The following is a 285,453-nucleotide window of genomic DNA, read 5'->3' as shown; positions in this document are numbered from 1 at the left end:
AAAAACAGAGGCAACCAAAGGAGTGCTGGTCACATTTTTGAAAATTTACTTGCTCATTTTAAAACTTGTATGCTAAATGCTTTTCTAAGCCACAGTATCTCATGTGGCACTCTTTGTTTTAGAAATACAAACCGAGCAAGGCATTTCTCAAACTCACATTAACTGTGATTTTGATATCAGTGTGGGTTTTTTAATTTAAATTTTTTTAAAAAATTGTAGTACAGTAGACATAAGATTTACCATCTCTCTTGACCGTCCTTAAGTGTACAGTTCAGTGGCGTTAAGTCCACTCACATTATTGTGCAGCTGTCACCACCACCCACCCGTCTCTGGAACTCTGTTCACCTTGTCGAACTGCAACTCTACCCATTAAACAATAACTCCCACTCCCCCTTTCTCCAGCCCCTGGCAACCACATTTACTTTCTGCCTCTGTGAATTTGATATTAAATTTATTTTATACTATAAATTATAACAGTATATATAAAATATGTAAATTTTATGTAATATGCAGAACATTCTACATAAATCACAGCACTATTTTTTTTTGAACCAGCTCCTACAGTAATGGAAATAAAAGCAAAAATAAACAAATGGGACCTAATTAAACTTGAAAGCTTTTACACAGCTAAGGATACCATCAACAAAATGAAAAGACAACCTACAGAATGGGAGAAAAGATTTGCAAAATATGCAAACAGCTCATACAGCTTAATATAAAAAAAAAAGCAACCCAATCAAAAAATGGGCAGAAGACCTAAACAGACATTTCTCCAAAGAAGACACCCAGATGGCCAACAGGCACATGAAAAGATGCTCAATATTGCTAATTATTAGAGAAATGCAAATCAAGAATACAATGAAGTAGCACCTCACACCAGTCACAATGGCCATCATTAAAAAGCCCACAAATGATAAATGCTAGAGAGGGTGTGGAGAAAAGGGAACCCTCCTACACTGTTGGTGGGAATGTAAATTGGTGCAGTCACCAAGGAGGACAGTATGGAATTTCCTTAAAAAACTAAAAATAGACAGCATATGATCCAACAATCCGACTCCTGGGCACATATCTGGACAAAGCTATAATTTGAAAAGACACATGCACCCCAGTGTTCATAGCAGCACTATGTACAATAGCCAAGACATGGAAGCAGCCTAAATGTCCATCAACAGATGACTGGATAAAGAAGTTGTGGTATATTTATACAATGGAATACTACTCAGCCATAAAAAGAATAAAATAGTGCTATTTGCAGTAACATGGATGGACCCAGAGATAGTCATTCTAAGTGAAGTAAATCAGAAAGAGAAAGAAAAATACTATATGATATCACTTATATGTGGAATCTAAAAAAAAGACATGCGCCTATTTACAAAACAGAAACAGACTCACAGACATTGAGAACAAACTTACGGTTACCAGTTGGGGAGAAACTAGGGGGAGGGATAAATTGGGAGTTTGGGATCTGCAGATACTACTATGTGTAAAATAGATAAATAACAAGTTTAAACTGTACAGCACAGGGAATTATATTCAGTACCTTATAGTAACCTATAATGAAAAAGAATATAAAAAGGAATATGTGTGTATTTATCCGTGAAACATTATGCTGTACACCAGAAATTGACACAATATTGTAAACTGACTATACTTTAATTAAAAAAGGAAAAAAATAGTAAATACTATTTATTTAATTATATTATATATGTAAAACAGGTAATTTTATATTTTTTATATGTTATATATTATATAATGTTTATACATCATAGAAAATACAGTATATTCTGTCCTATATAGTAATATAACATACTATGTTATTATAATATATATTACTAATATATGATACTATAGTAATAATGTATAATAAAGCAGATTTTCTGTGGTGATTGTAATGTGAATCACAGCCCTTGACAGTGGTCCCTGTGAAATAAGCTAGTGGTTCCCTGTGTAATAAGCCAGCTGAATTAAGTCTGGAGCTGAATTTTGGAAAATGTGTGCAGAAAAGCTTCCATATCTATCTTATGATGTATATACAGGGAGATGGTGGGGGTAGGGTGCTGCAGTATTTTAAAAAGGAATTTGATAGTGGAAATACTAAGAAATTAATGAAAATGTCCCCTAGGTGGTGCTGCATCATTGTGAAAATGCAAGTGGGAAACTTGGTATTTTAGAGGTGACTTCTTTCTGCTTTGAATTTCGAATAGGAGCAGGACAGCTCCCTGAGATGTCTGGGAAAAAATGACCAGGAAGAAAGAGTCTCTTTAGAAGGCCTGAGTATACAACCCTCTTGCCGGTTAGGCCCCCTCGGGTGTTTGGTTTGCTGTAGTTGGAAACAGGAAGCTGAGTCAGGCCAACTTTTACTCATTTGCTGTCGGAGCCGTGGCTGATTTTGACAGATCGAGACTGTTTATAACTGTGCTGTGGGGATAGTTTAGCCTGGGATGTTAGTGCTTGTCCCTCCAGGGATTTGAGGGATGTGAGAACCCCTGGAATATTCAGATGTAATTTGCTAATGAATTTTAACAAGAGTAGCCCTTTCCTGTTTTGTGTGTATTGCTGCTCATTTCTCAGCTACACTCGTCCTTTCCAACCTCATTTTCTGGGCAACCTATTTTTCTTTCGGCATCAGAAGCGATAGCATCTGGGAAGTGAATCTGATGAATTCTGTCTGGCAACCAACATCTTTCAGACTGCCAGATCCTGGGGGAGGAAACTGAGATGCTCAGGAGCTGGTTCAGGGCCAGATATACCTGTCCTTGAGGTCCCAGTGATGAGGGAAGGAGACTGGCCAAATGTGATGCAGAACTTCTGAAACTCCACTTCCTGAGTTCATTTGCATCTTGGCAAAATGTGACTTTGGTTTCCAAGGAATAGAGTTCACATGTATTAAAATGTCTCAGTTGCTGAAGTTGCTTTGTGTCCCTCTGCCATCAATCCCCATCTCCCAACACATTTTCAAACGTGGTGTCTTTGGAAGGTATCCATAGCAACTAGACTAATTCAGAAATGACTGAATCTAGGCAATAAAGGGAGCGGTAACCCCATGGTACTTTTTACTGGTATTTTTTCACTGTTGATTCTAATTGTATAGGTTGAGTACTGTTATCTATGCACAAGGCACTGTACGACTTTAAGACATTTGATTCCCACAGCCACCGTACGCAGGAGTCATCATTATCCTTTTAAACAGTTGAGAGAGCTGTAGCACAGAGATTTTGATGGCTGGTCCATGGTTGTACAGCTAGTTAGATCTGCTGGACCCTGAAGTCAAAGGGCCTCCGACGTGCTGCATAGGCACCGCCTTCTAAGGAAAGCTAGAGAGAAGTCTTTTGATGCCCATTTTGCAGGTAGAAAAAGTGAGTCACAGAAACAGGGAGATTATTCAAGGCAACAGCAGAGCTGCAGAACCTCAGTCCCCATCCTACTAATACCTTCCTGTTGTAGACAGCTTTGGAGTTCCCAAGATTGTCTCATCTGATGCTCCCAGCAGGTCTTTCTGATTATTGTATTTACAGATGAGGGAATTGAGGCATTACAAGGTTAAATGACATTTCCCAAGGTCACAATGATTATATTGAAGAAAATAAACCAAATCCATCTCTAATTTCATGCTGCCTTCCTAGATTTGGTGCTTTAAAAATATTTCATCCATCCACCTATCCATCCACCCACCTATCCATCCATTCAGAAGAATTTATGAATGTATTAGGTACCATATATTATGTGCGGTTGACAAGGTTTTCGGGATGAAGTTTAATTCATCAGAGATGAATTTTACTCTACTATATATAATGGGACCCTCTCTGACTTGAGTATTGTGGAAATACTGTTCGTGTGTATAACACTGTTTATGAGTATTTTATATGTGGGAACTAGATATTCTAATTAATCTAAAAAATGCATGCTATATATGCTATAGATAAGATATCATAGATTTCTCTCTATAAATTACCTAAAATGATCACAGGGAAGGATATTATGCTTAAATTTTTTAGTTAAGTCAAAGGCCGATAAAGTCTCAAGAGCAACCGGACGAGTAATCCTAGCTGGAGCCACCTGGCAGGCGGGGAGCCCAGGGTGTGGAGAGGAAGGGTGGGGAATGGCCCCTATCCTGGAGGCAAGTCTCCTGGCTTGAACCCATTGTTCACTCAGTGAGGTATAACCATGACTCGGAGTGACGCTCAGAAACCTGGACTCGGAATTCTTTTGAGAGCCTGATGCGAGTCCTTGAACATGGTAGGGGTGGCATGGAGATAGCATCCTGACTCTTGCCTGGAACAGCCCAAAGGCAGGAGGCTGCCCAGAGTGGCTGTTGATGGCAGAGCAAAAGTAGGGGGCAATGGGAGGGGCTCTAGTCTTCCAAGTTTCGCTGGGAGGGGGACAGCATGGATACATAATCGTTTCCGTGGATTAAACAGACACACCACCCCCTTCGCCTTTACTGGAAACAGAGTGACACAGCACATGGCAATGACTGTGTGGAAGAACTGGAACTCTCATGCACCGATGGTGGGAATGTGAAATGAGCATGAACATTTGGGTAATTTCCAGATACGGACAAGCCTTTGTAAGGGTGTACCCTTTTGTTTCTCTTGGGTGAGTACCTAAGAATGGAATGGCTGGGTAGTATCTAAAGCATATGTTTAGCTTTATTAAGTACATGAACTGTTTACCAAAATGGTTGTACCATTTCACAGAACACAAGGTCACCAGTTAATATTAAGACCTTCACAGAAGACCTTGCCCCTGTACCCCTTGTCTCTCCTCTCCATCCTGACCCTGCAGGAGCCAGAGGCAGCGCAGTGAGTGGGGCAGGAGGAGTGAAAGAAAGAACAAGGTGAACAAAGAGCAAAAGAGGACACACTGCTCCTTACTGAGTAACGGGTGGGGGGAGAATCTTAAGCTGGGTGAGAGATTCATACTTCGAGAATCAATCAGTAGATGGACTTTTTAATATATGAAAATGAGGCAATTCTAACATCTAAGGGTGGCCAAAAATGTTCCAGGATGTGCTTAAGGTCTCCTTGCTGGGGAAGGAAGGAGGGCTGGCAGACCCACGTGATGGGCAGAGGATGGGAGACAATTGAGCTGCTTCCAGTGTATCTACTGATCCAGCCTATTCAACAAGTTGATTTCACTTCATAAAAGCCTGCCAAGTGAATGATACACCATCAAAGAAACCCCCGGACTTCTTCCCCTTACTCCTTTGCCCCCCAGCAGTTAGACTCCTAGAATTCATATCCTCTGGGTTTTTCCCTCTTAACTTCTGGTTAAAGAAGCACTCCTTGCCCTCTCTGTTTGGTTTCACATTTGTTCACTTTAGGATTATTATCAAGGAGAGAGAATGCTTTTTCCAAAAATTGCTGGCAAGAGCCACAAGCTCCCTCTCGGTGACTTTGTTGGGCCTTCCAGATGAGGTTGGAATCTGAAGGGAGTAAACACAACAATCAGAAAAAAATTATCTCCTGCAATAAAATACCCTCTACAAGGCTTATAATTGCACAGAACGTTAGGTGGTGCAGGGCCCAAACAAGAGGTATTCGTCTGTAATTGTTTATGCTCACCCGGGAAAGGGTTTTTTGGTTTGTTTATTGTTTTGTTCATGATTAACCAGCATTGTCATGATGGAGTTATAATGATAACAACATGATGAATGAAAATGTTTCAGGTGCAAATCTGCAGGCAAGACACTAACCCTAGAATCTGAAAGTTTCAGAAGCGGGGAGTCTATTCTGTGTGTGTGTGTGTGTGTGTGTGTTTCTTGGGGGAAGAGGGAGGAAGAAGGAGATAAGTTGACCCTGAATATGTGAATATAGGTGGGGCCCACGTGCTCCTCTTCTGTCTTCCAAAGGCTGCTTTGCATTCAAGGTCAGGGCTCCTGCCTGGGTCTCCCACAAGCCTTTTCCTTCCTTCTGTCTCTCACACAGAACACAAATTAATCTTTACCAGAGCTTGTGAAAATCCGCATGGAACTGTTTCTGAGAGGCCATCATTCTCTCTCATTCTCTCTCAAAAGTTCCAGAAAGTTCTAGCTTCCCCAGGGCTGATCTTGAGTCACCAACACCCCCGTTTCTCACCTTCTTGACTCTGGAACAGTTTGGTTCCCTGCTTATGACTTTTCCGAGATTTCTGGGCCTGGTCCAGCAAGCAGAAGAGGTATCCCCTCCTCCCGAGGAAGCAAATTCTTTTGAATCTCCTCAGTCACAGTCCATCCTTATCTTCTGTATGTGGCTGTGGTTTTCACCGACAGTTAAAAGTGCCTCACAGTTAACCTTGGTGAATGAGGTGGATGAAACTAAGTGAAACTCTTTTTGGTCAAAATGTAGGCGTAAAGAGATAATTTTCTCCTAAGATGTAAACACTAGCTCTGGGGTCAGTTCCAGAAGAAAAATGCAACAAATATTTTAAGCGATGTCAGCATCATGGGAGTGAGTATGTGGTAAGTCTCCCAGGGAAACTATTTTAAGCCCAGACCCACATATGCATCACAGATCATAACAGCCACAGTCCTTTCAGAGTGTTCCTCAAAGGGTAATTACATTAAAGACCCCAAATTTGAGGTATATATTATTATGCCCATTTCGCAGATGAAGAAACCTAAACTTAGACTTAGCCACATGATTTGAGCAAGTTAATCTTTCAGGTGTGATTCCAGGGTCATAAATGATGTATTACATAACTGCATATGAATCAAACAAAGGCAAGTCATTTTCAAACAAATGCCGTCAGTTTTCTCTCATTTTAATACTAGGATATGAAGGATATCATAGGGGTTATTTCTGAATATCATCATGGATAGGTAAGACCCTCCTGCCACCATTTTTTCCTTTTTTAAAATATTTTGAACTGTAGGGAGGTGAAGGTGGGGGCGAGAGGAAAGGCCACTGAAATGAGGATGAAGAGACCTGGGGTCCAGCTTCCGGCTCTGTCACTGAACTTCTCTGGGGCGTGATTTCCTTGTCTGTATAACAGGGAAGTCAGATGGACCGTCTCTAAGACACGCAGTTCTCCCTTCTTTACAGAGGATCAGCATAAGCCTAGATTTCCAATTCCAGCTTTTGGTCAAAGGTCCTCCCCACTGCCTCCAACCACGATTTAAGCTCACAGGAGAGCAGGCTGTCATCTGGGACTAGGAATACGCAGTGCTTTGTAAATCAAATTCAACATTCAATTGCACTGCAAACAAGGAGTTCTACACAGTTGAAATGCTGGTGCTCGGGATTTAACAATCTCCGTGTGCCTGACCTCTGGGAAGAAGTGGTTTGGGGAACCGTAGCCGTGGAAGAGTCTAAGGGCATCGGCATCTGGGGCGAGTTACTCTGAGTGAAGGAAATCGACCACGTTTTTTTATTATTGCCAAGCTTGGGAAGGTAGAAATACTATGTCATCTGTGTGCTCACCTTCTGAGAGCATGCTGATGGTTTTCCAAACTTTTCCTCACTCCTCAGGACGGTGTGGAGTGGAGCGGGTCCTGGCTTCCTTCCGGCTCCCCTCCCAGGCTTCTTGTGCCCTTGAGGCTATGGGGTTTGAGGTCTGCCCTGTTGAAAGCAGGCTCTCTTGCACATGTCAGTGACTTTGACCATGGGTACTTATTTTGGTCGACTCTGCAGCTCCCAGGGGGCTTGCCTAAAACCCAGATCTCTCAGGGTCATTTCTCTCCCTTATTCAAAAAAGGTCAGGACTCCCCATTGTTAATGCATGTCCTGAATGCTGTTGGGTGTGCACCTGCTTTTTGAGATTCCTTAATCTTTATCCGGCATCTTGGGCACCCCACGTCCTAGCCACTGGGATGCTTTCCACATCCCAGTCTCATTCCCTGGTCCTCTCCACCTGCTTTCCCCTCTGCAGTGTCCCCGCCGCCCCTTCTCCACCTGGAAAGCCCCTGACCAATGCAGTTTGAACAGCACACGCCCTGGGATGTCTCTGCTCACTCTTTGCCTCCCTATTTGTGATTAGTCTTTGCCATTTCTGTGTTCCCATGGCCCCTAGATTCAGTTGGAGCAAGAAATGAGGGTTATATAATCACCCCCAATAAATGAGAGAGCGCTTCATGAGTGAAAATCTGAGTATTCCTTCTGATTTCCAGAGTACAGCATAGTTGATTCTCAGTAAATGTTACCGAGTGAACAAATAAAGGAATGAACAGAAAGTCCTTGGAAACCAGGCGGGGCCTCAGTTTTCTGAAGCTTCTCTACCACGTTTCTCTGATTATCTTCTACGTGATAATTTATGCCCATCAGGCTTGCACGACACACTAACATCCCTTTTGAAGGCTACTGTTCAAGGATAGGAAAACAACTAATGCTCCTCTGACCCTGGGGAGTGGCTATGAAGCAGCTCAGAAAGGAACAAACCTTAGACGCACTTTCTTCACAAAATGCCGCTGCTCCCCGAGCTCACTGAGCACATGGATGGACACTTGTCTCAGGGATGTGCTTTGAATGCAGTCATTTCCTGCAGATAGTCTTGCACACCAGTAGGTGTTCCAAATGAGCAACTGGTCAGCAGTCATTTAGGTTTTCCTTTATTTATAAGATAGGATTCAATTCTGATCTTTTTGTTCTAATCTTCATTTCAATTTATTTCCTAAATCTCAAGACACCCAAACCATAAATTAGCACCTAACTTCTTGGTATCAGATTCTGAAAATAAAGAATATTCATGTTTTGGAGAATCTTAGTGTTGGTTATCTGAAATAAAAATTCAGAAGAATTGGAATCTAACAAAATGATACAAATGAACTTATTTACAAAACAGAAACAGACTCACAGACATAGAAAACAAACTTATGGTTACCAGCGGAGAAAGAGTATGAGGAGGAATAAATTGGAAGTTCCAGACTTGCAGATACTAACTACTGTATATAAATTAGATAAACAAAATTTTCTACTGTATAGCACAGGGAACTATAGTCAATACCTTATAATAGCCTATGATGAAAAAGAATAAGAAAAGGAATATATATGTATAACTGAATCACTATGCTGTACACCAGAAATTAACACAGCATTGTAAACCGACTATACTCAAAAAAAAAAAAAAAGAATTGACAGTAATATTTTAATAAGACATGGTAGTTTTCGAATACCTTCTCTTATATGATGCTTGCAACTGTCTTGTGAAACAGATGGGGCAAAAATTAAAATTCCTGTTTTGTAGACCAGGAAGCTGAAGCTCAGAGAGCATGAGTGACTTGTCCAAGGTCACACAGCTGGGAGATGGCAGTGCTTACACCTGAATCCATTATGATTTTGTGGGTAACCCACATCTCATTACAAGTATTTACAAATGAGAAGGCACACACTTCATAGCGCAATATTTTTGGCGACCTTTGCAAGTCTCCAACCTCCCAAGGCAAATGATCTATGTTGGGTCCCTCCTTTCCCTGGGTCATTTTCATGGTCTAATGAGAGAAGCAACCATGAGATAAAATGGAGTCAAGAAAGGAAAACAATGAACGCTGACCATTCGTTTAATTAAAGGTTTGACACACAATGCAATTGAAATTATTTGGAGGGAAAAACAGATTGTGAGTTTTTGTTTCGTTTTGTTTTGGTTTCTAAACTGGGACTATCCCCTTCTTCCATTCTCAGAAGGATCCAGGCAACGCTTAAGCGATCAGGATTCCATTTATCTGACTAACTCTTCAAGAAAAGGTGAGGGTGGTAAACGTGTTAAGAACTCATTTAAAAACAATGGACAATTTCAAATTCAGTAAATCGGGTGTTCCCTGTTTAGCCTGCTCTTGTTAGAATAATGGGATTTGAGGGTTTAAAACATAGCTTGTTGCGAAATGATACATGAGTTCCCCAAAATCTTGTTTAACATATTGCTGGAATAATGCATATGAGATGGTTAAAAATGGAAGTTAGAAAAAAAAATCCCCAACACCCTTAGAGGAATTTGCAATTCATAAAGTTACTGCCAATTTTGCATTATAGTTGCCATGGTAACCCTGCTAGGCTTCTGCTCAAATGTTTCTCAGAAGGGGAAGAAATAGTACATAATAAGCTCTTCAAGTGTAATTTTTTTTATTGTAGTTGAATTAGTGTGTAATTCTTATGTGAGTATTTTAGTAATCCATGAATGTGCATTCTAGTTCTGGTTCTGATTTCTTATCTCCCTGTGTTTGAGCAATGTGTGAAAAGTTGCTGGCCACTAGCAACACTTGGTAATTTATTATAAAAATAATAACACAAAGCATTATCCATGGTAATTAATTACAAAAGTGAAAACAAGAAAGAATTTCAGACCCGATTATAGTAAATTTCCCAGCCCAAAGCATCGGCTTGCTTACTGATGCTAAGTGCTTTCAGCTGAGCTTTTAGGCTGTGTTCACAAGTCACCCCTTGCTTCCTCTACCCTTTCCCTCAGAAGAGTTCTATACAGTGAATAAATGAGGACCAATTAGACCAAAATACTGCTTTCATTTGGCCATTTGGATAGGGAGCTATTTTTAAACGGTAATTGACTTTTTGTGTGTGTGCTTTGTTCAGCCTCCATGGAACCAGTCTAACAGCTGAGCGGGAGCTGCGCATATCTGGACACGGAATTAAGGTCATTGAGAGTTTGGTTTCACATGGGTCAGTTTCGAATAGAGAAGAAACATGGCTCGGGGGTCAAGTAGACCTGGATCGCACTCTGGCCCCGCATTTTACTAGCTGAGGCTGCTGGCAAGTCGCTTAAAATTGGGAGCCTCAGTTTTTTCGTTTGTATGAATGGGATGACCATGCGTCTCTAGAGTGTTTGTAAGAATTAGAGATAATTGGACGTGATATAGTCTGCCCAAAGTTGGACACAGTGTATTAGCTGTCTAGCATTGCTGTAACAAACTACCACAAACTTAGTGGCTTAAAACAGTATGTATTTGAGATCTTACAGTGCTGGAGAACAGAAGTCCAAACTGGGTCATCCTAGGATAAAATTAATGTGTCAGCAGGTCTGCGCTCCTTCCTGGGGTCTCTAGAAGAGACTCTGGGTGAAGGGATTTGTTTTCTTTGTTTTGCCTTTTTCAGCTTCTAAAGGCTGCCTGCATTCCTTGGCTCCTGGCCCCTTCTTCCATTGTCAAAGCCAGCAATGGCTGAGTGATGCTGAATTTTCTACCTCCTTCTTCTGCTTTTAAGGATCTTTGTGATTATATTGTGTCCACTCAGATAATTCAGGGTAATAGCCTTATTTTAAAGTCAGTTGATTAGCAACCTTAATTCCATCTACAACTTCAATTCTTCCTTGCCAAGTCACACAATGTATTTACGGTTTCTGAGGATTTGAACATCTTTGGAGGTGAGGTTGAGGGTCATTATTCTGCCTACCATACACAGTAAGCACAAATAAATGCTAATTTTAATGCTAGTTTTCTATCAATATTGTTTGTAGTATTAGTAACAGTAGTACTTACCCCATCTAAAAGAGGATTCAAGCAGGCGTTGATAGAACAGCAAGACCTGTCAAAATTCAGAACTGCCTGAATCAAATGTTGGGCTGCCTGGAGTTCTTTGTTGCCTCTCTGTTTTCTGATAATCACACTCAGAAGGATTTGGGTGGGTCCTTACAGTAGGAACCCATACCTGGAGAGATGCCACTAAAACTGAGTTTCATTTCCCAAGTGTCTTGCTTTTATGTGTTTTTCACTTATGAGAAGATTTTTTTTCATTAACATGATTTTTAAAAAGCTGTCTTCTCAAAATGTACTAAATTCTAAAGCCCAAGAATTCCCTCTCTGGAGGAAAGACTTCAAGGATCCAGATGAATATGCCTGGAGATGACCATAGCAGTTCTTGGTAATGGTTTTCAGTAAGACAGTATCTCTACATTCTGAAGTCATGCCAGTGCCCATCAGCCGTCTAAGAAATCAGGTGGTGATAGCTTGTCTGCTCTGTCTCCACTGCAAACAGAATGAAAGAGAATAATCTTACACACGGGGTGTTAATCGGTAAGAAGAAAACCATTCTGACCAATATTCCAGCCTGGAGCTCTGTGACCCAGGAAATCATGGAGCTCCATCTCTGGAGGTCTTGACTGCGTGGGATGGTTTAGGTGTGGCTCTGGGTAATGACAGGGAGATGGCTGAGCAGCTGCCTAATTCCTTTCCTCCCTTATGAGTCCATGACTTTCCTCTCTGTCCCCGTCTCTGTCTCTCTGCCTCCTAGGTGGAGTTGGTGTTATTGCTCCCATAGTTCTCTCCAGAACAATCAAGTGACTGAAAACATCTGTTTTCATTGTCTAAAATGGATTTGTCCCCCATGAGCTAGAGGTGCTCTGGCTTCAAGCAGCATATTGTAGTTTGGGACAGCAATGTCTTAATGTCACCAGCACTGTCTCCAATTATTCTATCCGAAGGCCTTATTTCTCCTTCTCCTTTCCTTTCACATCTATATGTGCTTATTCTCATTGCTTTTTTTCTTCCTTCACTCTTTTTTGTTCTCTGTTCTTATAATTTGGACAGATTTCTACGGCTGTCATTTTTCTGGACTAGTTATTTCTTCCTTTTTTGGTTTACTCAACATATTTTTTCAAAATAATTTAATAGCAATTCTTTTATAAGAGCAAACAACCACCCCTCCAGATAAATTATTTTTTTCCCCTATTTGATTTGCATAAGGAGAGTGTGCTTGAATTCCTTGTGTATTAGCAAAGTCAGTATGATCTAAAGAGCCCCGGTGATTGTCTCTTTTCTCAACAAATCTGTTCATGAGTAAATACAAGGACAGTTCTTATTTACATTTTCCCCACAGTTTTCCTCTTTAATTCTGCTACGTATTTGTGCTACTAATGTATGTAATCCCTACTATGGGTGTGTGTGGGTTGGGGAATCTGAAAGAAGAAATTTATTATTTTGTTGATTTACATTTTAACCAATTGACCCTCTTTGGAAGTGCAAACTATTCTTCCTATTGCATAAAAGGAGATAAATGTTGCTAGTTTACTGGTGACAAGATAAATGAGAAAGAGGAAGGGTATTCAAACTGTAACGTTGTCTTCTCTTTTACCTGAGAGCAGGGACAGAAACTTGGGCTCTTCAATGTGCATATTCAATAAATGCAATAGCAGTTCAATAAGTAAATTGATATTTAAGTATCTAAAAATAATGCTTTAATTTCTATCCAGAGGAGTCATTTCAGTGACTTTGCTTTGGAAAGCAGCTATGCCATCTTCCTTTTCCAGCTCTTTGGGCAATTCATTGCATTCCAGTCTTTTTGAAATACAGGTAGAATTTACTCAAGTTCCATTTCATAGTCTTATTACATTAGAGCATCTCCACACTCCCAGTTAAGGTGGCAGCACTAGAGGAATGAATTTGTGTTAGTTATTATGGTTGACCTTGTAAGACTACGAGGATTTTAGTGTGAAATTGCTCACTAAAAGGTGTCAAAATGACCTAACTTCTAGTCTTAGCTCTGTCATTTACTAGCTATGTGGGCAAGTTTCTTAACCAGGGTGACCGAGCAACCATCCAAACCAAGGCACTTTTAAGATTGTAAGGGGGTATTGTCAATAAGCATGCCAGGACGAGTGTAAATCAGGACAGTCTCGGCCCAACCAGGACGCATGGTCATCCTACTGTTGGCAGTATAAGTTTTTTCCAATGTAAAATGTGTAGGAAAAAGATAAAAATTTGAAAAATACCCACCTTATAGGATGTTGTAAGGATTCAATGAGACAATGAGTAAAGAGTGCTTAGCACAGAACCTGGCCTATACTAAAAGTCAATAAATGTTAGTTGTTGAGCTGACGATACATATACAACTTTTCATGTTCCTCAAGACAATGTGGAATGTTAACTACTACCAGTAATTATTATCTATCACTTGTTTATCATATGGAACTCACCAAAGACCTTGGGTTTATTTCTTGGAACAAGGGTGCTGTTTTCCTGTTTCTTTCAAGTATAATACAGCAATCTCAGCGTCCGAACCCCTTGACTTGGGTGAATTAATTTTTTGTTAAATCCTTTGCACTAGAATGCTACTTAACTCTTCTTGGATTAGATAAAGGATGTAGCAAAAGCCACAGCAGTTCTGAGTTTCAGTTTAAATTTTCTATTGCAATCTAATCACCAGCAGAAAAATTTCCCCTCCATTAAATGTTCCTGTGTAAAGATCTGCCTAAAAACTCCAGAAAATTTTGCACAGCCTTGTCAGTGATTATCTATGGTTCAGCAGTATTATTACTGCTCTTGCAATAAAAGAGCTTATATTTGAGATCAAATATATTTCTCTGGTACCTTAGCTTTGTTTAGTAAGAAAACAAGAGTTGGAGATATTAGAATGCCTTTAATACAACTGTGATAAAAACTCAGCTTAGTTGCACAAAAAGATTTGTGATAACTGAAGAAGGGTGGATGCCTTGGAAAGCATTTCATATTCATCAGAGAAGGATGCTGAGGACCCATCCCCAGAGATGCTTGATGGACCCAATAAGAGTGTGCTTGTTTCTATTTTTGTAAGATACTATATTGGATCTTGTGGAAATCTCTGGACAAATGTTTTCTTGCTGGCATCATCGAGTTAATAGTTGAATTATTGATGACTAGTCTCTGTTAAGAGCTCCATAAACTAGCTTCATTAATTCATCCATTCATCTATGCATTCATTGATCTGTGCATCTGTTCAACAAATATTTATTAAGCCTACTATTATGTGCTAGGGGCAAAAGATTTAAGTAAGCAATATTCAGTCTTTACTCCTGTGGTAGATTTGCAAAAGTGGCTCTAATTCTCCATCCTCTGTCTTTGCTACATAACTTTATAGTTCCTTTTCATGTTGACTCTGATCTCAGCCATGAAACTTGCTTTGGCCAATGAGTTGTTGATAAACATGACATAAGCAAAGGCTTGAAAGCTCTTGTGCAATCAGGCTTGTCCACATTCTTACCTGCTTTATCACTGTAAGAATGTCTGTGCTAGCCTGTAGGATAATTAGAGACACTTGGGACAGAAATGAATTAGCCTAGTCATTCCAACCAAGGAAAACATCCTATATTGGCTGAAAGCAAGCTGCCTCCCTTGCACCAATACATTTCCCTATACCTGTGATATTGTCCAACTGAGACCAGAAGAACCACCCAGTCAAGCCCAGCCCAGATCAGCAGAGCTTCCGAGTCAACCATCTCAGAGTCATGAGCAAGAATTGCTTATTGTTCTATGCTATTGAAGAGTTGTGATCAACTGAGAGTCAGCATCACTTTGGAAAGGTTAATGATTTAGCTTCAAAGACTCTTGTTCTCATAGCTTTTCTCCTTGACAAACACACTTTCATTTCCCTTAAGACATGTTACATATCTGCCCACTTGATATTCTCACACATCCTATAATAATTTCTTTGGAGGAATGTAATAGCTGTTTGGAGGTGTTTGCTTCCATTGGGTCCATGCTTCTGAAAGACTTGGATTGAAACTTCAAAAATCTTATGAGTGTCTGAAATGGAGGAGATTGATTCACTTATTTGCCATTTATCAGATGCTTGGGTCAGACCTGGTGCTGGGCATTCAGGCATGGAAGGGAGAAATGTAAATAAGCCTATATGTGCAGACCTCCTTTTCTACTGGAAGACACGCTAAATGAGCAAATAAGACCAAAAAAAAAAAAAAAAAAGCCCAAAACAGCACAACCTGAAAAGTACTAATGTAGAGGGATGGGCACAGTTTTGTTTATTTTCAAGTCTAGGGAGGCACATCTTTTGATGGAGACATTTGAATTAAAGAAATACTGAAATACTATTAGATTATTCATCCACTCAGTAAACACAGGTTGAATAACTGGTATAGACAAAACAGTAGACCAGATGCTTGGAGGCTATATAAAGTAAGTCCTTAGAGGGTTTATAATCTAGAACGGGACACCAATAGGCAAAATTAACATAAATCAGAAGGAATGAAGTGCTCCAACTGAGGTTCAAATTATAACTTAAATGGAAAGCAAGGAATAATTCATTCTTATTAGGAAAATCATGGAGTGCCTTTAAGGACATCATGGAATTTAAGATGGACTTTGAAAAACTCTGACTGATATCTACCCAATAAAAACAGTTCTATAAGATAAAGAATATCAGAATGTGGCAGAGCACTCAGATCATTGGCTGTAAGATTTGGGAGATAGAAAGCCAAGGGATACTACAGAAGACAACCTAGACTTGATTAGAGTCTAGAGGCCCGGGTCCTCTCCATGGCAGTTCAAGTCTTTGGTTGTGTGACTGTCACCAATTAACTTAGCCAGTTTTAATTTTCTCATCTCTAAACTGAGTAAAGTGATTCTGGATGATCTGTATGGATGTGTCTGGCTTGAAGACCCCAAGAAATCTTATTAAATTACTCATCATATGTTTAAACACAATAAAGTGACCAATATTTTCCACTAAGAATTGGCCAGCTTGGGCTCAGTTTTTAGGTGTCAGGTTTAAACCGATACAATTGGAATAGTTCATACATTTCAGTTATTCATATACGAATATACTTTGATCTTAATGTAGAAAACAACAAGCGGGGAATTCTATACTTGGAGTGACAGAATCAGTCAATGTGATGGCGGGGTGGGCGGGGCTTGTGGCGAGGTTATATACAAGAGTAGAGATCATCAGACCAACCTGGGTTCAAATGCTGGCACTGTCCCCAGCAATGTATTTCTGCACAAGTCATTTAGCTTTTCTCTGCCTCAGTGTTCTCATCTACAAAATGGGAATAATAATGCTGCTTCATAAGGTGAAGAGCAAAGAATGGAACACAATCCATGTTACTCAAGGATGGTCCTTTGTGGATAATATATGCATGAATATGTGAGATCTCTGTGTGAGAGGGTCCCTCCCTGTACACAAGAGATGTGTTCTTGAAAGATAATACATGATTTAAATTTTTTTATATCTCTTTCATATTTGAAGTGTGCTGTTTCAAAAGTCCCTGTTGTGACTCTTTTTGCTAAACAATTATTTCTTAGATTACATGAAATTTGAATATATAAAGCAGGTAATTGTTTTCTTCAGGAACAGGTTATAAAACTAGGTTGAATGTGGAATAAACTGCTAGTTGCATAACCATTGCCACTTTCCCCCTCTTTCTTAACAAGATGTTATTTGAGATGTCAGTGTGCTTAACTGAGAGAGGTCATTTCACAGTGCTCCTTGCATACAGGGATGGCCAATGTGATACAAGCTGAAGGCAATAGGTAAGACATTAGGAAGGGTCCCACTTTATCCCTCACTTTCCCCTTTTTCTTGTTTGGAATGAAAGTTGGTGTAGAGACCCAGAGACATTTGGGTTTAAGAAAGGAAGTCATTATGCTAAAGACGGTGGAGCAGTTAGAAAGGAGGAACTACAGCTCCGTATGACTTTGTGGGGTTGCAGTACTTTCCTGTCCAGCTTTAGACTTCCCTTTCTGTCAGAGCACAGTAACCTTCTATTTTGTTTAAGTCTCTGTTATTTCTGATCTCTGATATGAGCAGTTTCTTGTAGATTCTAATTGAAGCATTTAGCAATATTGATGATGTTGCCCAACTCAGTGGGTAAAGGTGGTGGTGTTAGAATCGGAAATCACAGTAATAATCATGCTTGAACCCCTCCCCCACACCCACACCCACACCCACAAGCTAATCATTTGTGCAAGATCTTACGGGACTAACCAGTTGATGTTGACAATGCTGACAAAGTTTGTCAGTGAAACGAATCAAACATTCACTTAGATGCTGGGGAAGCATACAGAAAGGGTACCTAGTCTTGTCTTATAGGACCAGGGATGCCTTCTTTAGTGAGGTGATGCGGGTGCTGGAAATGCATGGAAAGCAGCAGTTAGCTACTGAGGTTGAGGTGGAAGGGAAGGGGAGGCCGGGGGAAGGCATTCTGGGAAAAAAGGAACAGTGTTTGCAAAGACACAGAGGTAGAGTTGAGCTTGGTCTGTCCGAGGGAACTGCAATTAGTTAGTATATGAAACACAGTGTCGGACGTAAAGAATAGGGAGTGGAGGGAGGCAGGAAATGAGGCAGGAAACCAGGCAGGGGAGCAGATCAGGTGGACATTTAAAGCCATATTTAGACATTTTGCTCTATCCTGAAAGGAATGAGCTTCCATTTTTGAAAGACTATGGTGACAGCAAGGAGGAGGAGGATGGGGCGGGCGTGAGTTGGTTATTTCAGTGAACTTAGTACTACACTAAGGGGGTGGTATTAGAAATATGAAGAGTAGACAGATTCAGGATATTACATGAGGTAGAACCAAGAGAACCTGATGAATGACTGGCTTAGTGCCAAGGAAGATGCCCAGGTTTCTGGCTTGGGATCTGTGTTAGTGCAGATGTGAAACTCTCATGGATGGCATATTTGCTACTTCTTGTAAGAATCCTAAATGTCTGTCTCCTACTTAAAAATGAGCTTGGTTGCAATTGGCTTAGTGAAAATTAAATTTTATTGATAAGGAGAGTAAGCCATCTGGCGGTTCTCTGACTGGTGGGCATCTATATCCCTGGGTGTAATAAAGATGTAACCTCTTGCCACAGGAAGCTATTACCTGATATTATTTATTTCCTGATAAAAAGGAGCAAATCATGCCTGGACATCTGTGGAAAATGAGTTTCTAATAAAACTAAGGTAGTTAATGTCTGAATGGGAGTGTCTCCTGTGATGATAAATGCCTACTCTGCTGAAATAGTTTCCATAAAACTCAGTAGGTAAGAGGGTAGAGATATTGTGTAATTGTCAATGAGGCAATAAAGGGATGTTTGTTTAGTGAGTTTATAATCAACAATGAATCCTAAGTCTTATGAAAAATGAAAATGTTTTGGTGTACCAATTCAGCAATAGAAGCTGCTCTTTCAGAGAAAAATTATATTTTAATATGTATTTAGTGTAACATTCAATGGATAATGGGAAAAAATGTAGAGGATGCCATTGGGAAAAATAACAAACTGTGACCATGTGTGGGAGTGCAGTGCTAATAGCTCTCAGAACAAATAACAGCATATTGCTGACCATTCAGTGTACACAAAGGATGTTTTTTTCTCATTGTTCTGTGTAATTTTTGGCTATGAAATCCTCCACTGCCAGACTACTGTCTGTATTGGTGGGCTGCTGGAATGTGGCAGTGAAGAGTGAAGTACAACTTTACTTGTCTACCTGGTTCTTTCTCTGCCTTAAACACCTTGACGAAAAATAACTGATTCTCTGGTATTGGGTGTAACAGAAACTCACAAGACCAGTATGCTCCATATAGGTATGTTATGTTCAGTTGTTGTCTTTGTCTTAGGTGCTTTCTCTAGACTCAGGTTGAGTGTTGGTAATCTTTACAGGTCTTGGTGGTCACTGGGCTCCAATGGGATACGTAGCTGTCTTCTACTAGCTGTGAGTAGAAACCAGCAGGGGTTCCTCTCTTTGGAGACAGTTATCTAGAACCAGTCTGTATTAGTCAGAGACAGACTAAGCTGTTATAACAAAGAGACCTCAATATACAATGGTTCATGTGGACTAGAAATTTACTTCTCTTTCACAGAGCTATCCAGAGGTGGGGAGGAAGAGAAGTCTGGGGTAGGTAGATGATTCAGCTTCTCCAGCCATGTAGGGTCTCAGTTTTCTTGTAACTTGTGGCTTTGCCTTCCCTTGGACTAATGTTTTCAGCTGTGTGGTCAAAGCCAGGCCATAGGCATCACACCCTCTTTCCAGCCCAAGGGAAGATGGAAGGAGAAAATTGAGGTCAATCAGCTTCCTTTTAAAAGATATAACCCAGGAGTTTCTCATCCCATTGGCCAGAATATCGTCATATGACCACACTTACCTTCTAGTCTCTAATTGGCTGGCCAAGTGCTCAGCTAACACTCAGATTTTTCTAGTACTAAAAGGAAGATGGGGAAAAGAGTGATGTTGGAGGGCATACGGTACTCTGCCACACTGTCTTTTGGATCTGCTTTAGTGACTGCTCTCTTTCTCCGGAATGAGTTTCAATTTATTGGGTGTCTGGGGAGAGGTCCTTGTAGCTATTGATGATGCCCAGATGGTGACTGTTCACTGCTGAGAGAGAAGCCATTGGAAATTCCATATTTCAAATGTCATGTTCAAACTGAAACAATTTGAATATTTCATACATTTCAGTTATTCATACATGAATACACTTCAGTCTTAATGCAGCCAGCTCAACATGGTGGTAATTACATTGTCTATCATATTTACCATGCTCTCTTAAACTCTATCTAAGGGAAGCCTGCATATATGTTGTGGATTTTCGTGTGTTGTTCCTGTATTGCTTGTCCCTGGAACATGGCAATTAAAATTGGCTATCAAGAAACAAATGACACTATTTGAAATTGAATGGGGTGCTTTGTTTATTTACTACTTAAAGAAACCATATTAAGAGTGCATTTGTATTTCAAAAGAGAAAGTTTTGTTTCTATTTTTTCAAATCCACCTGAGAGAATGTGGGTTTCTGTTTTCTTCCACAATGTTAAGATGGAATTTTTCTGTAGGGCTACCATGATGATCCTTGATGGCTTGGGTGCTGGTGAATTGAGAAAGCCTAGTCTTTGGAAGTTTGGGAAACACCAGGATTTCCTATCTGAGAGTTCAAAAAGAACCATCTGGGGTCATTCAAACTTTCACCACAGCACAAATAATATTATCCACCTTATGGTATTGTTACCTATCTTCCTCTCCAATAGCCTAGAATTCCTTGGGGGAAGAACTTTATCTTCTCCAACTCTGTGTCTTTGAGCCTTGTGCATACCTGGCACACCGTAGGGGCTGTTTGAAAGGTAGAGTGAATTAATGAGGGAGAAAGCAAGTGGGGCAATAGCCCTCAGCAGGAGTTGGAAAAGCTCTCTCAGCCCATCAGAGTGAAAGGAGGAGAAGATGGATCTGGATACAAAAAGTCTAGGGAGGACTGTCTGAAGGCTCTGTCTTCTCTGTGGGGTATGAGGAGCTGTCTATCTTCAGCTGATAGTGGCAGGGGGCAGGGAGGTCAAGAGTTTTAGGAAAGTAGGAAACTTCAAAGTGGTTACTTGGAAAACATGAGAGACAGTTGATGGGAAAATGTAAGGGGGTTGCTTATCGTTGCCTAGAATCTCTTTCACTTCAGGTCCCATCTTCTATTTTTTGCTGTCTTTCCCCTAATGTCTCCTTCCCTTCACTGTATACAGATGCTCACATGCCTGCATCTTAAACATTCAAAACCCTCCCACAAATCCCTCTCCAACAATTGCCTTTCCCCCGCCCCCTTCAAGGACAAACTCCTAGGAGAGATGCTGCCTTCACTTCTCTACTCCCCCCACCTCCCTTTTACTCTGCCCCCACTGACTCCTTCTTATTTCCTTCATTGGAATCATTCTCAAGGGATCCTAGTAATATCCTTGTTGCTAAAAGCAATGTAACTTGAGGTCCTTATCTCACTGGACTTCAGAGCAGCATTTGACTGCTCTTCCTCCTTAAAATATTCCCTTTTATTGGCTTCTAAAACATTTCTGTGTCTCCTATTTTTCTAGCCCCTCCTTTTCAGTGTTCTCTGAGGGTTCTTCTCCTTCTGCCTGTCCTTCAGTGTTGGTGACCTGCTCCTCCAGGTTTTGTCTTCGGCTTTCTATACTTCTCATTACCTTGCTGCTAATCTTACTCAATCCCGTGTCTTCAGTGATATCTTTACTCTGATGACTGCCTAACACACATCTTCAGCTCACGTATCTTTCCGTAGATCCAGACTCATATATCCCCAGATACTTCCTGGACTCAACATTAGCATGTCTTGTAGAAACCTAAACTCACCATGTCTACAACTCAACTCATCACCATCCCCTTGACACCTGCTCCTTCCCTCATGTTCCCTAGTTTAGTCAATGGCATCTCTACCCATTTGGCAGATATCAACATATCATTGCTACTTGCTAGCTCTCCATTACCACTCTCTTACCTCCTAGAAGTCCCTCTCAAAATATTGCTATACACTGCTACTACCCTAGGTTAACCACCAAGATCTCTTGCCTAATTACTTCAGCATAATCTAAACTACTCTCTTTCTTTGCAGTCCATCACCTTACCAACCCAAGCTTCCAAATTGCAGCCAGAGTGTCCTTCCTGAATCAAAAAAAAAATTTTTTTTTATCATTTTCTCCCCTACTTAAGTTTTTAAAAAGATGTATCCTTTTCCTTCTCCATGAAGTTCACACTTCCACCAGGCTTGTAATCATACGTGACTCCTGAGTTTCCCTCCTGATATATCTTTAACCTTCTCCCTCTGGATCTCTCGGCCATGTCCAGACTGATTTCTTTTTAATTTCTTTAATTTACGATGTTCTCTCTCTTCTCAAAGTGATACTTTTTCTGTTTGGAACTCTCTTTCTCCTTTCTTTCTTTGCCATTCATTCACTCAATAAAAATTTGTTACTGTTTTATAGTAATAGTATTTAGTGAGGCACTTTACCTAGCACTAAGGATACAGCATTGAATCAAATAGAGAAATCCCTGTTCACTGACATCGGGGCTGGTGCTATTCTAATCAGGTTTCTGTGTCATCTCTCACAACAGGCATCCAATTAGAGCTCATTTGTGGATTCTTCAGGGACCCTCAAGGAAATCTTTTCACTGCGCCCTTCTCTAGGGAAGATACTGGGTGGTTCACCAAATCAAAAGAAAAGCTAAGTGATGAAGCTTCAGAGGAACAATACCCAAGAAAGCTCTAGAATCTTAGGGCCAGGAACCCTGGGGATGGCTCCTCATGGTGCTAACATTGTTGTGACTGATTTCCAACTAGCTTTCTAAAATAGGAATGTGACAATTTTAGAGCGTGACTTTTATGTGTCCTTCTGATTAAGATTCAAATTCCTGGGAGAGGGAATCTGATTGATCTAGCTGTGGTCAAGTATGTACACCCACAGGTTGAATACTGTGTCTGGCAACCAGAGGTCCTGTGACCACTGTTATAGCATTCTAGACAGAAGATGAGGGTAATTTGGATTATGACAGCAGTGGAAGTGGAGAAAAATAGATTTGGGAAATGTCGATAGGCAGAGACTGATGTTTTGTGGAGTGAAGTGGTTGTTAAGGTGGAGGGAAAAAGAATCATAGATGATGCATTGATCTTAGGTTTAAGCAACTAATGAAAGTTTTGCTGTGATTGGAAGACCCGGGGAGGAAGGAGATTTGGTTTGGTAGAGTCTGGGGTTAGAAAGGAGATCAAGCGTCTATTTTGGTCATGATAAATTTGAGATGCTTAATCAGCCATTGGATATGAGACTGAAGCTCAGAGGAGCAGTCAGATCTAAAGACAAGAATATGAGACGCTTCCTCATATAGATGCTATTTAAAGTCATGAATCTAGATGTAGTAACTTATGGGTAGATGGCAGGTAGAGATGAGCGAAGGCCCTGGGACCAAGCCCTGGGGTGCAACTGTACTTAGAGTTTGTAACAGAGGAGGAAGAGCCAGCAAAGGGGGCTGAGAAGGGAGGCCAGCAAGGTAAATGGAAAAACAGAATTTTCCACCATTGTCACAGAAGCCAGATCTTACTATCAGTCACACATCTTCTCCTGTATGGATGTCTGTTCAATCTTGAAATGCATAATCTGCTTTAGTCACCCCCCAGTTGGATTCACTCATGCCCTCCCTGTGTATCCTAGTATACTTGATTTAACCCATCACTGTTACAAATTTTATGGACAGATCACCCAAACCAGATGGACTGTGCGGCATCACTAACAGCCTTGACCACGTGCTGTCTCTCTACTTCATGGTGCTTATTTTTTATTTTCTTTTACAAGCTATAACCTGTCTAGTTAACACAGCTCTTCTGTGTTCATGGGAGAATTCCCTGCATCGTATGCTCATTGTGGCCATGTGCTTCCCGCTGTTGACTGCTCACGTCTGTACCCTGGTCAGGACTTTGTACAGAGGGGTCTAGATGGATGCTAATCCTACAATGCCAGCCCCTCTATTTTTAAGACGAAAAAACTGAGGCCTAGAGGGGTCACCTGTCCACAAGGATGTGAAGATGACATTTTAGCAACTCTACTAGGCTGATCAATAAACTGGTTCATTGTTTTATATATCTTAAATAGCAATCCATAAATGTCAGAGACCCTCTGAAAGGCACTAGTGTCCAGGGGTTGAGCCAAAGAAGGTGGTTGTGTACAGAAAATGACAGCACGGGGTCTGCCTCCTTCACAGGTTTATCATTAGACCCCATGAATGATACTGTGAAGGTTCATTAGGAACAATAATAGCATGCCAGATGATTGGACAAAGAAGATATGGTATATATATATACATATATACATATACACACACAATGGACTGCTACTTAGCCATAAAAAGAAAGAAATAATGCCATTTGCAGCAACATGGATGGACCTAGAGATTATCATACTGAGTGAAGTAAGTCAGGCAGAGAAAGACAAATATCATATGATATCACTTTTATGTGAAATCTAAAATATGACAAAAATGAACTTATTTATGAAAAAAAAACAACTCATAGACATAGAAAACAAACTTACTGTAACCAAAGGGGAAAGTGGGGAGAGAGGGGTAAGTTAGGCATTTGGGATTAGCAGGTACAAACTACTATATACAGAATAGATAACCAACAAGCTCCTACTGTACAGCACAGGAAACTGTATTCAGTTTCTTGTAATAACCTATAATGACAAATAATATGAAAAAGAATATATATAACTGAATCGCTGTACTGTACACCAGAAGGTAATACAACCTTGTAAATCAACTATACTGCAGTTAAAAACAACAACAACAAAAGAAACATGGCGTACAAATGTGAGGCTATGTATTTTTCTCCAGATAAGCCAGGTAGGTATTGGCCAATTTTCTCAAAAATCACTTTGTGCTTAAGGAAGGAGTTTATTCTATGCCTTAATATCCCTCTGGGTTCAGACTTCTCAGCTCTTGTAAGCTGACTAGGGTAGCACTCACATAAAGTCAAGCCCTTTTGTGGCCTTAAGCAAGAACTCTTGAAGTTCACCTACACTTTGGTATGGACCGAAGGGCCCATACTTGCCTCGCCGTTATAGACAGATGTCTGTAAAGGACCAGAGGGCGCCTGCGGGTACGAAGAGAGGCTGGATGTCAAGCTTGTCCAGGGCAAGCTCTGAAATGAAGCCGGGCTATCACAAATCTTCCAGAAGGCATGAAAATATTAGGCAACTCCAGTCAAAGACTGATAGAACACATTATTAAATAAATAGAGGCAAATAACACATACTCTTGAAATGAAGACAAATGTATTTTAGCTCGATTTTCTTTTCTCATTTTTCCTTAGGGGGTTAAGTGGCCCAGGAGTCCCACCAGTGGAATTGCTATTAATCATGATCATTTACCTTCCAGAGAGGAAAAAATAATGTTCAACGTGTGCAAGCTGTATTTCTAAAATTCTGATACATTTGGAAACCGCAGCTTTATTCTTCCAAGTAATTACCAACTACAGAAGGAGAGAAAAAGCTTATAATCAGGGACATAATGTCAGACTTTTTGGCACCTTCATTTAGGACATTTATTCAGCCTGGAAAAAAAAAACATTATTAGGTTTCCCTTCCAGATTTGTTCCCGAGAAAGCTTTTCACTTTCACTCTCATGACATGGAATCTTAATATAAAACACAGGGGCTACTGAGTAGAGAAAGAAGAGAATCAGATGGGAATGCAGGGATCTACAATTATAATAAATATCATTTTGTGGACGAGGTAAGGATGATTTCTAAACATACCCCTCAGCCCTGCCCCCCACATCTGCTCCACCTGACCAGCCACTTGTGTACAGATGCTGTGAGTGCTCTGGGTCTGAAGGACCCGTGCCAGGCGGGGCGACCTGGTAACGCCTCAGGACAAACATTGAAACTTGAACCTTTAGTCAGAAGAATGGAGTTCACACCAACCTTGGCCAAATGTGTCCTCCTGTTCCTTCTCACCCTTTCACCTTGGTATACATATTGCACATTTAACTGTCCAGTGCTCAGAAAAATGCTCAGCAGTAAGTTCTCATTCCCAAATAACGATCTGATAAATGCAGCTCATGATAGTCTATATTCTGAATACTTCAAGTCCTGTACATCTACTAGTGCCTCTACTTCTAGCATGAACACGATCCTTTTTCTTTCTCCTTCTCCATGGAATCGATTCTCTACTTGATCCTCACAATAACAAAACACGGGTGTTGGGTTGCCTACAGTAATTTGTGAATTACAAAATAAAACAAGAACTAGATGAGGAAATTGAAGTGAAAGGGAAACTGGATTGCAAAAATGAGAGACAGCCAGCGATGAAGTGAACGTTTGGAAACACAGATGAGAAAGTTCTCTTGAGAGCCAGAGGTTGGCTACAAACCCGCGTTTGGCTTCTTGAATAAAGGAGGAAACAGCACGAGTTGTAATAGTCACAGTGTCCAGCAGTCAAAATCTACTAGCCGCTCCGGAGATCTTAGGTTAACTCTCCACGTTTTATTTCACTGGTACCCAACTTCTGACCATTTTTGCCTCTCCATTCTGTAATAGTCTGGAATGGGGAGATGGGGCAAGATAAACATCATAGGCTGATTTGAGTCTGGGTTCTTGATGTAGCAGCAGTTCCTAAATTAAGCTGCAAAACAGAATCCTCCAGAGAGCTTTTAAAAATATACATTCTTGGGGCCCATTCATGAAGATTGTGGTTTTGTAGGTATGGGGTGGAAAATGAGGTATATATGTATGTGTGTGTGTGTGTGTGTGTATATATATATATATATATATTTTTTTTTCCTCTAGGTGTTCCTGCTTTAGTAAGTCCTAAGACATATATTTAGAAGCTGCTGATTTCACCTGTGCTGAGAGGGGAATGTGGCATGTCAGGTTCTCCGCGAAGCAGACTTGGGGCAGAGATGTGCATACAGAAGACTTACTGGGGGATGTTCTTGGGATTGTCATCTGTGGCAGGTGAAGGGGGGACGATAAGGCAGAGAGAAAAGTTGGGCTGTGAAATAGTCGCAAAAAAGGCCTCTGATGATTGCAAGGAGAGCTTTGGATCTAGAACAGCTCTGTGTATTTGTCCAAATTAGGGCATAGGAGATGGGCCTTTCTATTCCCCACTGATCAGTCAAGGAATGTGGTTATCCCTGGGGTCAGGGTCGGGTGTGATGTTGAGTGCTGTGGCTCTCTCAGAAGAGGACCATCTCTAGGGAAAGACTTAGTTATGAGCTGTCAGTTGCCGAGGCTCTCAGCAGCTGGGGGAATTAGTGCTTCAGTCCCGGAAAGGAGGACCTAGGGGGCATCACACAGCACCTACTGCAGTCTGCCTCTCAAGACATTCAGATCTACCTGCTTCGTGTATGAGCTGGGAGCAGCTCATTTGAGATTCTAGTGACACTCTTTCTCCAGGAGACACTTACAAGTAGAAGTTTAGTGGAATAAGCTATAGCCCCCACTTCTGTCTTTCATCTCTAGGGGGCCTTATTCTTCTAAGCATTCCAGCTTCTAAGGGTCAGCCCCGCTTGGCTGCCACTCTGTCCTTGCTGCTCATTGCAGTAACTTCACCCCCTCTGCTTCAGGTGCTAACCACTCGCTCCCCCATCTTTCTTTTTTGGGATCCAGTGATCCCCACTGCTACCAGGGAACTCAGTTCTGTGATGACATCTCCTACTGTCAGGTGGGATCTATAGAAGTTGGCCATTGCCACCGAGCTTCTCAACTGTGCTGCTGCTCTTTGCACCAGTGAATTCCTCCTTGTCTTGCTAAGTGGTGTGCTTTCTGGACCTGTATGTGGATCAGAATCTGGTGAACGTTCCGATTTTCTCTGCTATAACCATTATCGCCTACTTTTCTGATGCTTTTGATCCTTCCTTCAACCCAATGGCCATTTCTACATTACTTGGTGTGGGCTATTGCTTTCTCCAAGCTGCTGAGACCCATCCTAGTAACACATATCAGTGTCCAACTGGGTCCTTGCCAAGTGTTAAATTCCATACTACGCTCATGGCTGTAAATTCTCCCTTATCTGCTTTTACGCTCTACCCATCCACTTAATCCTTAGAATTCAGTCTCATACAGACTCTTCTGGTCCCTGTTAGTACATGTTGTCCAGACACCATAGCTACTTTGGCCTATGACCCCTTTCCTCTTTTAGCTTGTCTCAGGCCAAATTTTGTTGTGACTTAATTCTAGTTATTTGCATGGACAGAAGGGGAGGTTAGGGAAGATGCTGGGTAGAGTCTGTGTTGTCTTGCAAGGACAGAGTCCCTCTGCTTTGTCTTCCATCAAGAAGGGGACATTTTCTTTAATGAAAAACAATCTCTGCAGCAGGATTCAATTATGAGCTGTCGGCCACCAACACCCCTAGCTGCTGGGAAGTGAATGCCTCAGTCCTGAGATCGTGGAAGTCTCCAGATGATTCAGCACAGTGTCCGTTGGAGAAAGAAAAGCAAGTTGGGCCTTTGAACTTTAAGTCACTTTCACAAAATACACAAATACAGACATTACATATAAAATATGTGAAGCCTGATTTGTTTGCTGCTGTGTGGACTCGTACAGTATCACAAACTCATTTGCGACTGAGACTTAGAAAACTAATGCAAATTTGGCTAGATCAAGGAGAAATCGTTGGATAACACTCCAATTACATAAATCCAAAAATTCCTCCTAATGGTGGTCACCTCTTTAAGATTCTTCTTTTCTCTTAGTGTAAGAGAGCCCGAGATCATTACTTTCAGTTCCCCCAGGTCACTATCCTGTGAGCACTATTGTCTATGTTCTCGGAGAATACAAGAATCAGCACATGTGTTTGTTACCTGTCCTCCAGGCAGGTGGACTGTAAGGCTATTCCCAGGCTTGATCAATTGCAAATCTTTCCACAGATTTAATGAGAGCTGATAGGGGGTGGGTGATGCAGGAGGGAAAGAAGAAGGAAAAACAGCACCACATTAAATATACGTATAAATTATAGGAGGCGTCTCAATTTCAGGAATGTTAAGATATGCACAATTATGATGTCTCTCAGTGAGGGGACAATACAGTATGAGGCAATGGTGAGTGATATATTAAAATGACACAACTATGGAAAAAGCTAGGGAAGCAGAGAACACTCTAGAAATAACAGGAAAAGCCTCAAGGGAGAGATAAAATTTGAATAGGTCTTTGAAGAAAAAAAATATAACACACTTAAGAATGCTTGTGATTCTATGGTTATTGACCTTTAAAGCATGTGTATTTAATCAGCCTGGTCTAATCTAGTAGATCAAATCACATTTTACTGTTCCGTTCTTTATTTCAGCTGGATTTTATGGTATATTAAATTTGCGGGGATCTAATTATTGATCCACTTACATTATATTGTTACTTGGCTACGTAAGTGATATTTGCATATCTATCATGTTATGGTGTCAAGAGACCTTACAGGAAAGGAAGCCTATTAAAACATCAGTAGAGCAAATGGTGTTTACATTTGCTTTGCTACTTGTTAACATTTGCCGGTGGAGTGTTGTAATCTCCTAGTAACAACGGGGACAAAATAATGAATTTGTAGCTAGTATGACATAGTTACCTCACATTTGCAGCAAAGCAGTGGCTATAAAGGAATCCCCAGTAACCGTCACATTTCACATCTGTGAGTGGGAGAACCAGATAAGGAAGAAATAAAATTATATGATGAAATCACAATATTTTGGCAAATCCTAAAACATTTTTGAATTTAAGTGCCTCTTCCTTCTACTTACAGAATTAATATGTGTTCATTATGAAAACATGTAGAAAACACAGACAAGTGAAAATTAGGATGAATTATCCACCCATAATCTTTGATAAGGGAGGAACAGCAATGTGGCGATTGAAAATAGAAATAAATCCGTATGAAGTGATGTTTAAATGTTATTATGGAAAATAAAGTCTCGGATTCACACACACACATACATGCTGCATCCTATAGCTCAAATCTTCTGGAAGAGAAGACTTCCTCCCTCCCTCTTTCTTCCCTTCTCCCTTTCTATTTGTTTTTGTTTTGTTTTGTTTTGTTTTGTTTTTTGACAAACTATCCCCTTGTAATCACATGAGAACCCATTTTTACCAGGGTTACAGAACAAGGAACAAGGAACGCTGCTATACCAACATGTGTGAGGCAGTTTTGACCATAACAGAAAACTCAAGATGATTTCAAAGCTGGTGCCGCGGCATTATCCTGAGAACTATTGTTCTTCCCCAGAAGAAATGTCAGACATTGGCCCTGAGACTTCAGAGCTGTTTCAGAGCCCTGCTCTTTGTTGTCACTGTTATGATGATATACAAGGTATAATAAGTTGTGTTGATTTAGGAAGCCACATCACATATAAAAACATCCATTTGTAACTATTTGACCAGTCTATCTTTAAGGGGATTTGATTGCATCTCCTAAATCTCTCTAAAACTAGATCTCCTCTGTGTTAGTTGTGAGTCTGCTCTGTAAATCTTATTGAAAAGAGTTGAGATACAAATGATCAGAGAGTACAAGTGGAACTCTGGGCAGCAGACTGATGCAGTGAATACTGACAGTATGGCGTAGAACCAGAGCCAGGGCTTGAAAGTGAGCTACATTACAGAGGCAGATGGTCAACCAAATATACGTCATTCACCATAACTTGGTCTAAACTAATTACCTAATGCAAGAAGCAGATGTCCGAGTGGCCCCATAAATAATATATGGGTGACTTTGCAGTGTAGCCAAAATACGGCCTCTATTAAAATGCCACTGATGTCCAAAAATAGGAAAAGAAGTATGTTAAATAATATTTTATAAGCATTTTTCCCCTCAGGAATTCAAAGCATTTATCAGCAGTAACATGATACATGCATATTAGTAACCATAAAATAAGACCATTTGTGAGGTTGCTTCCTCTGCTTTGGACATTGGGGTGTCTTTATTTAAATTATTGCTTCTGTGGACTAAATTGTATCCCTGTGATCTGCAAACATAAATGCACCTCTGAAGGTTTCCAGGGCCCAGGCAGGATCTGTTTTGACCAACACTGCAACGTTTGCTGCATCCTTAAAAGGAAGCCAGTGGGAAAACTAAGACCTGGTCTCAGAGAGATGAACTCAGGCTGCTTAACTTCCAATTGAGTTTGGTCTCTGATGGATGAATATAGTGTCTGTGAATATCTATGCATGTAGTGTCTGTGCATTCATTCTGACTTATTAGGGAGCCCTGATCTGATCACAGAGACTACATTTAACAAATCAGATCTTCTAAGTGCTTTCTGCTTTCCTTTATTTTCCCTTATTTTTGAGAAATATACCTAACATACAGAAAAGTATAGAGAGCAATGTAACAAACACTGTTTCCAACCACCAGGACGTAGTACATGCTGACATTTTGCCAATGTTTGCTTCAGATCTTTTATAGGAAAGTGGTGGGAAGAACAAAACACTCTAAACAGTGTTGGGAAGGACTTTTCCAAGCCCATTCCTTGCCCTCCTCGAGGGAAACCCCTATCTTGAGTTCATGTGTGTTCTTCCTTTTCATAACTTTGTGTTGGGCTGGGTGCAGGTGTATGCATCAACCATCTACAGAATAGATACACATATCTCTCCAGAACGTACAGAGTGAATGGCATCATTACTGTGCACATTCCACAACTTGCTTTTTGTTCAACATTATGTTTTCTAGCTCCTTTCCATACTGATGTGGTGGGTCTATATCTTCATCTGAACTCTGGTTTAGAGTTCTATTATACGGGATATTCCATAGCTTATTTATCCATTTCTCTGTCCTTGAATATTTTGGTTGTTCCTAATTTTTCTCTAATATCAATGATACTCATCTTTGCACCTGGAAGTAGAACTGCCCATTCATGTAATTCACCTTTTTTTGTGTTTCTGAAATTTTATTTCTCTTACTCATTTGAGGAAGTTAAATTTCTTTATACAATCTGTTGTTGTTATAAAGTGCAAATATCTTCTTAAAGACTACTATTTATTTTTGAGCATTGTTTGTGTTCTCTTTTGTTCCTAGTCAAATGTATCAGTCCTTTCCTTTATAATTAATGCTTTTTGTTTTGTTAAAGAAATCCTTTCTTATTAGATTTAGTAAAGATAGTAACTTCTGATTTCTACTGAAAACGTTAGAGTTTTGTTTGTCGCATTTAAATCTTCAATTCATTTGGGAATTGGGCGTAGTGTGAGATCGGGATGTAATTTAATATTTTTATATGAAAACCAACTTGTCCATCACCAGTTTTGGAATATTCCATTTTTTCTTCCTGATCTGTTATGTCAGCTTTTTCATATGTCAAGTTCTTGTCATAGGTAGGCATCACTAGCACTCACCAACATCTGGTTACCCTGTCCTTCCTGGATGCCCCACAGACTCAGCCTCCCAGCTCCTCTCCAGCTCTGCAGGGCCATGTAACTAGCAATGACCATGACCCGTGAGCAGAAGCCATATGTGTCAATTCTGGGATGAGACTGAAAAATCCTTGATCAATCTTTCAGCTTCCCTGAAGAATGTTGAGATGGCAGAATCACAAGCTAGAGCTGCCTGGATTGTTAAATCACCTCATTGTCATCTGTACTCACAGTGGCCTCTGTATGAGCAAGAAGCTGTAAGTGCTCACCCTCTGAGATTTCAGGGCTTGTTATTAGTTGATCCTGCTCAATACACTGTGGTTCTGATTCTGGTTTTTTTCTATTTTCTTCCACTGGTCCAGCTGTCTATCTAAGCACCAACACCACACTTTATTAGTTTGGCTTTATGGGACGTCTTGGTTTCTAACAGGGCAAGTCTCCATCACCCTTCTCTTTCTTATCTTTGACTTTTTACCTTTCCAAATGAATTTTGGAATTATTACCAAGGGTAATGAAATTGCTGCTGAGACTATGATTAGAATTGTATTAAATTTGTGCTAAGTTGGGAAGAAATGACATCCTTATTATACTGAGTCTTCTATCCAAAGGCATGATAAATCTTCTCCATTTACTAGATTTAACTATATTAAAATGACATTTTTGTAGAACAGAAATGTTCGAAAAACAAAAGTAGACCTGAGCAAATGAATCAAGATGTTACGTCTTCCTAAGTTAATTTATGAATTGAATGCAATCCTAATAAAAACGCCAGTGCCAACAGCCCCTTTCTGCAGCTGGACAAGTCGATTCTAAACTTAATAAGGGAAAATAAACATACAAATATTTAGAAAAATACTGAAAAGGAAGAAGTATGAGAGAAGACTAACTCTCTCAGATATCAAAGCACACCTCTATGATTAAAGTAGGATGGCACTTGTGCATGACTGGATGGAACAAAGGAACAGAATAGAAAGTTCATAAGTAAACCACCTACATGGAGAGTTACTGGGGCAAAGATTGGCTTTTTTTAAAAAATAAATGGTGTTGAGGTATGACAACAGGATAACCACTTGGAAAAATTAGACTCATTGCTCACACTACATACAAGAATAAACTTCAAATTAATTGTAGATATAAATATAAAAATTTTTAAAAAAACCTACAAAAGCATAATAAAAAACCAGATAAACTGAGAATCTCCTGTTTAACAATTGGCCAGTATTCTTTAAAATGTCAATGTTGTGAAAGACAAAGAAAAGTTTGAGAAATGTTTACAAATTAAAGGAGAACAAAGCAACATCATAACTAAATGTAGTACGTGATCCTCGATTGGATCCTGTCTTGGAGGACAAAGATACTGTATTGCAACAACAGGAAAAGTTGGCTCTAGATGGAAGAGTAGGTAAAAATATTGTAAGCTTCTTAATGTCCTGATGTGGATAACTGTCCTATCCTGTGGTTATGTAAGAGAATAGCCTTCCTAAGAAATACAAACTAAAACATTAAGGGTTCTCTCTCTCTGTCTCTCTGTCTCTCTGTCTCTCTCTACCTATCTAAATAAAGATTTTTTAGCGTCATTATGACCATTTATGTTGTTTCCAGTTGTCTGCTATTGTGAATAACACTGTATGGACGTTCTTGCATGTGTCTTTTGGTACACACATGAGAGCTTTTCTTTCTGGTATTTGCTTGAAATTAAACTGCTAGACCATGGGGTATATGAAGTTTTTACTTTTTTGGAAAATGTGGGTGAACCAATGTGCACTTCCATCAGTGTGTGTAAGAGTTTCTGCTGTTCCACATCTTGCCAACATGTGGGACCATGTGACTTTACAATTTCTGTCAGTCTAACCAATATAAATCACGTTGTGTGTGTGTGTGTGTGTGTGTGTGTGTGTATGTGTGTGTGTGTGTGTGGTTTCAATCTACAGTCCCTTGACTTCTAATAAGGGAACATTTTTGTATGTTTTTGACTCTTTGTGTTTCCTCTTCAGGGCGGTGCTTGTTCATGCCTTTGTCCATAGCTCAGGTGGCCTTTCTCACTTTTAGCAGTTCAAAATATTCTGCTTGCTAAGCCTCTGTGTGCTACATGAATTGGATATATCTTCTATCAATGAGTGGATTATTTTCACCTGTTGAATAATGTCTTTTAAATGTACAGAAGTTTTAAACTTTGATGTAGTCAAAAATATCAGTATTTTCATTTATGGCTTGTTTATTTGGTCACAATGAATTAAGATCTTTCTTAAAATAAGTTTATCAAGAAAATTTTTGTCTGAAATTTTAGCCTGAATTAAATAGACTTCCTGGCTATACTATGAGGGACTGCATTCTATGTTTTCAGTACGCATAGCCAATTGTCCAAGCACCAGTTATTAAGAAATCCATCCTTCCTTTTTATATATGCAAAATCCCTTCTATGATATATTAATGCTCTCTATATATGTGGTACAGTTTCTGGACTATTTTGGGGTTTTGTTTATTTGCTTTGCACACACCAATAACATGGTAGTGTGCTGTTTTCATAACCAGAACTTAGCATCTGCTAGCACAGTCACCCAACATTTTTCTTCTTCTTTTTATGCAGATTGGTTTTGTTTTGTTTTTTTTTCTACCATTGGCAACCTTGGTCTTCAATACAAGTTTTAGAATCAGCTTTTCAACATACATAAAAATATGACTGAGATTTTTATTGGAATTACATTGACTCTCTATGTAAATGGAGAAAATGGACATCTTTACAATAGTTTTTCCACCCAGAACTGTAGCACATCTCTCTAATTATCCATTTTTTTAATATGTCCAAATAATGCATGAAAAGTCCTTTTATCCAGTGATCGTATGTTTGCAGTGGGGAGGCCTTGTTCCACATCAGTCTCCCTGTCTTATCTGTTGGTAATGTGCTCAAACCATAAATCAGATCAATATCTTTAACAGCTTCCTCAAAAAGTTAATACCCCAGTGATTAAAGTTGATAGTTATAGCTATATATAGAAAATATTAAATAAACAAAATCTATGAGAGGTTTCAGTTTACTTGAATTTTTTTATGGGTTGAGACAATTATGATCCTAGCCTGAGGCATTCCTTTCTTATTAACCTCCTCTCTAATCTTGTTTCTAGAACAACTCTGAAACTTCTTCTCCATTGGCATCTTCTAGTATCAGCTCCTGTTCTAAAATAGCCATGTAAACCCTACTTTTCCCCCTGGTTTTAAAATTAATGCTTTCACTTCCTATACCGCCAAACGCTCAAGAGCAAGGTTTCCCCTCCAAATTTTTATTAAAAGATATCAGTCAGAAAATTTGCAAGAGTAGTAAAGTAGCAACTACATACCCACCACCTAGTTTTTTAATTATTAATATTTCCCCATATTTAATCTGTTTCTCTCTCTATCACTTATCCATCTGTCCCGTCTATCTTCCTCTGCTACAACTGCCATGACAAAGTACTGCAAGCTGGTTGGCTTAAACAAAAGAAGTTTATTTTCTCACAGTTCTGTAGCCTGGAAGCACCAGATCAAGGCGCCACATCAGGTTTGGTTTCTCCTGAGGCCTGTTTCCTTGGCTGGCGGACTCTTGCCAGCTCTGCATGTCCTCACATGGTCTTTTCTCTGTGCGTGGGTACTCCTCCTGTCTCTTTCTCTTCTCGTGAGGACACCAATCTTATGTGAATAAAGCCCCACTATTGTGACATTATTTAACCTTAATGACTTCTTTAAAAGCCACCTCCAAATACAGTCACATTGATGATATCAGGTTTCAATGTACTAATTTAAGGAGAGGGGGATGTGACTCAATCCATAAATGTATGTATGTATATATGTGTGTATGTGTGTGTGTGCGTACATGTGTGTATCTTCTGTTTATCTTGTTGAAATTTTTCAGTGTAAATCCCAGTCTTCATGACCCTTTATCCTTAAATACTCTAACACACATCTCCTGAAAATAAGAGCATTCTCCTGCATAACAAATGTCATTCTATCAAAAGAAAGCCATATCCTAAGAAAAGAAACAATATCCTAAAACTGTCTAATATCAACTCCATATTCAAATGTTCCCTGTGGTGAGTTTTCTACTTCTGTTCTCCTTTCTGTACCTATTAGTCAGTGTTCTTCTTTAAAGAAGGGCTTTTATTATCAACTAGGGGTGAACTTTCATTTCTTCGATACAGTCAAGTTAAATTAAAGCACAGTTTCTTACCCTGGGATTCCTAGTGATCCAAGGATACACGTTAGGAGTTTTGTGAATCTCTTGAAATTGTGTATGTGTACGTTTTTCTTGGGGGGAGGTTCCTGGTGTACTCAGGTTCTCAAAGGTATCTGTCATACCTCAAAGATTAAGAACGATTTTTCTAAATTTTCTTGGTTATCCAGTGTCACATATGGGGTTCTTTGTGTTGACTTAGACATAAGAATTCTACCACCTTAGAAATATTGATATGTTCTGTTTAGGATATGTTACTATTTAAAGGCCAAATAGGAGCTATGATATCTGTAAGAGTGAAAGGAAATAAATGCAACTATTAATTAAAATCCAGTTTATGGCGCTATTGTGAAGGATAATGATTTCCCAGCTTAAATAATATTCAATACCTTGATCATGAGTACCATTAAGAAAAATTAGTGACTGAGCTGGATTCTTTGTTAGTCTGTAAAATTAAAACATACCCTAAAAATTAAAGCATCATCTCTTGCAGACAGGCACTAATGACGCTGGGCCTGACAGGTTAGTTCAGTTCAAGCATTTCATAGATGATTAAAGTTAATGAGTGTAAGCAGGACTCTACTTAATGAATGTGCTAATTGTTTTTCTTGCTGCACATATTAGTGCTGCTTTTAACTACAATATACAGAAGATTAGCAGCCAATTCATTACACTTTGTTTAATGAGGTATATTTATACAATATAATGGCATTGTTAAATTCACATAGTACCCTTCTTAATATTCAAAGCACTTTACAAGAGCATACTATTTTAAGCTCAAAGCCATCTTTTGTCAGGAGGGAAGGCAGGGATAACATGCATATTTTGGCACAGTGGGTACGAGCCCAGACTCTAAATTCATGCCGCCTGGGTCTGAGTCCTGGCTCTGCCATTTACCAGCTGTTCAATTGCAGGAAAGTGATTGACCTCTCTGAGTCTCAGTGGTCTCATTCAAAAAGTGGAGTGAGTGGTAGTATCTACCTCACGGGGTGTCACGGGATTTGGTGAGTAACCCTTATAAGCGTTTTGAAACAGAGCTGAATAAACTGCAAGCCTGGTAAGTGTGTTATTAAAACTATCAAGATATCACTTATATATGGAATCTAAAAAAGTAGATACAAATGAACTTATTTACAAAACAGAAAGAGACTCACAGACATAGAAAATAAACTTAAGGTTACTAAAGGGGGAGGAGGACAGGGATAAATTGAGAATTTGGAATTAGCAGATACACAAATGCTATATATAAAATAGGTAAACCACAGGGACCTACTGTATAGCACAGGGAACTATATTCAATATCTTGTAATAACCTGTAATGGAAGAGAATCTAAAAAGAATATATATATATATCTGAATCACTTTGCTGTGTACTGGAAACACTGTAAATCAACTTTGGTTCAATAAAACAGCAGTTCGAAATAAACAATTAAACATTCAAAAAAATTATGAATTCTATCTCTACCTTCATGATCCATTCTCCACAGAGCATCTAGAATAATCTTTTAAAACTGAGAACCCTTTCACAGTTTTAAAATACTGGCTGCTTAAAATACTCTGGGGATGGCCCACTGCAAAGGGAATGAAATCCAAACTGCCCTCTGTGGCCAGTACAGTCTGGCTCGTGCCTCGTCCTGCAATCTCATCCTTCTCTCCCCATCCTAGCCCTGTGCTCTAGACACGCTGATCATTGCTCTCCCTGCAGATCCTCAGACACCTCCTGATTCATGTCTCAACTCGGCAGATTCAGGAACACAGGACGCCTCCTTTAACCATCCTACCTCAGTTACACTTGACCACAGCCACTACCCTGTTTAGTGAATAAGTGAACGGATTTGGGGGAAACTCGGAGTTCTATCATCATGGGTCATCACGGGTCCCTGTTTTATCCTATTTTCTTTATGGCACTCATCATATGAACAATGCATGGATATACATAGGATATTTACTTATCTGGTAAATTTGTCATGGCAAGTTAAGTCCTTTAGAACTCAGACTCTCCCTGACTTATACTAGAATTCTTTCCAGATGCTCTCTCAGACAGGGTTCTCAAGTTCAATGTGTGCTGTGTCCAACCTCAGACTTCCTGATTCACTTGGTCAGGAATGATCTCTTTGGGGAAGTGACATTCAAATTGGCATATAAAGGAGTCCAGTCCCCTGGACACTGAAGGAAGAGTTCCAGGTAGAAGGGACACCAGGTACAAATAGTTTGAGCTGAGGAAAGAGCTTTAGTGTTTGAATGACAGAAGGGAGACTGGTCTGGCTGAAGTTTGGTGAGCGAGAGAAAAAGAATCCTAGGTTGATGTTGAAGAGGAGGCGGGGGTTGGCTCAGGCATGACTGGCCATGGGGAGGAGGTGGATTTCTTCTGCGTGCAGTGGGAGAGCTGTGGGAAGCTTTAAACAGGGGAGAAACCAACACTCAGAGAGCCTTGTAAGGAGGTAAAATGCAATAAAAGGAGTCATTCTACCCCTCCCGTTAAAGCAATCACTGGCCCAAACTGCAGCGTTTTTTGGATTCTAAAGTTGCCATGGAATTACTTTCAGATGGATTGTTGCCATTGTAAAAAATAGATATATGCCTGCCTCAATCCCAGATCTGGAGGGAAATCTCAAGCTCATGGTCCCTGCTTGGGGAACAGCCGAGGAAATTCCTCATGTGGAAGAATCACATTCCGCCTCACCTGTCCTATTGCCCCGGCCCCAATGACTGGACCAGGAGAGACAAAGACCAGGAGAGACCAGGCATACCCCAAAATACAGGCTGGCCAGCACTTTGGGAAGTGGTCCACCTAGCCCAGCAAGGTCAGGGATAGCGAGCCAACCACTCCAAATGGACTGTCTTTTGTAGCAGAAGCAGCAGCAGATGGTGGTGGGACTCGGAGCTCACACAGAGAGCAGCGCTGGGAGGGCAGCTAGAAATGAGCAGAACTTACTGGTAAGCATAAATGGCCCAGGAGAATGCCCAGAGCAGAGAGGGAAGCCAAGGCAAAAAAGATGCTGATCTTCATTAATGGAGTCAATCAATTTGTGCCGCTGGGAAATGGAAAAGATAGAAGCAGAAAGGACCTGGTTCCTATGGGAGGACCATGTCCTCCAGGGCAACCCATTTCAGGAAGGCCTGGATGCAGGGCTCTTCCTGGGTTGTCTGCCTGGTCTCCTTCCTACATTTGTCCCACTCGCTCCCATCACGCGGGCGATGCCTTCCCCACCCACCCCCGTTACCCAAGCCCTTTGCCAGAGTGCAGCCTGACAACCACACTGCACTTAGAAATGTCATGTTTGCTGAATTCCTTCACAGCCTTCAGATGTACAACTCTATCACAAGTTAGGCCAGAAGAAATACACCCTCATTTTAAGGGGAAACTTTAGTTTTAGATTTAGATTTGCCTTCAGAGGAAGACGTAAACACCTATCGTAACAAATTATGAGATAATAGCCAAAATGACTGTTAATTACTACAGAATAACAGAATCCCCTTCTAAAATATAATTTCTAAATTAGTGAGCTGCACACTTATGATCTACATATTTATATGTACGTGCAAATTCTAAAAATTAAATGTAAAACCTAGTAGCATTTTCTCACGCATGCAAAAGAGATGCATCGCTCGTCTGTTTAGATCATTTATTAGTAATCCTTAACATCTAGGGCATAATCCCAAATCTTTAGAAGGCCCATCTCCATGGGCTGGTTTTTCTTCTTCTTTGCCTCCTAAAATGCAAAAGTTCTGACCAAATGAATGGAACTGCCTGCAATATCACAAATAGGTGTTCTCGCTCATGCCTCGTACTGTTTTCACATGCGACTGCTCTGGGAAGCCTCCTTCCAACTGCCATCCCCTCTAGTTTGAGCGAGTCCCCTCCCCTATGCCTCCGTCATGCTCTGAGCGCACTTCCTCTTTCATGTTGTGACGTGTTCCACTGGGCTCTTCTCGTTACTTGTCTCTTCTGAGCTTGGCTCTGAGCTTCCAGAAGGCAGGGACTCTGTCTTTCTCCAGTACCAATCACAACACCAGGCATACATGATGCGTGGCCCACAATAAACGTTTAGTGACTGAATCTACAAAGTCTTGCGCTGTTGTCTCAAACAGAGGTATGAGTTGGGGTTGCCCCAGAAAGACAGATTCCCTACTCTCAATATCTCTGCTACAGAAAATAAAAAAGATTCTTCTTCACTGGTGACTCCTAGATCGTGCTGCCCATGGATGGCATGCTCCATGAAGTTTCAGAATTTCCAACACCCCACCTCCCCTCCAGGTCCCACCTCAAAAGGGCAGGTGTGATGTGCAAACCCTTCCTCTATGTGTGGCAAGGATGAGGGGCTCCAACACCCCTCCTTCACAGGGAGCAGTGTCTTTCTGGCCTCACTGGAGTATGGCTTTGATTATTTTTAATCATTCACCTGGAATCCAGCCCCTTTCTATGGCTGATGCCTCCCAGTCTGTGGGAACCAGAACTTATATGTCAGCTCCTCAGAGGTGTTTCTCTCTCTCAGGGGAGCATGTCCATTCCTTTGTGGTGCCCAGCACAGTTTGTACTTCCGTGTTTATCTCTTTACTGCCTCTCTGGGAGCTGAATGTGAGATGGTCCCTTTCTCTTCACTGGGCACAACGCAATACAGCACTTTGTTGGCACCTGGTGAGCATTTGGCAGGATGTGTTTGGGATGAATTACCCTCTGAGTGAGGGTCACACTCCGACTTGGTGTGCCCAGCTCTGGAAACAAATCACGTACTTTAATTCTCAAACACCAAACTAGGACATAGGAATCGCTATTACTATTTTACTGCTAAGAAAATAGCCCAGAGAGAGGTTGACTTGATCAAAATAACAGCCAAGGATAGAGAAAAAGGCTTGGACCCAGCTTTTCTGACAGGAAGTCAATTTTTTACCTCTACAATTCTCTTTAGAAAAAATTTCAGGAGAGCTGAAATACTGAAGGCTATTCCAAAGCTCACCCCAGTAGAAACTCCGTTGTCCCTGTGGTCAGTGCACACGGGGGAAGAGAAAGAAAATCAACAAGGTGGCAATGACTTGATGGTTGTAATAATCCTAAGGGCCTATTGAACTTGCTACTTATGTTTCCCTTCAAGTCGCTATAGTAACCTAATTTATCATACTACATTGAGACTTAAATCTATAATTCACACCAAAAAATAAATAAATTAACTCTCAGTGGTCTCACTTGTATGCTATGGCATCTTCAAGAAGCTTTTTATGAGCTGAGTTGGTTAAGTGTTGACATTGAAGTCTTATTGGTCCAACAAAAATGAAGCAAATGTTAATGTGGAATTCAATTCTGTCAAGCTTTGATTATTGGGTGAGAAAAAATCAAAATGAGGCTCTGGGTTTATTATTCTAGTATTTAGAATGCCCTTTCAAAATAAACACTAGAAAATATTTTATTTTCATAACATAATGCTTTACACACATTAGTGTAAAACACCATGACTCAGAAATTGTAGCTACAATAGCTACACATTGTGGCAAAAATTGCTAAAAGAGCACATGGAGACAGTACAAGCTTCTGTGAATTGTGATAAACAAATGGAATTGATTCATGTCTTTGTGAATTAAAAGCTTGGGAAATGTCTATGGACCTTCCCTTTTCATGTCACATTGTCTGCTCATCTATAGAAAAAACCTCTTGTCCATTCTCATAATAAATTCAGGTGTTTTAATATAACACTCCTCAAATGATTTTGACCACAGTCCACAGTGAAAGAAAGAGTTATTACTTCTGCCTATGGTAGGAACTGGGGAGACCGCTCAAAGGGAGAGGCATTTGGGTGGATCTTGAAGGGAGAGGAGGACCTTGCTGGATGGATGAGGAGATTAATGCTCCGCTGGTAAAGTGACAGCATGAACAAAGACTCCGAGGTAAGATGCACCTGTAGTGGGTACCGAGAGTTTGCAGAATTCCTGTGAGCTGGGAGGACAAAGAGAGAAGGGAGGAGGGCAAGGATGGGGAAATGAGACTGGGGAGGTAAGTTGAAGCCAGGTCAAGAGCTTCATAACATATTCAGTCATTTAGACTTTATCCTGAAAGCAATTAGAAAGTGTTTTACCATATGAAATAACGCTTAAGAAATTAAAGACAAAGGTCCACATATAAAGATACAAACTTATGCAACCCTCACAAAGCAATTAACAACTAAGCATACCTCTCTTTTTGCCTAGCATTCAGCAGAGGAAATTAAGAACAGAGACAGATTTTCTTGCATTATTAATGTGAAGCAACGACGGTTTTAGTTCATGACATACAGCTGGCAACCATAGGTAAGCCACTATGTTGTAACCCAGGGCACACCGGGATGTGGTTTAGGAACCCAGAGTGGGCAGCTGGGACAGCTGGATTCCTTTTGTGACTCTGTACTTCACCATCTCTGGTCTGACATGGTCTTGGTTTTCTCAACTATAAATGAGGAAGTGAGATTAGATCAATGATTGATACCAGCAATTGGCAATATTTTTTTCTGTGAAGGGCTAAATCATAAACATTTAGGACCGGAGGGCTACGTGGTCTTTATCACAACAGCGTAACTCAGCCACAGGAGCTCAAAACAGCCATTGACAATATATGAACGAGTGAGTGTGGCTGTGTCCCAATAAAACTTTATTTGCGGACACTGAATTTTGAATTTTGTATAATTTTCATGTCATGAAGTGTTAGCTTTATTATGTTTTTTTCCAAACATTAAAAAATTATGAAACCCATTCTTAGTTTGCAGGCCATAAAAAAAACCAGGCTGTGGGCTGAATTTTGGCCCATGGGCCATTGTTAGCCAATTCCTCTTTCTATATGCTTTATTATTATTTTTTCCATTGAACTACAGTCAATTACAATGTGTCAGTTTCTGGTGTGCAGCACAATGTCCCAATCATGCATATACATACATCTATATGCTTTATTTACTTATAGGGAAAGTATAATAGTTTTTGAAGTTCAACAGTAGTATATGTTCCTTTTTTTTTTTTGCATTTAGTAACTTACTTTAAAATATAGCCAATCTCTATTGACAAAATTTATGCTGGTTATAAGGGTGTTTGTGTTACTATTATATAGAGATTTACTGAAAAAAGCTCCATATGACCAAAATAAAATAACTTCTCTGATACTCCCACCATGAACACAGAATAGTGTAAACAGAAACTATCTTATCAATCCATATATTGTCATTCCAAGGGATAAGATATTTTTAAAATACTGCATTAATATTTTAAAGAAATTGTTATTAAAAATGAAAAAACATTGAACAGATATTGATACACTTATGTCCACAGCAGCATTATTCACAATAGCCAAAAGGTGGAAATAACCCAAATGCCCACCAGTGAAAGAATGGACAAACAAAATGTGATATACACATGCAAGGGAATATTATTCAGTCTTAAAAAAGGATGAAAATTATGAAACATGCTACAACATGGATGAACCTTGAAAACATTATACTAAGTGAAATAAGCCAGACACAAAATGACTGATACTGGATGATTCCACTTTTACGTGGTACCTAGAATAGTCACTTTCATAGAGACAGAAAGTAGAATGGTGGTTGCCAGGGGCTGGGAAGAGAGAGGAATGAGAAGTTAATGTTTAATTGGAATGGAGTTTCAGTTTGGGGAGATAAAAATGTCCTGGAGATGGATGGTGGTGATGGTTGCATAACACTGTGAGTGCACTTAATGCCACTGAACTGTGCACTTAAACATAGTTAAATGGTAAATTTTATGTTATTATATTTTACCACAACAATAAAAAATGAGTCAGGGAACAATGAAATGGCCAGTCTGGGATCACACAACACCAAAGGAAAAATCGAGACTAGGCTGCAGGACTAGAACTTAGTACAATTGTAAGGAACTCTGAACCCAAAATGACCATGTCGCCTTTAATGCCTGTGTTTTGAGCTCTCTATTTAATACCCATGTCTGATTTTGAGTGCTCAATTTCAGAGCACGTTGTATCAGAAAATTTTCTCTACTGACATTTTACAGAGGAAGAAACAGGTTTAGAGAGGTTCATTGTCAAGGAACCAACAGGCAGGACTGAGAAGCAGATCCAGCACTGTGCCTCCAAACCCTCTGTGCTAAACCCCCCTTGGGACGCCGCCTCCCTGACATCCTGCATCTGCTCATTTTAGAGTGTTGCAATCCACTGCCACTGAATACGGGATTTTCGGTGTAATTCATGCAGCCGTGGCCACCTCTGAAGGAGACAGGACTTGAGTAACTGCATCTCCTGAGAGTCTGGGTCTGCGGCACAGGACCTGGGTGCTGGTGGTTTATGGAAAGGCCAGAAGCTGACACCATGTGCTGGCTGATGGTGCTGTGGGCCAGGCTGATTTGTGGCCTCGCTCTCGGTGGAATGACTAATATAGCCTTTTAGCCCACAGATTTCCACCTCAGACGTTTACACGCCACCACTAAATAATAAATATGTGCATGTCTTATCTCCCCCACTTGACTGTAAGATAAGGGCAGGAGTTGAGCCTTTTTAATATTTATATCCTCCACAGAGCACCCTGTGCTGTGCTTTGCACCACGGAGGCGTTCAGCAAATATTTGTTGAATGAATGGAGAAATAAATATTCGGTAATCTGCCTCCAGATTTTCCTTTTGTTTCAAATGGTCTCCTCCATCTGACACATGTAAGTGCCTTCCATGTCCCTTTCAGGGATATTTCAGATGCCCTCAACTATTTTTTTTTTTTTGTCTTCTGGCCCGCTTTTTCTAATCACTGCGGAAACAGACTGGGGGCCAAAAATAGAAGCTCCTTGACAACTTTGCAGAGGACTTCCGTCCCTGATTCCTAAGGTGGCGATACTGACTCAGAGCAGAATGGGAGTTTCATGACTGCCACAGTCTTAATTTTTTGCCACAGTCTGATGTTTAAATGAGACAAAAGTGTTCCCTACTTGATGCTTAATACAAACTGCAATCACCCTTGGAAGGTGGGGTTTGAGACAAATACAGGAAATGTCATCAAATAGAGGAATGTCACAGTATGTCCTAACGATGCTTAAAGGTGCTCTAAAAGGAGACAGATTTTCTCTCTTTGTCTTCACCTCCCTTCCTCCCTCCCTCCACTCCTGCCTCCTTTCTTGTTCTCTATCTTTTTCTCTCTGCTTCTTTCCCTTTCTGGTTTATGGCAGGGTCAGTGACTCATTGGTGTTTTCAAGCCAGCACATATTCTGAAGACACGAGACAGGAATGTGTATAAACACGTACTCTGCCACAACGCTGATTCCTTTGGATCAGGCTGGGGTGAGCCACAGCAGCAGACATTGCCTCGATCTAGAATGATCTCTAATCCGGGCACACTGACACGTACGTTCCCAGCAGCACACTGTGGGGAATTAGAAGACCTGGCCCCTTCTTCAGGGACACAATAAGACAGTAAGAAGATGAAGCTGATACAGAGCTAAGGAAACACAGAAATGCTAAGTGGTTAATAATAAAAATCTAAATAGACACTCTTAACAGTTGTACTTTCCATTTGTGAAGTGTTTGCTATGTGCCAGGGACAATGCAAAGGACTTCTCATACGCGTCTCTTGAATTCCGACTACAACCCACAAGAGCACGGGTGTGGGGAGAAGGTGTGCGGAGGCCGCAGGGCACAGTGGATGGTGCCAGGCTCGGGAATCACATCACGGGGTCCTGGTTCCAGCTGTGGCCTGACCTCTCCCCACTGCAGAGAGAGAACACTTTTTCTCAGATATTCAGTTGTATCCAGCCTCCACTACTGGCCGTGGGACCTTTTGAACATTGAAGTTTCTCTCTTGCCTCCATTTTCTCATCTCTGAAATAAGAATAATCATGAAACTTACTTTACAGAGTTGATATTAAATGAGAAAAATGTAAGTATCATGCTTGAAACAGTGCCTGATGAGGAGTCAATGGTCCACGAAAATTAGGTTTTATGACCCCGAGGTTTTATAACCTCAGAGAGGTTAAGTAACTTGCCAGCATTCACTCAATAAATTTATATCTGAACGAGAATTCAAACTCAAACCTGACTGATCCCAAGACCCTCGGATTTTAACCACTTCACCGTAATAGGAGTTCAGAGAGCAGTGAATCATTATGGATTAGTGTGAAAAGAGGGAAGATTTGCAGAGAATGTGAGAGCGTTTGAAGGATGGAGTAGAAATTATTGAAAAAGAAATGGAGACTCTAGGCTTTGATGGAGGAAGATCTCTTAAGTTAACAAAATGTCTCTCTTTACCAAATACCACCTCTGGGTTTACTTTCTTTCCTGCCAGCCAGACTTATTCTCCCTCCAGTGAAGAAGACATAGCAGCTGAAACACTCGCCACTCAGGATGCTCTGAAGGTCAAAAACATTCCCTGCCCCTCCACAAATCTTCTATAGTACCCTGGGTCTTGATTTCTTCTGCTCTATTTTATTAAAAAAATTTTGTGTGATTTTATATATACATATATACACACACATATTTCATTGAAGTATAGCTGATTTATAAGATTGTGTTTGTTTCAGAAGTACAGCATAGTGATTCATTTGCAGGGTTTTTTTTTTTTTTTGTACATTTCTTTTGCTCTACTTTAGATTTGACTCACTAACATGCATGTGACTTTAAGAAAGAAAACTGAACATTTTAGGACTTAATTATGTAAACATTGTATCTAAGTTAGAAATGCTATTTATAAATGTGGAATGAAGGGTGTATCACCTTTGCTCTCACTGGGAGAACTGGGATTCTTTCAGAGTTAAAGAAATAAAGTGACTATATGTACATCAATTTCTATATCTATATTGAAATGTACCGGAAGTTGGAGAAGCAATCTTTAGCACTCTGAGCTACAGGAGACCGGCGAGCAGGAGTTTAATCTTTGTAGTTCACTGAGTGTCTAATTATATTTCACATTTCTAACCTCAGGCTCAGCCACAATAATGGTTTCCCCCTCCTTTTCCTTCTGCATCCTCGGTTCTGGAGTCTTTAACAGACTGTTTGGAGAGAGGGTGACTGGAAGGACACCGGGGACGAGGGACCTGGGGAAGGGGAGGCAAGGGGAGCAGGCACGAGGAAGGCCGAGGGGCTCAGGGAGAGGCAGCGCCTGTGTGGGAGAGGCTGTGGGTGGGCACTTGGTGCATCTGGAGCAGGGCAGGAAAGGACTACTCTTGTGAACTCAGGGACATCTTAAATAGACTAGGGGACCACTCACCAAAGCACGCTATCCCTGGTTCTGCGTGGAGAACCTTATTTGCATCTGAAGCAGAGACCTGACTAACCTTTTTGGGATTCCCAGTCTGGGTTCCACACATTTTGGCCGTTCCGTCCCCCGGTTACTAGCCATCTGCTGGATTCCCCCAGTAAGGACGACTGGGTCATGAAGACAGTCCTAAACGGACCCATTTAACTAGTTGACAGTAAAGCCATTTAGGCCCTCCTGCTGTGGTAAGGGGCACAGGTCTAAGTAAAATGAATGCATCATTTTATTCACTAGTTAATTCATTCAGCACAATCTTAGATCTCTGGAGCATTTTCCTACCTTACAAAACAGTCCTGAAGTACATTTGAAAATCTTGTAGTGGTTACATTTTGCTCCTAAACTTCATCATGACTTTGTTCAGTTTCATCCTCTTTGCTTGAACCACTGCAATAAACACCTTACATGCTCCATGTCTCCCACTCTGCTTTGTAACTGATGCCAGAATTGTCTTCTCAGTCACTCTACAATTGTCATTTTCTTGCTTTTCATTGTCCCCTGCTTTTTTGAGGGATATGCTTTGATCTCTTTTTTTTTCCCCAAATGAAATGGAGTATGGAATACAGCTTTCAACACTGAAGCAGCCCTGCTCTGGGGAAGTGGGCTTGGGTGCGGGCAGAGTCCCTGGCACTCAGCATCTCACCGCACCCTCTGCCCCCTTGACCTTGAGTGGTCCCAGTCCTCTCAGCAGCATGCACAGGGCCCTTCGGAACCTGTCTGGAGCACGAGCAAGCTAAAGCGCAGGGCCGGCTTCTCCTGCCTCCCCCTCAGCTCTCCTTCCAGAGCTTCCGCTCCAGAGCACGCTGCGCTCTCCACATCTGCCCAGGCTGCCTCTTCTCTCTGGAACACTCTTCCCCTCTCGCTATCCAGTGACCACCTCCGATCCTTTAAGAAGGATCTCAGATGTCACCTCCTCATAGAACCACCTGCAACAAACCTGGAGAGAGGCAGTCACCCTCCATGCCCTGGCTCTCCCTGCCCATCTCTCATTTACCATTCCCTACACTGTTTCACAAATTTGAATCTTCATCTGTGTCATCCATCACCTGGCTATCAGAGAGGCCATGTCTTCTTGTGTGTGTTCCCTCATGTCTGTTCCTCTCCCCCAGTCCAGTCTGTGCACAGCAGGCTGTAAATGACCATCATTGGTTAGATATGGGGAAAACAGTGTCCTGAGCCCAAGTCAGAATCAAGGAGTATCTTACAGCATCAGTAGCTGAGCAAATTTGGTGAAATTAAGTGAACATCTTCTTCATCCTTTATGGAGGAAACTAACATTGTGGTTTGTCCTTTAAACTACATCGAGGCAGAATGGACTTTTTAGGCCACATTTTCAGTCAAGATGTCCAGAGTCCAGTGAAACAGAAGAAAATGGTTCCCAAGCATTTCTGGGAAATTATCCTACGTCTCTTTCAAGACCTAACTCACACATTCACTTCTCCCTGGGGCCTTCGTTGGCTTCTCATCCCCATGTTTGTCTCTTTTTATGTAAGACTCCTAATGATGACGGTCTCTACTGCAGAATCCATTCGTTAATTCCCTACGCTGGACTCAATCAGTATTTTGAGTTGAACTATGTTGATCCGTGGAAGCAAAAGCTGGGTCTTGTGGTGCTTCTCTCTCTGCTAAGCAGCAAAGGACTAGAATCTCCAAGGGCTCTTTTTTTTTTCTTCCAGCCTTAGCCAAAAAAAAAAAAAAATTCAAGGGAAAGAAGTCTTGCTGAAACATATGCCATTTGTTATTTTGAGCACGTGGGTCTTCTTTAGAAGTCTTAGAGAAAGTAAAGATTATTATCCAAAAAAGGGAAAATCACTTAGCATCTCCCGCATTTCAAGGATGTAGCAGAATTTAACGAAGGACAAAAGATGTCTTTGCGAGGAGAGTCCAATAATGGGCATTCTTAGGTGTGCAGAAGAAATCAGCGGGTAGGGCGAGCCAGGCGGTCTGGAGCAGCAATGCTCACTTTTTCTCTGGTAGGCAGGGTTCTGGGAGCTGGAAGGGAAGGACAGCTGGAAAATGGGAATCTCGATAAGGATGGTGTGATAGGGACGGGGTGATGGGGTCAGTGTGCACTAGCAATGTGGTGTGGCCCAAGGCAAGAAAGTACTGTTAAAAAACTTCCCTGGGGGGATGGCTGAGGAGCTACAAGTACAGTACTCTTTTGTATTCAATATTCAGTTGTTTATTATTTCAGGAGACGCTAGTCCCTCTTCATTCTTCCCGAACATTCAGAAAAGTCTGTCATGCACAATGGCTTTTTGTTGGGGGTATATTTTGGAAGAAATGAAGACAAGGAGGCTGCACATAGCACAGGAAGAGGAGAGTAATCACAGGAGAAGGCAAGTAAGCTGGGATCAAGACTTCAGAAGCAGGAAGTCTGGGCAAGGGATAACTAGGCTGTCAGTAGCCCTCTGGGGGATATCATGGAATCTTACAGAGCGTGCTGAACATCTCCCTGTTCTTGGGTTGGAGACTCCGACCATTTTATTTGGGTATTAAACAAAAGGACTGCAAGAGGAATCTATAGCAGAAAAATGTGTGCATTTTCTTCCCAGCCAGAGATGCTTCTCCCTACGAGCAGAGCTATTTTAGGACCTCTGCCAGACCTGGGCATCTTGATTTTAGAGGGCTCATGTCACATTTGTCACATTAAACATAACACAATATTTTGTTTCGTAGATGTAAAGCCATCTTTGTAAAAATTGCTTTTGATATTATTATGTATTCTTGATATAATTATTAGCTTCCAGCTTAGGGTTTAATTTTGGACCCAACACATTTTTTAAGAATCAGATCGCAAACATTTTCATGCACATTTGTAAGGCTTGTGAGCCTTCAGTCCTGGGTTTAATACAGCTAATGGGTAAAATGTTCATACATGAATGTAAGCTCTTTCTTGTGGAGGTAAAGCCAATTCCCAAAGAAGCATTATCAGCTCCTGACAAACACAGACGTTTAACTCACACCCACAGATGACTTAGACCCTGATTTTTCAAATTGGATTTTAGTAGGTTAATTAAAACAGCATAGAAATAATTTTCAGTGTAGGTCTTTATCTATAAGCCTTTTGGTTATCAATTAGGGTCTTGTTTCTAATTAAAAGACAAAACAAAACAATACACACAGTAATTAGTAAATTAAAACCTTCAAAGTAAACCTCAAGGCCTGATAAGAGCTCTAATTTTTTTTTAAGTGTTTTCATGTCAAGAGACTATTCAAAGTGCAGGCTTTATAGATATTTTCCTTCTAAATAGAATTCTCTTAGCTAATCAGATGCTGAGCGGCGTTGCCTTTAATTTTATCTGGCCAAGCTTTCCTCCATCTGTTTTCCCACAATGCTCTCATCCTCTCCTCCAGATGTTTGGCACAGCATCTCAACTTGATGTCTATTTCTTCCTGTTCTCCTTCACCTCACATGAACCATCCAAGTCATAATTCTTTAGAAACAGACACAAGGAGCTTTATTTCCAATTACCATCTTTTACTTAAGGAGTTTCATCTCTCAGGTCAGTAGAAGTGAAAAAAAGAATTCTTTCTCATTGTAGAATTTCTTGGCTGTGTATATTTTTTAAAAAGAAAAAAAAAAAGGATAAGAAAAGAAAGAAAAGAAACCAGAAGTACAAGATTGTTAAGCAATACCCTCATGTTCACATAAGCCAGGGACTCAAGAATAGGAATGGATCATCAAGAATTTTACTTTTGATTCTTTTTTAACCTTTGATTCACTGAAAACTGTTCTATCAGTCACTCTACAGCTTCGACTTTGATCAATGCCTCTATTCAGTAGGGGGTCAAATACCTGAAGGGAAATAAAAGAATTCTCTGGAACACGTGGCGGGAAAAGGAGCGTTTGTGTGTGCCCGCTGAAAAGACAAATGACTCGCGTTCCGGCCTCTCTCCTGTGGCCGGCCGTGTCCTCTGCCGCTCAGCTGATCATAGACAATCTTGGGCTTCAGCTAATCGGCTGCTTTTCAAAGCAAACTAAATGGAAATAAAGGTTTAAATACCTGGAAACGAAATCGTGATTTAAGAAAAAATAAATCTAAGGGCATGAAAACATTTTCCTGACAAAGTGTACAGCAGGTTAGGAAAATTCTCTTCTGAGACCACCTGCTGATAGTCTGTTTCCTAAGTTTTGCCTTATGGCCAAAACTGACATAGAGCTAAAGCTTTTTGAAGAGGAAGGAAAAAAAATACCTGAAACCTCATTAAGGAAGTAGGTAGTTTTCATGGTGCAAAAAAAATCGACAAAACAGAAAAGCTCTCTTTCCTGTCATTTGAAAAATAGTTTCTCCTTCTTAGGGCCTCATGTTCACCCTTCGTTTTTCCACCCTCAATGCCAGCCTCTGGGTGAAGTCATTGTCAGCTCACGCTGCGCTTGGGCCATGGCCTCCAGCACATATCCCCCTGTTTCCAGGCTCCCTTAGACCCCATCCATTGACCCTGCTAGAACTCCTTCCAAAGAGAACTCTGTGTTTGTTTAGGGGAAATACCTCGCAAGGTACTGGGGATGCAGAAAAAGCACCAAGGATCCACCTAAGGGTATGGTTGCAACTTTTAGGAGAAAGATGAATAAGAGCAGCTTCTTGCCTGTGTTGGAAGGAAAGGGGGTGGGAAAGCAATGAGTAGGGAGTGGGAAATGGAAGGAATGGGCCCAGGGATGGCAGAAGGAAGATACCTCTCTCCTTGACATAATCTTTCCCCTTGACCCCCAATCATCTTTAGAAAGAAGTTACCAAGCTCATAAAATATTTGGAGGTGGTAGATTTTTGTGGAAATCTAGGTGGAGCTGTGTATTCCATCTACATAGATGAGCACAGGATGGGGGCATGGAGATGTTGGGGAATGAGACGAAATAAACAGAAGAAAGTACAACAAATATGGGGGAGGGATTTTCACAGTCACAGGCTGTGGCACTAGGCTCCAGTCAAAGCTCTCAGGGCTTGGGTAAGCTGGCTGAGTCTTAGGTTAGACTATGAACCGTTCACATTACCTGTGGAGTTGACGTTGCACTTGTCAGCCTGACGTGCCAGCCCCCGGTGATCTTGCCTTGATTGACTACATTCCAGCCTCCTTTCCCAGACCTACTTTCAGTGTAGCCAAACTGTGCTGGTCATGTTTCCATGAACGAGAATATTAAATTCCAGTAGAACCACCAAGTTATTGCCTGAGTGATGGCGGGGAAATTGTTTATCATTTCAGAATTTCAGTCCATTTATCTGGAAATTATCTGGGAATAATCTCATAGGGCTGTTTAAAGAATTACACGTGGGAACGTGTTAAAAAAAAATCTGTAACCTGCTTCTCACGCTGTAGACACTCAATGAGTCTCATCTCCCACCCCTTTTATTCACTTTGTCTCTTACGAATTTTTGCTTCTACTGGTCCTTTTACCTGACTTGCTCTCCCCAGCCAAGTTCAAGGTCTACTTACTTTGAATTGCTACCATATTTTATCATAGATCTACCATTATAGTTATTAACGTCTCTCTCATCTCCTCTTGCAGATTGTAGACATCCCAAGAACATGCATCTTTAGACCCTTTGTAGCATCTAAAAAGTTTGCAATTTGTGTACACTCCATAAATATTTATTGAATAAATTCTGCATTATTATTTACCAGAACTCTCTAATGAGTTTCAATCATAAACATTTAAATTTAAATTTATTCCATTAAAGTCACAAAAATAAGGTGGAATCTCTCTGCTAAATATTTCTCACTCAGCTTCCAAGGATTTGAAACAGCAAGGCACATTCCCTTGAAGATGTCTATCACCGCCTAGGTCATCACCACTACAATGTTTTGACAAAAATCAAGTCAGTAATATGAAATCGAATAGAACTTATTTCAAGCTTCACACTAATGAAGGGAGGAAAACAAAAATCATTCGGGAAAGAGCTGCCAAACATTGGACAGCCTGCTAATGTGAAAAAAAATGAGTTATTTCTTTCCACCATCCCTCAATTATTGGGATGGCAGGCGTGCCTGTGCTACGTTGTTGCTTATGTTTTCAGTTGAAGAATAAATTTTGCCTGTAGTCAGTTCATCATCTGAGTCTTTTGGAAAACTTAATTGAGAGGTCATTATTTGCTTTGCTTCCTTCTTCCTCCGATCTCCGCGGCATATCAGCAATCATAGTGACGCATTGCTCTGCGGGTAATTCATATGGTATATTCAGAACCACAGATCATTGCTGTTTTAGACCTGCCAGATGTTCCTAGTCCCTTGCTGCAATTAAGTTCCAACATAAGCCCAATTTGAATGAGATTGAGAAATCACAGTTCTAATTAAGAATATTCATGAGTTTGCACCTTGGAAAGCCAGAAATCACATGATGTTTCAGAGTGGACAATATTCTTTACCTTCGAGAAGAGAGGAAAAAAAGTGCAATTTTAAGTAAGTCACGAGATATGCACTATGGGAAGTTCTGAAGTGACACATGAAGTATGGGACTGAAGGAACTATTTGAACTTTCAGCCAAACCTGCCTTAATAAGGATTTAAAGGGCGGCATCAGGGCTCCTAACACTGCCATACATTATCCTCTAAAAAGCTTAACAAAGAAGTGCCTGGGTCCGTCACAGGGCTAGTCTAGCTCAAGAAAAAGAAACAGTGCTGTTATTGGCACTCTCATCTCCACACAGAAGGAGTTGCCTCTAGACAGTTGCTATGGTAACTGCAAGCGTGTTCTTAGACATTCTAAATGGGAATCAAAGCATCTTCAGCTAGACTAGAAGGTGCCACGTGTAGCGTGTTCAAAGTAGGGTCAGCCAACCGAATTAGACAATGCTGAGGCTTTCTGCTACACCTGCAATAAGTCATCAGCGGTTCCTAACAGCATCTTCAAAAGAAACATAGGAAATGGTCTTCCTTATGATACTCGCCTGGAGTGGTAGGGTTCACACTTTGTGAACCATTTTCTGTTGAGTCCATTGTGATCCCTGAAATTAGAACCCTTGGAAAGATGTGGAACACACTATAGTGAGAGAGGGGATTAGGATTCAGTTTCTGTCAGTAAGCAGCTGTGAGACTTGGGCAAATCACTGAAGCTTTCTTGGTAACAATTTCCTTATCTAACAAAGAAAAGGTTTCAAGAGGCAATTTTAGGGGATAGAAGGGGCCTTAGAATCAATGTGTTTCCTCCTACAGTGGACACCTATTGTTTTGGACTTCCAAACTGCATTTCCCCATTATTCTGTAGCCTACTCTTGGCTTTCCTTTCGAAATTAATCCTCCCTCACTCTCAGGCTGTGTATTAACTCCACCTCTGACTCCAGAGGAGGGCATATTACCTAGGTCTGGCCAATTGAAACATTGCATTTCCTATTTACATAGTGAGCAGTTTAGGTATGCAACTCAAGTCAATCAAATTTAGTGAAAGTCAATTCTAGAACTTTTTCTGGAATTATGGCCAAGGGCAAAGTTTTATCTGTTGGGCTTTAAGTTTTAGGAAGTAAAAACTGGAGGTGTGAGGAGAAATCTTGTTATTACAGAGGGAGAACATGCCTGAGGATGAAGCCCACACAATAAAAATCAGAGCTAGTAGAAGGAGAGCTACAGTGTCCTGGTGATAAAAATTAAAGCTCCTAGATCTAGCTATGCCTGAAGGTGGTATACCTTGTTCAGTTATCGAAATAAATAAAGCCTCCACCTTGCAAATTGAGCCAGTTTGAATTGAATTTCTTTTACTTTCATCCAAAAGAGTTCTGATTAATACCAATCCTTCATTTTATAGGCTTTGGAAACTGAGACCAAGGGTGGTGACTTGTCCAGACCTACATAAAGCCAAAAGCAGGACTAGAATCAGTTTCTGAGCTTCCCAGTTCAAACACTTTCAAAATACATCTAAACCTTGAATTAAAAAAAAAAAAGATACTGACATCTTTGAAATTTCCATTTAGCTGAGTCTTCCCTCTGTTCCAATAACATCACTCTTGTAATTCTTGAGAGATTTATTTTCTTGCAGCATTTTGCTGTCTCTGAATCCACTTATTTTGTAACTAGTATACCTACCTACCAAGTTAATGAGAAACGAACATAGCAACAATTCACCACCCAAATTAATATTTTGGTACAGTATAGCTCAAATAAACAATAGGTTGTCCAAGTTTCTTATTTTTCAACAGATTTATTTTTCCAGTCTATTTATCAATAGATTTTTCAATACATTGTAGCTTCAAGATCTCAATTTCTTACCAGAGGCAGAAGAGATGGATATCTTAAAAAAGAAGAATGTAGAATTAGAGCTTAATATTTAGCTAAGAATTGAGCTCCATCAACTGTATTTTTCAATCTGTAGCTAGTGAATTAAGAGCCACATAATTAAATGTTTTGCTAAATCTGTCAATTCAGCTCAAGATCCTCATTCTCCATAAAGTGTATATTCCCATAACCCATCATCCATCTCTCTGTTACGGCACTTAGATTGCATGCTTACCTATGTGTCTCCCCCATTGGACTTTGAGCCTCTGTATGTTAGGGACCTTGTTTTAATCATCTCGGAGTCTCATGAACACTCAATCACTATGCACTCTCTGCGTGCAGTGAGGTGGAGGTTAGGACACATGGCTGTTTCCAATTTATTACTTAGAGAGTTGAACCAATGTGCTTCCTTTGACTATCTCCAAGGTCTGGTCTCAAGTTCATCTGTCTGTTATTAGTATGTGTGAGAAGAGTTTCTAATATATTCAAAGTAATTTCAGGTTTTGAAAGTTTCCACATGGACCATTTTTAATCAAGCAGAATCTCATGGGATTTTAGACCCTGAAGTGTCAGATCTAATTGTTATATTTTCATTTTCATGTCTTCAATAATCATCTGGAAGTGATATTGTGGACTGGCACTCAGGGGCGGTGTGAACTGTGAGAATCTGTGTTCTCAAATCTTCTCAAATCTTACTTGCCATGCTTCCCATTTGTCTCACATCATCTGGGGTATAGAAAGTGTGAACCTTTTTAGTTTTACATACCTTTAAGTGCTGAAACCAACCGGAGAAAGACTGGAATAAAGAATATTATGGAGTTTTAGGTTGTCATGGATACACGTCACTTTGTCAAGTTCTACCCCATTCAGAAGAGAGAGGTTGGGACTGTTTTTTAATCTAGAGAAGGGGTGATATTAAATTGATCTGTGCATAACTATTTCTCTTTTAAACTATGGAAAAAATCAGAGTACTATTTATTTAGAAAGTAAGAGAACACACCCAAACAGCTTTTCCTGGAGATTTCACTTTTCTTTTTCCATTTAAAAATGAAACGTTATTTGAAAATTTGCCTATTACTATAAAAGGAGAGAGAGGCTGGTTCTGCATAGAATATCTCACTCACTCCTCATAACACCCCTAATAAAGTAAGTATTATTATCCACATTTTATCAACGAAAGGCCATCTTTAGGGACGTTAAGTGAATTGTCCGTGGTCATGCAGACAATGAGCAGCTGAAGTGGAGAGGAAGTCAGGTGTGCTTGCCTCACCGGTGGTTTCCGTCCTGACCACCCTGCTGCACTGCTTCTCAAAACATGTCTCGATGACTTGCTAGGACCTTTATGTATTATGTGCGGGGAGCTAGGCTCTATGCTTTACGTTTATCTCTGTTAATGCGCGTGACTACCTGATGACTGGGATATTATTATCTGTGCTTTAGAGGTCAGGAAACTGACCTAGGTAACCTGCCCAAGGTCATAGAGCTCACACGGCAAAGTCATGCTCTTGGACACCATGCGTTCCTTCAGATCATGTTTATTAAACACAGTTTCTGTGCTGGGCTTGGGTGAGCAGGAAATGCATAATTTCTGTTCTTGGCTACTTTAATATTAGTAAATATTTTTTGAAGGAAGATATTGACTTATGCAAGATCTAAAGAAAAGACATTATCAAAGCATTAGTGTTTCTGAAATGTAACTTTAGACTCCCCGAAGGACCTTCTAGCACCTCTCTGGAACACTTTGAGAATTACTGAACTGAGTTTAATCCATTTGCTCTGGAGTTTAGGAAGAGCCTCTGCTTTTACCCTGGGGCTGAAAGAAATAATTGGCTTCCTTTCCAGTCTCCTTCAGACACACTCTCACCGGTTTTCTCCTGCAGGGAAGAAACTTGACCTTTGGATGCCTAGGCACCTCCCTGCACCCCTCACCCTCATTCTGTTTGTCTCCTTCTTTCCGCAGCCGGGCAGCTCCAGGGAGAAGCTTATCTCAGCTGCTTCCATTTCCACACTGACTGGTTCTTCCTTAAGTCCCTCAACCCACCTTATCCTCACCCCAAACACTGTAAGTTCAAAGTCACCAATGACCCCTAGTTTCTAGCCTAGTTATCCTTTCTTAGTTACCTCCACCAACTACTTATTACAGGATCAAGTCCAGATCCAGATTTCCCTTGTTCTCTACAATCTGACTTGGACCGAAGTTCTGCTTTCGTCTCTCCTGACTCTGATGTAAACAGTTTCACTTCAGCAAAACTGGTCGACTCCATGATTTTTGAAGGCATTTTACACATTTTTGTGTACGTAGACATAGCAATTTTCTTATTAGGCAGATGATACATATGGCTCTAAGATAAGTAAGGCTTAGAATACCAGTAAAATAAAGGTCCAAAGGATAGAGAAAAGTGAAGCTTCAGTTAAACTACCTAGAATCCTTCTATTAGAAAATCCAGGGAGAGGGAGAGGAAATAGCTCAGTGGTAGAGCGCATGCTTAGCATGCACAAGGTTCTGGGTTCAATCCCCAGTATTTCCGTATAAATAAATAGATAAATAAGTAAGTAAATAAACATCTAATTACTCCCCCCCCAAAATTTTAAAATGAAGTAAAAAAATCTTAAAAAAAATTTTTTTAAAAAGGAAGTCTAGAAAGAACCTGTCAATTTCAGCACACATGGATGATCTGTACTTTAGAGTTCAAGGTGTGTATGTTTTTATTATGTAAAGAATGAGTTAGAGGGTATACTTCCCAGGATTTTAGTGCTTGAATCCCTTGAATGTCACTAATTAGAACTAAGACTTTGGGCAAGATTTCTAATACATTGAGACTCAATTACTGCATATAAAATGGAGGTGATGATAGCACCTCCTTGATAGTACTGTTTGGAGAATTAAAAGAAATAATGCACATAAAATGCTTAGCATAGAGGTGGTCAGTAAGTGCTCATTATTAAAGTTGCTGCCACTGTAACTACTCATATGCGCTCCTCACTGTCATACTGAGTGTATTAGTTTCCTAGCAGCTGCTGTAACAAATGACCACAACCTTGGTGGCTTAAAACAACAAAAATGTATTCTCTCAGAGTTCTGGAGACCAGAAGTCTGAAGTCAAGGTGTCAGCAGGGCTGTACTCCCCCTGGAGGGTCTATGGGAGAATCTGTTCCATGCCTCTTCTAACGTCTTAAGTCTGCTGGAATTTCTTGTTGTTCAATGGTTGTGGCCACATCACTTAAATCTCTGACTCTGCTTTCACATTGCCTTATCTTCTGTTTCTGGGTGAGTCAGATCTCTGTATTTCTCTTGTAAGGACACTTGTGATAGCATTTAGTGTCCATCCAGAGAATTCAATAATCTACTCATTTCTAAATGTTAACCTTAATCACATTTGCAAAGACCCTTTTTTCTAAATAAAGTGATATTCACAGGTTCCAAGAAGTGGGATTTGGACATGTGTTTGGGAACCATTATCAGCCTGTCACACCAAATTAGAGGCTTCTTGAAAGGAGTGACCTCTTTCCTTCATCTCTGTGCTTCCCACAAGCCCGAGAACTATGACTAGGGCATGATAAGTTCATGGCTGTTCATAAGTTATTAGTAAGTAAATAAATAAGTAAATTACCAAAAAGTTTCATGCTTGGACCAATGATGAGAGAGTGCTGCCTCAGGTCTGATTTAAATAATCAAAACAGAGGGGGCATCCACCTAACATCCATTGAATGAAAAGCCTAATGTTAAAGATTTTACAAATCATCAGTAGTTTGATAAGACTATTAAATTATTAGAAACATTTAAACTTTCAATTAAAAATTATAATGTGTACTAAGCTAGGATCCATGCAGTCCAGTCCTGTCCTGAGTGGTTTCACACTCAAAGAAGCAGAGCCCACAAAGGGATGCCAATATTTACCCACACTTCTCTCACATATTTAAAGGTCCAAGCACAAGAACACAACAACTCATTAAATCCCCTGTGTTAGTCTCTTGCCAACTTTGAAAGTTTCTGAAACAATCACACCTTTCATTTTATTGACCCCAAAGAACACTCCCATTCTTGATGTCTCACTATGTTGCCCCTTTCCATAATTAATGTACCACCATCCTCTGCTTCCTTTCCCTTCTCTCCCTCTCACCCAGGAGGCTGGGGGTGAGGGGGTGGGGAGTGCAGATGGCCAGCCTCTTAGAACATAAGTGGAGGCAATATCTTGGAGGACTTGGAATTGATAGCCACTGTTTGGCTGAAACAGCTGGCTTTGAATTCTTGCCTCCATATATATATGTAAGTATATAGTGTTCACCAATCACAAAAATATATTAGCTTTCCCCTGGTGATATATACAGTATCTAGAAATCAGATGTTTGGCAAATAGCCCACCTGGGTCCAGTCGAAATAAGATGAATACTTCTTCAACTAGGGTGAGATTAAAAAGACACAGTCCATTTGTGCAAATCCATTTTCTTTCTTAAAGTCTTGGCAATTACAAAACAGGCACCCCGGTAGGCCCTGCACTTTTCATTGCCAAGGAGAAAATTCAAAATAAAGGCCCACTATTGAATGGATTGCTCCGTCAAAGGAGAGCCATGGCACATTAAATTCAATAAACCACTCAAGCTCCTGATTGAATATATTATGGGAACTCTATACGCTCCAGTTTAAAAGATTAGTCCAGGAAGAAACAATATACTACTGTATTGGCTTTCTTGCTGGCAGTCTCAGCTTCGGGCATAAGACGATGCTACCTGATAGTTGCCATGGTAACCATGCAAGTGTTCAGCTGGAGCACTTTCAAACGGAAAAATAGAACATCACACATGAGTTCGCTGTTTAAAGAGAAAGAGAGTGGGCAGCAGCTTGGAAAATGGGAGGCTGCCCATATAAATGCTACAGTGTCAGCCTTGTGAGTCTTCTGATTTTTGTGAGGCTGGTTGAGGCTGCCGTGGCATGCCTGCTTGTGGGTGTCCAAAAGTGGTGGTATCCTGGGTAACTTTCAGGGGGGAAAAAGGCAGGGTAAAAGCTGCATCTGTGATGCTGCGGAGGTTGGAGAGGACTCTCTGTCCTGTGGAGACCTGGGCTTGCCGTCTTCCCCAAGCTGTAGCTCTCTAACGTCTTGCTGCATCTGCCAGCTCCTATATTCATAACGGTTATACGTCCACTTGGCTGAATGTGCTCTGCCTATCTCTCCGTCCATGCTCTGCACACCAGTTCTTTCTTGGGTATAGTTTTTGAAAGATTGAGGGATTCATTTCAATGGTCCTTTCAGCCTATCTGAACATTGCCGTGCAAAATGAGGTTTATGCCTTACCTCCATCTGCAACTGTCTCCCCGGACAAGCACCACCCCCTCCCTAGCATCCCCTGCTCTCTGCCACCTGAGCCCCTCATTTGCAGCGCAGCTGCTCTATTTTCTGGGTTGTCAGCTTCCTGGGCAGTGGTTGCAAACTAACAACAGGTCTCATCTTTTGTTGGACCTATGTAATATTTGGAAAACTAAACCAACATTCAATCAGGGTATTTCACATAACATTTCAGATTCTGGCAACGCTACACCCACATTCTTGGTGTGGCAGCCATTAGCTAGAGCTGTGGAGCAACTACCCTCTTTAGATCAAGGTCGTGGTGCCTTAGTTACCACAGTCTTTGTGGCTGGGTTACCACAAAGACTAACCTGCCTGGCTCCTGAAACACCTGAAAGGACTCCTGTCCTTGAGGATGGGGACAGCATCACATCCTGTCCCTCTCTCTCTTCTCCTCATGGATTTGTTTCTCCCGAGGCCCTAGTTACTTTACTTGGTAGGTTCATAATATAGATTTGTTGATGAAAATCAAAGATAGTACCATCTCTTTGATGAATACTTCCTGCTTACTCAGGCTGTCTCCTCAGAGAAAGTGAATCTGAGTCGCCTGCATGCTCGGTCAGACACGTGGCCTTATAACGAGAAAACGCTCCTGATGGAAAGGGAAGGAGTTCCCGGTAGTGAGTGTTTCACTAGAGGCGGGGCCCCAGCCTGGGCATCGTCCTTTAAATAGATAGAACGGAAGGCTTGGCAAGCCTGGGGGTCCATGCTGCAGGCTGTCCTAGGGCACAGTTCTTATGATCCTCCACCCATCATCCACCCACCCATTCAGTCAGTCAGCCATTCCATCCATGTTTACTGGGAACAGTTCACAGCCAGGTGTCACGCAAAGTGATAACAGGGGGGAAAATGGTCCCCATCCCTGTCCTCGTGGTGGACAATTTTTTCTTATCCAAAGGGCTAAACAAACTTCATGACCAATTGCAGAGAGACCAACTGTGCCAGAGACAAGTTAAAAAAAGAAGGAGAGAAGGGAAGAGAAAAGAGGAAGGAGGAGAGATGTAAATGGCCAAAATGTAGAGAGAAACCATTTAACTCCTCAACACACAAAGAAATAAAATTAAAACCATAATGATCCATCTTTATAATTACTCACTTGGGCAAAGATTATTCAAAAAAGAATTATAATGCCAATTGTGGAGAATGTGTGAGGTGAAGAGCACTCTTTTTTTTTTTTTCTTTTCTTTCATGGAAAAGTAAGTTGGCCCAGACTTTCAAGAGGGCAACCTGGAAATAAACATGAAAAATCCATTAATATTTTTTGATGTAGTCATCCAATTTCTAAGGCTCATTCTCAGGAAATAATTAAGAGTGTGAGCAACAGCTGAGCTAAAAAGATTTCTGGGGGAGAGTTGTTAATAATAGTAACATTCCATGCAACTAAATGACAACAACTAAGGAAACTAGTATGTGTTGGGCACTTCTTATAAGCGGCCCCTCCACTAAGATACCACACGACTCCTGTGAGAGAGGCCTGACTGCTGGTCGAGGAAATGGCTTGGAGAAGTTAGTAACTTGTCCGCACTGATGCAGCTCTATGGAAACCGCCCTGCAAGGGGCTGAGCCCATTTAGTTATCACGTCATGTTTTTGTTGCTTCCACTAGTGAAAAAAATGTCGGCGTCTCACCTTAGGGAACTGGCTTAATAAATTATGTAACAGCCATGGCATGGAACGCTGGTCAGCCATAAAAAATAACATAAATGAAGCTACAGCCGCTTGGAGAGATGTTTGAAATATGCTGCTAAGTGGGTTATCAAAGAGCGTTTATGGTGTGATCCCATGTGCGTAAGCGTCGCTTTGTAAGCACAGGTGAGCGTAGAGATATCCAGAGGCGTGGATACCACGGTTCAGTCAGTGATTGTCCGTGGTGGTAAAATGATTGTTTTGGATTTTTTCCCCATCCATTCATTTTTTTCCTTATCTATACTTTAATTTTCACTTAACATTTTTTAAATTGAAGTATAGTTGATTTACAAAATTATGTTAGTTTCTGCAGTACAGCATATTGATTCAGTTATACATACATACACATACATCTTCTTTTTCATATTATTTTCCATTACGGTTTAATTACAGAATATTAAGTATAGTTCCCTGTGCTATACAGTAGGACTTTGTTATTTATCTGTTTTACATATAGTAGTTTGTATCTGCTAATCCCAAACTCCTAATTTATCCCTCCCTTATCGATACCCTTTCCCCTCTGATAAACATGTTTGTTTTCTGTGCCTGTGAGTCTGTTTCTGTTCATAAATAAGTTCATTTGTGTCATATATTAGATTCTACATCTAGGTGACATCATACAGTATTTGTCTTTCTCTATCTGACTTCTCTTAGTATGATAATCTCTAGGTCTTATCTTTATCTTTAAATTAAAAAAAATCAATCTCTATTGTTTATACAAAAATTTTTATATTTACTTTTTAAAAATATTGTGGCATACCGACTTGGTATTAGCATTCGAAGTCATTACATGACACCCTGACTCTTGCTTCCCTGAATTAACACTGCTTCCCTCGGGGTATTATAAAAATCATCCTGGACTGAGAGCAGGCAGAGCTGGGTTTCAGGCTGAGCTCAGCTACTGATGCGTCCAGGATGTGTCCTGAGGCAAGTCACCAGCTCCCCTGGCCTCAGCATGATGACGGCTGGGCGAGCTGAACTCTGAGGCTCCTTCCAGCTCTAACATGCCATGTGCATTTATGCATTCATTTTCTCCTTTGGAGACAGCCTGTAACCATTTCCAGTCTACGGGAGAAAGATTCGAGAATACAAAATCATTCTGGTCTCTAAAAATCATGGATAAACACCTGCCTAACCCATTTTAAGAAATAATAACATGACATTTATAAACCACTTTGCACAGTGCTTATGCATTCCCTCCCTGGAGGCTTTGAGTTTGACTCGAGTCATTCTGGTTACTTAAATGCCTGCGTTTGGGTAGAGCATTTGCAAAAGTGAGAGGGGAAAACACTTCCTCCTGAGATTACTGTGCATTCAGTGTTGCCTATTATGTTGTTGGTGCAAAATTTGTTAAGACCCCTTTCTCTGACACAGAATATGACCCTGAAAAGGAAAGCGTGACTTCATTTCAGCCCTGTCTTCCAAGCTGGGTCTATGGGCAATAGTCAGTCATTCCTGAAGGCAGCTGGGCTGGGCTGAAATTACATATCAGAGATGAAGCTTCACCCCATCAGGACATCTTAGAGCAGCAGGACCCGCTAGGAGGAGGGGTCTTTTTTCTCTGGGAATGAAGAATTTGAGTTGGTGTTTGATACATGTTATTTCCTGAAAAATAATTCTGAGGCCACTGAGCTTAGGTGGCTGTTGAAGGGTCCTGGCCCTGAAGTCAGAAAAATCAAAATTCACATCTTCATGCTGCCTCCTATTACCATGAAATCTGAGGAGAAATTACTTAACCTGATCTCAGAAATCTCCGTCTGTCTTTCCAATTTAAAAAAAAAAAAGAAAGAAAGAAAGAAAAAAAGGGTTGTTGTGAAGATTAAACAAGGGCAATCTGTCAGGGACCTCTTGGGTGCCTGACCCATAGTAGGTGCTCAATAAATAGAGGCCATTAATATTACTATGAATAAAACAAGGTGTTTAATTCTTTTAATGCAGCATTCCCACATGCAGGATCATAGGATGTGAAGCAGGAGAACAGAAGATGAGCTGAAGGGACTAGATTAGAATACAAACATTGTTACAGTGAACACTGTATCCCTTGCCTGTGCTTTGTGATTGTGGAACATTGGGCAGAATAAATTATGGTATCTGCAAGAGGCTTTTAGAAGACAACCTGAAAAAGTAAAAGATAATGTTATACTGCATGTTTTATGGATTCTTCTCTTTGATGTTTCAACTTTTTTTGTTCATTTGTTTTAATTTTTTTGTTTTGTTTTGTTTGGTGAGGGGAGGTAATTAGGGTTATTTATTTATTTATTTTAACGGAGGTACTGGGGTTTGAACCCAGGACCTCGTGCATGATAAGTATGCTCTCTACCACTGAGCTATACCCTCCCCTCTTTCTGGTTTGTTTTAACATTGTTTTGTTGTTGTTGTTGTTGTTGTTGTTGTTGTTGTTTTCAGCTGCAAACCTCCATTTGGAAAAATCTTATCAGTTGAGTTGATCCTTAGTTGAATCTGTCCTGTTTCTTACTTAGATGTTTATTTCTTTCCACTACTAGACTGGTTTCCTTAATTAACTTAAATCATTCATGTTGGTTCATTCTGAACCCTGATTATACTCCAGATCCTGTGCTAGATGCTCAGCACAGATGCATTTCCTGCCTGAAAGGAGCTGACAGTCTAATATAAGAAAAAAAATGTTAACTCTGTTTGCACATATTCCCTCTCCTCCAGCCTTCTGAGGAAGATCAACTGCTGAATTTTCCTTTGTTAAGTAGGCTCAGAGTGTAATGAAACATTATAGGTGCTGTGGTAGAAGATGTCCCTGGTACAGTGAAGACCTGCAGTGGGAGAAGTCAATTCTAGGAAGGGAGGTGCAGAAAAGATGTTGTAGGAAGGAAAATTGTTATGAAGGGCTGTTGCCATGTCAAACTAATGTTTGTATTTCTCTTCCTAATTCCCTGCTCCCCATCACCAGCACCAATCATTGTGTCTGGGACACATTATCCATTGGACTTAACTGAGTTCTTCCTGGTTCACAGAGGTGTCTCTTCTCTCAATGGATGGTGACTTCTCCCTGGAAGGTCCAATGAGATGAGACCAGGGGTTGTGACTTAAAGAAGAAAAAACAAAAATCCATCAGGCCAACTCTTAAGAACTAACTTCTGAAAAATGAAATGGGAGTGAATTTAGAGCTAAATAACTTGGAATATGGATTCTGGATTTGCCATGTAACAGTTGTGTGAACTTGAATGAGTGACATAAACTCTTTGATTATAAGTTTATGCATCTTTCAAATGAAAGTAGTGACACCGTTGCCACAATGAGATAAAGTCTACAAAATCAGTTGGTAAAGTGTATGGCATTTGGAAAACTCACATTAAATTGTAGTTTCTTTCCATTGCTTCCAGAAGACAGTCCAGCGTATTTTGGCCAGCCCACCTTTCCATCCTGCCACCTGGCTGATTAGCAGAGGGCGAACTGTTCCTGATGTTATCATTTAGAAGTTCAGATGTTTAAGGCTTGATTAACTGATCCCTTACTCAGTCATAGTTCAATGTTAATACCTTTTAACGACTGTCACTTTTATCAGCTGGGGTTTGATTTAATCTTAATTTCAGGTTCCAATGACACTTTTCAGGGTTGCTTTCAGCAAAACATACCACTTGATTATCTAAGAATGGCATGCCTTTTATCCAAGTGTGATAAGCAGTCAGCTTAAGTCTAGAACAGAGAGTTATTTAAAGTCACAGAAACTTTTAAATTTATATCAACAATTAATTCTCTGTAGCCACGTCTGATCTATCGGTGGATATGCCAGATAAGGGAGAGGAACAGGGAAGTGGTGACACAGCATTCCCCAGCAATGAGCTATGAGATGAAGCAAAGCACACTTTGAAGGTGAGAAGAGCAAAGAGGGAACAGCGTGTTACCGAAGTGGCTCATCCAGCCTTCCTCAGAATCACAGGAGAAAAACTCTTGCGTCTATAAACTCACTTGGCTTCTTTGCAATGAGTCAACTTAATAGCTCTAATGCCATATACACCTTGAAATTCTTTGCTCAATGTTTCAAGTGGGAAATTGAAGTTTGACAAAGTCATTTGGACTAGCCCAGATCTCGTGCAAAGCAGTTGGTTCGGAGCGATTAGCACAGCAGATTTCTCGGTCCATTGGGAGTTTGATATAGTAGAGGAATCTCCTTGTGATGCTTTCCAGCTCAGGCTCCAGACAAAATGCCCTTTCTAGGTCTTGAGCTTGTTTCTCTGATTACTTTTTAAGTGTCTCTCAGGAAAGTTTTCCCTCAATTTGGTGCTCACTGTTTCAAGACTTTGGCTTCTACCCCTCAATCCTTGCTCTGTGTGCGTGTGCATGTGAGTGTGCGTGTGTGTGTGTGTATTTCTGTGTGTGTTTAATGCATCATCTTTGAGAAGCCACATCATATGGAGATTTCCTAAATTTCTTGTTCTCTACCCTTCATTCCTTCTTGGATGTCTACTCAAATTTCTCCCTCATATTCCTGCAGTAATATTTCACATATTCACTCTTTTCCTCTAAATGGTTGCCAAAATATGCAGCTGCTTCCTTCTGAATATTGTGGAGATCCATCCTCCAATTTATCAAAAGGGGGAAAAGAGACTTTATTTCCAAACCCCAAATTCCAGTTAACCATATAGGAAATGAGCAGAGTCCCTAGATGTCTATTGTTTGGTCAACTGAATTTTTTTCTCCTCTTGATTTTACAGCCCCGGCTTCCCTTGGGTGGGTCAGCCTAGGCTCAGGCAACCCCTAACCTCACTTCCATTGCCTCCTCCCCACCATCCACTCGGGTGTCCAGTCCGGGCAGCTGCAGAGGGCACAGCTGAAAGGAGCACCGTGTACGCCTGCCGTCAGGTCCTCCTTGTTGCTGGGGTCACCGGGAGGACTTTCTTGGAGGAAGAGTTTTTCTAGTTTTAAATGTTAGCCAGACAGAAAAAAGTTGGACTGGAGGGCCTGGGCGCACAGTCTTGATGGAACCAGTTAATCACATGCATCTCATTGATCCTTCGTCTCGCGAGATACTTCTTCAGCGCCTTCATAATTGTCTCGTGCTCGTTGGCTGGTTCTCTGAGGGCTGTTATGTGTTGAGCTGCCGGGCCTGTATATGGCTGTCCATGCACATGGTTATTGTGCTGATCCTGGGATCAGATGAATGGGGGGATAATGGGGCATCTTCAGGTGGAGGTGACTCATGCTCACTGTGGGCATCACAGTTAGCTGGCTCCTCCTCTGGACAGAGTTCATTAGCTTTTGCAAGTGTCATCCTAGCACCATGCAATCTCTCTAAGGAATAACCAGTTGGTGTTTCATTGCTTTGCAGCAGAGGATATATAAACCACTCCTCCTTTTGTGGGAAGGAGCCAGAAAAAGGGATTAAAAAAAATCCTTCTTCCCTTACCTCAGACAGGCTGATCATATTTATTTTATTGGCCAACAAGAATAAGGTGAGGGTTCTGTGTGATGGTGAGGGTTGGTCTACTGTTGGGTGGCGTTAACATGTTGCTTGCGTTCGTGGCCTCAGTCACTTCATCTCTGGTAACAGAGCCTCTGCATTCCAAGGGATAAGGCAGCCAGGATGCTCTAGACAGCTGGGGGTGGTGAGTGTCTGCTCTGCAGGTCTGAGGTCTTGGCTGTGTGAGTCGGGGACAGAAGACTGTTAGGAAGCCCATATTGGCCTCAAGTCCAAGCTATGTTCTTCCAGAGAGTTTTACTAATCAGATGTTTTTTTAAGCCCCTGTATGGACAAATTGGTTTGGGCTCAGAGAAGAGAGGGGGATGATTATCATCTCAAACTTGAATGAGATCAGGTTTTCTATTTCTTGCTATTTTTTCTGTGCCTTAGGTGGCATCTCTGGTGATACCTATGTATCTTTTGTGGCTCCAGTTACCACCAGGAAGCCTGTCAAGGTTTCAGTTTCCACTGAGTGATCCCCACCTTCCCCCATTTCCCCTCCAGCCTGGGGGTGGCAGCTGTTTCTTATTGTTATCAATCTCCAGCTTGGCTCCATGTCCTCTGGTTGACTTTTTGGCCTTTTCTATCAACTGGATGACCAATTCTATTTATTAAATTTCTCTTTATTAAATAATCCGAGTGTTTGCTGCTTCCTGATTAGATCTCCTGATACATCAGTGAAGCCTGGGAAACCTAATGTTTTAGTCAGCGATTGCCACAACAATGCTGTATAACAAGGTCCAAAACTCAAGGGCTTAACAGAACAGATCTCCTTCTTACATTGACAGTCTGTAGGTTGAATGTTACCTGGCTGGATTAGCCTGAACCCTAGGCTTCTGGCTGAGTTCACGTTTATCCCATGTGTACCCCTCTCTTCCTTGGACCTTGGTTATCCAGAGCATACGTTTCAATCCATGTATCTTATTCTGGGGCCAAGGCTGAAAGAGCAGCAGCTATCATGGGGGCATGTCAATCTCAGGGAGGATCACCAAAGTGCGATTTCATTTCTGGCCTGGTCACATTCCCTAATGTCTCACTGATGAAAGCAAGCAACATATCAAGGGACAAAATCAAGAGCTAGAAGAGGACATTCTGCCCACCATAAAGCCAGGCAGGGGTGTGGCTCTATGATTCTATGACAGGAGAGAGAACAACTGGGACCAGTAATGAAATCTAGCACATTTGGCTTAAAGTAAAATTCACCATCACTAAGAAAATCGAGCTGTATCATCACTTATTACACCTGTCCAAGTGGTAGCTAACTCATAAAACCTGCTGCACTTAGAGTTGATGTTTTATTTTTTCTGTGTCTTTGGACACTGAGAAGTTGATTTGAAATTCAGAGTTACAGTCCATTTTTACTAAAGACCTTCTTTTATTTACTCATTTATTTATTTAAGGAATTGATGTCTCAGCTATTGTTTCTCTCCACTCACTCTTCTACATGCTTTTTTCTGATGCTGAGGCTGGGAGTCTGTAGACCACATTTTTGCTTTGCCAGCTGAGTCCATGCTTGGCTTTGCCTGTAGGGGGGCGCTAGAGTGGACTGGAAGGCTAGAGCAGGAAGTATGGACTTTCTTTTTCCTGTCTGCTGCCTGTGGGCTTCCTTTCAGCTCCGTCTCCTGTGAGAGTTACCCAGCAAAGCTTTTTTCACCTCAGAAATAACAGTTCATACCATTATCTGCAGCTGAATCTAGTTTGTTGTGTTTCCGACACTCATAGCACTATCTGACTATCATCCTCACCCCAGAAGAGCCCCTTCTCCAAGCATCTAAGTTTTAATAATTCGAACTTCTTTTACTTTAAAATAAGTGTGTATTTATGTTTACTTTTTTTAATGACAAATTTTTATTTCTTGAAACTTTCCACAACTGTATTGAATGAAACAAAATAAAAATGTACATAAAACAGTGTGCTATTTTGGGGGGGAGGGGCAGATTTAATGACCCTGCCACATGTTACATTAAGAGTTTATTTGCTTAAAATTTCAACATAGCCAGAAAGCTGCTTGTCATTGCATTTACTCTTTATCTTTTATTTTCAAGAACTACACACTATTTTTTATACCTAGTGCCAAGATATTTTATGCAATTGTAAGCAAGAGTGTCCTAAGTAATCAGAATTTTTTAAACATTTTTTATTGAGTTATAGTCATTTATGTTTACTTTTAAACAATAAAGAGTGATAGCTGCTTCCAGAAGTTGCTATATATCTCACCTTTGTGATCTTTTTCAGTTAACAATTCTTTATGTCTAATATACAGTTGTTAATATTAAATTCCTTCTTTTAAAATAACTGTTGAATGCACGCCAAAATTCATAGCAGCACTATTTACAACAGTCAAGACACAGAGGCAACCTAAATGTCCAATGACAAATGACTGGATAAAGAGGTTGCTATTTATATACACAATGGAATACTACTCAACCATAAAAAAGAATGAAATACTGCCATTTGCAGCAACATGGATGTACCTAGAGATTACCATACTAAGTGAAGTAAGTCAGACAAAGAAAGACAAATATATGATATCACATATGTGGATCTAAAAAAATGACACAAACAAACTTATTTATAAAACAGAAACAGATTCACAGACATAGAAAACAAACTTATGGTTACCAAAGGGGAAAGGGAAAGAAGGGATAAATTAGGAGTTGGAACTAGCAGCTATAAATTACTGTATATAAAACAGATAAACAAGGTCCTACTGTATAGCACAGGGAACTATATTCAATAGCTTGTAGTAACCTATAATGAAAAAGAATGTATATGTATAACTGAATCACTATGCTGTACACCAGAAACCAACACAATGTTGTAAATCAACTATACTTCAATAAAAAAACCAAATAAATAAAATAACTGTTGAGATTGTCATCTCCTAACTGGATCCTGACTGATATGAGGAGGTACTTTTTTATAGACTCTACTTTTACCGAATAAGGTTCACGTTCATTTTTAGGGAAGATATATATTGCCAGAAAGAAGAAATTTAGGAAGAAGAGCAGTCCATGGTTGGGGCCAGGCTGGCAGAACTCAGCTGGGGTTTTATTGCAGTTTTCTAGAAATACAGATTAGCTTCCATTAAAAAAAATAATTAAATACCTTTCAGATGTCCAAGGAGATGGGAAAGTAGTGTAGGCTAGAGAACAAAGAGGCAACAGCCTTCCCTGTAATATAGTAAATAGATGTTAATTTCTTCTTTGAGACCTCAAAATTATAAGGTAAGTAGATTTTTTGCAAAGTGAGTTCATTATGATCACCAAGTTCTAAACATCTCCCTGTGCATACAGTAGTTATATTCTAAATAAGTTGAGGCCCAGACCATGCTGTACTTTAGGGATTTTTATAGAGGTTTCACCATGTAGGTCTGATCCATCATTAACTTGATCTCTAGCCCCTCTTCCCTACCCAGAGGATGGGAAGTGGGGCTGAAAGTTCCAAGCTTCTAGTCATGATTGGCCTTTGTGTTGACCAGCTGCTATCCGGGAGTCTACTAAGAATTGCTCTATTGGAACGAAAGATGCTCTTTTTATCAAGGAAATTTTAAGGGATTTAGGAGCCCTGTGTAAGTTGCACCCATCACCCTCAATACTCAGGAAATTACTAAGGCCTTAGGATCTCTGTGTTAAGAACTGGGGTCAAAGATCAAACATTAGCAGGAACTGGGGAAAGAAACCAATATATTTTTCTTATTTCACACCCATTCTCACTCTAGACCTTTACATGTGTTGTTCCCTCTGCCTCAAATGATATTTTTTCACTGTTGACCTTCAAACCCTTCCTCCTGGCTAATTCCTACTTGTCTTCCCTCGCAGCCCTCCCTAGACTAGGTTAGGTGCTGCAACAATGAATCTACAGGCATATTCTTATTTTTTAAAAAAAATACTTATCACAAAATAGTGAAATGACTGCTTGTCACATCTATCTTCATCACTAAAATGTAAACTCTGGGAGAAGGATGTGTGTGCTTTATTCTGCTGTATTTCTAGCACCTGCCCAGTGACTGGCACATAGCAGGCATGGTAGGCATTCACAAATGCTGACTAAATGGAGGGACTTACCAAGTGTTAGGTTGATGGGGGTGATTCTGGCAGTTAACCACACGTAGATTTTCCATTGTCTGTTATACTTGGCTTTCTGTTTATCTAAACCAGTTCTCCCATGTGATTTTGATAGCCTTTGCTAAAGGACCACGCTTTGAGAAGCAAAGCTAGACATTTGGAAAATGTACAAAAAATGGAGCAGGGAAGAAGTGAAATGTGGCTTACGTGTCCCCATTCTTCCAGACCTGCCTGCTTTTTTCCCCTCCCTGTAGATGGTGGACTGTTCATCTTCCTCTAACCAAGACCTATTTCTTGGAAAGCATTCACATGCCAGGGCTTAATGGCAGAAAAGTTTAAATGACCATGTTACTTTTTCGATATTGTTTCCATTTTTTAGCAAGGGACAAAGACTGTATTTTGAACAGAAGGAACAGAACCCAAATTGTGCAGTGCTGGGTTTAAGAAACTAGTAGGGAAACAGGAAACCAGACTTGGAGGCGACCACAGACTTAAGTCACTTGGGACACGCAGCACCAAGAACTCTGTCTGGCACAAGGTAGGTGCACAGACATGTTTGTTGAATCAGTGAAGTCAGAACAGTTTATCATATTCCTCAGTGAAGAGAAAGAATACAAATTGTATGTGCACAGAAAACCTGTGCCTTTGTGAATGTTGTCTAGGAGACTCATCTGAGAAACTTAAAAAAAAATCTTACTCACAGAGTGCTTGCTTACTCTCTGTGAAAAAACTGGAAATAAAATATTGTTAAAATAGATGTCACTCTGGCTGAAAATGTGCACATTGGGTAAATGATGCACTTTATTAGGTAGGCAGAAATCAGCACAGAGAACTTGGGATGAATCATCAACTACTGATCGGATGCTTAGAATTAAAAGTAAGGAGTATGAATGTCTGTGCCCAATGCCTTGCATTCATTCTCCCACCATTAAGAAAGATCCAAAATGTAGAGATTTCTAATCTCAGATTTTGGGGAACTTCTCTTGAAGCTGTAAGTGCTCTCAGAAAGGGGTGGTTTTTAACACTTGGTAGAGGAGACCTGTGGAGGGTCAGAGCTGTCTTAGATTTTATAGAGGACAAAGAAGACAATGTGCCATGTTCTTGAGCATTCATTACTTCAGTGAGGACTCTGTCACTCCTTACATTACCCTGATGAGCCACCAACCAGGGCTGATGAATGGGTGAGGCTCTCAGCCTGACTCCAATACTCCATCAAGGTTAGAGATGCTCTACTTTGCTGCCTTTCTGGTGGTTTTGTGCTTGCTCCACTCTTTTCCTGTCTTTTGTACATGCCTCCATGTGACACTTACTGATATCACTGTTGCTGAGTTTGGGCATGCTTCCAAAGAGGCTCAGATTTGCTCTTCCTCTTCCATCCAATAAATTCATCTGTTAAGTATTGGGAGAAGAATTCTGGAAACTCCAACGCTAGTTGGCAACTATCACATTTCTTAAGAGAAGAAAAATCTTCAATCTAGTTGGAACCATATTTCTCATGCTGGAAATGGATTCAAGGCAAAAATATATTGCACATTTGGGCAAGGACCTTGATTTTTCAACATACATCTTTCATGTGCTAGGAACTGATGATGCACATTTTTTTCCCCTGGGGATATTCCTTTCCTTAAGGCACTAAATTGCTTGCTGAGATGTATAAAGTATCCACTACCTTGAATGGATTTGCTAATTAGCAAGGGCAAAATTTATGTACCTATACTGAGAGGAAAGGGAAGATTAAAATTCTATTTTATTTAGGTAGTATGTGTTTAGGAAAAGGCAAAACAAATATGATAAATAACTTCTCTTATCTAAATGACAATTTAGAAATGAAAAGCACTCATATGCTGCATGGAAGAAGAACAAAAGCTGTCATTTTGATGTCTTTTTTGCCAGTATTCCACACCAATAGTTCTTAAGCCCTGCCACCTGTGAGCCCCTGAGAACGCGCCCATGGTTAGTGTTTGCACTGCCCACGCCTCCATCCATTGCCTTAACATTCTTCTGTCCAAGAACAGCCCAGTTCATTTTGTAGGTTACCACCATCAAACAGTTCTTTCCACCTGGCTAACCCTAGTTACTGTTTACCCTTGTAACATTTCCGTTCTCTAAATCAGTTGTTCTCAAAGTGTGGTCTCTGCCCCAGGAGCAGAAGCATCACCTGGGAGCTTGTTAGAAATGAACATTCTTGGGTACAACTCTAAACTTAGAATGAATAATAAATTCTTGAGTGGTGCCCAACAATCTGTGTTTTAACAGGCACTCCAGGCAATCCTGATGCATGCCCTAACTGGAAAAATCTTGCCTCCTAATTTGGAAATGAGGACTGAAAGACTTCTTTGGTCCTAGTCCAAAATAATAAACAAGTAACCACAGAACAAGTACTAAACCCTTACTAATCAGTTAGTGATAGTCCCATGCTTTTGAAGGTCAGCCAATCAGTAACAGCATCACTCCAGGAATGGTTTCCGAAAGCCAGCTAATCCCTAAACTCCACAGCTGAAAGTCCACCAATCTCTAAACACTCCTGCTTCAGAAAGTCTGCCAATCCCTGAACTCCGTGGTTCCTAAAACCTTTTATGATACCAAGTCTCGCTTTGTCTAGAGAGACTGAGACTTATAAGAACAGCTCTCTATTGCTTAGTAAGCAATACATTTAGCTTCTTTGTTTCACAGATAGGTGATGGAGAATTTCATCCTTCAGCAAAGGGATCACTCTAGATTTTGAGAAAGTCAAAATTTGTATTCAGAGAAGATTTACCAGCATTGTTGAAATTTTAGTGGAGAGGAGTTTTGAAGCCCATGTCCAAGAAAAGGACCAAGTATGAATCAGGTAGTATATATTCATTTGGTAATCAAATATATGCAAGAAAAGAAATTGCCCAGCTAGCTAAGTTGGTAGAGCAAAATTAATTAATTAAAAAGCCACACACATATATATATAATACAAAAAAATAAGGAAAGAGATATATTCATTCATTACTATATGCACGTATATCGTTATTATAGAGTAAACAATGAATACTCCCTTTGTAAAAAGTTGTAACGTAGTCTCTGGAGAATGGGGAGACAAGAAGTGAAGGCGTGAGGGGTGGTATGGTGCTGAATCATAATTTTCTGAAATAGAAATTCCTGGGAAAAGAAAGATACGTGGCACAGTTGGAAGTAAATACAAATAAATGATGTCCCAATTTACATCACAATTTTAATGGAATTCAAGAAGGATTTGTTGAGCATATACCTTGTACTGTTAGATGCTACAGATATAAAATCATACTCTGTCATAAGAGACAGGCTGGAAGTAATTTCAATACACCCTAAAGAAGAAATTAATTCTGACAATCGTGATGGCTGTGAGGAAAATTTGCAAAGAGGGGATTGTGTGAGCCAAGCCTTTGAAAGGCGAGTAGCCACCTCCTAGGCAGACTTAAAAGAGCAGAGCATTCCAGGCTGAGGGAATAATGTGGGCAAAGGCAGAGATACGGAAGTGAGAATGGAATTCTGGAAATAGTGAGTAATTTGGGGAAAGGCTGCAAAAATAATTTGGAGCCAGGATATAAAGGGCCTTGACTACCATGATCAGGAGTTTAGATTTATCTTGAAGGCATCATTTTCATTTTAACCTAAAGGAATAATGTTAGTTTTAATGTCTTGATATAACCTTAAGCTAGAATAGACTAACCTTTACTGTCCTCAATAGGGGTGTGCTTTAGACTGAATTGTACATGCCTCCCTCCCCCCAGATTATATGTTGAAGCCCTAACCACCAACGTGATTTAAGTAAGGAAGTAATTAAAGTTGAATGAAGTCTTAAGGGTAGGATCTCAATCTAATAGCACTGGTGTCCTTAAAAGAAGAGACAACAAAGAGCTTATTCCCTCTCTCTCTCTCTGTCCCTCTCTTGCTCCACCACATAAAGACACTGTGAGAAGGTGGCCATCTGTAAGCCAGGAAGAAGGCTGCCAGAACCCAACCATGATGGCAGCCTGATCTCAGACTTCTAGCTTCCAAAACTACGAGGAAAGAAATTCTTGTTGTTTAAGCCATCCAGTTTATGGTGTATTGTTACGTCAACCCCAGCAGACTAAGACAGGGCACTACTGACATTGGTTGGAACAATCCTTCACTCTCCAAGACTATCCTGTACATCGCAGGATATTTAGTATCTCTGGTCCCCAGCTATGAAATACTAGTAGTGCTACTCTGTCACTATGACAACCAAACAGTGCTTCTACACATCTCTAATGCCCCTTACTAGGGAATTGTACTGTTCTTGGTAGAAAACCACAAAAGGATGCTATTAAGAAGACTACTACAATTAAAATAGGATTCATCATACTTCTTGATCTCTTAGCAACTGTAGGGGAGGGTTTTTACTTATGAAGAGTAAGGCATTGTGGTATAATAAAGAAAGAACAACCTTGATATTCTTCCTGAGAATCTACAGGGTTGAGAGGGGGGTCTTTGATTTTGAAAAAGCAAAAGTGATCCCTTATCTTGTTACCAAATGACTAATGCATCATATACCAGAGTGAAAAAAAACAAAGAAAAACAACAACAAGCACTTTGCCTCCTGATATAAATCAAAACAAGACAAAATAAGAGAACACTGTTTAGCACTAGTCTTCAAAATAAATTAAGTCTGAAGTCCTTTCTATTAAGTTGCTCACTCTTTAGGAAGAAGTTTTTCCTGATTTTTGCAATACTGAATTTGTCAGATATGAGATTCCTTGAAGATACAATAATTGTGTGAAGAAATTGCTGTTTATCTCACTCTGAAAAGATTAAATGTAACTTTGGTAAACTTGAGATTATTTTTTAAATACCTGCTATGTCTTTTATTTGGAGAACCCAGTTTTTCTGAACTCTTTTTAAAACTCTGCAAGTAAAAATACGTTAGAACATTTCAACCACAACTGAAATTTCACCATGCTTCTTGACTCAATTAGAGGAGATTATCTTCTGTTTTCTATTACCATAGATTTATTTTTCTCTTTGTAGACTTCATGCGAATGGAATCAAACACCACAATTCTTTGGAGTCTGGCTTTTCTCATTCAACATGTTTTTGGGATTCATGTTGGTGTGTGTGTCAGTAGTTTCATTTCTCTTTATTGCTGAGTAGTAAGCCCATGCTTGGGTATAACAGAATATTTGTTCTTCTGTTGATGGGCATGTGGCTGTTTCCAGTTTTTGCCCATTATGAATAAGACTACTAGGAACATTTTTGTACAAGTCTTTTTGTGGATATAAGCTGTCATTTCTTACCTAGAAGTGGAATTGTTAAGTCATGGAGTAGATACATATTTAAGTTTATAAGAAATTGAAAAACTGTTTTTCAAAGTTTTTTTTATAGAATTTTATAGTCCATCAACAATGGAAAAGAGTTCCAGGAGCTCCACATTCTTGTCTTATGTTGTCAGTCTTTTAAAATGTTAGTCATTCTAAGTGGTTGTGAAACAGTATCTCATTTTGACTTTAATTTAATTTGCATTTCTGCAATGACCAATGTTGCTAAATATCTTTATATGTGTTTTTCATAAATCTGTCTTTGTCTACCCATTTTTAGTGGGTCATTTATCTTTATATTGTTGACTTGTAAAGAATTTTTTATACTTCTGGATACCAGTTTTTTTTTTTTTCAGATATTTAAAATATTTTTTCCCCCAGATTGTGATTTGCCTTTCACTTTTGGGGGGATGTATCTTTTGATGAGTAGGCATTTCTAATTCTGATGGAATCCAATTTATCAATGTCTGCCTTTATGTAAAATGCCTTTTGTGTCCTAAGAAATCTTGGACTAGTCCAAAGTCATGAAGATATTCTCCCCTGAGTTCTTCTAGAAATCTTACAGTTTTTACCTTTACAAATGGACCTATAATCCATCTCAAATTATTTAATTTAGTATGGAGTAAGGGTCAGGTTTGCTATAGACTGGGTTCTCCATGAAACACATTTGCATGCAGGAGGTTTATTGGGGAGTTCTCTGAGGAAAAATACTTGTAAAAGGTGAAGGAATCAGGATTGGGCAGAGGGAGAAATTGAACTGTGATGCAAAAGGTCAGTCTTATGAGAAGCTTGAGATTTAGGATGGCTGTTTAGCATTGTCTCAAATAATACAAGAGGGCTGGTGATGGTACCGCTACATCAGCTACTTACTGGGTTCCAGCTGTCACCAGGAAGAAGCTGTGACATTGATTGGCCAGAACAATTCCTGGAGAACAAGGGACTCAGCTGTGAGACATCAGCAGCCAGCATCCAGTGGCAGAGAAAATGAATCTGAAGAAGGAATTTGAATGGCGCACCACAGCAGCCATTATAAGGTTCTTTTTGTTTTATTTTCTATACAGATATCCAGTTTTTCTCCCTGTTCATTAAAAAGACTTTTCTTTCTCCTATTGAATTGACTCAGTGCCTTGGTCAAAAATTAATCATGTGGGAAAAGCCTCTACTGTATATTCTATTTCACTGATCTATTTGTCTAGCCTTATGGTGATATCAAACTGTCTTGGTAATTATAGTTTGATAGTAATTGATGACTTTGGGTAGTGTAAGTCTTCCAAGCTGTGAAATTTGTTTATTTTCAAAATTGTTTTGGCTCTTCTTGATCATTAGCATTTTCAGAAAAAATTAGGATCAGCTTGAATTTCTTAAAAAAAAAACCTTGCCTAATTTGTTTGAGATTGTATTGAATCTGTAGATAAATTTGGGCAGAATGGATATCTTAACAATACTGAATCTGTCAATAACGAATACCATATAGTTCTCCCTCTATGTTTTCTTCAATTTTTCTCAGCAGTCTTTTGTAATTTACAGTATGTAGGACTTGTATGTCTTTCATTAGTTTAATTTTCAGATATTTTTATTTTTAGATGCTGTTATAAACAGAATTTTAAAATTAATTTCATTTTCCAATTGCTTATTGTTAGTATATAGAAATCAAGTGCATGGGCAAATTGGTCATGTATCACAACACATTATTAAGTTCAATTGTTGGTTCTAGTAGTTTTTCCTAAATTTCAAAGAGTGTTTTAAATGCATAATTATGCCTATAATTATGCAGTCTGTAAATAGTGACCATTTTACTTTTTCCTCTCCAATCTTTATGCTTTTCATTCCTTTTTCTTTTCTTATTGCACTAGACTAGACTTCAGTACAATGTTAATAGAAATGCTAAGAGTATACATCCTTGCCTTATTCTGGATCACAGAGAAAAGATGCTTTTTGTTTTATGCTTGTGATATTTTCTATAGGTTTCCCATATGTAACATTTATTACACTGAAAAAGTGTCCTTCTGTTCCTCATTGGTTGAGAATTTCTATTATGAATACACACTGAATTTTGTCAAATGTTGTTATGCATTCATTAAGATCATTATTTTTAGCCTTTAGTCTATTATTGTCAATCACTGATTTTTCAAATAATAAACTAACTTTACATTTCTGGAATAAAACCAAGTTTGGCATGTTTCTTATGTATTGCCGGATTGAATTTGTTAAATTGTTTTTATTTTACTCAAATCTATGTTCATGTGGCATATTGTCTGTAACTTTTAAAAATATTTTGTCAAGTATTGTTGTTGGGGCTAAACTAACATCATAAAAATGGTAAATGTCCACTCCAATTTCTCAGAATTTCCTTCTTAAAGTTTTTGTTAGAATAAACTGATAGTAACTAGACAGAAAACTTCTTTGTGAGAATGTTATGATTTGCAAATTCAACTTATTTACTAGATAAAGAGTTATTTAATATCTTGTGCCTTTTGTGTCAATTTTTATAAATTTTGTTCTTCAAGGAGGAATTTGACCAGTTCATCTAATTTATATTGGGAAATAATTATCCATAGATCTGTCAAAGTTCTGCGTGTTTTGTGAACAGAAGGGTGGACAACTTTTGTTCCAGACTAGCTTTTCAAGATATTTGTATGCAAATAGCCTTGAAAGATAGAGACTGTTTCTCTGCCTGGAATAGAGAGCAAGTTTGTTTGCCATCTAGTGTAATAAAGATAATGTCTTCCTCTGGGCAAATTTGGGCAGTTTGCTCCTTATAAATGATTGGGATTTCCTTATCTTGGGATTCCTCAGCTGTGACACAAACCAGCCAAGTGTGCAGCATCCACCTGAACTGCTTGCATCACCCAGTGGTACTTGAGGATCAAGGGAGATCCAACTCAAACATGAAGCCCTTCTGTGTCATGAGGAATAACATCCTTTGTCTCTGACCTAAGAGCTTTGTGTCTTCTGCCAGCATACACGAAACTTGTAGGCTAACTCATTAGCTTGCAAATATAGTGACATCTTCACAGTTCTTGACAGCTAAAGATGCTTTACAGTTTTTGACAATTAGCATAAATTGCTTATAGTATCCCTTATTATCTTTTGAATGTAGATTAGTGATAAAACTGCCTCTTTCATTCATATTATTATTGTTCTGTGTATGTGTGTGTGTCTTTTGATCAATCTTGCTAGGAGTTTATCAATTTTATTAAGGTTTTTTATGACAACTTTGAGTTCTTTGATTTGTCTCTATTTTTTAGCCTTCTTATTTCATTAATTTCTACTCTCATATATATTGTTTCATTTCCTTTCTTGTACTTATTTTTAATTTTTTCTTCTTTCTCTAGTTCCTGAAGAGGAAACTTAGATGGTTGATTTTTACATCATTTTTTTTCTAATAAAGGCATTTAAAGTAATAAATAACACTCTAAGATTGATTTAACGTAACTCACAAATATTAATATGTGGTATTTTCATTACTATTCAGTTAAAAATATTTTCTAATTTCCCTTGTGATTTCTTCTTTGATCCATGGGTTATTTGAATGTGTATATCTAACTTTCCAAATATTTGAACATTCCCTAGATGTCTTATTATGATCAATTTTTAATTTAATATTATTGTGGTCAGAGGATATACTCTGTATGTCCACCTTGACGAAAGCTCCATGTGCATTTGGTAAGAATGAATCTTTTGGGCTTTGCAGTTACTGGATGTTGTTCTAAAATATCTATTAGTTATGGGACTGATAGCAGTTTTTGCATTTTCCATATCACTACAGGTTTTTTCCTATTTGTTTGATCAGTTACTGAGATAAAGATGTTAAAATTTCCTATTTCCACTTTTTAAAAAATAGGTAGAATTTCCTATTTTTCCCTGTCATTCTCTCGGCTATTGTTCCATGTATTTTGAAATTATTTTATTAGGTGCATGCACATTTAAGGATTATAATGTCTTCTTGATGACTTGACCCTTTTATCATTAAGTAATGTCCCTCTTAAACTCTGGTATCACTCTTGACCTTGAAATCTGTTTTGTCTGATATGATTATAGCCACATAATCCTTCTTATGCTTAATTTTTACATTTTTTATCTGATAACACACTTTTCACCTATCTTTGTCTTTATATTTAAAGTAGGTTTCTCACAAGCAGCATAGAGTTGTATCTTATATTTTTAATTCAGTCTGACAATCTTCTTTTTAATGGGATTGATTAATTTAAAATTAATTTGATTATTAGTGTGGGTGGGTCTGAGTCTACCATCTTGCTGTTTGTTTCTGACTGTTCCATCTAGTCTTTTTTTCTCTGTTCCTTCTTTGGTAACTCCCATTGGGGGGAATTAAATATGATTTTTTAATTTAAATTTATCCTTCTATTGACTTTTTAGCTGTGCTTTTTTGACTATTTGCTCTAGATATTACAATATACATCTTTAACTTAACATAGTCTATCTTCAAACAGTATTTTAATTTTATCACGCACAGTGTAAAGAACCCTAAAATGGTATAAAGAAGCTTATCCCATCCTCTAATCCTATATGTTCTTGTGGTTATGAATTTTACTTTTACAAATGCTCTAAATCCCAAAATACATTACTATAATTTTTGCTTTAGACAATCAATAGTAATGTATATATATATATATACATACACACACACATATATATATGTATGTATGTGTGTGTGTTATATATATGTGTGTATTAATAGAACGATCTCAACAAATTTACCATTTAAGCTGCTCCTCCTTCATCCCTGTGGTTCAGAGGTATTTCTCTCAATTCTGTCCTATCCCATCCTCTGAGTGCTAACCCCAGGAACTTAGTGAAGGACTGTGGGAAAGAGCTGCTAAATTAGTACAAACTTGGTTTGTGGCTGGGATCCTTGGCTTTCAAATCCACTATGCTGGTCCACACATGGCCGTTAAAAGCTTGTTTAGATTTTGCCCGGTTTTTCCTTACCCTTGCCTATATCTGATTTTCCCTCTTTCGCCATTCTGCCAGGGATGAACGCAGCCATGGCTCTCTTTTCCCCTAGGAAGGGCTGTCACTCTCTGGAACTTAGTTCATTTAGATTTCTTTGTGTCCTTAGATCTGACAGATTAAGAAGAAAACACCCACAACTAAGATTTAGTAACTTCTCTGGAGTGTTCTTGTTGCTAGGATGAAAGCAACAGTTTCTCCTGGCTTTTTACAGACTTCTTATAAGAAATGGAAGTCACCCAATATCTTTTAAAATTTATTTGTGGAATTCAGTCCCTCTGAGAAAGTTGGCATAAGCCCTATGATTATTCTGATCTCTTTCAGTTAATAAAAAGGTCTTATAGTCAGCAATTCAAATGTTCATTCCAATGTAATAAGAAATACTTAAAATTTCATTTAAGTTTCTCCCTTTTCTCAGTTCTGGCTCATTGCAGGCTGGAAAGGAGGGTGACGGGACAGGAGGGCATCACTGGCTTCCTCCTTCTTTTCCTTTTGTCTTTTTAATCTGCTTTCAGACCTGTCCAAGGTGGGAAGAGTGAGGAGAGAAAAGAGCAAGGAAATAGAAATGCCTCACTCGACCAACACCAATTCTGACTGTAGTAGATTTTTTTAAAAAAACTTCTGCTTGAAAGTGTTTTTTAAATTGAAGTATAGTCAGTTTACAATGTTGTGTCAATTTCTGATGTACAGCATAATGTTTTAGTCATACATATACATATACGTACTCATTTTCAAATGCTTTATCACTGTAGGTTATTACAAGATATTGAATAATATCCCCCAATATACCAATATAAACTTGGTATTTATCTATTTTATATATAGTAGTTAGTATCTGCAAATCTCAAATTCCCAATTTATCCCTTCCACCCCCATTCTCCCTTGGTGATAATCATGAGTTTGTTTTTCATGTCTGTGAGTCCATTTCTGTTTTGTGAGTAAGTTCATTTGTGTCTTTTTAAAAAAAATTCCACATATAAGTGATATCATATGGTGTTTTTCTTACTCTTTTTGGCTTACTTCACTTAGAATGACGATCTCCAGGTCCATCCATGTTGCTGCAAATGACATTATTTTATTATTATTTTTTATGGCTGAGTATATTCCACTGTATAAATATAACACAACTTCTGTATCCAGTCCTCTGTCAATGGACATTTAGGTTGTTTCCGTGTCTTGACTATTGTAAATAGTGCTGCTATGAGCATTGGGATACATGTATCTTTTCAACTTAGAATTCCTTCCAGATATATGCCCAGGAGGGGGACTGCTGGATCATTTGGTAAGTTTATTTTTAGTCTCTTGAGGAATTTCCATACTGTTTTCCGTAATGGCTGCACCAAAATACATTCCCAACAGAGTAGGAGGGTTCCCTTTTCTTCACACCCTCTCCATCATTTATCGTTTTGTGGACTTTTTAGTGATGGCCATTCTAACTGTTATGAGGTGAAACCTTACTGCAGTTTTGATTTGCATTTCTCTAATAATTAGAGATATTGAGCATTGTTTCATGTGCCTATTGGCCATTTGTATGTCTTCAGTGGAGAATTGCTTGTTTAGGTCTTCTGACCATTTTTGGATTGGATTGTTTCTTTGTTTTTGTTATTAAGCTGAATAAGCTGTTTATATATTCTAGAGATTATGCCCTTGTCATCTGCATCATTTGCAAATATTTTCTCCCATTCCTAGGCTGTCTTTTTGTTTTGCTTATGGTTTTCTTTGCTTTGCAAAAGCTTATAAGTTTAATTATGTCCTTTTTGTTTATTTTCACTTTTATTTCTGTTTTCTGTAGACTGCCCTAGGAGAACATTGCTAAGATTTATGTCAGAAAATGTTTTGCCTATGTTTTCTTCTAGGAGATTTACAGTATCTTGTCTTATGTTTAAATCTTTAAGCTATTTTGAGTTTACTTTTTGTGTATGGTGTGAGGGAGTGTTCCAACTTCATTGATTTATATGTAGTAGACTTCTTAACTCCACTCTTCCTTGAGCTCTTTCATGGATTCTTGGACACCTGTGTCTGTCTCCCTCATGACCAGGGACTCTTTTAGCTGACTCACCCTCCATAAAGGTAGATCCATCCTTACTCCAATTAGTCTTTTATGCTCTCCTCTGCCCTTATGAACTTTAGCTTCAGTTCTGCTGTGATTTTTTTGCTTCCAGGCATTCCTCTTGAACAAAACCTAAGACATTCCATGTTGTCCTTGCTTGGAGTCCCCATCCAGTCCTAAGGAAGCACAATCCTTTTTCCAATTCTAAGAGTGCAGTCATCTCTTTGTTTACCTTCTAAGCAGCTAGATGCATGCCTGTTATTCTTAGGTTTTCTAGATAGACCATACAGCCACATATGAAATTCTCTGGGTGATCATCTTGAAGCTTCTTCCTTTGTCGTGAAATAAAGAGTAAGGATCCCCAGTGGGCCCCTGTAGAATTCTCAGCCCAAGACTACAGTCTCCAAAATGCTTCCTAATCTCCAAATCCAAAATCCTTTATAACCTCCCAATGGGTGAGAAGCTTAAGGTCACAAAACTGGCTTTTTACCTTCTTTAGAAATTATATGCTCTTCTACCTCACTTTAGAATGTAACATCTTGATGTCTCAATGGAAGCTTGCATTAAAAAAAAATCTGGCTCCATTTGCAATCACAAACAATTGAAAATAACCCGAAGTCCAGCAGTATGGAACTCGGGGAAATGGTGGAGAAACAGGATAAGAGAAGGGGACTGTTTCTGTTTCTACTGAGTCAGGAGGGGCGACGCTGAGATGGAAATGGATTTGTAAGCGTGGACTGGACTTCCTCAGTGCCATCAGAGGCCATGTCATCTACTGAGAGATGAGTAAAGTCAGAGTGGACCCGGGGTTTAACATTCATTTAGGGGAACTGTGGTTGACTAGATGACTGTAAAAGGATCACTGATTGGTGCTGAGGGCCCTGCTGGGGCTGAAGACCGTGAATTTGAAGTGGCATGGTCTTCCCTGACTCCCTGTGTCTCTGGGTCAGGTGCCCCCCTGTTTCCATGGCACTCTGTAGTTCCATCCCGATCGTACCTATCACACTATGGTGTGCTTGTTGAGCTTCCCCTTCCCATCAGACATTAAGCTCTGAGAAGTCATAGACCCTGCTTTTATTTACTGTTGTATTTTTCTGAGCCTAGTATAGATTCTTCTACTGTTTTTAGTGCCTGGTAGGAACTCAGTATATACTGGCTGAATAAGCGTCAGCAATATGGTAGTCGTGAGATTTCTCCTGTTGCTCTCAGGTGCCAGGGTAGAGACGCAAAGGAAGCAGAAGAAATAAATGACCCAGAGTGATTAGAAGGTCTGTAGGGTGGGAGTACCCTGGGATAAGGATATTAAGTGTGCTGACAAGAGCCTTGTTGATACAATGTTCCAGGAGGGCTAGATTGGATAGGATCTGAGAAGTGGTGCATGCCAAGATGAGGGAAAGGTCTGGGGTGAGGCCATGGGAGTGGAGCACTTATGGGAAGCATTAGGTTTGAGGCAGGGCTGGGATGTGACCTTGGCAGTTCCCCATGTGCTCCTGGACTTTAAGTTCTACTTCTCAAGGCATTCCTTACAATCCAGTGGGAACCTCCCATCATTAAGGATAAGGAGGGGGGAAAAGTTTAAACAACAAGATTAACAATTAGATTCTACTTGAAAAATAGAGTTGTGAGTGGGAGAAGGGAACAGACATTAGAACTTGATTTTTAAATGATGGTATTGACATTAAATTCTTACAGATGTTTTTTTCTTTAAAGTAGTTAAAATGCGATTTGCACAGCCATGTGGTTAAACCCTTCGACTCTCATAGCTTTTGGTCACTATTATCATCCTGGTTTTGAAAGCAGGGGCCACACCCAAGTCATTTTTGTAGGCCCTGGGCCTGGCATATAGAATATTCTCCACAAGGCTGACATTGCCCTGAAAAGAGTCTCCAGGTCTTGCTTTCATTTATTTTACTAATAACTCGAACCTATTTCTATGGATATTCCAATTAGTTAAATTTACATGCCTCTTTTAATGTTTTGTTTTTTTTTTTTTTTTGAGCTACCCAGGAGTTCCTCTTTCCATTTTGCAGATATTCCATTTAGATAAAACAGAGAAGACTTGTACAGATTTGAGAACTTCATATGCAAGGAAAATCCACAGGTTTAGGAAGACTGCATTAAGAACTAAGGTGCCGGGATCATTTAACTTCACATCACTCTAACAAAGAGGGACAGAACCTCTACTCTGTGGAAGACACTGAACCAAAAGAAAGTTGATACTATTCCTGCTTTCAAGAAGTTTACAGTCCGAGAATGATAAGAGTGACACCAATAGCTACGAGAGAAAGCAGAATTGTGAAGGATCCAGAAGGAAGACAGGAAGGCAGTGGAAATTCAGCAGAGAGAATGAAACTGTTATCTGTGATACACAGAGGGCCTTCATTACTTACACTGTCATAAATAAACAACTTTTATAAATCGCATATTACTAATATATTTTATATTAATGAATCGTACATTTATAATAAAAATACGGTATTCAATTATATAAAGAGAAGTTCGTAGAATGCCATAGCAATTCCAAAGATGATAACTAACATACTGTATGAAATTAATACCTGGAAATCAAGATGCAATACAGCAATTGAGAAAGGAATTATTAAATGATAAAAGAATGTCACAATTTGTTATTAATGTGGAGAAAAATAATTTAAGTCCGTGCCTCATCCCTAAAATGTCATTAAATTCCAAATGAATTAGTAGGTTAAATGGTGTTAGAAGAAAATAAAAGAGTGTATTTCTCCCACCTATGAAGAAGAGATATGTGTCTGTCAAATTATACATTTTACATCATTTAATAGAATAAATCTACAAAATATGACACATTTCTCTCAGAATGAGAAAATTATAGGATCCACACATGATAGAAGCATACTGTTAAAAATAGTGAAATTTTATATATAATCAGTACCTAAAACGTGGTGGCTTAAAATGATAATCATTTATTTAACACACAAGTCCATGGATTTGGACTGGCTCAGCGGTCCTTCTGCTGGTCTCTGCTAGCTTACTCAGGCATCTGGGGACAGGTAGGTGGTCCTGCCCCTAAGCGTTGGCTAGCTGTTGGCAGGCACACTGAGGCACCTTCTCTGATCATCTGAAAGTCTAGGCAAGATTCGTTCCTGTGGGGCAGAGAGGTTCCAAATGTAGGCAGAGGGCAAACCCGAATGCACAAGCGCTTTTCACATCTCTGCTTACATCACATTGGCTACTGTGTCATGAACCAAAAGTCACATGGTCGGTCTCAGAGTCGGTCCCTGGGGGTCACTACCAAAGCGTGGAATCAGAGAAGGGGCAGACCTGTGGCCATTTTCACGCTGCATCAATGACTGGCAAAGGAGACTGACTGCTTAACCATGTAGGTCATTGCACAGAAACTTTATCTCATACTAGTAATTTAAGAAAGGAGCAGTCACATTGGCTTTTAGCTTTCATTTTGTAGAGGAGAAACTTGAGTCCCAAAGCCTTACTAAGGTGGTGCAAGGATGGCTTGCCAGCCTGCTGACTGAGCAAAGTCTCTGACGCCAAGTCCAGCAGTAAAAAGCAAATCTGGGCTCAAACAAAGTGGCTCTACCATTTCTGAGTGCTATAATTTTGTATAATATCTCTAAGCCTCAGTTTATCTCCATAAAATTGAAAAAATAATACCCACCTCACTGATTGTGAGGATTAAGTGGGATTGTGTGAAAATGCTCTGCGAAGGTCCTGGCACTTTCTCAGTTCATGTCTCCTCCTTCCCATGTCTCTGATGCAATCCTGTAAAAGCAAAGCAAAAACAAAAAAGCCCAAGTTAACAAATAAATAGATAAAAACCAAGAAAAACTGCTACTTTTGTGTATAACTGGTGACTGTTTATACGGTTATGGATTCAGCAATTATTGGGTGCCACTTCTGGGCTTGACAGTGTGAAAGGCACTGGAAATAAGCAACGAACAGAAAAAGGGAAATCCCTGCCCTCATGGAACTTACAGTCTGATGAAAGAGACAGTGACCAAATCATCACATTCAATAAACACAAATTTGCAGCCTTAATTAGTGCTATTAAGGGCTCCTGACCGTTGCTAGTGGGAAAGCATATAACAGGAACATGGAAACCAGTTGGGAGTGGGAGGGAGGCAGGGAAGATCTTCCTGAGAAAGGAGTGAGTTGAGGTATTAAGAGGGCAGTGATCATAGTGTAGACCAGGGAAGGGTTACAGGAAAGGGTCAAAAGAAGCTTTCCCTGTAGGAACTGACAGGGTTGATTGTCTTAACCCTTAGAGCGATGGGAAGTTCATGGAAAGGGCTGACCAAAGCGGGGATTTGGACAGCTTTCCCTGGGATCAGCGTCAAGAACAGACTGGCAGGGAGAGGAACGGCTGCAGGTAGATAAATTAGGAGACTACTGTAGAAGCCTTGTAATCTACAAAGTAGTTCAATTCTCCATAAAGTCATTGTAGACCTACTAACTGTATTTTGGCGAGCCTTAAGGAAATACACCGCAACTAAGTATACATTGATCAAAAGTGATTGGTGACTAACATTAGACTGATAACAATACATTTTAGAATAAAGTTGACAAACTGGGTTTTAGGCAGCTAAGTTAGTGTTAAAATTTTTAACAACCAATCGCTCATATTTATTTCATCATTATCAGTTTTGGAAATCCACATACCCCAGCCAGGTTGCCCCTGACCTAATGTCACATTGTAGGGAGACTGACAAAATGGGCCATGATATTTCAGCATGAAGAGATCCTGCACAGCTACTAAGTACAGCAAGAAAGTGTGGGTGATGTGAATACGTAAAGTGCAAAGCAACCTGAATCCAAATTATTAGCAGCATATTTATTACTATGGAAAACTCATGAACAAAGTTCAGAAGAGAAATCAAATTTGTTCCTCTGGCTTGGGTACTTGGCTTGAAAGATTTAAGAGTAATGCCTGAGTTTAACAGTAGTACTGGGGAAGGAGTCTACTTATTTAACAGGGAAGGGGTTCAATCACACATGCTCCCTGAAGAAGGATGAACAATTGTACTTCCTGTACCATAGAATTGTACTTGATCTGCTAGTCACAGATTCTCAGAAAAAAGGCTGTTAATACACAGATCTTCTATCCAAATTCTCAACTTTAGCAACATGATGTTAATAACTTTATGTTCCAAGTTTTTGATACTTCATAGTATCTTTTCCCCACAATTGCAATATGCCTGTGGAAAGTGATTGCATCTCAAGTATTTCAGCTTAATAAGAAATGGAAGAAGTCAGAGGTAGATCTGGGAAACATTCAGATATTTGGAAAGCAATTTGTTAAATATTAGTGAAATTTGGTGACCAAAAATAAAATTTCAAGTTGCCACTGAATCTCCTAGTATAAATCCAGACCACACTGAGTAATAATCAATTTTTCCCTTTCAGAATAAAGCTACAGCTTCAGAAAAAAAAATTTTTAGAGGTTCCTGGAAATGATAATAAATGAACTAATCTAATCTGCAACTTAAACTATGGGAAAGAGTATGGATCTTAGCAAAGATGGGTTTGGTTCAGTCCCTCCCCTTTGTTGAGCAAATCCCATTGCTCTTCTGACCCTCAGTTTCTCTGTGGGAAATGAAGGATAAAAGTAATTACTTTTCAGGTTTAATGGGAAATTGAAATGAAGTATTATATAAGCAAGTTCATAAAGAACACTACTGGGACATTAGAGTTCCTTCTGTAATGTTCCTTCTTCTCTTTCACAGACTTGAATGAGCTTCCTAGTGCATGTCCCCTTTCCTTTCCAGGTTGACCAGCCTGATGATGACTCCTTTCTCTTTTCTTACTCCAAGCAGCATCAGAAGTTTGACCTCTTACCAGTAAAATTTGAACAGACATTTCAAAAGTCTGGGCTACTCCACGTAAAACTTGAATTTTGGCTTTACCTTGGCCACGGTTATTTGAACATACCATTAGCTGAATTAATTTCACTCAAGTTCCTAACAAAGCGAGGCTTTTTAGTTGGTTTTCATCTAATCCTTCTATCTGTCCCAACACTCAATAGACCAGAAAAACACTGAGTGCTATCTGGAAAAATTGGGAAAAGCTATGAAATGGACCACAAGAGTTATGAGACATTTACAATGGAAAAATGAGACACTGTCTAGAACACTGTTGTGGTTGTCTCTGGCTTTCATTGTCTTTGGTCTGCTTTATAACTCTGTGCAGTGTAGAAAATGAATAATAATCCAAATGGTCCTTTTCCATAAAAAAGAAATGAACAGCATTCCGTGGAATGCAAGTGACGACTTTTTCATCTACCTGTAAATTCTTTCCAACATCCCTTTTCACTCAGATATCTATGGTTCTTTAAATTCCTCTTTGGACTGGTTATAACATCTTATTTTGTCCCTCATAAATGAAAAAATTTTATTAAATAAAATCTTTGAGCCATGTTTATCGTGTATGAAAGTCTTGATTTTATACTTGAAAAACAATTATCTTGTTTTAGTGTCTAGTTTAGGGTGTCCCTAGAACAGGGCTGGAGGCATGGGAGCTACACCAGTTTGATGCACACAATTTCCATGTGCTTTCTGGTTTAATTTAGCCCTCACAGTGATCTCATAAGTGCAGTATTTTCATCCTTGTTTTGTAGATGAGGAAACAAAATGCTCAGAGAGACTAAGTGATTTGCTAAGAAGAACTTCTGTGACTTGCTGCTAAGAGGATGCAGGGAAGCTTGATTAGGGGTGGGTGGTGTGTGGATAACTTTTTAATGTTGCTATTACATGGTGTACTTATGAAAATAGAATTTACTCATTCACCATACATTTACCACATACCTACTACATGCCAGGCTCTGTTTTAGGGACTGGGAATTAATGTGACGGTCAAAGCAAAGTCCCTGTCATCATTTTGAGTGACAGCGAGCTACTTGGCTTTTCAAAGAAGAGTGCTCCAGGCAGAGAGAAAGAGCAAGAGGCAATAGGAACAAAGCATTCCTCTAGGATATTAAGGAAATGCTCCTAGAAGCCAATAGGATCCACAATAAACAAATACAGAAATAGCAAAATGTGGTTCACTTGGGGGTTTTGTTAGATTGGAGAGCCTGAGGTTGGGGCCTGAGAGTCTGCGTTTCTGATGGCGTCTGGTTCAGGCAGTGCTGATGCTGCTGTTCCCCAGCCCACATTTTTGGTTTTAGGTTTTAGATAGCATGGCCAATGAAGACCTCTGTGACTCAGTTTCCCTTTCTGTAACTGGGGTGAATAATTGATCCTACTTCATAAAATTTCTGCTTTAAAGCACAGTGTCTGGGACGTGGTAATTACTCTGTAAACTTTCTTTGTAACCCTATAATTTTTTTAAAAAATTGAAAACATTTTTCATCAGAGTAACATGGCATCTGTCTAGGCAGTTAAGGAAATGATAATTAAAGCAAGCAGGATATAGGAAAGTTAGTGTGGGGGACATCCATACTCACTGACAATATTATGTCCATGTATGGAAATAAAAAGTAGTCTTGCCTTGTGGAATTTGATGATCTTCATGTACAAGTGTGAAACTAAACTTTCTGAATTTATCTGGGTTTATTAAACCTCACCATAATTTTACTAACAACTGTTTTTCTGTGTATAAAATTAATCTCAATTTATGAAATAAAGTAGACATCTCACTTCTATCCTTTTATAGAAATTATTTTAGAGAAATAAGGAAATTCACAGGAATAGGAATATAGGGATGACATTAAATTAGAGATATTTTTATATAAGAAGTTAATTATGCTGAAAAATGTTCTTATTTTATAAACAGAAAGCTAGGATTATATAGCTTATATACAGTTGATTTTAGCAGCTAAGATATAGCTCATTTTCAACAGATGCTGCATTTCAGAAATGCATTTCAGAAATCTGTTCTTCTAATATATATAAAGCTGAGAAGCCCCTCTCCCCACTCTCCCATGAATAATCTCTAGTGAACGTTACATTAAGAAATTTCATGGTAAAAGAGAAAATAATTCCATACTTTTCTTTTCGGGGAATTTGGTTTCTCTCTTCTATATAGTATGATTATCATACTGGAATAATCTTGTGTAGAACTATAATCTAGTATTATTAGTGTCAACAATAATTATGCCATACATTTTTGATGGTCTTCACAATCTTCAGAAAGCTTTCGCATCCATTATTTCATTTAATATGCCCCACAACACTGAGTGGGAGGCCAGACAGGTATAAACGTTCATGAAAAAAGACAGGTGATGTTTACCCCAAATCACACAGCTGATAAATGCTGGAAACAAAATTAGAATCCAAGGTTTCTGATATCTAACCCAGTGCTCTGCACTTGGCCCCCCTAATATTACACTGAGGCTCTGATAATGAATGTAATATTCTGTAATGATCTTGCTAAATACAGTAAACAGAAATGAAAAAATGTAGGGCAATGAACTTGGGGTAAAATCCAGAGAAGGGAGGAAAGATTGTTTTAATTTTGTTGCCTTCCCTTTATACATACATATATATATATGTAAATATATAAAATTTTTCCAGGTTTATTGAGATGTGATAAACATATTGTGTAAGTTTAAGGTGAACAATGTTAGCTGCCACTGCCATGATGTCACATAATTACTAATTCTTTTTCGTGGTAAGAACATTAAAGACCTATGTTCAGCAACTTTCAAGAATATAATGCAATATTAACTATAATCACCATGCTGTACATTAGATCCCCAGAAATCATTTACCTTTTAACTAGAAGTTTATATTCTTTGATCAAAATCTCTCCATTTTCTCCAACCCTTATTCCCTGTTGTCCACCATTCTTACTCTTTGTTTCTATGAGTTTGGCTTTTTTAGATTTCATATATAAGTGAGCTCATATAGTACTTGTCTTTCTCTCTCTGACTTATTTCACTTAGCATAGCTCCCTCAAGTTCCATCCATGCTGTAGCAAGGGTAAAGTTTCCCTTTTTCATGCTTGAATAATATTCCATCTTACATTCACATATGTATAATCTTCTTTATTGATTTGTCTGCTGACAAACACTTAGGTCATTTTCATATCTTTTGCCTTCCCTTTAAATACCTCAGAGATGGATGGAAGCAAAGCCTCAGGGTAATAAATCAGAAGTGTTCTTTTTTTCTTTTTAATTCAATTTGTTTAAACTTTTAAAAAAAAAGCAAAAATAGTTTCGAAAACTAGTTGGTGGCTGATGGTGAATAAGATACTTTCCAACTGTGAAAGAGTTAGAAAAGTATCCAAATGGCTAATTCCCAAGCTCATTGCCCTTCCTGTACCTTGGTTCTGTGCCCATTCCACCCCCAGGCAGGTTGCTGGGGTTTCTGGAGGAAATCCAGGCTCCTCTTGGGAACCTCTTCAGTCTCCTCCTGCACTCCTGGCACTTGAGAGCGTGTATTTCTTCCTTATTTCCTCTTTCTTCCCCTGATGATCTAAATAGAAGACATTTTAGTACAAAAAAGAAAGAGCAAATTTTATCATCTCCACAAAAAGGTTGAGGACCTGCCATACAGAACTGTGAACACATTAGACAGGGCAAGCAAGCAATGAGATAGAAAATGCTTTTTTTTTAAAAGCCAACTAGTATGGTGAGCTACTTAGCTACTGTATGATTTTCTGTAGTTTGCTGGCTGTGTTTTGGAAGCCTGATAAGACCTGGCCATGTAGGATTGCTCCTGTTCTTCCAAACTTCAGTGTGGTTTCTGCACCTAATTGTTCACAAAGTCCAGAAAGATCCATATGACTCAAGGTCGATAGTATTCACTTATTTTCTGTCCCAGAATCTGGTTGGTGTGTTGGCTGGACCATCTGAAAAGCAGATGCCAGGATACAGTTGGAAGTGGAAAATATTTATAGGCGGTAGTCCTTGTAAAAGATAAAAGGCAGAGGAAGCAGAAGAAGGCAAGGAGAACTTTTAGAACTTGATACAGGTCTGACACCTGCTAAAGAGAGGTGAAAGAAAGGAGGATTGGATAGACAGAACCTCCGGCTGTGGTGTGGCTCCAAGATTGCTCATAAAGGAATCCTGCATAGAGACAATGGTGAGCCCTGTGCCGCTTCCTGTGCTCAGTCATTGGTTGGAGGGATGTCCAGATAGCACTTAGTCTCAGCTTGAATACTGAGTCAGACTCTGAAGGCATCCACAGCCAGAGATTGGCAGCAGTTTCTTTCTTGAAAATAGATTTCAGTGGGGGCACTCCCACAATTACCACAGCTGGGCAAAGAGAAGCAGGTAGTCACAGAAAGCTAAGTGCTAGCTGCATCCATGGGAGGCTAGACCTAGCCAGTGGATTTATGCCACCTGACAAGAACGTGGATACATCCATCCATGCATCCACGGGTCCTGCCATCTATCCACCCAGCAACCCAGCCACTCATTTATTGTCTTAGATGTCAACAGCAATCTCTGAGGCTTCTGTCAGAATAAGCACCTGTCCTTGATGCTGTCTCAGAAACCAAAACTAGATTTTGCCTGTTCTGCCACCAAGGCCACAATCTCTGAGCGACAGCTAGCCTGCATCTCCACGCAGTCTGCTTCCATCCCTGCTTGTGACCATAAGTCAACTTACTGTACATCTGAGGCCAAGCCCTTAAGTAAACCCTAATTTCTGCCAGTCTGACACACCTCTTTGGAGTCCTACTGGTTCTTTCCTCGACTGGATAGACTATAATTTATGTTACATCCCTCTGACTCAGTGATCTGGGCATAAAAGGTGCATGGTAAGTGATGAGGTTCACTGAGATGTCCTTGGGTTCAGGTCAATGAGAACAACTAAGGAGCAGCAGAGATGGTGAGATGGCTTGGCTGTGTGCCTTCCGGTTCTGAAGTGACTGAAGCTGTTTACTTTCAAAATGACTCCAGCGTTTGGTTGTAATATTTCATAGCCACTTATCTCCAACTAATATGGCATCCAGCCATGAGAAATCATAGGCATAATTTTGAGAGCACATTATTTTGGAGGATAAAGATGGTAGAATTGTCTAGAGCTTGGCAGGCAATAAAAAAAGAGGTTGATTTTTTTTTAAAACAAATGTTCCTGCCAATTAGAATTTAATCTTCCTCTAAATCAGCAGTCTCTAAGGTCCTTTTCATTTCTTTCATCCTATTACTTATTCTATCAAAGAACATGGGTCTCACCGTAATAGGAACCGATTCCTTTTCTTTTCTCAGAGCCATGTTTGTTTTGGCTGGACTTCTCGCATGTTGTTTAAAGGACCACTTGTGTTTGCAGGCATTCTATCATGTAGTTCAGAGAACATAAAACTTGTAGTAATATTTTTGGGAGTAAATTTTATTTTTATGGCTTTAAAACACAATCAAATAAAAACAAGAATTCCATTAGTAGTTGAATATTGTAATAATAGAGTTGAGAATAAATTTTACTGCTATAGGAACTATAAAACAGCAATAATAAAAAACACTATTATTGTGAATACATTGTGTTGAAATGACTAACTAGAAAGCTATAAAACACAGCGATAAGGAATAATCTAATCACCAAAAAAGATGTGACAATAATTCACCCTTGTTAGTGAGGAGTTCATGGTTCCAGTTCATTGGCCCCAAGTGCTCTGGGTTACTGCTTGCATTCCATAAGGTTGCAGAAAGATAATCTTTGGCCATTGGGTTGGCAGGAGACCACATATTACAGTGAAATTGGACATGAGTATTGAGGAAAATCCAATTATCAGTGACTGATAGGAAAACCCTGTATAGTACTGCCAAATGTCCTCAAATATATTCTTAAAAATGATTTGCAGGTTTCCATTAACAATTTGTGTGTATTATTTGACTGTGCATTTCATGTATTTCTTATTTTTAATATATGTTCTTTTTCGTCAGAATAACTGAATGGGATTACATACCTTCTGAGGAAAAGAGCCTATTTAATCTTACTTTTTATTTAAACTACGATGTGTCCCTGAGTGCATCTGGGTCCCACTGCAATTAGCAGAATAATGGAAAGAAAACACCCTTAATCCTATGTTTCTCTCTCCCTCTGTGGAACTCATGGCTCCATTAAAACCCTTGCTGCATCTCGCTTGCTGTTCTAAGTGATAATCTTGCTGGGTAGAGTACCCTAGGTTGCAGGTTTTCCTCCTTCAGGCCTTTGAATATATCTTGCCACTGCCTTCTGATCAGCAACTTTTCTGTAGAGAAATCAGCGAATAGCCTTATGGGGTTTCCCTTGTAACTAACTCTTTGTTTTTATGTTGCTGCTTTTAGAATCTTCTCTTTATATTTAACTTTGACCATTTTAATTATAATATGTCTTGATTAGGTCTGTTTGGGTTCACCTTGTTTGGGACCCTGTATGCTTCCTGTACCTGGATATCTGTTTCCCTTTTAGGTTTGGAAAGTTTTCAGCCATAGTTTCTTCAAACATGTTTTCAATCCCTTTTTCTCTTTCTTCTCCTTCTGGGATCCCTATTATGCACAGATTGGCATGTTTCATATTATCTTGTAGGTCTTTTATATTGCTTTATTTATTTTTTTAATTTTTATTTATTTATTTTTTGGTCTGCTGTTCAGATTGATTTCCATTATTCGATCTTCCAGATCACTTATTCGTTCTTCTATATTATGGAGTCTATTTATTGCCTTTAGCTTGGCTTTCATCTCAGCACTTGAGTTTTCTGATTTTAGTTGGCTCCTCTTTATAGTTTCTAATTCCTTGTTATAGTGATCTGCATTTTTATCAATAGCTTTTCTTAATTCCTTCAGTATTGTTTATCATCTCCTTTTAAAAATCAGATTCTGGCAGACTGGAGAGGTCTATTTCATTGTGTTATTTTAGGGGATTTTTCTTGTTCTTTTAACTGGGAGTAGTTCCTCTGCTTCTTCATTTTACTTATATTTCTCTGGCTCCATGCATGTAGAAGTAACAGTTACCTACTGCCATCTTGAAGGCCTGATTTTATGTGGGAATGTCCTTGTGTAGCTTGTGTGCATCTAATATTTTTGGTGTGAGGGTTGTTTTTAGTATGGATGCCTGCCACATCTTTCCTCCATGTGTGCTGGCTGCTATCCCCTCGATAGGGGGTGTGATGAGTGTGTTAGAGCCTGTACTGGATGTTGAGTGGGGCATGCTCTTTGTTCTGTGGTTGTCACAGCCCTGTTGGGAGCCAGGTGCGTTCCGCAGTTGTTGGAGTAGAAGCCGCCAGATCAGTTTCTAAGCTGCTGTGTGAGTTAGGACTGGAGTGCTTCTAGGGGAAGAGGAACCACTGAGTATTCCTCCACAGGAGATGTCCACCAGAAAGTGCCCTCTGTGGTTTGCCTGTCACCCGTTGTGCAGACTCACAAAGTACACTGTTGTTGGTGCTGCCCTTGGCCCCACCTCAGCCACGGAAATGCAGGCAGTCTGTCTGGGTGTCCCTCATGCACAGTGCACTCAAAGCCATGAGGGCAGATCCATTGAAGTCACCAGGACCCACTGTAGTTGCACACAGTAATACACCTGGATCCACCATGGACCACAGGGTCAGCACAGACCCCAGCCCTGCCACCACGTGCACACACCCACTGTTGACACCAGACCTGCCCCAGCCACACACCGGTGTTCTTCTCAGATGTCCTGGATGCGCTGAGTTTATAAAGGAACTGGTGATGTAAATCCATCAAAGCTGCCTGGGATACAACCCAAATTTCATCCCCAGCTCCCAAAGTTACATAGCCCTAGGGAATGGGCTCAGATTTCAGCCCTGCCTCCACTTGGAGGAACCCACCAGCTATTGCACCCTTCCAGAGCAAGCCGAAAAGGAGACCGCTATGACAGGGTCCCGCACCTTGCTCCAAGAGCAGGCTGACAATGGGGCTTTTTATGGCCAAGCCAGGCCCTGTGGACTGGCAGAGAAGGAGGACGCTATGGTGGTCCTGCCTTTCCCTTCGTGTGTACCAACGATGGAGCTTCCTATGGCAAACCAGGCTCCTATGCACACACTCCCAGCCTTAATCTATACCCCACTCCAGCCCCCTCAGGCTGTCTCCATGCAGCCAACCCCAGTCCTTTCCCCAGGTCTGTCCTCTGGAGCCAAGTTTCAGCACCCAGTCCCAGCATGCACCAGCAGGCTTGCGTCTCAGGCTGGGGAATGCACGGACCCTCTGAGCCAGTTTTCTCTGTTCTGTGTTCTGCAGGGTGACTGCTGCTCTCTCCTCCGAGCCTCTAGAGCTCCCCTTCTGGCCCAGCGGATCTCCCCGCTGGTGAAGGGGTTTCCCAGGGTGACAGCACTTTTTCTCTTTCACTGCTCCCTCCCCAATTTACAGGACTTGTCCTTTCTTTCATTTTTCTTTTAAATTCTACCCAGTTATGTGGCGATTTTTCTTGTAGCTTCATTTGTCTAAGATCTTCTGCCAGAGCTTAGTAGGTATTCCGTGAGAGTTGTTCCACATGTAGATGTATTTCATGTATTTGTGGGAGAGAGTGAGCTGTGCATCTTCATATTCCACCATCTTGAAGGCCTTCCTCAAAATCCTTGCTTCAGAATTAGGATGACCAAGATGGGTACCCTGTCTTGCCCCTGGGTGAGGGAAAGAGTATCGCGGTGTGTTGCATTTTATCCCTCTTTCTGAACATCATCAAAATTCAAGATTTCCAATTGATGGTATCTCCAGGGGATGAAGGAAGATCATAGACAATGACGTTTCCACTAGGCAATGGAGGCATGCTGCTGGAGTTTTTTACACCCACCACCTTCACTCTCCCACTTCCCTTTCCTTATTTAACCAACTCCAGTTGGCTTCTGTCCCTATCACACGCCATGTGCTGACTGAAATTGCTCTTTTTAAGGTTCAGGAGCCTCTATCCTTTTGGATAAGATTGCTAGTTCTCAGTCCTCATGTGACTCGACTTCTTAACAACATTGGCCGATTTGGTAACTCTCACTTCTTAAAATGTTTTTTCTCATTTGGCTTCTGGGACACAACAGTGTCTCACTGCTCCAGCTGCCTCACTGGCTGCTCTTTCTTAATTTCTGTTGCTGGATTCCTCTCTTCTACCAAGATCTCTATATGTTAGATTGACTCAAGTTTCAATCTTCATTATTCTCAATCTATACTTAGACCCTTGAAGAGCTCCTCTGTGTGGCTGAAAACACCATCTCGTTCATGCCCAAGAGCCACAAATGTATACACTTTGTTCCAATTTCCCTTTGAAGTCTAGCCTGCCATAGCTGCTACACACTTGTCAACCCCTGGATGTCTAATAAGCATTTTGGAATTATCAGAGCCAAATCGAATTCTTGACTTTTCTTCCCCTCACATCTACTCCTCCCCCAACTTCTCCCATCTCATAAAATAATCATCACTATTCGCTCCATTTCTCGGTCTCCAAATCTAAGAGTTGTTCTTGAGGTCCCTGATTCTCTCATACTTCATATTCATTCCACAAGCAAATTTGTGAGGTCTGTTTCTAAAATAAATTCCCAGCGTGGCCATGGCTCACTGAGTCACCATGACTGGCTAGACTGAGGCCCCATCACCTCTCCGCTGGAATGCTGTGTATCCTCCCAGCTGGTCTTTCTGTCTTCATTCTTGTCCCTCTTTTGTCTACTCTCTAAGCAGCAGCCAGAGTAATCTTTTAAAATATCAAAACAAAACCTTTTAAATAATTTCTTAGAATAAAATCCAAAGTCCTACTCTGGCTTATGGTTTCTACAAGACCTGGCCCTTACCTATTTCTCTGACCTCATTTTCCATCACTCTCTCTTGCTTCCACTTTACTTAAACTGGTTTTTCTTCCAGTTCCTAAGTCAGGCCACGTTCATTTCTTCTCTGAGACCCCCTACACATGCAGTCCACTTTACTTAGAACAATTTTCCTACAGACTTTGCATGAGCCACATTATTTAGAACTTAACTCAAAAATTGTCTTGAATCAGTCAGGAATGGCTTCTCTAGCTCCATATATTCTTGGCCCATATCTCTCCTTAATTTGATTCCTTTTGCTTACAATTTTGTTATCTGTTTGTAAACTTGTTTATTGCTCTCTCAGCTCTAGTGTGAGTTCCATGAATGCAGAGACTCTACCTCATGCATCTTTTATATATTCATCTTTGCACTAGTGCCTGGTATATAGTGAGTACTCATGACATTTTTGTAGAATAAATGAATACATAAATGATCATACAGGGCAAAGGATTTAGACTAGACCCCCAAATGCTAAGAATTCTGTTTAAATCCTCTACTTCTCTGCACTAAATTTTGCCTTGCTCAATTAAACTTTTAACAGTGATCTTGAGTCTTTATTTTACTGGTCACCATTTGAGATTCAAGGCATATCTTGGGTTCGTCTGAAAACATAGGGGTGGAGGTAGTGTCTGATAGAGTCCTTTCTGTGGGAGGAATGTGTGGGAAAATCCACTTGGGAAAGGATTTAACATATTTTCACTGCTTGGGTATAGAGATACTTGAGATTGTTTAAGAAGCTGATAATGTTGTCCATCAGAACAAGAGAAGACATTTGACCCCAAATAAAGCCTTATATTGCAAAGAGGAGTGGAGATCCTGAGTAATAACCACACCCATCATGACCAGAGCAAAAGACACACTGCCTAGTATACCCAGTGACCTGTGTGGAGGAGAAAGCAGGAGTGATCGGCTCTTGACTATAGGTGATAGGGATTCCTAGAACTGAGGACTTTGCATTACTTTCTGGATCTGGTGGGGCCAAGAGCTTGTGTAAAGTTGGTTTTAGAGGACAAAAAAAAAAAAAAATCAAATGGCTGTGTTTTCCACTATTTTTTAAAAAGTGCTTTTGAAGACCTGATGGAGTTAATGAAACAATTGCTTGCATATTATTTCTGCTGAGACACACACTATCTAATTTATCTTATCTTGATTGTGAGAGCCTGTGCCCTTATGCTTTCTCAGAGATACTTGGTCCACTGACCTGCAGGAGAAGCACAGGATTTTTTAGCTCTCTTGGCAGAAAAATGAAGCCTCTGCTTGGAACCTTTTATATCTTGGGGATGCTGGTTCCTGGAGGGCTGGGATATGATAGGTGAGTGTGAAATGGGAGGAGGGGCCGACCATTATGATTTAGATTGTCTAAATGGAAAACTTTTTTCAAGATCAGTGCATTTGGATTCTCCTATCTTCTCACCCATACACACCATGAGATGAAAATAATAATCACTGAAGTTTTATCACTGAACATTACTTTAATAATCTGTAAATAAATGAATAAATATCTAACAAAGATTTCCTACCACAATGTATGATAAATAGCAATAGCTATGTCATGTTTTGTAATTAAAAAAGAAAATTGTAATGAAAATTATATATCCTTCATTTACATAGTTTCTCAATTGGTAAATCACATTATTCTAATTACTACAAAAATGTTTAAAATGTTTAACATTACCAAATAATTTCACCCAGAGAAAATTACTGTTAGTGTTTTTATTTTTGGATAGATAGTTAATTATGTATACAGTACTAATGCCAGAATTTTTCAGTTAAATTGTATTGTAAAAATTTTCCTAGGACATGCTTAATTTACTTAAAACATAATGCAATCACAAATAATATTTCATCATTGCTACCCTGTAAGTCAGAGTTGATTTCTAATTTGTTATTTATACAAATAATGCTGTGATAAGCATCCAGCTACATAACAATTTTTTGCAAATCTTTATTTCCCTAATGTAAGTTATAAGAAGTGGAATTACTGGGTTAGAAGCTGAGGAAAATTCAAATTACCCTTTAGAAAAGTTGCATCAGTTCACACGTCAGCATCAGTGTACGAAAGCCCTTTTTAAGTATTTGCCAAGTTGACAAGTGAAAAATACCCACAGCTGACTTACTTTGCATTTTGTTGGTTTCTTATAAGGTTAAGCACTTTTTTGGTTTATTATTCATTTCATTGGTTTATAAATTGCTCATTCATGTCATTTGCCCATTTTTGTGTTCTCTCCCTATTCATCATGAATAACTTCTTTGAATAGGTAACATATATTGAACATTCTGTGTGTGTGTGCAGTTTCCATATAAAGTATATTTTCCTTTATTCATACATAGCTTACTATTCTGCACACTTGGTATATCTCATCAGGTATGTGTGGTTATAAATTGCATTTCCTCTTTTGTTTCATGGTTAAATGCATCTTGCAACAAACTTACTCTCAACGAACATAGAAATCTACTCCAATTTTTGCCCCAGACTAACCATCTGGCCTCAGCCTGCCCTTTAGCTTCATAGACAATCTGATTTTGGATATCTAAAGAGTGTCCAGGATCTACGTGATGCCTAAACCTGTTTGGACATTGCCATCTCGTAGTTAACTTGGTTTCATATAGAAATTGCATTTAGCTTCGTTTCTAAGATTCCTCATATATAAATCAGAGACAAAGACGTACATATGTCATAGGGCTTTGACTGCTTAAAAATATCACAAGCCTTAAAATTACACATCCTTTGGCCTAGTATGTCTGCTTCTTGAAATTTATACTGAGAAAACGAACCATGGAAAGAATTGTATGCACTGAGATGCAGCTTTATTTATAAGATAAAGATTATATTAAAAAATTTTAATATTTGGAAACAATCTCAATGTCCCATATTAGGTTATGTAAATGTTGATACATGACATATGACAATGGAATATTATTTATCTATTAGAATAATAATTATGAAAAATTTTGATAGCATGGGAGAAAGCACATTTTATGCTAAAAGAAAGATGCAGAATACAAAATGTAATAAAATACTTAGAAAAATAAAAGAATAAATATGTACCCTAATGGACATCATTATCTTTAGTTGGTAATTGTTTTTCCTTCCCCTCAACTGTTCTTCATTTTGCAAATATTCTACAAAGATGATACATAGAACTTTTATTTTAAAAAATGATTGCCAAGCCCAGGTTAAATTACGGAAGTGATTGGCTCAGAAGATGAGACTCAGACAAGATGCCTTCCAGTGGTCATCTCTTGAGGAAAATATTTCGTATCTGCTAGTCCTGGTCCTTATTGATTGTTTTATTTTCATTATTATTTACTGATATAAATAATGTCCACTTTTATATGGCTCTTATGAACTTGAAATATAGGTTAGCTGCCATTATTGATACTTTTCATTTAGTCTATGTGATGTAGTGGCAGTCCAGAAGATGTACAATTAACAAAGATGACAAGCTTTGCAATCTTTCTCTTGATCATTTAGGGAGGTGGTCTGTCATATATATATATATATAGCATACTCCCAATAAAAGTATAAATCTGTAGAATCATTTGGGATTTAGCACTATAAATCAAATGCCTTGAAAATGTTCATCCTCTTTGACCTACTAATCCCATTCCTAAAATGTAGCTCAAGGAAATAATCAGAAATGAGCAAAAAGATTGATGCAAAAAGTCATTAACTCCAGAATTATTTACAATGGCAAAAAAAAAAATGAAAAGGGAGACAGCTTTAATATCCAGCATAGATGACAATCTTTAAATACATGATACTATGTAAATATACACTTTCTGTCAAATATTGTGCAGTCATTAAAAATAATGTTTATAAAGAGTTTTTATTGGTTTGAGAATGTCTCTGGTAGAATATATAATAAAAAGGAGTGAATACAAAATTATATATAGATATAATTTGCACTGTGTTTATAAAAAAACATGCACAGATAAAAGACTGAAAGGAAATATGCCAAAATTTCAACAGTGGTTAACTCAGGGAGGTGGGATTATGGAGGACTATTCCTTCCTTCTCTTTTCTAATTTTCTCCTCTCCATGCTTACTAAATTTTCCACTTATATGCATATGTTAATTTTGTAAGAAGGGGAAAAAAACTTTGAAAATACATTACTATCATGAAATATTCATGTAACTGTTTCCTAAGTATTTAAAATACAAAATCTGCCTCAATATTCATTAGTTTTTTTTGCCTCTTTTTACATTCTAGTCAAAATTTCATCAGACAATCGTTGATCTGCAGTATTTATTAATAATGTACCCCCAAAGGATCATTTTCTCTGTTAAACATTTTATGAATTCCTATTAAAAAATACACAAAGTACAATAATCTTTTCATTTGATTGGTGAGATGAGACTGGGTGGTGATTTGAGGGATTAGCCAGCTTTTTATTTCCCTCTCTACATGTATTATGCATCACCCAAGGAAATGCCTAGAAACTGGGAATTGCCTTTTCTAAGTATATAGTTTAAACATTTCTTGGACTAAGTATTTGAGGTTCTGAGGCTTAAGTATTGTTTAATTTCATGTTAAAATGATAAGCACTTTTAATATCAGGAATTTTCACTCAATTCCCTTATGGTTGACTTTTTTTTGCATGTTATATGGACCCAGTCATTCAATGCGGGGCTTAGGGGACACCAGAGTCACACATTTTGCAGACATTAGCTGGGAGAAAGCCAAATGTTGATGTCTGATGGTGTCCAGTTACCTATCATTCATTCCCTTCCATACTGTGACATTGCCTGGGAATATCAGCCCAACTGAAACAGGAACTCGCAGCTACCAGGACTGTTTTTTAAGTGTATGCTCTGTCCTACCCACTGAGTAGATAAATGTATAAAGAACGACCTGAACTATGTGAACTACATGAAGGAAGGAATAGCATCTCTCTGGACAACCACCATCCCCTCCCAACACTGTGAAAGAATCTCCAATGATCTGAACTCAAGTCCTGGCAGGACAGCCAGTGCAAGGAATGAGAAAGAAGGAAAGACTGAAAAAATATCCTTCTCATTTGCTTCAGTCCCTTTCCTCTCTCCATTCTGAAAAAGCACTGAAACTATCTCCCGATGACTTTTTAATGCTGAGACTTATTTTGCTGTCTTTGTAGTCCAAATCAGAGATAGACAATTTTTTAAAATAGGCTAATAAATATTTTATGCTTATTTGCTAGGGTATAATAAAAGTATAATTTAGCTTCTGTAACAAAATCTTCAGGAAAAAAAACCCTCAGATAATGGTATTTACCTTAAAGGCTGTTGTTAGGATGATATATGTGTGTCTTAGAACAGTGCTGACATGCATAACTGCTCATAAAATGTTGGTTATTATTACTGGCTATGCTTCAGTTTGGAATTCTCCCTCTCCTGTTCTCAATATGCTTAGTGCACCATTGAGCTGGTTATCAGACTCTAGCTTATCACATCTCATGTTTCATTATTTAATGGTTAAGTTATTTTGCTTTTCATGTATTTATGTCTCATTCTCTTAAGTAGATTTTAAGCTCTGTAAGGAAGACATATACGTTTCGGTTACTATTATCTATTATCACTTTGGCATAGAGTACTAAGAGTACCCACCTATTGGGTTGTTTGGTGAATTAAATAAGACAATAATATAAATGCTTTGACTGATGCCTAGAACATACTGCCCTATAAGGGTTAATGAGTGTTACTATAATATATATATATTTGCTGATTATTTGATAAGGACATGAAATGTGCTCCTGAAAATGTACTTGTAAACTGAATTTTAAAAAATTTTAAACACACCAAGGGGTATATGTATTTTCTTTATTAAAATAATAATATGTTTTGTGAACCAATCAACCTCAACATATTGTTTACACCTGTATATATTTCTATATTAAAATTGTTCATTCTGAAGCACTCTGGTTTATTAAAAAAATCAAATAAATGATAAACATTAGAAATGAATCCCTATATTACATGGAGAAACATATTGCTCCTCAATTATCACAATTTTAGTAGCATTCGTTTCTTGTAATCACCTTCCAAAATTCATTTCATTGTTTTAACTAATTACTTAGGCAGTTCTATCTCATGAGATTTTCATTTGGACAAACTAAAGAAGGTAAAATGTATTTAACAATAAAACACTTACAATTTTGAAGATAAAGAGCTTCTGCTAAATTCAGATTGTTATTATTAATGTTAGTAACAATTAAGTTCATGGAATTTGTGTAGAGAAATGAATGGATTTCTATGACAGTAGGTGATTGTGGTACATGGTGCTAAATGAACCAGATTAAAAAATTAAAATTTTGTCAATCTGATTTCTGAAGTTTTGTAGATGTGAATGGAATTTGAGTTTTAATTAATTCTATTGAAAATATTTTGTAGTTTGGTATTGTTTGAATATAATGCCAGTTAGATGGCTAAATTATTCTCCATATAATTTTTATTTTCAATATTATTGCAGCAAAATAGGTTTCGTCCTTTGTTTTTTTTTTGAACTACTACTATGTTTTAACATTTATTAAGTATTAACTAAGTGTCCAAAATTTGCTCATTTTTAAACATGGATTAATTTATTTAATCCTCATAAGAATCTTATGGGAAAGTAGTAGTATTTAATTTACAGACTGAAAAATGAAGGCTTAGGGAAAGAGTAAATATAATACCAGAATGTTCAGAGGAAAAATGTGAGAAAATTAATAAAAATCATTAAAACATTAGCTGATTAGATCTCTAATACTTTCCTTTGCAATGCGGGGTCGCTGTCCAAAAGTTCACACCCCAGTTTCTCCAAAATCTCACATCCCAGCGCTATTAACCTAGTAACCACTCCATACATATTTGTGGGGTAAATGAATGATCAATTAGTATATTTTCGTAGTGAAAATATAAGCTTTTTTTCTTTTTTACTTAAATAAAGCCTTTTAGTTAGGGAACTAAAACATTCATCAAACATTTGTGTGGCTTAGAGATAAGAGTACTAGCTGTGTAACTTACTAGCTTTGTGACTGCAAGTTACTTAGTTTCTCTTGCTTCAGTTTTCTTATTTGAAGATGACATTTCCCAGGGTTGCAATAAGAATAAATTATATAATGTGCACGATTGTGCTGGCACAATATATGGCATAAAGGAGAGGCATTCAATAGTTTTAGTAAACTGTTTGTTAAAATATCAACCATAAATGGATAATCTGAATAGGCCTATATCTATTTTAGAAATTGAATCAATAATAATAACCTTCCAAAACAGAAAGCACCAGGCCCAGATTGGTTCACTGGTGAAAATTCTATGAAACATTTAAGGAAAAAGCTGTACTAATTCTCTATAATCTCTTACAGAAGTTAGAAGCAGAGAGAGTACTTTTTAATTCATTTATGAGGCCAGTATTATCCAGATACCAAAACTAGGCGAAGACATTATGACAAAAAAAACAAACAAACAAAAAAAACCAGACCAGTATCTCTCATGAACATGGATGTAAAAATCCACAACAAAATGTTAGCGAATTGAGTCCAAAAAATATATATATAAAAGAATTATACACCACATCCTCCAGCTGAGATTTATCCCAGATATGCAAGGTTTGTTTAACATTGGTTAATCAATTAATGTAATCCATTACATCAATAGGCTAAAAATGAAAATGTACACAATCATATCAATAGATGAAAAAAATTTTGACAAAACTGATCACCCATCCATGATAAAAACTCAGTAAATTAGACTTAGAGGGGAATTTCCTCAACTTCAGAAAGAATAGCTAGAAAAAATCTACAACTAACATTATATTCAATGGTAAGAAACTAGAAGCTTTCCTGCTAAGACCAGGAAAAAGGCAAGGACTTCCACACTCATCACTGCTTTTGAAGATTGCCCTGGAGGTCCTAGTCAATTCCATAAAACAAATAATGGAAATGAAAAGTATGCATATGGGAAAGGAAGAAATAAAACTGTCTTTGCAGATGACATCTATGTAGAATAGCTGAAAGAATTGACAAAAAAACCCACCTGTAATTAATAAGCAATTATAGCAAGGTTTCAGGATATAAAGTTAACGTACAGAAGTCAATCATTTTTCTGTATACTAGCAATGAACAAATAGAATTTAAAATTTTAAAAAATTATTATTTACATTATCACCCCTCAAAATGAAACACTTAGGTATAAACCTAACAAATTATGTACAAGATCTATGTGAAGCAAGCTACATAACTCTAATGAGAGCTATCAAAGTAGAATAATAGGTGGAGAAATGTTCCAAGTTCATGGATAGGAAGACTCAATATTGTCGAGATGTCAGTTCTTCCCAACTTGATCTATAGATTCAATGCAATCCCAGTGAAATTTCCAGCAAGTTATTTTGTAGATATCAAAAAAATTTTATAAGGAATAGCAAAAGATGCAGAGTAGCCAAGTAGAAGTAGAGGAACAAAGTTGAAGAACTGATACTCTTAAACTTCAATACTTATTATAAATCTGCCTAATTAACACTGTAATCAAGACAGTGTGTATCAGTGAAAGAATAGACTGATAAATCAATGGAACAGAATTGAGATCTCAGAAGTAGACCCACAAAAATACAATCAACTGATCTTTGACAAAGGAGTAAAGACAATACAATAGCGCAAAAGTCTTTTCAACAAATGATGCTGGAACAACTAGACATCCATATGCAAAAAAGTGACCTGGACACACCTTCCATTCATCACAAAACTTAACTCAAAATGGATTACCTAAATATAAAATGCAAAACTATAAAACTCCTAGAAGGTAACATAGGAGAAAACCTAGATAATCTTGGGTATAGTGATGACTTTTTAAATACACCACCAGAGGCATGATCTCTGAAATAAATAATTGATAACCTATACTTTATTAAAATTAAAAACTTCTCCCCTTAAAAGACAATGTCAAGAGAAGGAGAAGACAAACCACAAAGTGAGAAAAAATATTTGCAAAAACACATCTGATAAAGGACCATTATCCAAAACGTACAAAGAACTCTTAAAACTCAACAATGAGAAATGGACAAAGGACCTGAACAGACACCTCACTGAAGAAGATATACAGATGGCAAGTAAACACATGAAACATTGCTAGAGGGAATGCAAAATGGCACCGTCACTTTGGAAGACAGTTTGGTAGTTTCTTACAAAATTAAACATACTCTTGCCATATGATCCAACAATCATGCTCCTTGGTATTTACCCAAATGAATTGAAAATTTATGCCCACAAAACCTTGCACACAGGTGTTTATAGCAGCTTTATTCATAATTGCCAAAAACTTGGAAGCAACCAAGATGTCCTCTTTGACATCTCGATGTGAGCAGATAAAGTGTGGTAGTTTGAAATGAGCTATCAAGCCATAGAAAGACATGGAGGAAAGCTAAATGCATATTACTAAGTGAAAGAAGCCAATCTGGAAAGACTGCATACTGTATGATTCCAACCGTGTGACATTCTGTGAAAGTCAAAATAATGAAAAGATCAGCGTTTGCCAGGGATTAGGCTGGAGGAAAAGATGAATGGTCAGATCACAGAAGATTTTTAGAGCAGTGAAACTATTCTGTGTGATACTGTAATGGTGGATACATGTCATTATACATTTGTCCAAATCCACAGAATGTGCAATACCAAGAGTGAGCCCTCATGTAAACTGTGGGCTTTGGGAAATAATAATGTGTCAATGTAGGTGCATTGTTTACAACAAATGTACCGCTCTGCTGTGGGATTTCGATAGTGGGGGAGGTTGTTTGTGTGGGGGAACAGCAGGTATATGGGAACTCTCAGTATTTTTCATCTAATTTTGTTGTGAACCTAAGACATACCTAAAAAATAAAGTTTATTTAAAAAGAACTGTTGCATAAAAATTCTTAGAATTATATGCAGTATTGTGGTTAATATTTCAGGCATTTCAGTCAGGCTGTCAGGGTTTAAATCCCAATAACAATTTCCCTGTGATGCAGTTTCTTCATTGCTGAAATGGCGATAATGAGTACCTTATCTTGGAGTTTTCGAGAGAAGTAAATGAGATTTAAATTGCTTAAACCAGTGAGTGTCTCATAGTAAGTTTCAGTTCAGTAAATCTTAGCTATTCTCTCTTCTATAAATTTTAAGTGTTTTTATCTACAGCATCTTGCTGAATTATCCCAGCCTCCCGGCAAGGTTAGAATGGCTCTTCTCATCCTGCAGATGAGGAAACTATGGCCCAGAGGGACTCAGTGGTACCTAAGTTCTCGCAGTTAGTAAGTCGCAGAGGCAAGACTTCATTACTGACTTTTGTCCTCAAAATGCTGTGCATTTTGCTTTCTCGTATCTTTTCCAACTATCTTTTTTCATCAAGGACTAGGATAACCCTCATGATATCCTGGTCTCTTCACTGTGTTTTGTCTGACTTTCTTCCCTTTGCAGATCCCTGGCACAACACAGACAAGAAGTTGTGGATGAGACAGTGAGTCCACGGAGGAGCCTGGAGACATATTCCTATAACAGATACCACCCCATGGAGGAGGTAAGCAAAGACACAAAATGGGGGTGTTGGTGGTGGTCACAACCTACTTTAGGATGAGTGAGGGATAGTTCACTGCTAATATCCATGGACTAGAGAGCCTCAGGATGTGAAGCTGATATTTGTCTGTGCACTAAGGTCAAGGAATTCCCAACCATTACTCCCTGACCACCACCACTAAATATGCAAATCCTGGCGATATGAAATAAAAAGGCAAATCAACAACAAAAAGAAAAAGGAAGAAAAGAACACCCGAACCAGTTTTGGTAGTGTAACAGGGATCAGAATGCACCTTTACTCTTGTTCATCAAGTCTTAAGCTGGTTTAAGCAGGGCAGGGCCAATGTGTATGTAGATGTGGGATGGAAGGTGGAGAAAACTTCTGATTGAATCATATTTAGCCCCAAAGTGTGGTATTATTTCCAGTAGGATGCAAGAAACACGGGCAGCTGCTCTTAAGAGTGGAAAACTTTTTTTTCCAAAGAAATATTTGTATTGCTGCTAAGTTCAGTGGTTTCTGAAACTGGATATGGTAAAATGTACATATGAATATATGCAGTGTGTGTGATATTGTGAAGTATAAATTTCTTTTGAAGTATGAATTTCCAAAAATAGAATTATGAGGTTAAAGGGTATGTGAATATAAGTGTTTGATATAAATGTACAAGTTGTCCTCCAACCTGGCTTTACCATTTATTTCCTCGGTATTGAGGAATATATTAATATTTTCCAGAATTTTTTCAAAGAGTACAAGAAAGAATTTACATTTTCTTCTATAACAATCATCCCAAAGTTTCTTAGATTTTTGAACAAGGTCCAGTAGGGCCCACGGGAAGCGTATGCTTTGGTATCAGAGATGAGTCACACCTGGCTTGGCCACTTTGCTCTGTGACCTTGACCAAGACATTTAACCTCTTCGTTCCTCAACTTCCTCATATGTGAAATGAGAGTAGCGATGCCTATCTTGCAGCTTTGTTGTAAGAGTGGAATAAACTGCACTACTACTAGTTAAGCATGAACAATTGCTGCTGCAGTTCGTGTCTCTCCAGAGATTTAAGGCACCTACATCTGTCCCAGCCCAACACAGAAGCACACACAATACTCATGTGATGATTTGTTAGTCCTCTTACTGTTATAATAATGCCTTTTATCTGTAGATATTCCATGCTAAGATGAATTTCAATTGAGACACAAGAATTTTCAAATAGAATATTTGTGATGCCAAATAATTATATGTACCGTAACTCATCATTCAGATGTTTTAACTATACCAAAATTGAGTGTGGGAGGTATCCTATCCCATGCTGATAACTAGCTTAATATGTCTTACCTTTGTCAATTCTTTATTTCATTCTCTCTTCTAGAACCCCAAATTACTGACTTACAGGCAGAAGTCTAAGACCCTTCCTTTGTAAGCACGGTGTTAGGACTTGTAATTAAATCAACGTCTATTCAGTTGTATTCAGCTGAAATAAAGTGATTGACTTGGCTTGATTAAGAAACTTCTGCTGGCATGTCGGTGAAGGGCATACCCAGGTCTTCTCTAATTTTGGATCCATGGACATTAGCTAAGGATATTTTGGGGAGTCATAAAGACTAAAGAAGGTCCCACAAAATAGACTTGACCTGAAACTTCTGGCATGACTGAGTGCCACCGGGAAATCTGGAAGTCTGGTGGCCATTATTGTACGATGTTTCAGAAGTGTTATAGTGGATTGTTGCAATTGATTATTCTCAATCATTTACTTGTAAAGTTCAACGGGATGTCCTAAGACTGGATGGCAGAGTAAATCTTTTAAGAACATGGTGGGTTGGGGGTGGTCATAATTCGTTGGTTTAGTCTTCTAGTTTGTTTAGTGCACAGCTGTTGAAATGAAGAACAAAGAGTTCAGAGTTCAGTGTCTTGATGAAAGAAGCAGTTATCTTAATTAGGGGCAAGCAAACAGTCTTCTTACTGATAACCTCGCTTCTCCCTGGCTGTTTCAGGTCTATCAGTGGATGAGTCAGATAAGGGAGAAGTACACAGAAGTGGTGACACAGCATTTCCTAGGAATGACCTACGAGAGCCGGCCCATGTATTGTCTGAAGGTGAGCGAGAGGCTGGGAATTTCAGGGGTCTCTCCTGCCCCATCCAAGGCTACGTGTTGATGATCGAGGCTCGAGTGAGAAATATGGACAAGGTTAAAAGAAGCAGGGCAGAAAGACTTTGACTTTTCCACCTCAAAGTGGGTTTTAAAAATTCAAAACTTGTAAACGCTTACACCTTATTCATTTGCATGGAGTCTTGTTCTGGAGGGAGTAAAGAGAATTTGGAACGGTTGGGTGAGACCATGTGGGTAGGATTTAAAAATAAAGGCCCCGAAGTAAGAATTTTTTCGTTAGCTTTCTTCATGCTGGGCCTCTCTCATCCCCACTAAGACTGGGGAGCTTAAAATCGTGGCTGGTGGCTGGAGAGGACTTTAGACATTCTGGCTGAGTGGTTTCCAGCCTGTGCTCTGTCAGGGCCTGGGTGTCTCCGTGCCCCCACAGAGCGGGAGAGGGGGGCCTGCTTATAGGGGAAATCCCCACTCATGCTTCCACCAAAGCCAGTTCCCTTTTCATGTGTATTTTGAGTTTTTAGAAAATTGTTCTTTTCTAAAACTTTTTTTCCTCCATAAAAATGTTTGGAAATCATAGACAACCTTCATTTTTGGTTCCTTCACTTTTGTGAGAGAACAAAGACCCAGAGGAGTGAAAGGACTTGTACGAGATCGCACAGCCGGATTGTAGCAGAGTCAGAGGGCTAACCCAAGCTCCAGGTTCTCTGCCCCTTCTGCGTGTGACATGATGAAAAGTGTTTGAGGCTGAATAACCACTTTCCACAGGGCCGGTCTCTCAGTTTTGGACCAGTGATAGTTCAATTCTGGCTGCTTTCAAGTAATACTCATGCCTGGGCCCCATTCACAGAGATGCTGAGATAATTGCTCCAGGATGGGGCCCAGGCACTCTTTGAGAGCTCCCCGGGTGATCCTAATGAGTAGGCAGGAATGACAAGCACTGCACCTAACCTTTGGTTTTCAAAGGGTGTTCCTTGCACCAGCAGCATCAGCATCGCTTGGGAACTTGATAGACATGCACATTCTCGAGGCCGACTGCAGATCCACCGAATCAGACACTCTGGGGGTGGGCCCGGCAATCTGGGTTTTAACAGGCCCTCCTCCAAGTGACCCTGATGCCCACTCAAGTTTTCCAGCCACAGTGCCCTTCCCAGTTCCAGGTGATGCGGGTCCTGCTGGCCCACAACTGTGCTTCAAGAACCACCACCAAAGCACTTAAGCACTTCGGCGTCAAGAACTGGCATGCCTTTGTTTGCTGTCCTCTTAATACTTTCCATAGATGAGTTAACTGACAAAGCACACTTACAAATCTGAGAGTTACCTACAACTACAAAAATATCTATTGGCTTGAAATAGAATTTACCCAGGAGCTGAGTAATTGGTTAATATGTTAAGTGTGCGCCACTTACTTACTTGAGTTTAGATAGGCCATCACATGCTGAGCTGAGTCAGCCGAAAAGGCATTTAAACATCCTTTGCTCAGGACATACTTTAAAGAATAGAACTGGTACATAATAAGGAAGCAATAAAGATAAACATATGATCATATACGTATACTCATAAAAGGGGTAATTATAGGAGAGAGTTAAGGTAAAAGGTGGATCAGGAATTATGCCAGCAAACTTTGAAAATGGGTGAGGCTAAAAGGAAAAAATTCCTTGAGTATGATGACTCCAGCCCCATATTTATTCCAATTTGTAAGTTTCTCACAGATATAGAGGGAGAGCCTTCAGCAGCCCAGTTCCCAGTAGCTTTCAGTGAACAGTATGAGTCCTGGCCATTCACAAACCCAAAACAGATGTGACTATTACTAACATGGGCATGTTCACAGCTTTTTCTCCACCAAAGAGAACCTATAATTTCCAGGTTCATTCCTATGTACCCCACTGACCTGATGGCTGACCTGATGTACAAGAATGACAAATGGGGAGAGGAGAAAGAAGACTGGGTTAGCCGGGAGTGGAGGATTCTCTAAAGGAAAGGGAAGAAGACAGGTATCTCTAGGGGAATAAAAAAAAAAAAACAAAAATGGCTAAGTTTGCACAGTGGTTTGTGATAATAAGTAATTGTTTGCTAATGGAGCACGAATGTCCCCTTTAGATCAGCCAACCATCCGATAACCCCAAGAAGATTATTTGGATGGACTGTGGAATTCATGCCAGGGAATGGATTGCTCCTGCTTTTTGCCAGTGGTTTGTGAAAGAAGTAAGTATCTTTAACTTTCTCATAATGGTTAACCACCCCACAAAATACCTGTCATGTCTCGGCTATTCAGACAGCATACTTCTTCCACATGTTGACAGTGCAACTCTCCACTGAGCTACCCCTTCACCCCAAGGGAAATGGAATTAATAAGTAGCTTCACTGAAAATTGAGTTAGATGTTCTGATCTCTTTCCAGTGCACCGCAAATCATTTTTGTTGGAAGGTAAATATATTTAAATGCAGAAGAAAATACATCTTGGAAGTCAGAGATGAGTTTGAATCCTGGCGCTGACTCTTTCTAATAGTCTTGTGCAAAATTTCTCACACTAGGACCCCTAGTTTTTCACCTGCAAAAGGTATATGAAATGACCACTTCAGCGTCTGTTGTGTGGATTAAGAGATTAACACATGGGAAATACCGAGTATGGTGAATTCTTGCATATGACCTATATCTTGCCCTTGGGAGAATAAGGAACCTTTAAAATTAATATCAGAGACTTTTTGTGATAGTCTTTTCAGAAACCCAAACATAATGAAACCCACAAAGGGTTAGTTCTCAAAGTGTGATTCCTAGACCAACAGCATCAACGTAACTGGGAACCTGATAAAAATGCAAATTCTTGTTTTCCATCTTACCGCCTCATACCTAATGACTTAGGGGTGGGGGATGGAGATGGGGAGTGTAGCCAGGCAGTCCATATTTTAACAAGTCCTCCAGGTGATTCCAATGCATGCTAAAGTTTCAGAACGACCACCGTAATGAATAGGACAATTGAAGCAAGGTTGGAGGGTGGAGGGTGGTGGTTGGATATGCAGTCACCTCTTATAATTAAGTTGAAATTATTAGAAAATTAGAGAAAAGACCTCTCCCCAGGATCATTGCAAATGTTTCTGTATTAAATTTCTAGATTCTGCAAAACTATAAAGACAACTCAAGGATAAGACGGCTCCTTAAGAACCTGGACTTCTATGTTCTTCCAGTTCTTAACATAGATGGTTACATCTATACTTGGACAACTGTGAGTTTATCGAGTCTGGTCCTGGGATGGGTTCACGAGCTAGATCTTGACTTAGGTTCATTTTTCTGACTTCAGTCACCACGGCTATAAAAATGTTTTGTGACCATAGAAAGGAAGAAATCTTGTTTGGGATGAAAATCAACATTTTTCAGCCAACAATCTAAGTGCAGTTTAGGATTGAAGAGGCTGAAGGCGTTTTTCAAAAGTCCAGAACATGTGTTTTGTTTGTTTGTTTTTGACATATTCCCAGTTTTCCAGCCAGACAACGTTTCTCCAACTCCATCTCCTTAAAATTCCTGGATTGCATGACACCTGATAAGGATTATGTTGGTATAAAATTTCTACACCACCCTCTGTCTGCCTTAAATCAGTTCTAGAATCATGAGGGGCACATGTGATCTGTAAATACTAACCCAGCCTTCATTTTTCATTGTGATCATGCACACAGTGGGGAAAACTTCTCATAAACTTTTTTATTTAGGAGACAACCTCCTCTTGGCAATGTTTCTAAAGCATACCACTTCTTAAGTAAGACCCCAGTTCCTAAAGAGTGTTAATTCCTCCTGCTCCCCTGGGCTTCCCCTGAGGCCCTTCATGGGACCCCTTTCTCTGCAACAGCCTTTCTGGCCCATGTGTGAATCAAGTCCTTCCCTCCCAGCTTGTCTGGCAAAACGTGTCTTCATCCCCATCTCCACCCATTAGTCTTCTGCTTCCAGAAATGTGCAGAGACTATCTCTGATACACCTGGAACAGCCTCTTTCCATCTGCCCAGCTATTTCCCTTTCGTCCTTTATCACTTGGACTTAAAAATACAATTCTCAGAAGCTTTTCCTGATTAAGCAGATCACATGCACCAGACACTGCTGAACTGCTCTTGAGGGAAAGGCCAAACTACCCCTCCAATTTGATGGTTTCCACGTAAGTACGCTTTGGGTCATACAGATGTTCCTGTTATTGGGGGCCGCTAGCCCATCTGTGAGACTAAAAATTACATGTACAGGCTTCGGAGTGATGAGGCAAGTTCTTCCAGACCATCCTAGGAAACGTTTTTCATGTGTGAGGACCACCCATTGTCACTAACACTGATCTGTGAGACCTTAGAATGGCAACATCCCTGTGTTCCTATTGCAGGATCGGCTTTGGAGGAAATCCCGTTCGTCCCATAATAATGGCACATGTTTTGGGACAGATCTCAATCGAAATTTCAATGCATCCTGGTGTAGTAAGTACACGCTTAGTAGATGAACTGATAAATAACAACAAGAACAAAATAGAACAGAGAAACTAGGAAAGAGGTGAATTACTAGAATTAGTACTAATTCATATATATAACTTTTGAAATAAATATCTAATGTTGTACAGCTTTCTGGACTTCCTGATCAGTGTTATTCCCTCTAAAGAGATGAAATTATCTATGCAGTAAAAAGAGCAACACTCAAATACAGGACTGTCTCCAAGTGAGGCTGGCTAAAAAAGGGCAAAGCAAACCTAGACCAGTGTGACTATGTTTGAAATCCATCACTTCATTTTAAAATATATGGGTCATTAAGGGGGAGGCCGTAGCTCAGTGGCAGAGTGTGTGCTTAGCATGCACAAGGTCCTAGGTTCAATCCCAAGCACCTCTGTTATAAATAAATAAAAATAAATAAACCTAATTACCCCCCTGAATATACGAATTGTTATAAAGAAAAGAAAAATCAGAGAATCACCCTTGCAGATTATTTTACAGCGGGAGTGCAGCAGTAAACAAGGCAAACATTTTCTTCTCCTTAAGGCATTTTCATGTTTCTGAATCTCAACATGCCCAATGCATTGGAAGCAAATAGAGGTGGGAATGGTTGTGAGCAGTCTGGTTAACAACCAGATGGCAAAAGGTAACATTCATTCTTGGTAGCTGTGTGGTCTTGGAAAAATGGCTTCAGCTCTTTGCCTTAGTTTTGTCTTATTTTTAAAATGTGGCCCAGAGTAATACCATCTTATCACTGGACTGTGGCGGGGATTCAGTGAGATGCTATGTTGGAGAGGCTGGGCTCAGTGCCCAGCATGTAAAAGGTGCTGTTGATGGTCCTTATTATTATTGATGAGAATGACAGACTACAAAATAGTTTTTTTTTTTCATCCTTGTAAAATAGCTCTCATGAGACTCAAGACGGTAAGACAAGAGAGAGACTTAGACCAACAAGACTATGTCAAAATCTGACCCTGGAACCCAAGAGCTGGTTCCTAAGGGCCCACCAAAGGTTTAAGTGAAAGATTAATAAAATTGCCATTCCATTTTCATCTTCCTTTCTGGGAGTTTGTTTCTAAATCTGAACGTCAGCCTTCTTGCTTTTCTGAGTTCCTCCTTGAATGACTATCCATGTTGACTTATTTAACCAGGACTAACTTAGACAAGCAGAGGCAAGCCTAGATTCCATCTACAGATGCCCTGAGCAAGGATGGGCCCCTCCCTTAGCCTCGGTCAATGCTAAGCAGAGCTCGTGATGCCTTCCTTGGGGTTTCCTTTATATTTCAGGTATCGGCGCATCTCACAACTGCCAAGAATTAACATTCTGTGGGACAGGACCCGTGTCTGAACCAGAGACAAAAGCTGTTTCCAGCTTTATAGAGAGCAAGAAGGAGAACATTGTGTGCTTCCTGACCATGCACTCTTATGGGCAGCTCATCCTCCTGCCTTATGGCTATACCACAAATAAACCAAGTAACCACGAAGAACTGGTAAGACCATAGTGCCAAAGCCTTTAGAAGCCTCAGCAGGACCCTGCCTTCCTTTTCCTGATTTCCATTTCTAGGATTTTGGCTCCAGCTCTGCTTTCGTTCCCTCTGCTCTTTCTTACTTTCTTACTCTTGCTTTTCACACCTTGCCAGATGCCTGCTGGGAAGGCTTCAGGTTAAATGCTGCTTTACCTACGTTAATTAACTACCTGTTTCGGAAAGTGTCAAGTTGGGAGACATCTTAGGTGTTCGTGTGTAATATAAATGAGATGATTATGTTAATCATCTGCAGGAATGCGCTTTCATTTCTGTAAATTCTCTTGAAGCTCCCGTTCAGCAATTATAGCTTTTGAACCGTGCTTTAAAGAACTTGCCAGCTGTTAGTGGAATATGGTATCTCTAAAATAACATGGCTAAATAATATCTGTTCTCTTCCCTGCTAAACACAATGCTTTATTTTCTTCTAAACTCTGCCTCTAGTATTTGCCTAGGAATATTTGCAAGGGGAAGTGCTAGCAAAATTCAAAGCAGGGAAAGTCTGCTTTGTCTTATCCGGGCCCTTCTCTGAAGCTGTGTTTACCCAAGCCCTGGTGGGCAGTGAAATGCTGAAAAGAACTGGGCTCTTTGCCCTGTTGTGAACCTGAGAGCATGAGACATAAGTCAAAGAAAGGGTAAATTTAGAATTGTGATATTTTGCATCTTTTCTTAATTTAAAAAAAAAATTTTCTAATTATGGTAAAACATACATAACAAAATTTACTATCTTAAACCATTTTTAAGTAGACAGTTCAGGAGTGTTAAGTATAGTCACATTATGTGCAACGGATCTAAAACTTTTTCATCTTGCATCATTAAAATATCTCTACCCATTTAAACAGCAGCTTTGCATCCCCCTTGCCCCTGGCAACCAACATTCTACTTTTTGTCCCTACGAGTTTGGCTACTCTAGGTACCTCATATAAGTGGAATCACACAGTATCTGTCTTTTTGTGACTAGCTAATCTCACTTGGCATCATGTTCTCAAGCTTCAACCCTGTTGTACCACGTGGCAGAATTTCCTTTTCTTTTAAAGGCTAAATATTATTCCATTGCATGTATATACCACATTTTCTTTATCTATTCATCCGTCATGGATATTTGAATTATTTCCACCTTTTTCCTATTGCAAATAATGCAGCTATGAACATAGGTGTAAAAATATCTCTTTGAGATCCTACTTTCAATTCTTTGGAGTATATACCCAGAAGTGGAGTTGCTGGATCATATGGTCATTCTATTTTCAACTTTTTGAGAAGCCATCATATGTTTTTCCACAGCAAGTACACCGTTTTCCATTCCCTCCAACAGTGAACGAGAGTTCTGATTTTTTTCATATTTTCCCCAACACTTGTTTTTTCCTGTATATTTTTTAAAATTTTTTTGTTTGAACAAACTTGACATTATTAACAAACATTGGACTGGATGGGGGCTAAGCGTGCTCTACTCTTCAGATCACAGAAGCCTGGTGATCCATTGATTCTGTTGTGTCTCATCCCCTCCCACTGAAGGGTCTGTTCACTAAAAGAAAAACCACTATAGACTTTTGCTGAAGGGAGCCCTTCCCCAGCAGTGCCCCAGTATCTTTCCTGCAATTGTCTATAGACATTTGTTCTTCATGATCATTTTGCAAGAGGTGGAAATCACTAACATTTACCTAGAACTTTAAAAATTACTAAGGGATTTTATGGACATTATCTCATCTGATCCTCATGACGATATAATTAGCTCACCTTGAAGATGGGGAAATTAAGACCTTGAGTTAATTATATTTCTAAAGCCCCTGTAGATGGTAAATGGGGGAGCCTGGGCTGGAACACATGTCTTCAGACTCCAGAGGCCACATTCATCTGACCACTGCCTCTCTCCACTCAGGGAGGGTTTGCAACTTACGGGAGCCATCATCAACTTAGATGCATAGTCCACTGTGTCCTATTTCCTCCGCCTTTCTGTGCCCCAGGAGGTCTATTTCTTCAGTAAAGAAACCCGCAGAAACAGAGATTTCAGTCAAGAAGCACCAAGCCTTCCATATTTCCCGGTTCTGGTGGTATTTGCCATAGGTGTCTACTTTCTGCATAAAGGGTTCTGTGACAAACACAAATGAATCACCAAAGACAGGCCATTATAGACTTTTAATGGGACTGGCCCTTTCACCAGCAGAAAAAAAGAGACCTGTATACCCCAGTATTTTTCTAGAGAATTTCATGCCTTTTTTTGGTACGGGAAAACAGGTGCTATGTGGTCATTTTGCAAGATTTGTATTCAAAGGTCACGGGGTCTTGTGCTGCTGATTGGCTGAAGGTTAGAGCTTTCTGGCCACAGGCTAGAGGTGGGGCACTGACATCATCACTCCTGGAAGGTGGAACTCAAAAACGGGAATTACTGGCAATCCTTCAGTACTATGTGTAGAGATTGGTAAATTGAATTGAGAAAGATGGCTTCAATTCTGTCTCTCTTACGCTCTCAGGTGCTGAAGAGTTGGCATAACATTCATCACTAAGACTTTTCCATAAAAAGACTGTGAACATTTTGCCACCATGTGTCAAACTTATTGAAGCTAGTTAGCAGTGTTTTCAGGTTCTTAATGGTGAGCTTTGATAGAGTGTACAGAGACAGCGTCACACCAACTGTTCAAGGAGATTTCCATTTCTGGTACTATTTACAACCACCAGAGACTAGTAATTAATCTCTAGATATTTACAAAATCAAAAATTTGTAGAAATCATGATAAATATTATACTGCATGATAGACAACTTGGCAATCATTAAGTAGGGGAAATATAACTATATATATCCTCTTTCTAAACTGCTCTGGAAATCGAGTAGCTACAAGAAGTCTAATGTTTCAATGCTGACATTCTTTCCATTTGAACTCTTTCCATATCAGCCCCTGGATCCCATTCCAAGTGCCGTCCTCCTACACACATGCCAGGGCCTTAATCAATCTTTCTGAGTGCTTGCCTTGAGAATACGTCTATAGGAAATTGTCTGCGCCCAGTGAAGAAGTTACTAAGCCGGCATGAGGTCTTTAGCAATGTAAATTATGTACTACTAGCGAAGGGATTTTTTTGTTTTTTTTTTTTTTTTGTCTAGCCAGTACCTTTGGGCTGAGAAGAAGAGCAGCAGAGGAATGGGCTCTCTGTGGCCTTGCAGTATAATGTCAAAAGGAGAGAAAAGAATGATCAGGAGCTCCATCCCTAGAGATAGAAGGCAGAGTCTACGGGATCTCCATTTCATCTTTTCACAAAGGACCAAACCCATAAGCAAAGCATCACAACTGTGTGCTTCTCATGTATGTTCTACTTCTGACTCCTAGCTACTTGCACACAGTAATTCCTAGTGGAATCGTTAAAAAAAAATCAAATTTTTTTTTGTCAATAAAGAAGAGGAAACTGGAAAGACCCTCTCCTACCCCACAGCCAGGATTTGAGGAAAGGGGACTATATAGGATAAAGTAAGTAAAGGCTGGCAGTGAAAAGAGTCATTGTCTGGGATAAGCCGCAGGAAAGGAGAAAAAAAGAAATAGAAGAAACCGTTTAAATAGAAAATGTAGCCTGGAGCTACTCTACGTAACCCAAATAAAAGTTAAGACCCCACACGGACCAGTTAGCATGGAGTTTCATTCAAAGAAACACAGAAACACATGGGAATTAAAAATAGTTTAAAACAATTCCTATCTCTACCAGAGACTCTGGAAGGACTTCAGAAAAGAGTGTAGCTGGTAAATCTTAGCAACTCTTTCTCCAGGCTTCATGCTTTTAATTTCACTCACACACAGCAGCCACCCTGATTCCTTTCACTCTGCTCTTCATTCTCACTTCCTTACTGGAATTTCTCTCTCCAGAAATCCCCTTTTCTGAATCTCCTCTCCTCCTTATGATTTCCTCTTCTTTCTGCAAACAGCTCTCATACATGTGGAGAGTCTAGTGTAAATGATTAAAACCAGCTTTATTCCTCCCACTTCTTTAGCCCTTCCTACCCATCATCTCAGTTCTGGACAACACAAGCCCAGGAACTAAGGCAGACGTGGAATCTCTCTTCAGGAAGACAGTGCAGGTGAAATTCTTAGTACTGAGTGGAGACGAGGCAACAAGCCTGCAAACATGTTCAGTTTATCATTGTATCTCAGCACACACACATGGAGTGCCAAGTTCTACCACTGCCGCATGTGACCTCATCACCACTTATTGCCTTTTCTACTCTTCCTTTGAATTTCACCATGTCTGTCTGCACTCTGAGACCCAGGCACCACCATGTCACATCTTAGGATTCAATTGGACAGTGCAGGACCAGGAGAGGAGAGACAGGATCTAAAACTAGACCTGTCGCTAGTCAGACGTCAGGGGAGCTGATGCACCTGTAAGTGCAGGCAGGCTGCCCTAAGGGGTAAAGCCGTGGTGGATCACAGTCCAGGCAAGGAGTGGCCAAGGGGGTTTTGGTGGTGTTCACGTAGAACCTAAGGAGTGGGATGTGCCATCAGGTGGGTAGAATGTAGCATGAGGGAATCTAGGCTGGGGGATACTTAGACTGTCAAAGGTACTCAAGGACATTCATCCAAAGGCCAATGAGCATGGCCAGTACACTTGGACCTCAGTTAGTGTCTCTGATCTCAGGAAAGGGTCTGCAGAAAGCAAGGCTGGGACCTTAGAAATCATCCAGTTCTGAGGGATTTCCAGTGTAGTAAGGGGACATGGTGCTAGGTGTGGCCAAGTGTGTCATTTCATGCTCTGAAATTCTATTTATTGAGCTTAAGAGAGAGAAGTATCAAATACTTTTAAGGAAGAATAAGAGGTGGGTAATAAGAGAAGTATGAACAAAGGGCTGTGGGAGAAAAAAGTGGGGAGAGAGAATCCAGTTGGGGTGATCAAGCAAAGCCTATGGAGAAGTTGGCATTTGAGGTCCCTTGAGGTTGGGTAGAATTTCAACATTATGAGAGGTAAGGCATCCCAGGTAGAGGCAATATCCTGAAAAAAGGCAGCGAGGCTGAGGAACAGGGCCATGTCTGAGGAGCTGTGGGAGAACTTGAGCTTGACTATAATCTCGGGTGGGATCTAGAGATGATGTTGGGGAGGTGCGTTAGGTTCATATGGTAGAGGATCTCAAATCCTAGACTGAGAAGTTTGTATTTAGTTCAGAGGGCAACTACGAGTTACTGAAGGCTTTTCAGCAGGTCCATGATCATTGTTCTGCTCTATGAAAGCTCACCTGGAAAGCAGGGGAGATCAACTGGGATTAAGGATTTGCAAGAGAATGGAAAACTCTTGCAATAGATGGCAATAGCCCATTTCAGAGGTGATAAGGCTGAAATGAAGTGATGACACTGGAAGTGCATCTTGATAACTATTTGAGAGAAGAGTCAAAGATGATAGGACTTTACATGTTGGGGGCGCATGATGGGCCAGAACTGTGAAAAGCAAAGCAGCCTTATTAATAGGGAAGATGATGAAACTGGGCTTGAGCGTGTTGAGTCTGAAGTACCAGCCGGCTGCCCCGGTAGAAATGTTCAATGGGAAGTCAGAAAGATGGTTTGGAACTCTGAGGATGGATTTGGACAAAATAGCAAACCCTCTGGATTGTTGGATTTATTTTTAACACCAAATATCTGTCTCTTCATTTCCCACCTACAGATCCAAGTTGGACAGAAGGCAGCAAATGCATTGAAAGCAAAGCATGGAACCAATTATAGAGTTGGATCGAGTGCAGATATTTTATGTAAGTATCTTTTTTTTCCCTCTTCAATAGTATCTAAGGCACAAAAAAGTCAGTGGGCTTTGGGGAGTGGGGTGGACAGGATAGAAAAGTTCCTTGGATCAACAGGAAGTTGTACAAATCAAAACGACCAAGGATAAAATAGGGATAAGGTGTGAACACAACGCAAAAATTACACTGGCTCAGAACTCCCTCTGGCTTCAGTTAAAAAGAGCAGGCAGTGAGGAGGCACAGGAGTTAACAGGAAAGATGTTCCCCAGGGACCCTTGGTCAGTTGATTCAGTTCCCAGAAGACCATCAGGCTAAGAAAGTAAAGCAGATGGGGCCTGGAGAGAGGATCTTTTTTAAAATGAGGATTTAGTTGAAAGGAGTGAGCACTGCTTTTTCCATCCCCAACTACTGCTTCCTCTACCCACTGAAGGACCACTGAGGTCATATTTTCCTAATATTTTTCCTATTGGTCATTTTGCTTCTTGTTCCTTTAACTGCCAGTTCACTTCACCTGCAATATTAGATAGTCTTGTCTTTGATTCAGTTAAGACACTTTAACAAAACCTCTGCCATGTACCAGGCAAAATGCTAGCTAATGTGGGGAGGGCAAAGGAAGACAGAGGCTGAACAAGACGTAATTCATGCCCTACAGGTGCTTGATATCAAGGAGAAGAAGAAGACACCTACTCACAAAATCTTAATATGAAAGAGTTTATTTACTTTGTTAGGTTGAACCTCTATTCCCTGAAATGGCTAATAGAAATCTTTCACAGGACAGCTTCCAACTCTGCCTCCATGTTTGCATTTGTAGATGCCACGTCAGGGTCTTCAAGAGACTGGGCCTGGGATATCGGGATCCCCTTCTCATACACGTTTGAGCTGAGGGACAATGGTACCTATGGTTTTGTTCTGCCAGAAGCTCAGATTCAGGCTACCTGCGAGGAAGCCATGGAGGCTGTGCTTTCAGTCCTGGATGACGTATATGAGAAATACTGGCACTCAAACAGCGCTGAAAAGGCAACATCTACTGCTGTGGTGCTGAGCTTGCTAATGTCCTTCATGTCTCTTCTCTAAGCGCATCCTCTCCAGGGCCGCTCAGCCCCAGTGATGTGGACAGGACCACACGGAAGGTGTTTGTGGTTATGGTGGAGCCAAATAACTTAACTACAAATACTTCCTGTTTCAATAAAGAGGAATCATCTTTGTATTTTAATGTGGTTTTTTTTTTTGCTGGGTAATTAATTTGTATTACTTTAAAAGAGTATCATATTAGTCATTGCTACAGTAGTGCTACAGATCAAACCTGCTTACCAGCCAGCAGCTCACAAATCTGTCGGTCAGCAAGGAAGCTCTGTGCATCTTGGCTGTTCTCACTTACATATCTGTGGTCAGTTTCAGGGCAGCCGCCCCGGGGTCTAGAGAATTTTCTTCCCATCTAAACTCTTCGAAAATTTTGCCTGTGCCCTTGGCACCAAGTCCACACTTAATTTTGTGTTATTGAGTGTGTAGCAGCCTTCAGCAGATAAAGTTGTAACCTGTCCATGTAGCTGTTGCTGGTTTTATTTATTTATGTAATATTTTATTGATTTACCCAAAAAAGTTTTTTTGAGAATCTCCGAGGTATATTTTGCTAAGCTCTGGGGTTACAAAGGTAAATAAGGTGGACCTGGTCCCTGTTCTCTTGGAATTTCTGTCCCAGTGGGTGAGATTGAGGATGGTAGCTACAAATAAATGAAATGGATGCTATCTCATACCAGGCAAATCTCAACTCTGGGGAGCTCTGTATCAAGAACAAAAAGAAATAAATTAATTATATACTGCAGCTTGTGACAGGTGCTATAAGCGAAATAAAGAGTAAGTAGAGAGGTAAGCAAGGACTAGCTTGCATGTTTATATGGGTATACGGCGTTGAACTGTGTGTCCTGTCCATTACACCACACGTGCTCTTCTGCTGGCCTCTATGACTGTCATTTCCTGTGTATCTCTGTGTGACACCTTGAAATGGTGCTAAGCACTTGTCAGCCTCTGAACAAATGTTGTCGCTGTGACCAGCTGACAGGGCATCCTTGGGTGTTCAGTCACCCATTTCCGAATTTCCTTGTTGGTCAGTCACAATACACTTCTTGGTTGTAACCCTTTTATTGCCTTTCTTTGTCGTCTTTGTTTCTTCATGTTTGGCCGGTGTGTGGCTGATAAGGGTCAGAAAGGAAAATGTCAGGGGTAGTGGGGCTTAATGAATCAGTGAACAGCTATTTACATAAAAATGCCAGCTCCACAAGTGTGGCATTGTCAGGAGAAAACGGCTGGGTTTCATCAATGGTCAGGCTGGGAAGAAAGAAAACTAGCGTGGCCACCAACGCCATGTTCAAGAGGGAGACAGAGGAGCTGTGGCTTGAGGCTCAGGTTATCGGCTGTCACTTGCCTGCATTTCACTTTCTAAGGCTGTCTGTTAACAGTTGGGACCTCGGAGTGCTATCGGAGCTCTGATCGACAAAGCTTCATTCCTGTCTGAAGTTTGAGTCCACGGCCAAATACAGCTGGAGGGGAACAGGTGAAAACGCAAGCTATCAGCTTGCCTGAAACCTCCCACAAGTCCAAGACACAGTCGTAGCTTTCGGAGGCGGCTGCGCTTTACAAGTCTCTGAGGGCTCGGGAGACTGAGGGCCATGACGTGGTTTTTACTTCTTCTGAAAGTGTTTTATGTGAAAAGACACTAAGAGCAAGGCTAGAACGACGATGGATGACCACACTGATCTTTCTTAAGGATGCTTTCAACTTTCTGGTCTTAAACGGTAACAGTTTGGGAAAACTTTACAACTGATGAAATTAATGCAATCAATGCAATCTTGAAAGCCTCCCGTGCTGAGGCTCTGTTGGGTCCAGGATTTGATTTTGCCCTACTTTAAAGCTAGGAAGTGGGGGAGGGTATAGCTCAGTGGTAGAGTGCATGCCTAGCATGCACCAGGTCCTGGGTTCAATCCCCAGTACCTCCACTAAAAATAATAATAATAACAACAACAACAATAATAATAATAATAAAGCTAGGAAGTTAGCTTGTTGCTGTTCCATGGGTGTTAGAAGACATGAAACCCCTGAGTCGGAGACAGGACGTTTTGCCCGCTGCACAGGAAGCACCATCATCAGCACGCTGCTTACACTGGCTCCTCTTACTCTCAAGTTTGAACATGTTGCATTTTCTGTTACTATTTCTTTCTTTCCACCCACCTTGGTTGATGCTGTTTTTTCCCCCATAATTATTCCTTCAAAGGATCAAGATCTTCTTGACCTATGGGTGAATTTAAAGCTTAAAATGATGCAAAATGATAAATTCAGATGGAATCCAACCTTCAAGCTCTAATTTTTTTCTTCATCAGTGTCAAAATGAGTTCTGCTTTTGGTGCCACTTTGTATGACCAAGCTCCTGTTCTCCTTCCTTTTCTCATGCAGTTTAGCATATCCCCTATGAAATGTTACTAAAAATCAGTTCTTCATATCACCTGGTATTATTCTGATCTGCCTATAATTTGAATCTGGTATAAAGTTATTATGGCACTAAGAAAAGCCCCAGTATAGAAAATTGCAATACTAAATACAAAGGAGTTTTTTAAAAATTAAATTAATAATAATTAATTTGATATCAAATGCAGTGATCAGAATACTTTGTATGTATTACCTTGTGTAACACTCGTAAGAATCCTGAGATACTTTTATTAATTTGAAGAAGAAGCTGAGACAAAGAGAAGGTAAGAAGCACACCTGAGGTCACAGTGTTCTTAATAATTGTTGATTGAACAGGTAATTTATTGGGATAGGAATTTTCTGGTTCTAGGATGTTGGAAGTAGGGCTTAGTGGCCACTAACTGTGCTTCACCCAGATCCCTTCAGCCCCTCCTCCTGCACCTTTCTCTGTCTTTAATGTGTTTTTGGCCTCCAACAGCTCACACAAGTGGGATTCTTTCCCCGATGACTGCCCTGGGCTACTGCACATAATGTGCTGGCAGCCATAGAAAGCTAGAAGCGTTTGGGGGTTCTACCCACCACCAGAAACTCCCAGCCCCTGCCTGGATATAAATTGATGGATCCAGGAGTATGAACACCCAGTCCCTTGCGGTGGATTGGAGAAAACTCCAAAGGATAACCCATGTTCCAGAGATCTTGTGGAATAAGGTTGACGTTATCCTCCAAAGAACTTCCTCTGAGGTTACACCCATGCACGGCTTCCTACCTTTCCTTGTTCTGTGTCAGTTTCTCTTGATAGCATCTCCTGAATAAGCCACTTGTACATGAATTCCCACTTCTGGGTCTACCTCTGGGAACGCAATGTAAGACAAACCCCTTGGGAATTATTACCAAAACATCATACATTCTTAATATCCTAAAACAACCTTCAATATAAGTATTGCTCTTATTTAATATTCAGAGTATGCCTGGGGATTACAATGTGATATGGACAGAAATATTCTTATTTTGAAGATGTTATCATTCTGGTCCATGAGGAATCTTCTTCCAGAAAAGACATTCACTTCAGGAAAACGTATGCATTTCCAGTTTGGTCTCTACTGAAGGCACAGTAAAAAAGATTAGCCTTTATGGACTTGTAAATTTTGAAGTATCTGGTGTTATAAGACTTTACGAGAAAATAATAGCCACTTATAACACTTTTCCACTCGGCTGTAATCAAGACTGCATAGTCTTTTCTTAGTTACTCTGAAAAAGGGAATTTTATTTCTTTCTAAGGAGTCATTCATTTAAAATAATAATAGTAAAAAATAAAGCTCCAAAGAGCTTAAACGGTGAATGTATTAACCCCTTTCCTCCCTGCATATTCCTTTCCCTTGGAGTTCTTATGTTTTTTCTGAGAATTTGTCCTTTTAAAAAAATACATTTGTGTAAGTCAATTCTAAAAACGGTACAGATTAAAAAAATGAACAGTCTCTCTCTTTGCATAAATGGGACAAAAGCAACCACAGAAACACAGAGGATGCAGAGGAATATGTATTCATGGGGTTGAATCCTCCCCTCCTCAAAAAAAAGCCCGGTTGGCTGGGTGCAGGATCCCAACAAGGTAAGGTGGAACACCAGGTTGGAATCAGTGGTTGAAAGTCCTGAATGCTGGGCAGGAGTTTAGATATTATTCTTAATGTATGTGTGTATGTGTTTTTAATAGAGGTGCTGGGGATTGAACCCAGGACCTCGTGCATGCTAAACATGTGCTCTACCACTGAGCTATACCCTCCCCTCTAGATATTATTCTTCTGGGATCCAGGGAGTACCCAGGTTTTTGCACAGGGAAGGTAAATAAACACCTGTTGTATAAAGATTAGTCTGGAGGGATGAATTAGAATGAGACAGTTGGAGAGGAGATGTTGGAGGCAAACTATTCAGAAAATATTATACTGTGCACATATCATTGAATAAGACTTCAGTTGAGTTGGTGGCCAAAAGGATGGAAACAAAGGGACAGACATCAGAGATGTTGTTCAGGAAATTCAATATAATATGGGGCCTCTTTGAATATGGACATGTGGAAAAAGGAGAGATGAAATTATAGTGGGTGGCTGAATAGAAAAATTGTGATATTGTAAGATCATGTGAATTTGCCTTAAGTCATCTTTATCTCATCCCAACCAAGAGAGGTATAACGGACCAGTGCTGAATATGGACGTCCAGGGCCATGGAGCCCAGGGGAAACAGCGGGGAAAATGAGGAGCCACTTCATCTCAGACAGGAAGTAAGAAATGCAAAATTGTTGCACTGTAGAGTCAGGTGAAACTTCAGGTTTGTTGTCTGACTTTAAATCAGGTCTGTATGAACAAGCAACCTTCATTTCAATATTATGTTTGAAAATTGAATTCAGTGTGGAAACTTGATAAAGCTTTTAAAAAGTTAAAAAATATAATACCCACGAGCTTCTTCCTGCACACACACTAAATTACTCTATGCCATTTAATTTATAATTAGGTTTGCAAGTCTATCACTTTAAAGGTTGACTATTTTCTGTAATGCAGTTGCTTAGAAGATTTGTTTTGCAGCAGAATTCTTATTTCAAACAAAAATTGCCCTTAAAGCATGTTACATACAAATCAGATGAAAACAGAATTGCTGTGCCTGATCTGGGGAGAGGGATGGGCAGTGAGTAGATCTGAAGATGCTTCTGCACTCCCCGCCCACCCCACCCCAATTTCCCTGCAATCCTGAAGCCCTTTCTGTTTTCTCTCTAGGCCCTTACTACGCAAAGTGTGGTCCACAAACCAGCAACATCAATCTTATCTGGGATCTTGTGAGAAATTCCAAATTCTCAAGCATCAGAGCTTGGGTTTAACAAGATCCCTAAGTACTTTGATGCTCCTGAAGTCTTGAAAAAGGAAACACTGCTTGAAGGTCCACAAATCACCTAGGAAGTGAATTCAAACACAGATTTTCAGGCCACAGCGGCAGGTCTGTGGTGGAGCATGGCATTCTGCACATTTAACAAGCTCCCAGATGAGGCTGGTACTATTGGTACTTGGATGATGACACACTGAGTAGCAGGAGGCCAGGGCAGTGGTCCTCCAGCGTCAGCACGCGTCAGAATCATCTGGAAAGCTTGTTAAACATGGCTGGCAGGGCTCCAGCTCAGTTTCAGATTCAGCAAGTGGGGCCCAAGAATTTGCATTTCTAACAAGTTCCCTGGGGATGTGGAGGCTGCTGCTTTGGGAAACACACTTTGGGAAACATTAAACTGGAGCACGTGTTCAGCATTAGGATCAAGCTGCCACTGGGGAGACACGGGGGACCTGGATTTATTTTCTTGAGTAAAAGCTAAAAAGAAGTTTCTTCCCTCAAGGTCTTAGAGTCTAGTTCAAAACACAGAACAGTAAACAAACAATCAGATATCACATAAGGCCAAGTGCACGGAGCTGAGAGTAGAAAAGCCACAACTCGGGACCCATGGGGAGTATCCGAGGGGCCCTGGGATGGTTTCACCTCCTTGTCTTAAAGCTGGAGCAGAACTTGGAAATGGTCTGATTGCTTACATTGTCTGTGCTCTATGCAAGTCAGTCTTTAATTCAAGACCTTGATATTAGCCACGGACTTTCCATTCATTTATGATTTTGTAGTGAAAAATACCCTGAAAGTTTTCTAGGAGGCAAACTGGGGCAGAGTGGGATGGGGTGGGGGATTGCGGTCAGGAGTACTGGGCTGGTAGGACAGCAGTGGAGGCGGGAACAAACCCGCACAAACCCTCTCTCAGAGTCAAGAAGAGGCTGAATGTGAGTCTCAGTCAGGAAACACCTGGTTGTCTCTGGATCTTTGCCTCTTGAAAAGTCATGCATCTGATGTTGGATGCTGTCCCTGACAACAGGAGGAAATCTCCAGGATCCTGCTCTTGAAGGAATGGAGTTCTTAAGCCCTAGGGCAGAGGGGTGTGCTTCCTTCCAAGGGACCACAGGTGTCATAGGCAGGGTATTTTTCAGATACAAGGGACTGGAACCAAAACAGTCTGGCTTTAAACCAAAAAAAAAAAAAAAGGAGGGGGATTTATTGGTTTGTATAATAGTAGAAATGTGTAGAGGGAGTTCAGGAAGAGGAGGATCCGGAAATTCCAAAGATGTTATCAGGGTTAGTAATTTTCCATATTTTAATTTTGCATCAGCTTTTTTTCTGTTGGTTTAACTGAAGCAGATTCTTTCCATGTAGGGGCAAGTGACCCCCAGCAGCTCGAGGCCCACATCCTAGCCTCTCTGCATCCTGGAGGAAAAGTGCTTCTCCTTTCCAATAGTTCCAATAAAATTCCCAAATAGGGACTAAGTGGGACTACTTGGGATCAAGAAGTTGGAATACACAAACCACATACATTGAGATGGGAAATAAAACCAGGCTGCTTGGACTGGAAGAAGACTGAATGGACACTGGTCAGCCAAAAACCAACAGTGACCACTCTACCAGGAAGAGGGCAGGGCCTTGCCCAAGTCTTGCCCTAGTGGAGTCAGAGTATCAAGTCCTCAAGAGGTAAGTCAACAGTTTGCTTCATGAACTGTGTGCTGTGCATACATCCAAATTTAGGTTTAGGGTCTCAGAGCAAAGCCAAAGTCATTCTACTCATAGTGTTGACCTCACTGTAGCAACAGTGTCTCTGGGCCCTTCCACGAATTCTGTACATAGCTGTTTTCCGGGACCATTCCCGGTTCATGTATGTGTGGAACCCGGTGGGGCAGTGTTAATGGGAAAAATGCTGAAGCCTTGTTGCCCAGGTTCAAAGCTCAGCTCAGTCACTGGGTGGCTGTATATCTGGGGCCAGTTACTGAACCTGTTTGTGTTTCAACTGCCTCATTGATAAAATGGGAATAGTAAGAGGACCTACCTTGTACGGTTGTTGGGAACATGATCTAGATCAGTGTTTGTAAAGCACTTTGAACCATGTTGGTTTTCCAGGACAAAGTCACATGTCTGCCCTAGACTCCCCCTCCCCTAGCCATGGAGTAAGTAAATGACAGAATGCTTATAAAGTGCCAAATAAACTGCCTGATTCCCAAGAACCAATCAGCATTTATCTGATCATCACTACATGCCAGGAGTTTAGGTTCATTATCCTATCTACGTGTGCTTCAGCTTTCCCATCTGCTATGTGGAGAGAGAGGAGGTTTAAATCGATGAAATTCCAAAAGAATTAAAAGTACTATATAAGGGGAGGAGGGTATAGCTCTGTAGTAGAGCACATTCCTAGCAGGCACGTGGTCCTGGGTTCAATCCCCAGTACCTCCATTACAACAAATAAATAAACCTAATTACTCCCCCTCCCAACAAAGTTTAAAAATAAATTAATTAAATACATTTTTAAAGTAATATATAAATATGAGAGTCTGCCATTGCTATCACTTTCAGGGACAGAAACAAGGGTGAGTTTCCAGTGACCTGCTGAAGTGGTCCAGGCAGAAGAGCAGGTGGCATGTGAAACTTCTTTGGAAGCTCAAACCAGGATCTACCCATGTGACCACCACACGGCCTCTGACAACAGATCAGGAATGGAAGAAAAATAAACTTCTTTCCAGGAACTTGATGATAGGCCTAAAGAGCCGAAGACACAAGCCTTAGGTTAGAAGACTGAACCCCTGGAGTAACTCCTGTATGTCTGTATTTTACTGCTGTTGCAGGGGATTCTAACAATTCATCTCACCTTTGTGCCATGAAATTTGCCCTTTGTTTCATACACGACCGTCGCCCTGGGAGGGTTGCAGAATGACAACCATGACCTTGTCAGATGAGGTGGTGTCATATCCTCCTGCCACATGGAAAGCTGTGTTTCCGAATCATTTTAATTAGGGTTTCTCTCCAAGGGGTAGAGACAAAGGATGCATCTAAATGGGTGTCATGGCAGAACCCTTGATTCTGCTTTGTTTTCCCGGAACCAGGCTAGAGCAAGGTGTTATCAGAGCTTTTCAGATGTGTGCCTCTGCAAGTCCAGGATTTTCAAAGGATGAATATTTAAACCCACTTTCAATATGAGACCAGGGCACGGAAGAGAAGCAATGGCCCTGGAACGTTCCTTGTAGGCTCCAGCCGAGGGGTCAGCTCATCTGCAAACATCCCTGTGGCCCCCACTTCCCCCTAAACTAACCAGGAAGCCCCGAACCTAAACCTGGGCTTGCAAAGAAGTCTAGCTACAAAGGGTATTTTTAAATGGAGTGCCATTAAGATCACTTTGGCTTTGTCAATGGTAGTGATGAAGCTCTGTATTAGGAAGAAGGAACTTTATTAAATCCTATGCAGAGTGTGTATGCATTTTGTTGGGGGGCAGGATACAGACATTTTCACATTTTTCAAAGGGTCTTCCAAAAGATAAGAACTACTGGTTCAGAGGGACACTAGTTGAATGTAAAGAATTCAGTTAATTAACTGAAATCAATTCATTCAGTTAATGAGAATATTTTATTTGTCTTTATGCAGATAATCGTTTGTTAATTCAAAAGAAAGCTGTTGGAAGAGAAAACCGTTACCCCATTCTCGTTCGTGATGATGAGGCTGGTATCTTCCCAAATGTAGCCAAAACCTGATAACGAGCCAGCTTGAATCAATAAAGCTGTGTTTTAGAAGGTCCACTGTACCTCTCAGATACAGTCATGTGTGCTGGCTTTCATACGCTGTGAGTTTAAATGGAAACTCATATGTGCCTCTCTGTGTCTTCAGTGCTGTCTGAAAATGCCTCATTAGTCATCCCAACATGCTTGTAAGGCAGGATCTCAATATGCAATTGTCACGGAGCGAACGGCTCAAGGCTGCCTCCTCTCCAATGCCCCACCTGAACAGGTGACTTCTGTCCCGAGTCCTCAGCGCCGCCCTTAAAGGTGTAAATAATGTTACAGCTTCTTCTGAAGATCCCAAGGGCAGGGTCGTCCTGGTGCCAGGCCCTCATTTACAGGAAGCAGCATCTGTTAGCAGCCTCGGGAGCAGAAGGCGGGAGTATGATCACGGTCCAGGCACCAGTGGCCTTCCCAACCCAGTTACTTGTTTTTAATTAAGATCACAATACAACACCTTTTCCTACCCTTCAGGAGTTGGAGCATTGCAACCGGAAAGGACAGGAGAAGATGGCTCTGTGCACCCTGATCTTTGGTTCTAAAGACAGAAGGCCATGACTAAGGCTTTGCTGTCCTATTGGTGGCATTGAAGGAGCAGTGACAGCAGGCCTCAAGTATAGAGTGTTTTCCAGGAGATGGCAGTGCACTCTAAGGCTGCATCCCGGCTGTGCCTGCCTTCCGCATCAACCGAAGAATATTGTAATTGAGACATAAAATTATCATGTATTCTGGACCACACAGCTGCTTGAGTGTCACCTCAAAATGCGTCTTACCAGCCTCAAAGTCATTGTAAACAGGGTAGAGAGATGGAAAGGAGATGGAGGGCGGGGAGGGACGGGAGGGGGCTCTTGGAGACGCCAGACAGTGACACTTGGCACTGCTGTCAGTGGAGTTTCAATACCTCCAGGCCAGGAGATACCCTGATACATATTTACAACTGTGCCTGGGTTCACCCCTGAAGACCAATAAAAGGAAATTGAAGGACATGTATCGTCTGCATTTTAACTTCCAGGTTTACAAGAAATATTTCATTATTCTCATTTGGGGGAAATAAAATATCTTCCCTTTTGAAATGAGAGAGCTCCTCGTTCAGGGTGAAGAGTGTAGCAAATCAGTCTCTCCCCTGAGAAGCAAGACTGTTCCCAAGGCTGGCCCCAGATTCCAGACAGCTAGGGGGATGTGGGGGTGATGGGGAAGGGAGGGGGCATGGAGAATGCTGGCCATTGGCAGAATTACTGTGTGTGACGCACACGTTAAAAATGTATTCACGCTGACCGCATTACTGATGAGACAGGCAGACACTGTAATTCCCAGGATCTGACAATGACATCTCAGGACATACCTAGGGACAGAGGAAGGAGAGAGAGGGCAGGCAAATACCTTTCCCCTGCAAAAGGCTGTTGGCTGAGGTGCTGGCTTACACGGGCACATTTATAGGAAGAAATGAGCCTGATAAGATCTGGGCCAGGAGGACCGCAATGACTCTTCAGTAATGCCACATCATTTACAAGATGTGTTCACAGCTTGGGAGTTGAAGCATTATTTCCAGGGCTCTTATATATATAATAGATTCTACATATACAATCTATGTATTTATATTTGTTTATAGCTCCATGGACTTTGCCAGAGACCTCCATATGGATGAGGGGAGAGCAGTGAGGTCAGCCAGGTGGATTGCTTGGGAAATCTGTGAGAAGAAAAATGATACTTAAAGAAAAAGAGGCCAATCTTTAAATGGCTTTGAACTCCTCCAGTGTCTGTGTGTAACTTCCTTTTAATTTTTGTACAAAACTATTTGCTTTGTTTTCCTTAACTCTCCTCCACTGGAACTCTGTTCTACATTCTCTGAAAATCCTCTCTTCCATGAAACCCTCTCTTTACTACACCTTCCTACTTAATTCTAAGAGTAATCTCCACTCAGAGCCTGTAAAGAGTAGACAGCAAATACACAGAAGTAGTGTTTCCACTCTCAGCTGATAGCGCTCAAAATGTGCCTGCCTTTGCCACAGTCGAGTGATGCTTTGAAAGTTAGAAAACAAATCAAACAAACAAAGAAGAATTCACAGATAAAATTTAGTTTTGAACACTGGGGTGATTTTTTTTCCAAGAGGCCAGGCTTTCCCAACAGAAACCAGGCTGCTTTCTGGGCAAGTAAGAAGAAGTACCCATTTTGTAGACAGTGAGAAAGAATTCATGGAGTGCAGAACCGGGCTGTCCAGCGTGGGTGGTGGCAGTTCAAGGAGCACTATCCGTAATCAAGTGAGGGAGGCAGGGGGAGGGAGGCTGGGAGGGTTACAGAATGTGCGGACATGCAGGGAGGAGACTCAGCAGAGAACAGGAGTGAACTCCTCCCCTGGGCAGCGCGAGACAGAGTGCTCAGACTACCGCCAAGGGATGCTTTACAAGAGGAATGTGGTGGAGACCACAGAGGCAATGAAAATGACTGGGAAAACCTATAAACATTTATAGTGGGAGGCAGCAAAGTCTTGTAAACAAAATAAGTGAACATTGGGCAGATCGCAGAGGAAATGCGTGTTAACTCCCTGCAACCTACATGATGGCAGGTGCTCTAGACAGAAAACGCAAATGGAGTCCTAAGACGTTGACCAGCCCTGATGAGACACCAATGACCAACCCTGGTGAGAAGAATGCTTGGTCCACACTAAGCTCATTCTTGTTTCATCTATCTGTGCTGGTGACACCTATTTACTTATTATCATAATGTTTATGAAATCTCAGAATTTAGTTATTTTCCAAAAAAAGACTTTGTGTTTGAGTCTCAATCAAAGGAATCAAGCATTTGTCTGATGCTCAAATATCTGAATCCATGTCGTTCCTATTGACCATCTGGCAGGAATGTTATATCATTAGCCATATTTAAACTCGTAAATATCAGCCAGGAAGACTGAGGAGGTAGTGCCAGGATTACACAAATTATTCAACAAAAATGGTGTCTTTGTTTTACAGAAATGGTGCAAACCTCATTCAAATTCAGTAATTTGAATTTGCACGGGACAGTGTTCTTTCTCCTCCATCACAGAGAGAAGTCTGGAGTAAGGCTCTCAAGCCAAGCTCAGATCATGCAGTTCCAGATGTGCAAATCTGCAGATTTTGAGTCTTTGGATATCAGAAAGAGTTAAATTTCAGAGGCCAGCCCAGGAAGATTGGTGGGAAAGCTATTGAGACATCTTTTACACGAGCACATTACTGACCTAGGTTTCTTTGTGGTTCCTGTTGGTGGTAACGTTTGCGTTGAGTCAGCTGCCAGAACTGCAATAAGCATTTTCTTCTGTCTTTTTTTCAAGCTTAAACACAGAGGACAGGAACAACATTGAAAATCATCTGGTCCAAACTCTAATATTTTAGCAGTGGAACTCTGTAAAAAATAAACAAACAAAAACAGGTCTTAATGAAACTTCGTCCACCTAGGGTTATTTGGTTGTCAGCAACAGAAACTAATGAGCTAATTAAAGCTTAAGGGGATGTCCTGGGAAGGTAGTAGTGCTTTCATAGGATTGAAGGGAGGACCAGAGCATGAGGCTGAGAATATACAAGGCAGCAGGCACCAAAGCGGCATTGGATAAGCTCTGACCACTTCTCCAGCCTTTGTACTCACTGATCTAAGAGTCAAAATCTGGGAGAAAGCGTCTGATTAAGCTTGTGTCACATGCTTGGCTGTACAAAGTGATGAGAGCTTCTGGTAGAAGGATCCAGTGGCCTCTGTGGCTGATGGCAGGATGTTTTGAGGCTGCACACAATATGGAGGAAGTACTTTTCCAAATGGAAATTGGGGTGCTATTAAAAAAGAGGAATGGATGCTGAGAAGCAAAATCCATCAAACACACATACACCCCAAATAAAGTAGTTGAGGAGAGAAAAAGAGGGAGCCTATTCCTAACTTCTCAGGGAGGCATCAGAAGCATTCCATTCATGGCTCAGAATGAAAACCACTACCCTGATTCATCTTCTGGCAATTTTGGATAATTAAACTTAATTTATTATCCCTCAAATTTTGAGGGAATGAATCCTGCACTATCTTTTCACAATTTCCTTGAAGAATGCTTAATTATCATGATTACTTAATGTTAACTTAATACCAACCCTTAATATTTACTGTTATCAAAATCCTAGTGTGGAACCCATTAGCGCAATCGCAAATCTGCGTGGTTCTCCACTTGTGGTCTTGTGATGTGATTACAGTTCTCACTTTCTTTGAAGTTAGGTGTGACCATGTGTTGACCAAAGAAATGTTAGTGGAAGAGACTTGCCACTTCCACGCAGAAATTCCAGGATCCGGTGCACAATTTGCCATGCTTTCTGTCTGCTGCTGCTATGATCATACAAGCATGGGGCAGATCAAGCCTCCACCAGCCCCGGTCCTTGACTGGCATGGGAAGAGTTCACCTGCTCAGCCCTGCTGGAGTTTTGGGTTAAGCCACTGAGATTTTGCAATTGTTTATGACTGCAGTCTAACCTAGCCAGTCCTTACTGATAGATTTATTTTCTTTTACTCTGATCTCACTGAGGAAGACTTTCTGGACCAAAAAGGTCCTTTAGAATCACGGTATGCTATCTTTGGTAAGGACTTCAGAGATCATGGACTTTTCTGGGAAAACCCTGAGATCCAATAAATTAGTAAAATTAGTATGCTAATTATTAATAGTTGTCTAAGCTGACCTCCTTCAAGGGCAGGAATCTGCTCGGCCACATCTCTACTCTGGAATTAAACAGACATGGGTTCAAATCCAGGTTCTGCCACTTATAAGTCACTTTAAGTGAGTTAGCTCTCTAACCCACCTAACCTCAGGATCCTCATTTTCAAAATAGGAGTAGTAAATTTTCTGCCCTCCAGGGTCCTTGTGAGGATACAAGACAGAGGATCCACAACATTTATCTGGGAACCTGGCTGTAGGGAGTATTCAGTAAATGGTAACTAGTACCCTAATTGTAACCTTCAGTCCCTTCTTAGATCCTTGCAGGGACAGGGTAGGCTCATCACTTGGGGAGCAAGCCTGTTGCTTCACATAGAACATTGATAATCATTAGCAAGCTCCCTTCTATTCGGCACAAATCCGCCTTTGCCTGTCTCTACTGGACATTTCATGGGTTAATTTTTAGCCTTTTGAACAGCAGAGACCAGCCTTATTTCTTCTTCCGCAGGAGAACTCATCAACTATCGAACACAGCTATCCTGTAACTTCCAGAGGTCTTCTCTTCTCAGGGACAAAACATTCTTGGACCATTTTTCATAAGATTATATTCCCAGATAACCCTGCTAACCTGAGGACTGTATTTTAAAATCTCTCTCTGTAGTGTCTACTGAATAGTAGGTGCTAAATAAATAAGCACCCTTTCACTTTCTGAGTTCAAGATTCCAAGGCCTTTAACATACGGAGCTTAGTACACAACACACCTCTGGTCTGACAACTGCGAGAACGGGGGACCCACCGTCTCCCCCACCTCTGGCTTTGCTGCCGTTCTCCTAAAGGCAGCCCAAGATGGTAAAACCTTTGTTAGAAGCCACGTCACTCTACGGCCAGCTCAAATTCGCAGAATTTTTTTTTTTTTTGGTAACTAACCATTAAGTCAGGTTTCTCTTGTCATATTAGTACAAAACTGTTAACTTAATTAAAGAGTCTTTATTCATCTCGTTACTTATAATCTTGTTGTTTAGGACACTAAGTCTACCAAACTGTTTTAATATTCCAATTTTGTCACCTAATATATTAGCTCTTCCTCCCAGCTTGATCTGTCCCCTAAATCTGATCAGTACACCGCCTCCACCATTGAGAACCATTGTGACTGGGACAGAGCTAGAAGTCACCTTCAGGGTGGCAGATTCCTGGAATGTCACTCCCTGGTATGTTACTTTCATTAGGGTAGTGGACACCCGTAATGTTATCTGGCCAGTGGCCTTTCTTGGAAAACTCTCTCTTTTCTCTTTCGTGTGGCCACAAGGCAGGCTTCCAGCCTATGTTTGCATGATGCTCCACCCACCTCAAACCTTTGCTCCTTGACTCCAATTGATGGGTCCAGGGCTTCCATGATACGGGCCAATCAAAGTTCCTTCTCTTGGAACAGAACATTGAGACAGCAGAGTCCCAATCCAATCCTAGGTGCAAGAGAGAACTATCCAGAGATCTGGCATGACTGTGATTCGCCCCTATGTGGCCTGGGGTGTGGAAAGGAAGACAACGAAGCAGATGCAGAGATGAGAGGAGGGGGAGGAGAGGAGTCAGCTGTAGCTGGTACTGCAAATGGGCTTCCACTCCTGCTGCTGAGGCTTGCCCACAGCCCTAAGCGTCACTGTGGCACCTCAGTTCTTTGTAAGGCATCCTCCCTTTTACATTCCAGTCCCTTTGGATTGGGGAGGGAGGATCTGTTACTTGGACCCAGCAAAGTCTAAATTATTTCAGGCACCTTCTAATTCCTGTAACCCATCAGCTCAGGCTCCTGACCCCCATTGCTTCGTTTGTCAGCATTTTCTGTTTTCCTCCTCAATACCAAGTGGCCTCTTTTTAAGTCAGGTTCTCTAGAACCAGAGCCTGAGAGAGAATCTGGGTGCTGTAATTTATTGGCTGGTGCTCTTCGGGAAGATAAGGGAGGGAGGGGATCAGAGGAAAGGGGAAGTGTTGAGGGCAGAGATGGGCTCAGCTAATACCCAGCCTCAGCCGACACACAGGGGGCTCAGGAGACAAACTGCTCCATGAATTTGTCTCAGCTTGAGGAAAGGGGGCGGGAATTTTGTATTCTAGCTGTCAGTGATTGGCTCAGGGATGGGGACAGAGACAGGGGTTAACTTCCTGTGCGAAGCAGCTTCCATCAGCCGACAGCAAGTCCCTGTAGAAGAGGGTGGCTACTAGCTGTTAGCAGTCATCACTCATAGCATCTGGGGAAGGGCCCCTGAGCCTGGCAAGTGGATACGTGTATGGCACCAGTTGTGTCTATGACAGCCTTCTAATTATTCTAATTATTAAATCCATCTTCCTTGTTCTAGCAGGCTCTTTCAGGGGTAGATCCTACCTGGCCTCACAGGACACAAAGCACCCCTCCTGATGAACACCAGATGTCCTTTTCTACCTTTTGTTGTTATATTTATTCTTTCACTTTTCTGAGAAATATGCTGAAATTGGCATCAAGAGTAGTAACTGTCAGGTGAAAGGGGACAGACCGGTAGGACAGGGGGTGGACAGTGGTACTTGTCATGGTTCTGAATATTGTAGGAGGTACCTGGGGTTTTGCTGCCTGCATCCATTTCTTCCTCTTTCATGACGATAGCATCCTAGATTTCCGTTGGGGAAAAGTCTCACTGCCAGTGGAAGTGACCCCACTGTCTGTTCCAGGAATGAGCTTGGATTAGCTTAAGCTGACCAGCAAAACCCATCCACCCCTTCCAGGTACAGGGATTGCCTTAGAGATGCGCACATGACCCAGTCTGGACCAGTTAAATGCAAAGAGACTTTACCTTGGAGTTTCAGGGGAAAATGCTTCCCTGCTTTTATTAAAGACTAGGAAAGATGCTTTCTCTTCTTCTTACTGGCATGGGGAAAGGATGTGATATTTGAAGCTGTGAAACCATTTATGGAACCTGAGCCTGGGACTATCCTAAAGAAAAGATCTGACACTAAAGGTGGACAAAAGGCTTCAAATCAACAGAGCCCCTGAGTATATGGTGAATCTCTGCATTGAACTACACCAGAAGTCATATACCCTTAAATTGTCAGTCTGTGAACCAACAAATTCCAATATTTGCCTAAGCCAGTTTCAAATGGGTTTTTGTTTTCTGAAACATAAACTCTCCTAAGTGGTAGACTGTAGGGAGTAGGAGGGGGAATGGATTATAGTCAGAGAATGTCACCACCCACTGTTTTTGGGCAAACGTTCATGTATAAACCCTCCTCTGGAGTCCCATCATTTTCAGATTTAAAAGCAGGATTAGATGATACAGCACCCCTGATAAGCCCTCATCCAGCATCCTAACCTGGAAGCTGAGCGCCCAGCCATCCACTGCAGGCATCCAATTTTAGGATTGGATTTCTAGTACACTAAACCATTGACATAATATCAGCTTCATTTGGAAGACCTCCAATTGCTAGCAGCGTTTTGCAGAAATGTCTCCTGAAATGAGAAGAAAATGACCTCCCCCGTGGGGGTCTCTTCTAAAGTTTATTAATAAAACATGTGATTGAAACTGTGCCTTCATGTCCTGCTGAAATTCCTCTGGAAATAGCAAAAGGGCTCAAGATAGCTTAGGGATTACACATGTCATTTCAGACTGTGGTCCGCACTGTCCTGGACCTGGTCCCGGGTGTGGGCTCATTGCAAGAGTCCACTCTGGGCCACTCAGGGAACACCAGGACTCCTGGTTTGGTCCATTTCTTCCCATCTCTCTTCCTTTCCAGAATCTTCTAGAGCTCTCTAACATAAGGGCTATTGTTCTTTGCCTCCTGCCTGGAAGCTATAGTATCCCTGGATAGTTTTTAAAAATAATAATTCTAGTTATTATCGTGGTTAGATATCTCTTTGTTTCTTTTCTCCATCTATGGTGCCTAATGCTATCTTTGACCAGATGGAGAATGCAATTAAAATAAATATAATGTAATATAAAAATAAAACAGAACATATTGCTGTTGCAGGGCAATCTGGGACCAAGATTTTCTGCAGTGGAAATTACTGGCTAAATAAACCTATCTCCTCATTGACACAGAGCTGAGAAGAGAGATTGGTTACAACAAAAAAGAGAAAGAAATGTGATTATTTCCTAAATCGAGGTTAGAGAAGTTTTGCCCAAGTGGAAAATTATTGAAGTAGAAAGTTTCTTTATTTTTTTTCTTTTCCTTCTGCCATGAACACCATCAGCAAATTCAATAGCATCACAGTGCAGGTGCTACAGGGGATGAAAAGATGAATAAGGAGAGTCATCTCCCTAAAGAAGCTTCCAGTTTAGTTGGAGAGGATACACATACACGGAGGGGAAAATAGAAAGACACGGCAGGTGAACTTGGACAAAGAGATTGCTGTAGCTGTATTCTGGCAGAGACCCTGCTCTCCTGCATTGCTGCATGAGAAACTCATCCTTCCCAGCAAGGCACTTCCAGTATAGAGTAGCTGGATAATAACCTCAACCACTTAATCATCATACACCCTGCCTCAGTTAAGAGATTTTTAGTCAAGTAAGAAACAAATGTGTAAAACTGAGAATTTGTTGGAAGGATGCCTGTATGTCTCATAGAACTCAACAACCCTTAGGCTCCAGGAGAAAAGAAAACAAGGACTGGATCATCCATAAAAACCAAGGAGGCTATTACTGGTCTTTCTGTAACCGTGAGGTCATTTGCCTCTATTTCTCTCCAAGTGCCTAGTTTATTTTTCTCTCTTCACAAAAGCTCCTTTGGCACATGGTGGCACATCACAGACTCGGCCCTAGAACCACATCACCTCCCAGCATCAAGGCTTTCAACTGATTGATTACCACCCTAGGTCCAAAATCCTAGGAGAGACTCTCATTAGCCAAGATTGCGTCCTCTGTCCATCTGTGAGCCAATCAGCTATGACCAGGAAAAGAAGTGTCAGTCAGTATAGATAGAGCTCCAAAAGCCCACCCATCTGGGTGGGTAGAGAGTTCTTAGAACAGTGATGAAATAGAAGGCAGACACACCAAGAGGTCTTCTACTTCAAATCTGGTTACAATTTGTTATATTAATTGTTGGCATTTTACTAAATACTTTCGTTTGTGATCATTTCTGTGGTTATAAGACCATAAAAGATAACCTTACATTTAACTAGAGTTTATAATTTGTCATTCACATGTAGAACTCAACCTCTTGGAACACTTTTTCCTATTTCCAAACCCTGAAAGCATGACTGATGTAGGATGTACCAAAGTCTATAGCCTCAGAAGAGGGCCTCTCTACAGTCTTTATTCTTTCCAACTATTGTCTCTTCAAAACCCATACACATACCAAATTGGCATATCAAAGTTAGCAGAGGCAAAGTTTTATGTGAAGGATTTAAATAGGGAGGCTTGGAAAAAATTAAAAAGCCATATTCTGCCTTATTGCATGCCAATATTAGTATCTGCAAAGTCATACAAAGAGGAGAACAAATGTCTGTGCCATGGAGAAGTCTGATCACAGGCCATACAGCAATCATGGTTTGATAACTTGATTATCCTTCCCCAGCTATTGATCTTTTGTTCTAGTTACTCTTGGATATTTTGAGTGTTGACAGAGGACACTGGCGAGAATGTGCTCTAACATTTCTTGAACATTTACTACATGACCATTCTATGTAATGTAAGGATGACCATGTAATCCTTCCATTAGCCCCGTAAGGCAGATATTATTGTTATTTTGCAGATGAGGAAATGAAAGCTTAGAGAAGTGGAGTGGCTGGCCACAGTCATGTAGCCAGTGAGACTACATTTGTCCATGGGTCGAATATACCCCAGCTCTGTCCACTGCTCAAGGTTTGCCTCCTCATACTGATGTCTCCCTTAGGATTAGATATGTTTTATTTGATGGTTCCACATCTAACGGAAGGAATGACTCGAAATGCAGAGGTCCTGGGTCCTACCTCTGAATCTAGTGGATATGCAAACTTCAGAAAATCTGTTCATTTTTGCCAGCCCACTGTCTTCATCTATGACAGTGGGACACCACATTGCCCAAAAAAGAGGTCATGCTGCAAGCACCATGTCCGAGTACTGAAACAGTGCTGGGTTATGTCAGCACCCTCACAACTGTAGTTCCTCTGCTTCCTGGCACCAATCATCAGAGAGGTAACCAATAACATAAAATAATTTCCTCTGTTTCCGTTGACTTCAAATCTCTTGGAAGACAGCTTGGAAATGCCTATGAAAGTTTGGGTGGTAATTGAAAGGAAGACGTTAGCTCTATTTTTAATAACTTGGTATTTTGGCTCTTGATTGAATCACCACTGTTCTTCCCCTGCCAGCTCTTTCTTTGCATGTTCATTGCTCTCCCTCTGCTCCTGTGGCCAGAAAGTGGAGTCACCTTTTGAGCAGCCCCTGAAGTCCCGCCCAGCAAGGCCCATGGTACTGTGCAGCGAACACTGCATGGAGTGCTGCAAAGCCTGGGTGCCGGGTTCTATTCCGCCCTTACGGACTTAGTAACTGGTGTCAGACCCCATCTCTAGCCTTCAGCTGCCCCATCTGTAAAATGAGAGGGCTGAAGGAAAGTATCTCCCTGGGCCCTCCCAGCTTAAACGTGGCATGACCCTGAGTGGGAAAAGAGAACACTCCTTAAGGTTTACCTCGTCCCTTCAGCCAAGTCATCCCAGGGCTTTTTGGTCCTGAAAGCGCTAAAGGGATTTTCTTTCTGCCTCTGTCCTGCCTGCTTTCTGAGTCTAAGAGCTGTGAGGTCAATACACAGGGATGAGCCACAAAGTTAGTGTAGAGCACAGCGGGTGAAATTCATGTCCTATGTGATTTGCACATTTCACTTTACTTTGTGGTTCATCCTGCAGGTTTTGCTGATTTCTATGCTGAAGAGGCATGCACTTTAAGGGGTTCCTTTTCATAGTGAATATGTGAATATAACTCTAGATATGAAAGATCCCTCTGGATTGTGCAAACCAGGGACTTGCTAGAGTGGTGATAGGGGAGGGGGCATCTGCATTGCAGGAATGACTTCTACACTCTTGCTGATCACCATTACACTCAGGGGGTCACCGGGCACAACCTGGTTAGCACTTGGTTCAGACATTTCATTTTCAATTCAGCGATTTCAATTTCCAACATCACTACTTACTTACCATTTGATCTCAAGGAAGGTATTTAACCTCTCTGTGCCTCTCTCATTTGTAAAAAAGAAGGGAACATTCATTCCTACGTCACAGGATTGTTGTTGAAGATAAAATTTCATCTTTCATAGAAATGCTTAGCAGAGTTCCTAGTACATACTGAATATCCAAAACATGTTGGTTAATATTATTATCCCTCAAAACACACACATACCCACATGATAATTTTTTTAAAGCAATGTTTTGATTATAAAACACAAAGACCATTTCCCTATTGCATAGGCGAAACAATTATGGTTTTTCATTTCTTTGAGTTTCAAGCAAAAATATGGGTATACAATTCAGAGCAGGGCCAAATTCAATTTCCAGGAAAGTAATATCTGAGAAGCTTTTAAGCAAGAGAGAGGTTTGTTGGCTGAAAGGCATAAACACATCTTAATCTTGGAATCAGAATGGGAGCAGACAGCATGGCTGGCCCCTGACCACTTATTGATGAACTTTCACCTGCATGAAGACCAAGGTACACTGGCCAAATTTAACTTCATACCGTATCTCTGCTCTCTGTCCCTTCATTTCTTTTTCATTAGTGAGATATTTACATCCCCAGAAGAAGCCTGGGAAAACTGGGTGTATTCATGGAATAAAGCTACTACGGGGAACGTGGCAGCGATGGGGTAGATCACGTTGGATATTGTGGGCGTGATACTTCTGTGTAAGACTATCTGCCCGCGTGCCAGGATCACATATATAAATAGCTACAGGGATCAGACAGGCAATAACTGAGTGAAATGGACTAGCTTGAGACTGGGGAAGACCAGAAAACACACATCCTCTCTAAAGAAGGCAGCCACTGCTCTGCTCCAGACCATTTTTGCCGTGCTCGTTTGGTGCCACCAGATCTTGTCATTTTACAGTAGAAGTAGAAATTGTGGATTTTTATGTCAGTCTTCACAAATTTTTAATTAATGGCAACTCATGAAAATATTTAAAACACAATTGGAGTCAAGGTATTAGCCACATTGGAACAGCCAGTGGTCATCAGAGCTCAGAATTTGCAGATGCCTGATGTGTGTGTGTGTGTGTGTGTGTGTGTGTGTGTGTGTGTGTGTGTGTATGAGGGGAGGAGGCAATGAGAAAGACTTCAGTTTCTGCTGCATTGTTTTCACCAGACACATTTGTGGTTAGTCATAAAATCTTTCCTTAAGGATACAACTTTCAAACTTCTGCTCCCAACCATAAGGGAGTAACTGGTACTAGATTTGCCCTCCCACCATAAACAAGTATAAAGATGGTCAAAGTATATGAAATGTCTGTTTTTAAGCATTGAACAACAGGCAGTGAAGGGTTGGATACCTGAGAGAAGAGAAACACACAAGGTAAACCTCCATGGTTTTCTGCTGGGAGCATCTTCCTGCTGTAACATAGAAAACTGGAGCCCAACCAGAGAGGCAGTTTAGTTGAGTTGAAAAGGCAGAGATAGAATTCCAGACTGGAAGTCCTTGAAATTTTTAGGGTACAAAGAAGGAGGGAGGTCCAAAAGTGGGTGTTCCAAAGGTCTGTGTGGGATTCACCATATGTCATTGGCTGAAGGCTGGGCTGAGATTTTGCAGGGCAAGACTAAATGAAGTCTTGTAGAGAGATACTGCTACAGGGTTGAGAGCTGACTGGAGAAACAGGAAGTTGTGTAATGCTAAGAAATATTAAAGCTCTGGTGCATCCAGAGTGGGGACACCTCACTGAGTATGTTGCACATTCAGTTGAGAATCTGAAAGGCCACACTTCCTGAGTAAGAATCATATCCTAGAGTAGGGCTATACTACAGCATTAAGGTCAAAACCAAAATAGATCTGCCCTTAAAAAGGAATTAAATAAAGCTTAACAAAACCTAAAAGATCTCTCAGTTATTTAAGTGCTTCCCAGACTAAAACTCAACATTGTTTGAAAGAAGATGACATAATAAGATCCTACAACAAATCACTCACATGTTTCACCATACAATACAAAATTAAGAAATATGGGAAGAGGCAGGAAAATATGGTCCACAAAAAGGAACAAAATATATAAAAAGAAACAGATCCTAGATAGCTTAGACAAGACAGATGAAAATATGAAAGCAGCTACTATAAATATGTTCAAAGACTTAAAGAAAAGGTAGTCATAAATGAACAGATGGGAAATCTCAGCAGGGAAATGGAAACTATAGAAAGAATGAATAAACTTCTAGAACCCAAAGCAACAAACTCTATAATGAAAAATTCACTGGATAGGCTTAACAGTTGGAATATTAGAAACTACAGAAGAAAGAGTTACTGAATATGAAGACAGATAAAGAAAAATTACCCACTCTGAAAAGCAGAAGGGAAAAACTAAGAAAGATTTATTGATTTGTAGGACAATGTCACACAAGCTAATATATGTGTAATTGGAGACACAAAAGAGAAGGAGAGAGAATGGGGAAAAAAAAAATATATATATATATATGAAGAAATATGTACATAATTAATGCCAAAAAGTTCCTCAATTTGTATAAAAATATCAATTTATAAATCCAAGAAGCTTGACAAACCCAAGAAAAACAATTTTAAAGAAATCACATTGGCACATGATAGCGAACTGCTGAAAACCAAAGATATAGGGAAAAATCTTAAAAGCAGTTAGATGAAACAAGAAGACGTTTTACATTCAAGAGAACAATGATGTGAAAATGTATGTTTTCTCCCCAGAATCAACTGAGGAATCAAAAAGACAATGAAATAACATCTTTAATGTAATGGAAACAACAATAGCAACAACTCTCTATCAAAAGTCTACATGCAATAAAAATAACCTTTAAAAATGAGTGAGATGAAGACACTGTTGGATAAACAGAAGTTGAGAGAACTCCAGCATGTGGACACTACAAGATACACTACAGCAAGTTTCTCAAGCTGAAACAAAATAATATCAGTTAAAAATACGGATCTACAAGAAGGAATGAAGAGACTCTAAAATGGTAGATATGGAATAAATATAAAAGATATACTTTTTTGCTCTTAATTTTGCTAAAAAACAGTTCACTCTTTAAATAAAGATAAAATCATATTTTGCTTTTATTACTGTGGTATATATAAAACACATGACAACAATAGCACAGAAGATAGTGATTAAAAGAACAATTTTGTTGAAACTTTCATATATTTTATGTGAAGTGATACACTATTAACTTTAAGTAAACGATGATAAATTAAAGATGCATATCTTAATCTCTAGAAAAGATTGATTTGTCCTCAAAGTTTGGTTTGCAGACTAACCACATTAGCATCACCTAGGAATTTGCTAAAATCGAAAATTATTGGTCTCTACCCAGAATTACTGAATCAGAAACTCTGGGGCAAGGCGCCCACAAAGTTTTGTTTTAACAAACTCTCTAGGTGGTTTGAGAATTACTGCCTTAGAGCAACAAAAAGCAAACCAAAAAAAATTATAAAGATGTGTTTCCAAGGCAATGGAGATCAATGGAAAAGAATGCAGAAGCAAATACTCCTCAACTCATTTTATGATGCCACTCTCTCCCTGATAAGAAAACCTGACAAAGACATTACAAGACAATTACAGACCACTATCTCTCATGAGCATGGATCAAAAATCCTTAATAAAATACTAGCAAATCGAATTCAGGGAAAGATACATCATGACCAAGTGAGGTTTATACCAGGAACATGAAGCTGGTTTAATATTTTAAATCATTCAGTATAATTCACCACATTAACAGGTAAAAAAGAGTAATGATATGATCATCTTAGAAGCAGAAAAATATCTGACATAACACTCATTAATGATTAAAAAAAAAAAAGCTTCCAGTAAACTGAAAATAGGGAATTCTCTTAGCTTGATCTACATCTGCGTCTACAAAAAGCCTAAAGCTAGTATCATGTTCAGTGGTGAATCACTGGATCTCTTCTCTCTAACCTGAGAGAATGCAAATTCCATCACTTCTATGCAGATTGCTCTGGAAGTCTCTAAGGAAAGAGAAAGAAAAGGCATAAAGATTGGAAAGAAAAAGCAAAACTCAGTTTATTCAGTTTTTCACATGATTATACAGAATATTCTAAATATATTTCTATATATACATCAGTAACAATTGGAAAATAAAAATTTAAAAAGCAATATTTAAAATAGCATAAAGCACACCAAATAGCTAAGAATAAATCTGGTGAAAAATGTGCAAGATCTATACCTATGAGAAAATAAATAACCTAAAGAAACGGAGAAATGTATCATTGCTCATGGACTGGAAAAACCACTGTCGCTAAGGTATTAACTCTCCCCAAACAGATCTAAAGATTCTGCACAATTTTACTCAAAATCTCAATTGATTTTTTTTGGTGAAAATTTACAGGATAATTTTTTAAACAGAGAGGAAAATTCAAAGGACTTAGAATAGCAAAAACAATTTTGAGAAAATTGGAGTACTTTCACTACTTTTAAAACTTGCTATAAAAGTCTATTAGCCAACAGCATGAAATTGGTATCAGGATAGTAGAACATAAGAGAATTGAGAAATAGATACACATAAAGTCAACTGATTTTCAACAAAGCACCCAAGCAATTAAAAGGGGAAACAAAATCTTTTCAACAAATGGTGCTGGATATCCATGGGGCAGGGGGCGGAAATACTGTGACCCCTACTTCTCATCATACACAAAATTGATTTTCAATGGCTTCTGGACTTAAATATCAGTGTTAAAGTTTCAAATTTCTAGAAGAAAAAAGAGAAGTATCATTGAATCCTGGGGTTGGCAAAGATTTCTTACACGAGAAGCCCTAACCATAAAAGAAAAAGAATTGATAAGATAGACTTTATCAAAATTCAGATTTTTCTCCTCCTCAGAAACCATAGACAGTAAGTGAAAAACCAAGCTTGGGAAAATATATTCATATTAGTTTTATGTGACAAAGTTCTCATCCATATTTGTAAAGAAGTTCTACAAATCCACAATTACAAACAACAAAATTTAAAAACAGGTGAAAAACACAAACAGACATTTCACAAGAGCAGATACATGGATGGCCAGTAAGCATGTGAAAAAGTGCTCAGCGTCATTAATCATCAGGGAAAGGCCTGAAGGAAATTTCCAGTATGATGGAAACGCTCTCTATCGTGATTGAGGTGTTGTTTACGTAGGTGTATATTTTGACAAAACTGATTGAACTTTACACTTAAGATTTATAAAAAGGCTTTGGATTTTAGGGAAACCAATCTGTTATCAATTTGAGTGTGATCAGAGATGCAAGGGAGCATAGAATGCAGCGTGGCCTGTTCATTTAGGAGATTCAAGCATTAATACAGAGGAGAAGTGACTGGGGCATGAATCAAGGAGCTGACATTGGAGATGAAGGAAAGGAAAAAGGAAACTGAAATTGGGGAAGTATACGCAATAAGATTGATTAGATGTGTTGGGGGGCAGAATAGGAAGGCATAGCAGAGGGAGAAATGTGGAAGTACTTTTAGATTCTTGTCTAAAGTGACTAAAGATGAATGAAGGCGTCCAGTAATCAAGAGAGGAAATACAAAAGGGAATAGCTTAGGGCTGGAAAGAGGTATGGATAATGGGCTGATACAAAAACCTTGGGTTCAGTTTTGCACAGAAGTACCTAAGAAGGTGAGTTACCTAAAAGGAGAGATCAAATGGGCAACTGTGTGTGACATCAGGACGAGGTATCCTAATTACTTTATGCTTTGCAGCAGAAACTTTGGTTCCTGCATATCCTTTTTCAGTCTCATCTAGAAAATACACTTAATCCTTATGATTCCATTCACCAAAATATTCCAAGGTTAATGGCAAAATTTTGACTTGATTTGTATTTTGAAAACAGATTTAAAAATATATATATCCCCAAACTTTGGATCAAGCTCTGCGTTATCATGATGGGGACAAAAGGCATCTGCTTGGAATCAGGCTGACCTTGATTCTAATCCTTCCTCTGCCGTTAAGAAGCCAGATGATCCTGGATAAATTAATTTATGTATCAGCCTCAATTTCTTCTCCAGCCAAAGGGGACTAGGAATCCTATTTTGCAGCAGTGTTGTGATAATTACAACCGTGCGTGGGAAATTACCTCGCACAGAACCCAGCACACAGTAAATGCTTAATACGGAGCTGTATACCAGGCGCATTCCTTTCAGATGATGAAGGGATGATATTTCTCCAACAGAGCAGCCCAAGGTAAAAGTACGAAGTATGACAAACCCCAGACTCTGTTTCCCTCCCCACCCCTCTCCAAACCCAGGCCTCCTCTCCTCTTTTCATCATCAAAATCAGCTCTCAGGAGAGGATGTGACATCAGTCATTTGCCTCTCATTTTAATGAGCTTACATCATCCCCTCCCTCGCCAGGGAGACTTCACATTCCAAGCCTTTTATGTAACAATAGGAAGAATGGCTTTGTTTCTGGTTAAAAGCTCCGTGTGCTGGGAAGGAAGGAGGTTGTGCGGAGCAGACGTCCTTTAACGAGACTCCTGAAATCCTACCCCTGAGAGTAGATCACTTTCTCTTCCCTGCCTCCAAGTTAGTAGCTTTTAGGCAAGGAGAGCCCTATTTGACCATGTCTAGTGTCCACACGTCCTCACTAGCCCTCTGCAGCTGAACTCTCCGCCTTCATTGTCTAATCACCTCTCTGGCTGTGTAGTTTCATTTTGGATCTCAGTGATTATATTATTAGTAGTTGTAATTCTCCATAAGAGACAAATAGGGGAAAGGGGAGTATTTGTCTATTATTTATGACTCTTTAAGCTAAATGTCTGCAGGTTAATTAAATTGAAAAGTATTCCCCCTGGGATGTACCAGGTCCCTGGTGATCCAATAAGGTAATAAAACCATGGTGAGATGGGACGCATTATTGCGTGGTGCTTTATTCTCATCAGCAACGGCATCCAAATACAAATTTAGTCAATTATTGGGTGATTCAGAACAGGTTTTCTGGGAATTTAATTATCAAAACGCTCTGTGTGGGCACCGTGGTTGCTGTGGGGCAAATGAGCTGGAGTTGTCCGAGGGCCAGTAGTCTCACATCCCGACTAAACGAAAATGTATCCAGCAAGTGACTATTGAACAAAGAATTCTGCTCTGATTTTATCAAAAATTGTCTAGCACAGCAGCAACTTCTGTTAGGAATGTGTGTCTGTATACATATTTCAAGCACTTCATTTTCTTTGTTTTCTCCAACCTCCCTCCATCAGTTCATTCATTTGGTTCCGTCTCTGCGAGCATCTTAAATTCCTCCAAACAATAGGACAGATGCTATCAGATCGGAGCAACAGTGAAATCAAGAAAGACTTTGGAGAGGAGCAAGGAGAAAGGTACAGGGTAATAGCAACTCTTCACTGAGAGCAATCTAACCCATTTTAATTTAATTTGGAGGGCCATCATTTCAGGATTCCAAACGCTCAGGCCATTTTAGTCATGCAGATCCCATGTCTTACTGAGTTGTGGCAGAGAATTACTCCTTTTGTGTGACCTTGAGTTAGCAAGGACACGCTGGGCACACAGCCAGTGTGCTATAGCTCAATAATAAAAATAATCATAATATATGCTTAAAGTCCGTGTGATGTCTATTAGCCATTGGTTCTTCTGAGGGGGGCAGTGTCACCTCTTCAGACCCTATTGCTGTTTGACTTAACACTTTCTTTAGTGAATGAGAAATATCATCAAATAAGCTATCCTTCTTACATGGGAGGAAAGAAAGCGTAAAACAAAGACCTCAGAGGAAATCTATGAAGTAAATAAACACATAAAGGAGAAGTAGGTGAAAGGGTTGGGGAGGGATTCGGGGGAAAAATGAAAAGAGACTGACCTTGCAAAGGAGGGCAAAAACCTCCCTCTCCTGGAGAGTTGTCTTAGGATGTGTGACGAACCAGTGATTTATTCTGAACCCATTTGCTCTTTACCAAAAGAAAAATAACTTGGTGATCTGCTTCCTGTAAAAGAGCAACTAGACATAAAATCCCAAGTCATTTTAGCTTGCACACTAGGGTTGGATTCCCTTTTCTAATAGGTATCATTTATTGAATTTATATTGTGTGCAGGGAGTTCACGAGTTCTTGGAATACATAAGCCTTATTTAATTTTCACCGCGAAACCCACACTATTTATTTTCCCCATTTTAGAAATGAAGAAACTGAAGCTTTAGGAGGAAATTACGTAATTTGCCCCCAGCTAGCAAAAGGGAGAGCTGGACATTTTATCTGGCACTCCAAGCCCTCCCATGTTTTATTCTGCATCTCCAGGCTTTTTTCAACAACTTGTAAACATAACTTTGTTGTTGCTGTTTGTTTTAATAAAGAATTCAGACACGGCCTTTCAAAATATGGGGGTTTTGGGGGGTTGGATTTTTTTTAGTTAAATAAGTATCTAGACTGCAGGTATTGAGATATCTGATCACTTGCTCTCTCCTTTCCAGAGTGCTCCAGATAGTTAAGTTTGATTTTAAAGGCACAGCTAGTCAAAACAGGCCTTAGAAAATGGCTATGTGATCAGTTTAGAAGACAGCTTCTCCCCTAAAGTCCTAGAAACTAGCTGCCGTAGGACTGCAGATGCTGAACTTCAGGTGTCCTGTGCTGGGCCAGTTTGTGCTGGGGGGTTCTGTAAATATTCTGAAACCGGTTTGTTTCTCCAAGTCCCACACCTACCTTCTCTGTGAGTCACTAGAAAGTGGGACTAGTGATTTCAGTCACTATCTCATTTTGCAAAACAGTCAAGGGTGAATAAAATAATACTAGCAAAATACTAACTGTTAGAATGATTTAAAAAAAATTTTTTAACCGAAACTACTAAATCAAAAACTTTATTTCCTTCAATTCACCTTCTAGGGAAGGAAGACACGACACAAGACAGTCAATAATTTAAATTCCCCAGTAAAATGGGAAAGTATTATTGACCCTGAAGAGCACAGAGGTTAATTTATTTGCAAAACTCACCTCCTGCCACATGCCCTGATAGAAAAGAAATTAGAAAACAGTCACCTCCCTGCCTCCAAACCCATCCCCCATTTCTGTCGGTTTGGGGGTGTGTTTTGGCAGGGGGGTTGGTTCCCAGGAAATGATGTAGGAAATATGTTTGAGTCTGCTTGAGTGTATCAATGCTTGTAAGTTCTTAGTTTATCCAGGGGAGAAGCCATGGGGATCAGAAGAAGTATTGGCAGCATGGATGACAGCCAACCACATTTTGCAGGCCAGGCAGAATTTTTGCAGGCCTATTTACTTATTTATTTTTTAATGATGTGCAAGGCTGGGTAAATTGAATTACTCACTGTTGATTATAAGTAGGTTAGAAGGCAAGCCCAGAAGGTCAGCTTGGTTACCATTGCAACCACTATGCTTTGCCTCCACCCAAAATTAGTCTTCAAGGAAATTAATCCCCTCTATCCCAGTCTGTAAAGACTATGGCATTTCTTCAAATCATTCTTAATAATTAAAAGAGAACACTAAATTTAAGTCATGACTTGTTGACATTTGAATTTTAAATGTACTCATGGACTCCTTAAGAAGCTTTGTAATTTAAAAGATTCTTCTTTTAAATTGAATTTTGGAATGATGTATAGGGGACAATTGTTTTTTATTTGATTATTCAGAATTTATCCCCTTGTCTTTTGGTACTGAAATCCCAATTCCTTTTAGGGAAAGTATATTTCCCCAAAAGTATATAGTGTGGATGGGAGTGTAAATGAAGGCTCTCCACTCTCCTGTAGATAAGTGATAGAAAAGAAAAGAAAGCCGTGTGGATCAGAGCCTCCCTCCTAAATATCTTGAGGGTGGCTTTCACACATCCTGGCAGCGGAGCCTGGTGAGATGGTCAAGTAAATCTTGAAACAGAATTCTGAAGCAATCTGGTTCCCTTTTTTTTTTCAGTCCAGTTCCTCAGCTTTCCCTTCAGTTTTGTGAGCCTCCCTCAATGGCGCTCCCCTCCACTCTCTTGTAAATTCCCACTTTGTGTAAGTTAACCAGAATCCATTCCTTTTGCTTGCAACCACATACACTAATACAAGGTCTCAAGATGCTAAAATGAACTAGAAGCAGTAAGACCAAGGTCTTACTGGGCCAGGGACATGGATGACCTGTTTTAAACAGTTCTGGCTTTGATCTCATTTCTCCCTTATAGTGTTTTAAACACATTATGGGGAGAAGAAGACATTACAGTGAAATCTTTTAATTAGCTATCCAATCTCTTGGAGAAGGAGTCAAGACTTAACCTTTTTGAGTACTTGCCTTTTTGCATTCTGTACCTTGGGTGATAGTCTCTGTATCTAAGCCAATTCTGATATAAAAAGTAAGCAAAATATATCATTTCACAATAAAACAAGACCAGGTTAGATTTCCATCTGACATTTTTCATCAGTGTCCCTTCAAAAAGGAACATGGGGAATTTATGAATGAAATTAATTTTGATTTCTGTATCAGACCTTGCCAGTTCCTTAGCTTTGCAAACTCCAAAATCTGTTTCCAAATTAGGTATTTCATTAGCTGTAATGTACCTTCTAACCTGATTCAGACTTTAGGATGCATTTTGTAATTTGACTTCATTCATGATTTACTCTTTAGGAAATTATTGTATGAATAACCCGTGGAGAAAATCACCCTCCCTGGTCTGGTCTAAGAAGTGAGGTAATAAAAGCAAGTTAGCATAATTTTTCTTGGGCACTGGGATAACAAGCTACTTGGGTAGTACAGTGGCTGAGACCACAAGGAGGGGAAGGTAGGAAAGAAAACAAATATTTACTGAACACATAATCTTTGCCAAGTACTATGTTAGAATGTTATTATCCCCATTTTTTAAGCGAAGGAAACTGAGGCTTAGAAACACTAAATATTTTTAATACACATTTATTGAAGATTTACCATATACCAGGAACTCTGCTCGCCTTGGAGATACAAAGATGACTAAGATGTAGTAATAAGTGGCAGATCCATGAATTAAACCCAGGTCCATCTGTCCCTGAAGCCTACACCATAACTAATATGCCTCCCACAGAACATTGCCTTGGTCAGGATCACTTCTCCTGACATGAAAATGAGACCAAGAACCAGAATAGAACCTGTTTTTTCAGTGTTTTAGCATCAGAACAATAGTCTTGGGAATTTTCATAATTCAAACCATTTCTCAGTGTAGTAGAGGAATTTTATAATTCTCAGTTTTATGATTTTAACTTTCCCAAGATTCCTATAAAATTGAGAACAAACATTCACTCTCAATTAACAAATCAAATATCACTCTCATTTAGCATATAGGAGGGGGGAAAAAAAAGCCCAAAGCTTAATGAGATTACTTAATGATTCTAGAATGAAAAAAGAAATGATCTGAGTTTAGTGGTCCAGACAAGACAGTGAGTTAGTACAGATTATTGGCTTCCCCCAACCATCCCAGTGCAACTCAACCTTAGAGATGCCACATGAGAGAACAATAGTACAGAGAGAATGTATTAGTCCCTTTATTTGGAACTGTAAATGTGCTGTTTATTTACAAAAATAAATGGACTCACACTGCTAAATAGAGCTATGATGTGGTTTTGTTCTAAGCAATGCAACAACAAAGAAGACAAAGTGTCTGAAATTTTGGAGTTCCAATATAAAGTAAGACGAGGCTCGTTCTGGTTCCATCCTACTATGGGCTGCCTAAAGTACCAGAGCCAGCTCTTTGCTGCTAAATATATAAATAGCATATCAGAAGGAAAATTAAACAAAGATTTTTGTACGGGGCTGCTGGTGAAAATTTGTTAATGGAAGAGAATGTGGTGGACATGACCGCACCTAAATTAAAGTCATCCGTTTGTCCAAGGATGAATCAGCAAAATAGTGTGGAAAATGATATTTTCAAAAGAGATGTGGAATTGTTATCTAGAATATATAAGAAACTTTGCAAACAAATAAGAAAGAGGAAATTTAGAAGAAAAAAATGGGCAATGGACATGAGCAGACAATTGGCAGATGGGGAAATGGGAACAACTACTCAATATATGAAAGATATATGTCTTCATTAGTAATCAGAGACATGCAAATTTTTTTTAAAAATGAGACATTATTTTATACCTACCAGACTGGCAAAAATTAGAAAGTTCTGGCAAGGATGTAGGGAAGTTTCACCTTCACTAGGGGTGAAACTATAGATTGGTGCAAGCAGGCTGTATAGCAACCTGGAAGTACTTAATGAAGTGAAGTGTGTGTGTACCCTCCCAACTCAGACTTCTACTCTTCGGAATATACTCTAGAGAATCTCTTGCTCAGAAATTCCTAAGGAAACATGGTGATAGAGTATTGTTGTATCATTATCTGTGGTACCAAAAAGTTGAAAGCAGTCTTAGTATCTTCCAGAGAATCTAAGTATCCATGAGATATCCACTAAGGAAATAAATAAGTAAAATGTGCTACCTGCAAGAGTCAGAAATGGTATATGCATTGGTATTGAAATAACCTGCAGAACTCAGAACAACGAACTGGATCTATAGAGAGAAAAATGTTTAGATGTCAAAATGCTCTTTCAGATGAAAAATGAGAAAGGGAATGGGACTTATAGCATGTTACCATCTATATAACTTTAACACACACTCACAAATGACACAATATAATCTTCTACATAAACACTGATAAACCAAAAACACATGGAAGGTGAATTAGAAGTATCCATGTAAAAACTCTTTAAAAGGTGCTGATGAGAGTGCTGGGAGGTACTGCGGGTGGGGATCAAGGCAGAAACAAAATAAAATAAGATGAAATAAAATAATATAATGGGGCTTTGCAAAGGTGATAGTGTTTCATGAATTGTCTCAATTCTGTCTACCTCAGATCATAAACAAACAGCAATTTTGGTCCCCCTAATATTCTACTTCTTTGAAAAGTGCTATGATCAGAAAGTATATTTTCAAGTTCTTGAAGAAGTCCAGCAGCAGAAAGCAAACTAGAATCAAAGAAAACAATGCCATTTATAGATTATCTTGGCTAGTCACTCATTTATATGCAGCAGCGAGACAATGCTGATCTACAGAGATATTTCATTGATTTTGAAACAAGTTTGCAGCAGATGAGTGATTAAACAATGGCATTTGTGTACATTAAATTGTTTTCTCTTTGTCTGCATGCAGTGACCATCATTTGAGGACTAAACGCCCAATCAAATAACTCTACGTATCTGACCAAATAGCTGATTGCCAGCAAATGTGCAGGCTAAAAACATTCCAACACAAGTCAGGCAGCTCCAATTCTCTCTCAGTCCTCCAAATAGAGACATTGAGAATGGCATGAACCCTGAGCTAGTAGAAAGTTCGGACAGAATATCAGAGGTGGCACCTAAAATACTTTTAATTAGATGTCTTCTTACTCATTATAAGGAACCATTAGTGTAATAGGATTGCATTGCCCTCCTTATTTGGAACCTACAACTATGCTGTTTATTAATAAAGATAAACAGGACCTATGCTGCAAAATGGTGCTGTGATATGGATCTCTTCCAAGCAGATCCTCAACGTGGGCAAGTCTACAGCCCTGGAGCTCTGACATAAAGTAAGACGAGACCCCTTACATCTGGCTCCACTCTATTCTGGGCTGCTTAATACACCAGTGCCAGTTCCTTGCCACTAGCCATATATTTAGCATATTGGAAGGAAAACCAAAAGCTAGGATTTTACATAGGAGCTAATCAGATAATTACATGGGTACCCAAAAGCCAGACAGTAAGGGATAGTGAAAACAATGTAATTAAATAACTTGAGTGAGGCAGGAAGACTTAGGGGAGAGGCGTCTGCCTCTGAGACTGGATGCTGAATACATTTTATCAAAGAAAGAAATCGAAAGAAGACTTTGATGCAGAGGCACATTCACTCTCAGAAGATGGATGGTAGTTAATAATCCCAAACCTCCCCCTTGACCCAGTGTGCAGTTTTCAGCGAGAACTCAAATTGTGCTTCTAACTGGAAACAGAATGGCAAGGAAGATGGGGGAGGAGTTGCATTTCACAACATTCCAGGTCAATTCTTTCAATTCCTGAGGCTTGGGAACGATAGCCATGGGAAATTTCGCATCCCTAGGAATGGCATTCTATAAATACCAATTATTTTCAGTTAACGGTTTTTGCCGTCTATGGAGCGATTCCATTCGCCACAGTCTTCCAGGCTGTTTCTGAAGCCGCCCAAAATGATGCCTCCGAGGAGTTGGCCGTCATTACTTCCAGGTCCCAGGTGGCAAGGCTGAGAGGTTAAGTGAGTCGCCTCAAGGCTGAGAGGTTAAGTGAGTCGCCTCAGGCCACACGCTTCATTTTGAGGCATCAGGTGCCAATATGGGATTATCTCTCTAAGTTTCTGACTGTTCGTATAATACATAAATCTTCCCAGGGTAAAACACATCATATGGCATCTGCTGTGAGAAACTCCCCTGAGTGGTGTAGACCTCTTGGGATGTCACATCTACCTGTAGAGGTAGCCAGCAGGTGTTCATCTATGAGTCCCCTTGATAACACAGGTGTACATCATCTTTATTCAGCAGCAAGAACAAGAGGCTCATTCAAAGAACAAGTGTTGCGTGGACCCCAGACCTTCTGGGTCGCTAGCAAGATTGAGACACATCATAAGCAAACACGTTGGTTCTTAAAAAGTATCCTGTGTGATTTAAGGAGAAGAACAAACTACTTGCTATCCTGAGAAGGCAGCACAATGTGGACAGGAAGAGTGCAGAACTTGGAATTAGACTTGATTTGATTCTTGTTCTCCAACACTTACTAGCTGAGTGAACATAAGCCTCATTTTCCTTGTCTACAAAAGAGAAGAGGGGGTGATAATTAAATGGGGTTGTTGTGTATGTCTCACAAACTCCTAACCACCAGAATTTCACAATGTGACTTTACCTGGAAATTGGGTCTTTGCAGATATAGTCTAGTTAAGATGAGGTTATTAGGATGGACTCTAATCCAATATGACTGATGTCCTTATAAAAAGGGGAAATTTGGACACAGAGAGACATGCACAGAGGGAAGATGATGTGAAGAGACACAGACAGAACACCTTGTGAAGATGGAGGATTGGAGTGACGAATCTGCAAGCCAAGGAATGCTAAGGATTGCTGAGACCTACCAGAGGCAAGGAAGAGACAAGGAAGGCTATTTCCTCTTCCGGTGTCAGAAGGAGTACAGCCTTCTCCCCCCCACCCCCCAAGCTTAATTTCAGACTTCTGTCTCCAGAATTGTGAGACAATACATTTCTATTGTTCTAAGTCACCTGGTTTGTGATACTTTGTTACAGCCCTGGGAAATTAAATCATTGTAAATTTTAAAAGCAATTATTTATGTAAAGTTGTATAGTAGGATCTCAATAAACTCAAGTTCCCTTCCTCAGGGAAAAAAATAAACAAACGGAATTTCTACATATTTCTACATTGGATGCAGAAAAATACTGCTCCCTTTCTCTCTGGAATTCCACCATGGTCTGACCACATGGCAGATAGATATTTGAGTCTGCTTAGAGCTGCTTTAAATTCTACAGATCAGTGCCAGAAAGAATCTGGTTCCCTGGGAGGGTCTCTGAGTTAAAAAGGACTGAGGATTGAGCCAAAATTTTAGGTCTGAGCTGAAACAGAGGAGACTCCTGACTGGAGCATAAACTGCCATTTACTGGGAAGAGCTGGGAAACTTTTCTCCCAGGGACACTGGGACATAATGTCAGGCCAAGCCTAACTCCTACATCCTGGGTCCCACGCACCCCATAGCTGGGGCTTCTCAATTCTCACCTTCAGAGTCAGCCCCGGCCAAGGCTCCCGAACCCCATAACCCTTAAAAGAGTACCTGTTTTGGGGGGCTGTCAGATGCAATGATTGAGTATGGACACTAGAGTCAGACTGCCTGGGTTGATCCCAACTCTGCTACTTGTCCTTGGACAAGTTACTCTCCCAGCCTCAGTTTCCTCCACTGAAAAATGGGCATAACGATAATAGTCCCCAACCCATAGGCTTATTGTGGAGATTAGTTAACACAACGAAAGCATATGGATACTTAGCGCTGGGTACACCGTAGGTATTATGTAAATGTGTGCTATTATTGAAGCTACTGCTGTCATTAAGATCTAGTCCCTGCCTGCACTCCAGTACTGACAGCTGGTTCCTACCTCAAACCTTGTCTTGATAGCTTGCCTATTATTTAGTTTCTCTAACACTATGACCTGTGCCAGACTTTCTCTACAATCGCAACCCACTGTCATGGGAGGGAACTCAGAGTCTGTGGCCCTGATGTCTCCTTAAAGACATCCCTGAAGTTGCCCACCTGCAAGGATGTCCAAATGCTTTGAAGTCTGTACCCCTGGGCTCCACTTTCTCATGGTGTCCTCTGATGCTCCTCTATCTTAACTCATCCAGCGATGACAAATGGCTGGGCTGTTACCTGTCACCTGACAGCCAGAATGGACTTGCTTCATATCTCAGCAGCTCGAGTGTCCCTGGAAACTCTGCCCAGACACCCACAGGCAGGCTGGATGCCTCCTGTTCACTCTCGCTTCTTGCAGTAAATGGAGTCACATCTAAATGTGAGACTGGGTGTTTCCACAGTCTGCCCGAATGGAGTCTGCTCATTTTGACCACAAAGCTCTTCAGCATTAGAAATACGTGGTGACTACATGGGCACCGGACAACGTCTATTTAATGACGACAAACCCATCACTCACAAGGCGTTATGCTTGATTGACTCAAATGTTAAGATTAAGCAGAATATGGAAGTCAACATTTGTAAGACATTTTCTCTCATTTTGCAAGAGCTATACTCTCCAACTCTTCAGTGGGTGGGATTTAGAAAAAGACATCAGCAACAACAAAATACAAAAGTGGAAAAGTTAAATACTTTCCTAGTCTTCATTTTCTCAAGGTGACTCTACCTAGGAGGTATTAAAGTTCTACAAATTGAAGAGCTGAAAGGGTAACTGAGATATGAGGAACCTGTAGGGAGTGAGGCTTGTTAAACTCACATTTGTCAAGTACTAATTGTTTCAAACGCTGTGCTAATTGCTTCACACAATAATATAGTTGAATCCTCATAATATACTTGTAAATTAGATACAAGTGCCACATTTGCTTTGTTTTTTTTTAACAGATAAGGAAACTGAGGCCCAAAAGAGGTGAAATAACGCTGGGCCTTTGGACAAGATTCAAAATTTACTTTAGCTGAAAGCTGAACCTAGGCCCAAGTCCAGACTCTGTACAGTGAAGTTTAAGAGATTAAACTCCTCTAGATTCTTACAAAACTAGAAATAGATTTGCCATATGATTTAGCAATCCCACTCCTGGGCATATATCCTGAGGAAACTCTAATTTTGAAAAGATCCATGCACCCCAATGTTCATAGCAGCACTATGTACAATAGCCAAGACATGGAAGCAATGTAAATGTCCATCAAGATGACTGGATAAAGAAGATGTGTGTATATGTATACGAACTACTATTTAGCCATAGAAGGACTAAAATTATGCCATTTGCAAAAACATGGATGGACCTGGAGATCATCATACTAAGTGAAGTAAGCCAGAAAAAGAAAGAAAAATACTGTATGATATCACTAGTATGTGAAATCTAAAAAAAAAAAAAAGAGAGAGACACAGAGATAAAAGACACAGATGAACTTATTTACAAAACAGAAACAGACTCACAGACATAGAAAAGAAACTTATGGTTACCAGTGGGGAAAGGGGGTGGGGAGGGATTAATTGGGAGTTTGGGATTTGTAGAGACCACTATATATAAAATAATAGCAGGGTCCTACTGTAGAGCACCGGGAACTATATTCAATACCTTGTAATAGCCTATAATGAAAAAGAATATAAAAAGAAATATATACACACATATATATATACATATATACATATATATACATATATATATATTTGTATAACTGAATCACTATGCAGTACGCCAGAAATTAACACACCATTGTAAACTGACTATATTTCAATTAATAAAAATTAAAAACAAAGAAATTAAACTCTTTTACACTCTTTCTTCCTCTTCCAGTTGGTTTTGGTTCCAACAGCATGGCAGTGTCCAACTAAGCATGCCCCTTCCAAATGTATTCAATGACATCTGCTTGTGTGAGCCACAGCCAGCAAACACTACCCTCATTGTCCCACTACCCTCATTGACACCATGGCCCTGGGCAGCAGAGGTCAGTTTCATTAACTAACCTTGGGGGAGGCTGGGATGGGGAAAACACCAGAACCCAGTTCTCCCAGCCAGCAGCCAACCTGGCCAATGGACAGAGTTGGAAAGTGATTGGGGTCTGTCTCAGGTGATGGATGAGGTAGTCCCTGAAAGCTGATCTTTGGAGATTTCAAGTACATTGATGAAAATGGAAATGGAGGAGGGACTTTGGTAAAAAAAATTTTTAGGAATGTAGGTAGGAAATTGGTGGCAAAACTTCCCCCACTCCAATCAAAGAAAATGGTTTTAGGAAGTTAAGTCTCTATCCCTATGCTTGTTTCCTCCTCATAAATCTACCCCTAAATAATCTTCAGGGAATTGGAGCAGTTGCATTCTCCCTGGCAGTAACGGGAATTCAACTACAGGCCAATTAGAATACACCCAGAACTGCCAGTAAAATGTTTCACTGACTTCACTTTATTGGTTTCATAAAACAAGTGAAAGAAATCAGAGAAAGTCCAGAGCCTCACCCAGATACCAGTCCCTTTATGAGATAGGCTGAAGCTTGCCCGTGGGCTCCTGATCTCACTTCCTTCCTCCAACACTCTGCTTTTAGCCACTGCCACCTGGGCAGAGCCTGTGGTGTCACGACACCAGCTCACTGTACAGACCTGAGCTGTAGTCGTTAGTTCCCTGAAGATTTGATCTGTGTCCTTGGAGGAGTCACTTCCTTTCTCTGAGCCTCAGTTTCCTCATTTGTCAGTTTCAGGTGATACCCCCTTTTATACCTGTCTCAGGCATGGGTGTAATTTAAGGTCAGAGAGAGGCCAAACAGGTAGAAAGGCAAGGGATTGTCTTCATTCTCTCTCCCCTCGCCACATGACACTTCCGCAGTTCGTTTTCGCTCAGTGTTTCCCATCTGGGCATAAATTATCCTTGCTCCTATTGACTCCCTACTGCAAGGGCTGTCTGTGTGTGTTTGTGAATGCACGTGCCCAGCATGTCTGTATCCTTGTCATTCTTTCTTTGTTCTTTCCCAAGTCTTCCCTGATAGTAGCAAATGGAATGGAGTCTCCTTGACCAACCCCTCCCCCTCACCGGCGTGAAGATGGGCCACCTACCACCACCCACTCCCGGCCACCCCCTCCCCCATCTTCAGTAGTGCAAGCCCATGAAATGAAAGCCGAGGGAAGAGTGATTCGATTATTTGCCTGAACTTTGCCAGTGCCAGAAAGTGTGTAGATCCACGTACTTTCCTCCAAGGTCTCTGTGGGGCTTTCCTGAATGTGTCCCCAAAGGAGCCCTCCTGTGGGTCGAATTGGCCTCCGAGGGCTAGATGTGGTTTAAAGCCAAGCAGACCCGCCTCCCAGCACCCTCAAGCCTGCCTTTATCCCGTATCGTGTTCACTACAAACAACAATTACTGACAGTAATTAGCTGCCCAGAATAACAAGGACCTTATCCTTGCTCAGCTTTACTCCAGGCGCATGAGCAAACCTGACTGCACTGAAGCACAACAAAGTACATTTGAAAACCCCCTTTTAGAATCCTGGAAAACATGAACCTTGCCACTTCCTTATAATCTGTAGAGCCAATTTTCCTATTTCTTAGGTTGGATTTTCCTTTTGGGTATAGTACAAAGGGGAGAGAAAACTTACGTTTAAGAAAGCTGTCACTTTGTCCATGATTTTTGACAACCCCATCACTTGATTAGAATTTTGTCTACATCCTGTTTTTTTATGCATTTCTTGGGTTATAAGGCTTCAGGGTGCCTTGAAGTTGTCATACTGAGGCAAAAGCAACCATCAAATGTGCAGCTGGAGAGGGGAAAGGGTGAGAAGTTAAGACTTTATTTAAACCATTGGAGAGGTTGGGAAACCAACTTACCAAAATAGCAGTATCAAAAGAAAAAAAAAATCTGAAAAACAAATTCACCACCAAACAGTTTCTACTGCTCCATTTATTTCAACTAGTGTGGTATTAATAGAACGCCTAACAGCAGGGAGTTGGAAAATAAATGTATTCTCACTCACAAGGGAATGACTAAATGACTCACAAATGCAAAAATAAATAAATGGCTCCCTATGAAAATCTGAAACTATATTACCCTGACTGAAACAACTAAGCGTTTTAACTGTAACCTAACATGTTAAATTCAATCAGTTTTATTTGAGGCCATAGATAGATAGAGCGATCAATCTCCATTATCCTGGGCTTTTTTTTTTTTTCATCCTCATACTGCTATTTTTCTTCTTACAAGACATTTCAGTTCATTTCCTTGAGCCTTCTTCAGTTTAATGGCTGATTCTCAGACCCCTCCTCAAAAAAAAAATCCCCCTTCCTCTAGAGGGAATGGGAACAACAGTGCAATAAAAAAGAATTTTTTTTGAGAAGGGCAAGTCTTAATTCTGTGTAGTAAAGAGAAAGAAGGAGGGTGCAGCGTGAGAAAGAGATAACAGGTAGATAAATAATGTGTGTTCTAGCTTGTTTCAAACGCTATGTTAAATGTTAACAGGTGCTGCCTCCTGACACTATAAAAAGATCAACTTTTTGTCTCCTTTGTAATTTGTGAACAGGTAGGCCCTGAGGACTTGAATGAGGTCATGCCAATTAACTCACCGATTCCTGCAATCAGAGTGATAATGACATCCTTAGCAACCATCCTATCACTATGGCACCAGCCCGCTGCTATAAAAACCCTTTTCATCTACACTAGTTTGAGGTTAGGTGGCTAAGGCTGTGATCCTGAAAGCCACAGACTGAGACTTTACGTTAACACCCCCTTCCATCTCACCCAGGGACACATCCTTCCTCTCTCAAAAGAGGAGAAGCGAAAAAAATTGTTTCTCTGGTTCCAAAAGTTAAGGATGGATGCTTTTCCCAAACACCATACCAATTACTGGTTTGCTCTTTGGAATCATCACCCATGAAAGGAAGCTAATGAACTTTATCTTTCAACTTTAGGCCAGCCTGATTATACTGAACACACATATTCCTTGCATAAAAACTACTTGTTACTGGACTGCCTGTATCAATGAAGACTTTATCAGTTCCCAGGATAAGAACTGATGCCCTAAATGCAGCTAAATAAAAACCATTAACAGCATTGAGGCGTTTCTTCCCCAGAGTACTTTAAAGATTTTTAGTTCTCTGGAGACAAACTGAACACATATAAATAACAGAAGGAGAGAGACCAGAAATATATAGTCAAAAAATTTCCTGGGTGGGCAAATTTATCTCAACAACCTTCTCCAGCTGTAAACATTTTAGTTTGAGCCAACGTTTATTATTCTGAGCCTTTCCTACATGCCCCCCTTTTATATTAGGCACTTTGGGAAATCCATAAAAATCTAAGACACTTGAGTGTGTCCTTATATCAAGGAACTTAAAATCTATGGGAAGAGAGAGAGGCATCTGAACAACAATGACAACAAAATTCTATTTGGGAGGAGGAGACTTTATGATGTCAGATCTCCACGGCCATAAGATTTCCTTAAAAGACTCTGACGGTATAAAAAATAAAAGGAAGGAAGTAGGTGGGGACAAAGGAAAAAGGAAGGAGCGACCAGTCCGAGAAGCAACCAGAGACTAAAGGCCAACTAAACACAGCAGAAGGGTGAAAATAGGCAGTGGAGTATGCCCCAGGGCCCTTGCATTCGTTGGTCCTCCAGGTGGAATGCTCTTTACTCAGGCCTTCCCACGACTCATTCAATTTCATTTTCATACGAAAATATCTTACTTTGTACTTTTCCATTGTTTCTATCCCCCTGCTGTGGAACCAGAGACTCTGCTACTACAAGGTGGGTTCTCAACAAACTTACTGAATGAATGAATGAACGCATAGGAAGGGTTAGTTGTACGGGGTGGAAACTGCACACTGGGTGTCCTACCAGTGTCTAATAAGAGCAGTGGGCACCTTAACTGAAGTAAGAGCTGTGTTCTCAGATAGATCCCCTGAGCACTGATGACAGTGTCAGGTAAGCCTATGACTTCAGAGATGATTTGTGGAGCTGACGCTATCTGCAATGTCAGCAGTCACCGTATATTTTCATTGGAGGATATCAATTCTCCATCTTCCTAATTGATTCCAGTAACATGGATACCCTGAGTGCTGTATACAGCTCACTGATTGCTGGGCAAACATTATTGAAGTGTCAATATTTGCTCTTTTTCCTAGAGCATCATTTTCAAAAACACTGCAATTCATTTGGGGACACGTCTCTTATATTTAATGCATGGGGAGTGCCGATACAATCTGAACCTTCATCTCATTATTCTTTACCCTGGCTTTGGTCACAGGATGGCTCAGCGTCCCACCACCGGGGCTGTCCTTAGGCAGCTCAGCTCCAGAAGTGTGCCATCCTTGCTTCTATTGGTGACTGTCACAGTGCTGCTTCCAGCTTTTCTGATGAGCCCTGCAATTTAGAAAAAGAGAATCTAGAGTAGCTTGGGCCACTGATGGTCAAGGTTCTTGATCCTCCTCTTCTGGACCCCATTAGATATAGCAGCTGACTTTCCTGTCTGACCTCTTGGTTCTCAGTTTCTTGGGTTAACCTGAATGAAGTGTTGGCCAAAAGTTCAGACTTAAAACCCAGCAAGGAATCATTCTGCTGTCATGTGACTCCTTTACTGCCAGGCTGAACGCATACTGCTTTGAAACATTCTCTTCCATCATGGCCAGCAAGCGTGTGGTTTCTTTTTTGGTTTGTCTGCTTTGCTTTAGAGAGGAGAGACTTGGCCTTGGCAGAGTCAGTGACCTCAAGGCTAGGTCCCTATAACTCCTATGGTGGTGATTTTTTCCAACATTCATTTTCAGATGCAAATAGAACAATATTGCAGTGCTTTCTGTCTTCTGGGAAATTCCTGTAGCTTGCTTCTCCTGGAGCTTGTGCCCTGCTACCTCCTTAAATTAGTGGGTGCTATTCCAGCCCCGAGAAGTCCCAGTTTTTAGGGTCCCTTTCTTCCCATCCCTACTGGGTGAGAATTCCAGAGTTGAAATCACACCAGAGCAAATCATTACCACGTGCATGGAGGTAAGAAATTATTTTGGCCAGGGCTTTTGATCCCAATGTCCCTGGACCTTTGTGTGCTTCAATTCCTTGACACCTGAGTTGAAGATATTAATAACCACTTTATTCCTTCCATCCACATTCATGGCAATTGAGGTGTTTCTGAAAATGACAAGTACCTGTGATGATCCTGAGGTATGATCAGGGGTGAGATGTCAGGCAGTAATATTTCTGATTAGTCATCACCAGGCCACCTAGACTTTCAGTGAGTTTACTTATAATTGTGTTTCAGATAATGCTATTCCCAGTTAGGCAGATGATCATTATAATTTCTGGTAATGAAATGGCTAGGGAGCCCATTCTGTGCTGGGAAGAGAGCCAGAGCCTGGCACTTTATAAGAAACAAGCGTTATGGTCTAAGAGAGAGAGAGAGGAAGCCAAGGTGCTGGTTGAACATTTCCAGCATGTATCAGATTGAGTCTTTATCTAGTGCCCTCGCTCCTACTTAAGACTCTACATTTTCAAAGGGACATCCCTCAGTTTGAAAGCAACCCTGCAGAGAGCAAAGATACTAACAATTTTTCTTCCCCCTTTGCACTCTTGAATGTGTCAAAGAATCATTGTTGGCCTTCCATGATGGCAAAGTCATTTTCTTGCCCTGGTCAATAGTGGTTTGATCAATAACTTACACAACCAGCATCAATGAAGAATAATGGAGCTTTTTTGGTGAAAGTTATTGAAATGATTGTGGATAAGAGCTCTCCAGATAAGAAAAAAAGGAAAGGAAAGGAGTAAAAAGAAGCTTCCCTAGGGGGTTGGGATTGTCGGCTCTCCTGTTCTGTGTTTTTAACATCTTACGTCTCAGGTACGTTCATCACAAAATCATCAACTAGGTTCAGACTTCTGGATTTTTAGGCATTTCAGCTAAAAGCTGAAACTCAGAAATTAAATGGTTTCTCTTCAGTATATCAAGCAGTTTCTCCTTCAACTTCGTAAGTATCAGGAGTTCATTCTCCTCCAAGGTTAGAATACATTTCTGTTGCATAGAGGGCCATTGATGAGCCTGCAGACCACGTTTCCTAGACTGTCTCGTCAACAGGCTGCTGGTCAGGTTCTGCAGGTGCACAAGAGGGCGGGAGGAAGGGAGAACCTGCGTGGGTCTGTCCTTCTGCTTCAGGTGACAGTTGACAGCAGTGGTTGAACTCCTCTGTGGTTCAAGGTGCCCTCCAGACAACCCTCCCTCTGAGGTCCCAGCTCCCACCAGGTAGCCCCTGGCTTCTGGCCTCTGTTAACATCATCTTTCCCCTGTATTTCTTCAGTTCTAAGGGTGGCAGCAGCTTCCTGCAGTTGTTAATCTTCTGTTTTAGCTCTTGCCTCTTCCACCACCTGCATAAACAGTTCTTTTTTATTTTATTTATTTTGTAATTAGGTTTATTATTTTTTTAATGGAGGTATTGGAGATTGAATTCAGGACCTCATGCATGCTAGACATGAATTCTACTACTGAGCTATACCCTCCCCCATCATAATCAGTTCTTGTATTGAATTCCCTCCATTTTAAAATAGAGCAGTTTCTGTTTTTCTGACTCAGCCCTGAAATCACAGTCCATTCTGTTCTTTTCTGAGACTTTTCAAATACAGATTACACCTTGAATCAGATTTCAGGTCACCTCCCTGATAATTACAATTAATAAGACAACCACAACAGTAATAGTAGCATTTCTCTCCACTCAGTCCTAGTTTGTGGCGTCCTGACATGCAGCCAGTACTATACTAAGGGCATCATTCACATTCGCTCATCTAATTCTCTCAAAACTTTCTAAGTGTTAGTATTATTATCATCCCCATTTTCTAGATGAGAAGACTGAGGCTGAGAGAGTTTAGGTAACTTGATCAAGGTCATGCAATGGTAACTATCAAAACCTGGATTTGGAAGTATGTTCATTTCAAGGCCATAGTTTTTAACCTCTCTGACCAACCCGATAACAACCAGTACCACGTAGTGAAGGCACAGCAACCCCAGAATGGAATCATTAAGGGTTCCAAGCAGCATGTCTTTGAATAACTCAGTCTACTCTCTGCTCTAACCTTTTGGGGTTATTCCTTCTGCTTAGAGGCATTAAAATGGATCTTTTCTACGTGTCAAGGACACAGGAAAAAGAACAAACGCCCAAAGCTGAGGACGACTATTAATCTCCCTCAGGGTGCTTGTGAGGGATGAGAAAATCGCCTTCTACTCTGGGAGGGCAGCCGGGGCGCCTGCTGGATGCCTGCTGGCCTGGCGGCTGCCGAGTGTGTTCCCTGAGCTCCCTGCAGGTCTGGGCTGCCGAGAGAGCCGCCCGCCTCCGGAGTCAGCGCACAAGCTCTGATCTTTCCTTACCTAAGGGCTGAGAGATAAGCTGAGAGAAAAATTAATAAAAGCGAAGAAAGAAGAAACAGTCAGAAGAGGAGGAGGGGAGGCTTCTGAGAACAAAGGGGGATTGTCTAGACACAGGCTTCATCCTTTCTGCTGCTTTCCAGTTTTTCCTCAGCTTTGTTTTCAGATTGATTTGCCTAAGCACTCCTTTCTTAGTCTTTCCCCTTCCATGTCTAAATATGGTGGTGGGGGGGGGTAAGAACCAAATTAGCTGAACATTTTACCTTTGGGACCGAGTGATAAAAATAACAGCCCGGCTCTCTGAATCATTTCAGTAGCACTGAAGGCATGTAGAGGAGCATTGTGAGGGCGGAGTTTGGGGGAGAAGTCGGTGGGGAGCTGGGAGGAGAGGGGTTAAGACTCTCACCCTGTGTTAGAACTTGATTTATGGCATGGATCAAGTTCATGTTCCTCTCAGGGTCTGGTTTAGAGCAAAAGCAATGACAACCTGCCAAGTATGAAGTCCAGAATGGTCACACTGTCTCAGCCTCCAGGAAGTAGCCATCAATGAGAACCTGTAAGCCCACGGCTTACTTTGAAATGTACAAAATGTCTTTGGTCCTTCAGCCCAAGGGTGTGTCCAGAAATAAGAATGGTCAACTTTCTGTGGTCTGGAGGCAGCTTACTCAGACTGCAGTAGATGAAAATGCTTTGTTTTTGTTTTCTTCCACTCTCTGACTTGCCCTCAACACCCCTTCCACAGAGGCAGGCAATGGGAAAGACTTGAGAATACTAGCAGATTGGTTAACTATTATTTGCTTGCTTCTAAGCAACACTGGTGTTGCTTGCTTAGCTCTTCTTTTTCTTTTTTCTTTACTTTCTTTCTTTCTTTCTTTCTTTTTTTTTTTTGTTGGGTGCACAAAAAGTTGTTTTTGAATGTCAAAAAAATCAGGATACATAGGTGACCCTTCCAATAAATTCTAATTTGGATCTCTACATTTAACAGACACCATATTTTCAATTTGACTGTGTGGAAGAAGGGGGAGGGTATACAGCTCAGTGGTAGAGCACATGCCTAGCTCACACAAGGTCCTGGGTTCAATCCCCATCATCTCCATTAAATAAATAAATAAATAAAATTACCCCCCCCTAAAATTTTTTTTAAAAAACATCTGTGTGGAGGGAAAAAGGGGGAGGGGGAAGATATTCTTGCTGACCTTCTTGTGCAAACTCGTGAGTGGTACATGTGTGCTAGCACCTGAGCGGCCCCACATGCATGTCTTTTCACACTCAAAGCCAACAAATGCTGCAATGACTTAACAATGCAATCATAAGAGTTATGGAAAATACAGTTTTTATGAAAATATAGTATTTTCATATAAAAATAAGGATGGCGTGAAATGAAAAAAAAATCCAAAGATAAATCCTACAGAAGATAGGTGCCTGCTATTATAAATCTTATTAAAAAGAAAAATAGCAGTTGGAGAAAGATGTGGAAACATATGTGTGGATTGAAAGACAAAGGAGAAGGAAGAAATGATGTCTTAGCATTGAGATGCTCACCTCAGCAGCGATTATCACTGGCATATTCTGCCCTGACAGGGGGAGATGTGGCTTGATATAAAAGGGCTTCTTCATTTTTACTTCCTGTAGTTTGTGAATAACTGGCTTCCCAGGTGACAATTACTCTGCCTGCTCCACACACTCCGCCCTACCCCCTTCCACCTCTCGCAGCACAAGCACTTAAGAAATAAAAATCTCATTTGGTCCTCTGGTACTCTTGTTTCTCTGAACTGCAAGTCTCGCCTTGATGGACCTAGAGTTAGGAGGATAGAAATAGGAAGAGAAAGGCTGCCTTGAAGAGAAAAATCTCCTTTTCAGAACTGGGTGGCCCTCCAGCATCACCTGAAATTAAAATATATTCCCCAGCTTTTTGACTAACCGGAAAAAGGAAGGAGATCAGAAGAAGTAGGGGATACTTCCTTCAAGGCTTTGAATACAAGGTTACAGGGAGAATAACTACTCACTAAAACCCGATTCCCTCTGGACACACAGATGGATAACATTACCCAGCCTCCTTTGCCATTAGGTCACGTGACTGAGTTCTAGTCAACGGAATGCAAGCAAAACTATCTGTGCCACTTCTGGACCTGGTCTGCATAAACCTCCCAAACGATGGTCTCAGTGCCCTTTCTCCTCTTGCAATCTGCACGTCAGCACCTGAGACCTGCCTGGAAGACTCGCACTGGAGGTGGCAGAACCTCCATCTACCTGGACCCTGAGTGGCAGTTAGAGCAGAGCCCACCCCTCCTCCACCTCTGCCTGCCAGGGGTGGGCTGGGGTAAGGGTGGGGTTTATGTGTCTACCTTGAACTGTTGCTAGATTAAAAAATGTTTCCAGGTCAAGAAATGAATAGAAACAGGGAAGTTAGGAGAAAAATGGTTTCGGTTTGGGTGTGGGTAACACAGAGAGATTTGATTTCAGACAGTGGAGTGTGAAGTTTCAGAAAAGTATTCAGTGGAAGGTGTGTCAAAGGAAGTTGAAAAAGAGCTAACAGAGAGTTTAGGACCAGGATGGAGGTGTGATTTGTTTACAATGAGAGTCTGAAGTTGTGGGAGTAGATGAAATTGATAAGTGAGAGGGGATGGAGAGAGAACAAATGGGCAGAATCTTTTGAATTCACCACAATTTTAGAGATTAGGAGGAAGAATCGAGTTCCAAAGAGATGGAGGAATCATCAGAGACACCAAAATGGCAGGCACTGAGGACCCAGGAACCGAGTGTTCCAAATCCTGTGGAGTGGTGCAGGAGGAAGAGGCCTTGGGTCAGGGGATCTGACAGTGCTGGGGCATATGGTGCAGTGGGAGTAGAAAGCAGATTTCACTCTGGGGACATGAGTATGTGGAATCAGTAACTGTAGAATCCTCCCTCTCCAAAAAATGTATAAGTGAAAAGTTGAAAGCTACATCAGTGGCTGGAGGGAGTCACAGAGAAAAGAGAAGTCTCTTCTCAACTTGAGTCTTGCGTGTGTGTGGAAGTGGAGAGGAGGACCCTACTGAAGCTGTAAGAGAGGGAATAAGGAAGGTGAAAATGTCTGGAGGAGAATTTGGGAGGAGGTGGTATGAAGGATGCAGGTCAGGAATGAGGGACTCTTCACATGAGCCATCAGTGAAGGAGAACAGAACTCGGACTCCAGTGGAGGTAGAGGATGTGAGAAGGGGGGACAGGTGCCACCCTAGGAGTAGGTGGCAGAGACCTGATCCCATGAGGACCACAGTCACCCTCGTATACTTGAGATCTCTCCCAGCCCCCCTTGTTCTCATTTCATTTGGATGCTCCTGTTCACTTATCTAGTCTTGCCTCACCATCTCAATGTGTTTCTTGGTCACCAAATCACAAGACTGTGTCCAGTGTCAAGGGTTTGGGGTCTGAATGGTGTTTTGAGGATCCTGAAAAGAGATGGTAATCATGTGAAAGCCAGTGCGCTGGCTGAAAGAGTAGATAAGAACCGTATTTCACTCCTGTAATATGATTAATATGGAGCCTGTTCCAGAAAACAAACTGCTTCTCTTGAACAGTCAACTCTCAAGAACCTGGATCATAGGATAGAGAGGAAAATCTACTTTCTGTCCCAAGCATATATATAGGGCCTGAAACATACTAAGAGTTCAGCAGATGTTAGCTGTTCTCATTAATATTATCATTAACAACTTTCCCTTGGGGGATAAAGTCGTCAGCCTAGAAACAAAGTGACTAACATCAGATCGCGGGGTCTTTGATCATAAAGCTGAAGTCCAGCACTTTCATGCAGGGTGGGGGTGGGAGGAGGAAGAGGAGGCAGGATGACCATGGGCCTGGGCTTCCCCCTCACGAAAAGGGTCAAATTTGATACTTCAATCATTTCATCAAATGAGGTGGCATCTTCAGTCTCAGGGTCTGACAGGACTGAGAAAAGCCATTCATTACACAATCTTAAACTTGCGTTCCATTTTCGGATCAGACTGCGTATGGTTCCCCAAGAGTGAATATTTTTCATAAGTCTTTAATTATCTTGTGAGATTAAATCGCATTGCAATCCTATATTAAGTGTTATTAGGTTAAATATAAACACAAGTTAGGGGATTCAAAATGTGCTGACTTTTTAAATTATTTTTAAGCCCCATTTTGACTTTTCCTTATTTCTTTATTGCATAGATGCCCCCAAGTATCAGAAATGACTCTGAGAGTGCCTGGTTAGTTTAGTGATTTTTTTTTAACCTTAAAGAGGAACACATCTGGGGCTCTGGTGACATTTCTGAAAAAACAATGCCCCACCCCAAGAGTCTGATGCAGGAGGTCTGGATGTGTTCAAACCTGCATCTATTCTGAAAGAGTCCCTGGTATTTTCACCCCTAGTTTTGATTAAGATCCAGTGGTGGGGTCCAGCTGGCATGCTGAGTCCCTACCCGGGGCTCCTCCCACCGGCTCACAGTCTGCGTGTCAGTTACAAACATGCGCCCTGACGTGGAGAGCCTGGGGCAGGTGTGTTTGCACTCTCCCAATATTAGCAAGCGAGTCATTTGTTTCTTGCCATCCTTATTAAATCAAAGCCCTGAAGCAGGACACAAGGTGGGGTCTCCTAAAAGCCATGTGTATCCCATTTCAGAAACAATAAAAGAAAAGGGCCATCTCTCTCTCTGTCATGAAATTCGGTTTGGGAGGCATATGTCCCCAAACTTGAATTGCTGATGAACTGGGAGGCTCGCTTTACAAACGGACTTTGGTTCCTATGCCACTGGGCAGAGAATTGTAAGAGGTGAATTTTTGCTTTCTTAGCGTGGCAGCTGCCGGTCCTGGAACTCTGTGCCTTGCTCTCGGGGCACTCCCCCAGAAGAGGAGCTGAAGTCGAAAGGTCTGGCTTCTCCCCTCCAGGACACACGGGGCGCTGGGACAGCTGGCCTCTGGTGCTCCAGGAAAAGACGGAGCATTTGTTGCTGTGCCTTAGACTCCTGAGGGACAGTGCAGGACACAGATGCTGCCTGGAAAAGGATCGACCATGTGTCATCCTTGTGCTTTCAGAGGGTCACGGCACATTAGCATTGGTCTTGGTGCCTCACAAAGGGACAGGCCATTCTGTCTCCAGATTTCATTCAAATTCTGGACTTCATGTCTGCACATTTGACACTAAATCATATCCTGTCTCGTGAAATCAGTTATCTCATCTTCTGTTGTTCTATAGTGTTGTATGAGTGAATCTCATCTCACCCATTCGATTGTAGGCTCCTCGGGCAGGAGCTGTAAGCTGTTCATCTTTGTGCCCCCACAGCCTCATGCATGGAATGGGTTCACTGATTTCAGATCAAATGAACAAAAGAGTTCTGGAAAGCGGCCCCAATCTTATTCCTAGCCACTGGTGCTATTAGTAAGTCACCTCCAAGGGTGTGACCCTTAGGACTTGTCTCTAATTGGCAGAAAGAGGAAGAGCAGTAGAGTAGATCATTGGACACAGCTGTGTTGTTAAGGGTGGGTCTTTGCAAATAAACAGGTCTGGGCTTTGTCCGTTATCAGAGAATCATCCATGGACATCATCATTTGAAATCCCTGAAGTTTCTCAAATATTGAAAACACCAAGAAGAAAGGTCAGAATGATAATGGAGGGTAACTGAGGTGTTAGTCTTTGAATTTCTCTTACTTGATGCCTGGGCTAGGTTTAAGCAGATGATGTGTCAGTTGCTGAGGACCTGAGGAAGTAAGCACTTTGAAACACATCTGATAAGAGTGTAAATCAGCATGACTCGGTGTAGACAAGATTGACACACTTATTTAATCCATCAGTTCTACTTCAAGGAATTCAAACTGAGGAAGTAACAGGACAAGTGTGCAAAGACAGACATTAGGGTAGTCTGTGAAAATGTTGGCAACAACATGAATGTCTGCTAATGGGGGATTTGTTAAGTAATTTACAATGTGGCCATACAATGCAATATTATGCAGCTCTCAAAAGGAGAGAAAATTTAATGTTCCTGTATAGAAGTATAATGTTAAGAAAAAATTTTAATACTGTATGTCATTATTTATAAGATGCCTTTTTAATATCTTAACATCTCAGAAGTTAGGATGCATCATAGTCTACAGACCCCACCAATTATAATCTACAGCATTTTTTTCGTTCTCACAGGCACGTGACCTTACAATCACAAGCGTCTTTCACTCAGTGAAGTATGGCATAATGACATGGAAAGACAGCGACCATATGTGAAGTTAAAAAAGGATCCTACAGAACACTACATAGAGAAGATCCCATTTATGTTCACGTGTACGTTGATTTTGGGAAACACATGTCAAATTCTCATTAGTGATGGTCCGGGTAGTGTGATAAGAGCTTTAACTTCCTCTGTATTTGGGGGGAATAATTTATGACATTCACATACTATTAGGAAAAATAAAGATATTTTCAAATGAATCCGTTCCTTTGCCTTTCTTTCCACTCACTATGAGAAGAATTTCTGGACCAACTGCCCATTAAGGAGACAGGTGAGCAAAATCTTTCTGTCCTCCAACCACAGTCAGCAACATAGTCACGGCCACAAGGTTGTGGTTCTTGGCTCTCTGTGATGTGGTCCAGACAGCTTTTTGGAAAGTGAAACTGCACAGCTGAGCTCCTACATGACCTGTATCACATTTATGCCTAACAGGACTGATGCTGTGTTTTCTCAGAAGGATGGCAGGGAGGTACTGTCAGGAGACCTGCTTGGAGCGAGGAGGAAGGAGAAAGAAACAAGGTGGCTGGTTGATGAAAGAAGCTACCTATTTTGATACTGGTAAAATAAAGGATGGAGAAGAAAAAACATAAGACATCTAGAAGCTACGTTTGCCATTTATCTTCTTCTGATCCAACAAATATCTATGTTTGGTAAAGGTGCAGTTGTCAGCACTGCAGGATTGAATAGCAAATGCTTAAAAGGAGAATTCAGAACATGAGAGTGATCACTTAAAATTATTGAGGCTTTTAATTTTTTAACATTTAATTGTATTGTATTATTTAAACAACCATAATTAGATGATAACCCGAGTCATTTAAATTTATTTAATGTGCGATTTTTAAATTCCTAAGCATTGTGCTGAGTATAATGTTATTACCAATTAAATTCGCATTCTCACCACTTTCTCTCTCAATAACTTTTCATCTGCTATTATCTGGAATTTTAGTAGCATCTCATCAGTAAAGTCTCATTGTGGCTGGCCCGTCTGTTCCATTAATAATTTCTTAATTAAATGAGATGACAGCTGTCCCTCCTTGTCCTCACTACCTTGTCACTCTCTTTCTTTCCCAAGTAATTTTTTTTTTCTGGTCTTTCTTATTTTTTTCCCCACAGACAGGCTGAGCTCCTGGTGTCGTTCACAAATGGATCTGGAATTTCTTCTCTGATCCTCACTCCGCCTACCCCAATCTGTTCCCACTCTGTCTTCTTGATTTCAGTTCCATATTCATCTCTCCCCTTCAAAAGCTTTTCTCACTTCTTGCCATCTCTCCTCTCTAGTCCTTTTAGTTGCCTTGGGTTTCTTTTCTGCTGAGCTTCTCATTTTTGCCCCCAAACAATTCAATCATGTTACCTTCCTTTTCCGTGTCTTTCTCTCTGCATTTCACCTTATGTTAGAAACACCCAGTAATAGGAACACAGTTCTTATACAAAGAGACAAAATTAGTGCCAGCTTCATCATGGAAGCCCTGTATGACCTTGCAACTGTCAGCATCATATAAACAATCCCCACTGCAGCCATCCATTTATTTATTCAATTCCAAATATTTTCCCCCCAGTGAACTTTTGAATGTGAAATGGAGAATGTTAACTTCAGAACAACTACTCTACTTGATACCAAAATATAACTCCCAGGAGAATGTAGTCCTTAAGTGGTTCATCTTCTAGGATCGCCTTTTACACAAGACTGTGTTGTCACTGTTTTGAAATCTTTCCTCTTGTTGATAAATAAATCAGCTAGGAACTTTTTTTTTTTAAATGTAGGATTATCTTTGACTCAAGAATAAGAAAAATGACTCTGGATTCAGCCCTTATTTTATCTGAATTGGCTTATCTATTTCTGAATTGTGTCTGTAGAAGCATAGATAGAACTAGAAAAGACCCTGGTATTTCCTCATTTTATAAATGAGGGCCCTGAGAGAGTGGAGCTTTTGGACTTGAACTGTCTAGTACAGTAGCCACTAACCACATGTGGCTATTTAAATTTAAATTAAAAAATAAAAATAAAATGTAACATCCCTTTGCCACACTGGCCATGTTTCAAGTGCTCAATAGCCACAATGGCTAGTGGCTACCACGTTGGACCACAGAGATATGCATTTCCACGTTGGCAGAAAGGTCTGCTGGACAGCACTGGTTTGGATTGTACAGGGCAGAGGGTCAAGAATCTGGGACTCAGTCTTCCTGTAAATCGAAGGCCCCAGTGCCTTATAATAAAATTTATTTTGTAATATTGTCTTACAGTATAGGAAACCTGAGAAGTCAAGTATAAAGGGAAACTGAATTAAATATAATTTCATATAGTCAGTCGCTCATGAAAAGATGCTTTTCAGCTTACAAAGCATTTTCACATCCATCATCATATCTGATGCTCATAACAGCCCTGCATGATACTCAGAACAGGTGCTTACATCTTCATTCCTCAGAGGAGGAAACAGTAGCTCAGAGAAATTAGGATTTGTCCAAAGCCACACCTCTTTCGAACTAGGACATCGACCCAAGTCTCCTGCTCCGAATCCCTTGATCTTTTCATCTTGTTGAAAAGCACCAGGAGGATGAGTATTAATTTTTTTTAATGTCTATTAAAAGCATTCTAGAAGCCAGGTGCTGGGTCAAGTGTTTATGTGTGTTATTTCATGTAACCCCCAAAATGAGATTTAGTTTGAAATATTCAACTGCCTAATCCAGTTCTCCCCTTGACAGTCCGGTAAGTTCTCAGACTTAACAGTGTTCAAGGTAGTCTTGAAATAGCCTAGACAAGACAGCTCAGATGAAGGAGGTTCAGTGGAGGCAGAGAGAAATTAAGATGCCAGGGGTCTATTTTCGAGGGCAAGTTCACTGGATTTGTTAACGGGAAGGGAAAGGGAAACTGAGGGACCAAGAAAGACTCAGATTTTTCACATAACATGTTAGATGGCTGTTGGTGCTCTTCAATGAGGCAGAATGCTCAATTTAAAATGTACATCAGAGGAGGGTATCCCTCCGTTTAAATTCCTAAATGGATCCCCATTGCTCTAAGAGCAAAGCCCCGCTCCCTGACCTGCCCTACAAGGCACTTCCTGACCTGGTCAGTTTCCAGCCTCTCTCCTCCCCCATCCCCTCCTGCTCCCTGTGCTCCAGCCCCAGAGACCTCCTTGCTGTCCCTCCAGCTTTGCAATCCTGCCCCTTCCCTCAGCTTGGCTCTGGCTTCTTCTTCCTGGGAAGCTCTGCCTTGGCTGTACCTTTGCCCCTTTGTGCACAGACCACTTCAAGTTGAATTTCTGTCACTGCCAAAAACAAATAAGCAAACACAAGTATACAGTTCTCACTAATCTCAGTTGCCTCGGGCCACTTGGAATCCCCAGTGTTGAAGTCTTAGCTAATTGTACTCACTAGGTAAATCAGTGAATTAATTAATCCTTATCCCAATTCCTGGGTCATACAGTTACACCTGGTCTGTAAATGACCAAATACAACACCGCAGTTGTGTTTTTAACCTTTAAACATGAACTAGATACTTTAAAAAAAATTAGGAAAACTCACCTTTTGAACAAACTTTCAAAGTACTATGGTAGCTCCAGTATAAACATGGACAACTATTATGTGAACCAAATCATCAGACAGCTCATCACAGCAGGGTTGAATCTGCTTCATGAAGTGCTGACCAGCACATGGTAGATGGGAAAGGGAATTAATTACTAGGAGAGTGATGTTTTCACGTCAGCATTTTTGCTTAGCACTTTTGTGACTTTGTGCCAGTCCCTCAGCAGCCCTGGGCTTGAGGTTCCTCATTCAAAAGACAGAGAGGAGGCAGCAAGCTGAGTTTAGATAAGAGCTATCCTCCTGATCTCACAAGTTTATTATGAATATTAAATGAGATAATATATTAAAGCTTTGGCAAGCTATGAAAACAATAATCAAAAGGGGTATAGTCTTCTGCATTATCCTATTATATCACCAGTGCATCCTTGGATAAGTCATTTTCTCTTCATTTTGTACCTGTGGAGAGCTGTTATTCAAAATCCACATAATCAAATCAAACCAGTCAGTTCTGTTACCCTTCACAGCTTTACTATTATAACTACTGCAACTTGCAATTAATTGGTGAAAACCACTCGAAAGTTCCCCTTAGAAAGAGGGGAGGGCTAGGGGGAAAATATCTCAGAATACTCTGTGACACTCTCTTTTTTAAATTTATTTATTATTATATTATTTAATTACTTTATTTGGGGAGGAGGTAATGAGGTTTACTTTTGGAGGAGGTACTGGGGATTGAACCCAGAACCTCGTACATACTAAGCATGCGCTCTACCACTTGAGCTATTCCCTCCCCTCTGTGACACTCTTTATTGCCTTTCCCGTCTCAAGATTGCCCTCTCTTTTCTTCACCTCTCACTGAGTGCTACTTCCCAAGACAGATGCCTTTTACAATAATAATAGTACGTTAGCCTCGCCTGACATTTTATTTGGAAGGAAATCCACATTAGTTAACAAGCAAGTATTGTCTCCTTTTAAGGGCTGAGGGAACCGCCGCAGTGAGATGGTGCTCCCGGAAAGTCACACCACTGCCGAGTGACAGAACCCAGGGGAAACTGCTGAATCTTCTGTTCATATCATCTCAGATCCCTTTACAGAGATACTGTTCTTTCTGCACAAAAATAACCGATGCAGAAACACCTCAAAACCCCTTCCCGCAGTGGTGGAGGAGGACGGAAATGAGTGGGTGCTCAATCACTGCTCCCCCCTGGGCCGAGCTTCCTGACCCTTCTTCCTCCCGGTACTCTCCAAGAATGGCAGGAAATCAGGACTCGAATGTGGAAAAAATAACACAGCACAGAAAATGGCAAACATTTCCACCAGGGTCGTGTTTGCTAAGAACACATTGATGCGTTTTGCAGGGATGAAGTCTCTGGAGAAACAGCCAGACTGAACCTGGGAAACACTGCTCCCCACCCCCAGCCTGCCGGGCAAGTCCCCAGTTAAGGGGAATCTGGGCTTGTTGAGGAGTGAGGGGGCCACACACTTGCACTTTGAGTGGCTTTGGGGGAGGACGGATGGGAGAGAGGCTGCATGCTATCCACGGACCCCTCTCTGTTGTCTTTCCTTCCCTGAGCCCAAAGCAGAGAACCCCAGTCCAAGACTTGTGGTGAGAGTGAGCAGCAGGTCCATTTTCTCCAGGACTACGATGAGACTCAGGTCTAAAAAACTCCGCCCTGAAACATTTCAGCTGCCATTAGCACTGACAATGACAGCCAGCACTTAGTGAGCGGGTAACATGTGCCGGGCCCAACTCCCATCACTGGCCTGGATTCACTCGTGGGATTCTTCAAGTGGCTCAGAGACACTGGGAAGGTCAACATGGGGGAGAAGTCATAATTAGTGTCTGCTTGTGTTTCACAAGGATTTGACATTTATCTTTGAACAGAAAGGCTTCCGAGATTTTTGGAACTTATTTCAAACCTCAAGAGGAAGTCCCATTAGAAAGGCCTGACAGAGAAGGAGATGGAAAAGTGCGCCGATTTCTCTATCGGGTCACGGCCATGTTTTTCCGTAGCAGCTGAGTGTTAGGGTTTCAAAGTGTCTCCCCAAGAGAGTGAAGGCTTCAGTCCCAGTCAGGCAAACAGAAAGAAGCCATAGATCATCAGTGCATGAAGAGAACTACAGGAGAAAATAGCATTAAACAGAAAAAGAAGGGTTATCTCAGAAATACTGCAACGAGGATGATACAGATTTTCCTTAATGTGCTAGATTGTGCCTTTTGTGAGTGCGGGGATCACATCTGCTTGTTCCTACTTGTATATCCAGAGCCTTGCCCACAGATCAGCGAGTATTAAAAAGTTAACTGATTTAATTAATTAAAATATTTAAAAGTATTAATTTTTATTTAATGAATATAAAGGATGAGTGGAAAGATGAATACTTCTTTGGAACCATTCAAATCCTCTTGCTGTTCTACAATTTCTGTATTAAATATTTTTGGAAATTATATTATCACAGAATTTAAAGGAGAGGAAAGGAAAGATTCATCTAATTGATTCTTTTTATTATTCAAGAAAGGAAAAGCAAGCCCAGAAAGGTTAACTGATTTGCTTCCGGTCACACAGCTCACCAGAGGCACAGCTAGAGCTGGGAAAATGTTTCCTGACTTCGCACCGACTGTCCTTTCTGCCTATAGCCCTTTCATGCTGCTTCAGACATGAATTGATAAGAAAAGTCATCTTTGTCCTTACTGAAATGGAATCATGTTTTGTTCGTTTGTTTGTTTTTCTCTCACTGCTGCAGGCTTTCTCTTGATTCTCTGGGACCAAGATTTTCTGACTTTTCCCCCCTCCCAAATCTTTTGAAAGGAGATGCAACAGAAGCATGAATGAGGAAGAATTGTGGTCAATGCCAGGGTTGGAGTATATTAAAATTTTTGAATATAAAAAAAGAACTTTGAGAGACTGTGTTGGATATTCTGAGATACTTGACTCCCAGATGAAGAGGTAGGCTTTTAGACACTGCACCAGGGCTGCCCATCTTTTCCTCCTTTCCATTCTCAGCTCTGGGAAAATGAACACTAGGGTGCCTTGCCCCTGTCCCTACTTCCCCCCAGTAACAGCTGATTAAGCCAGTGATGAGCCCTAGACCCTGATCAGTTCTGGCCACTTATAATCTCTCTCCTGGGAGATTAGAATTGGGACCTTGAGACCATGTCAGTTCCTGGGGTGGGGGTGGGGTGGGGGAGGGGAGCCAGGAGACAAGTTCTGCAGAGGCTGGAACTAAGGGAGTTATTGGGGGTGGCTCGGGGGAAGGGACACTGGATGGGTAATGGATGAGGAAGCAGAGAAGCTTGTTTATTGAAGGAAGGGTAGGGCCAACAGGCAAAGGAAAACAAGTGAAATAAGAGGGAGGCAGTGAATCTCAAATTCTCTGCGTTTTCATAGCATCCTCCTTCAACTTCTCACTCCTCTTTTCATCTTGATACAATTGTAGTAATTTTTTTGTTCTTTTCAAAAGAGGTTGATTTTTGAGAAACCAATAGAGCAGAGAATTGTTGGCTTTTCTTTTACTTAAATTTTTTAAATTTTATTAAAATTTTTTTGTTTTTCTTTGATGGGAGGTAATTAGGTATATATTTATGTGTAATGGAGGTACTGAGGATGGAGCCAATGATCTAACGCATGCTAAAAGTGTACCCTACCACTGAGCTATACCCCCTCCCCCAGTTGTTGGCTTTTAAACAGGGCAGATGAACTGGGGCTGGAAAGGGAATACAACTTGGAGAATGAGGGGAAACAGGAGAAAAGGGAGCCTGCAGAAACAGGAAGGGGGACAGAGAAGGCAAGGCGCTGGGAATGCCAGAGCGCCTGAGGCTGGTGAGGCTGAGGGCAGCTGGGTGACAGTGGCTGCCTTCCAGACACCCCATTGACTCGGTGCCCAGCCAGCCTCATTTTCCAGCCTCAAGAGCCAATCAGCTGCTCATCACTGCTGCACAGGGAGAACATCAAAAGGACTTAATAATGGTTGGCAAATGTCAAATTACACTGAATAGAAACCAAATTCCAGACATTTCGGGCTGCGTAGTCATTAACAATCAATTAGCGCACTCGCTTTCAGTCAAAGCACTTTTCAGCCCCTCCCCGTCCCGTGACAAGGAAACAGGGGCGTTGCTTCTTTTCCCCTCGGCGGGCTGGGCCAGGCATCACTCCTTGAGTTGAGTCAGTGCAGGAACAATCCAGCCCCTGTTCTCATCGTGCTCTCATTTCCTCGCTTGCTCCCCCAACAGCACTTTCAGGAGTGGAGGGAAACGTTAAGTGCCCTTCGTGCCTCGCGTCCCGCAAGCCTGGACTAAGGAAAGAGACATGGGTCATTTTCCCCTCCTTCTTTGGACTCATGAAGTAATGAAAGGTAGAGAGGATGGAGAGAATCGTCTAAAACCTTTTTGCTAGTTGGAAGCCAGGGACTTTGGAGTGATGCATACCAATTACACACGGAGGGCATCAGGTGAACTCATTTCACCTCTAATGGCTCCTGTTCCGAGGCAGCAGGATTTCATCCCAGCAACAAAGCCGTAAACATTTACCACAAAACAAGTCGTCGCTCTATTGATTGCTGAGTATCTGCTTCATCCTTTCCTTTCCAACTTAGCCCAGATTTATGGCAATTCCCTTCCTGTTCCCTGAGCTATTGGACTCATCTCCGGGGCTGTGGGTCAGAGAAAGGAGATCATCAGGAATCTGGACCCGAACATTTTCAGGAAGAGCTTTGAGTCATTTTTTAAATTCCTTTTTTTTTTTTTTTTGCTTCTATTTTTCCTTGCTAGGTCTTCCATGGGTCTATTTTTAGAATAACTTTCTCAGAATATAGAAAAGCCCATATTCTCCAACTGTGACCTGGATTCCTTCCTCTAGTTCAGTTGATAAAATCTGGATGTGAAACGGGGCTTAGCTCAGACGGCTTTGCTGACAGACAGCAGACTCACAGGGGCTCCTCCAGGCTCTTAGTCCCAGGTGACTTCTGCTTGAAGGGTGAACGTCAGTGGCATAAATGCGGCTGTGACGAAGGCGGCCAAGTGGCAGAGGTTTCAGAAACAAACAGGACCTGACACCGAGAAGGTGTTGCTGGCATCTCAGAAGTCATGGGCAGAGCCCAGACTGGGATCACGCAAAGTGGGTGAGTCGTCAGGCCTGGTAACAGGCTGGCGTTCCTGCGCCTGGGTTAGGACCTCTGCCGGGGACCATCTCAGCACAAGGCCAACTGAGAAGATCGAATCAAAACCAGCAAAATCAAAACGCACTCTCCCCAAAGGGTTACCACCAGAGTCTCCTCTAGAAAAGACCCGGAGAAGGTCCATGTCAACACACTTTCAGGAGAGGGCTCCTGGGACTTTACCTGATCAGCTACCTCCGCGGAAGTCGCCCCGTGGCGGCTGGTGGTAGGGCTGCTCGGCTCCTGCGAGATCCACACAAGCGCAGTGTGAGGAACAGGACCCCCCCCCCCCCGCCCCGCACTCTGAGCAAATCGTGAATACCTATGGAAATCCACATCTTCACAGAATAAAAACTAACACAATAGCAAATAATGCTATTTTTAAATGTTACTTTCCTTTCTCGACGGGTGTTTCTCGGACTCTGAGGTGTGCTGAAGATGACCTTGAGAGAGCCTATTGAAATGCAGACGTCTTACACAACAAGCGCGTCCCAAGTGACTGGCCCGCCACCTGGCATATCACAGTGTTCAACAAAGGAGGATGTGTGGGATTCCTCCATGTCATCCAGCAGTTTTTTGTTTCTAACTGTACCTAAGGAAACCAAGAGAACAATCCAAACCATCCTCTTGGTAGCACCATTTTAAATTATGCTGAAAATTGACACCCTCCAACTGGGCTGCAGTGACACTGTAAAGGTACCGAAGAGGTCTGGGGGAGGGAGGAGGAGCATCTGGGACAATGGGCCAGGTCTTTGGGGCAACACCAGAAAGAGAAGTCCACTCTGGGCTTTGGAGCCAGCTCCAAATACCAGATACCAGGAGGCAGAGAGGAGGGAGAAAGCGAAGAGGAAATGAGAACAAACTGGCAACAAAAATGAAAACAAAAACATCAAGGTTAGAAACAGAGAGGTGTTAAAAGTTCCCAGAACCAAAGACAGGATTCAAATTTTGGCCATTAATTAATATTGTCATGTTAAGATTAAGAAATAGTGTGTGATTAGATGTTTCTAAGCAGAGATGGAAAATGACTCTGTACCAATTTGACATACAGTCAACTCATTTAAGGTTCCAAGTGGCAAATCTTTCTGTCTTTGTTTTCATGAGTTCACTGGAGCCTGTCAAGAAGATTAGAGTGTTTAGTTCTTACGGCCTGAGTCCTTTGACTGACAAACCCATCATCATGTACTTCTCAGAACAGTCTGCAAACTTAACATGAGAAACATAGTATGTTGTGGAGCTACAGCAAATATATCATCGTTGCTTTGGCTCTTAGGCTCCATAAATGATGATCCTTTAAATACTTCCCCAGTGACTCAAGTACATTTCCACCTTCACGGTGGGGCCTTGACTTTCTGTTCACAAGACCAGGACCCGGGAAGTTGTTGCTTCAAGGAACAGAATGAAGCGGGGCCACCAGGGATCTGTCATTTCCATTACTATCTAACTAGAGGCCATGCACTTACTGGTAGCTGTTTCCTGCTAAGCTCTGCAGACCCAGGTTCCCACAAATGCTCATTTTGGTCACACAGAAGACTTTGCTGGCAAGAAACTATTGCTTCAGTCCCTTCATGTAGTCACTGGACTACCCTGCGGCTCTATAGTGATGGGCAAAGAACCACCTGCCCGACAGCCTACCCCTCCCCGCCTCCTGAGTCCTAAAGTTGACCACCTCCTTCTATGTTTTGTTTTGCTTTTTCCTATCCATAATACCCATGTCTCTCATACACCTTATACTTAAACTCTTTTCTTGTGAAAGGATGGAATACACTCATTCACATTAAGGTACATGTCATGGATAAAGCATAGAGAGTTATCTCTTCCTGGCTAGTTGCAGTTTAAAAATAGGGAAATTTTTAGGCAAAAAAATTAATATTTAATAGTAGACTATCAGGTGCCTGGAAGTTGGTTGGAGGAATATTTGGAGGGCTGAGTTGTGTGTTGTGTGCGTGTCCAGGTGGTTGCCCGGGGACCACAGGAAACATGCCATGAAGGTGAACACATCTTTGGAAGCCACCTTTCATAGCATGCATTTGTTTCTAGGCCTTGACTGTCAACTGGGGGACACGAGAAAAGGGTGATTTCCTTGATGCTGTCAACGCCCTAATGTTCAGGGCTCCATTCCCAGAATAATGGCATGACCTGGCCAAGAGCCCATCCACTGAGAGCACCTTTCCCTAAGGGCAAATGGGTGTTCTAAGGATGGGAAAGCAAGGCAGAGAATATGTGCTCACTCCACTCCCAGCCACATTATCTTCTTCCTCCTAAGAGACCTCTGGGTCCTTAAGTAACTTCCCAGTCATCAAATCAGTCTTTATTAAATTTTCACATGCACTTAGTTTTAGATTCAATTTGAAATGTGCTCCAAGGAGCATCATATGGACTAAATAATTAGCTGAAGAGAAATGGTACAGAATAGATTTTAGAGAATGGCACAGAACAATGCCTCTCCAATACCACCAGTAGTAATCGAGTCTTTTAATGCAACAGAATTATGAGCATTTTTATTGTGGCTTATATATTTATTTTTATTTATATTTAAAAGGGAAACAGTCAAATCAGTGGTTTCAGGAATATATTCGCTTAGGACAGAACTAAAATAGGTGTTTAAGATTTTAAAACGTGGGTCTATAAGAAAAATATTCAGGAAGTATTAGGGCAGGGACATCACAGGAATCTTGAAGGCTGCACTCCAGTGACTAAAGTTTAAGAAAACACCATCGAGACTAGTTGAGCATTACTGCATGTCAACAACCCTGGGTTGACCCCTGTTCTGCAAAGGATGTACTGTGTGACCCTGGGCAGGTTGCAACCTCTCTGAGTCCCAGTATACTCAAGTCCAATGATGGCATTGAAGGAGATCTCCAAGATCCCTTCCAATTCTAGCAAGTGATGAATTAGCTATGTTATAGGTTGCCATCTGTGACTAAAGGGAAAGAAATGGGGAAAGTAAGTCAGTGTTGTCAAGTGGGGGGTCACGGATAGACACACACAAGCATCTAGTTAGCTCCTGGGTTGCCAAGAAGGACTGAGGTTTAGAGCAAAGTCGAGTCAGGGGACCTAGGAGCCAGAGCTGTCACTTACTGTTAAGACCCCGGGGTCTTCACAAAATCACATGCCCTCTTTGAACCCCAGTTTTTCTATTTGTAAAGGCAACAGGCCATAGTGGTGAGTGATACCTACTTCATTCCCACGCAGTCTTGTTGGACTGCTCACCTGCAGTGAATGTGGGGTGGAAAAGTCTAATAAAACGTAAATCTTATTCTCCAACCCTCTGGTAGCTGTCTTTGTCATTTCAGTATTTTTAAATATAGTGTGTTGGTATGTAGAACTATATTATGATCAGGCAGAATTCTTAAGAAAACGGAAGTCCACGGCAGTCAATATTGATAGTTTTGAACAGCTGAGATACAATGTTTAATATTGAAGAAGGAATCATGAATTGGCTCACCATGGATAATCCAGAAAACCATCATCATCCACCACTCACCTCAAAATCTTATTTCAGTTAAAAGTTGTAACTATCTTCAAAACCTAGAATCCTTCAAAACCTAGAATCCTAAGTGGAAGATGAACTAGCTCTACTAAATTATTTAGCAACTCCACTGAGCTCTGCTTTTTACAAGCTTCCTTTCCATTAGCACAGAATTTCCAGTCGGATACATAACCTCAGATTATAGCTATCACAAAGTGTATGCACTTTAGTCCCCTAGGTAATCCAGGTCACACTTGCAGACCACTGCCTGTTGAATTAGCATTATAGATATTTTTGCACTTACTAAGTTACCAAGCTTGCCTCCCTGATCTGTGAGTTGAAGAGAAGATTAATATTGCTAGAAGGCGACACCAAGAACTTGCAACCTCCAAATAGGGAGGATGCAGCAGAGAAAGCAGAACCACTCAGCAGAAAGACTGGAGTCATTTCGTGGGGAGGTCAGACAATGTGACGGTCTAGAGTCATCCCTGAATTTACAGGGCAAACATGGATGCTTGAAAAGTTGTGAAGTAGGGGATGTATTTTTAGATATATTTTAAACCAAAATTATGTCTCTAAATATGGAAGCTTCAGTCATCTAGAATATTCACTTATGTAAACCATCTCCTTTCCTTATGGCAAAAAGATTAGACTTACCACCTTCCCCTCTTATCATTTCAGCTGTGTGGGTTGTCCCCCACCCAGAATGTTCAATTTGATGTCCTCTGACATGTCAGGCTTATTCTGACAGAAAAATAAGCCTCGTTTTAAGTAATACTGGAAAGCTGTCTTCTCCTTCCTCAGGCAAAGAGATTTCTAAGCAAAGGACTTTGGGTATGAGATGGTTCAATTACTCAGCCAGTCATGGACCTACTAAATGACCGGGGACCAGGAGGTAGGGCTGTGGACTCCCAGGCTGGGGTTTTTCCCGCTGGCGCCTAGAGTGTCTCATAAGTCAGCCTTGGGTTTCCCTGTCGTCCAACTCACTTGTCTGCTCGGAAGATGGGGAAGCTGATCCTCACAATTTTCAAAAACATTGTCCTGGCCCCCAAAGCATCTACTGTTCTAACTTAAGATTCATGAGGTGAGGACACATGCACCAGCTTCCCTTCCCTGCCCGCTGCATCATTCCTCATCCTTGTCACCTGCTCAGAGATAGACCCATGTCAGCGTGGCGGCGTTCAGGCACTGTGGCCATCATCTTTCAAGGAAAATGGACTGAAAAATTTCTCATCAGATCATCTGAGGTGGGCTAGAAGTGATTCGGCACTGGAGCCGTTTCCGAGTCCAGAGTGTGTGAAGAAAACTTGCAGCGCTGGGTCCCATGTAAGTGACACGTGCTTGCTGTTGCCCCCAGTGAGCGGTACCACTCTTCTCGGGGCGTCGCCCTGCATGGGAGCTGGGCTGACAGCACCAGTTAGGTTCTCCGCCTTACTCTTTACTCCAGGATGTTCCTTCCTGGAAGTTGTGTGTGGAAGAGAGATTTTAGTAAGTGTCCTTTTCAGTTCTGAGAATCTTCCCTGGACTTCCCGTCACCCTCTTCTCACTGTTTGAGGCAGCTGACATCTGCTTCTGCATTTTGTACTGCACCTAGCCACCCAAATGTCTCTGCATCCGGCCAGTCATCTCTTCCCCACTTTGTCACAGACTTGCTCCCTAAATCAACTCCCCCCAGCCCTCACCTCAATTGTCCCTTCTCACCTTTGCCCTTCTCCCCTCCTCCACCAACCGCTTCAAGTAACCCTTTCCAAATATGCTCTATTAAGTGCAATCCCAGAACAAACTTTCTGCTTCTCTCGCCAAATAAACTGCTTTCAATAAGCTTCTCTACCCCCCAAACAAATAACGTCCCACAATCCACCTCGTTCTAAAATATTGCTTTTCATAACCTCCAACCATTTACTCTTTTCCTCCCCTCAAAGAAATAAACTGCCTTCAGTGTTCCTTCTTATTTGGGCACTGAGCTACCTCATTACAACCATAAAATACACACACACACACACACACACACACACCCAGCAACCTCCCAAAGAAAAATGACCTAATACAATTTTTCAGCTTCCCTTTCTCTCTCTGAGAAAGAAAACTCTCATGAGGTCCATAAGGACCCATTTGTGTCTCTTTGAGGATTTTTTTCTCCCCAATGAAATAAGTTAAGGAGACATACAGTGAGGCATTCCAAGGCCAAACACATTCTACTGTTTATTACACATATTACATTCTTAAATAAAAATGCGTCACATAACATTTTTTGCATAGATATCTTACAATATACCAATTTAAAAAAGAATTATGAAACAGACCAGTAACAAAAATAAATTTTTTCTTCATTAATAATTTTGTAACATTAACATACCACCATCATATAATACAAATAATAGTTTTAAATCTTAAGACTTTTGTACAGCAAAAAAACTTGACAAAGTAATATATTTATATATATATATAAAAAGCTTAAAAAAAATAAAATGTCAAAAAAAGGCATAACCGAGGGCTATAAGACTGGGTACTTCTGTGATATATTATAAATACCAGAGAAGGCCTGAGAGCATGTGACCGGGGGAGGTGGGGGAGGGGAGGGGGCTGGGAGTAGGTCTCTCCAAACACACTTGTTAGACACATCTGGCAAAAAGAAAATGTATAGTGCAAAAATAAAGTTCTTCAAGCAACTGTGAAGAGGATAATAGAGACTTGAAAGAAAAGTGGTGGTGGCTGGGAAGTCATGTGATGGGAGGGGGAGGGGGTGACGAGAGAGAAGGAGTGTTGGGGGCATTTAGGGAAAGGAAGGGGAGGCTTCAAAAACATGAAACATTTATTTTTGCCTCTGTGTTAGCAAGGAGATCTTGGCCGTAACAGGTGTATTTTTCCTCCCTGGAATGAAGCAGAAGTGAAAGATAAAGAAATTTAACAAAGTCTGGGTTTAGATAGAAAATGCATGCCGAGGGAAAAACAAAAACAAAAACAAAAACAAAAATGTTGAGAACCAGCCAATGAGCCCCAAAGCCTTTCTGGACCTGGACTTGCAGAAATGATTCTGCCTCGGGTCCAGAGGCCTAGGATTAACATGTCCCCTCTTCCCACCCTCGGCCCGGCCCCTCTGCGCGGAGCTCCCAGTGTGTTTCCAGCATACTGGCAGTTATAAGCGTCCACCCCCCCAAAGGCATTAGGCACTGGTGGCTACTCCTCGTCAACGTCAGTAGCCTAACTGGTTTCCTTCTGCGAAGGTACAATAGGTACACACGCACACGCGTCTAGCTGTGTGTACACATACCACCCTCATTATTCTGACGTGGGGTCCATTTTATGGCAGTAGACAGAAGCTGGAGTCAAAGCAGTTTACGATTCCAAAGCTCACAGTTGAAAAAAATTGTATAAACAGTCCCCAACAAAGAACGTATCAACCTTCCCTCCTGACTGCTGAGAGGGAGCCCTGTTTGAAAAGAGTATCTCGTTTGGGATATTTGTGAAGTGACAGCCTAGGATTTCTCTCCGTTTTGGATACCTGTTTCCCGAGGACTTATACGTAAATGCAAAACACCTGAAGAATACAGTACTCTATTGGAAGAGTGCACGTCAGGAAGTTAACTGCAGCTTTATTTTTCCCTTTTCCGGGATCTATTAGGAACCAACAGAGGAGATTTAAGAGAGTGTTAAAAGCAAGAGGAACCCCTGAAGCCTCAGGCAGTTAGTCATGGGATCTCACATTTACAAGCAGCTTTTGCTTCCTTTGACACACTTTCGTTGTTTCATCTCAAGTATTCCCAGAGATCCTCACTGAGGAAAGTAAGCCATCAAAGAGGCATGGATATATACTCAGGCCAGCCCCTCTAGTTTTCAAACGGAGATATCACCATGTTTACCGAAACGTACGTAATCCAGACCCGGAATGCAAATTCTCTCCTCCTGCCCCCACCCTACACTTGGCAGTGACCACTTCCGGAAGACGCCAGGGAACGCTTCCACAAGTAGCTCTCAACCAGTTTCAACTCAATGCCTTTTCACTTTGGCAAAGATCCGGGTGCAAAACTGCGGCCAAAAATGTTGGCCCTTGTAAGATTTTTTTTAAAAGAAACAATGAACCTGATTTTTGTAATTAAATATGTTGCATCCCTGACTTTCCCAACCTTCTTCCTTCTCCTGAAACCAACTGGTGCAAAAGAGAAGCCAAAAGCACTTTGCACTGTATTTTATATTTTATGAAGTGACTTCCATAGAGGAAACTGTTGTGAACCAATAAAACTAATGACTAAGTTTTGTTGGTCTTGCCATTTGAGTTCATTTCTTTTGACTTTGCTGAAGAATTGAGGTGGGGCTACAGGCAGAATGTTCTGCATGCACTGGATGAGCGGCCCTGAAAATCTCATGTTATTTCCCCTTTGATGCAAATAGACATGGCTAATCTGGAAGCTTATCCCAAACTGAAATCCTTTAAAAAAAACTTCTCTGGCTTCTAGATTCAAGGAAGATTTAAAAAAAAAAAATAGGAATCAGTTCTGCTAATCATGTGTGAGGTTGGCTGTCTTTTTTACCCTGTTATAATCAGGCAATCAAAGATGTAAAAAGGGCACAGGAGGTGCAGGAGGGGAGGGCAGGTGACACTGAAGGACTTTGCAAGGGAGAACACAGAGAGGAGAAGGAAATGGTCGGCATGAAGTTCATTTGGGGGTCTCCGATATTCTTATAAAATGCAGCTTTGTCATGGAATCCACACATCTCTTTTTCTGGACATAATACTCATCACCACCAGGCATTAAGCTGGGCCAATCAACCATCAGTGGGGCAGAAGGCCAGGAGCTAGGAGCAGCATGATGATTTCAGGTCTCCACATCTTTGACTTATAGCCATGTGGTAGGAGAAAGAAGCACAACTTGAAATAAAGAAAACTGTCAATGGCTTAGAAACACTCTTTTTCTATACATCAAACTCTGAACCCTGGATAAAGCGTGCTTGAGAGGACAGTCACAAGAAACACCATGCCAGATTTTTCCTTTCAAATTTGAGATCCCCTGGAATGTCAGGAGGTCACAGTTTAAATGAGAAAGCGGTTGAACGTGTTTCAAATGTCCATTAAAGCACTGTTCTAAATAACCTGTCCCCTTGGAAGCGAACCAGCTTCACGTTATTTCTTGAAAAGCCTGTTCACTCCAGCAGGCTCTTTCCAACCATCTCTGCCACTTCAGAGATGATGGACATTTTATTACAAATCCTTTTCCAAGATGATCGGAGCTACCACCCCCACCACCGCCCCCATGGATAGGACTGGTTATCGTTGAGAGGTGTCAATCGGGCTAAAGAATAGTTTCAAAGCCATCCACTTAGCACCCACCAAATTCTCAGGCCAATTCTCACAGTCAAAAATGCCTGAAGCAAGCAAGCCCCACCATCGCGGTTCAATGCACCCCGCTCAGAGAAAGGTCAGGAGCAGATTACATAGGACCTCGCCGATACAAAAGAGAGAGGAACTGCCAGACATTTCAGACACCGATGAAGACCAAACGGCCTTTGTTCTGCCACATTCAAATGAGATCTTTTCAAGACCACAGATGACAACAGGGAGCAAACAAGCAATGATTACTCTTTTGCATTTTTTGAAAAACTTTCTTTTTAATAGAGCCTTGCATTGGTCAGTTCAAAAATTAAATTATTATAAACCCTTAATAATAGCATTTCGAGAGGCAAGAGCAGCTCCAGCTGGGGAGAGAACGTCTGTCAGTCGTGGCAGCCACGGCTAATGCCATCACTGGGGTGTGCGTGCAGTCAGGCTGGAGACGGCTCTAGAAAGGGAAATCATCGAACCAATAAAACCTGGGGTGTCTAAACTTTCATCTAGTGCACTGACTGGAGGCGCTACAGTTTAATACAGCTGAGGTTCCAGGTCCTCACACATCCTTCATCCAGCAAGGATGCACCACACATTCAATTATCATCCCATGGTATGCCCTGATGGACTGGCTACAAACACACTCGAATGCAGTCGAGAGCTACGAGATTGTCAGCAAGCAGTGCTCCAGAAATGGTTTCTAAGTCATGTCTAGTTTTACATCTTTGGAATAAAACTGATTTTTTTTTAATACCCTCCGACTAACATATACAGAATTGCCTCTGGCAAATGGGCAGATTTGGGGTGTGTGTGTATGTTTAGGGTGGTTTATCTTTTTTTGTTGTTTTTTGTTTTTTGTTTTTTTTTTTGTTTTGTTTTTGGTCTAAATCGAAAAAAGGAAAAAGAGAAAGAAGACTTTAAGGGCCAGACCTCAGAATGCCCCAACTGTCCAATTGGCAGCTACAGCATTTGTGATAAGGAGGCTCCTTTACCCTCCGACGAGTAGGTTCAACATTTCAGTGAAATCAAAGTTTGCAGAAAGCTGAGAAACCAAATGCCAAGGATCTTGAAGGTGGCTGTCATAAATGTGTCTCTGTTTCTTATATTATTATTTCCTTTTAAAGACTTCAGTTTTGCATCCCAAATAGGTATGGGGTGGCATTTAACAGTCAATGAGTCAAACAGTCAGAGGAGGGCAGGAGGGGAGCCAGCTGGTATGAAGGAGCAGCAACCACGGGCGGACCAAATGCCATTTTTGTTTTTTTGAGACGTGTCTTGAAGGGATGGTCCCAGAATATACAAAATATACAATCTGCCCTAATAACCACCCCGCTTGCTTGCATAGGCCATTGAATGGTCCTAAAGGCAGTCTTTGGAGTTGAGGCCAGTGCCAGCTAGCTAAGAATGCGGGGAGATGGAGACCGGTGTTGGATGGGTGTATGGGATGGAAAGTGACGCATGTACCCCCCTCGGAGTCAGATTGCAGAGTAAGCGTGAGGCCTCTGTTGCTCCCGGGCGCTCTGGGTCACAAGTCATGGTGGGCCTAGCCAGAAAAAAAAATCAGAAATCTGTCTCTCCTTTTCAGACGGACCACGAGAGAAACATTTCAACCCTTTCCTTAAATGTCCCCCCTTCATTCCCACAATGGCATTCTGAATTGTGTGTTTTAACGAGTTGGGTGATGGGACTCAGCGGGTATGAGAGAGGAAGAGAGGATGATGGTGTTTTGAAGCCACTAGACTTGGGAGGCATCCTCCGTTTTCCCCACTCCTGGAAAGAGTGATATTTTTGGCTTTTTGTCAGGTCATAACCCAGAGTTAGGTTAAATATGCAGCTGCCCTTTGAGACTAGCGACATCTACGCTGAAACTGGTTATAGGGTAGCAATGACACACAGCACGGGGTTGATCGCTCTAAGCTGAGGTCATGATGCCTCAAGGGGGAGAAGAAAAGTGTGATGTCCCATCTGATTGGCTGCTTTGAGAGCTGGGTATCCAGGTGCCGAGAGAGAGTCCTGGAGAGGTTTAGTCCATGGAGAAAAGATAAAACATTTAAGCTTCCAAATAAGCTTTTCAAGTTTTCGTTAGCAAAAAACAGAGATTAAAAAGAAAAAATCTAGCACTGGCAATAAGGTGAGGCTCAAGGGATATACTGTGATTTATCATCAAGGACTTTATTCTCTTGGCCACTTTGCAGTCATGCTAGAAGTTTCCAGAATCCCTAGTGCATATGGTGTGCAAGAGTCAAAAGTAAGAAAAGAAAACTCCTCCCTGGAGAGTGAAGTCTAGAGAAATGCAGGCCAGAAAGGTGTAAGGTGTTATTCCAGAGTCTGCCGCCGCTAAGGCCGTTGGTATCAACTGGAAAGATCTCAATAGTACTAAGAAGAACCAAAACTGATCAACAGTTCTGTGAGGAAGTCGGACGCACGGAATAGTAGGACTTTTCACACACAAAGGACAAATAAACCAAGAGTTAATTTTGGCTACCAAACTGCAATTTGGTTTTCTAGGTCATTTTTCCCCCAACTATTGAAAAAGAAACATTAGTGCTACACATTTGCAACTTTAAGACGTTGTATTCTCCCATCAAGTTGCACTGAGAAGCGAGTTAAATAAGCCCCTCTTACTGCCGTCCACCTGCAGAGACGTCACATCCATTTTCTTTGATTTCCATTGGCAACAGCGGGAAATAATTCCAATAGTGCTGAAGTAAGCAGCCAGACTGCCTTGCTGAGTTCACCTGGTTTCCTTCTTCTTCGTCTTCTACCATCTGGCTAGGGCAAGGCGTAAAGAACAGACGTATATATTTCAAATATAGCTGAGTGCATGACAGTGTGTGCGTGTGTGTGTGTGTGTGAGTGCGTGTGTGCGTGTCTGTGTGTGTCTGTGTCTGTGTGTGTGTACACAGAGGTTTATACGTGAGAACGTTCTTCTGCGAGGCAATGGGTCCCCGCCTGAAGTCCAGTCCCCTGCCTCACGGCATTTCCTTCAGACAATGGCCGACGCCATGACAACTCTGGCCTTTACGTTTTTTAGATATGTCTCTTCATATGGAGGGCAAGATGGTCAGACCTGGAAAAACACCTAGGAAATATAAAAACAACAAGGATGTTAGACAGGTCTGGGTACAGAACCCACTGCCATCACCCCTTAGAAAATGATAACGCCTACCTGAAAGAGAGGCCGTGCGTGCGTGTTGAGAAACATGGCGGCGCGCTGGTGGGGGGAGCCCAGGGGACAGACTGCTTGGGTTCAAGCTATCCCACTCGCTGTGTGACTCTGAGCACATTAACCTCTCTGTGCCTTAAGCCCGCCACCATATAATGGGGATAATGACAGTACTTACCTCCTGGTTGTGAGCATGAAGGGAGATGATCTGTGTCAAGTGTTTAGAAAATTGCCTGGTACATGGTAAGCTCTCAGTGGATACTAACCATTATTATCACAATTGTCATCATTGAAGAAGAAACAAATGTAGAAGCGTTTGGACACAACCTGTGTCATGCCCGTGTGCCATGAAGGCAGCACAGCACGCTTAGCCACTGAGGGATGAAACTCCCACATTCCAACACCCAGATTTCAGTCTTAAACTTTACAAAGCAAGCCCACAAATGCTGCCTGGGATACCTGCAGCTCTATAAAGACATTCTATATTTAAGTTGAGAAAAAGCTCATGTTTTTTTGAGTATGGTATAATATGCAGGCGTGTGCTCGGTATTTCCCCAGTATTACCCCAGTGACACCCTCAGGTACCTTCCATGTTCATGGTAAGTGTTCACACGACTTGTATGTGCGTGTGGTTAGGACAGCGAGGCGAGGGTCACATAGCTAGCATCCACAGGATGAGAGCCGGCAGATCTGTTGAGTTCACTCTTTTGAACTTTTCTTGGTACCCAAGGTTCACCACTGAGTGCCTCCCTCAGCCTCAGAGCAGATCCAAGTGGTTGTCTTCACTCCTTCCCCTTTCTTTTGACGCCACCAACATGATTTTCCCCTAGGTAGCAACTCTCTTGTGTCCTCAGTTGTATGGGGCTGACTCTCCTCCTAAGGCTGAAGTTATAGCCATAGTGATCTGCTTAGTGATCTGCTTAGCGATGTCACATGACCTGTAAAGGCCAATGAGAGCCAGCTCTGGGACATTTGCTGACACTATTGCAAGAAAGAAGCTCTCTTTCCACTGGGGCTAAGATATTAAGATTGAAGCCTGGAGCAGCAAATGGCCTTGTGGGGAAGAACGTGCTTGAGAATTGAAGTTAACAGAGAAAAATGGGGCCGGGGGTAAGAGAAAGAGCCCTGATGACATCTGAGAAACCGGACCCAGCCAAGACTAAAGACAAATCAAATTCTGTTCTCAGTTATCTGAGCTAATACATACTCGTGGATGCTAACACCAGTCTAAGCCAGGGTTCTTACTTATTACTAACAGAGTGGCCATTTCCATACCCCCGAAGCCTGCACACGATCTAAGGCTCTGGCTGGGATTCCAGGGATGTTAGCACGTGAGACAGTACTCGTTCTTAGCTCGGGTGTGTGTTCTCCCTCGATCCTTCTCTGGAACCGGCCACCCTGCTACCTGCGAGAATGCTCCCTGGGTCCCCTGGGGCCTGTGACACCCTCACCGTCCAAAACTCCAGTTGGGATGTTAGCAAGCTGTCCTGCTCAGGTCAGCAAGGTTTCCTGTTCAGGGCAGCATGTCCCTATATCTGCTCATTCCTAAAACAAACAAACACCAGCCCTGTCGCCTGACCCCAGCATGCTCCACACACCGCTTCTGCTCACTTCTTAAACAGGTAGACGTGCAGGGTAGCACCTCAGGGAAATGAAGCAGAACAGAACAAAGGTAAAGTGAACAACACACAATAATGGGAAAAGTACAGGAGAAAATGATCTAATCCAGTAACATGTTGAGTAACAGTAAGTCTAACTATACCCACTTATTTCAGTCCCTGATTTGGTATGAGCAAGATACTTGGATAAACCCTTAGAGTTCCATCTGAAGGAGATTCGATTCACTATAAAACAGTGATAAACAGTGCTTTTCCTTAAAAGCAAGTACCTGATGTCACTGGTACAAGAACGTGCAATAGAGCCTGCAGGGAATTTGGTATTCGACCTGCACGACTCGTCCTGTCTTGTCCTGAGGGCACATGCTCGGTGCTGCTCCCTGCCTCTTTTTCTTTCGCTCCCTGCCCCCTTTCCTTCTTCCTTTTCTCCTTCCTTCCTTTATCTCAACAGCCTAGAGGAAGCATCAAGTTAGGAAGTTCTTTTTGTAGGTTTTTCCTTTTTAAAGTTAACGTCCTAACCAGAACTCTATAAATAAGGTGCCATTCCCATCCCCACGACCAGAGAAGACATTAATCAGAAAGAGGCAAAGCCAAAATCTGAGCCTGAGCAGCCTGACTCCAGAGCCCGGGCTCTTAGCCATGCCTGGTTTTTAGGTTGAGAAGAAGGTCCAGCTGAGCTGTCAATTTAAGGAGTTCATAGTAGGCAGAACAGTAGATGGCCCTCCCCGAACATCGACACCTCATCCCCAGAACTTGTGAATATGTCAGGTCAAAAGGCAAAGGGGAATTAAGGTTGTGGATAGAATTAATTTGCTGATCAGCCGACCTTAAAATAGGGAGATTACTCTGGATTATCTGGGGAGGCTCCATGTCACCGCGAGGGTCTTTAAAAGTGGAAGAGGGACTGAAAAAAGAACCAGAGAAATGGCAGCATGAGAAGGACTGAGCAACTGTGATGATGAAGGAACGGGGTTGGGAGCCAAGGAATGTGGGCAAAGCTGGAAACTGGAAAAGACAAGGAAATGGAATCTCCCATGGGGCCTCCAGAAAGAAATGGAGTGCAGCCTATACCTTGATTTTACCTGCAATGAGACGTGTGTTGGACTTCTAACCTACAGAACTGTAAGGTAATCAGTTTGTAAAGACAAATAAGGAAGATACTAAATGCGTGGCAACTGGTAATGGCAGCAACTAGAAAACTAATCCAGAAGCTAATCTGGTCAGGCCTGAGCAGTAAGGACCTGAAAGGAAGCAACAGAGCGGGAACCAAGAACCTGCTCGTCCAAAAGAGGAACATGGCGATTGAGATAGTAAGATGCAAAGGAGAAGCCTTGGCAGTACAAAACCTCTTTCCTTTCCTTTCCATATCCTAAGAACTTGCAGGGAAATGGTATTCTTGATACAGAACCTCACCGGAAAGAACCACTCAGTAATGTATGTGTTCCACAATTTTATTCTGCATTTTATTCTGCAATTGCCTAGCCTGTGCTGGGTATCTAGGAATATACATACAAGCATCTAACTTTACCCTTCAGGCTCCTTTCAGAAAAAAAAAAAAGTGAAAAAACTAACCAAATCTTTAACATAGCATGAAACGTAACTGTACCCCTCCTGAATCAAACTAGCATTGTTATTTGTTCAAATTCTAGGAAGGATATGATGCTCAGAATTAGACTAGGTTCCTCACTGCTGAGGTTTCATTTAAATTTAACACATCAGCAAGATACTCAGTCATGATTAATTTATATTTATTAATTTATACTTACTGAGTTCCACATGGAATAGTAAAGTAAAAAGTAATAGATAAACCCAGCATCTAGAAATGCAGAATCAAATAATTCTAAGGGTAATACACCCCCAGAGGGTGTTTATGACTAGACAGCAGTCAGATGACCTTAAATAAGAAGGTCCTTAGTGATTGAAACTTGTTCATTACAGGGAACTAGTCAAACCCCTACTGTCGTTTCTGTTGCTTGTGAAGGAGGCCCACTAAAGTCACTTGGGCGTGAAGCCAACCGCAACCCTCCAGGGCACCGAAGGGCTCGAAACGGACTGGTTATTTCTCACCACCCAAAAGTGGGCTGACTTCGAGACTGAAGATCGAAATACCTCCTCAAAACTTCCTAGGACCTTGGATGTGTTACCCTGGGAGCAGCCTCCCTGGATTATGCCCGTGTACAATGGAAACAGCCCCGATTGCCACCAGCAGCAGCCTCGCGCTCTGCGGGCTGAGAAACAAGGCTTGTCCCTCTACGCAGCTGCTCACTCAGCGGGCTGCGCTGTTCAGTCTGACGACAAGAAAACGTCAGAGCCGCCTCACTGCCTTCTCCTCCAGCCCAAACCTGAAACCAGAGGTCACGAGACCCAAAGTCTTCAGGGACTAGGCAGATAAAGTAAAAGGGTGCCATGGGTCAAGTGTCAGAAACACACAGCGCTTTCTAACTACCTGATTCCACTTGTGATACGGCATGGATATGAAGAGCTACTGCTCTTCAGTAAGAGGAGACAACAGAGTAAGTGTGATGATACACGCTGCTGCCTTCCTACTGGGGAGACCACGGGAGGGGGCAGTGGGAAGTCAGTGACCGCACGGCCATCACCAACAGGCAGTGATGACTATTCAGCTCCCGAAAATTATGGCCATGTGGGAACGAGCCTGCTGTTACCAGATCTTCTGAGTTTTCCAGACAAAGCCAGAAACAGAGACTTTTGTGGCATTTTGCAATTCTAAATGTTAGCAAAACAAACAAAAACTCATGTATTTTTTGATCTGCCCTATAGGCAAATTAAAGTATAAGTTAGACTTGGTACACACTTTAAGAACAGGAAGCCCCATTTCTCTAAGTAGGGTGGTCTGATTTGCTCAAATTATACGAGGCAACAGACAGGTTTCTTGCACTCATTCACACTGTGGTACCAACAGGATTCAGGGCCCTGCTAAGGGCTACAGATGCCCTCTGTTTCTGAAGGTAAATGTCTTCTAAGGAATGCCAAGTCCCCGGCCACTGCAGGCTTTCCTTCCATTGGCTTTGGGACCAACTCCAACTCCCTACACCACCTCCCAGAACTGCTCTATTCTTAGCACAAGTCCTGCAATTGAAAGGCAAGGTGCTGCCTGTCAGGAGATGCTAATGAGACTCCACCCCCTGATTTCTGCCATTGGTGAAAATGTGCTAACTCTTAGTAGACACCACAGGACTCAGAGCAACTCGTCATCTCCCCCCAATACATTGGCACAAGAATTTGTTCTATCTGCTCAGTAAAATTCTAGCTCCAGAAACCATAATATATTTTGATGAAGAAAATAAAGCGAAAGACTAACCAAATTACCCATCCCTCACATCTTTCACTTAACTGTCCAGTCGGTCTGAAAGATTTCTCCACATAAGTCACACAAATGGTCAGGTTTCATCCTAATATGTCAAGTGCTGGACAGTGGCAAATTCCTTAATAACTCAGTTGACTTGAAGAGAGGAATTCTAACTCTGGCGATTTCCCCATAAGAACTCTTCGTCCATTTCCAAGGATAACAGCAATTCCTACATAGCATCTCCAGCTAGTGGCCTCACCAACCTGCAGGGAAGGGTGTACCGCATGTGTGTACCTCCTACCACCATCCTTTGACAGCTCGCAAAGGATTCGTCTTCATTCCCACTGATGAAGTCCTTCCTTAAAGGACTTCTTTATTAGTCGCCAGAGTTAGAGAAGAATGAACTTGAGATGGGAGTTGAGGGAAGATGTCAAGTAAGGGGAAACGTTACTGAAATATAATCTGTAGAAGATCAGCCACTGATTCACATAAATTCAGGAGACTTGGAGGTAGTGGGATAGAAATGAAAAAGCAGGTTGTGTTCTTGGGTAGCAGAAGAGAGCTCCAAGGGAATGAGAGACAGTAGCCTCACGAAGTGTACTTCCTCTGCCCTGGGCTGGGAGGTTATCTTTGGGCTCCAGGAGGCATGGGGGCTTTATTTAGTTCTTAAAGAAAGAAGATAAGAGGAAAATAGCCTCTTCAGGAAGAAGGGGAAAAAAAAGGGAGGAAAAACATGAATGCTCTTTTATAAGCATCTTCAAGGAGCACCAAGCCAACTGGCCACCCATGAGATCTGGCCACTCCCACCCTGCTTTCCAAACAAACAGGCATGACTCCAGAGGAAGGTCTGGTGAGGGGAGGTGCGGCCCAGGGGCGGGGGAGGCAGGATGCGAAAGCGATCGCATTTCCTCCGACCAAGAGCCAGGCCTCTGTGGACATCCTGCACACCCCTCCTGCCATCCTGTGCGCTGCTGGCCCAGCCGGGGGACCCTGAGGCTTTCAGGCCTTTTATCATATTAGAAGCATTTTTCTCATCATAACCGAGACCTTTAGTATTGCATTAAAAAGATGGTTAATTTTCTTAAGCTTCCTTTTAAACACAGAAATAGGATTAGAAGGATAACACGCTCAGATGCAAGCCCATTATTTGATTATGTCTAAACCTAATCCTGCCTTCACCTTGGCCTGCAGAGTCTCCATTTTGGGTTTATTGGTTGATAATGCCAGGCCTGTCAGATACTATTACTTGTGTAGTATCTGTTGCTCCGTGCTCTTTCTTCCACTATCAAATGCTGAAGGTTTGAAATTGAATTATAGGCTAAGTTCTCAAAGCCTTGCCATCTTTTAGATCTTCGTACCTATTTTCAAAGAAGAAAGAACAGTTCAGGCCCCCCAAGAGTGGGAACTCTCTTCAGCAAATTCATTCCTGACAATGCTTTGAAGGAAAGCCTTATAACTAAGCCCCCCTCTGTTAAGCAGGCTTTCTCTTCTCTCACGTTATTAAGAATGAGACAAAATGGTACTGATGTTAATAAAAAGATCGGAAGCTACAGGTGACCGTTCTCTATCCTATTACTCTTCCTATTATGCTAAAATTATCTGTCACATCGTCTCCTTGAGGGTTGGAGCTAAGTCTTATTGATACCCAGTGACTAACACAGATCTGGTGTTCATTAAATACCTGTGTAACTGAACCAAGAATTCATATCAACTCTTGGTTCCATGCAAGAAGGCAACCTGATCTCACTGGCTTTCTCAGTGAAGTAAAAAGCATTCCCGGGCCCAAGAATCACGAGAGAGGCTTGTGATAAACCCAAGAGCACGCGACCAGCCCACCCCTCCACCCATCTCACCATCTCCCCTCCCCGTCCCAGCAGCTTCTAAATGCCTTTACCTGTCGCAGTGGTTGCATTTAAAGGGCTTTGCACCTGTGTGTTTCCTGTAGTGCCTTGTGAGCTCATCGCTTCGTGCAAAACGCCACTCACACCCTTCCCACGAGCACTTATAAGGCTTCTCACCTGCAAGAAGAGATGGAACGACCATGGTCAGCAACAGGAACAAAATGGCCAGACACCTGATCAGGTTCTGCTACCCACTCATCAGCCTCGGAAAAGGGCTGTAAAAAAATCACCCTTAAAAAAATGACATTTCCTAACACAGCATGCCACATTTTTTTTTAAGTCTCCTGGTGTTTTTGTTGTTTATTTATTTTTTTTAACCTTCAAAAGTGGTTTCACAAGATCTTCAAATCTGGAGCTGTCATTTCAGCTCCCAGAGTCAGAGCATCTCCTTTGACTGGTGAGGGATCAATTTTTATTTATTTTCTATTCCCTGGAGCACTTTGACCCCCCACATTCCAAGCAGAAAGGAAATGTGCTATTTTCATCTGAACCACAAATGCTTCTAATTCTATTTTTCTCCAGATCCTACAGTAATTTACCATTTCAGCCTTTTTAGTCTTCTCCCTCCTCTTCCCCCTCCACAAACTGAAGCCAGGCAGCTGACTGACAAGGCAAAGAGCTCACGTCTTCCAGAAACCCTGTTCCTTCCAGTAAACACAAGTGGATGTACAGTCACGAGAAAGGGCTACGATTTGAGAGTAAAACTGAAGTCACTTAATGATTCCTGCCATTTCTGTAAAATACAGTCACAAAAGTCCGACTTAAGAAGCGCAAAACTTAATGATTCCAGAGCACTCATGCTCGAGAGTGAGACACAGGATTACAAAATATTTTTAAAGTCAATTTGTAGAGCAAGCTTTCAACCACAGTGAAGCTGCTTAGAAGCACGAAATTTGAGCTCTGTGCTCAAGTGACCTTTTTGCACAGTAAATACAGATGGAGGAAAATGGAAGAGAAAGTACATGACTTTTCCTAAGACCTTTTTTTTTTTTTAACCCATCAACGTCTGTCACCAAACATGACAAATATTTACCCTTCCAACTGTTTGCTGGGCTGGTTCTAATAAGAAGAAAAATAATCTTTCAAATCGTGAGAGTTAACTAGTCTTGTACCCGAGTTAACTGGTTAGTATAGTGGTCCACAGCTCAGAAGCCAACCTCCCTGGGCTCAGTTTTTGGTTCTGCCCCTAACTGTTTAACCTTGGGCAAGTTAATCAACCTCTCTGTTCCTCTGTTTTCTTAGAGATAACAGGGTTATGTACTATGAAGGGTTAGGAAAGGATAAATTAGGTACTATATATTCGTTAGAACAGTGCCTGGCATAGGTAAGATTCACATAACTGATAAATACTATAAACTACCAAACCTGAAATTTCTGGATACACAAGTGTCAAAGTTGTATGGTTGTCCCACCATGTCTCCATTTTTAATAGCTAAACCTGCACTAGGCAGCACTTAAGGAGACATTGCCCAGATACTATACTTGACCCACTTTCTTCTTTCTGCCTTTTCCCTTCCCTTTAAACCTAACTACAAAGCGTTCACAATTCTTTATTTGTATCACCTAGACTTGAACCAAACATGATGGAAAATTTTATTTCATTAAATCGGTGCCCCAGTGAGCCACTGCTCTATAAGACCCACGGAGAAGAGGAACGAGAAACCCAGGCATTTCTTTTCAATCGAACTAAGAGGACATGAAGAGGGGCTGGAAGCGCAGGAGGAAACCCATTCAGTTTTGGAAGCCAGGAAGAAAAAAAAAAAGAATCACGGAGCAGTGTTAAAAGTTCACCTTCTGGAGCCTTGAAGCCACAATTTTAGAAAAATGTGCCTGCTGCAGAGACGGGAAAGAGTGGAGGTATCAGATCCACTTGGGAATCAGCACACCTGGGATCTTGCTTCGTTCATCACAGACACCAGGCCTCAGTGTCCTCATCTGTCAAATGGGGGTGAGCTTCCCATGTTTATTGTGAGCTTTAAATAAGTCGTTGGGTATGTGGGACTTTTGGAGCCTGGCACAAGGTGAGTATTCTATTAACTTGAACTCCCTTTCCTCCCCATTTGCCTATGTTCTCAGAGGCTGCTGAGGGGGCAGGTCTGACCTGCTCTCAACACAAACTTTCAGGACTCAGGCTCCAGGCAGCTGAGTCTGGAGTTGATCTGGGCAACTTACATATTGGAAAACAAAGAGTCTTCTTAAGTTTTAAATATTTTCTCAGTAGACTGCTGGAGAATAGACCAGAAAAACTGAGTATTCTTTGAGCTCTGAGCAAGTAGGATGCTGAAGGGGAAATATGAGACCCAAGTTGGAGAGAGACATGGCCTCTCAGAGAGGCCTGTTGGCATCACTTACTTAATGCTATTGATCACCCATGAGGCTCTGTTACTTGAAGGAAATCTGGCACAGATGACAACAAGAAACGGAGAACGAGGCAGCACCAAAGGCTTCAAATTCAAAATGCCCCCCACTCCCAAAGGCCTTCAAATGCAAGTAGAACTGAGGGTCCTGGAACCTTGGGTGCCAAGTATGTCCCCAATGCAACCAGGCCTCTGGAAATCCCATGACACTCCACAGCAACAAGCAGAGACATCCAGTCCCCCAAATCAATCCCACAATCGAACGGACCCATCCGTCACAGGCAACCACATTCTGAAGGACACAGAAAGGACAGAGAGAAAATGATGGAAATGAAAGTGATGTCTTTGGGGTTTTTTTTGTTGTTAATTCCAAACTGTTTGCTTTTCCCCTTGCTGACTTTTTAAAACTAGTTTTGTTCTGTTTTATTCTGACAAATAATATCAAGGCTTTCGTGATTTCCCAGAGAATAATGTAGATGCTCTGTTAATTCCTAGCACAAATCAACCATTCTCTGTCTAGGAGGTATTTCAGTGTCCTGCCAGCCGTAGTGTCCCCCTTGCACTGCACAGACAGAAACTACAAACAGCTTGACTTGGCTGTGAATCGTGTCCCCTAACCTCATTTCCTGCGTGCAGTAGGTGCTATACAGAAACAGCACTGAGGACAAGCCCCTCTGTCCCCTCTAGTTTAGGCAAGTTATACTGTTTTTCCAGTGTCTGATGAATGGACCTACATGTTGCCATTTCTGCAAATACTAATAAGAAATTTAAAATAACCAAGAAAGAACTCAGCCAAATGAAGGACTAGTGCCTGAAACAGGCTGAGTTCAGAAACCAGAGGGGCAGAAAAATATATATATAAAGAACTGGGAATAGAACTTCATATTTAAAGCTCACAGACAGTGCGGTTAGGCTGGCCTCATTTCTGGGTTCTATCCTCACTTCCATAAACCAATATCTACTCTCAAGCCAGTGAAATTCTTCTGTCAGTACTTTGCATGGCCAAGATGACATCTCCCTGGACACCAACACCTACTGCTGGATCTTGGAACCACCTACATCCACAATGAATTCGTTTTTATCCTCACAGCCTACCTGAGGATTTCAACTCATTTCATGAAAGGCTTGGAATTCCTTCTTTATAAAAGAATGGCTTTGTTTATAAAAGGAAAGAAAGACTTTTAGAAAAAAGAGAGAGAAAGAAAGGAAAGAAGGAAGGAAGGGGGGAGGGAGGAAGAAAAAGAAAGAAAAGGAAAAAGCAGTTCAGTCATAACTGAGCAGATTTCACCCCAAATCAGCTCATCTCCTTCACCCTCCCTTCTCTCCTTGCTCCACTCCAGATACTATTCCTGGGTATAAAACAGAAAATGTCGCAGTCCTGCCCCACGCTACACCAATGGGTCCCGAGAATGCCCACCACCATTCAGCGCACCACACCTCAAAAGCAAACAGAAATGTGCAAGAGAGATCTTTGCGAGACAGCCAGGTGGGAGACGGGGTTCACACGCTAGAGCTCTAGTCGGAAGGAGTGTGTGCACGAGTGCAAGCACGGGGCAGAGCACCGACGAGAGAGCATGGTTCCCGGGGCCCGCAGCAGAGGGCGCCCTTCAGAACTCCCTCAATTTTAGGGGAAATATCAAGAACGACTTTTCCTTTCTGGACATTAACCCCTGGAAACATGGGAGCACATGTCGCACCAGATGTGATAGTAGGTCTAATCAGATATAAATAGATTTACAGTCATATGAGGAGAGGGCTTGTAAGGAGGGAGAAACAGGACTGACATTTAGCAAGGCTGAATCATGACAGGATTCCATGCTTCCCCACAAAATGGCCTCTTTAGTGGAATGTAGGCTAAACCAGAGTGGCATTTTTCTTTTTTAAAGTTTCTTAGAGAGTAATGCTTCTACATCATGATCATCACACTTGACCTATCAAAAAACACTGCCACAATTACCTTTTGAACATGTACCTCCAACACACAGAGATTTATTCATGAATAATATAAATGTACTGATGTCCTAATATATTAGGATATTACAAAACATACACTCAGTATAGAAATTTAAAAGAATTAAGGTCAGTTTAATATAAATAGAAGTTATAAATGTTTCTTCCTGCACTCAGAAAGACTGGGTTGCACAGCCCTACTTGGAGACACCACTGTTCGTTCCACAAGGTGATGAAAACAGCGTGGCTCCAAGCTCACTGGTCTCAGGGCTCCATCCTTGGCCCCTACAGTCTATTCTCCCTGCAGCAGTCAGAGTAGCTCTTTGAAAATGTAAATCAGAGCATGTGTGCCCCTTACAGGGGACTTTAATCTTCATATTTCCATATAACTGGTTTCTTTAACAACCTCTGGATTTTATTTTATGCATTTAGAAACATTCTGCAGAGGGTTCCGCAGGCTTCACAAGACTGCCAAAGAAGTTCACGACCCAAAAAAGGTTAAGAAGAAATTAAAATGTAAATGCTCCAATGGTTTCCTATTGTTTTTAGAATAAAAATCAAAAGCCTGTAAGGTCCTTCAGTATAGAGTCTACATGATCTGCCCACCCCCGATCTCAATTCACCATGCCCTATCTGGTGTGCTCCCACCTCAGGGCCTTTGCACTTGCTACTATCCCTTCTGCTTGGAACACTCTTATTCCCTCACTTCCTTCAGGTCACTGCTCAAATGTCTCCACACCATCGACTGCTGAACAGCAGATTTTGTCACCTTCTCAATACGATGTAATCACTTTGAAATTAGATTGCATATTGTTTGCACGTGCTATTGTCTGCTTCCCCGAGGAGAGTATAAGCTTCCTGCAGGCATCTACTTTGTTCCCTGTGATATCAACAGCTCTACAGCAGGGCCTGGCTCGATCCTGTAGAAGGCACTGAATGAATAAAGCATCTTGATTTGCAACAAAGACCCAAGCACACAGAGGGGCAGAACAGCCTGAGTGATTTCAGTCCCTCTCTTTCTACATAATGAACTGGCTTAAAAGCAGAAAATGGCTGCTTGCTTGTTTAAACGTTGTCACTCCTGTGTGACAGAGACTAAAATGTGAAACTCTACAATGGATTATTCTTTCACCATTAAAGATCAGTTCCCACTCCCTATCTGCCCGAGCCTAAAAAGGCGTATCCTGAAAATCTTCCTGTAACCTTCATCTCACATCTGGGACCACAGTCTCCTAAGCAACATCCCCTCTGGGAAACCAAGTGCGTCATTTTCTGAAACTCATTTGTAAAGGTTCTCACTAAAGATGTGTTGGGGAGAGCAAAAGTGATATGCCAAGCGTATTGCACTATCCATGTGCCTTTAGATAGAGACTGTAGCATGAAATATGAACAGGTGTCAGAATCTTGCATTCAAAGTCTCTTGAAAAAAACACCGCACATGCAAATTTTCTGCATTCATTTCCTCATCTGCAAAATTTCAAATTCCTACTCCAATTCCTAAGGAGACTAGGACTTTGACATGCCCAGATTTCAGCTAAAACTAATTTTATCGATGTCTTTTCATTCTTTAAAAAATGCAGCTACTAGATTTCTGTTATCTGGGCATATCAAGATCCTAGTCTCTTTAGGACTTGGATTAGGAATTTGAAATTTTGCAGGTCAGGAAATGGAAAAGCAAGATGGAAAGCAGGAAGAATACTCTGTAATGGGTTTATGTATTGCCACCGAGCACATCCAGACGAAAGCAGCAAAGGCCCATCAACTGCTTTCACATCACACTTAGCAGCACTAGAGAATCTAAGCCACCTGGGGAATAAAGACATTGAGAGAGAAAATGTCACTAAGCTTTCTTAACATTGAAAAAAGAGTCACCAGTAAACATCACATGATAGCTTGGCAATCCCTTCTCAGGGTGTACGTGATGCAACTGAAAAATACCCCAAGTTATTAACTCTGCTTTGAAAAATGTCTCAGAGTTTCTCTTAGATTCCAGCTGAGTCTTAAATATTTTTTCTTTTCAAGGTTTTCAGATTAGATTATTGATGGAAAATGAGACCAGGGCTTTCTTTTCCAGAATTTCAAAAGCCTTTATAACTAGTATTATAAAATAAAATATGGACTCATTTATTTATGCTCCATGTTGATTTTCTTTTTCCTTCATTCATCACTTGCTCACCCAAAGGCCAACTAGCTGCTAGGACCTGAGTTACTGAATTTACACAAAGCACGAGCTACTTTACAGAGCATGCAAACATTTACTCTATTTTTAAAACAATTAATAAAATAACAACAGGCCTAGGCATTTTTAGACATCATAGCACATCTCCCATAAGGTGTGGGGTATCATAACATTCTCAAAGTCAAATTGATTTTTTATCTCATAAAAATGTATACAGTATTCTAATATTTTCAGCAAGGTACAATTAATTCCCTACCTCAACAAAACAAAACAAAATCCCACAACTCTTAAGAGAGCAATTCTCAAAAGATTATAAATTCATTTTAGAATCTAACCTCAATACTCATACCTGAAGTTACTCGTTCTCAAGTTGTAACACAGGTAAGCATGACCATTTGGGAAACTGAATGTTTTTCTAGCATCATGGTTAGTTTCTTCATGCATTTTTTTCTTGTTTTGCTTTGATTCTTATTTTATTTTTGTTGTTGTGGTCTAAACTTAATTTTTAAAATTATTTCTATCAGCTTTCTGAGGATGAGAAAAGTTGTTAAAACATTTGCCCTTTTTTTTCTGTCAAGATAACTATATCACATGAATTTACTTGAAACTAATTCATAGAATATCTCCTGTAAGCCAGGTTCCCACAATTCAATTTGATGTATTTAGGTAGCAATTTGATTATTAAGAACCACAAATTTCAAACTCTTGGCCAATCTTTGATGTTTGCATTCAAATGTAAAGATGGCATGACTGCAGAGGATAACGTGCAGGAACAGTTGATTACTACAACCACGACCAAACCATTGTTTTTGCATCATTTAAAAAAAATTAATTTTAAGAATAAAGAGGAAAAAAATGTAACTTTAGTCCCAAGCAACATGGTCCCAGTTTAGTTGGTATCAAAAGTATCACCAAGCCACTCTGAAAGTAACGGTATCTCTAATGCAAAACTGTGCCCTTCAGAAGCAAACCAACGTCGCGCAGGGACCCTTCCCCCAAAGATCCAGTGACTTTCAGAGGCTGGCAACTCAGGTGTACAACTTCAAGTGAGTATTGGAAGGAATTTATTCTTCCTGCAGGGAAGGAGGGAGGGAAGGAATGAGAAAAAGAGTAATTGTGGGGCACAGAGCTTTGAAGGAGGATAGGTCTGAACCTACTGGGGAGGACTTGGGGGAGCCTGAGAGCAGTGGGAGAGGACTGGGTACCAGGGATTCATGGAAAATAGAGAGGCATGAAGGTGCAGTGCCAGTGTGTAGGGAGCGGAGGCTAAAACAAACCTCACCGGACCCAGGACACATGGCAGTCATCACCTGGCACACATCACATTAGGTGATGATGCCCAATCTGTTATCCTAGATACACTGAGTTTTTCTCCTTTGCCAACTAAAAACTGGATAATATAAGCTTGAAACTCTTACTATTAGGATGCAGATGATTTTCTTCTACATATATGACATATATGAAAAGAGATGGACCGATGGTATAGAAAACCCCAAAGAGTGGGTAATCCAAAAACCACGTCAGCTCTGATTTGGGAAATTATCAAATGAGTGGTATCAGCATCCTGAATTTGTTCTGATTAAGCTAATGCTAACATTAATTGTGATTACCTGATTATACAAATGCAGGTGGTAGAGAAGTGGCCTGAGCAAATCAACATTTGATAAGGTAATTTGCCTCAAATTAAAAAGCAAAAAGGTAACTTTATCAATCCTAGAGAAGCCCAAATTAGGTCATTTACATACAGATGATGGGGCCATGGGGCCCTCCCCTGGACCAACTACCATTCAAGTTAAGTAGATATGGATCTCATTCCCTAGAGATTTTGAGTCAAGATTTAAAACATCAATTTGTCTCTTTGACTTAAATCTCTTCCAAGATTAACTTTTTTTTTTCCCAGAAACTGAATTTCCCCATAAGCTAAAGCATCTCAAATATGTACCTTACCCAAGTCTGAAGTTTCAGAATCACCTAAAAGGAAACTTTCAGTTTCTTATTTTGACAAATGATAACCTAAGTCAGGCCCTTCACAAAACACTGCCTATGTTCTAGGAAAAGATGTCCGCAAAACCATCTCACTTCTTTTCTACCCTTATTTATCCACCACTCCTTACATAAACCCCTCACTCTCTACCATGTCCAAGCAGCCCTCCCCAGCCCTTTCCCCTCACTGGGGCATCCTCTACTCAGAATGTGTCAGTCTTCCACATTTCACCCCAGCCTGAGGTGTTTCTCCTCCTCAGAAAACTATAGCTTTGTCTGAGTTTCCACTCTTTGGCCGCTTATTCACTGTTTCATACACACACACACACACACACACACACATATTTATGCCCTTGATCTTCTGCTCTGCTCCTGCTTTTCCCCACCCACAATGGAAACTGCTTTTAAAACTAGGGTATCTTATACTTCCAATTCAATAAATACAACGAAGTATATCTAATGTGCGTCTAAGTATGCTTTCTCACTGGCCTCTTTGTCATCACTTACCGTCCAGCACAAGCTCAGGCACATTAAATGCACTCAGTATGACATTTGCTAATGAACAGATTAGCGATCAATCAGAAATCAACAGACAAAAAAGCTTTGTTACCATCCTGCCTTCCAAATTTATAAACCCTAATATGCATTACCTTCAAAGCAGCTCATCTCTGTCCACAGGTGAGCAGGCCAAGTCAAATACTGAAACTTCTTCAGTGTGACAACCTGAATTCAACCAATATTAATTCTGGTTCTAATACGCACCAAGCAATGACACTGGGGGAGATTAAAGGGAAAAGGAAGGGGTCTCTGCGTTCGAGGACTTCCCAGGTGGGGAAGCCCCTGCAGGCACACAAGGCCTGCTGTGTGTGATACATGCGTGTGCGTGGACCTATGGAGGAGGCCGTCCCTAACACTCTGTAGGACCAACAGGGTGGCTTCCCAGAAAAAATAACCTTCCCGGAAACGTGAAGGAGGCCAGGGACAAAGGCAGCGGGCATCTCAGGGAGCAGGGGCAGCAGGTGCAAAGGGCCAGAGATGAGGAGCAGAGAGCTGTCACAGCTGAGGTAAGGGTGAGTATATGAAGAGGAATTTCAAGAATGGACTGGAGAGGTGGTAAGAGCCACCCCTCAGGGGACTTGATGACAAGCCATCCCCTCAGGAGACTGACTGACTGCCTTGGGGTGGGAGCCCGGGTCTCCATACAGCCGTTCCTCAGGGCGTGGCCCAGGAAGGTGGCACGGGCATTTCACAAAGCACATCCTCTGGGAAGTGATTCTAGACCAACTCTGGTAGAGCTGAGTGTCCCACCTCTCTGCTCCTACAACTGCCTTTAGAAGAGTCTTTTCTTACTGGAGTGGTTTGTTTACATGCTGCAGCCTCACAAAACCAACTGGTCCCTTCAAGGGCAGAGGCCAGGTTTATTCACCTTAGTCTTTCTAAGATTTAGAATGCTGGAGACATTCCAAAGACCCTCCATTAACTTGATCGAACAAACATCTGTATCTATGACTAGTCAAGTCTTCCTTTAAGCACTGTAACCTTCATCTCCCTAGAACTACTTTCCACTTCTCTGTAATACAAATTAGGAAGAAAACACAGTGATTGAAGCCACCCATAGAATCTGCATTAACACACACTCCCCCCACCAAATCTGCAAACAATTCAGCACAAACATATTGACACCCACATATGCAGAAACACCCACACACAATCTGTCAGCCTATATACCTCTAACCTCAAACAGCCTTAATTTTGTCTGCACTAAACCCACAGCTACAAAATACTTTTCATTCTACCAAATTTTCATCCTGGGATGAAAATGTCAGTGCAACGTGACTTCATGCTTTGGAAGGAAGAAAGTGCAAGAATGTGAAGATGTGGTTAATTTGACTCTACAGGCTTGCTTGCGCTCTCAGAGTTATTTATCTCCCAGTCACTTCATATTATTCCAATAATGTAATATTCTCATAAAATGCAAAATGTAAATTAAATTTCCATTCAGAACTTCTGGTATACCACAGGAACCTAGTTTTCATGCAGTTATTTGATTTTGCAATGTGCCACAAACTAAAATATACTCAACATGGTTTTTTTTCTTACCATATTATACATTTAGAATTTCAGAACTCAAGTACCTTGTGTTTAAATGTCTTCAAAAGAGACTGCTCTTAGGACTAAGAGCAGAGCAGCAGTGGCCAGTGTCCTTCTATATTCATTCTCTCCTTTTCTATCCTAAGAGAATCTCCACATTTTAGCTGGGCTTGTTGCCACCTCAAATGAAGATTCTATTTCCCAGCTCCTCGGCAGTTGCATGTTGACATATAACTAAGTTCTGGATGATGGGATGTGAATGGAAGTGACAAGTGCAATTCCAAGCTGTACTTTTAAAGGTTGGGACATCCTCTCCCCTTCCCACTCTCAAAATAGTTGCATGAAATAACTATGTTCCTGGAAAGCGGGCCTGGGAGTAAAGCCATCTTAAATCGCATGGACATGGACAACTCCTTAAGGATAGAAACCCTAGGGATAGGGGACCAACAGGACAGAAGGAGTCTGGGCTTCTGACTTCTCAGAGCACACCTGTCTGAGAGCCTGGATGTTTATGTGAGAGAGGAAAAAAAATCTGTCTTCTTTAAGCCTCTGTTAGCTTGGATTTCTGTCACAAATAGCTTCATTTATGTTATTAATTCAAAGGGTAACAGAAACTGATACATGCCCAAATGGAAAACCTGGAGTACAAACATTATTTCACATCTCAATCTCACTTTTTTTTTCTTAATTCAGAAAGGTTGCCAGAACTTCTGGAAATGCAGTATCATGTTTGCAAGTACAGTTTAGTGGAACACACACACACACACACACACACCCCTACCTTGCAATCGGGACACCTGGGTTCTAGTCTTGGCTCTTACCACTTACTATGTGATCTTAGAAAGTTACATACTCTTTGAGTTTCACTTTCCTCCCCTGCAGAATGGGGCTAATCTCTCCTTTGACATTGGCCTTACAAGACTATTATGAACTTTTAAGAGAGATGAAGTCAGTACAAGCGTTCTGTAAACTATACAGCACTATATAAGCAAAGTGATTATTCACATATTCCCACCAAACACCCTTCTTCATTCAAGGTGGCTCATATCAACACCCAGTGCCCGGATACACCTTTCTGGTGAACAAAAGGCCTGCAATCACCAGTTTCTAGCTAAGATGGTTAGAGATCAGTGTTATCACCTCCTGGGGCTTGTGTTTCATTTAATGAGCAGAGATGACACCCCAAGCCCCAACTTCTCAACTGGCAATGTGTCACTGATTAGAAAGACAAAGGGTTTGAACCAAACAGCACAACCCAGCACCACATATAGAAAAACAGCTCATAGCCCACGTACCACTAACATATAGTGAATATCTCACCGGGCCTCATAGCTCATCCACTGACCTATGTTTGGCTTTTTCTATTGGATACATAGATTGCAGAATCAAACCCTAATGTGATGTCTGTATTTTTCCTCCTCACATAGATATACCTATAATAGAAAACCATGTGGGAGGGAAAGACACAGAACATTATACACAAACAGACAATAAATGTATTTTCCCAGAGAAAACATCTTGAATGATCATCCTGAGCCAAGACCTGCGGCCCAATTCCATCAATCCTCAATTGATGATAGTGTTTTACACATCCTAGGGAAATGCACTATTGGCTACTGCTTATCAAGTACGCATTACATGCTAGCACTGCAGGACACCAAGAGCTCACGTATATTCTCTCCTCTAATCTCCTTTGAGACACATGCTATTATCCTCCTCCATTTTACAGACGAGAAACTGAGCATCAGAAAAATTAAGCCACTCACCAAGTTCACCAGCGTACAAGTGGTACAGTCAACATTTAAACCCAGGCAGTCTCACCTTCAGAGTCCATATGATTAACCCCTACCTCACACTGTCTCTTATTCAAATGCCAACAATAAAATAAAATAAATATCCATATTCCTTTTGGAAATACTTTCTGATAAAATAAATCTTTCAACTGGAAAGAATGTCAGAACTCTTTAGATGCGCCCATATGATAGCTGCTCTAACTTTTAAAACATGAGTAAGCAAAGGAATATAATCAACTGAGACTAGAAGCCAGGGGTGTGAACTATCCCTCGCTCACCCCCACCCAGTCCCATGGTCTCATCTTTAGCTCATATGATGGTACTACTTACTACAGGACCTCGGTGTCAGGCAGGCAGTCAGAGCTGATATCACATATTAACTTAACCAGTGGTTTTCCATTTCATTCCCTTCGCTTTCTCAAAAACCACCTGTTTAGTCTGACACAGTCCAAGATAAACCAAAATGGAAACTCCCAAGGTCAATAGCAAAGCAAGGGCTTCATTCTTAACCCACAGCTCAAAGTGCCTGAAAGTCCTGAAGGGTCAAAGGAAGACTAAAGATGGCTCCGTGCTGGGCTGTTTCCTTAAACTCCTACCCCTCGGTCACATCGGCTCCCACACCTGGTTCAGAAGCCCAAGGAGGAGGATCTGGAGTGCGCATCCTACAGGGAGAGAGCAGCACAATGTGGCTGGAAAATCAGGCAGGGGCCAGACTGCTTGGTCCCATTTGGTAGCCACTAGCCCTATGTGGCTTCTGAACTTTTGAAATGGGAGCAATCTAAATTTGGATGTGCTCTAAGTGTAAAACACTTTCTGGGTAGCAAAGACTTAGTATGGGAAAAAAAAATGTAAAGGAGTTCATTAGTAAACGTTAACACTGATTACATGTTGAAATTAAATAAAATCTGGTATTACATTAATTAATTAGTGTAACAAATTACTTTTTAAATAAAGCTGCCAGGATACGTATATATAAACATACGTGTGGCTCGCATTACATATTTCCATTGGCCAGCGCTCTTATACACCACGTTTAAGAATTTGGGCATTGTCTTAAGAACAATGGCAGCCACTGTGAGCTTTTAAGCAGAGGCATAGCACAAGCAGATTTGATTTTTTAAAATATCACCCCGGCTACCAAATGGAGAATAGACTGCAGAGGGAAATGAGCTGATGTGGGAGACCCTTTAGGAGGTGCTATAACAGTCTGGGAAAGAGAAGATAGAGGCCGGCCACGGATGGCACTGCTCCTAGTAGCAGAGAGGGAGAGACGTGAACAAACACAAAACATAGTTACAAAGCAGTGCCAAAAAGCTGCAGAAATTGATTGAATGAGGAGGAAACAAAAGGTTATGCACAGGGATGCCTCCCTAGGTTCTGACATTCAGTATCCACCCTCCAGTAATCATACATCCAAGTGAAAATGGCCATCAAGTTATCCTGTGGTTGCAGTATTCTGTGTGCATGAAGTTCCCCTGAGAGAGGCATGAATCGCGGGCGCTCTGAGTACTCTGGAACGAGCGCAGCCTGTTCCAAAGTGCTTTCCTTCTGAAGAGCTCCCAGAACAAGGAACTCAAGATTCTGCCAAGACAAGAATCACTTTGGAAAGCTGTCAGAAACGATGATGGTAATTGCCACTACGATCAGGAAATGGGCTGAAAGCACGGCAAAAGGAATGGGCTGCGGTGGAAGCGGGGTGAAGTCTTTGCTCCTGTGCCCCTTTCCTGGCTTCTTTCCTAGAAAATTCCAGCAGACTACTGCAGGATAACAGGCTTTGGAGTCAGCTTGGTCATTCATTAGCTAGGTTACCCCTGGGTTCTTCGAGGCTTCTATTTTTCCTCCCTGAGATGAGAACTTCACCACGCACCTGGGGAGGATTCAGGGCAGTGACACAGGTATAGCTTAGCCCGCTGCCTGATTCGCACAGCAGTGTCCCCAGCCGGGGCTAGGACCTCTCCATCTTTTTCCTCCTCTCCAGCCCAAACTGCCCCCCAGAAAGGGGTGGCAGGTGTGCTGCAATCTTCCAGCATTCCTCTGTCTCACCTCCCACAGGTAAAACTATGATACATCTCAAGAAAGCCGGGCTGGGTGTCTCGGTGTCAGCCTCACAGAGAACCAAGCACTGAGGCGAGGCTGCAGGAACGTGGGAGATACACTCCTTCCAGGGCAAGCCTCACCATGAATAATTAAGGTGAAGCTCTGCTTATCAAAATAAATGAATAAAGGATGCCTCCGACAGAACAGCCACTTTTTTTTTTTTTAATTTTTGACTGTTTTAGGAGACCATTTTTTTCTCGGTTACCGCTCCTTCCAATTTGATAATCTTCAGAGGCCTCCCTATCAATTCGGGTAAATTAGCAAGCTTCTCCTCCGTATGGAGCTGGGGCCGTAAATCACAAATACGAGTGTGTGTAAAATTATATAGCATGGGGCCTGGTGTAATAATAAACACATTTATATTTTATAACTGCTGTTTTCTCCACACTCGAGCCAGCTCACTGGCTGGGCCCCAGGGGCTCGCAAGCGTCCCCCAGCCCCGGGGACAGTGCTCTGGCTTTGTGTTCCGGCTTCAGACCCGCGATCTGCCAGATACCAGCCGGCTCCTCTTTGTGCTGCAGCGGGCAAGGAATCAGCCCCGCTCACGGCCCTGTGTGCAGCCCGGCGGAGACACAAATGAGCAGGTGACCTTTCGAACCGTGTCAAAACGGGCCCTTGACCCAGAGACCTCGAAACTTCAGTGGTTTCACTGTCTGAATCAGCCAAGTGAAAAGACCCATGTTTGCACAATATGATTGTGTTTACACAAAGATTTAACGCCTCAATAGAGCAAAAGCTGTTCAGTTAATTTTAATTATTGCTTTATTCTTCTCACAACAGATTTAAAAAAAAATGTTTAACAGTGAGCTCGGGGTAATTGATCCCGTAAGCTCTGTGCCTACGGTCCTTCTAACACGTGCACAGACAGTAGTGGTAAGGATGCACAAATGGGTTTCCTTAGCCGAAAGGATTATTTCCAGTCCCTGCCTTTGTGTATTTAACATTCTTTGTGGAGAAGATGGACAGCAAGGAAGACCACAGAAAACCTTCAAGATCTGACAGTTGGCAGGGGTGGTAGGGGGAGACAAACAGGTGGGTGAGACAGCATTCTAAATGCTTAGCGGCAAATTCTAAGCAAGCAAGAGGCGAACAGCAAATGAGGATGAGGGCCCTGTCAGTTATAACGATGTATTAAGGTTATTTCTTTGGCAGGTGGAATAAATAAAAGGGGGAAGTAAATTGGAAAACATAAAGATGCACAGGAACACAGGATGGGACAAAGAAAAATCCACAGGCAAACAGTCCTCAAAAAGTAGAACCCTCAGGGGTCATGTGTGCTGTTCCTTCCACCTTCCAGGAATCTGTCTTTTGACGTGAAAACCTTTTCTTTCTTCAGATCTCCAGAAGACAATACAAGCGCCCGTCACTTGGAGGTTCCTGTAGATGCTTCTGGCAGCATGTTAGAAAGCAGCTGTTCTTCACCATGTGCTTTTGTGAACACAGAGGGGAGATGGCTGCTCACAGCAGCAGAATCCTCACCTGAGCTTGGGATCTTTGCTCATTAGGGGATTTATAATTCCTCTATCGACCAAGTGTTTTTCTCCTTAAGACATTTAAGACATCCAAAAATAGCCTCCAAAAAGTGGGGCAAAAGAGTGATAAACAAGATTATTTTTAACGCTAGATTTAACAAATAAAAATAATAGCACAAATTTGTTCGAACTCCCCAGGTAAAGCTCTGACATATCTAAGACAGCAACATGCAACCTACACACCAAGATCCATCCATCCTTTGCTTCTCTCACCTCTTTTCTAAGGCACTTCCGTTTGGATTTCCCAGTTTAGTAATGAAAGGACTGCTGAGGTGCATTCTTTTAAGGGGTCAGGGAGAAGTTTCCATTTATGATCTCTTGCCACAAATTTTTTTAAATATGCAAATACGTTAATATAGAAATATCATTTAGAGAATTAATACCTTGCATTTGTTGGCATCTTCAAAACCAGCCTTCTTTCTTAAAACAGAAAAAAAAAAAGCAACCAAGAGCAAAGATTCTTAAGTTCAATCAAAATACAGTATAGGAATAGGCAAGATAATCATTCAGTTTTCTTACCTATTCTGAACTTGCTCTCATAGTGGACAAATAGTGGACCTGCTGTGAAATAAGCAGGACTGCAAATATTAAGCCATTTACTTTGCTGAACAACTAAATTCATTTATCTCCTGCTTGAATTTAGTGTCCTGCACAAAATAACTAATATCTAAAGGACAAACAGAATGGAGTTTGGCTCTGCAGTTCTGCACAGAAACCTTTGAAAAAAAATCATTCTCAGAGCCTTAGTTTTGTCGTCTAAAAAATGGGAAGAAAGAACATTTGTAAGTGAGGGTTAAACAAAATGAGGTAAGTAAAAGCCCTGGGTGAGCTATGATGGTCAGTACGGGCGACACCATTGTTGCTCACTTTCTTGGATAAAGCAGTAAGGTGCAGGCAGCCATTCCCAGGCTGGTCCCCAGCGGCCTTCCCCATTCCCAAAGCCAACCTGAGAAGGAATGCCTCAGCCTACCCGTTCTTTGGCCCAGCTGCTCTGGGGAGCTGACTAATCACTGCCTCTTCAGGTCATCAAGATAAATACTGCTAATTCCCTACTGGCCCCGAAAGTAAGGTCCACTAACAACTGTGATCCAAAACATGGCGCTTACCATGACCCCAGGAGGCCAGCTCACTAATCGCAATCTCTCCAAGTGGCAAGGGATAAGCTAATCTGTGCGAAAGACACAGATGTCACGTCCTCCCCACAGCCACATTCACATGTATGAGAGGAATAATGTCGGCAGTATTATCTCCGAACAGCAAGGACAATGCCACACAATTATAACAGCATACTGTCCATTGTATCTGGGGATGACACGTCTGACAACGTTATTTTCTATGCATGTGAATGCAGCTGAGAGGGCCAATGCATAATTCACATCTCCCGGCAAAACACAAGCATGAAGTATGTGTCCGTTAGATAATGCCACTTAAAACCCTCTCACCTGAGGTCGCACCTTTCTGCCTGAGAACTCAAGATGCCTCAGTGCTGGTGTGAGCCGCAATCGTGAATGACAGGAACACACTGAGGTAGCCCAGACCAGTGCAACACAGGTTTCCCAATAAAAGTTCTCTTCTCTGACTGAAAACATTTATTCTCAGCCTTATTCCTGCCCTAACCGTCAACCTTCTCTTGCTAACAAGGAAACAACTGTTATGATTTGGCAAGGCTGCTGTACACAAGAGGACAGGTAGAAAATGATCGTCAGTGCCTGGTCAGAGAGGCCCATTTCTTGGCTCGGAGCCTCTCTCCCACCAACCAGCCTGGCAGCCCATGTGATTTAAGTCCCTGCCTCAGCAAAATCTCAAATTATTACAGGTCGGGAGCCTTCAGCAAGGAGGGGGGGCATGTCGCTTCTGAGGAGCTGCAATCATGAATGTTAATTTTAGAAGGCGGAGCACCTATCTGGCAGAGGTGGCGAGATATCCCCCGTATCACGGTGGGGGGGGGTGCTGTGCAGCACATCTAAGTCCCAACAAAAATAATAAATTCTACAATAGTTATATTGAATCCATTTTAAGAGTACACAGAAGGGAAGACAAGACCTGGTCGGTAGTCCAAAAAGGATGAAAACTGTTTTGCAAGTGCTGCAGAGCAACCCAAAAAGAAGAAAGGAAGGATGGCCGAGGTTGCATTAGACCAGGGTGTTTCAACCTCGGCTCTGTGGACATCTGGGGCCTGCTGCTCTTGGTGGCGGAGGCCGGCTGTCCTGTGCACAGTGGTGTGTTTACCAGCACCCCGCCCTCCACTCACCAAACGCCAGTAGCAAGCCCCCCTCCAAGATGTGACGGCCCCGAGTATCTCCAGACACTGTCAAATGTCCCCTGAGGGGGACAGTCGGCCTAGGTTGAGAATCACTGCATTAGGCAACTAACGATCTCACATTTGGGGAGAGCGGCTGGGCTAAAAGGTCTGTTTCTCCCACATAAGGGCCAGCCTCTTTAGCCACTGAGAGGAGGCCCCAGTCTACCCGCCTTGAACAGTCATGCGATTTTCATGTTCCTACCGGAATCTCATTAGCTTCTCAAGTCCTTGAAGGGTCCTGTGGTGAGCGGGCACCCTGCAAGACTGCAAGCACGGGGTGTGCAGGTGCAGGGCTGAACGAGGCTCAGCCCAGCTCTGCTGCTCGAGCACAGGGCTGCACCTGCCCCACGGAAGGGTCATCTTTATCTGATGCACACAAAAGCAGAATGTGGGTTAGTGGCAGCCCTGCTGGGCAGCTCGCAGCCATCAGATTCTGCTTTTCCAGGTTTGTCTCCGATTTACCTCTTACGAGAGGTAGGAACATTATTTGGAGATGAGAATTAGCCAACCAGGTTTTCTGTGACTTCCGAGGAGAATTAGAAGTCTGAGGCGACCACGAGGACTATATCCTTTCCTCGGCCCCTCAAGCATGCTCGCACACCCACCATAGCTAGAAACATGGAGACAAGCAGAGAAGAAAGATCTGCCCAACTGAGAAGCAGGAAGAGAGGAAGCTAAAAGTGGGCAATGGTGCTGGTTTATGGCCAGGGCTATCCATGACCCCTTCAGCCTTCAAAGACCCTTGCCTTGGGTCTCTCCGGTCTTATCAGAGCCAGAATGCAGATGCATAACCACATGCAATCAACGGATGAAGAGTAAAGACAAAAATAGGACTTCCTTGGACTGTTCCTCCATACCCTGCTTCCGCTGACTGCAGGTGACCCATAATACTTCAGCGTGATTAACGAACAACGGGTCCTTTTAATAGAGACAGTAGAAATATTTCTATACCTGCTCTGCAGTCACCCTCTGATAATAAGGTTTCCGTTTGCAGTTCGCACGCTGCTCACGGCTGGCCGGCTTCCTTAGCTCTATGAAACACTGTGTGATTCTCTCCATCCTCCTAGCCTGGCTTGAGGCCTTCGATCTATTTTAAGGATACTTTAAGCAGCAGTGATCCCACAGAGCCTGATCTGATCTACCAATGGCAGGGCTGCTGCTCAGAATAGAGCTTCTCCTGCTTCGCTCTCAACAGAGAAGGGTCGATCTCATTAGTATGGGAAGCCAGTACCAGCCATTAGCGTCAAGTAGAGTTGCCTTTGCTAACTATTTCTGTGCACAGTCACACAACATGCTCTGAGTTTTCTCAATAAAACAGTTCCTTCCCAGGGGGATGAAGTTGCCTCTTCAAGGGGACTCAATTTACATACACTTTCCTCCACCATTTAAAGTAAAACCTCCTTGAAGCATCACTTCACTTCTGAAGAATCATCCTCCCCACACTTCCAGGGAGAATTTCAATAATGATGGAGTGGAAACCTCTACTTAGATAGGAGACAGGACTATGCGGAAAGTAATTATGCTTTTTAAAAAATCATAAAACCGATTTTTGGTTTATTTTGCACCCCATTTGTTTGTTTGCTGTAAGGAAATAAAATAAGGTATGCAAACATGCTTATTTCTATGTAAATGCAACATTATCACCAAAAGGTACTTAACGACATGTGCTGTGTGCATCAGAGGAATGAAATCCTAATGGAAAGTCATGGGTCTAGAAGCTTCCCTTTACTCCTTAATGAGAAAAACAGTTGGGAAAAATCCCATAATCGCTTTTAGTCCATTTGATTTCTTACTTTATACTCTGTATGATATCAAGAAGAATGGCTACAAAAGAACTTGGTCCATTTAAGAGATAAAGTGGCATGATCCTTCAGTTGTTAAAAGATGCTGTTTTCTTATTAAGTTAGAAATGTTTGCACAAATTCTATTAGTGCCCATATCAACTATAGATGTGTAATAATTTGCCAGTTCTTTCTTAAGAAGGTCAAATCCATCATTGAACTAGCAACTCTTCAAATGTCTTGTTTCTTTTAAACTGTATTCAAAAGGTAAGCAGAAAGAAGAAAGACTTTAAGATTCTAATGTGTTTTCATAGCTAAAAGATTTAGTTGAGAAAGCATGCTGAGGGGACGCAGGTGCCAGACATTGTGTAGAATTTGCACTTATGCTCCATTAATTGCCAGCATATCTTCCTTTCCCTTTTCCCTCCCCTCCCCCCATTAAATCCCTTTGGAAAACAGCAGAGCAGCAGGCCCAGACTGGTACCCAGCAGCAACACCAGGAGCAGAAGTAGCCAATTAGCCTCCAGAATACAAAGAGGGGGAAAAAAAATTGATGCAGTTACCTAGCAACCAGAAAGAGCAGAAACAGCTGTGTAGCAGGCCCAGGCTGGTACCCAGGCAGAAACAGGATAGCCAATTAGCACACTGTATTTAATGCTGATGTGGTTTCCTAGTAACAGGCGGTACAAGTCTGTCTGTTGCATTTTCTCCCTCCCTTCCTCACATTTTCCTCAATCGTGCACAGTATTACTATTTGCCCTAATTACTGTTTCTCCACCGCTTCAAGCAGCCATTATTTTGTCCCCAGAGAAACTGGAAGAACTCAGAAAAAAATCTTCTGTAATGACAGTATTTAGTTTCAAATTCAGATTAGCTGTAAGCCTTGAGACACTTCACAACAACAAAGAATAAAAAAGCAAAAAAGCCAGAAAACCACCTTCTGCCTAAATTTGTAAGTAGCCTACGCTGCCTTTTTTTCATGCTAATGTTTACATGTGGCTGAATCAAAAAATACTTAACAATGCACACTGTCATTCTGCCATACACTACATTTTCGAATAGGTTGAATCCTCTTGTGCTTGAATTTACTCATATTGATTTTCTGACACTCTCTCCTGAACACTAGGAACATAAAATGTCTTATTACCTATATCAGAGAAGGGAGATGTATCTTTTGTTGCTCTTTTTAAAATACCGATACTAGTTTCAACAGGCTCATGACCAACTGAGAATTCAATACGAGGAAGCATTATTTCCCTTTTACAATAGAAGTTGAGTACGGGTGTGTGTAGACCACAGTTAGGGGATTCTAACACCGTGCTGTAAGTTCATAATCACGGTAATGAGTTCTGATAACATCGAGGGGATATTAAATCACATGAACACACAAAATGAAGACAGAAAACGTTTAACATGACTACTGCACAGCTATTCTAAAGTAGTTCCTACTGCATGTTGCTCCTCTTGCACACCAGAATATGTACTGGAGTCCTGGGTTCTGTTCATGAGGCACAGATCACACAACCCTATATGTTTAGAGCATCCATTAGGTTCTTAGAACCTCTCTCATTTAACAGTGCTTCAATATTGGAACAATCTATAGTCCTTCTTAAAACTTCCCTGATATGAAAACAGCGAGGGCTCCAGAAGAAGACATTAGACACTGTAACATGCTTACGTGGGAAATATTCTTTCATGAGGGAAAAGGACTTTCTCAGTTGAGGATGGCTTCTGGCTTCCTGCCCACAACAAAAGGATTGATGGCTTTTATCAACTTGAGCTCACCTACTAAAATGGTTGTAACTATTCTATCCCAACAAATTTGGGATTTTTAAAAAATTTTACATTGTTTGCTTGAAAACAGTATGTAGAATACTGTTTTACTTTACTGAATTCTATAAATTCAATGTCAATTACAGTAATGTTAAGAGGACACATTCTGAAAGCAGAAACAACAAAATAAGCTGGAAGTATTTGTTGCTGATACCAGACAAGTGGTTTATTATATAAAATGAGTTTTAAAGTACAAATGCATTTTATTTTGCAAACAAAATAAAAGGAGTCTAATCTGAATGCACACAGCTTTTGAATGGAAGAAAGGAAAAGATGCATGGTCCAAAAAGGAAGAATGTCTGCCAGGCAGTCCTGGTTTAAGACAAAGCTGGACGTAGGCTACATAAGGAACTAGTAATGGGGCACCCTGGTCTTCCATCCCTAAAAACTTACTGGGTCCGATCCTGAGTCAGTCCCCAATTCACCTACCTCAATAAGCACAGATGGTAAGGGAGGAGGCAAGGTGAACAGAAATATGGGACAGAAAGCTTATTTACTCTGCAGACACTTTTAAATAATTTAAATGGATTGACCTCCATTATATAAGCCAGTCAGGTCCTAACACTGGCAACCAAACATGGGGACACTGCAGGAATGGGGAGCGACTCTGTCACTGGTTGGCCAAATAACCAGCACATTAAAAAGAGACTAACTTTTGATTATTTTGAATGGTCTTGCTTCTATTAACATTTAGCTTAGTAACTGTCCTGTCAATACATTACTTTTTTAAATGGTTGAAAATAGGCTACTCTTAGGAAATGTAGAAAATCCAGTAGCAGGGGAGAGGGAAAGAGTGGGAGGTGGAAAATGCTGCTCCAGCTTCCTACACATCTTGTCTCTCTACTTGCCTGCAGATTCCTGAAATTCCATTAACAGTCTCCCATAATTGAAGGCTAAAAAAAAAATAATAGAAGACATCAGGGTTTTACTCTGGTTGATGGATATGTAATTCAGCAATCAACATTATATTGCTGCCGGGTCCTTTCTGATGTAAAGGAGGGTGAAGGAAGGCTAAAAAGGCAGGAAGTGACTCAGTACAGGACAGCATCCAGTATAAGGTTCTTCGGTAGGGCATGAAGAAGGAAGGAACTGAGAATTTTAGGAAACAGGCTTGTCCAAGGCCATCCAGTTCACCTCCATTAGGGTGGGGACAAAGTGACACTGCCTGGTTGAATAGGGCCAGACTCTCTCCATTTGGTACCTGAGTACCCTGGCTTTGAGTCCCATTACACCAATGCCCATGGTAGGCTGGATTCCTAAAGAGTTCCATTTGCTTATCAGAATTAACCTCCTCACACGAAAAGTTTGTTTCCTCATGATCCATTTTCAAGGCTTCAACTATATTTTCTACTAAACTCAAACTGAGTATTTTTCAAAGAAAGATACATCATTTTACAAACATTTTTTTCATACGTCCTTATATTTTAACTGATTTTTTCAAAGGGATTATTCCAAAGTTTTTAAAGGAGGGGGTTGTTTTATTACACATGATCTTCTTAAACTCTTTTTTTCCTGATTCAAACAGAATCACTCCATCACTATTTCAACTTCAAGAGACATAAGGAAAGTATTGCCTACTACCAATTAATTCTTATAATATCATCTTTGCATCCATTTTTAAATAAAATCTCGATTAACCTTCCTCCAACCTCCCAATATAATATATACAGGATAACCATGATGATCATGGTTATTAACATTCTTACTATAGTAGAAGCAGCTTCTATACATTATTTATTAAGGGAAACTATTTTTTTTTAAGTTCACACTTGGCCTTCCCAATGTCATTCCTTCATCTGCAGACTTCTCATGACCCTCTTTTTCTCTTTTCTATCAAACAGAGCTGGCCTAACCTGTAAGTCTTAGAATTTACAAAATTCTATTACTTCCACTGCCTTTTCTGAAATGAGATTCCACTTTTCTCTTCCCTCTTCCGTTGTCCCTTCTCCAATCCATGCTCTATTCTCTTTTGAAACCAGGTTCTAAATACAATGACTTTATGAAGCCATACACAGGCTTTTGCATCAAAAAATGAAGTTTTCAGAGATGGGGTAACGAATAGTGTCTAGTATAGCGGGTGTTCAATATATATTGTTTAGAGTGAAATACTTATCAATTTCATAGTTTTTTCTCCTCAATTCTTATTTTAATACGTTTGTTTTCTTTGTGACTACTGATTATCCACTAAAAGGACATTTGGAACAGGCATCCCACAAAGCTTACATTTATTACCATTTTATAATAATAAAATAAATGTGTTTGCTGTGTATGTGCTGAGTTTAAGCCATTCTACTCAATATATGTTTACCTAAATTTTTCTTCATAAATGTTAAGAGCTAGCACATGGCTAAATTATCATGTGGTGAAGCTCTAAGATTTTTCTGAATTAGAAAATTCATTCAATTGTTTTTCACCACCTCATTCATATCCCTTCTTTTCAAACTCTTTCTCTTAAACCCTTGAATATGCTAAATCCCAACTATCAAACCCTCCTATTAAACTCTCTCCACCTTGTGAACTGAACAGTTAACCCTTATGCTAGTTTCCATCCCATAATAGGGGTTTAATGAGTTTCTGCCTCAACACATGGATAAACTTCATTAGCAGCCATGTGTCTCAGCATATTAAAGGCCCTTTAATGTCTTAAAATTGCCCTATTTCAGTTGCTATAGTATAAATTCAAAGAATTCTTATCTATGGCGCTGAGGAGGTTGAAAATGGTCGATGGGCCCCCTACAGTTCCAGACTGAGGTATTTAATTTTATCCTGCTGATATGCCTGACCTTGAATTAGGGCTTCTATTTATATAAATTAGTGTGTTATCACATTGGCATCATTTTAAAAGATAAAAAGCATCAATGAAAAACACCCTTTCCAGAAAGAGAAAAGCAACTTTGTATCTCGGAATTAGCCATGCTGCTCTGACCACTGACAGGAGCCCTGCGCTCGTGTAATGCCCTGTCTTTCTTCAGCACTCCTTACCTGCACAGCCCTTCCTTAACTGCTGGTCACTCTGCGGCATGGCATCTGATACCTATGGACACTTAACACCTGTCTGTAGGATGACTGGATGAACAAAGTAAATAAGAAGCAAGATGATCTACAACAGAATGCAAGCCTCAGAGACAGGAGACAAGGGACAAATTTTAATTCTGCCAATGGCAGGTTGTATAACTTGGGCTAAGACATTTTTACATTTTTGGTCCTTAGCTTCCTCTGTATGTGATAATCCTTATTTGTATTATTCCATACGGATAGAGTATTAACACTGTCATTTTAATGAGTGAACTGTGAATGTGATAAGAAAGCCTGTCTTTAATTCTGAGGTTAAAAAAATGGGTTAATAGTAATGACCATAATAATTGTAATGACTGCAGTAACAATAATGGGCCTGGAAACGGAAGACCGTTCCTTCCTAATTTCCTTGTTCTGATTCTTAGTCACTTGATGAGGCACGATGTTTAAGGATCCTCCCAGTTTTTATCTGTTTAGAAGACACTTAAAGTAGTTTTCATTGTCAATTTGTATTTAAAGTACAAGTTTCTCATTTCCCCTTAATAATGGGTTATGAAGAAAAATATCTGTATGACTTCTTTCCCCAATGAGTCAGCATAGAAGTTAAGAGCTCAGACTGGAGCAATACTGTTTTGTTCAAATCCTGGTCCAGACACCTGGGAGCTATGTGACATTGAGCAAGTTACTAGACCTCTCCTGGTCTCATTTTCCTCATCTCTGAAATAATAGTACCTAAGTCATTTCATTAATATGGTTTAAAGGGTTAATGTTTGTAAAAAGATTTCTGTTAGAAAAGAGACAACAGGCCCAAAATGGAGTCATTTGTGCTAAGCCCACATCATCAAACCAAGACTTAATACCTAACTTAATTACAGTTTCAGCCTCCTCCAAGAATGAAAGCTTAAACCAGTCAATCTGGAACTACCCGGTCAGCACTAGTGAAGTAACCGGCCTGACGGAGCCCTGCCATCTCCTAAAGGAAAGTGATGTTCGCCACAATCAGCTCTTTGCTGGTGTGACTTCCCTGTCCTGCCCTCTTCTGCCTACACAAGTCTTTCATTTCGTACAGCACTTCTGAGTTCTTTTCTGTTTGCTGGATGGGATGCTGCCCTATTCATGGCTCACTGAATAAAAGCCAATAAGATCATTAAAATTTACTCAGTTGAATTTTGTTTTTTTCAACAGATTTGGGGGCAGTGGTGGGATCCAAAGGAAACCTCTGACAGCTTCAGAGAGAACGAGAACACAGGCACTGTTACCTGCAAACCCTTTGAGTTCTTTGTCTTTCTCATCATTTCCAAGGGCTATGGGTATGTTCCTCTCAGTTCTGTGTTCCACTCTCTTTGCACTGAGCTCCCAATCTAATTGGCTTTCAAATCCAGAGTTAATGGGTCAGTCGAGACTGACAGGAGGCTCTGACAGAGTGCCAATCCTTAGTGCTCGGTTAGTCCGCAGTTCCCATTTGTTAGGGTCTCTTGGTTTAGTCTATAGTTCCACACTGGGAACAGCTGGTGGTGTGCATCTAAAGCCTTGTCTTGGCCAGTCTGTAGTAACATTTCTTTGGTTACTGCTAGTATTTAATGTGGATATGAGATAAAGTCTATTGCTAATGGGAATCTCAGAAGCCAAAAGTCACAAAATTGATGGGTATGATTATGATTGAGCACTTAAAAGCTGTTAGAGCACTTGTCACCCAACTCAAAAGACTCCTGTGTTAGGATAAACCAGTCACCAATCGGGTCATACTAATACCAGGTTACCTGCCAATCTCAAGAATTCTTAACTACCACACAACAAGGTATGTTATAAAACACCACACAATCCCCAACCCAGTGCCATATCCCTCACAAGTATTAATTTTGGCTCCAAGAGACCTAAGGCTTAACTAAAAAAAAAAAGAAAGAGAGAGCCTTAACTCTCAAAGAATTGAGTGAACCACCTTCTGCTACACCTGCTTATTTTATGTCTAAGAACTATGGTCCCAGAAGCTATAAACATCTACAACAACAGCAAAATCTCACCAAAGACAACCTAGAATGACAATGGCCATTACGGTGAATGCTTTAATTAGACATGATCGTTTAAGAAGCGTGCTTTAAAGCAAGGGTTCCCAAATGGAACAGAATGGGATACCTATTATAATTGGCAGAAGGCTCCAAAAGCTCCCAAGTTCCAAAATACCTTCACTGAAAGATTTGTTACAAAAAGCTAATGAAAATTAAAGACTCAAGAGGTACCTAAAACTAAAGACCATCTGATGGGCACAACTCACTGCTCCCCTCCACCCTCCTTTACTTGAGTATCATTCTACCAATCTTCTGTCTGAATTGCCTTTCCACTGTAAAGCGACTGCATGACTGTAAACAGAAGTCTGCCAAGTTAGTGACCTTATAGACACCCCTATGTCTACCCTCAAAGGAAAGCCCTCATATGCACCCCTCCCAGGATTGATAGCACTCTGAAGGATTTTCTGGTAAACTCTACATTATTTCCTTAAACAGGAAAAACTGCATTAGAATTAATGGAAAAACTTGTCAAATTTTAGCAGATACTAGTGCCTGCAGATGGGATCCTGGGAAAACCAGCAGAAGGCAGAGAAGGATAAGAATTCTTACCACAGTCAGCTCGGGAGCCCCAAAATATGACTTGGCAGAAATGTAGATTATACCCCATTCACAGCTAGATGGATGGACAGAAATGTGGGTTGAATTCCATTTGCAGAGAAAGTCTATGGTCAGCTCTCAGAGGAATTGTCTAAGTGGTTTTTTTTGGGGGGGAGCTATCTTTGGGAGTGGCTCTGAATCTTGGGTAAGTAATATCTTTTGTACCCTCTTTGGAGACACTGTTTGAGTCCATAGGCTTGTTCAATTCTCCCAGAATTTTTTTAAAAATTATTTATTTATATTTATCCTTTGTTTTAGCTGAAATATGACAAGATATTTGAAATAAATTTTAGGTAGTTTTGTGATCAGAGGTTGTCCAGATTGGAAGCTGATATTCACAGCCTGACAGAAAAAAAAATTTTTTTAAACCTTCTCCCCTAAGATAAAAGGAAACAACCCAGAAAGGGGTTAAAAAACAAACAAACAAAAAACATTCTGATGCCTTTGCGGAAGGATCTACTAAAACATTCCAAAGACAAAACAACTCTAAATCCAGAACATAGAAATCTTTTCATTTTCATCTTAGTTGGAAATCCTCTCCCCAGTATAAAAAAGGAAATTGAAGATAATGTGGTTGGATGAGCAAATCAACCCTTGACATCATTATAGGCTACAACCCACTTCTTTGAGGAATTAAAAGCAATTGTCAGTATCTTAAAATTTTTTGCAAAACCAGAAATGCAGTTCTAGAAACAACTCAAAGTCCAATCCCCAAAGCTCCCCTATTCATCTCAAAAGTCTTGTTATTATAAAAATTCTGGCCTTAGGAAACAAGAGTCCTTCTTGAAGTAACTTGCGTTCTTTCCCTGTGCCCTTGAGATGTAAATGTTCTACCTGGCCTTCTCCAGGAAACCTTATCTAGGCCATCTCTTGGAAGTGCAAATCCCAGGGAGGTAGTTCTTATTAGAAGGGAAAAAGGTGGGGGGAAGTTATTTGGAACTTAGACAAGTGAAAAATCTTAAGTGTCTTGTCCACAAATATTAGTAAAAAGCTTTAGCCATCTGAGCCTTAACTTATCCATCTACCAAGAACACAATTTGGATCCAGCTTATTTTATAAATGAGTTTTGTATTATTGTACCTGATTTGTAGCTAAAATTTGAGAATGGAAGCTATAAGGCCTCTGTATCTGTCTGTCTGTTTATGCGTGTCTATATACACAACTGACCCTTGAACAACACAGATTTGAACTGCACGGACTTATATGCAGGTTTTTTCCAATACTGATTACAATACTACATGATCTGCAGTTGGTTGAACTGCAAATATAGAGGAACCCCGTATACAGAAGGCTGATTGTAAGTCACACACAGACTTTTGGCTATGCAGAGGGTTGGCACCCTAAAGCCCACATTGTTCAAGGATCAACTGTGTATATGTTGCAGATGTGTACAACACTCTGCCTCTGGAGAGTATTGCTAGAATTAATCTGTAAAGAGCTCTATTTAATTGGCTTAAAAACAAACAAATGCTACATAAATTAAGTATAGTCTCAGAAATATGAAAACTAACCCAAATGTTTTTCAAGTTCACGTGACCTAGGGTAATCTTCAGTAAATAAAAGTTAGTTTAAGTTTGTTGGTTTAATCAAAATAGACATGTCTCCAGAGTCATTGACATTAAAAGTAAAGCAAACATACAACTTTTATTCTACCTGGGTTTACTAGCCAAATAAATTCATGTTTTCTCTGTTACAAAATTTTTCAGCAAGAGAAATAACTTGAGATGATAGAATTTTCATGAGTAATCTAAACATAACTGTTAAGAACAAATGATTTAAATAGATGTAAGTGGGATAAGAGTTTCCACTTTCCAGCAATAACTATGGTTTATGGTATGTCTACTAAAATAGTTTCCTTAAACCTTTTTGGTAGCTTGAAACCTTAGAGTTTTGCTAAGTTAAATTTGATGATGGATAGTCATTGAATATCTCAATCATTTCCAAACAAAATACCAGAACATTAGTCCTGAACATAGGTTTATCTACTTTTGCCTTCTTATTACATAGAGAAACTTGAGATATTTGGACTTACTAGTAAACATGGTTTGGTTTTTTTTTTGCCACATTGGAAAACTTATGAGGAAGAATATACTTCTAGAGATTATGAATTGTATTTATAAATTTGCCAGTCCACAGAATGCCAGTATAAGAGACAGTCCACAATTTTTTACTTCTTAGTTTTCACTGTGAATTAAAGATGCTAAGTCTTGTTTTAATCAATATATGTAATTAAAACTACTTAGAAAAAATAAGGATGAAGGAAAACAACTGTGCATGAAAAAGATAAGGAAAGTAAAATGACTGATTGCTCCAGAATGAGAAAGAGGAAAAACAAACGGGGGGCAAAACTGTGGAAAGTCTGTGGCAAAGGAATCTTAGGAAACAAATTTTGTGTGTTATCAGGCTGGCTAAGATCAGAATGAATTTATTTAAGTTAAAAAAATGAGTTTTAATAGCAAAAGTACACTGGTACAAAATTAGAATTTGGTGTTCTCTGGCAAAATGACAAGGTTTTATTGGACTTTTGGTAAATCTTTTGATAACAGATTGTGAAATTTTCCTAATTTTTTAAGTAACCTGCCTGTACAGTGAAGATTTTGTATCTTATCAAAATAACTTACTGTCCTTAACATATCTTTATCAGATCTTTGACTACTTAGGAAAACCCAACCTTCTCAATATTAAAAGAGCCAAGTTTTGCTTACAACTATGTAACCTTCTACATTTGCCTGTAACAGAATCTACTGTCACTTTGGTTAAATGGATTATTTTTGACAAATTTCCCCCAAATCAAATTCTAAATGAAGTTTTTTGACCTCAAACTATATTGGGGATTTTCCAAACGGCCCCTTGAACATTTCAAGAGATCTGTTCTCTCTCCTTATAAAACAAGAGATGTTAAACTAATTAGGCTTATTTGATATGTTTACATTGGGAAACACTGTCAAATACGTAATACTAAGCCTTCTATAGGTGTATATCATAAGTGTTCCAGAAATTGTATGAAATGCTTGGAAATCTTATATGTTCTGGTTAATGTTATCAGTCATGACTCCAGGTACTATCTTAAAATGTTGTATATCGCAGAAATAAATACATTTCCTTAGCAAATGAGTTCTCACCAGATTTTTAACAATGGAAATTTTAAAATATTTTGTAATTTACAGACAGTTACTGTTTTTTTTGCAAAAGCAAGACTCATGAAAAGGACCTTATCAAGTGCTCCTGACCACTGACACTGCTGCAAACCTAGAAGGCATTAAACTCTGGGTACACATTTCACAGCTAAAGAAAGCTCCACCTGACATTTGGTCCAGGACAAACTCTGGAGACCTCAAGTCAAACTGACCAGAAAAAAAGAGAATGACCAACTTAAAAGGTGTGAACCTTAAGTCATGACCTGTGAATAGCACTCAGGGAATTAGCAAAAACTGCAAGAACTTCAGAATAGTAGCTGGGGGTAGTGCTAATGCCTTAGATTTTGATCACATCTCTCAGGCTAAGAGTCTCATCAAAAGAGAATTGTTTTAAAAAAAAAAAAAGACAACTGGCCCAAAATGGAGTCATTTGTGCTAAGCCCCACTTCACCAAACTGAAACTTAATACCTTATATAGTTTCAGCCTCCCCCAGGATGGAATCTTAAACCAATCAACCAGGAATTATCTGGTCAGCACTAGTAAGGTAATCTGCCTGACAGACCCCTTGTCATCCCCTAAAGGAAGATGACATTTGCCACAATCAGCTCTTTACTGCTATAACTTCCCTGTCCTACCCTCTTCTGCCTATAAAAGTCTTTCATTGTGTACAGCACTTCAGAGTTCTTCCCTATTTGCTGGATGGGATGCTGCCCAACTGATGAACCACTGAATAAAGCCAATATGATCTTTAAAATTTACTCAGTTGAATTTTGTTTCTTAACACTCTGAACGTAGCCTGGCATGTAGCAAGTGCTTTATAAGTATTTGTTGAATAAGTAAATTATATTTCAAACTTTAAAGAACTTTCATTACATGTATAAAATGAACACTTTTGTTTGCCTCTTAAACACTACAATCATCTTTTTGTTTGTAACATTTTTTAGCCACCTTCCCATTTAAAAACAAACCATCTCCCTAAATCCTAATTAAACTAAGATATTTTGCCACATCTTGATTCATAATGACTTGCCCCAAAGCAGATATAAAATGCTAAGTGAACTGCACACTCGTTTTATCTTCTCACCTGAAAAGCATACCTTTACATCCTTCAGTGCAAAATCTAGAATGTCCTCATCACCACCCATGGATTAGGGTAAAGCAATTGCAGTCAACAGACAGAGCCCTCCAAGTAGCACAAGAGGAACATGGCCTCTCTTCTCCCTCTTCCGTGACCAACAACCAGAGATTTCACTGTTGGCTTTTGTCCTGACTTTACCAACGTGACTCACTTTTAACAGTGTAAATATGGATCCACTTTTATATGAATTTCCGTATTAGAAAAGTCTGCTCACTTAACACAAAGCACTATTTGAATCACAAGCTTTTTTTTTTTTCCTCAGAAGTGATTAAGAATTGTGGAAAATTATTTTTTTCTCTTTTTGAATAGAAATGACTAACGTTTTAACAGAATGATTTTTGCTGAAAATAAGCATAATCAAGAGATTTAAAAAAAAAAAAGAAAAGAAAACTGGAAGTGAGGGATTCCCCTGCATCAAACTATAAGGGTTATTTAGCTGTCTCCAAGAAGATGAAGAAAACTATGAACATAATAGCTGAATTATTGAGAAAGAAAAATATATTATACAAAGACCAGAAAATAGAGTGGGAGAGAAAGGTCTGTAATGGCTTGGCTGCTAAAGGACATTTTTAAACTCCTGCCAGCACTAAGTGCTCTTCCCAATGAATAAACCATATGCCCATTTTTATATGCTTCCTTTCACTAAGATTCTGCTACTTCACAGTATTCCCTTTGTCCCAGTCCCTGCCTCATCTTCTGCCCACCCCTCTGCATGGTTACCCCATCCCTCACTTCACCTCCTTGGGCAACCAGTATTTGTGTCCTCGCTACCAACTTGAACATCTGCTACCTGAAAAAAGAAAAATCACCTCATTGCCCAACATCCTCCAGGGCAAAAAGTTTGAAGGATTCAGCATCCTCAAAACACAGCCACAGAAGGGGGAAAAAAAAGAAGAAGAAGAAGACGCATATCTTTTCCAGCTCAGTAAATTCTATCTATATAAAGATCAAGCGAATAACACTTTTAAAAATTCTTCAATGCAAGCAAATCCATGTTACCAACAACATACTGTCTTTCTTTATGCATAGACAGAGACCCACACATTTTATTTTATTTCATCTTTGCAAGTGTGTCTCTTTTTCAACATATTACCATATAGAAGAGATAGAGCATATATATAACTCTAGAGAACAAAGCGCCAATATTTCCCTTCTTTCTCCTGGATGGTTTTCTGTCTTTCTCTCTCCCTCTCTCTCTTTTTTTAATGTCCCAAAACACTTCCTCTGCTGAAAGATAAGAAAATATTTTCACTGAATTAAAGTGAGCTCTGTGTTAAAACAGCTTGCCTGAATCCAACCGGAGCCCATGTTTTTAAACTTCTTCTCAGCATTTGGTCAGTGGCTCTCCCCACTCCACTCACTTCTATCAGAAGACTCGTCTCCAACCTGAACTCCCATCACCATTTACCTTTGCCTTTAAGCTTTTACTAGTCCACTTCCTTGCTATGTCTGCACTTAATTTGATTCCGTCCTTCATGCTTTTTTCATTATTCTTAGTTCATCCACATCACATAAATTATCACCTTTGTTTTCAGTTCCCCATGTGCCCCCTTCACACTAATTCCAGATAAATACTCCTGATTCTTATCCATTTAATCCAAATTAATTCATATTCCCTCTCCACATCCTCTATCTCCACCTCTACTTCTCCTCCTGTCTATTTCTTTTTCTTATAGCACCTGCTTTTCCCTCCATGCTTGCCTCTGCAGAGGCTTTACTGACAAAATGCTTCCAGAGGGTGCAAGGCGATTGCTGCCTGTGATGTTTTAGGAAAGCCATGCTCTACATTACTGCCAACTGCACTGGTCCAACAGCTGCACATCCAATTTCACCCTCCACGACTAGTGTCCACGCATCATCACCCCCACACTGAAATTTTGGAAGTGAGGAGGAAAAAACTTCTTCCTTTTTGGTGATATTTAACTTCAAGTGGTTTATTTCTAGTTTACAGAAAGCTCTTTTCACAAAATCATCACTAATCTATCATCAGCACTAGTCACGACTACAACCAACCCTATTACCATCTTTAATAAGCTCTTACCATCTGCCAAGTATTTTACATATATTTACTCATTTAATCTTCAAAACAAGCTAGGAGGCAAACACAATTATCCCTATTTTACAGATGAGGAAACCGAGGCTCAGGGAAGATAAATCACTTTTCCAATTCATAAATCTAAGAAGTGGCAGGGCCAGAATTCACACCCAAGTCAACCTGACTGCAAAGCCCTGTTCTTAACCACTCTACAGTCCTGCCTTTCTAATAATGCATGGTGCCTTCTGGGGTAAATTCCCCACGGGGAGGAGTCTTTCCGCTTTAATCCACTATAAGGCAAGTGGTTGCAGGTGCTGGGAAACATAATGAGCTCCACCTTGATAATCGCTCTGAACAGACAACGCCCAAAAAACAAAGCAAACAATGCGTCACTGCTAAGAGTTATCCCTCTAAAGCATCTGTTGGAAAGAGGGGATAAGAAAAAGAAGAAAGTGCTCTGGAACCCCCCAGAGAGGAATCTCTGCCCCTCCAGAGCTGTCCAGCCTCCATACTAGGCAGGATGTAGTCTGTCTTCATGTCGGTCATTCAGAAATGTGCTCATAATGTGAATTCCACACCCGCAACAGAACTCCACCTTCTCCCCTCATCCTGCCTTCGTATCCGGGGGGAGGGGGAGATGAGTCATGGCTGAAGTTGGGAGCAGTGCAATTTTTCCCTTACTTTACCCACTGACTTGAGAAAGAAAGAAAGAAATATACATAAAAATAACCTTCAGGACAGTATCAGAGAGAAAAAAAAAGCTGACAACAGCAGGAAGGCTTTGCCTTGATGTCTGTGGACTGGAGGAATCGATCCCAAACTCCCGTGGGAACCACGAGTGCAATCTGTGCCTGAGCCACGGGTTCGAAAGTTACTGTACAGACCTTCCCATGAGCCAAGCAAGGGCCCTGTGGGAAAGCGAGTTCGGAATTCGAGAAGAACACGCCCGAGTCCTGTGCTGTGAGGACGCATCATCTGCTCTCGTCTTCCCATGACAGTCCCTCCAAGGTCCAAGGTGGTGACTGCGCCTAGTCACACATTACACACTCCTGCCTCAGGAAAGCTCCTCTGTCCTGCACAAAGACATGTCACATCCTCTCCTCCTCCAGAATCTTAGAGCTGAGAGGGGCCTTATGATTGTTTGGCAGATGTGAAATATGAGGTCCAGTGAGGTCCAGGGATGCACTCAAGGTCACAAAGCAGTTAGTAACAGTGTTAGAACTAGAACCCAGGTTCTCCCAATTTTCCAGCCAATCAACTTTGCACATGTGTTTGATGGCTCAGTCCACAAACCACTGCAGAGCACCAGGAAGACGAGCTGTGAGCCCTCTCACAGACACATCTCCTAGCTCAGATCCAATCACCCATTTCTTCCTGACAGCACTGCTTCTGCTGCTTACACTTCCAGAGCTTCCCCCCGTTCAGCTTGCCTTGTGCACGCAGTATGCAAAAAACTATACCAGCAACACACTGTCGGGGACTCATTTAAAAACCACCAATGACAGTAATTGCTCCTGCGATGCTAACCTCAAGAAGAGACACCAGCCCTCAGCTTCCGCCTCAAAACAGAGAACAAAGACCAGATTCAAGGAAAATGCCAATCTCACTCTTTTCTCTACAAACCCCACTCTTCCAAATGATCCCATAGCTCCCAAGATCGATGTGATTCCTGGGAGTCACCACAGAAGTCCTGAGTGAAATATCCAGTCCCCATCGGTCCCCACTGCCTTTACCACACACATAGCAATGTAATCACTTTAGCAACTTCTCCGTAACAAGCTCATTAAAAAGCAATTCTTCCATCTCTCCATAAAGCACGCGCCAGAGAACAATGCAAAAGAGGAGATGCCAATTAATTATAGAATGATCACATCTAATGAACTCTGAAACCCTCCTGCTGTTGGTGACTTTGATGAAAAATCAGGGATGCTGGAAAAAGAGTGAATAGAGACACCCTGGCTACCTTGTTCAACCGTGAATTCTTTCAAATATACCTCCGCAGATTCCAGCATTGATCAAAACTGCAGAATTACACTCCTGAACACAATGAAAAGTGTCAGGAAAGTGACAAGCACATCTGTCACGTACGTCGGGGACTCACACCTCCAGGGCCCCTGTTCAGGCATCCTTAAGAGTATTTGACTCTACACTGTGGTTGGCATGGCCCCTGAATGTATCTCCGAGCCAGCGAGTGACAAACCCATGTCCTGTGCTCGGGACATCTGGAGACCTTAAGGTAACAAGGGAGTCACCCTGCTTCCCCACCCAGGCCCTGCTGCCTCTCTACACCTCCTAGTGGGCATGGAAGCCCCTTCTGGGAACAGAGAGAAGCCCTTCCCACCATGAGGCTAAAGGAGGAAAAGGAAGAAACCACGTGCGGCCAACTTGTACCACTACCTGTGTGAGTCCTCTGGTGGGCCTTTAAGTGGGAGCTTTTTGTATAAACTTTTCGGCACCCGTTAAACTGACAGCGGTGAACCCTCTTCTTGTTTTCGGGGCATGCCTCAGCCCCTACCCCGCCTTGTTCACTGTCGCTCTGTCCACTCTTAACTGTCCCAGCTGCCGTCACGGCTGCCGCTGCTGTTGCCACCCCTCCCACCTTTACTGAGCTGAGTGTGGCCTTCTTGGCCACCAGTTTCAACGTCACCGTGCCATCCACGGCTGAGAGAGTCTGTGAGGTTTTGACCAGATGGCGGCTGAGCTCAGGGGACGATGGGGGTGTTAATGAGGTCACTGCGTTGAGCTGGGCCTGGTTGACGGCCGTGTAGCTGTCTAGAGAAGAGCTGGTCGGCTGGAGGCTGAGGCAGGTCTCAGATAGCAACTTGTCCCGAGAGAGCAAAATGTCCACTGCTGAGCTCTTCTCGCAGATGGTCGCTTCCACTGGGAGCAGCAGGGGGTCTAAGTGCCGGAAGCTCTCCTCAATGCACGGGGGAGAAGAAGCGTGCAGGAAGCAGTCCAAGTCCTCCCCGAAGGTCTCCGAGATCCTCCTAGGCTCCGTCTGTAGGTAGCGTTCCAATTCAAGGCATGTCTGCAGAGGGGAAGGAGAGAGGGAGAGAAACAGCCATCAGAGGCAGAGAACACCACGGGACCACATGCTGACAGGCAGAGGAAGACACGGGAAGGAATAGAGAACATTTCATGGCTCGTTATCTGAAACTCTCATGTTGAAAGGGCTGACCTTGTTATTTTCTCCCTGGACACTTCTGATGGGTTCATAAGGGTCACATATGAGCTCAACTATTATAATTGATGGGGAACTGGAAACCCAGAAGGGCTATCTTACACCATCAAGTTCCCTGAGAACATTCGATGTTAAAATGATCTCATGCCCAACAATTCAGTTCAGCAGGTGAGATGCTCGGGGCCTCCCTAGGAGTTCCCATGAAAGCAAGAAGCAAATAGAATCAGACAAGGCTTCCATATCAAGATAGGACTCCCCACAGTCCAACTTCACTTTTCAAAAAGACTTTTTGCAAGTTACAAAAATAAGTCAGTTTTCCAACTCGCTCTGAAAGCATAAACGATGCCCACCCAAACTAAGATGTGACTTCAGCCAACAGCAAGTCCTGCCCTGGGAATGGATTCCCTAACCAGTAGGGATGGACATTGTTCTAAAGAACGCCTCTTATAAAACCTTTGATGCACAAGACAAAACCCCTGTTGTTTATAGAAAGTTATTCAGAATACAGTTGCTACTCATTGTGGGGCAAGGAGCGTGAGTCCCATCACAATAGTTTAACATCTCTGACTATGTGATAAAAATAAGTTCAGACACAGCTACCTGAATTGGTAAAGATAAGACACAATCTATTTCAATATAAAGTTCTTCCCTGGTAAAGAAATGAGGGGAAAAAAACCCAAAAAGTTTAGAGTTTCAACAAATCTTCATCCATGGTGCTCAGAAGTCTTTGTAAGATGGTGGAAGTGCTTTTACAAAAAAGCGGATATTTAAGTTTGTAATCTAAAAGCTCTTCTCATTTAAAATCCTACTCTTCCAGAATTCGGTAGAAAATCACGATGCTAACTCATGCCATCCATTCAATTTGCTCTAACTTCTGGGCTTCAACAAAGAAACACTGATGGCAAGTTTAAAATGTGACTAGCTCCTAATTTACTGCCTCCGTAGAGCTTCTACGTTTTCAACCAGTGTTCTGATTCTAGGCTTTTATGCTGTGAAGAATATATTTTAATGATATACCTAGTTGTGTTGTATCTGTCAAGGATTTTATTTTGGTGACATTTCAAAAGATTGGTTTTTACTCAGCCTTCTGGTAAAACCCTGCATTCCTGAATAAGAAAAACAGACTTTTAACGATGAATCACCTTTGGGTCTCACTGTTGATTTTCAACAGTATAAACTAATGAATGGTTCCAATCTTCATTCAGCACTCAGTTCATTCAACTACTGTGCTCACAGCAAGGTGCAAGGCTTTCTATGTGTTAGAAGGAGAAGCCACAGAAATAGATTCATGTGATGTAGGTGCAGAATAAACAATTACAAGCTAAAAATTACATGAATTTACAAGCAGGTGATACTAAATAACATAATAATAAAGTATGTTGATAAGTTCCTGGGGGATGAGTGGACAATGAATTCTACATAACATGGAGGTATTAATCAAGGAAAGCTTATTGGAAAAGTAACTTTGATTCTATTTACTTATTGATTAAATAATAACTCTTGCTGAGAAGCTTCTCATCACTTTAAATTCAAAACCAACATTACCACCTTCTCAGATCTAGGAATCTACCTTATCCTTATTTGCCCCTTTTCTGAATTCCATGTTTCAAAGATTTTCCCTTTCCTTTTTCCATCTCAATGCTAGAAATTACCCTTTACTTCTTTCCAATATTGAAACCCTTGGTCTTAGCTCCAATCAATTCACTTCTGAATTTTATAAGATATCACCCCTGAAACCTCCCTTAAACCTCCCCTTCCCTTTTTAAACCATCATCTACCAAGCACAGTGTCTGCCACTCAACAGGTACACAATGCCTATCAAATCAACTTTACACTGTTATTTTGAACATTCTATTCTACTCCACTCCTCAAAGGCCATCTGATGACCCTAACCTGGACTAGGCTGAGGCTAGCAATCCTAGAAATGACCACTAATACATGTTCTGGAATACAACTGTAATGCTCCTTGAGCTTTGCTTACAGAGCAGCACCAGACTTCTGAGACACAGATATGTTTCAGGTAGAAGTCAGCTGAATCATGGGTTACAAGAGGTCCTTGAGGCAGTTCCCTGCCTCACACACAAGGACTATTTCTTACCCACAGTCACCAATGTCTATGGACAAAGCTTTCAAATACCATGTGCTCTTACATAGTTTCTAGCTCAAAGATTCAAAAGTCACTAAGAAATTGTGATTGTTAGTAAGCTCAGATCTCTTCATATTCAGATTTTTAAGGAACAGATATTCTAATGCATTTATATACATACTTTTCAGGGAGGATTAAAAAATAACCCACCCAGTATGCCCCAGTTTGCATCCCAGAGTACATGGATCACACTAATGATCTAAAGATGGAGATACTTCCCATCACTAAAATGTGGGAAAATCTGGATCACTTAAGAGAGGCTATCACTTGCAGTCCTAACACAAGGCATTCTTATTCCACCTGAGAGTTACAGAAGCATGAGTGCCCATCAGTATGTGCTGAATAGACCTCTGAAATCATGATGGAATTATTTTTGTCTTGAGAAATCCACTTCTTAAAATATCTGCTGGTACAACAGCCAAGACATGGAAGCAACCTAAATGTCCATCAACAGATGACTGGACAAAAAAGTTGTGGTATATTTATATGATGGAATACTATTCAGCCATAAAAAATAATGCCATTAGCAGCAACATGGATGGACCTAGAGATCATCATTCTAAGCGAAATAAGCCAGAAAGAGAAAGAAAAATACCATATTATATCACTCATATGTGGAATCTAAAAAAGAGAAAAAAAGAGGACACTAATAAACTCATCTACAAAACAGAAACAGACTTGCAGACATAGTAAACAATTTTATGGTTACTGGGGGAAAGGGGATGGGAAGGGCTAAATCTGGGAGTCTGAAATTTGCAAATGTTAGCCACTATATGTAAAAATAGATTTTAAAAATTTCTTCTGTATAGCACAGGAAACTATACTCAATATCTTGTAATAACCTTTAATGAAAAAGAACATGAAAATGAATATATGTATGTATATGCATGAATGGGACACTGTGCTGTACACCAGAAATTGACACATTGTAACTGACTGTACTTCAATTTAAAAAAAAGAATTATGTTTGAACTGGAATAAAAAAAATAGTATCTGCTGGTGATAAAGCTTAAGTAGAGAAAATTTTGTCAATCAGAAACTCATCAGGAGTGTTGGAAGTTAAAATGTCAAGGATGAGGAGGATTTCAATGTTAGATTATTTCCAAGCAAAAGAGTTAATCTCCAATGTTCTTAAAAAATAATTGTAAGAACTCCCTTAAGAAACGCCTATGATGTTTAATTGGAATTTGAGTATTAGGGTATTTACCCATAGATTTTAATACACACACACACACAGGTATATATAGAAATAAATGTGTATATACACATGTAAGTATACATACATGTACTTCCTAGCTCTGTCAATCAGGAGAAGAGTCTATGAGCAAAGTCACCCCAGTGGCAATGAGCCTGCCTGGCATGAAGATCTTGGTTTCTAAATATCACTATCCAGTATAGGGATAAACCAGGTTGCCTTGGGGAAATAGTTGATTCAAAGGCTGAGGCAAAGAAAATAAAAGCTGAGCCTAGAATAACCAGTGGTACCAGAAGGTAAGGAAGTGCTCATAAAGTGATGAAGGTTGGTCAGGAAGACTGAGGAGCCAACCTGAAGGAGCTCTCAAAGCCCAAATCTAGGCAATCTGAACAATAAAAATCAATAATGATAATAATAAATAAATAATAAATAATGATAACAATAAACAATAAATGATAATAATAAATAAATAATAAATTCTAACCCATGGAATAAAATTAATATCTATGAATCCATAGTGATATAAACAAATGGTTGAACAAATACACTAATGGAGGAGATAGATCAGCTGCTCCTTATAGTAAAATTATAATTAATAAACATAGAAGGAATGTTGGAAACAGAAAATCACCATTAGTCAAATAACAAAGTAATAATGACTACAGGCAAGAATCACCAATGCATGTTAAAATTAATAGATGAAAGTATAATGAAAAACCAAGATATTTGCCTAGCCTCAAAGTATCCCCCCCACAATGAGACATTTATTAATTACAAAGACAAAAATAATAATTTTACAGTAGGGAAACCTGGCATGTGACACCTTAACCGTACGATGAAATTTAGCAGCATATTGACATTATGTTCCCCTGACACCACAGGCTGAAAGGACATGACATTATTCTGTGCCATTCTTGCCAAAAGTACACAACCTCAATCTAATCATGAGAAAACATCATCCAAGTTGAGGGCCATTCTACAAAATAACTAGCCAAAATTCTTTAAAAGTATCAAGGTCATAAAGAACAAAGAAAACTGAGAAGCCGTCACAAACAGAAGGAAACTAAGGAGATAAGACAACTAAATGCAAAGATCTCAGCCTGGATCCGGGATGAGAAAAAGGATATTGGTGGGAAAAAAAACAATGTAATTCAAATAAAGTGTATAGATCAGTTCATGGTATTGTATCAATGTTAATTTCCTGTACTATGATTCTGTAACATTAGGGAAACTGAGAAAAGTATACAGGAACTCTATGTGCTATTTTTGCAACTTTTCTGTAAATCTAAATAATCTGAGAGAGAGAGAGAAAAAAAATATCCATCAACAAACCAGGAGTGTCTGCAGACTGCAAATTTCAATATAGATGCAAATGTTCGTTTGTCCACCAGAACAAGAGATTTACTCTGTCCCAATGACACTCTAGCCAGCAAACTCCAAATTGGTGTCGGCAGGTGTCAATATAATGACATAAATCACGGCTGTCTGGTACCTCACCTTGGAGAAATGAGGCTTCCCTCAGCCTGACCTAACAATACAGCTTAAGGCCTGACCCACCGGATCAGCCTCCAGCTTCTTAAAAATCCACTACAGTCAGCAATGGGAAGGAAATGTGCCCAAGTGCAGAGTGACTTTCTTATTATTTATGAGTCAGATGAGTTCTGTGAAGGGTCTCTGGTATCTCAACTTCAGAATGCATGGCTGCTGCTTCTCCTAGTTTTCTAACAAATATCACCTGGGTTTTTTTTTTTTTTAACATTTTTTTTTTATTGAGTTATAGTCATTTTACAATATTGTGTCAAATTTCCAGTGTAGAGTACAATTTTTCAGTTATACATGAACATACATATATTCATTGTCACATTTTTTTTGCTGTGAGCTACCAAAAGATCTTGTATACATTTCCCTGTGCTATACACTATAATCTTGTTTATTGAATTTGGTTTTGAAAATAATCACCCTGAAATCTTTTAAAATACTCTCTCCATTCTGTTCGCAGCCTTCTTGTTGAAGGATGCTTATTAAAATTGATAATCCAAGACTTAGTTTAAAAAAAGAAAAAAATTCAAACCTATTACTGCCATGTCTGCTACTTCAATAGGCTCCAAAGGCAGACGTTGACAGAAAACAGGATAACCCAAGTCTTGTAGCACAAAATAAGCTCATCAAAATCTCCCTGCTGTTGGCAGCAGATAGTTACCTTCACAGGATCAGCAAATAAGAAATTTGGTCATATGTGGGCATGATGATGCCAAGGTCACCAAACAGCTCTTGTTCAACCTGTCCTTATCTCATCATAATTTACATGAAAACTGCCAGTGAGGACTGCAAATGAATCCAGGCAATTTGGCCATTTCCCCTACAGCCCTCCGATAAAGGGTTTCCCTCACCTAATTTTTCTCTCCTTACTTTACTTCATGTCCATATGATTGACACGAGCTTTCATTTTCTCTTCGACTAATCATTCTTTCATTCAAAGTTCAGCACAAAGTCTCTCTCTTTCAGGAAGCCTGGTCTGGGAAAAAATAGAGTTAAAAAAATATGCTGATTGCCAAGTGCTGAGAAACACCCCTCCTCAATCCTGCACAATTAAACAGTATCTTCAAAATGAATCTAAGAGTCTGCCAACTGGTGGTATGTCTGGCTTACTAAGATTGTGATCGCCTAAAAGCAACGATCATATTGCCTATATCACATAAGTCTCAGACAATAAAAATAATCTTTTAGAGCTAAATTCGACCTCTGCTATCTCAGATGGGACATATACCTAAGTGTTTGAAGTGGTGTAGAGTTGTTAAGAACTTTCCAAAAAATGAGCTAGAATCACTTCACAAGTCCTGTCCACCACCACCACTGTAACTACACCCACTGTTTGGTTGGGGCAAACTAAAGTCCAGGGTCCTCAAAAGCCACTGGTCCACATTCTCACCACCACTCATTACCTATGTCATTATGAGTAGTTATTTGGAGTCTTTGGATTCACCTATACTTGAGTTGGTGAATGAAAAAAAAAAGAAATTGTATTTTGCTAGTGATTTTTTTTCTGGAATAATAGAGTCAGTGAAATACAATGCCACCTACTACTACCTATGTTTGTAATCAATTATCAGGGATTTGTATTCCCTTTAGCCAGCTGCCCTTCATTCCAAGCATTCTACCTATTTCGTTCACCTAAAAGACCCGAGAGTTAGAAGAACAAAGAGATAAAAGAAATTGGGGAAAGAATACAGATGCAAAAATATGGGGAGATATAACGTTCTCCTTTGTGGAAACCTGTAAAGTCATGCTTCTTCTGAGATCAGACCTTGACCCGATGATGCTGATGATAATGATGCTGCTGGTGCTCCGGCAAGGAAGGGGTGGACTTCGGTTCCCAGGAAGCATGCTCACCCAGGTAACTGCATACGCAGGTGAACTACACTTGGCTGCCCATGGGAGCCCCTTCCTGACATTTATTATGTGTGTTTTTGTCACGTGCTATTAACCATGGTGCCACAGTCCCCAAAGAGTCTGAAGGATAGAAACAGGGAGACGAATCCCTTACCTTTCTCCTGGGAGTGTCCTAAAGCTTAATTACTTTTTTGTGCTTTAAAACCATCACATACATCCCAGAATGAAAATTCGAAGTGACAAAACAAGCTAGTGACAGTAGGGTAATCTGGGTTTCTTTGGTAAAGCAACCTCCTAAAATACTCATTCTTTCCAGTTTATTAACTACACTCACACTTCACGTTTTTTAGCAAAATCTTTATTCTTCTGACTCCTGAAACCAACTTGAAAAACTCTCTAGGACTGCAAAGATTGATATTTATGGGAACTTTGTGATTTTTTTTTCTCCCTTCAAAGGATGATATGATATAATGGTTCTGACACATTTCTAGTCTTTTAAAATTAGGTCAGAGTTGAAAGATGGGAAAGGAAGTGGAAAACATGGCCAGGGAGTTCTGCACAATTTTTCTCCAGGGTTGGAGGAAGACGATGGAAGCACCAGGATTAATCAGCTCAGTGAGCCTATGGGAGAACCTCACACATCAAGCAACTCATTTTTCTGTCCATTTTCCTGGGTTTCAATATCTCAAAAGCCGGTTTGAGGAGAAGAATGCAGCAATGAAATGTACTCGTCGCAGAGAGGTTGCATGAACCAGTGAAAAGAATCGACCTTGTAAGAAAAACCTAGAAAGTGATTTCTCTAATTAATATTCACTTTTTCTTGACTTTCATCGCCAGAAAATATTAGGATGGGAGGTAAGGAGAGTATAAGTTTTGTCTAGAAATTGTGGGTAAGCAAGGATATGGTATAAGTGAAAATCTCTTACTGCATTTTTTAGCTATTAGGTTAAAAAAAACCCACATCAATAGCACACCCCAGAGGTACAACAATATGACACCCCACTGTCAGAACTGCTGAGCCCCAAAGAATAACCACAGCACTGTGACCACTGTAAGACCGCATTCCTTCCCACTGTTTCTCACATCCACTGGTTGCTGGAGCTGCAACCAAATTAAATATTTCCCTCTAGTAATCTGTAAATTCGGAGAGACAACGCTGTGAAAATTAGCGGAATTCTAAACACACATGAAAGTTGGGAAATGCCTACGAAAACCTCTTCAGTGTTCCTCCTCCTCAAGCTATTTTCAACATACAAAGAAAATATTTGTTGTATATTTTTCCTCGGGGAGGCTGGGGAGGAAGGGGACAAGATTAAAGGCCTGGGGAGAGGGTGATGTCTTTGAAATAAGCAGCCTCAAATACTCCTTTCATCTCCCAAGGATTCCTTAGTTGCAGCGTATGAAAGAAATCCCCCAAACGACTCAAATCCAAGTTCAGTGTCAAGGCAAGTTTCAAAGCCGCATAACCTGGGCAGAGTTGGGGGCCAGGTCTTCTGCTCCTTGAAGGAAGGCACAGGGTCCCACACAACCTCCGACAACTTAGAAAAGCATTTTCCTCCTTCACAGTGTCTGGACCCTTAAAATCAAGTGTCCACTAGAGATAAAGGGACCCATACCTGAGAGGCCTTTCTATCCTGGTTCAGGGCTATTTTTCCATATGTTGCTTTTCAGAACATACCAACTCTAAGGCTACTGCTCTGGCCTCTGCTCACAATGACTGCACCTACCCTCCCTCCGCCTTAAGAACAGTCCCTAGCTATTACTTGGCCACTGGATTAAGACTAAATTCAACTTCTGACTGGTGGAGAGACACCGCTGCCCTTCACAGCCAAATCACCTAAGATGCTGGCATCCACTGTCACCTCTTCTCCCACCTAAGCCTCGATGTAGCCTGATATACACTGGAGGAAATCCCATTTGTTATTTATAGCTTGAAAATAAGTCTCATTAGATGTCCCAGCTTCGGTCATTATATTTTCATGGACAAAATATAAATCATGCCTTAATAGTCAACGAAAAATCATCCTACACTAAAGCAAAGACCTAGATATTGGCTGAAAGTGTGGTTTAGGAAAGAAAAAATGCAGACGGGACACCCGTACAGGCAAAACCCATCACTGTACATAAGAGCGCCAGTCAGTCCTCACTCAAGAAGGAGGGCGCTCCGTCCAGCAACTCATGAGAGCCCAGGGGCTCGGGAGGAGGCTCCCCTCTGAGGGGTGATGGCGTCCCAGGAACAACAATGGTCCTGACAGTTGTTCAGTTTCACCATTCATTTTCCATAAAGAGCAGTTTTTTTTGCGACGAGCGCTTGTGTCAGGAGGGGCCTGATGCTTCAGAAACCTGTAATTATTCTTGGCTCCCCACCCCCCACAGCCTCTGCACCTGTGTCAGTTCAAGGCACCAGCTGGCCATGTCTTGCCTCCTGCCTCTTAAAGGGGTGGGCTGGGGCTGGGGGTGGGGTGGGGTGGGGCAGGGGAGCCTTCATGGAAAACCCAGACCCACATTATCTGCCTCTTCTTCCAAAATGCAAACACAAAACAAAAAATTTTAAACTCACCCATCTCACCCTCCTCCCCCAACGGGTCTTGCCAAAAGAAACAAATAAACATTAATTGGCTAGAGAGCCTTCATTCAAACCCAAATTACTGAAAAACACAGTAACAGAGAAAGGTCTGACAAGGGGTTATTAATCCTGTTTTACAACCCGCTCTTCCTCACCCCCCACCCGCTCCCGTTAACTTTGCACACACATGCACACACCCTCCCCAAACTCCCCAAGCCCCTCTGCACTGAGTGGCCAAGATGGGAACATGCCGAACCCATTACATCATCTCCCTTTCCTCTCCCAAATCACTTGCACAGGCTGACTCAGGCTACTGGGTTTTTGTTGTGTGGTTTTTTTTTTAAAGCAAACTCATTTCATTGACTCCCTTCTGGAACATTGTTCTACCCTTCTCAGTTGGGTTAACGAAATATATCCTCCTCTACCCTCCATAAAAAACACATACACGTACATGATTGCTTTTTTAACCCTGAAGCACAGTTGTCCACATATACAATACACACACACACACACACTTTCTCACACACACACACACACACACACACACACACACACACACAAATCCACTCAAAGCTTGAATTTCCCAAGAACAATGGTTCAGATCCCACTGGGGCCCTCGGTGGCAAATGCAATTTAGTGGCTGGTGATCACAGAGGATATTTCCAAAACCAAGAGAGTTTACAGGAACTTCCACTGTGGAACGTTAAAGTGGGGGTGCTAAGAGGAATGTTTGTCCTACTCCTAGGACTGCGAAAAATGACAGCCAAAAACATCATGAAACCAAGCCCCAGGCCGCTTTTCCTGACATAGATGGTCAAACATCTACTTAATTCGAAGTACTTGGAATCAACTTCCCAAAATATTTAAGGTGGCTGCGTGGGTGTGCCACTGTGTGCTCAGCCCGGTGAAGGAAACTGGCTCTGTGTACACTGTGAGGCAGGAGAGAGGGGTTAAAAGCTGGTCCTGGAGGCAGGCTGCTTGGGTCCAAAATCAGGTTACACTACTTCTCAGTAGCTCACATCACTGTTGGGCCAGTTGCTTGACCCCTCTGCCTCAGTTTCATCACCTGTGAAATGAGATAACAGTACAGCCTACAACACAGAAGTGTACAGGAGTTCAATCACTCTCAAGGGTCAGGTGTTTACAACAGGGCCTGACACACACGCTACGTATGCTGTAGCCATTACAGAATGTGTTCTTTTCATCCCATGTCTAAGATGAAAATATCATAGAAGAAAACATATCAAGGGCATGGAAAGGGAAAATAAGAAACACCCAATAATTATCAAGGTAAAGCAAAGCTGTGGAGTAGAAAAGGCTGAGTAAGCAGGGACCCTGGCTGTGTGACCTGCCCCATGGGGCTGTTTTCTCATCCACCAGGTGAATGGATGGGGGTCTCAGGATGCTACTAGTCCGCATGCAGTTTCAGGATGCCATGAAACAGTGGCAGAAGGATGACGACTGAAACGTGGGAATGGCTCATTCAGAACAGGCTCAAAGGAACTGACACATGGTTCTGCTGCTCAACTGGCTGGTGAAAGGAAGGAGGCTGGAGAAGGTGGCCTTTGGTCACCCCTCACAGAGACCTCATGGCCTCACTCAGAAAGCCTAACACACTCACTAACCCAAGTTTACAGGATACTATGGAATCCATTCTCTTGCTACACACGGATATCAGCCTCACCAGCATCTAAATACATTCTTCACTAGAATGTGGGCTCCTCAAAGACACTGGACCTGTTTTTGACTTATGGACTGGCTCAAGCCTGTGTCTCGTTAAATGAATGAATGAATGAAGCAACTCTCAAACAATTTGGTCAAAATATCAACAGTGATCACAATTCTGGTCAGATAGGGGTCCAAGAGCATGCTGAAAGCCAAAAATTCTTCCTTGTTCATCAAAAGAACATCAGAAAGAATGTGTATGCATTTATTACCAACAATCCTTGTAGGATTCAGCAGTATTTTAATATTTAATTACAGGTGGTATTTACTTGTCTCTTCAATTTTTTTTTTACAATCTTTAAACTTTTTAAATTTCTTGTTGAAGTATTGTTGATTTACAATGTTGTATTAGTTTCAGGTGTACAGCAAAATGATTCAGAATATATATATTCTTTTTCAGATTCTTTTCTACTACAGGTTATCACAAGACACTGAATAAAGTTCCTGTGCTATATTCACTAGGTCCAAGTTGCTTACCTATTTTATATACAAGTAGTGTGTATCTGTTAATCCCAAACTCCTAAATTATCTCTCCCTTCCCTCCTTCAATGTTTCTCATTTAAAAACTAAACATTTAAATGCTTTCTGTTGGGACACATCCAGCATTCCCAAATGAGAGGCACATTTAGATTCATAAAAGACCATAGGGCAGCCTTGTGTAGGAAGTAAAAGCCACTTCCTCATCACAGAGAGTGCCCCTCTCCCTTCTGTCACTTCGTCTTTTCTCCTCTGGCCTCCAGAAACCACCAGGAAGAGAAGCAATAAACATAAGTGGACAAGATGCTATTTCCAACTCTCATTTTTCATTGGTAAAAAGAACGTGGTTGGGACTCAAGGTTCAGTGCCTCCCTTTCCAATGCTCCCCTCCCCACTGAACTACTAAACCTGAGCAGGGAGGTCATTTCCTTCTCTGCCAAATGAGTGATCCACACTCTCAAAAATGCCTTCCAGCTCAAACTTCTTGCTGATTATCCTTCAGTGGCCTGCCGTCACACTTTCTCCCTCACCATGGGAAATCAGATCCTACGTGATCTGGCCTTGCCTTCCTCAACTCTTAACCCTATTCACAAGCTCATCTCTCTCTCAGAACCATAATCTCTGCCACTCCTTCACCCCAGAATTCATACTCCCCAAGTCACGGCATACCTGCTTCTCTTTACTCTATCATGTTTTGGTTTAACTGCCACCTATTCAGAGGGCCCTTCTTTAATCTGCCTAGATAAAGGAACCCAAACACTCTGTTCATTCTCCATCAGGCTACCTGTTTCATTTGTTTTTTAGTTACTCACCAAGCCCTGGAGAGATCTAAGTTATTTGTTTGCATGTTTATTGTCTATCTTTCCTACTACTTGGGAAGTTCCAGGAGAGCAGGGACCTAGTCTTATGTGCTAATGAATCCCCAGCACAGAGCCTGGAAAAGGCATCCAAACATACTAGTTTAATGAGTAAACGAATCAGTGAAGCCATTAGTCAATCCTGAATTCCAGGGAGAACATTAGTGGTCTCTCCAGCCAGGGAGTCTTTTCTAAAACATCTACCTTATTAGGTCAAAGGGCTCCATCAACATTTCTCCTCAGTTCACATTTCAGCACTGAGAAAGCATTCGCTGATTCATACTCATCAGACCGAGTGAAATGGAGCCTCTTCTCAAGACAGAGACCGGTCTCGGGTCCTCACATCTGCCCATTTCAAACAGATGCAAAGAGAGCATTTCTTCTCAGGCGTCAATATTGCATCATGTGCTCCGAGTGTCGCTCAGATGAATAAACCCACCCTCTCCTGGTCTCCGCACCAGGTGCTTATTAACTGGTGCCCTGAGGGAACAGATTAAAGATAGAGGCTTAACCATTTTATATCACCAATCCCCATTTCTATCACCCAAAAGGACCTCCCTGAGAAAGACAACTCTGGCCACTGGTCTCTGAAGCACTTGAGAGTCACATCTATTTAGTCCCCAACACTAGCATCTCCACAATCATCAGTCCATCAGTGATGGAGTCCACTCATCTCTCGCAGTCAGCGAGGACTCATATTTTCTTTCATCCTAAATAGCCCCACACCTCACTTACACTTGTGAGGTCCTTGGAAATCTCTGTTTTGGCTCATTCTGGCGACTTTCCCATAAATTCCTAAACACAGAAGCATTTGGTTCCTCTCCATTCCCTTTAAGAATTTTACATAAAAAGATATCTCTACTGAGAGGTGCTATTTATTTCAGGATCATTATTTCACAGATACAGAGCCCTCAAACACTGAACCTGGAAGCAGGCCAAAATCCAATTAAGAGGGTATGGCGTTTGAACTAGGCAAGCACTAAGGGTGAAAATACTGAATATAAGCTGTACAGGGTTCCTGTGTGTGTGAATGCGTGTGCACACGTGTATGTGTGCACACCACCGACAAGGCAGTGGAGGTTCTTTTTAATGTCGTTCAGATGCCTTTCTCTAGAACTGTTGTTCCCAGAGTCACAAAGCCATTCCGCTTCATGTTTATTATGTTTGGCAATGGGAATCTTTCACATGCTGGCTGGAAAAAGATGAGGGAGAAAGGAAGAGAAGGCTCTCTATCAGGTAAAGAAAAGAAAAATGTGCTCGGTGCATTTTGGAACCACATTCCGATGTTGCAGATTTCAGATTAACAATTCAACCCAACTTGACAGGGAAGAATCAAGAGCTGAGGTCCTGAGTTTGGTCTGCGGTAGCTCTCGCATCTCATTTAACTTTAGGTGGCTCGCCTGACACCACATGACGTGCACTTTCAGGCACCCCAGACTCTCACTGAAGAAGAGACACTAATTTGAATCATCACCGCCATCCCCTCTCCCCTTGGTTCCTGTCTGAACCAATTTCCATACAGTTTCAAAGAAATCATCAGCCCATGCAAAGGGGAAATCCCAATGGAACAAGAACTACATTAGCAGCATAAGGGGGAAAATCTAATTTCCAATCCAGTTGCTTTGTTGTTTCAACCTCCAAGGAAGGTGGCTACATATGCACAACATAAACTGAGTTTCAAAACGCCACTGTGATTTAAAATTAATAAGAACTCTCATGGGGAAAAGGTGGTTCTTGGTACAAATCTCCTTATACAACTGAAGGTCAACTCCACCAGAGCTTGTGGGTGGTCTGGGTCTTTGAGGTCTCAATCATCTCAGCCAACAAAATATTTTAGAATGGCATATATTCATTGAAACCCATACACAGGCCACGTGATAGTTTATGGTGAATGAATTCCCAGTGTAAGGCAGTATCCATATTAAGAATTCCCAAACTACCTTGTTGACAGACCTCGCTGAGATGTATTTCAATGGTCCAAATTAAGGATCCCACTTTGGCATGACAGGATATGCCAGTGAGATTTCCTAGTGCCCTACTTAATGGAATAAAATTCATGGCAAGACACCAGCGTGACTACATCATTAATTAACCTGAACCACATACCGGAACATTGCTGCTAATAAAACTCCCCTATAAAGAAAACATGTTTTCTCTACTGAGAATCCTGGAATGTGGGCCCCAGCAGAGCCACTGCCTTAATTAAGGAGATATTTTGATACTGTGTCTCTATCTGCAATTGCCATGAAATTTGGTCATATTTGGCTGGATCTTCAATAACTTGAGGTCTTGAATGTACTTTTTGGAAAAAGAAGATAAAAATGGCATCCACGCTGTCAGGATTTGCAAACAACTACATGAATGAAAGGATCACTTCTGCGAAAGCAGGGATGCTTTATCTGTGCTGTTCTTAAAAGCACACTCTGAGCTCTGAACCCGTAATGCACTGAATCAGAGATCTATAGAAGCCTTCCATCTTCTCTGGAAAACAGGCTGACGGAATCAGGAACAAAGTCATAACTACAGCAGCCAGATGAAACTGGGACTTTCCAAACCCAGTCCATATGAAATGACGTATGCTTTTTTACGGAGAATCCTTTTGTGAAAAGCGTCTGAAAATACTTGTCGATATTTTCACATGACCTTGGAGTCCCCCTTTGAGACCAACTAAACAGCAAGGATTAAAATCCCCAACCTATTGCTGGGGAACCCAAGTTAATAAAGGAAACTGGTTTTTCCATACCTCTGTAGCATACTAGCAACAAGACCAGAAACAGAACCAAAAGTTTCTTGTCTTTTTTTCTAAGGCTTTTTTTCTGGTCTAACTCTCTCACCACGATCTCAAAACATTCTAAAAAATTCAACAAACCATCATCCCCCAGTAACCTTGCAGGAACACAATTTCTGACAAAGGTTCAGGATCTTCCCAAACTGTAAACACAATACTGGATCCCAAATTTGATTTCACAGACTTTTCAACAATGTATCTCTATGTAGTGTCTTCTGGTGAGAGCAAAACAAGAGGTCTTAGTTTTGACAACCCCCTTTAACAGGAGGTTTCTGAATTTTCTCTAGCGATTCCGTATCTTGGTTGGATTGTTAAAAGCAAATAGGATTTCAGTCATTCCAATCTCTCAACATCAAGTGTCATCATCGAGATAGAAAGAAATGGACTAGTATCATTTTTTAAGATCTGAAGTGAGAAAATGTATAATTACAGTTTACTGAGGACCTAAATTTACATGTTTCTTGGATTAATGTCAAGTGTGCGAAAACTGTAAGATTTTTTTAAAGGGGGGATTTGAACCTGTTATCCAACATTTTAAAAACCATTTCTTAGTATTAATAAACACAAAAGTGCATATTTGACTAAGCCAGATTCAACATCGCCCCCATACCCAGTGCCCTTCAGAATAGTGGATCTTAACCCATTTTCAATAGCAGTATTATCAATCACTCATTTCTTTTGTTCAAGATTCAAAACAAAACAAAACAAAACAAAACAAAACATACAGCTTGAAAAAGAACCTGAAAGGAATAGAAGCAGCGAGAAGAAGAAAAAACAGCAGCAATCGAAAACAGATGAAGCAAGTCTCTCATTCCTGTGTAAAAATCCTGGATGCCAACGCTCTTATCAGGTGACGCACCTCTGACCAAGGGGATTCATCAGCCTTTGGGCAGCAGTCAGCTCAAGGGCAAAACGGACACTTGGCCCTGCTCCCTACATGGAACCTAAACATTAATTTTAATGTGATTTTTGTCTATAATCATTTGGTAGTAAACTAAAAAAAGAAAGATGACCAGAATATTATTGAGATTCAGAAATGTATGGTTGAGGAAGACCATCTTCAGTAAAAATCAAGTAATTTACAATTTAAAAAGAGAGAGAGAAATTATTTCCAGAAATAAATTTTTTTTAAAAAATCAAGTAATTTAGCATCTCTTTGGGGTGTATGCCTAATCAATCTTGGAGATCAAAATCCTTCAACCTTGGGACTTTTTAGAGGTATATAAAATCAAGGGCAATGTGGTGTCACAGAGAGAACTCAGACCAAAGTCACGAGGACTTTTACCAGCTCCTCCTATGTAATAGCTCTGTGGCCTTCCTCAAGTCACCTCCTCTTTGGTCCTTGGTTTCTCACGATCAAATCTTGCTTGCCTAGGGGAAGTAAGGCATGAGGAAGATGGAATTTACTAATCCGAGCTCTCTGCTTATGGGAGTGCCACATCTTCAGGGATCTCGATTTCAGACTCTGGACTGCAGTTTCTGCCCAGTCTCCCAGGACGTCTCCTGGCACAAGGCTACACGGTTGTCCTTGGGGTACTGGGGTAGACAGGTGTTGTTTCTAAGGATCCCTTCCTATAGAAGTTATCGATGCCCTTCCTGATAAACCTAGGTCAGAATTCACAAAACTTCAATACCTACAGAGACCAGGCAGCTAATATACATCAGTGAAAAGAATATGACAGCAGGGACTGGTAAGAACTGAGGTAAATACTTCCCACAAAGTTTCCCTATGAAATTGCTTATTCGAGGAGAGACCTGGCTGGAAGAAAGCATGAATGAGCAGTGCTTTCATTTGTCAGCTCAGTTACTCTTGTCCAGCATCACGCAGCTGGAATTCCTGCTCTCAAGAAGAATCTTGACCCAAGAAAGAGAAATCTGCGGAGATGTCACCAGGAAATGTCCCACAGGAGAGGGTAAGGACTGACAAATCCACAAGAGCCTGGAGGTCTGACAGCAGGTTTCAAACTTCCTTGAGCAAACCACAGTGCTTGGTATACTCAGTAGCTGCTCAATAAATACTTCTTAAATGAATTTTTGAAAAGTCTTGATAAGGAGCCATTATAACTTATCATTATGTGCTCTTCTCAAGGGTGACTAAATCAGATTGGTAGCTTCATCCAGCAAGATAATGGCCAGGGAGAAAGAACTCTCCTAAGGTACAAAGGTTATACCCGTTTGAACTCTGTTGGCCTTTCAAGGGGTGGGTACTGTATCTTGTACTTCTTTTAAATTAATTTAACAATTATTTACTAGCTTCTATTTTATATTGGACATTTTGCTAGAGATTTCAGGGAATCCTAGGGCTCAGTATCTGCCTACAAGATGTTCATGGTATAGCAGGGGCAGAGAGATAGAAATATACATAATTAAAGATAAGAGGGTATATGTATGTATGTGTGTATATGTATATGTGTGTGTGTGTGTATATATATATGACTAATAACTAGGACAAACAACATGCTATGGCAACATGGAACCAACTGACTCTCCTGGAGAGGTCAGTGAAGGCCATGTGAAGAAGTCACATTTGAACTAGACCCTGAACAAATGAGTGAGCTTTTGTCAAGTGGAGAAAAGGAACAAGGACATTCTAGAAAGAAAATGTGACATGAGCAATGATATAGACCCATGAAAGCCCCATTGTGTGCTTGGAGAAGGAGGAGCAGCCTAGGGGTTCTGAGACATGGGGTATCTGTAATGGGGCAGCAAAAAATGCATCCCCAGGGCCTAGAAAATGCCACACATTTTTTAGCTGACAATGATGTTGCTAGTTTGTTCTGGGCTCAGCTTTGCCAGTGTACTTACTTAGTAAACAGCAATGGCTGTTTCTCTAGATTATCAGTGGTAATTCAAGGAAAGATTAAGAGCTCAAAAGATACCAGTGAGGCTCAATGGTCATATTAATGCTACTGAGTAACATTCCTGAACCCAAATGTTTTACAAAATCACTGAGGCATTTTCTACTTCAGATTTATACTCCTAATTTAAGTGACAAAATAAATAAAACTTAAAATGAGAACAATAGAAGACAGGGATAAATGTTACCAAAAAGAAATCTTAGCTCAAAACAAACAAAAAAAAGCTATTGGATCAAGCATAGAATTAAATTCAACCCTGAGTTTCCTAGCAGCCAAGGCAAAAAGATCAATAATGAGTTAAATCCTCATCATCAAATAAAAGAAACATCAGTTCTACAGATACCAGGTGATCTGTGCATGCCAAGATGAAAACAGGAGAAAAAGGAAGACGAGAAAACGTAAAAGAGAAGAAAGAACAAGAGGCAGAAAGGAGATGATTGAAAAATGTATCTCCCCTTTTTAAAAACATGTGAAATTCCTTCACTAAGAACCATCAAATGTTTTGTTGGTGAGGGGACCAAAGGTTCAGTGCCTGGGTATGTTTTTCTCCTTTCAGCCCCTTTCTGTTGATGTTTTTCTGGCTTTCTAAGCAAAGAGGAAACCTCACCCATTCCTGTAGACATGCATTTATGACCACATTCTCCTGGCCAGTAACCCTCCGAGGCTCCTTTTGGCACTTCTCAAGGGTGGAGCGGCAAGCAATTGGATCTGGTTATGAAGTTGCTGCTGCTACCACTCAGGTTGAACGCTGGCAGTTCAGTGAGGGCTCCAGGGCAGAGCTAACTCATTAAGGACAAAATGTGCAGGCACATTTGACCTTTGGAAATCCAGCCCTGGTTGGAAGCTTCCAGATTCAAAACAAAAGCTCCAGGGCTGGAAAGAGTTGGAGGAAGTGCACTGTGAGCGCTGGACCCATCCCCCACACATTCCCCTGTGACTGAGAGGCTCACAAAATCAATAGAGCAGCATTATTAACTCTGCAATATCATAAGACAGGGCTTCGCTCTCTGCCTTGGTGGAGAGCGAAGACGGTGGGGAGGCAGGCTGGCTCCAAGGGAAAGGATGCTTCATTAAAGTCAACTCTCGGGAGGCAAATGCGTGTAAGATCAACAGATGAAGCCAATGTTGATACAGCACCTCCCCCCATAAAAATCTTGCCCTTGGTCAAGGAGTTGTCCTAGCAGAAGAAAGTACAGTTAGGCCAAGCAAGGTCTGAATGACAAACAGTTTGGTGTAGATTTCCAAAAAGTCATGCCAGGGGCTAACCCAAAGCAAAAGTTTCACAAGCATCATATAAATGTGACACTCCTTCATCTGCAGTCACAACTTTTATAGCATCTCATTCACCTTGTTTACCTGGGTCACCCACAAGTACCAAAATGAACATTTTCAAATGTTTTCACCAGAAGAAAATACAGACCTCTTGCTATACCCACATTGAAATGAAACCACCAACCTCTCTTTTTGTCTCTTCTGATTTGCTAGGTCACTGCTTCCCTCTCATAGGTCTCATGACCCAATTCAACTGCCTCTGTCACCAACTCAGTGTCACCAACAAATCTCATGCACACTCGATGAACAGAGTTCATTTCGTCCTCCTCGTCACATGAAGCTCTACCTAGGTCTAATATCCTGCCACTATCCCTCAGTAATGCCAGTAACTGTCACTGCAAGGCTGAGAACTGGCAGACCTTAAAGGCAAACAGAGTCAGTTTTCAGATACATCTTAATCCCCAAATCCCTCCTCCAATCATGCAGATCAAGCAAAGTCTTAGCTCTGTAAAGTCGTCGTTGTCTTTAGCGTCTCTGATTCTGGCATTTGATTCCAGATAGAAGGCGAAGCATCCCCTGTTGCAAATCATACCTACATCAGTTCGATCCATTTGCTGTTAAAGAAGCTTCACTCTTCCCAGAAAGGTTTCTTCCCTTTAACCACGTACCAAGCCGGAATCAGACAAATACGATCTGATATGCTGATCGGTATTATTCACAGCACTCACCAAGGCACAATGGCAGCTCACCGATCAATCCCAGGGCAGAACTTAACCAACAGAATGCTCATCATATCTGTGTTTTTAAAAACTGCCACCACAGATGACCATAAATTACCTGCTGCTTTTATGTATACAGATTCTGTAAGGAAGTGCTGTACGGTAATGTATCATTAAAGCCTTAACTGACGTGCTTAGTCAAAATCTCTTGCCTGCCATGATTTGCTGTGGGACGTGAAAAGAGCCATTAGCTTTTCCTTTTCTTTACTTCCCTCACTTCTTTTCCCATGAAAGGGATAACATAAATCTATCTCTTTTTTTAATTGAGGTTAAAAAAAAAAAACCTTTAACAATAATATACCTACCCAAGCACTAGCACTATATATAGAATGTGGACCGTGACGACCTCTTTGCTTGGCACATTTCAGACTCCAGCTACACACATAGAGGAGAATTCATAAACCCAAGAGGAGACTAGTAACAAATGACATACAGGTGTCTAAAGGTTGTGAGTGTCCCCAGTCTGAAACGTCTGTTTTATTTTAGATTTCTTTTTGAGTGGTTAACTATATGCTTCCAGGAAAAAGATTTGAGAAGAACATTTTGGGAAGTATATAAAAGAGCTATGAGGTGACTAGGGAAATTCCTTAACTATTTCAGATGTGACTGGGAAAGTCACTGAAAAAATGTTCTCTCTTTGCCCCTGTTCTTTTCCTTATATGGTGATCACGATGCACACGTCCACCCGTATCTATCTTCGGGGTCCACCTCTAGACTCTAAGCTCCAGGAGAGCAGGGATAATATCTGTTGGGGTTGCTACTACATTCTCAGCACCTGGCACAATGCTTGGCACAGCAAAAGCCCTCAAGAAAGGAAAGAAGGAAGGAAGAAAAGGAAAAAGAGAGGAGGAATTAAATGAATAAATTAAAGATAAGGAACCAAGAGAGTGACGTCACCAAGATGGCAACATCAGTGGTTCCTAACTTCACTCCCCCTCACAAGAAGAACAATCAACAACTATTTGTGGACAAGACATCACTGAGAAAATCCTAAAGAAAGAGAACCCTCCCCACTGAAAAAAAAAAATCCACAGAAGAGTAATGAAGCACAACTACAAAAACGAGCATTCTCTACTTTCTTCTCAAGAATCCCAAAGGCTTATAATGGACAAGTGTGACTCTTCCAATGCCTCATCCCTTGTTGATGGATGACAGACTGATCAGCAGAGCCAGCTGACTTCAGAGGTGAGGAGTGAGTTCTGTTCTGATGTAAAGCGGCCAAGAAGAGGCAAGTGGATGGGGGCACAGGTAAGGGACGAAGCAGTCTCCACGGCCAGTGTGTTCTGGAGACACAGGAGTCTTCAGTTCTCATCTCTCCACCTCCAACAGTCTTTCGTCAAGGCTACCTGCCTGTTGTCCTCATGTTCTTTCCATTTTTTACTTGCAGGAGAGGTGAGGGGAATTCAGGAACAGTGAAACCGAACACACTCTGGGTCACTCCCCTTCCCTGAGTGCTCCCGGTTCCTTTCTGGCCAGTGTTCCTCAAGGACCAGGGTCTGGGACAATGTACCTTTGAGCCCTTCCCTTGAGTCTGACCAGTCTGAAACCGTCACTGCTGCTTCCTGTCTTCCACCTGCACCCCGAGCCCTTCCCCTTGCTGTGCTGCGCTCCTCCCTCCCTTCCTCCGGCATTCCGCAGCAGCACAGTGCTCCCTCTTCCAAAAGTAAACATCTCCCAGGATGTCCTGCAAGTAAAGCTTCCAAACTTCCTTTTACTCCTTTCACTCACTCCTGCCCAAGAAAGCAAGTGGTCGGTGATACTGGAAGAAAACACATCAGGAAAAGGAAAAAGAAAAAGTCCTGTAGCCCATGCTCCTCTCTGGGGGTCCTGACCTCATCCCAGAGGGCTCTGACCCCGCTGTGGGGGCCAGGTAGGCAGGGCCACCCTGGTGACCTGCTGTTCTGTGGAACACACACGTCCCCACGGATGGGTCAGCCCACAAGCTAGCAGGGGGAGGGGACAGGGTAAACACTGGGAAGCCAGAATGAGATGGTACTTCCCCACGGGGTCTAAATCCGGCTTTATCAATTTTAAACCTGATATTTAACCTCTATCTCTCTGGTTCCTCTGTTTATTTTCTCAAGTAAGTTAGGGAAGGGAGAAGTAGGGTTAATTTATTGGCCCCACTGAAAAAAAAAAAAAAAACAACAATCATGGTATAATTATAGACATCTGTCAACAGTCCAAATTATTGATCCTCTCAAGAGGCTTGACATTTTTTAAATAAACGTAACAACAAATATATATATATATATTTTGTTTTATATATATATATAAAACAAAGAAAATGCAGGTGGTCCATCACTCCATCATCACCAGGATTGCTCTTAAAAAATTAAAAGTAATGAACATACATGAAAGTCAAAAACATTAAAACAGAACAGAAAAGGTAGATAAGCAAAGTCTCCCTTATTTCCCTGCACCCACTCCACCTTCTCTGCAAAACTGTCAATAAGTACTTATGTGTATCATTTTGCTTGAACTGTTACTTATATCAGCATATATAACAGGCATTTTTATTTCTTCTTTTTTCTCATTTACACGGAAAGTAATTGGCTTTTCATTGTAACATCTGAGAGGCCTCACATACAAAGAGGCTAGGGCGGGGACGGCCTGGATTCACCCTCAATCCCCCCTCTGTCCACTGCCCACTGCCCACTGCCCACAGCTCCCTTTGCCCTGCAAGGATCTCACCCCTCCTTTGTAAGCTGCTCGCTCCTACCACAGCCACCCCACTCACTCAGAGCTAGTGCCTCAAAATGCTCTAAGTCGTCTGACAGCTGTCTAATAAGATGTTGCCACCAGGGGAAACACAGGACTCTGTGTTTTATTTTTGCCACTTACCATGAGTCTATAATTATTTCAAAATAAAAGGTGTTTTTAAAATGGAGTAAGTAAGTCAGCGCTCGATGGGGAAAGCCACAGCGGAGGAACCCGAAAGTGAGAGGGCAAGGAGAAAGGGGCGACGGCAAAGCTCTCCCATAACAGAGTGTGTGCAAGGCCGACGCCAGCCCCGGCCTCTGCTGCTTCCGCGGTGTTTGCTGGCCGGGCCGGTACCATCAGCCGTTTCTGGAGTGTCTTACGACGGGTGTGACTTTCTTTAAAGGATAAAACAATGTTTTCCAGTAAATCTATTTGTTGTGAACTTGAAAATGTTACCAGTGGACCTGAAGCAATTTATATATATTTATATATATTTTAATAGTTTCTATCCTCTTTTTAAAAAATCAAAACTAAACCTTAGAAGTATATGAATATTTAATTTTGCAGAGGAAGGTATGGCTTTCCAGATGGGGAGTCTGTCCAATTCATGATCTCAAGCATTTTATGGCCACACTTCCCTGCAAATCACACTGATGGCAAAAATCCAGCTGCAAACTCAAGTGTTTTGTCACATTCCTGACCCCAGAATCAAATTTCTCATGTGGGAAGTTGAGCCAAAGGTACGCCCTGACAAATCCCTACAGAAGTAGACTGCCATCCCTCTCCATCTCCACTTCCCCTTGGAAGTCCCGACCCAGGGCAAATGAGAAGCTATGAGGTTCAGGGACCCCCATCCAACTCCACCTCGGGTGAGGGGACGGCTGTGTCTGCCATCTGACCCAGGCGGGTAGAGCAAGAGAGGCTGGTGCCAAGTCACCACACGGGCTGCTTCCCAGGGCCGTCCTAGATGCACATCTTTGAATGGATGAAGGCAGAGTTACTCAACCCAAGAACACAAGAGACGGGCTAAAACCTTGGTGGCCCTCTCACAGACCAAGATCCAGCTGTGCCCTCATTTCCACCAGTGCTCCAGATGAGGCGGAATGAGAGTGGGCCTTTGGACCTGACACTATGGGCTTTACAACTCTTGTCAAAATGGCACATGTTTTAAGCAGCATGGAGATCTGAGCATCCTCAGTTGACGAGTTCCTAGGGCTGGACCACATAGTGCAATTCTCATGTCAGAAAGGTCAGCCTCCCTTCCCTTCTACAGTTACCTCCTCCCAGAGCTGTCTCAGGCTGGGATAAAAGTTCATGTCCCAGAGAGCACACATGCTGCTCTGTCCCTCCAATCCCTGTGTGGCAGAAGCTGGGTTTCCCCGGAAGCCAGGCTGAGAGGTCCTGGTAAGTCTAAGACTTGCTACCCAGGCAAATCCCCATCTTTTAACCACATGTGACAGCCATAGTTAATGAGTCATTTTAGCCACACAGACTTCCACTTTCAGAAGCAAACTGTCCCAAGGGTTCTCACTTCCACACGAAACCCAAACTTCCTTCATCCCTGAGCATCAACACACACACACATACACAAATGTACACAATTGTTTCATGAGTGCGGTCAAACACTGTAATGTTTAAAAAGTTACCTAAGGAGAGGGAGGGCATAGCTAAGTGGTAGAGTGTGTGCTTAACATGCACAAAGTCCTGGGCTCAATCCCCAGCACCTCTGTTAAATGAATAAATAAATAAATACCTAATTACCTGCCCCCCACAAAACATGTTTTAAATCTAAAAAAATTAATTAAGCCCAATGTACTATCTTAATCCAGAAGTTCTGACATACTATATACTATAGACTAAGTTTACTTTTTCAAAATTTATTTAAAAGCTAACACACACGAAGAAATGAGAAAGTTTCATGTCCCCAATTTTAGACACCAGTAGGAAACTTTCTCAAAGTGCCGTAAGTAAAGCACAAGAAAGAGCCCCATTTGAACAAGTAAGAAGCTACTATATTTCTGCTCAGAAAACTGCGTAGAAATCGTAAGGAGGAAAAAAGTCAACAAGGAGTGCTAGTTTAAGATTTGAGACAAAAGGCTCCACTACCATAGATTAGAAAACAGTAATACTATACAGCATATGACAGTTTAGAAAGCACTTTCACGGCCATATAGCAATTGATTATAGCAATTCTGTCATTATAAACCTCACATTTAAGCTGGGAAAATGCAGCTTAGCAATTTGCTCTGGTTTATGCTTACAAAGTCAGGACTAAAGTCTAGTTGTCTAATTCCAAGTCCCTTGATTTTCTACGACACCAGCATTCCTCACACTTCATTTCATTCCACCTTCGTGCATTTTTACCAAATCAGCATTCCATCTGTACCGTCATTTCCCTATTATTTTCATTTGTAATTGCCTCACTAAGGCGTTATGTATTAAAGCTGCATATATTTTAAAATACTCTTCCTGTAAATGTTCATCAGTAAAAGATAATCATGAAATTAAAAACAATAAGATCAAAATGATAGTATTAACTTTAGCTGGATATTTGCCTATCAAAAGCCCTGGGTCTGAGATCGGTTCTCTCTTTATTAAAAAGAAGGAAAGATGGAGGGAGGGAGGGAGGGAGGAGGGAGGAAGTACAAGACAGAGAAGAAGGAGGAAGAGGAGAGATTATCAGGACTTAAAGACCTGCTAACACAAAGCTGAGTCTTTCTCCCTGAGTTGGTCAGAAGGATTGAAAGAAAACTGAGAAGGGAATAACACACTGCCTCCCAAGATGATTCTGCTGTTATTTAACGCCGTGCACACGAAGCCCACAGAGCGCAGCCCACCCTTTGAGAAGCGCTGCCTTGAGCCACGCTGCACTCTCATTGTGTTAACGTGCGAATGCATTTAAAACATTGAAGGGGGCTCACAATTCTTGAAGGTCCAATACTGGCTTGGACTTAAATAATGATTCTGAAACTCAGGCAGGTTATCGGCAAACTGAAGAGGAGGAGGAAAAGGGATTGCAGTGACATGTCTAATGGTCTTCAGATTCTAGTATTTGTAAAATCCTAGTCTTTATCATAAGGGAGCATAAAAAAGAGATGGATGCAATAACAGGAGGAAAAAGTAGGCAGGCACATCTTGGATAGGAAGACAAATGGTTTGCATTCTGTTTCTTTTTCACAGGAAAACTGTGCAAGGACACCTGAAGTCCACATAATGTCTGTCTTCCCTTTTCTTCTTTCTTTTCTTTCATTCTTTTCTTTTCTCTTTCTTTCTTCCTTTCTAGAAATATGTTCTCAGAAACATTTTAATAGTTGCTACTTCACACAGTAAGATCAACAGCTACTAGTTAAAAAAAAATAATATACATATGTTAACAAGATAATGACCCCTGGACCTTTACTTAGCACTCAGACGTTTTTAAAAAAGAAAAAGTAACTGGAGATTGGAGGAAAGGAGGAGGGCACCCAGCATCAAGTAATTCAAAGAATGGCTGGCTTTTTAAAAATATTTTATTTATTTATTATTGTATTATTTAATTATTTTAGTTTGGCGGGGGGGGGGAGGTAATTAGGTGTATTTACTTTTACAGGAAGTACTAGGGATCAAACCTAGGCTCTCGTGGGCGGCTAAGCATGCGCTCTGTCACTTGAGCTGTACCCTCCCCACCATGGCTGGCTTTTCTAACAGGAAAAGAATGACCCTGAAAAATCAGCATCTGGTCAACCTAAATAACATCCTTAGTAATATCAGGGAGCCAATATAAAAGAATAAAATTTTTTAAATACCCCTAATGTAGACTAGCATCCTAAAAGCATTAGAAAGTTAAGGCCAAGTACCTTACTGGCAGTATTTGAGTGCCAATGGTAGGAAGAAAGCAAATTACTTGGTTCTCAGGAAAGTACTTTATTATAATACCTCAGAGTTCTTCACACACAAAAGCATTACCTCCTCAGTGAAACAAGTCATATAAAATCCACTTCCACAAAAAACACAGTTAAAGCAGTTAATGGGATTCTGTCCAACATGCTTCTATGTCAAGAAACCTCAGAACTGGTTACATGTTTTTCTTCCACAAAAAGGAGTTTTTCCCACCACTGACCAGCTGGGTCTCCAGAGTGACAAAAGGAACTGTGACAATGGCAGTCATTTGTTAATGAGGGCTGTTTGACCAAAAGAACTTTTTGTCTGGTATTGTCCCATTTTACTCCCACTTCCACCAAGAAGGTGCTGCAGGCTCAGGAAACTTAAGAGTCAGTTTCCAAATTGGAAAATGTTGCAAATACCAATAAGGAATAAACATGCTCTGGAGCAACTGCTCAGCCCAGGCGGGGAGAGGGGTAAACCAGATGGTCTTTTCCATCCCAGATTTCGATGATCTACAACAGAACCTGGATGACTAGGAGAAATTGAGACGCAGTTTGGAAGCTGCTTTATAAAATAGAATCCCAAACAAAGACATTCAACAAGGCAGAGGAATCTAAAAAGAAATGGAAATGGACTCTAGGTGAGAGTAGAAAGCAAGCCAGCTTGAGACTGATAAAGAAATAAGGTTGTCCCCAAATCATACATTTTGGAGGGGAGGGTGCCTCAGAGAGCTGCCAGTCTCAGGGTCACAAACCCAAATGTATGCTCACCAGGCCAGAGATCAGAAATGAATCGAGGTGGAAATCGTGGGGACAAGGTTAACTGAAGAGTGCATGATCTGTCCAGAAATATTTCAATTAAAAAGAAAATGGAAATACGTATGCTGGCCGAATAAAACAGCTCTTGAAGCCGGTTCAGCCTAAGAGCTTCCTGCTTGTATCTCTGATCATCTGACTGTTCCTAAGTCTAACCTACTGTATACATGTGAGGAAACTGAGGACCAGAGAAGTCACATCATTTGATAACAAGCCGGGACTAGTCGTTGTATATAACAGAGCCAAACTGCTAGGATTATGTTACATGCTAAGATGATGTCAAATAGAAAAATATTAAGTGAGATTAAGGCAAAAATCCTGCATGCCTTTTGGATCAGGTACACTAAATTCACCTCGTTTAATTATTTCACAGGCCAAATTATATTATCATCTTGCTAAAACACAAAGCTACTGAGAACTGGGGGTAGATGTATGCAGGGAAAGACTCTGCAAAAAAAAAAAAAAAAAGAAAGAAAGAAAGAAAGAAAGAAAAGAAAGAAAGACCCTAAGTAGTCAGAGTCAGATATTCAATGTTTCAAAAACAACTGTTATATTCATAATTAACTTGGTCACAATGGTCCTAAGTAAGATGGCAAATGGAGCTCCTAACTTCTATTTTCCAGACAGGAAAAACAAGACACACAGAACCCTCACAGCTTGTTTTTTTAAAATGGATTCTTTAAAATTATGTATTCGTGGTTCCTTCTAGGTACACCTCAAAAAGCAAGGTAAGAAAAATCCTTTCCATGGTTGGTACTGGTGAATGTGTATTTTTTTAAAAAATTGGATAAGCTTAAGACTTTGTTTTTAAGTGAAATTCCAAGGAAAAAAAATCTCATTGAGATATGTTAAGTGGTGTGAAATCTTCCCAGGAAATCCATGAAGTGCAGAGAAGGATGAGAACATCCCCCCTGGGGGCAGCTGGAAGCAGAAGAGACAAAGGAGTGGAAACGTCCATTCGCGGAGCCCCCCCATGCCAGCCAATGAGACTCTCCTTCCCTGGTTTCTGTGTATCAGAGAAAACACAAATACACACTCCTGAGAAGCAGGAACTGCAGTCCGCACACAGGGCTGGCGTCCCTGAAATAAATCTCTCCAGAGGTGCTAGGCTAAACCATCAATATGAGGAAATCATCTTAAGAGTCTGATAGCAGCATATGCATGATTCTTCCCCCTCCCCCATAAAACTCCCAACACCAACAGCCACATCAAATGACTGCTTTTCAGAGGCCAATTCAAAAACACCCACTTTATCACAGAAAGAGTATTCCTTGTATATGTCAGTGCTCCCATTATGTCTTATTTGAAGGGGGAAAATGAAATAAAAATCCTATCGGAGATATTTATAGATCTCATAAAACCTGATTCACTCTCATAAGCTGCTGTAAGCTCAGTCATCAGGTAAGGCAGAAAAGGCAGGTGTAGTAACCAGCACTGCATTATAGTACATGTGCCTAATTCTGGCTCTTAAGTAGATAACCACATGCTGGAAAAACTTAAGACAAGTCAGTCATAAATAAAACTAGAAAGAAAGGGAATGAGCTGGACATTTGTGTGAGCAGCCAACCAAATTCCAAGGATGTCAAAGGAGGCCGAGTTTCCGGGGGGCAATGGATAGGGCTAGTGCTTCCTCACTTCTATAGGTAACCCCATGAGAGCTGCTCCACGGGCCTGCCTTCCATCATTCACCTTCTCTTAGACACTCGAGGCACTGTGATGCTAGAGAGACCAGTGATACACTTTAGAAAAAAGAGCACTGTGCCACTCGATACTGTATGTATGAATGTATGCATGTATGTATATATGTATGTATTTAATTTGGGGAGGGAGGAGGTAATTAGGTTTATTTATTTTTAGAGGAGGTACTGGGGGTTGAATCCAGGACCCTGTGCATGCTAATCATGCACTCTACCACTTGAGCTACACCCTCCCCGCTGTGTACTGTTTTTAATGGGAGGAAGGATGGTTGAAAATGGGGAAAGAAAGAGCGCTTGTTGAATGGATGCTACGTGCCAGACACTGGACCAGAGAGTCAACACTCCTGCCCTTACTTGGGTATCATGAACTCCATTCCACCGATGACGGAATGAGACTCAGAGATGTTAGGTGACTTTCTCAAGGTTCCAGCTCTGCCTGATCTCAAGCCTCATGTCATTTGACCACTAAAAATACTATGACCTTAAGGAGATCTAGCACAGCCAAGTTCTTTCTCAGATGAGAAAACCAAGGACCAGAAAGCAGACAGACCACAGAGCTATTCAAATCCATACCCGCTCCACTGATTCCCAGGCCATGACCTTGGGCTTCTGCCCTGGTGTCTCCTGCCTAACAAGGAGTAGGTATAAATGTAAAATTTCAGAGTCCTGAGCAGGCTGCCTGGGTTTGCATTCTGGCTCAGCCACTTCCAAGTTGTGTGACTTTAGGCAAGTCATTTTATAACTCTCACCTGAACATCTCCATCTGTAAAATGGGGATAAGGAGAATATGTACCTCACAGGGTTGGTGCGAGGATTAAATGAAATGAGGCATAGAAGGTGCTCAGACAAGGCCATCTCTAGGAAGTATTTGACAGATATTAGATGTTATGATGATGCTTATCATGATGACAGGCAGAATAGCCAAGTGGAAAGAGGGAAGACGGAAGTATGTTCCACCACTGGTTTTGCAACTCAATTGCTCTGCAGCCACATTAAGACAACTTGCTTAATCTTCCTCTGCCCCAATTTTCTCACCTCTGAATGGGAAATTCTGTAACACTGGCCTGTTTCTTAGTTACAGGAACGTGCCAATGGCAGTGATCATGAGCAAAACGCTCCGAGCCCTTGAGAACAAAAGCTCAATACAGATGCTTGTTAGACTCTCACAGGCCAACATGAACGCCCCCATCATGGAGAAAATCATCTCTTGGTCCACATTAAAGAAAGCAGGAACACTGATACAGGGACGTCAATGCACAGGCGAGGGCCGAGCTGCCTTGAAAGGCAGAAAGCAAAGCCTGAGATTCAGTGTGACATTGAGCAGCACCTCAGGTGGCTCACAGGGGCTCAGTCCTGCACAGGGGCCTCCTCACAGAAGACACCCTTCACCCCACAGGCAGGAACTGTGCTCTGTTAACAAGGCCTACCATGGCCATATGAACAAACACTCGGAGCTCAAAAGGGAGGGATGGGGGAATCTATATTCACTCCTTTGTCTGCTGAGCAAATTTGTTGCCCTCCAAAAATAAGAGCCGGCACTCTGACCACCCCGTTGAATTCCTGCTACCTCGGCTCTGGAAGGTGTGTGTGAAAGCAGGGTCAGGAGCAAGCGGGCCCTCCCTTGCAGAGCAGTTGCTCCACGGCTAATTGCCGTTTTCACAGCTGGGTTGAGCTTTCCAAAAGCCATCCTTCAACCCTAAGCTCTGAGCTCCTCTCATGATGTTCTCTCTTGCCAACCGCACCCCCTTCAAAGCCAGTTTATACATGAAAGGATGCAGCTACAGTACATCCATTTTTGCAAACATCACAGTTTGAAATAGAGGCATTTCTAAGGCTTCTTTGTGAACATCGCCACATGCCCACAGTCATGACCACAAGAGCTAAGCCTTCCATGGACGAGGAGGCAGCCTCCTTGCCTGAATGTCCTCAGCAGCAATTCTTCCCCAGTTTATTTTTGCTTCTCTTACTAGAAACATGGGTCCTTTGAAATTCTTTATAAACACAGTCTACTTCCAAACAGTGAGGTCGGTAAGAAATATGTAGAGCTGCTACCTAATACCTCTCTGGCATCAACCAACAGATGTTCATGCACGCATCCGTCCCTTTAAAACCACAGAGCAGGCTGAGGTAAGTGGAAAATCGTGGTCGAGAGCCTGCCGAGAAGGAATTATTTGAAGCACGGCATGGCAGGAGTTTAATGCCCACCGCCACAAAGGTACCAGAAATGGAATTTGACCAGGTTAAGCAAACCTCTAGTGGGTCATAGGAAATGTGGGCCAGATGAGGCTGCATTAGACACTTCAGGGTAAGGAAAAGCAAAACAAGAAGGATGAAACAACACTTGGACAGTTGCTATTAACCAAAGAGCTGGATGAAGTACATCCACCAGCACCATCCTGCTTCATTATAAACCTCTATTACACTTAGATTCCAAGTTATACAAGAAATAAAATATTTGGAGTAGGAACCTGCAACTCCAACACACCTGCTATGAACCCTCTATAGATTAACGGCTCAAAATCTTGGCTACATATTGGAATTACCCAGAAACTTTACAAAGACACTGATGCCTGGATTCCACTCAAAGGAATACTGATTTAATTGGTTTGAGGTGCAGCCCCAGTTGTGAACCATTACTACAGACGTAGTCAAATCTCAAGTCACAGTCATATCATAAGTCCTAAATACCTACTGAATATCTACCAAGTGTGAGGCTCTCTGAGAACCTGAAGGGTTATACATTAAAAGTTCATTATCAAAATTATAACCAGGCATTGACTCTGCTCTAAATCATACAACCTAACTGGAAAAATAAAGACAGTAGGAAAAAAGAAAAGGAAAGAAAAGGAAGAGAGAGAGAGAGAGAAAGAAAAGGAAGAGAGATAGAGAGAGAAAGAAAGAAAGAAAGAAAGAAAGAAAGAAAGAAAGAAAGGGAGGGAGGGAGGGAGGAAGGAAGGAAGAAAGGAAGAAAAACTATACCACAAGAGAAAACTGAAAAGCAATCAAGAGGAAGTTAAAAAGTTCTACACAGGAGTGTAGAAATACTAGCAATTACTGTTGGCCAAGGGAAAGGGAGGGAGTTTCCTGGAAGATGTGGCAACCATCTGAGAGTTAAAGGATGGGTAGAATTTGAACAAAGAGACTCTGAGGGGAAGAGGGAATAAGAAGGAAAAGGCTGAAGGAAATGACATAAATGAAGACAGAAGCAGGAAAGGCACAGTCATTCAATTTGAATGGCAATTATCGCACGTAGTAACAAGGGGGAAACTTGTGACTATTACCTAGGTCCTATCTTGGAACATCTTGACTCTTAGAAGTTTGTCATCACCCTAAATAGAAGAGGGAGCCATTGATAGTCTGAAAGCATGGTGATGGAGGCAGAAAGTCAGTCCAGGGGAGGTGACGGGGCTGCCCTGGGGCAATAGCAGAGCAAAAAGACAGTGGAAGACCATGGTGAAGCACTGAAAAGCCAGATCAATGGGATTTTTCAATTGTTTAGAGTCAAGGGAAAGAGAGGAGCCAAAGATGACTCGACCTTCCAACCCGGATCACAGAAGAAAGGTCATGTCGATAAAAGAAACAGGGAAACCAGGAAAAGAAGGAAAGAAGTTGATGAGTCCAAGCTTTGGGACATATTCAGTTGAGGTCCTCATGGGATGACCGAAAAAGCGTTTATGGTCAGCCCCATGTTTCCAACTCAAAAATGTGGGCCTGAAACTCAGGAAGACATTGAAGTTGGAGATGTAGATTACAGCTCTGAGGAAATAAAGAAGAACACTTTTTGTTTCAATGTGTAAAACATTACAACCTCACTGCCTATCCAACCCTCGCAAGAAATTTTAAAATCCTTCAGAAAAGATTTTCCTGAATTGGCACATGGAACTGCTAGTTTCATGCAGTAACTTTGTTGGCAAGTTGTCAGAGACAAAGCATTTCACCATTTCTCCTTTGATGCTCCGCATAAAACCCAGCTCGATCATCCATCCAACTCCCTACCCTCTTTACCCTCATCTGTTCTCATTTAGGTGACAGCATTCTTTTTCATTTGGCTGGAGTTGTAATTAGGGGCTTTTGTTTTTGGGGGTTTTTTTTCAGTAAAGTGTACATTTTCCAGATTACCACACATTATTAAAAATGGGAAAGAGATTAAATTACACACATTAGCTTTCTCCAAGATGTTCAATAGCATGGTTTAGGACCCAGACAATTCCAAAATTCCATGTACTAGTACTGTTCAAAGGAGAAAGGGGATTGTCTTGCCTCTCTTTAAGGAGAAAGAGGGAAAGAGAGAGGAGGAAAGATGAAAAGTGACTCAAAATATATCCAGAACAACCATTTGATGCAAAGCAAGCAAACTGATTTGAGCAACTGAAAGAGTCCTGAGTCTGGGACCAACATCCATGCTAACAACAGCTGGTTCAATGCCTTATCTGGCTTCAACAATCACTTGGTCCAACCCTAGTGTTTTAGAGTTGAAGAAACCAAGACTCTTTCAGGATTTGAAATACTAAGATTCTCTGCATCTAGCTTTGGTATAAGGCCTGGGGCCTGACTTTCAATATGACCCTCAGGAAATGTCGATAAACCCATATTCAGAAACAGATATTGCATATGGCTCCACATTAATTATTTCAATTACCTATAATCATTTCCGAATGACACAGACATGGATGCTGTTTCCTGGCCATTATGGACATGTGTATTCACGCTGTACACTCATCTGCCCTGAAAGGGTCACCAGCCCCAATATGCCATTAGCTAAAAAAAGCCTAACAGAACTTGATAAATCTCAAGCACGTGTTATAAACAATGTCACAACAAAGTGGGTAAATACAGAGAGGCAAGGTCAGTGTTCAAACACTCATGGGACTTAAAATCTCTTTTTGGGCAATTGTGTTCTAATGCTGTATTACTTAATTTTGAACATGCTCCCTCTCCCCTACTGAAGTCAAGCTCATAGAGGGTAGAAGCTATATCCAATTAAACCCTGCAGCACCCAAACAGTGTTCTTCATATAACTAGAATGAAGGAATGAAGTACTAACCGTGAAATATTTTCCATATTTTAATATAAACAGAGAAAACCCCACAAGATGTGACTGGGTGCACCCACCAGCTCAATCAGGAATGGTATCACTATGAAGTCAGAAGTCACCCACACCTTCAGCAGGTTGACATTGGACCCATATTCTGAGGCTGCTGCTGCCCCCGAGCTGTACACCTGTGTGTCAAACACACGGGGGAAGGGGCAGCTGGAATGGAGACTGCAATGGCCATAACACACTTAGCAGGGCCAAGTTCTCAGGGTCACAACAAAATACCAAGTGAGGAAAACAAAAAGGACTCAAGGAAGAAGAAACGATTCTCTAAATTAACAGCAGAAAATGAAGGCAAAGAAGAAAAAAAAAAGATCATGACCAAATTTACGTGAAACCAGGTCCTAGTTACACAGTATTTGATTTGATTTGGAGAACTCTTAAATTGAACAAGGATAGTTTCTCATGTGGATGCTCTAAAATGAACACACAATGTAATTGGGCAGAGGAGTGTTTCTAAACTTGCGGCTGTCATACGTTACATTAGTGTATCTTGTCCCACTAACTTTAACACCATTCTTACTTGTAGAGCTTCCTAATCACTCTGCTTGGTAAGATTTGGCAATTTGGGTTAAAATATTTCCACCAGTTTATGCTAAGCAAGCACTTAGCTGATTCGGGAAAACAAAGAGGTTTATTTTAGAGAGATAAATCTCCACCTCCTCACCCTTCTGGCACTGCTCAGGTTACGTTAGGGAGCTGTCCTCAACTTTCAGCAAATCCTAATTCCAGCGTACAGGCTGGTAGATTGTGTGAACGGGAACCACAGAGGCATTCTCTGCATTCACCAATCATGGAGTCCAGTGAAGGTGGTGAAAACCTCCTGCACGCTACTACAGGCTGCAGAGATGGGGGTGACTGCCAACCCGTCTGGTCAGCTATCCTATCACATGGGCCAGCTGGGACTGGCCAGAGGAAACGGTTTTCCCTCCTCAATATGCATAGAGTGATTAAAGAAGGCTGCACTGCCATCTTGTACTCAAAAAGTTAAAATACAGAAATTCTCTGAAGGGAGAAGAATCTGAAGATTTATAAGAGACCGACTACTAAAAGCTCCATTAGGACCCTCTCTAAACTATTCCCGTTTAAGTGGAGAAGCAAATAGCCCCCACTGGCATTTATATTTAGAATGGGTGGGGAGAGAGGAAGAGCCCATTTTGACCGCTGAAGGTCTCTGACATACCCATACATAAATCATTTCAGGGTGAGGTGTCACAGTGCATCTTCCACTCTGCCCTTTAAATGGATTGGACCCCAACATCCCATTCTCCTCAGGGGAGGGAGTGGGGGTGGGAGGTTCATGGAGAACAAAGAAGCCACCACTTCCTTTATCCCCCCAACTAAAGACAGATGTAGTAAAAATATCTGCGCACACTTTAAAATACCAAACTGCAAACAGGTAGACTAAACGATAATGTTTGAGAGCCCCCAAACCTACACAAAGATGTATCTATTAAAAAGAACATGGAAATGAATCTACTAAAGAAAGGCTAAGTATGTGATTGATGGCATTCACATGTGCTTTCATTTGTAAGGCTACATTTATTTAGTGAGTGCATCCTTATAAAGAAAATCTGGATAACAGGGGGAGTTCTAATTTTATTTTTTTCATCTACCAAGTCACTGTTTCAAATTTTTAAAAAATAGATTTATGATAACTAAAGAGCACACAAATCACATAAAAAAAAAAGCTAGCTATTTTATCCTTTCAGTGTGGTTAGCAAGGCTCCTTTGTGTCTACAAATTTCCCTGGGTGGTGCTGTTGCCAAGAAATTCTAATTCATGACAAGGTTTTCTGCAAATTGGGGACAGAGGCAAACCTGCGGATGCAGGGAACCTACAGTTCGCTTTGTCTTACTGGCTGAGACAGCACCTGGCTGCTCAGGCCTGTAGAAGGTAGTGCAAAGGCAAGATCTCCATAGAGAAGGAGAAGCAGAGATCAAATCTCACCCCTTGCACCATGAGGCTATTCTTGGAAGGCAACCATTTTTGTAGGTTGCCCCCCAGAGATGCTTCATACCAAAGACTCTTGTAAAAAGTGTTTCAGGGTGCCTGAAACCAAGATGAAATTGCAGTGTTATGGGGACGCTGTAGTTCTTACAGTAGCCAAGTATGCCATTAGTTTAAAACAATGGGGGAATGGGGGAGGAGGGAGGAATGTTCTATGATTTATTTATTTGTTTCCAGTAGCAGTGGAAAATTTCTCTGAGCAAAAGGGAGGCCTGAAACTGACCCCATCTGCCAATTATGAATCAGCATTAACAAGAAGCATAATTCCAGAAGAATTTTCAAGTAAATATACCATGCCCCTCAATGGCGTGAAGCAAAGCTAAGTGCAAATAAGACAGAGAACATCATCACTTGACCTGCACTCATGAAACAGGAGCCTAGCTGTAAAGCATATATCCAAATTCTGAAAGTCTTTGTAGCTTCCCAAACAAAAATAACCAAATAAAAAAGGATTATACCAAATCCTTTTTTATTTTCCAAGTCAGCAGTGGGTCCAGAAAAATATTGCCATATTTCTTATGGCAATAAAACTCATGAACGGGTCCCCCTTTATCCATCATCAAGTGGTACCAGATAAGCTACTCTAGCTTCTGTCCTACCTTTGACTTTTCCTACTTTTGCTCAGACAGCTCTTGGAAATTTTCCTGCAAGTTTCCAAAGAGCTTAAGGCTGGTATCCTTAAGAGTTGTGCGTCAGCTGAATTCCATAAAATAATAGACCACATAAGCACAGTGTAATTTACAGTTATATGACAGGCAGGGATGATGTTACTTGGTCCAAGTGCTTAAGTATGCAGTCAGAGCCCAGGAATGGAGAGCTGTTAATGTAGAATGTGCATCTGGATTTTTAAATTACACCAGCAATGATTTTCAGAGTTGGAGCTGTATGTGGCTAAGACATCACTGCCTGAAAACCCAATGTCAGAATGATAACCCCTGAGACAGGAGGGCCATGACAGGCTCACTGACTATCAAGCAGGACAATTATCTCAGATGAGAGTTTAAAAGAAAATCTCCAAATAGTCCATCCTTAATTTTCAAATGTACAGATGTCTTGGGTTTATCGTCCAAGCCACTCTTTCTTAGGAACCAAATCAGATTACTGGAATATCTGTATTTCGCTCATCTCAAGGTACACTGTTCACTTTCAGAAGTACATCTAATATTGCTCCTCATATGACCTCTAAAATCTGATTACCCCAGAGCATCAGGAAACGTCCTCCTGCCTGGGGTTCTTTGTAGCAATCTTCTTGAGCCGATTTGAGCAAAGGAGCCTTAAAATTTCACCATCAGATGGCTGATTTGGAACCAACAGTTGCATATAACCACACTCCCCTCCTTTACACTCAGAAGAGGCAAGGGGGGAGGGGGCAGGGAGAGGGAGGAAGGAAGAGATAGAGGTTGGAGGTTATGTCATCAGTATGAACTCAGAGTCACAGTCACCTTTACAAAAAACATTTGTGACTATAGAGTCTAGGGAAGAAAGCTCCTTGGGGTGATACCTCACTTAGAACTGTGTCCTCACAAGTTATGTTTCAGTGTGAACTAGGAGCATGCCTCTGAAATAGCTTGGCAAAGGTTTCAAGGTGAGGGTAGTTGTCAGTTGGAGAGGATTAAGGCAAGAAGTAAGGAGGGGGGTGCAGGAGGACGAAAACTTCTTTGCCCTCAGATAGAAACTAAGCTAGAGGTTCCTTGAAGGGGGTGACATGAAGCAGGGGAGGGGAGGAAAAGCAGAGAAGATTTTTGAGGAAACAATAGATTTAATACATCTTTTAATTATCAAACCAATGGTATTTCTTTACAGATCTAGACTGTCTCATGGATGGTCTAACCAGATCTAGAAAAGCAGGTTTCTTCTGGAGAGGCATTCCCCAAAAGTAGGCTTTACTACTGTGAAAACTTGAACCAAAACAAAGTTGTGTGATTCATCAGGAGAGAACGTTGTAACAAATAAAGCCAACTTTCTTCTCTCCAACACTGCTTAACAGTTAGTCACAAACAAGGGCTGCCTTGGGCAGGCTGACTAAATCAACAAATTCTCTTCCCTAACCTGTCTAGACAGTTGTTAATAGGCAACCGATTCAACACCAGTGGGCTGACAGTGTGAAATGAAGACTATTTCAGAAAATGAAATTCTGGCAACCTTTTGGTGTAATTAGCATGGGAAATAAAAGGAGGAAAAAGCTCTGGTGAGACCCTTCATGAGATAGTCTTGTTAAGGATGGGGAAAGGATGCACTGGAGAAATGCTTTATGCTAAAAACACGTGAACTGTATGTACATTTAGAGAGACAAAGTCAAACACATCTGCCAGCATCCTCGGGCAGGAACACATGTGCGGACGCACAGACACTGGGGACCAGTGCCTGGAGAAACTCACAGCCCAGAATCAAGGGAGAACAGCAACTAGTAATGGTACCGAGGATCGGCTTTGCCACTGGGCTTGGTACACCAAAAGCCAAACCTCACTTGCTAAGGCAGCAACTGTTACATCCCAGGCTCAAGCTGGCAAATCCTGCTTTGGATCTTGGCAGAGGAAATTCAGCCGTTCATTAGCCTTAACAAGCTGCTGTCACGGAGCAGAGAAGTTACATGAACAGCCACACACCAAGCCTCTCGCAGCCCTCCCCAAGGGCAAGCACGTTTCTCCAAGACGGACTGTGCATGTTCATGCTTCCAATGTGCAAATCCGGACTGTCTTCTTGGACTTTCCATGATACACATTGTACAGTTTTGAGAGAATACCCGTGTCCCTCCACCTACCCCCCACCCCCCATCTTTCCTGCAGAATGTCCCCTCAGCAGCTCCTAATCCTTACTGAGAAAACCACTGTTTCCGCCAGCAGGTCTAGCACTTTCCACTGACCAGTACTTTCTTTATTCCACTTCACAAAGCCCAGTGAACTTGTCACGAGCCCTATTTCGCCTTCACTGGGACACCCAGCCAACTTGGCATTGGTGCCCTTCAACATCCTAGGAGTTTCTTAACTAGTCCTCTAAGACAAAGTCAGAGGCATGGAAGCACACATCACCCTTTGTCGGAGGTTGTGCTAACTGGAGAGGGACCCCAAACGAAAGAGAGAAGCAAGGACACACACACACAGTGTTGTCTTCCTCAAGACATTGCACTAAGGGAAACCTACAATGCACGGTCAGCATTAGACAGATACAAAGGTACATCTTCCCATCCTCCTGGGAGAAATCCTTGAGTATCTATTATCACCGGAGTCCTCTTCCTTCTGCCCACCTTCTAGTTTCAAAATCGAGTTACAGTTTTTTATTGATACTCGCTAATTACCGGGAAAACACTCTGTTTTGCTCCTACCCCCGTCGCCCCCCCACCTCATCTGACCAGCACCAGTTGAAAGAGATGAACCTGAAAAGGTACCAAGTAGGTAGAGCTCGTGCATGTAGGGACACGGTACCTGTCAGTGACAGCTCGGAAAGCCCCAAACCACCTTCCAACCCGGCTCCTCCGAACCCCAGAAGTTAAGCAGGTTTCTGCTGGGGGACAGTGAGCCCGACAACGTGTGCGCAGGGATGTGTGTTGGTGACTGAAACGCAGGCAGCTCGGACCGGCTGCTCAGCTCGGCACGCTAAGGGGTTAGGGGGTGGATGGAGAGGTAAGCAGATGACTATTTCCCAAAACATTTTAAACAACAAACAGCCAAAAAGGGGGGGAAAATAAAACAAACAAAAAATTCAACCCCAAGCCCACACCAACGCAGCCCCTGCGTCTCCGCCGCCACCACACGATTTACACAAGTAATTTAAATCATTCACCTGCTGCCAGGTCTCCTCCAGGGATGGCAAAGCTGAGAAGTAGCCGGTGTCGTGGACAAGTTGTAGCTCCTGGAATATACTATAACTAGCCAACACGTCCATGCTGCTGCTGCCGGGCAAAACGGGAGGAGAAACCCTCCCCCGAACACAGTTGGGTCTGTTTGTTTGTCAGTCTGTCTGGCTCACCCCCCAAGAAGGCAGACATCCAGTGGCCCTTTTGTTTTGTTTTGTTTCAGTCAACTAAAAAGGAAAAAAAAAAATCAATGCAGGAGAGAGGGAGAGAGGAGGTGAGAGAGGAGAGACTGAGTGGGGTGGATGGAGAGAGGCATCCAGCGTGTACAGTGCAGACGGCTGCCAGGAAAAGGGGACTTCTCCACGGGAGTAACAATTCCCTTCCAGGGCTCTAATCACTCCAGCTCGTGGATCAGGAAGGGGGATGCAAACTCACTGACACGAAGCTGCCATCTATTTCTGCAGCGCTGTTCGCTCCTAATGCAATCTTTGCTCTTTATTTTGGGAGGTTGCATTTTTTTTTTTCTCGCGATCGCTTCTCTCCCCCCTTTCCTTCCCTCCCCACCCCCCCACCCCATCCTTGCTAGTTTGTAGTCTCTCCCCCCTCCTCCTTTTCTCCTCCTCCTGCTCTTCCCCCTCCCCAAACTCCCTCCCTCCGCCCGGCTCTCCGCGCAGCCGTGGGATCTCGGAGGAGGGCGTCCATTAGGCCGCGTGTGACCATGTAAGGTAAACAGGGGGCTCATGAAGTCACTGAGGGCCAATGGGGAGCGCGGAGCGGGGCCCGGGGCGGGGCTTGGCCCTGGCGGCGGGCGCGGATTGGCGCGATGCGGATCTCCCTGCTGCCTTACAAGGCGGTGCGGAGAGAGCTATTTTTAGAGGGCTATATAAGGGGGCTGAGGCGGCCGGGGAGCGCGAGTGCGAGGGACGGGGAGGGCTCGGCGACACTCGCGCTGGCTCCCGGGACGCCGAGGCGACCGGGTTCGGGCTGCGCACCAGCCTCCGGCCCTCGCTTTGGTGCCTGGCGGAGCCCCGGGCGTCCCGAGCCGCGCCCTCAGATGGGAGAGGGTCGTGTGTGGCCCTTCTGGCGTGGACGCAGCCGGTCAGGAGGTGAAAGTCCAGAATGCTGGGCTAGGATGCCTCCTGGAGGAGGAGCAGTGCGGGAAAACGGTGGAGCCGGCTTGGGGAGGAGGGCAGGCCACTTCCCACCCCACCTCCCTCCCAGGCCCGGGGGCGGGGAACCGCGAGGGAGGGGCAGCGCTAAGGAGTTCCTCACTTCCTAAAAAATAAACCGGGAGTTAAAAAGAAGAAGTCACCAAAAGCCCCTTCACGAATTCCCCACAGGCTGCCAGGGTGCAGAGAAGAAGCGCCAGAGGAGAAAGTGGCACACAATGGAGCAGAACAAAGGGGAGCGGCGCGCGGAGAGAGGCCTGGGCCCGCCCCGCGCGCCGCGCAGTCCCCGCCCCCTGCCCGCCAGTGCCCACCCCCGCCTCTGTCTGCTGACCCCGGACGGGGGCCGGGCGGGGGTCAGACTCCCAGTTAGAGTTGATTGAAAGGGGACATTTTGCTGGAGTGTGTGTTAAAGACAATAGGGGGGAATCCGGGTAGACAGGGTGCAGGCGGGAGCCGGGAACTTACTTGGAGGCTTAAACGTGAGGCTCCCCATGTGGCTTGGAGGGTGTGCCTGCCAAGCTGTGGTGGTGAGAGGAGGAACCGGATTGCGATCGGGCGCTGACTTACAGAGACATACAGTTACAGATTCTGTTATCAGAAGAAACGCCTGCACGACGCACATTGTTAGGACTGACCAGTTGTTTGCTTGACCTTAAATGGTTAGTGTGGTTCAAGCTTCCCCAAAATGCACAGTGAGCTGAACTTCCACTTTTGGAACGATTGCAGAATTTGGTACTTACTCAGAGATGAGAAACTTAATTCAGCCCCCAGTGGAAGAAACACATCCACCATAATCGCCCTTCTCAGTTGTCTCATTCTGACTATGTGGGACTCCGTATTACAATATTTGAAAGAGCCTACTTTAACAAACATAATTTGAAAGTCAAATTCTGGGGAAATTAAAAAGGAATTATGGAGTTGAGAAAAGTCTGGTTTCTTTACTTTTTGATGTCTGGAGCCTGTTGGTCAGATCTATAGCATCCAGTGTATGTGTATAAGCAGTGCATTTACTGTAAGTGCATGTAGTCTGTGCATGGAATGCACAAGGGTCTTGGTGCTAGGGGATAAATGGAAAAAAAAAAAGGTTAAAAATCCTACACAAACAGATGATATGATAGCACACATATAACTGCCAGTATGAGACAGCTACATGGGCCTTTCCCAGAAGTAGAAAACCACTTAAAGTCATCACATCCCAATTAGTGCATTAACTTGATCCGTATGGCCATTGATACTGCCACTTACTTAGCTGTGTGACTTTGAGCAAATTACTGGCTCAGACCCTCTGGCTACCCATCTCAGAAACAAGAATAGTGGTATCTGCCTTGCCTGGTTGTTATGAACAGTCAAAGTGTTATAAAATAATGTCTGTAATTCACCTAGCCTAGCTTCTGGTGCTGTTAGGTGAATACTAAGTGTTCGCCATCATTATTTCCTGGCTTTAGCTAAGTGAACTAAATAATACGTAAACTAATCAGACCCATGGGGGGATATACCAGAGTCTTGGAGAAAGAGGGAGGTAGAAGTCCTTTGCCAATTTAGAATA

General features: G+C 41.2%; 2 protein-coding genes, 1 long non-coding RNA gene and 1 other non-coding gene across 6 annotated transcripts; 2 read left to right on the top strand and 2 right to left on the bottom strand.

Annotated features, from left to right (window-relative positions):
- Positions 1–65,168: 65,168 nt before the first annotated feature.
- On the bottom strand, positions 65,169–65,241 carry TRNAD-AUC (transfer RNA aspartic acid (anticodon AUC)). Its single transcript has one exon. It is a non-coding gene; the product is annotated as a tRNA-Asp (tRNA).
- Positions 65,242–101,611: 36,370 nt separating this feature from the next.
- On the top strand, positions 101,612–125,839 carry CPO (carboxypeptidase O). Its single transcript, XM_006205222.3, has 9 exons — positions 101,612–101,679; positions 110,766–110,865; positions 112,848–112,949; positions 115,058–115,162; positions 116,070–116,180; positions 117,312–117,402; positions 118,696–118,898; positions 124,560–124,644; positions 125,444–125,839. The coding sequence occupies exons 1-9, from the start codon at positions 101,612–101,614 to the stop codon at positions 125,704–125,706; spliced, it is 1,128 nt and encodes a 375-aa protein (XP_006205284.2). The 3' UTR covers positions 125,707–125,839.
- A 42,252-nt stretch (positions 125,840–168,091) lies between these two features.
- Positions 168,092–178,388, top strand: LOC140696639 (uncharacterized). The gene is made up of 2 exons (XR_012073146.1): positions 168,092–168,381; positions 178,104–178,388. It is a non-coding gene; the product is annotated as an uncharacterized lncRNA (long non-coding RNA).
- Positions 178,389–192,496: 14,108 nt separating this feature from the next.
- KLF7 (KLF transcription factor 7) lies at positions 192,497–283,278 on the bottom strand. 3 transcript variants are annotated; one of them, XM_072961379.1, is made up of 5 exons: positions 283,174–283,259; positions 282,726–282,965; positions 241,922–242,555; positions 205,634–205,757; positions 192,497–198,729 (listed from the first exon to the last, which is right to left on the bottom strand). In XM_072961379.1, exons 2-5 carry the CDS (start codon positions 282,825–282,827, stop codon positions 198,678–198,680), a joined length of 912 nt encoding a protein of 303 aa, XP_072817480.1. In that variant the 5' UTR covers positions 282,828–282,965; positions 283,174–283,259; the 3' UTR covers positions 192,497–198,677. The 3 variants fall into 3 exon arrangements, with proteins under 3 accessions (XP_072817480.1, XP_031534029.1, XP_072817482.1); XM_031678169.2 differs by having other exon boundaries at positions 241,925–242,555; positions 282,726–283,278; XM_072961381.1 differs by having other exon boundaries at positions 242,127–242,555; positions 282,726–283,278.
- Positions 283,279–285,453: the final 2,175 nt, after the last annotated feature.

Source organism: Vicugna pacos, chromosome 5 (genome assembly GCF_048564905.1).
Source record: "Vicugna pacos chromosome 5, VicPac4, whole genome shotgun sequence".
In the NCBI taxonomy this organism is placed as follows: domain Eukaryota; kingdom Metazoa; phylum Chordata; class Mammalia; order Artiodactyla; family Camelidae; genus Vicugna; species Vicugna pacos.
This window is presented reverse-complemented; position numbering and strand designations above follow the sequence as displayed.

What these genes read in the sequence shown, in the direction of transcription:
- CPO (XM_006205222.3), top strand. Translation starts at nt 101,612, where the DNA reads ATGAAGCCTCTGCTTGGAACCTTTTATATCTTGGGGATGCTGGTTCCT. An exon ending in GGAGGGCTGGGATATGATAG is followed by an intron (nt 101,680 to 110,765) that starts GTGAGTGTGAAA and finishes TTCCCTTTGCAG; the next exon opens with ATCCCTGGCACAACACAGAC. An exon ending in TTTCAATGCATCCTGGTGTA is followed by an intron (nt 117,403 to 118,695) that starts GTAAGTACACGC and finishes TTTATATTTCAG; the next exon opens with GTATCGGCGCATCTCACAAC.
- KLF7 (XM_072961379.1), bottom strand. Translation starts at nt 282,827, where the DNA reads ATGGACGTGTTGGCTAGTTATAGTATATTCCAGGAGCTACAACTTGTC. An exon ending in TGGAGGAGACCTGGCAGCAG is followed by an intron (nt 242,556 to 282,725) that starts GTGAATGATTTA and finishes TCCCCTCTGCAG; the next exon opens with ACATGCCTTGAATTGGAACG. An exon ending in AAATGCAACCACTGCGACAG is followed by an intron (nt 198,730 to 205,633) that starts GTAAAGGCATTT and finishes TATATTTCCTAG; the next exon opens with GTGTTTTTCCAGGTCTGACC.